Source organism: Schistocerca nitens, chromosome 8 (assembly GCF_023898315.1).
Source record: "Schistocerca nitens isolate TAMUIC-IGC-003100 chromosome 8, iqSchNite1.1, whole genome shotgun sequence".
Classification (NCBI taxonomy): domain Eukaryota; kingdom Metazoa; phylum Arthropoda; class Insecta; order Orthoptera; family Acrididae; genus Schistocerca; species Schistocerca nitens.
Window position 1 is genome coordinate 241406166 of NC_064621.1, and position 288358 is coordinate 241694523.

Genomic DNA, 288358 nt, shown 5'->3' on the forward strand with positions numbered 1-288358 from the left:
CGCTCCGATCCGTAGAATGCTAGTTTTCTTTCTCCTGATAACGACGTCCTCTTGAGTAGTCCCCGCCCGGAGATCCGAATGGGGGACTATTTTACCTCCGGAATATTTTACCCAATAGGACGCCATCATCATTTAACCATACAGTAAAGCTGCATGCCCTCGGGAAAAATTACGGCTGTAGTTTCCCCTTGCTTTCAGCCGTTCGCAGTACCAGCACAGCAAGGCCGTTTTGGTTATTGTTCCAAGGCTATATCTGTCAGTCACCCAGACTGTTGCCCCTGCAACTACTGAAAAGGCTGCTGCCCCTCTTCAGGAACCACACGCTTGTCTGGCCTTTCAACGGATACTCCTCCATTGTGATTGTACCTACAGTACGGCTATCTGTATCGCTGAGGCACGCAAGCCTCCCCAGCAACGGTCCATGGTTCAAGGGGGGTAGGGAATATCTATATATGTATCACTAATGATCTTGTTTCCTGATTTGAGAAAGCGTTAGATGTACTAACGTCTATTACAAATGGCATGTGTGGCAATTGAAGTAAACAAAGAACGAAATCTACGTTTGTATGTTGCGAATTTCAGATTAATCGAATATGCGGAAGAGAAGTACAGAGGAACAGATCACTAATTGAAGTAATCCTGTTGCCTGTAGCGAATACTGCTTTTATGCACTGAACAAATTAATGTGGTATCAGATGTCCTGTGAATCTTACTACATTTGTAAAGAAATTATTTTACGATTCTTCTTACTGTAGGTACAATAAGCTTAAATGTGAATTTAACAGAAAGCTGAGATGAAAAGCATTGAAGTGTCATCCTAAAAAGTGTATTTATGAAAGGACTCGTGTTATCTTCATATAAAGCCTAATAAGAAGTCTTAACTTTTTTTCTTAGTTACTATTTATTCATTTATGCAAAAGAATGGTCACTTAAGCCTAACCTGAATTGATTGAAACTAGTATGAGCTCAAGAAGAGCACTGACAGTAAAATGTAAGTATTTCTGACGGAATAAGAATCTTAAGGTGTAGACGCTCTATGATTTGCCAATTTATTTTTGAAAAATGAAACCCTTGGGCCAAGGTTAGGCACTGATTCATTATCTTTAAGCAGATAAGTAGTTTTGAATAATGGGGGATGGACGAATATTTCACTATGTAGTTGTGCGTGTGCTAAGACGCAATGCTGCTGACAAAGGAAACAACTCCCCGTCGCACCCTCCTCAGATTTAGTGGTAAGAGGGCTCAGTTGACAGACCGTTAAACAAGCATGAATACAGTATTTAGGTGTACTGAACTATGAAAAAAAAAAAGCAAAATAGAAACAGTGAACAGTCCAAGCACAACAAGTGTAACGTAGAGCGGATTCAAATAGCCACGGCGTCGTGGATACGTGTATCGGTATGAACTGTAAAGAAGGCGAGCCGTGTTCAAACTCCCTCGTCCCAATAATTTTTCGCTATTCGCTGTATTCAAATTGGCGTAACATCCGTTTGCAAGAGCGAGGTGTAAGTGAGGTGCCTGTAATGAAAGTTGATTCTGCGCAGCTACTCCATTAGCAGCCGAAAGGAAGTGGCTTTCGAATAGGAACCGCAAACGTTCGAGGACAAGGCAATCAGTGCCTCCACCGGAAAACACGTCTGGTGTGTCAAACACGGCATTAGTGACAGTGGGTGTGTCATGCGGTGGGAATCTCCTATCGACGCATCTAACTTTTACGACTGATGAGTGGGTGAGATGTACCCCCTTACCCGATTTAGGAGTGCGTATGAATGTGAATTTGATCACTCCCGAAGAAATAATGAAAACATAATGGTTTTTCACATAGCCTGCAACAAATTAATGCAACAGTTTCACAATCACACGGTTTTCCTAGTGCTCTGTCAAAACATGTGCTTTTAACGTTTTTCATGTTGCTTTCCGTTTTGGACGTTTTGACTACTGAATTTCTTTGTTCACACCCATTTGTTTATTGTTTTCATTTCTGTGAGACGTCTATGTGGTATCTCGCCTGCTCTCACTATTCATCACTTTTACTTGCGACAGTAATGAATTCTTACTACATGACTCGTATTCTATAACCAGTGTGTAGTATGACATTTGCCAAGACTGCAGAAAGAGAACAAACATTTCAATGACCGGACGGAATCAGTTCATAATTTTGTGAAAAAATAAAGTAAAACAAAACAATAAATGACACAGACGAGTTTTGAAACCAGGACGTCCCTATAGCAGTCCAAGACCTCGACCACTTAACCACGACACCACAGCTCTACCCTCCAACTCGATGTTGCACTTATTAGCCTTGCACCGTTCACTGTTTCTATTTTGCTTTTCTTTTTTTCGCACTTGAGTACACCTTCTTCCTGTTTCCATTCTTGATCTGTGTTCAGTTTTTGACGGGCTGTCCACTAGGGCCTCTTACCACTAAATCTGAGGGGGGTGCGATGGGGAGTTTCCCTTGTTAGTCTGAGCTGCCCTCTATCTTTCGGTTTGCTTTACGTATATTTTCGCACGTACACGTGTCTTTGGTCTGCTGTGTCCAGATTTTCTACTTCGTGGTACAGGAACCGCCTGTTGCCCACACCATAAATATTGATGAACCCGTCTATTAGAAAACCTTTAAAAAATCGCCTTTACCTCACCTTAATTTCAAAGTTCATTGTAAATATTCTCGTACAGGACAAGGAGAAGGCTGAGAAATACATATGAAATACTGACTTCCGTACGTAAATACGCTGAAAACATGTTTTATTTCATGACTAATAACGACATACGGAAGGACCAGTAATAATTTAAACTGTGTAACGTAAATGACAAAACTCCGAGCTAGAAACTATTCACTTAAGTTACCGTGAAGCCATAACGTGTTAAAAAGGGAACCATTAAGTGTTTGTGACTGAGGTGGTGAACCTACGAACGGCAGAAAGTGAAATCCGTGTTTGGCAAGCGTTACTATGTGTAACCTAAACATTTCGCCGACACGGACTTATAAGAAGAAGGTGAACACTTTGCTTACCTGGACTTGATCCTGTGAGCAACTGACTAGCTGTGGTTTAATAAGTAGACGAGGGATGTCCTTGGAAGGTCCTGCAAGGCATTCCATATGAACGCGATTACGCGAGCACATTATCCATTTTACGCCGGTACTGACGAACTGCTTGTCGCGCCTGCGCTGGGCGAACCTTACAGTCCCAAGAAATATGTAAAGTTTTTTTTTAAATTACCGCTACTAGTCACAGACTTTCCCAATTATTGTATTACTTGTTTATTTAGCGACATGTTTCGAGGGAATACCTCATCTTCAGGCTAAACGGCATTACAAAAACAACTTTACAATAAGGTCATACTGATGTTATATAGTCTTTTCGTAAACGCTGTGGTCATCCTGAGGAAGAAGAGAAAACTTAGAGGCGATGTCCCTTTGGAAGCTGGACTGATGTTTACACGAAAATGTTTTGTAACGGTCACTCACTTTGTTCTTCTGGCGTGGCAGTCTCGTTGTGATGCGCTGGGATGTTTCTATTTCCGTGGCTGTCTTGGTCACTGTTCACTAATTGTCACTAACATAGCAGTAACTTCTAAATGCGATCAAAAGTTACTGCTATGTTAGTGACAATTTGTGAACAGTGACCAACACAGCCACGGAAATGGAAACATACCAGCGCATCACAACGAGACTGCCACGCCTGAAGAACAAAGTGAGTGACCGTTACAAAACATTTTCGTGCAAACATCAGTCAAGCTTCCAAAGTGACATTGCCTCGTACTAAGTTTTCTCTTCTTCTTCTTCAGGATGGCCATAGCATTTACGAAAAGACTATGTAACATCAGTATGACCTTATTGTAAAGTTGTTTTTGTAATGCGGTTTAGCCTGAAGATGAGGTATATCCTCGAAACATCTCGCTAAATAAATAAGTAATACAATAGTTGAGAAAGTTTGTGTCTGGTAGCGGTAATATTAAAAAAAACCTTTACATATTTTTTGAGACAGTCACGGTACAAAATAGTCAAAATGGCTTCAAATTCTTACAATCCCAGCTGTGCTACGTAGGCGAGGGTGTCGAGACAGACTGTTGCCTAGGCAGCAGCGTTATGAAAATTCAAATGATGTAAATAAAATGAACACCAAGTGCAAACTTAATATAGACACGAACTGCGCCTAATGTAAATTTTCGTACCATGTCACATAATCTCGGCACTTCTTGCGCTGTATGATTAAAATGAAATTCGCTTCCCTGAATAAAACTGAGCGGATCTCCTAAGATGTTACAGGACCTCTTAAAATCGCCTAAGATTTTTCAAAATGAGTATACAAATTTGTGTACATATATTTACATCTTGTCTTAGAAATTGAAATCTTGTACCCTTTGTATCTAAAAATCTTTATTTCAGCACAAATGTCTTGAGGTGTGCAAAAGAATCACTGATAGTGTCTTATAATTGTTTCATGATCCCGGCCTATATAGAAGATTTGAAGACTACCTAAATGCCGTCCTGGTCGCGTTGTCACATCCAGAAACAGTACAGACAAGAAACTCATCTGCTGGATCCCACTTCCCAAAGTGGAACACCCCGCCAACCTCTGTCGGTTCCTGATACCTGACTTCCCTGGGCATGTGATCTGCCTTTTCATCCATCTGTGATAAAACAGACTGTGTCAATGAATCTAATTTACTTAAATACTGAAACATTATAAGACATGACAAACAATCTATTCAAAAGAAAGAAAACATTTTCCTATTTACTTATATGAACAATTTCTACCTACGCAAATGAAATCAGTATATGTTAGTTTCTGTATGTGATAAAATATACTGAGTGTTGCATGTGAGATCAAGAGAAAGAAGGAATAAACAGACATTATTCATGACTTAATGAACAGCGTTGTGAAATTCATTGTGAAGAATTGTGCCAATGCCATTCAAGGGGCCTGGGTAACCCACTGTATGAAAGATCTCCGATCTCAGAGATGTTCTATGACTTATTTACGATATGATTTTGTTTTATCAATAACTCTAGTTTCTCAACGTCATCTTGTACGAGGGTGAGTCAAATGGAAAACTTAAATTTGTAATAACAAATCGAAATTTCGCGCCGTTATCCTGTAAGTTGGTAAGCGTGCTACAAACAGCGTCCAGAATGGACTGTAGGTGGCAGCATAGTGCAGATGCACACATACCGTCGCACTATCAGTATAAAGATGGCCGCCCCACTTGCGACTTGCACCAGGGAAGAACAGCGTTCTGTTATTCGGATTTTGCGTAGTGAAGGTGTGAAACCTATTGAAATTCATCGACGAATGAAGGTTAAGTACGGTGATGCATGTTTGTCACAGCAGCAAGTCTACGAATGAAGTAGGAAGTTTGCAAATGGTGTGACTTCAGTGGAAGATACTCCTCGTCCAGGTCAGGCACGAGTTGTGACTCCAAAGAACATTGCAGCAGTTGAAGCCATAGTGAAGGAAAACCGCCGAGTGACACTGAATGACATTGCAGCATGTTTACAGATTAGTCATGGGTCAGCACACCACATTGTGCATGATTTGCTCCAATTTCACGAAGTATCTGCAAGATGGGTGCCACAGCAGCTGACTCCTGAAACGCTTGTGAAGAACTTCTTCGGTGCTTTGAACGAGAAGGTGATGGCTTCCTTGCAAGAATCGTTACTGGGAACGAAACCTGGGCTCACTTCCACCAACCGGAAACAAAGAGAGCGAGCAAGGAATGGCGCCATTCCTCATCACCAAAACCAAAGAAGTTTCGAACAGAACCATCAGTAGCGAAGATTATGCTGACTCTCTTTTGGGACGAAAAAGGCGTCATTTTGGAGTATTACATGCCTAGAGGGACCACTGTCACCAGTGTATCATACACAGATCTCCTAAAAAATCATCTGCGGCCTGAAATCAAATCAAAGCGACATGGATTGCTGTCAGCAGGTGTCCTTTTGCAACATAACAATGCAAGGCCCCACACTGCCCGTACAACAGTTGCAACAATGACAGACCTGCATTTTGTGTGTCTTCCTCATCCACCATACTCATCAGACCTTTCCCCAAGTGATTTCCATATGTTTGGACCACTCAAAGATGCAGTGGGAGGAAAGAAGTTCTGTTCTGATGAAGAGGTACGCCACGCGGTGCATGAGTGGTTGCGCGGACTATCAAAAGAATTTTTTTCTAAAGGAATTTATGCACTTTGTAAGAGCTGGAGGACTTGCATTGAGCGTGGGGGAGATGATGTTTTAAAGTGATACAGCATTGTACCACTTCTGCACAATAAATAATATTTTAAAAATAGTAAAGGTTTTCATTTAACTTACCCTCTTACTCTCCTCTTTTGTTGTAGCCGTCTCAGGGAACGGTTGTAATAAAAGGTTGTGTCTTACGACGTTAATTTAAATAATTTAGATAATTGGAATAGTATGAAGATTTACTTTATTCAGCTGTGTTATTTAATTTACCCCTTCTTATCATTTAATAATTGTTAATGTTTTTCAGCGAATATCCGTTGCTGGTCTTCTTAATACGATGATCCAATGGATCAGTCGTCATTGTCGCAGCATTAAATGCTCACAGCACGTTCCATAAAACGAATCTCTCTTCATTTAATTACGTCAGAACGATATCTGATACCGATTTATAAGTGTCATTTTATCATAAAGTTAATTATGACGCATGAAACTGATTCATCATCTTACCACGCTCACGCATCATCCTGTTGAAGACAACCCTGTAACACAAGTTTCGTCGATTTTCGCCCGTCTCATCATTATAATCGCCCTTTTCTCTCTTCCGACTTTTATTTTTTCTTAAGCAGTGATAAATCCTTCCTCAGTTCTCATTTGCAGTAGAATTTTGGAACTTTTACCGTGTTCAATCATTATGAATTACCTCGAAAAAAACTATTTATTCACAAGTAGCCGACCCTGATTCAGAAAACATCGTTCTTGTGAATTCTTTTGACGCCGTTCCTCACAAGAGACTTCTAATCAGATTGCTTGCCTATGGAGTATCGCTTCAGTTATGCGACTGGATTCGTGATTTTCCTTCAAAAACGTCACAGTGCGTAGTAATCGACGGAAAATCATCGAGTAAAACAGAAGTGATATCCGGCGTTCCCGAAGTTAGTGTTACTGCCCTGTGCTGTTCCTAACCTACATAAACGATTTAGGTGACAATCTGACCAGCCCTCTTAAATTGTGTGCATATGGTGCTGTAGTTTAATGTCTAGTAGTCATCTGAAGATCAAAACCAATTGCAATATGATTTAGACAAAATATCTGTAGGATGCGAAAAGTAGCAATTATCTCTGAATAAGGAAAAGTGAGAGGCCATCCATAAGAGTACGAAAATAAATTCATTAAATTGTTGTTACATGATAAATCACACGAATCTAAAAGACTGTCAGTACAACTAAATACCTAGGAATTACCGTTACGAGCGACTTAATTGGAACGATCACGTATATAATGTTGTTGGCAAGGCTAACCAAAGACTGCGTTTTAATGGTAGAACACTTAAATGGTTCAACAGGTCTACTAAAGGGATTGCCTTCACTACTCTTTTTCGTCCTCTGCTAGCGTGCTGCTGTGCGGTATGTAAGCCTTACCAGGGAGGGCTGATGGAGGACATCGAAAAAGTTCAAAGAAGGGCAGCTTGTTTAGTATTATCGCGATACGGGGGGGGGAGGGGGGGGGGGGAGAATGTCACGGATACGATAAACGAGTTGGGGTGGCAATAGTTAAAAATTGGTTTTCGCTGCAGCGAGATCTTTTCACGAAATTTCAGTTATGAAGTTTCTCTTCTGAATGTGTAAACGTTTTACCGTCGGCAACCTACATAGGGAGAAGTGATCATCGTAATAAAAAAGGGAAATAAGAGGTTGTACGGCAAGATTTGTCCAATGCTCTGTAGGGTAGTGGGAATATAGAGAAATAGTCTGTAGGTGGTTCGAAGAACTGCTTGTCAGGCACGTAAGTGTGAATTTCTGAGAAGTGATGTAGGTGGAACATCGTGGGCGCCATACGTAATTACTTCGCCGTCGGACGGCGACTGATGGCTTAATTCTGAACTCTTTCCTATTGACACCCTTCGTATTGTATCAGAAAGATGCAAATTGATCCATTTTGAAGTAATTCCTGTTACCCTGCTGTATTCTAATTTACTTAAAAGTAAGAGGGGCGTTCAATAAGTAATGCAAAACTTTTTTTTGAGAGGAAATTGGTTTTATTCGTGATTCCTATACACCATATTATTCACCTCTATTCTGGCTAGAAAACCCTATTTTTCGGCATAATCTCCGTTCAGTGCGACAGCCTTACGCCGTCTTACTGGGAGGGCCAGTTTACCCGCATGGTACCAATGTATTGGTCGCCGTCGGAGCCAACGTCTTGCTCATCAATAACCTCCCCGTCATCCACGTTTAGCTTCCCGTGGAGAACACCCTTCATTGGGCCAACAGATGGAAAAAGGTAAGTGTGAGATCCGAGCTGCAGGGTGGATGAGGAATTACAGTCCATTGAAGTTTTGTGAGTTCCTCTCGGGTGCAGCAGACTTGTGAGGGGTTTGGTGTTGTCATAGAGAAGGAAGTTCGTTTACATTTTTGTGGTGGCAATACGCTGGAGTCGTTTTGGCAGGAAAATACACGCCAGAGTTGATAGTTGCACCATGATCGACGACATCAGGCATAATAACCCCTTCAGAGTCCCAAAAAAATGGTTCAAATGGCTTTAAGCACTATGGGACTTAACATTTGAGGTCATCAGTCTCCTAGACTTAGAACTACTGAAACCTAACTAACCTAAGGACATCACACACATCCATACGCGAGGCAGGATTCGAACCTGCGACAGTAGCAGAGCGTGGTTCCGGACTGAAACGCCTAGAACCGCTCGGCCACAGCGGCCGGCTCAGAGTCCCAAAAAACTGTCACAATGACTTCATCGCGTGACGATTGACCTTTGAACTACTTCTTCGGTGGAGAGGTGGTGTGATGCCACTCCATGGACTGCCGTTTGTTTCCGGTTCGAAGTGATGAATCCATGTTTCATCGCCTGTGACGAAGTTCGGCAAAAAAATCATCACGAACGTCCTGGTAATGCACAAACAATTCCGCACACTGCGTTCTTCGTTGTTCTTTACGGTCTTCTTTTAGGCGTCCCAGTGGGAACCCACCTTTGAGTACCGTAACTGGTGGACGAGTGTGTCAGCACTACCAACAGATCTGTCCAGTTGAACAGCGAGGTGTTCCATTATGATCCGTCGATTACCTCGAATGAGAGTGTCCACACGTTCCGAAATTTCATGAATCACAGTGGTGTACTGCCGCCCGGCACGCGGGAGATCGGACAGGACTCCGCAGACATTCTGCAACTGCCTTGTGAATATCTGCGATGTTCTGGTTTTCCGCTAAAACAAACTTAATGATACCTCTCTGCTTGAAACGCACCTCCGCTACAGACGCCATTTAGAAAGCTGCGTATTGTGCCGCCACAGTAGTATGTCTATGTTCGTTCTGGAACACTTTGAAGACGTATATACGCAACGATTACGCGTACGCTACGCCACCATACCCACTGAGTCATCACCCTCTGGCCATTGCGCAAGGGCGGGGCAGCCGTCCAGATGAGTCGGTGACGTACACACACACACACACACACACACACACACACACACTCACACACACACACACACACGTGTGTGTGTGTGTGTGTGTGTGTGTGTGTGTGTGTGTGTGTGTGTGTGTGTGTGTGTGTGTGTGTGTGTCCTTTCAAGAAACAAATCAAAGTATATAAGTATATTTGATCACAAAGAAAACTATGTTTACATTTACAGTTTTCTTTGCGATCAAATATACTTTGATTTGTTTCTTTAAAGGACACACACACACACACACACACACAAAGTCAACCACCAACAAAGTTCGGTTTAAGTATCACGGAGAAAGTTCGTTCCGTGTACCACATACATCCTGTGTACCACGATTGATCAAGTCTGTCGCTATCCTTCGACTTTACCAGAGCATCTGAGAAACTAGCCGTAACACACACACACACACACACACACACACACACACACACACACACACAGTGTTTACAATTACAGTTTTCTCTGTGATCAAATATACTTTGATTTGTTACTTTAAAAGTCTTTAAAGGATAAGAGAAATAAAAGAGGAAAACACAAAAATAGTTTCAAGTGAGAATGTTTATTTACTCAGTTGATATGAACATATAAAATGTCTACTTTATGTTAAGCAATAATTGCAGCTTCTCGGAGTTCTTCCTCTATTGAAATAATTTACTTGTTGTGTGAGTTGCTGCCAGCAGTTTTTGATGCAAGGAGAAAAACTGGATGTTCAACAAATTCGTTTGGGTTATCCCAGTGAATGTAGTCAACATGTGATGTGTGTATGTGTGTGTGTGTGTGTGTGTTTGGGTGCGTGTGTCATTTAAAGACCTTTAAAGAAACAAATCAAAGTATATTTGATCACAAAGAGAACTGTAATTGTAAACGTTGTGTGTATATACAGGGTGTTACAAAAAGGTACGGCCAAACTTTCAAGAAACATTCCTCACACACAAAGAAAGAAAATATGTTATGTGGACATGTGTCCAGAAACGCTTACTTTCCAAGTTAGAGCTCATTTTATTACTTCTCTTCAAATCACATTAATCATGGAATGGAAACACACAGCAACAGAACGTACCAGCGTGACTTCAAACACATTGTTATAGGAAATGTTCAAAATGTCCTCCATTAGCGAGGATACATGCATCCACCATCCGTCACATGGAATCCCTGATGCGCTGATGCAGCCCTGGAGAATGGCGTATTGTATCACAGCCGTCCACAATACGAGCACGAAGAGTCTCTACATTTGGTACTGGGGTTGCGTAGACAAGAGCTTTCAAATGTCCCCATAAATGAAAGTCAAGAGGGTTGAGATCAGGAGAGCGTGGAGACCATGGAATTGGTCCGCCTCTACCAATCCATCGGTCACCGAATCTGTTGTTGAGAAGCGTACGAACACTTCAACTGAAATGTGCAGGAGCTCCATTGTGCATGAACCACATGTGTCGTACTTGTAAAAGCACATGTTCTAGCAGCACAGGTAGAGTATCCCGTATGAAATCATGATAACGCGCTCCATTGAGCGTAGGTGGAAGAACATGGGGACCAATGAAGACATCACCAACAATGCCTACCCAAACGTTCACAGAAAATCTGTGTTGATGACGTGATTGCACAATTGCGTGCGGATTCTCGTCAGCCCACACATGTTGATTGTGAAAATTTACAATTTGATCACGTTGGAATGAAGCCTCATCCGTAAAGAGAACATTTGCACTGAAATGAGGATTGACACATTGTTGGATGAACCATTCGCAGAAGTGTATCCGTGGAGGCCAATCAGCTGCTGATAGTGCCTGCACACGCTGTACATGGTACGGAAACAACTGGTTCTCCCGTAGCACTCTCCATACAGTGACGTGGTCAACGTTACCTTGTACAGCAGCAACGTCTCTGACGCTGACATTAGGGTTATCGTCAACTGCACGAAGAATTGCCTCGTCCATTGCAGGTGTCCTCGTCGTTCTAGGTCTTCCCCAGTCGCGAGTCATAGGCTGGAATGTTCCGTGCTCCCTAAGACGCCGATCAATTGCTTCGAACGTCTTCCTGTCGGGACACCTTCGTTCTGGAAATCTGTCTCGATACAAACGTACCGCGCCACGGCTATTGCCCCGTGCTAATCCATACATCAAATGGGCATCTGCCAACTCCGCATTTGTAAACATTGCAGTGACTGCAAAATCACATTCGAGATGAATACTAACCTGTTGATGCTACGTACTGATGTGCTTGATGCTAGTGCTGTAGAGCAATGAGTCACATGTCAACACAAGCACCGAAGTCAACATTACCTTCCTTCAATTGGGCCAACTGGCGGTGAATCGAGGAAGTACAGTACATACTGACGAAACTAAAATGAGCTGTAACATGGAAATTAAGCGTTTCCGGACACATGTCCACGTAACATCTTTCCTTTATTTGTGTGTGAGGAATGTTTCCTGAAAGTTTGGCCGTACCTTTTTGTAACACCCTGTATATGTGTGTGTGTACGTAACTGACTCATCTAGATGGCTGCCCCAACCTTGCGCAACAGCCATAGGGCAATGACTCAGATGGGTACGGTGCCATAGCGTAGCGCGTAATCGCTGCGTATATACGTCTTCAAAGTGTGCCCAGAACGAACATAGACCTACTACTCGCCACCTGTCGGAATTACGTGAAACTAGAGGGGCTGAAACGGGAATATTCCAGTGTGTCTCACAACAAGTTCCACATTTTTTCAACCGAATGTGTTGCATTACTTATTGAATGCCCGTCGCATATTGCGATGCACGCATTCCAGTATCTTTGCCAGATCGCAGAATACGGCTGTAACTGTAGCTTAGCTGTGGAAAGAACAAGTGTTCGGTAAGTGAGAGAACACGGCGTCATATTGATACGGACGTTTTATTGGTTGTACAGAGACGCAGAACTATTGCGGCCCGCTGTCGGCGGGCGACATGGGCAGCGAGGTGACGGGCAGCGCGAGCGGCGGCCGGGTGACCCTGCGGCGCGTCCTGGTGAGCCGCAGCGGGCCGGGCTGCCCCCTGGCCACGTGCTGCGCCGCCTCGCGCCACCAGCGGCGCGCTTCGGCGCCCCTCCAGGCGCGCAGGTGCGCCTCCATGCGCGGGCAGGTGGTCGCGTCGCCCTCCAGGCCGACCGCCGACCGCAGCAGCGAGGCGCGCGTCGGCCTGGCCAGCCGCTCCAGCTCCGCCGCGCTGCGCCGCCTCTTGCCGCTGCTGCCCTGCGACGCCGCCGCCGCCGACGCAGACGCCGACGCCGCCGTCTGCTCCCGCCGTCGCCGCCCGGCCGCCGACTTCTTGGCGCCCGCCGGAATGCCGAACAGTCCGCGTGACTCCGCTATGTCGATCATGTACTTGTTGTCGAGCCGGACCACCTCCTGTACACAATCACCATCCATCCTTTGCACACACTGTGCGGCTACGTATTCACGGACTCATTGTCGTAACAAGAGCATTTAGCAAAGGCTGACATCACTTTCGCGGTACACAGCGACCGTCTAAGACGCTCGTCACATCGAAAACTTATCATTATCAAGTGTGCTTCTACAGAGAGGCTATTGAGATTTGTTGTTGTTGTGGTCTTCAGTCCTGAGATTGGTTTGATGCAGCTCTCCATGCTACTCTATCCTGTGCAAGCTTCTTCATCTCCCAGTACCTACGGCAACCTACATCCTTCTGAATCTGCTTAGTGTATTGGTTCAAATGGTTCAAATGGCTCTGAGCACTATGCGACTTAACTTCTGAGGTCATCAGTCGTCATGAACTTAGAACTACTTAAACCTAACTAACCTAAGGACAACACACATATCCATGTCCGAGGCAGGATTCGAACCTGCGACCGTAGCGGTCGCTCGGCTCCAGACTGTAGCGCCTAGAACCGCACGGCCACTCTAGCCGGGTAGTGTATTCATCTCTTGGCCTCCTTCTACGATTTTTACCCTCCATACTGCCCTCCAATGCTAAATTTGTGATCCCTTGATGCCTCAGAACATGTCCTACCAACCGGTCCCTCCTTCTTGTCAAGTTGTGCCACAAACTCCTCCCCAATTTCATTCAATACCTCCTCATTAGTTATGTGATCTACCCATCTAATTTTCAGCATTCTTCTGTAGCACCACATTTCGAAAGCTTCTATTCTCTTCTTGTCCAAACTATTTATCGTCCATGTTTCACTTCCATACATGGCTACACTCCATACAAATACTTTCAGAAACGACTTCCTGATACTAAAATCTATACCCGATGTTAACGAATTTCTCTTCTTCAGAAACGCTTTCCTTGCCATTGCCAGTCAACATTTTATATCCTCTCTAGTTCGACCATCATCAGTTATTTTTCTCCCCAAATAACAAAGCTCCTTCACTACTTTGAGTGCCTCATTTCCTAATCTAATTCCCTCAGCATCACCAGATTTAATTCGACTACATTCCATTATCCTCGTTTTGCTTTTGTTGATGTTCATCTTATATCCTCCTTTCAAGACACTGTCCATTCCGTTCAACTGCTCTTCCAAGTCCTTTGCTGTCTCTGACAGAATTACAATGTCATCGGCGAACCTCAAAGTTTTTATTTCTTCTCCATGGATTTTAATTCCTACTCCGAATTTTTCTTTTGTTTCCTTCACTGCTTGCTTAATATACAGATTGAATAACATAGGGGAGAGGTTACAACCCTGTCTCACTCTCTTCCCAACCACTGCTTTCCTTTCATGTCCCTCGACTCATATAAGTGCTATCTGATTTCTGTACAAATTGTAAATAGCCTTTCGCTCCCTGTATTGTACCCCTGCCACCTTCAGAATTTGAAAGAGAGTATTATAAAACCGTAATAGTTTCAAAAGAAAGGAGCGGAAGGTGTCAAATTAGATAAAATGTCGACTTCACACCGACGGAATGAAGATCGATTACTTTCAGTCGGGAACGTTGTCACTGCCGCAGACAGTGTCATAGCCGCCGGCATGTGAAGCACTGTGGTGCCTTCTATACTGCCTATACATTCGGCATTCGGCACTCCCTCGAGTTCTGATTTAATTACAGGACCCACCAGCCGCACCTTCCATCTGCAGGACTGATACTCCACCATTTACAACCGTGCTATCTAGCTAATTAACACACTGAAATACTTTTGACTATCCTTCCACCAGCAAATAACGTGGAAACCTCACCTACCATCCATTTGACAGAAAGCCCACAACAGACAAACTACTAACTGGCCAAATATGGGGACCCATCCATTGTCCTGCACACATAGAAATCCAAGTTCTGCATGGGTCGCCGCACCCAAGTTCTTTAAGTCCCTCCAGATCCTCGAACGCCATGCTTTCTGCCTAGCTTTCCGCATCATCTTACCTTCTACCACAAGGAATGTTTACCAACTCATCAAATTCCGACCTCTCCTCACTCACACTGAACACCTCCGAATAAACTACACCATCCGCAAACTCGACTCCAACAATCTTACCGTGTCCCGACTCTTTTCCAATCCTAGTGTGCTACCACGCCTGTATCTACACATCCAACCAACCCTCCATTAGCACGCCCTCCACATCCTCTCCGAAAGAAATTTCAACTGTCTCCCTCTCCCTAAACACAGCGTTTGCGCCAATTTTTGTATTGCTCTATTGTACAGGCCACGATTTCAATTTCCCAAGTAGTAGAAGACGTTACTGCTCTATATAGCTGTAGCCCGAGGATTTTCTAACGCCTATTTAGAACTGTTTCAAACACTGAGCATTCTGTCTGTGATGAAATAGGCTCCATCCAAGAAAAATACGAGGGCTATCCACAAAGTACATTACGTTTTGGAATTAAAAATAAATAATGTATTGGAATTTTTTTATTATATACAGAGGAAAGCCACACTTCAATACTACTTTTCTACATAGTTGCCATTTAAATTAAGGCAGTTATCATAGCGATGGACGAGCTTGGAAATTCCTTCGTTGTAAAATTCTGCCGCTTGCGCCTTCAACCACGTGGTTACCTCTTCTTGAAGCTGTGCGTCGTCATCAAAACGCTGCATAACCAACCACTTCTTCATTGCTGGGAATAAGTGGAAGTCGCTTGGTGCCAGGTTGGGACTGTACGGCGGATGAGGAAACAACTCCCACTTAAAAATGGTTCAAATGGCTCTGAGCACTATGGGACTTAACATCCGTGGTCATCAGTCCCCTAGAACTTAGAACTACTTAAACCTAACTAACCTAAGGACATTACACACATGCATGCCCGAGGCAGGATTCGAACCTGCGACTGCAGCGGTCACGCGGTTCCAGACTGAAGCGCCTAGAACCGCACGGCCACACCTGCCGGCCCCACTTAAAAGATTCGAGAACTTCACGAGTGGCATTTTACGTGTGGGCCCGGGCGTTGTCGTGAATCAGCAAGATCTTTGAGCCCAACTTTCCCCTGCGCTTGTTTTGTATTGCTCTTCTGAGGTTGTGCAGAGTTTGGCAATACCTTTGAGAGTTTATTTTAGTGCCTCTTTCCAGGAAATCCACAAAAATCGTATTTCTACCGGGTTACTGATTAACCACGTGGTTGAAGGCGCAGGCGGCCGAATTTTACGACGAAGGAATTTCCAAGCTCGTCCATCGCTACGATAAGTGCATTAATTTAAATGGCAACTATGTAGAAAAGTAGTATTTAAGTATTCACGGAAAAGTGAGGATGGGCCACATATCACTGCAGCACCCATTGGATCAACGCAATGCAGCACTCTTTTTGATACTATTGAAGAAATAAGCAGTTAATTGTACTGTCTTGTCAACATTTACAAGATGATCTGGGGCTGATTGAAAGGATTTGTAACTGACTGCAGAGACAAGGGCAGTATTGCACCCAAAACGCGAGGACATGCGGTGGAGCACTTCCCTTAATAGATACGGCTGTACACTAAACTGTAACGTGTATCCTGTTGAAGTAATATTGCATTTCTTTGTCCCGACATAAACCTAACTACCAAATCTGAATCCAACCCACCTTATCCAACCCCAAAGGGCTCCTCCTAGTCTTCTCCCCATTCCTCCTTTTCCTCTCCCCTGACGCCTCCACCACTTTTTCCATTCAAATTTATAGGTCCCAGTACCAGCTACCTCTCTTTCCTTGTCGCCCACAGCCGCCCCTGTCTCATCACCACCTCTTGCTAGTCCTCTGTCCTCTTTCTATCTCTCCCCATACCCACCTTTCTTTTCATCAACAACCCACCATACGAGCGAATGTCCTTTTCCAGTTTTAGTGAGAGTGTACTGTGCTCCATTTTTAATGGTCAGTGCTCCTTCTGTCATGTTCAATGATTTTGTTTAGTGTTCTTCGAGTGTTTTTAACTGTGTTGTGTGTCTACACTTTTATCAACGGTTTTAAACTACTCGTGAAGACAGTCTCCTATGAACATCACCTTCTAAAACAATTTTAAATTCATGGCAAATATGTCTCCTTGTTTTGTGTTTAGCATCAGAGATAAACAATAATATCTATTGGCTGAAGAGTGGGCTGATTGTACCGCTGCCAGCCCACTCCTCCACCCACATGGGGCGAGGGGGGATGAAATAACAGTAAAGGAAAAAAAAAAAAAGAGTTCTGACTGCAGTTCGCCACTTCACCACCGTGGATATCTCTCGCAGCCGGAGATGAAACGTCTGAGGAAAGTTTTACATATCGACCATGGCCTGTCAGCCTGGAAGTTTTAAGTGAAATTAATACCCGCCGTGAAAACCTAAATTGTGGAAAGTGTGGTTACGAGCTGCCATTGGCTTTAGTATGAAATATTGTCCTAGTCAGTAAAATCTAATAGGCCTCAAATTTCACCCATGCCCTACTTTAATAAGAAATACAATATTACTTCAGCAGGTTACACGTTACAATTTACTGAATTACCGTACTTGTTAAGGGAAGTGCCCCACCTTACGTCCTCGCATTTTGGATGCAATACTGTCCTCATCTCTGCAGTGAGTTACGAATTCTTTCAAATATCCTCATGTCGTCTTGTAAATCTTCACAAGACTTTACAATTCGCTGCTCGTTTCTTCAGCCGTGTCAAAGAGGGTGCTGAGTTGCGTTGAGCCAATGGGTGGTGCAGTAATGTGTGGCCGATCCTCTCTTTTCCGTGACTGTACATTTATTGGACGGAGCCTGTTTCACCGCAGACAGAATGCCCTGTAGTTGAGGCAGTTCTAAATGGGCGTTTGAGATTCCTGAGGCTACAGCTATAAAGAGCGGTAACGTCTGCTAACACTTGGGATATTTAAATCGTGACTTGTACAATAGAGCAGTAGCAAAATTGGCCCAAACGGAGTCGTTTCTTCAGGTTGCACCAATTTCCTGACTATCGGACTTTTAGTGACAGTGCTGAGTCAGAATCGACATTATGACACCTGAATGGCTAAAGGAAAAACTTGGTGGCCACAGAAAAAAAAAAAGTTCAAATGTGTGTTAAATCTTATGGGGCTTAACTGCTAAGGTCATCAGTCCCTAAGCTTACACACTACTTAACCGAAATTATCCTAAGGCCAAACACACACACCCATGCCCGAGGGAGGACTCGAACCTCCGCCGGAACCAGCCGCACAGTCCATGACTGCAGCGCCCCTAGACCGCTCGGCGAATCCCGCGCGGCGTGGCCACAGAAAATTGCGTTATGTGCAGTTAGCTGGCACTCTCCACTTCTGCTAAGTTGGGGTCACAAAACTCATACAAAAAAACTCTCCGTCTTTGGCAACAGGCCGTATCACAGCCACCTGCCCCACCCCTTCTCACATTTGATCGTAGCAGATAAAACTGAGTCGTTGCGAGTTAAATTCTTTATATTCAAACCTCTATTCAGTATTAATCTGAACAGTGCTGAAATGCGATTATTCGTGGAAGAAGCTCATATATACAAGAATGAAATGAGAAATAAAAGTTTCTTACTAATTATGCGGGTACACTGTCAAATCTCATTAATGTGACTACCAGTCAAAAGCCTGACTAACCACCTTTTGCAACGGCCCTCTGCGAGATGTGCAGAGAGTCAACGAGGTTCTGGAAGGTACGGATGGAGACGTGGAGCTATGCCGCGGCCAGCTGCGCTACGTTTCTCGGTTCATGATGAATGGCGTGAACAGCCGGATCGAGGTGGTCCCACAGATTCGCGGTTGGGTTAAATGCTGGGAATTTGGTGGCCAGGGGAATTCGGTAAACTCATCCTAGTGCTCTTCGAATCAAGAACGTACACTGCGAGCTACGGGGCACGTTGCATTGTCTTGCTGGTAGATGCCATCGTGCCGCGGAAAAACAAACCGCACGTAGGGGTGGATATGGTACCCAAGGATAGATGTATACCTCCTGTGTTGATCCGCTTTGCCTTCCAGAATGACGAACTCATCTATGAAATGGCACAAAAACATTCCCCAGACCATAACGTTGTTGCAGGGTATTTGCTATCAGACTTTCACACAGTACTCTCCAATAGCCATCTGTCTTATGGAGCATATTTCGTGATTCATCTGACGGGGCCAACTGTCACAACTCATTGGGCATCCGTTCGTCGCCCATAAACCTCAGTCATCATTGGTGCACGGACCAGGCGCCTGCTGGGGGAGCCCATATGCAGCAACGTTCGCTGAATGATCATTGAGGAGACACTGTTGGGAGCCCCTTCGTTCATCCGGAAGGTCAGTTGCTCAACAGCTGCACATCTGTTCGCCCTTACAAATATCCGACTAGTTTACAGAATTAGCCGTTTCGGAAATGCTTCCAGTCTTGGCCCGAAAGCAAATACTCATGCGCTTCTGGACATCAGATAAATCAGTCCGATTACGCAGTACGACAACGACTGCACTGTTTTTATGCGTGCCCCCCCTCCCCCCACTCGCATGCTCATTGTTGGTGCTGCCAAGTGCCCTCTGTGAGTGGTGGTTGCACATTGACGTAGAATACAGGCAGGGTTACATTAATGTGACTAGGCTGCGTACTAGGGAGATATTAATGAAAGAAATTAGTAATTAATGTTCCACCAACAAGCTAAGACAGTAACAGAGTTAATCAAATAAAATAACATCGAGGCGGTTAAGTCTGTTGATTGAAACTATACTCGTCACAGTTCTATGTAGTCAGAAATATGACGTTCTTGCGATGTCTTCAGCATTAATGCCGGCGGGATGATGCCAGGCAGCTCCCTACCAACGCTGATATCGTTCCGCACTAAATGTTGACGAAGAAGTGTTGCAAAGGGACAGAGACAGTAATTTAATAAATCACTGTTTCAAGTATCTTTTATGAGTGACGTATTGTCAGCAGACATGTTAGCTTACGTAAATGTAGTTCTGAACCATCGCTACTGCTCTATGATTAGTTAGTGAAATGTCCTTTCAGCAATTCTTTGAAGTTACAGAAGTACAGGTTGATTATAATTAAAGTCAAACTTCCAAACCGCTGTAGAAATAACACCACTGGTCAGAATGACGTCAAATTGCAACGGAATATTATTGCAGAAGGGGGAAAATGTGTGGCAGAAGAAAAATAAATAGTTACAATAATTTAATACTGGTCGACTACAAATGACAAATGAATCATACAATATCTAAGCCGTACGTCTGACGTTAAACAAACTGTACTAAGCACTCAGTGTGCATGGGTGTATAGGTGTGTTACTGTTAGTTACGTAAGCACATCCACCACGGCTAGGTCATATCACATCGGATGGGAAAAATCGGTTCTTAACTGTCTTAACACATAAAAAGCATCACTCACATCGATTTTTAATTTTCCTGAGGCCAAAAACAGCATAAAAAGCACCAATCACATCGGTTTTAAATTGTACTGAGGCCAAAAACCGCATAAAAAGCATCAGTCAAAATCAAATCGGATTATTAATTTCGGTGCAAAACATGTTTAATGTGCTGTCTACCGTTTTCTGCAACAAGTTGAAATCCAGAAACAGCATGTTCCACAACTGATCGAAGTGTTTACGGGGTCATGTTCAGAATATATTGCGCAATGCATGCTTTCAATGCAGCTAATTTTGCAATCGGAACAGTGAACGCAACATCTTTCAGATAGCCCCACAGCCAGAAGCCACACAGATTAAGATCAGGTGATCAGGACGGCCAGACTGTAGGGAAACGGCGGCTGATAATTCTAGCATTTTCGAAATGGCGCTTCAGCAGCTGCGTAACTAAATTTGCAGTGTGCTGAAGTGCGCCATCTTGCATAGAAATGATCCAGTCCACACATCCACGCTGTTGGAGAGCTCGAATGACGTGGTTGCGCTAAAGACACTCATAGCGCTCACCAGTGATGGTACAGGTAACAGGACCGAAAGCATCTGTCTCTTAGAAAAAATTTGGCCTTCTGATAAATGATGCCGTAAACCCGCACCACACAGTCACCTCTTCAGGATGAAGCTGTACTGGTTGATTTACGTGTGGATTTTCCGTTTCCCATATTCGACAAGTCTGTGTATTGACATATCCTGTCAGATGCAAGTGGGCTTCGGCTGTCGACAAAATCTTCCACGGCCAATCATTGTCCACTGCCATGCTAGCAAGAAATTCTAAGGGAAAGCTTGCTGGCAAGTCACAAGGAGCAACTCGTGCATATGTGTAATTTTTAATGGATAACAAAGAAAGGATTTTACGCACCGTGCTCACGGGTATGTCCAATGTTCGGGTAATTCTTCGTGCACTACACGTCTGCACACCACCACCCGTCTCCTCCTGCTTTGTTGAGGCCACTGCTTCCACTGACGTCGAATCAAATTGTTTCCTCCCTCTGCCGGGTTGCACACCAAAAGAACCCGTCTTTGCGAATTTCCAAATCATTTTCTCCAGACCCACGGCAGTCATCGGACCAACTACTTTTTTCAAACCCTTCAGTGTCCGGAACTTTTGCAGAGCGACGTGTGCACAATCATCATTCTTGTAATACAGCTTTACAAACAGAGAGCGATCCTGCATTGAGACAGTCATGGCGAACGTCGTAGACGCGAAAGGAGGAAAAGCCGTTTACCCGGCGTGTTTATATTAACTTCAGTGGGTCGTGCGCATGACAGGTGATTTCATTTACATATTCTGGCGCATACAGCGTCATCTATTGATCAATTTTCTCACTATTTTTTTCTTATGCCATACGTTTTCCCCCTTCTCCGATAATATTCCGTTGCAGTTTGACGTCATTCTGACCAGTGGTGTTATTTCTACTGCGTTTTGGAAGTTTAACTTTAGTTCCCCCCCTTTATATGGCAGAGCAAAGAGCAGCCATATTTACTTTCGAGACTAGTACCCATCTAACAAATGCAGTATAGGTATTACGAGCTGTTATGCCCCGTAATTCTGGATGGAGCCTCCAAAACGGCAGCCGATGTGTCGCCTACGATCGCAACGTCATGTACAGCTGGGTGACGCCCGCGTCCACTTACGCCAGACGCGCCTAACAACCCGTGCTGCCTGATATCGCCGTTCCGTATCTCGGTCCCCACACAGTGGCGAGCCTCCGTGTCTGGCAACCTACTGCCTGCTTCTGTCTCACAAAGCACACACTCTCGTCTCTGTTCCACTGCTCGTTGCCTCCACATATAAAAGGTATCACTGATTGTCTTTCACCTACTTATTTACGTTAAAAGGTTAGATCAGGGACGGGCAAGGCGAGCCAGACTTCAGGTGTGCAGGGTGTGCTGAATGGTTCAAATGGCTCTGAGCACTATGGGACTTAACATCTATGGTCATCAGTCCCCTAGAACTTAGAACTACTTAAACCTAACTAACCTAAGGACAGCACACAACACCCAGCCGTCACGAGGCAGAGAAAATCCCTGACCCCGCCGGGAATCGAACCCGGGAACCCGGGCGTGGGAAGCGAGAACGCTACCGCACGACCACGAGATGCGGGCCAGGGTGTGCTGACCGTGTACGAGCCAAGGCTCGGTCTGTCTCGACTTTGCTCGGTCCTTCGACTTCAGGTGTGCAGGGTGTGCTGACCGTGTACGAGCCAAGGCTCGGTCTGTCTCGACTTTGCTCGGTCCTTCGACTTCAGGTGTGCAGGGTGTGCTGACCGTGTACGAGCCAAGGCTCGGTCTGTCTCGACTTTGCTCGGTCCTTCGACTTCAGGTGTGCAGGGTGTGCTGACCGTGTACGAGCCAAGGCTCGGTCTGTCTCGACTTTGCTCGGTCCTTCGACTTCAGGTGTGCAGGGTGTGCTGACCGTGTACGAGCCAAGGCTCGGTCTGTCTCGACTTTGCTCGGTCCTTCGACTTCAGGTGTGCAGGGTGTGCTGACCGTGTACGAGCCAAGGCTCGGTCTGTCTCGACTTTGCTCGGTCCTTCGACTTCAGGTGTGCAAGGTGTGCTGACCGTGTACGAGCCAAGGCTCGGTCTGTCTCGACTTTGCTCGGTCCTTCCCGGAAGTACTCGGAACAGCGCGACATTTCATAGCGTATTGTGGTGTAACATTTTTCTGGCGGTAGAATCGTTGTGTCGGCACTGTTTAGCGTTCGCTATTTGTTCGTGGTATGAAGGACATTCAGAGACCCAGTGCCTGTTGGAACAAAAAGAGACAGTCTAACGATCTATCACCACAAGCCTTTACAAATGAATGACTAGAGGGATGAGAATTCTCAATATACACTGAAGAGCCAAAGAAACTGGTATACTTCCTACTATCTTGTAGGGACCCCGCAAGCACGCAGAAGTGCCGCAACACGACGTGGCATGGACTCGACTAATGTCTGAAGTAGTATTGCAAGAAATTGACACCATGAGTCTTGCAGGGCTGTCCATAAATCCGTAAGAGTATGAGGGGTTGGAGATCTCTTCTGTACAGCACGTAGCAAGGCATCCCAGATATGCTCAACAATGTTCATACCTCGAGAGTTTGGTGGCCATCGGAAGTGTTTAAACTCAAAAGAGTGTTCCTGGAGCCATTCTGTTACAATTCTGGACGTGTGGGTTGTAGCATTGTCCTGCTAGAATTGCCCCATTCCGTCGGAATACACAGTGGATATGAATGGATGCAGGTGATCAGACAGGATGCTCAAGTACGTGTCACTTGTCAGATTCGTATCTAGACGTATCAGGAGTCCCATATCACTCCAACTGCACACGCCCCACACCATTACAGAGCCTCCACCAGCTTGAACAGTCCCCTGCTGACATGCAGGGTCCATGGATTCATGAGGTTGCCTCCTTACCCGTACATGTTCATCCGGTCGATACAATGTGAAACGAGGCAACCTGTTTCCAGATATCAACAGTCCAATATCGGTGTTGACAGACCCAGGCGAGGCGTGAAGCTTTGTGTCGTACAGTCTTCGGCTCCGAAAGCAAACGTTGATGATGTTTCGTTGAATGGTTCACACGCTGACACTTGTTGATGCCCCGGCATTGCAATCTGCAGCAGTTTGCGGAAGGGTTGCACTTTTGTCACGTTGAACGATTCTCTTCAGTCGTTGTTGGTCCCGTTCTTGCATGATCTTTTGCCGGCCTCAGCGATGTCGGAGATTTGATATTTTACCGGATTCCTGATATTCGCGGAACAGTCGTGAAACGGTCGTATGGGAAAATCCCCACTTCATCGCTATCTCGGAGATGCTGTGTCCCACCGCTCGTGCGCCAGCTATAACACCACGTTCAGACTCACTCAAATCTTGATAACCTCCCATTGTGGCAACAGTAACCGATTTAATAATTGCACCAGCTTGTTGTCTTATATAGGCATTGCCCAACGCTGCGTCGTATTCTGACTTTTTACAAACCCCTATATTTGAATACGCTTGTCTATTACAGTTTCTCTGGTACTTCAGTGTATATTACGCAGTTGGGTACTGCGTATTTGCTATGAAACTACATTGCAGCATCACGCAGAAAGAATATAACGATTTAGATGACAAAGAAAAGCAAGAAATTACAACGGCCGCAGATGGGGTTCATTGTTCTGCACATCAAGAAGCATTTTGTGCTAAATTTCCAGGCATGGAGCACGCGAAGAAACAGGTCGTACGAATATTAAAATTTCTAAACTCGCACGCATTATTCTACAGTCAGTTGCAACAGATTTCGATGGAACTGAACGAACAGTATAAACACTTTACATATTACTGCAAAGTACGCTAGTTAAGTCACGAGGCATGCCTGAAACTACTTTTTTTTACTTAAAAATCGCTATTGTTGAATTCACGACGGAAAAAGGAGTACAGGAACGAAAATTAGAACATGTGGTATGGATTGGAGACTTCGTATTTTAAGTGGACTTGACTGCACATTACCCACATTAAGACATTTCAAGGTGAGAAACGACTTGTTTCTGATTTGATGGGGACACATTCTGTCAAACACAGTGCGGTTCCCTAAGATCACTGTCGTCAAAGAAGTCGCGAGGTTTGAAGAATTCATCGTGGCCTTGAAAGAATTACAGTAATGGCTTCCTAAACATATGGAGGACACCGCCAATCTTAGATCTGTTTTCGAGACTGCTTGGCCGCTTCACTTAAAAGTATGTTGTGCGTGTGCAGATGTAACTGATGGATCGGCAGGGTAATTCCCGTTTTATAGACAAGTCTCTTTACCGTTAAAACTGCACAGTACGTCTTCATTGCTTTCCTTATGTAGCTTCCACGTCTCCGTCATGAGGTCTTGAAAATGCTACAATATTTCGGTTACCTAATGTGTGTGTGAAAGAGTTTTTCTCGATTATTAGACTAAATCTGTCACGATTACGTGGCAACCCGAATGCGAAAATTGTGAAATTATCTGCATCTATCCGTATGCCGACAGTCTGTACCAGATAAAAATTATATCATGCCTTCACCACGCCAAAAATATTACATAATACTGAAAATTTGTTTTGTTTTTGATCTATGTTGCTGAGAAATGTGAAATATAAAACCAAGTCGTATGCAGTGTGACTGTATTGCCATTTAGATGCAGCACGTTCGCAGTTTCGCCATCTCTCCCCTCAAAGCGCTCGGACAGTGTGACATGGCGGTGGGGAAATGTGCAACGAGGCTGAGTGCTATTGCATTCTTGCTCATGAGACGAATTCTTGGCCATGCCTGCGTCAGATCCTTGTGTGGTTCAGAACAGTATAAACATTTACTAGTTACTTTCTTTGTTTAAAATAAACTTTTAGAATCTTGTTTGGCAATAATAAAAAATATAATAATATAAAAGGTTTATTTTTGAATTTGCATCTTAGATTTTCTGCAAATAACAGGCATCGTGTCTGATCTTAGTGGGACTCTCCTCGCTATGTCTTTGTTTACTGCGTAGGAGGCGTCCATCTTCGTACCTTTCAGCAGTATTGCGCAATATTTTAGAACTTTATGGAAACTATTATGCCAAAATATAGTGGAACCATTGAAGAGTCATCAACATAAGCTCACTAGACAAATGTGCACTTTGAACGTTGGAGAATTGGTGCCAGGAAGTGATCTGAACTTCCAGTACTGATATAAGTCATCGAAATGAAGTGCTGTAGGCTTGTACGTGCCGGGCGACTGTATAGAATTATTGCAGTCACGTGGAGACGTGACAGAAAGTAAGAAAGGAGCTATCGTATTCCGACGTGCCCTTGAGCACATTGGAAAAAAAAAAAAAAAAAAAAACAAGCTAATGGTGTATCAACGCAGACTCTCCAACGTGTCTGCAATGAATGGTGTGCTAGGCGCAGCAACAGCGTAAGAACGGCGGTCCTAAAGAGATCCTAACCAACATGGGTCTGTGACGAATTTCGCGCCTCGTCAGTGGCAATCGGTTTTAAACCCGACAGTAATTGTTGCTATCACTGAATGAAGGCCATTTTCAGCTATTTACCGAGCGAAAATTACGAAGGGAACTGCTAGTAGTAGACATATAGAGTCGGGTATATTGCAAAAGTTGACTGCTCATGGCTATATATAAGGTGTGAGTCCTCTACGGGGTAAACAACACAGAAACTGGAGAGTAGCCACCCGGCGGCATGTAGTGTGCTTCGATGAGTATCGGTTTTGCCTCTTTTCAAATGATGCATGGCGTAGTTCTGGTGTAGTTAAGGTTGGAGGTGGTTCTATGGCATGTAGGGGGTATTCCACATACCATGACTTGGGCCCACTCATTCAAGATACCATGAACATGAACATCAACATTCTCTGTGACAAAGTATTCAACAACAACATGATGGCAACAACCGTGGTTACAGGGGTGCACTCTTACGTTCCTTGTTTGAAAAACACTCAGTAAACCTAAATCGCCCAATTTTAATCCCACAGAAAATGTCTGGAACTATTTGGAACAAGCGCTGAAAGGTAATAATCAACATTTCTGCCGTTTAGTAGCTCTACAGAATCTTGCTGACAGTTTTCATCTCCTAAATGAAGCACTTAAGAAGGCACCGAGCAGTGTCACATGAATTTGGCGTGATCCCTCCCGGAGGGAAAGGGGGGAGAGAACTAATTTTTTTTGGTGATATGATTAGACTTATAATGAGCTTGTGGGAACGATAGTCAGTGATTAATTAGCGTGACTGTATCTGCTTCCTTCCTTTACATGGTTCAATCTGATGGAGCCCCAGCTCACACTGCACATTTTGTTCGTCAACGCTCATGTCAGACATTCCCTGGCAGCTGAAAAAGAGAAAGGAGATCATGTTTCGTGGGCAGCTCCGTCATCTGATCTGACTTCTTCTTGTGCGATCATCTGAAGTGTGTTGAGTATGAGACACCTATCGAGACATGCGTAGCTCCTTGAAGGCATCCTCACTGCTTGTGATTTTCGAGGACATTGTGCGACGTGGAAGACGCCACATTGAAAGATTGTTGTCAATTTAACATATTGTGCAAGTGGTAGAGATAAACAAATTATTACAAAATTATATCTACACTCCTGGAAATTGAAATAAGAACACCGTGAATTCATTGTCCCAGGAAGGGGAAACTTTATTGACACATTCCTGGGGTCAGATACATCACATGATCACACTGACAGAACCACAGGCACATAGACACAGGCAACAGAGCATGCACAATGTCGGCACTAGTACAGTGTATATCCACCTTTCGCAGCAATGCAGGCTGCTATTCTCCCATGGAGACGATCGTAGAGATGCTGGATGTAGTCCTGTGGAACGGCTTGCCATGCCATTTCCACCTGGTGCCTCAGTTGGACCAGCGTTCGTGCTGGACGTGCAGACCGCGTGAGACGACGCTTCATCCAGTCCCAAACATGCTCAATGGGGGACAGATCCGGTGATCTTGCTGGCCAGGGTAGTTGACTTACACCTTCTAGAGCACGTTGGGTGGCACGGGATACATGCGGACGTGCATTGTCCTGTTGGAACAGCAAGTTCCCTTGCCGGTCTAGGAATGGTAGAACGATGGGTTCGATGACGGTTTGGATGTACCGTGCACTATTCAGTGTCCCCTCGACGATCACCAGTGGCGTACGGCCAGTGTAGGAGATCGCTCCCCACACCATGATGCCGGGTGTTGGCCCTGTGTGCCTCGGTCGTATGCAGTCCTGATTGTGGCGCTCACCTGCACGGCGCCAAACACGCATACGACCATCATTGGCACTAAGGCAGAAGCGACTCTCATCGCTGAAGACGACACGTCTCCATTCGTTCCTCCATTCACGCCTGTCGCGACACCACTGGAGGCGGGCTGCACGATGTTGGGGCGTGAGCGGAAGACGGCCTAACGGTGTGCGGGACCGTAGCCCAGCTTCATGGAGACGGTTGCGAATGGTCCTCGCCGATACCCCAGGAGCAACAGTGTCCCTAATTTGCTGGGAAGTGGCGGTGCGGTCCCCTACGGCACTGCGTAGTATCCTACGGTCTTGGCGTGCATCCGTGCGTCGCTGCGGTCCGGTCCCAGGTCGACGGGCACGTGCACCTTCCGCCGACCACTGGCGACAACATCGATGTACTGTGGAGACCTCACGCCCCAAGTGTTGAGCAATTCGGCGGTACGTCCACCCGGCCTCCCGCATGCCCACTATACGCCCTCGCTCAAAGTCCGTCAACTGCACATACGGTTCACGTCCACGCTGTCGCGGCATGCTACCAGTGTTAAAGACTGCGATGGAGCTCCGTATGCCACGGCAAACTGGCTGACACTGACGGCGGCGGTGCACAAATGCTGCGCAGCTAGCGCCATTCGACGGCCAACACCGCGGTTCCTGGTGTGTCCGCTGTGCCGTGCGTGTGATCATTGTTTGTACAGCCCTCTCGCAGTGTCCGGAGCAAAGATGGTGGGTCTGACACACCGGTGTCAATGTGTTCTTTTTTCCATTTCCAGGAGTGTATATGAATTTTCATCATCTCCAGTAGATCAAAGGAAAATTTTAAATTCTTTCATTTTCTTTAATAAATTTCGACGCAATCGTTTCTGGATCAGGATAGTTATAATGAATTGATACATTTGCCCTTATCCACTACTCTTTAATATCTGGACCATAGTAATTGAAACACAATGTAGAACTGAGAGTCTGTAAAAGCAAATTACAAATTTCAATTAAAAACGAAAACGGCATGGTCTCGTTTCGACAGCTGCCAAAGTTTGAGTCCCTGAAAACCATATCTGAGTTTTTTTACTACTGCCCCACTTTTATTGTTGGTCTAATATTCACTTCTAGAGAAGTATTGATGCTAAAATAAAAATCATTAATAACTGAAACTTGTTCAAGGTAAAATTTTCACCACTGAAATCTGTGTGGCCTGATGAGCAAGACCAGTGCTAAAAGTACCAAAAGGAAGTTTTTGGTATAATCGAGGCAAAAGACCTTTTCTGGCAGGACTGTCCAAGACTACTTAAATACCGTTCAGCAGTGCCGAGACACCTATAATAGAACAGGAAAAGGTAGAAGAGGTCTCAATCGTACGATTTCAACTGTGTTATATAACACTGAGTAAACAATTATACCTAACGGAACCCACAACAATGACCCCAAGCGCTCTAAATTTCAGTCATTACCTCTCATTGTTGTCTTGCCTGTGGAGAGCATTGGTAAAGTCGTCTTGCTTATTCCAACATTCCTTATGAAAGCAAAGATGTTTAGGTACGAGCTTATGGAATCCAAACATTATTATTTGTTTTTCCAGTGTCTATAGAAATGCTTACAGAGGAACACACAGCAATGGGATTTTTGTAATTTTTTATACATTCTCGAGAAAATCGGTTTTTAAGTTTCTGAGCCACTTTAATTCATTAAAGGAAGGGCAACTACCGACATGCCGCATAGCTCTATCGATATTGATGTATGAGTCCTCAACTCCACGTAGTGGAAGAATTTCCACCAGTCATACTTAGGCACAAAAAATTATAATAAATCATTAAACTAGTTCACTCCTTTGCATAATATTAATTTAATGATAATCTCACCAAATCAGTATTTAATTATCTAACTTCACATTTTACTGAAAAATCTGAGAAATGGGGAACAATATTTCACATATAAAAATTATTCGTAAATGAAAATCTAACAGCTTAAACAGGGTGTTCGGAAATCTCCGTTCCAAAGATTTGTAGGGGGGAGTGAGTACGTAACACTTTGAACAGGAACCCATGTCCGGAAACGTAACGTTTCCGTGCTATATCAGTTTCGTAACATGGTAACGCGACCACTTTTATAAGTACTTTATTAGGCGTGAACCAGTATAACACTTGTTTTACTTGTTTTTACAATTCCACTCACTAATACCCAAAGAAACAATAAGGGAACTTACTTAGTTTTCACAAACACTCTTCCGATTCGGTTGTGCGTTGTCTTCTTGGAGTATCACAGTCACGCCTGCTGACGGTGAAGGTACCCCCTTCTCGAAGCCGTTGTATACTTGTGGCGCAAAGGGTTATGCGATGGGTCGTACGTTGTGAAGAAATATCTTGATTAAGACAAAGAACAGCTATTCCATTACCGTGACTTTCGCCACATAGAAGGTTCTTGTCGGTGTGTTCTGGAAACGTGTTTTCAACCATGCGGCTCTAACACTCAGACGCGTGAATGAGGCTCGAACCAGGTCAAGGAGGTAAGATAGACATCAAATGACATCAGCCGATCCGACATAACCATCCCCACTATGACTATCCTGTTGCATACCTAGCTATCAAACTTGATTACAAACAGCTGAAGCATTGGAAGGGTACGTTTTCGGACATGGGTTCCTATTCAAAATATTATATACTCACTCACTTCTACAAATTCTGCACCTTTTTATAACTGAAATTTCCGAACACACGGTTTATATTTCACGTACAAAATTTAGTTGTGAATGGCTTATAAACTATAAAACTTTATGCTTTGCATAAATTGCGTACGTGGTTAGCCTCGTCCTCACTGTCGAACCCCCAAATGGATTGCGAGCCCACTTGACGCACACGGTATATCTGCTCGAACTCTATTCAGAGTAATCAAAACAATTAAGGCATTCATCGGCTTCTTCGAACTGACCACTACCGTTAGACGTAAATGAGGATGTTTTGCAGCTTCGACTACTCTTCTTAGTTATTGTCGATGCAGATGTAGCTTTACGTTTCTTGCATTCTTCTTCAGACTCTTTCTGGAACATGAACTAATTTGCAGACTTAGGGCTATACGGCTTAGTTTTATTCTTAGTTAATTCATCCTCTTCTTTTATTGTAAGGATAAGAGGTCAAAATAACTATTTTACTTCTATTGATTGACACCCTTTTGTTGTTCTTTGCTATTTTCGGAACAGGTAGTATGCTTTCTGGACGGCAAACTTGGAAACTACACACATGAATTTTCCAGCTCATATACACACATCAAAATAAGATTTGCATCACCTCGGTTCCGAGAGTTCCGGAACCTGTACAGAAAATTGGAATAGAGATAAACATAAACATAATTGCTCATGAAAACCATACATTGCATTTTGTACCCCATACAGTGAGACCTTCAGAGGTGGTAGTCCACATTGCTGTACGCACCGGTACTTCAAATACCCAGTAGCACGTCCTCTTGCATTGATGCTTGCCTGCATTCGTCGTGGCATACTATCCACAAGTTCATCAAGGCACTGTTGGGCCAGATTGTCCCACTCCTTAATGGCGATTCGGCGTAGATCCTACAGATTTGTTGGTGGGTCACGTCGTCCATAAACAACCCTTTCCAATCTAAAAATGGTTCAAATGGCTCTGAGCACTATGGGACTTAACTTCTGAGGTCATAAGTCCCCTAGAACTTAGAACTACTTAAACCTAACTAACCTAAGGACATCACACACATCCATGCCCGAGGCAGGATTCCAATTTGCGACCGTAGCGGTCGCGCGGTTCCAGAATGGAGCGCCTAGAACCGCTCAGCCACCCCGGCCGGCCTTTTCAATCTATCCCACGCAAGTGCGATAGGGTTCATGTCTGGAGAACATGCTGGCCACACTAGTCGAGCGATGTCGTTATGCTGAAGGAAGTCATTCACAAGATGTGCACGATGGGGGGTGGGGAAATTGTCGTCCGTAAAGACGAATGCCTCACCAATACGCTAGCGATATGGTTGCACTATCGGTCGGAGGATGGCATTCACGTATCGTACAGCCGTTACGGCGCCTTCCATGACCACCAGCGGCGTACGTCGACCCCACATAATGCCATCCCAAAACAGCAGGCACCCTCCACCCTGCTGCACTCGCTGGACAATGTGTCTAAGGCGTTCAGCCTGACCGGGTTGCCTCCAAACACGTCTCAGACGACTGTCTGGTTGAAGGCATATGCTACACTCATCGGTGAAGAGAACGTGATGCCGATCTTGAGTGGTCCATTCGGCATGTTGTTGGGCCCATCTGTACCGCGCTGCGGTGGTTGCAAAGGTGTACCTCGCCATGGACATCGGGAGTGAAGTTGCGCATCATGCAGCCTATTGCGCACAGTTTGAATCGTAACATGACGTCCTGTGGCTGCATGAAAAGCATTATCCAACATGGTGGCATTGCTGTCAGGGTTCCTAATAATCCGTAGGAGCAGTCATTCACTGCAGTAGTAGCGCTTGGGAAGCCTGAACGAGGCATGTCATCGACAGTTCCTGTCTCTCTGTATCTCCTCCATGTCCGAACAACATCGCTTTGGATCACTCCGAGACGCCTGGACACTTCCGTTGTTGAGGGCCCTTCTTAGCACAAAGAAACAATGCGGACGCAATCGAACCGGTTGTTTACATCTTTGGGCGTGTGTAGTGACATCTCTGAACAGTATAACGGATTGTGTCTATGATACAATATACACAGTCAGCGCTTATCTTCAGGAGTTCTGGGAACCAGGGCGATGCAAAACTTTTTTTGATGTGTGTATATTTTGGAGGTATTGCTACTCCACAAGGAGGCACGTTTGATGAGTGTGATGTAGGTGTTTCAGCTGTAGAGGAGGTCCCAGTCCCGCTGTGTTAGGCGAGTACGATGGCCCTGCTTAAGTTTTCTTTGGAGTTTGCAGCTCATTATCTTCAGTTCTAAAGACATTCCTGTCAACAGTCCAAATTCTAGATTTTCGAAATTCATTAATAGCATTTAACGTTGTTGATGACTACAAATGTGTACTGCCAAGCAAGATAGCAATTTCAAACAATGTGAAAATTTTTTTCGGGATATGGTCTTAACCATTTATGAATTTTATCCTCGTAACACTTGCTAAGGGGTTTCACATAGGCTACATTCAATTGCTAGACTGTGTGAGAGGTTTGCTGCGGCAAACACAAAAGTATAATTCTGATATTTCTTGCTAGATCGATTAGTTCCAAACTTTTTGCGTGAGTTGAATGCTAGTCAAGAATGAGAAGACTTGGTTTTTATTTATTCACCCATGTCGTGAATCTCTGATAGCGCACCAGCTGGGAGGCCGGTGTGGAACTCCTGCCTCATCTGTTCCCTTGGAAGGACGTACATACTAAATGTGAGAAAGAAGATCTTCAGTGTCACAATATCATCTCTTTCAACCGAGGTGCAAGTCCCCTCTTGCCTGCTCCGTTTCAGAGCAAGTATTCTTCAGTGACATCTAGGATTTGCTGATATTCCAGCCTTAACAAAATTGTATTCATCGACAACACTACCTAGCAAATCAAAGAATTTGTCAATTTCTGATTTATTACAACACATAGCTCGAGCCGCTGAAGTCGCTTCTGACTTCCGTAAACTCAGTGTTTCATGGCGTCGCAAAATTCCCCTTATCCACTACAATCATACTTTTCTATCGTTGCCAGACTGAGTGAGGTAAAGTGTTACGAACAGCCAATTCATAGGTTGATTCTCGACGTTTGTTAATCGTTAGACTAAATATTTTTAGTTTCCATTATAGCCAAATACTCGACTAATTTAGCCTTTTATTGTAAAGTAAAAACATATTTTAAGAAGCCACTGCTTTTTTTTTTTTTTTTTGATACAATGATCTTTGTTTTCACCTTTTTTCTTCGCAGAACACCCTAATGTGGTTTGAGGAATGCTGAACTGAGCTGCTGCTCTCTTAGAGTCCATTCTTCCAGTTATTACAGCTGCTACAGCCTCTTGCATGGATATAAATAATATTAGAACTACGTAAAAATGATGCTTGACATACAACCAAGGAAATGGTAATGATTTCGTTTAACTGTAACTAACAAATATTTAATTATTTATGAGAAATTAATATCTGCGTATTTTGGAAACATGCAAGAAAAACACTCGACACAGAAGATGCAAGAACACTGCGCGTAATGGCGTCGATGCATTGTTCGATACTTCGCCTCAGCCTCTCGATATGGTTCTAAAATAGCTGAGAGATAGCACATAAGAAAGAAACGCCGTTGCTCCGTTATGCTTCACTAAACCGTTCAGCCACAGGCTTCTCTATCTACAAAAAGTTCCAAAAAAGCGACTGTCATGTGATCTCCTTAATATAATTAGTAGCAAAGAGTTACCTTTCTCTGGAGCACGGCCAGATAGCAACCCTCTTCTTCGAAGTTATGATGATCTTCGCCATTGGGGCCCATATCAGGGAGTGTACCAACTTCGAACAGATCGCAGGGTGGCACCTGAAAGCAAGAAAAAGTGATCCTCGTTTTTTGTTGCAAAACACTGGGTTGTGTTTCGAGTCTATCATTCTGTACGATGAAAGGTAAGTATTCTTCCTCTATGTTTTATATGTCACGTGTTGACAGGCATCGTTAAAGAAAAGCTGGCCAAGGTCTCGTGAAAGGAAAATGTTAACATTTCTTATGTTTATCCTTTATTTTATAACATAGGCATCATGAAAGTTAAGAAATGATTCTCAAATTGCAATTATGATTCCGAATCAGCTGTAGAATATTTCAGAACAAATGAAAATTTGTATCGGGGCCGGACTCGAAACGGCTTTTCTCCTTTCGCAACAGGTCTCCTTAATCACTACTTTTTTTTTTTTTTGTCGTGGCGGACATCACATGACACCCGTTGATCTTCATCGTTTGACTCGTTCACTCAGCTTTTCATTTGTTTGTTTGTTTATTTATTTATTCATTCATTCATTTTTTACAGAGAGCAGCGAGGTCTCTGACCGAACACGCTGAGCTTTTGTTCTGGCAATCGGTGCACGCTTCCAGGAGCAGCCCAAACCTCCATTTGGCCTGGAGTCTACATTTCCTAGTGCTCGCACTACGCTGTGTAATTCCTGCTTAGTTTGAACACAGTGTTTTCTGTTGTCTCATTGCCCTACTATGGCATGAAATACTGCATTATAGTGCAGTGTCCGTGTTGTACTGTGTAGTCCGAAGCAATGAACCTCAGGACATGCATACGTTTTTCAACCTGTGTGGAATTTGAGCTGCTGCTGGAAGCATGCTCGGATAGCCAAAATGGGTAAGACGACAAGCGGAAAATCCGAGTTACAGTCCGGGTCAGGCACAACTTTTCTTTTGTTCTGAAATATTCTACAGATAATGCGGAACCATAAGCACGATTTGCGAATCATTTTTTAATTGAAATGCGGCTGTTGATCGTCAATGCAGTGTCTGTTCCTTCGGACATGGTAAGCAACATTGCTTAGAACTATATAACTCAACAGCGACACTGCACTATCGTACAGTAATAAAAGTTACAGAAACTCAAGAGTCACTGATAGCTGAGACGCAGCAGTCAGATTCCTGGTTACTAATAAATAAATCTCCTACACAGGAATATTACTGAGCTAATTACTAGTGTCAGCAAAGCCCATAGTCACTGAATGGGCAGGCAGGAGCGCGCGTCATTGAATTAAAACAAAAGGATCCAGTGTCCTAGAAACAGGCATGATTTTGAAACTACGTAGACCCAAAAATAAACCGTAGTAATTCACACTCAACTGAGATCACTACAGCCCGACTGTACATGCAGTAACCTCCATTTATCAGTATTACGGCGTTTGAGCCAGCTGCACACAGACCACTGACATGAAGTATCACGTGGACTGTCCGCGCGCATCTTCTGCGTCCGATTCTCATAGCATCTCGTTAGCAAGCGCCTCAAACTTGCCTCCGTTTGCAACCCTATTTCGTTTGGCGGATGGAAATCCTGCGGTGTCACGTGCCTCGAGCGAAGCATGTACCAAACTTAGCGTAAAATACTACCTGTTGTTGTTGTTGTGGTCTTCAGTCCTGAGACTGGTTTGATGCAGCTCTCCATGCTACTCTATCCTGTGCAAGCTTCTTCATCTCCCAGTACCTACTGCAACCTACATCCTTCTGAATCTGCTTAGTGTATTGATCTCTTGGTCTCCCTCTACGATTTTTACCCTCCACACTGCCCTCCAATGCTAAATTTGTGATCCCTTGATGCCTCAAAACATGTCCTACCAACCGATCCCTTCTTCTAGTCAAGTTGTGCCACAAACTTCTCTTCTCCCCAATCCTATTCAATACCTCCTCATTAGTTACGTGACCTACCCACCTTATCTTCAGCATTCTTCTGTAGCACCCCATTTCGAAAGCTTCTATTCTCTTCTTGTCCAAACTGGTTATCGTCCATGTTTCACTTCCATACATGGCTACACTCCATACAAATACTTTCAGAAACGACTTCCTGACACTTAAATCTATACTCGATGTTAACAAATTTCTCTTCTTCAGAAACGATTTCCTTGCCATTGCCAGTCTACATTTTATATCCTCTCTACTTCGACCATCATCAGTTATTTTACTCCCTAAATAGCAAAACTCCTTTACTACTTTAAGTGTCTCATTTCCTAATCTAATCGCCTCAGCATCACCCGATTTAATTTGACTACATTCCATTATCCTCGTTTTGCTTTTGTTGATGTTCATCTTATATCCTCCTTTCAAGACACTGTCCATTCCGTTCAACTGCTCTTCCAAGTCCTTTGCTGTCTCTGACAGAATTACAATGTCATCGGCGAACCTCAAAGTTTTTACTTCTTCTCCATGAATTTTAATACCTACTCCGAATTTTTCTTTTGTTTCCTTTACTGTTTGCTCAATATACAGATTGAATAACATCGGGGAGTGGCTACAATCCTGTCTCACTCCTTTCCCAACCACTGCTTCCCTTTCATGCCCCTCGACTCTTATAACTGCCATCTGGTTTCTGTACAAATTGTAAATAGCCTTTCGCTCCCTGTATTTTACCCCTGCCACCTTCAGAATTTGAAAGAGAGTATTCCAGTTAACGTTGTCAAAAGCTTTCTCTAAGTCTACAAATGCTAGAAACGTAGGTTTGCCTTTTCTTAATCTTTCTTCTAAGATAAGTCGTAAGGTTAGTATTGCCTCACGTGTTCCAACATTTCTACGGAATCCAAACTGATCTTCCCTGAGGTAAAAGTATTGACACTAGCGGCGACGGTCGATTTCTGTGTACTGAGCAATCTACCGACATTAATTTGGTATTTCGAAATATGGCATTTTTTAACATCGCAGGAATGTCCTGATTTCCTAAGTATTATGATTTCTGGACCCATGAGCTAGTAAATTCGAATAGACTACACCTGGATAGTAACTTGGACAATCGATTCTATAAGTGTATAAAAGTTCTGTTTTGTCTGTTCCAGGTAACTCTTTGGCTGCAGTTGTACTGAAAAATCTGGCCTAAATACTAATAGTTATAAAAATATGCAACGTATGTGGAACTTTTTTACATTATTTAAACTGAATGCAATCGAAGAAACGCGTCCCCCAAGTTTTTAAAGAAAACTGAACAGAAGAACGCAGTGTCCCCCGCCTGTAAGAGAATAACTCTGAACATTATTTTAGCAAATCCTCTAGAAAAAGTTAATTATCTACAGGATATTGCATCGTCATCCCACTCTGTATCACTGAATGGCCAAAACGGTAACCCACTTACAGCTGCAGGTAGCCTATCTAACGACTTCCAGGGGCAGCAAAAATTTCGTTCTCAGTCCTTCATATAATTATTGATCGTATTCTAAAATTTAAAATACTGTCATAATCTGCTGATGAAGAGGTATCACCTTACGTTATAGGTTTAACAGTATTACAATCAGAAACTCTGTAAATATATTGAGGCAGTGTGACTCACAGCTCGCAAATTACGCATACTAAATTCATCTACACCTACATCTATATGTATACTCTGCAAATCACACTTAAGTGCCTGGCAGAGTATTCATCGAACCACCTCCGCAATAATTCTCTATTATTCCAATTTCGAACAGCGTGCGGAAGAAACGAACACCTATATCTTTCCGTGCGATCTCTGATTTCCCTTCTTTAATTATCATGGTCGTTTCCCCCTGTGTGGGTCGGCGTCAACAAAATATTTTCGCATTTGAAGGAAAAAGTTGCTGACTGAAGTTTCGTGAGAAGATTCCGCCGAAATGAAAAACACCAAATCGTGTATCATGTCAGTGATGCTCTCCTCCCTATTTCGCGTTGATACAAAAAGCGCTGCTCTTCTTTGAACTTTCTCTATGTACTCCATTCATCCTAACTAGTAAGGATCTCAGACCGTGCAGCAATACTCCAAAGGAGGACGGACAAGCGTAGTGCAGGCAGTCTCTTTAGTAGTTCTGTTACGTTTTCTAAGAGTTCTGCCAATAAAACGCAGTCTCTAGTTTGCCTTCCCCACAACATTTTCTATGTGTTCTTTTCAATTTAAGTAGTTCGTAATTGTAATTCCTAAGTATTTAGTAGAATATACGGCCTTTAGATTTGACTGATTTATCGCGTAACCGAAGTTTAACGGTTTCCTTTTAGCACTCATGTGGATGACCACACACTTTTCGTTATTTAGGGTCAACTGCCAACTTTCGCACCATTCAGATACCGTTTCTAAATCGTTTTGCAATTTGTTTTGATCTTCTGATGACTTTACTAGACGATAAACGACAGCATCAGCTGCAAAACAACGTAAGACGACCGGTCAGATTAACTCCAAAATCGTTTATATACGTAACGAGCAGCACACGGCCTATAAAGCTACCTTGGGGAACGACAGAAATCACTTCTATTTTAGTCGATGACTTTCCGTCAGTTACTAGAAGAAATCACGAATCCAGTTACGTAACTGAAACGATATTCCATAAGCACCCAATTTGACTAAAAGACGTTTGTGAGGTACAGTGTCAAAAGCTTTCTGTAAATCTAGAAATACGCAATCAATTTGAAATCCCTTGTCAATAACAGTCAACACTTCGTGTGTGTAAAGAGCTAGTTGTGTTTCACAGGAACGATGTTTTCTAAATCTGTGTTCACTGTGTGTCAATGGACCGTTCTCTTCGAGGTAATACATAACGTTCGAACACAATATATGTTCAAAAATCCTGCTGCATATCGACGTTAATGATATGGGCCTATAATATTCACCTAGCATTTGAGAATGGGAGCACTTAGTGACTTTCAACAAAAGTTAACCATAATTTCAAGCCACTTCTAAATCTTTTCTCACTGACACCCACCTCCCCCAAATAATCAAACGAAATTAGTTTATCACTTATTACATTTTCGTTTTTCATACATTAAAACTTCAGCATTAGACACGGCGTTTTAATCTATTGCTTGTTTTCTACTAATTATATTGGCAACACTTTTGCAGACAGCATCCACTTCTATCACTCAATGTGCCTGCAAAATTATATCATTGGGTGACACACTGATAGTTCTGGAGATAAGCCATCATTAATACTGAGATGCCTGAAGCACTACGTTTTTTTTAAAAAATAGAGCGTAAATTACCCACAGTATACTCGGCTAGTGTTTGATAAAGAGAGCACTTAGTGACTCCCAACGAACATTAAACTTAATTTCGAACATTTTATAAATTTTCCTTTTGTAATTTCATTTTGCTATGATCAAGCCGAAAATAAACGGCCTGACACTATGCCCGATTCGCCAAAAAAGGTCTTACGTGAACAAATAAAGGAAATAAAGGTGTTATCACTTTTTTGGTTTACCATTTTTGGTTCTGACTTTTTCATTATTTATGGATGAATAATCCGAAACAAATAAAAGCAAAACAAAATCAGAGTTTTGCATCTTAAGCATAAAGGTTTTGCATGTAAAGTAATCGGACGTTTCAAGGTGTTTTAAAAATGGTTCAAATGGCGCTGAGCACTATGGGACTCGACACCTTAGGTCGTTAGTCCCCTAGAACTTAGAACTACTTAAACCTAACTAACCTAAGGACATCACACACATCCACGCCCGAGGCAGGATTCGAACCTGCGACCGTAGCGGCCGCACGGTCAAGGTGTTTTACATGTGGCACTTCGAATCTTTAAAGAATCTGAGGTGGAGAGAGTAGGTACTGGTAAAGCTTATAAGGTAATAGGTATCAAAGAGCAAAGCTTACAGAAATGAGAATTGGCGCGCCTGAAAAAGTATAACACAGTTGTAACTACATTTTTTCACGTTCATTACATCATTCCCATGTTTGCCACCGCAGTAACAAAAGGCAAACACGGAAACACCTGAGTACAGTAAAATACTGATTCGATGATTAAATTAGTTCATAATTATGTTTATTTAAATGAGTAACGGTTAATTTATTTACTCAGATTGCAATTTGGTGGGGCTCACTTCATAAGTACACAGAATTTTCTACACTGTAATTTTTCTTATATTTTAGCACTATAAGTTCGTACAGGTAGTTTCCAAATTAAATTAAATTATATTGTATAATAATGAATAAAATGTCATTTTGAATGTTTGTCAATGAATAAAGAGAAATTAATGTGAAGACGAAGTTTGATCTTCTTTGGAGAATTTTACATAGTGAGCGGGGACTGATAAAATGTTTTTAGAGCACGAAATTAATAACATTCTGGATCATAGAAACAACCGAAAAGAGCCTGAAAAGAAACAAAACTCAAAAATCAGGACTAAAAGACAGACAGAGAAAATTTATAATAATAAACTACTACATTTAAAAGTATGCCTTCAGAGTAAATTTAAGACATCATTAACAGCGTGAATAGTATAATGAAAATGATAACACGAAGAGAAGATGAAAGAATAGTGGGAAACTAAGAAATAACAAGAAAGAAGAAGAACTGAAATTGGACTGGGAATGTCGTTGAACAACATGGGAATAAAAATGGAAATACATAATTGAGGACTTTTTAACTCCTGTTGTCTTACATATGACTACTACCGATACTTATGATTGAGGGTGATTTGAAGGTGATTGGAGTAGAATGTTTTGCACAAATTTATTTCTATCCACCAAACGAATTATGAAGAAGTTTCGCACTTCTTCCCAACATAACTTAAACGAAATATTCAGCACCAAGCGTCGACTACAACAAGAGCCAAGGCCCACCTGGAGGTCCTGGAAAAGGTGGTCTGGGGGCGGCACCCCGGGCTGCAGGGGCCTCCCACGCTCCTCGGCGTGCCGCTCCAGCGCCGCGTGGTTCACCTCGCACACCAGCCTCGACACCATGTCACTGTTCTCCGCAGCCACGATAGAGTGCGTCTCGTACAGCACCACCTGTATCTGAAACACCACACACGATCTCGTGACATAATCAACTATTGATATCTGTGTACAGCAGACCAACTGGTACGAGTGGGACGGAGGAAATCCAGCTGTCTTCTAAGATATAGTACGGAGGGAGGGGGAGGGGGACAGACTACAGCTGCCTCGGTGGAGACACTACCATTTCAGTCGATATGACGCGTGAGCTGTAAGGCTTGTGTGTTTGGTTGGAGCAATATCTTTTCTTAATTCTGAATCCCGAAGACTACACAACTTATTTTCAGAAATCACTTCAACGTTGCTCATCTACATCTACATCTACATGGATACTCCGCAAATCACATTTAAGTGCCTGGCAGAGGGTTCATCGTACCACCTTCACAATTCTCTATTGTTCCAATCTCGTATAGCGCGCGGAAAGAATAAAGACCTATATCTTTCCGTACGAGCTCTGACTTCCCTTATTTTATCGTGGTGATCGTTCCGCCCTATGTAGGCCGGTGTCAACAAAATATTTTCGCATTCGGAGGAGAAAGATGGTGGTTGGAATTTCGTGAGAAGATTCCGTCGCAACGAAAAACGCCTTTCTTTTAATGATTTTCAGCCCAAATTCTGTATCATTTCTGTGAGTCTCTCCCCCCTATTTCGTGATACTACAAAACGTACTGCCTTTCTTTGAACTTTTTCGATGTACTCCGTCAGTCCTACCTGGTAAGGATCCCACATCGCGCAGCAGTATTCTAAAAGTTGACGGACAAGCATAGTGTAGGCAGTCTCCTTAGTAGGTCTGTTACATTTTCTAAGTGTCCTGCCAACTAAATTCAGTCTTTGGTTAGCCTTCCCCACAACATTTTCTGTGTGTTCCTTCCAATTTAAATTGTTCGTAATTGTAATACCTAGGTATTTAGTTGAATTTACGGCTTTTAGATTTGACTGATTTATCGTGTAACCGAAGTTTAACGAGTTCCTTTTAGCACTCATATGGATGACCTCACACTTTTAGTTATTTAAGATCCACTGCCGCTTTTCGCACCATTCCAATATTTCTTCTAAATCGTTTTGCAGTTTGTTTTGATCTTCTGATGACTTTATTAGTCGATAAACGACAACGTCATCTGCAAACAATCGAAGACGGCTGCTCAGATTGTCTCCCAAATCGTTTATATAGATAAGGAACAGCAAAGGGCCTATAACACTACTTTCGGGAACGCCACAGATCACTTCTGTTTTATTGGATGACTTTCCGTCAATTACTACGAACTGTGACCTCTCTGACAGGAAATCACAGATCCAGTCACATAACTGAGACGATATTCCATAAGCACACAATTTCACTACGAGCTGCTTGTGTGGTACAGTGTCAAAAGCCTTCTGGAAATCCAGAAATACGGAATTGTTTTAGCCTCATGTCGTCCGACATTCTGGAAGAGCAATAGAGTGAAAGATACCTGTCGTCACCCGAACGCCCGAAACCGTGGAAGAGATGAGGTAGGAAGTTCTTGCTGGCTAGTGAAGTACTACGCACTGCCATGTAAGTCTTGGTTGTGACCAGTGATCTGTATTGTAGCTGGATGTAGAACTCTGGTCCCTGAGCATACAACTGTAGCGTGGCTGCAGATTCCTGTCGTCTTCAATCATTCGGCCTCTTGTAGTAAGGGAAAACATTTCTATCGATGCCAACGTGATTAAGCATTATTTACCCAATCAGATTATAAACCTGACGTCATGTGCTATAACAGTGGGAGAAGCAGCGAATTGTCAGATCAGATTGAGATTGCAGTTCTTCATTAATCCACACATCCACAATAATTGCTACTTTCATCTGACTTACGCATTTCGTAATATCTCTCGTAGTTTCGTTCCAGCAAATTGTAACAGGAAACTGTTACGTGTGCACTGTATCTCTGCTGTGTATATCACGCAGAAAATTGACAATATCGTTTCCGGAGTCTCTTGTCTGTCACTTTGTCTAGGTAGACCACGTGCAGTACCCTTAAGAGCAGATACTTTACTTTACCCATTATGGTTAGAGAACAGCGGAGCGGCCTCGTAAATTACACTGTAAGAAATACTGCAACCGGCACTAGTTTTTTTAGAAAAAAATTATTGTATGTGTTCCCAGACAAGTCTTCGTTGCTGATCGAGGTTCAGTTCGAAGCGGGGCTCATCTCTGAAGAAAATTCTACTCCCGTCAATGAGACTGCATGCCGAAGACGTGTCTGGAGATGGTCTGGACAGCGGTAGGATACCAACCAGGCTGCCGCCCGCTATACAGTTCCACAATCAGGAAAGGCAGTCTGTTGTGCCATTTCATTTCGTAGCAGGAACCCTTCGTTGCCATCCGCAGCACCATTCTCGCACAGCGGTTCGTCGACGATATTCGATGCCCTGTTTTGTTACCCTTCATGGCAAACCATTTCAACAAGATAATGTCCGCCAGCACCCAGTGAGAGTTTCAATTGCCTGTATTCGTGCTTGCCAAACCATCCTTTGAGCAGCAAGGTCACAGGATCTTTCTCTAACTGCGAACGTTTGGAGCGTTATGGGCAGGGCCCTCCATCCAGGTCGGGGTTTTCAAGATCTAAGGTTCTTATTGGACCGTTTTTGCAAGATATCCCTCACGAGGTCATTAAACAACTCTCTCAGCCAATAACACGCCGAATACTCGTAACCAATTGCATAAGGGCCACAGACGGACCAACGCGTTACTGACTTGCTCAATTTGTGAAGCTCTTTCTTTTAAATAAAACACTCATTTCTTCTGAAATTGTATTTATTTGTTTGTGCATTACATCTTCTAATTTCCGTCCCATTCGGATAATTCCTTCGTAGTGCGTCGTCTCTTTATTTTTTGTTTTTGTTTTTAGAGTGTATTTAATTTATTGCACTCTTTTGCATCTCATGTCGTTCGTTTCGACGATGGAAGAATCAATTTTCTGATCGGATTGTCAACGTCCGGCATAGTTTCAAAGGTTGGCACTACCACGAGACACCGACGACAGCGCCCTCTAGCTGGTGCTGTGGAGCTCTACAAGCTCCGCTACAGATACTGCCATTTGATCAAGAGCAGACGGCCAGGACACTTCGCTTCAGCTTTGCTCTACATACGACGGGCCTCAGCATCCCACCTCATTGCAAGTTATGTAACCATGTATTAACCTGTTTATTGCACCAGTAAACCACTTTTACTTACGTTTTGTACCGACGTATTTTTCCTACTCCTGCTCCTACCCACGCGCCGCCTTCTAGGCGGGATACAAAACAGCTCACACAAGATTTTTGAAATAATGCAGCAGAATTATACTGCCTGACTGAAAAGTGAAGCACCGAGAAGACATTGTCGGATGTCACTGCAACTTCGTACAAGCACAGTCGGTGGCTGAATTCAGGTGACACCTCGCCTTATAGTTATACTGAACTGCACAGTTTTACTGTCTCAGATACACTATAACGTGCGAGGCGACGAATTGCTAACATATTGTCTACAGGGGTAAAGTCGAAAAACTATCTGAGCATTGTTAGACTGCTTTAGATAATTTGGGAGAATATATTGTTGCTGAGTAATTTACCTCTTACGTTTATGTGTTGTGTTCGTATAGTAGTGACAAATCACTATTTATCAGGCACTGAGCTACTAGATATGAAACAAAGTATCCAAAATTGTCACGAATTAGCTGGATAATATACCCTTTCGTCTTCGAAGAGATATGTGTCTACGTTCAGACCACAGTCATGCTGAAGTCGCCTTACAGGAAGTAGTAGCACAGAAGTACGCAAATGTAGCAGTATGGTTAGATACATAAAATCCACTAACCAAATCACGTAGCGCCACAATTAAGTCAATACAATTGACAGAAGCGGAAGGAGCAGGCATTAAGGAGTGAGCGATTTCCAAGTTCTTCACCTACAGATCTACAGGGTACAGAATCAAAGTAGCGACAGAACTTATGGGGAACAAGCTGTCTTAGGATTTCTTTGCTGATTATCTGCCTGCTAGCGGCTCTTTCACACAAGAGAAACAGATCTTGGTTGGTTGGCTGGTTGATTTGGTGGAGGAGACTAAACAGCGAGATCATCGGTCCCACCGGATTTGGGAATGATGGGGAGAGAAGTCGGCCGTGTACTTGCACAGGAACCATCCCGCCATTTACGTGAAGCGATTTTGGGAAATCACTGGAAACCTAAATCAGTATGGCCGGACGCGGGTTTGAACCGTCGTCCTCCCAAATGCGAGTGCAGTGTGCTAACCACAGCACCACCTCGCTCGGTAATAAATCTCGATCCCAGCGAGATTAGAACCGAAAAATAGGTCTTTCCCTTGAGGGACGAACACTTTACCGCCTTTTTTTGTAGTTTCCACTTTGTTTTTGTCCATTTTTTCTTCTACCAATCTTTTTCTCCAATTTGAAAAAAAAAACTAAGCGTTTACTAGCTTTTTTTCTTTTTTGATTTTTTTAAAATATCCCCTGGACAGCAAAGGGAAAGAGGGAAAGTACGAAAAAAAGAGATCTATTTGCCATCGTCACTTGCGTTTTAAAGAAGAAAAGAACTGCACCTCTTCAGGCGTTGGCGCCTATCTATGCCTAACCCAAAACAATTAACCTACCAGTAAAGGGGCGAGGGGTACAAAAGGAAGAAAGTACGGGGAGAGAACACACTGCGGAGCGATGAAAATCAAAGCAGCTGTGTTGGGCCTTCTTTTTATTTTTATTTTTGTTTTCTAACTTTTAATTTTTTTAATTATTATTGTTCTGGCCTATCGACAAGCGCCGGCACGAAGACGAAGATTGCAAGACCACAGAAGGCGGTGAGACGACGTCAGCCAATAGCCTGCTGACAAGGACCGCACCACGACAGGAGCGCCCTCTAGCCGAAGAGAATATAAGGGCCGCTCCTGCCAGCCTCGGCCAGACAGTACCAGGAGAGCACTACGACAGTAGTGATCTGTGATCCATATCAATTGGTTACATGGGCCTTCTATACAGCAAAGAACTTTGATTGTTTGCATGTCACCTATCGCTTGCGAAACCGTTGTAAATTCAAAGTTAAATACTGTCAATCTTCTTACTAGTAATGAAAACTATTAATGTGAGTTTGCTTGAATTGTTGTATAGCATTCCGAGAACGCAGCATCTCTTATGTGCCCTATACGAGACTAGTGGCAGCACCCCACAATCATTTTTACACTCATGCTCGTAGATTAAGGATAATGCTGATACATTGTGAAACAACGCTCTGGTGGGTGGTTCGCGGGTTTAAATCACCTCGGGGTATGACCTTGCGGTGCATTTGACCGGCCGGCCGGTGTGGCAGTGCGATTCTAGGCGCTTCAGTCTCGAACTGCGAGACCGCTACGGTCGCAGGTTCGAATCCTGCCTCGGGCATGGATGTTTGTGATGTTTTTAGGTTAGTTAGGTTTAAGTAGTTCTAAGTTCTAGGGGACTCATGACCTCAGATGTCAAGTCCCACAGTGCTCAGAGCCATTTGAACCATTTTTTTGCATTTGACCTGCGGTCGTCGCACGGTGGCGCTAGCAGCAGTCCACATACGCACATGTCAGAGTACCGTGCAGCGAGTAAGTGTGCAGACGTTTTCAGACGTGCTAATGGCGACTGTGTGTCGAAAATGGCTCAAAGAACACATTTTGATGACGTTATGAGGTTCCTCCGTTGGGGGCCCTCCGTTTGCCACAAAGTGTGATCTCACGATTATGGCAACGTTTCCATCAGACAGGAGACGTGCCCAGGAGCTACAGTACGGGATGTCCACAGCGTACAACACCACAGGAAGACCGATATCTCACCATCAGTGCCTGCAGACGGCCGCGGAGTACTGCAGGTAGCCTTGCTCAGGACGTTACCGCAGCCACTGGAACAGTTGTCTCCAGACACACGGTATACAGACGACTTAACAGACATGGTTTATTCGCCCGGAGACCTACAAGGTGCATTCCACTGACCCCTGGTCACAGGAGAGCCCGTAAAGCCTGCTGTCAAAAACACAGTAGATGGTCATTGGAACAGTGGTCCCAGGTTATGTTTACGGACGAGACCATGTATAGTCAGAACAGTGATTCTTGCCAGGTTTTCATCTGGCGTGAACCAGGAACCAGATACCAGCCCCTTATTGTCCTCGAAAGGGACCTGATGGACGTCATGGTTTGATGGTGTGAGGTGGAGTTATGATTGGTTCACGTACACCCCTGCATGTCTTTGACAGAGGAACTGTAACAGGTCAGGTGTATCGGGACGTCATTTTGCACCAGTATGTCTGGTTTTTCAGGGGTGCAGTGGGTCCCACTTTCCTCCTGATGGATGATAACGCACGGCCCCACCGAACTGCCATTGTGGAGCAGTACCTTGAAACAGAAGATATCAGGCGAATGGAGTGGCCTGCCTGTTCTCCAGACCTAAACGCCATCGAACACTTATGGGATGGTCTCGGTCGACGTATCGCTTCGCGACTTCAAACCCCTACGACACTTCAGGAGCTCCGACGGGCACTGGTGCAAGAATGGGAGGCTATACCCCAGCAGCTGCTCGACCATCTGATCCAGAGTATGCCAACCTGTTGTACTGATGTCGGGGTACATGCGCAGGAGACAGTGGCGTTTTGTAGCACATGTATTTCGGGACGGTTTTCTCAACTTATCACCAATAGCGTGGACTTACATATCTGTGTGGTGTGTGTTCCCTATGTGCCTATGATATTAGCGCCAGTTTTGTGCAGTGCCACGTTGTGTGGCACCTTATTCTGCAATTATCCTTAATTTATGAGCATGAGTGTATATACTAGTATTCCAGGAATCGCTCGCGCTTCGGTTGGTGGAACTTCCAACATGCCTTCTTCAAATTTTTATGGAGATTTAGTTAGAAGTTCGTTCAGAGATTCTTATCGGCAGAGTACGCATCAGAATCTCGTGGCTTGGATATTCCAGCTAGGAGGCGGGTCATGAAAAGCGCTCTATAGAAAATTTGAAAAGAAATGCTTGTATCTGGGCCTTCGAATAAGTGCACAGTGTCGATCGTCAAGGTACGTCCAATAACCCAGTTCCGATTTTTCGTCGGGACCAAAATGGCAGCAGACCGTATGGCCGCGCATCCAATTCACAGCGTTAGTTTTCATTGCTGGTTAATGAACCACATCCAGGAATAAAAGCGCCTGGAAAGCAATCTGAACAGGTGGCTGTCGGATAAGCAGAGGTATGATAGGCTGCGCTATCCTCCAGGCGTCAGACGACGGACCACATGAGAATCCGTGGGCGTCTGTGTTGTCCACGCCATAGTGTGGGATCTGTCAGCGAGGCAGATACATTGCAAACGAGACTGGATGGCTTGTTGCCATTGACGTTGATATATCAGGAATAGTGGACGCTGGTGTCGAGAAAGCCTGCATGTACCACTTTCTGTACCCAGCGCCAAATGATCTGGGGAAACTTGTGTTCAATGGGATTGGAAGTGGTAAGGAGTGGAGGATATAACTTAATTCCAGAAAGAAATGCCGAAAGCGATAGTTGAGAAGGATGGAATGTCTGATAACATGACTTGGGCTGACATGTAGACTGACATATATTCATGCAAAAGCGAGGCTCGTTGGGTAATACCGCCGGATTTTCAGTTGGGAATTAACAAAAAGTGCTGTAATTTTGTCTGGCGCATGGAATAAGCCAACCCCATCACGCTCCCACATGAGGGCAAGGGAGGCATGCTGCACTTTGAATAACATACTGGTACCGACAAAAGATCCCATCGCCATCACGATGGGCGAAGGTAACCGGGACTGGGAACACTTGTGCAACGTGACGGATGAGAGAACTGTGGTAGACATTCACGTGTCTGGCATGCTGTACAATGTCGAGGAATCTAAGCCGGTGGTCAACAAGGAGATGCCTGCTGTTTGGAGCCGCCGATCGACGAAGAGCGTTCGTCAAATCAATGCCTGAGCGGCGGACAGTGGCGGCCAGTTAGAGGAGTGACACATCTCTCAGGTAGACTCTCACCAATGAGCAGAACCTGCGATTTGGAAAAGTTAAGAGAACTGCCCGAGGCCTCACCATATGTCGCTATCCATGTCAGAACCGTGTGGACATCATCTTAACTGGATATATAAATGACGAGATCATCAGGATAGGCTGTACAACAGAAGCGGTGTCCGTGCGAAGATAGGCCCATCAGGCTTTGGCGAAGTCCCTAGAAGAGGGGTTTTAAAGCCAAAGCATGCAGTATCGGGGAAAGTGGGCAACTCTGTCGGACGGAGCTCTCGATCGCTAGGGGTGTGTGAGGCGTCGGTTATAGATTATTCTCGAAGTCGTGCTGTTCAAGAGGTACATTACCACTGTTACTACATACATCAAAAAAAGTTTTGCATCACCCTGGTTCCCAGAACTCCTGAAGACAGACGTTGACCGTGGATATTGTATCACAGACACAGACCATTTGACTGTTCAGAGTTGTCACTAAACCCGCCCAAAAAATGTAAACAACCATGCATGAGTAGCGCCTCTTATACAAAGCGGATCCGACAGCCGATCAGTTCCAGTCATTCCAACAAGAAGGAGGTACACGGCTCGTGTTGTCTGTAGTTCAGTACCGCGGTTCGATCGCATCCGCATAGTTACTTTGTGCCAGGAAGGACTCTCAACATGGGAGGTGTCCAGAGGTCTCGGGGTGAACCAAAGCGATGTTGTTCCGTCATGGAGGAGATACAGAGATGTAGGAACTGTCGATAACATGCCTCGTTCAGGCCGCCCAAGAGCTACTACTGCAGTGGATGACCGTTACATAGGGATTATGGCTTGGAGGAACCCTGACAGCAACATCACTATGTTGAATAATGCAGCCACAGTGCTACGACTGAAACTGTGCGCAATAGGTTGCATGATGCGCAACTTCATTCCCGACGTCCATGCCGAGGTCTACCTTTGCAACCACGACAACATGCTGCGCGGTACAGATGTGCCCAACAACATGCTGAATGGACTGCTCAGGATTCGCATCACGTTGTCTTCACCGATGAGTGTCGCTTATGCCTTCAACCAGACAGTCGTCCAAGACGTGTTTGGAGGCAACCCGATCAGGCTAAACGCCTTAGATATACTGTCCAGCGAATGCAGCAAGGTGGAGGTTGCCTGCTGTTTTGGGGCGGCATTATGTGGGGCCGATGTACGCCGCTGGTGGTCATGGAAGGCGCCGTTTCAGCTGCACGATACGTGAACGCCATATTGGCAGCATATTAGCGAGGCATTCGTCTTCACGGACGACAATTCGCGTCCCCATTGTGAACATCTTGTGGATGACTTCCTTCAGGATACCGACATTGCTCGACTAGAGTGGCCAGCATGTTCTCCAGGTATGAACCCTATCGAACATGCCTGGGATAGATTGAAAAGGGCTGTTTATAGACGATGTGACGCACCAACCACTCTGAGGGATCTACGCCGACACGCTGTTGAGGAGTGGGACAATGTGGACCAACAGTTCCTTGATGAACTTGTGGATAGTATGACACGACGAATACAGGCATGCATCAATGCAAGATGACGTGCTACTGGGTATTAGAGGTACTGGTGTGTACAGCAATCTTGTCCACCACCTCTGAAGATCTGACTGTATGGTGGTGCAATATGGTTCAAATGGCTCTGAGCACTATGGTACTTAACATCTGAGGTCATCAGTCCCCTAGAACTTAGAACTACTTAAACCTAACTAACCTAAGGACATCACACACATCCATAGCCAAGGCAGGATTCGAACCTGCGACCATAGCGATCACGCGGGTACAATATGCAGCGTGTGGTTTTTATGAGCGATAAAAAGGGCGGAAATGATATTTAAGTTGATCTCTATTCCAATTTTCTGTACAGGTTACGGAACTCTCGGAACCAAGGTGATGCAACACTTTTTTTTTATGTGTATATATGAGTTGGAAAACTGACGAGCTGAGGGACCATCTTCAAAAAGGTATGATCGACATGGTCGAATGCCTGACTGTAGTCAAGTGATGCCAGTGCACCAGGCAGATGGTGTGACCTGGCGAGGGCCATATGAATGTTGTTGCATCATTCAGGGAAGTCTGAGCAAGGGACATAACAAGTAGGTGAAAATTTTCATGTCACAGTTGAGTGAGTGATGGGCCAGTAATAACACATCAATGATCGCCCATGCAGTTTAGGGACTAGGGTAATGACCCCATCTAGGAAGGTGGCTGGGATCATCATTGTTGGGGACATCAGTTCATGACAGGTGGACATCCGAATAGGTACTAGCAGATAGCTAAAACACTTGCACATTTCGAGGGGGAGGCCGTCAGGTCCGGGAGACATATTGGTGGCTCCTGCCTCGATAGCAACTAAAAGTTCATCCGGGGTCACATCATCCTGAAGTTTTTGTGCCATGTGCTCTGGTTTGGTGTTTACAGTGAGTGCCGTCACCTTCTCAATTAAAATTGGGTGATGTCAGATCTCAGTGAACAGCTGGGTGAAATGGGAATGGAAAGTGCGACCAGTGGCGCTTAGTGTAGTATATAGTCATCATTACGGACCAATGAGGTTATGTATGAGAGCTCGACAAAGACGCTGGCGGTCTGTGAGGAGATGGTACATTGATGGCGTTTTGTAAGCCATACAGTCATTGGTGCAGGACCTGAAAAGGTCTCGTTTTGTTTTAGGTTCGAAGTGATGAACCCATGTTTCATCGCCTGTAACAATCTTTGACAAGAAATTGTCACCCTCAGCCACATGACGAGCGAGCAATTCCGCACAGATGGTTCTCCTTTGCTCTTTATGGTGTTCGGTTAGACAACGAGGGACCCAGCGGGAACAAACCTTTGAATATCCCAACTGGTGAACAATTGTGACAGCACTACCAACTGAGATGTCAAGTTGAGCACTGAGTTGTTTGATGGTGATCCGTCGATCATCTCGAACGAGTGTGTTCGCACGCTCCGCCATTGCAGGAGTCACAGCTGTGCAAGGCCGGCCCGCTCGCGGGAGATCAGACAGTCTTGCTTGACCTTGCGGCGATGATCACACACGCTTTGCCCAACGACTCACCGTGCTTTTGTCCACTGCCAGATCACCGTAGACATTCTGCAAGCGCCTATGAATATCTGAGATGCCCTGGTTTTCCGCCAAAAGAAACTCGATCACTGCCCGTTGTTTGCAACGCACATCCGTTACAGACGCCATTTTAACAGCTCCGTACAGCGCTGCCACCTGTCGGAAGTCAATGAAACTATACGAGACGAAGCGGGAATGTTTGAAAATATTCCACAAGAAATTTCCGGTTTTTTCAATCAAAATTGGCCGAGAAAAAAAATGTGTTGCATTACTTATTGAACTGCCCTCGTACATACAGTTGAGGCAACTGGATGACTGCACCGTATAATATGCAAAACCTGCATGGGTGCCATGAACCTTCTTCCACGTACTGATAAGCTGAAGACGGTCAATGATGACAGAGAGGGTCTCACAAGGGGAATGTCGTAGGATTTGATCAGTAGGTCCTTGTCTGGAGTTAACGTCCCCACCAAAAACTAAATCATACAGAGGACCCTCAAAAAGCGGCGTTACCACGTCAGCGAAGAAGGCTAGAGCCAGATAGTGGATATACAGTACATTTAAGATTTGGACGCTAAACAGGATGAGGCCATACCACTATCATTAGGAAGGTACACTACATCTCCAGCGAGGATTCTTGCGTAGAGGAGGATGGCCACTCTGCTACCATTGTCAGAGGCATAGGATATATAGGCTGTGTAGCTAGTGGGAGTGTAGGAATCAGCGACGAACACTTCTTGGGGGAGGACAACGTCGATGTCAGCAGCATAAATGGTGTCTCTGAACACTATGAGTTTATGTGAAGCCAGAATGGTGGCCAGATTCATTGTCACGATGTGGTAGTGTTGTGAATGTGTTTCCCCTATTGGCATGGAGGATCCTGTGGAGATGTCCAGCTGGCGTGAACCTTTCAAGGCAGCCACTGTGGCCGCTATCAATAGGTGGGAGCTGCGTTGCGTGCCACAGTGGGGCACTCCCTGGTGGGTGGGCCAGCATCCCAATCTGCTCTGTTGTCAAATTCGCCAGCCCAGGAGATCGAGACTGGTGGCTGGCGACTGTCGCACCCATCGATAGCTAGTGGTGGTGAGGCTGCCATGATGGGATCTGGGGAACCTCCCTACGTGGAATCCGTTGTTATCTGGTGGGATCGCACGCAGTGAAAGGATGCTACTAAGATGGGACATCAGGAGTGGGCCAGTCCTGTCGTCGGAGCGCTCAAAGGGAGATCGATATCTGGTATCTGGTCCACTACCCATGATGCTATAGGAAAGAGCGTGTCGTTGTGGGGTGTTCGACTTCGCTTCTTCCGTTTTCGTGGCGACCGCTGCTCTTGGGGGTGTTGTTCGATCTTTTCGTAGTCCAAAGTTGTGCCTGTCTGAAGGAGAGCAGAGATAGGCACCACACTCGGTGTGATTTCCATCGCGGCGAGTGGACCGTTCATCGAGCTCTGGAGAGTTGTGGGTTTCATCAGAGGAGATGCCGCTGGTGAGGTCTCGTCCACGCCATCGTTCCTGAGGGTGAGTGCCGGTGGGAGAACAGGTGCATCCTGAAGTCACGTATCTGGATTGTGCATGGCCAAGACGTAGGTATCTGGTAAAGAAGTGACCATCGCTTTGGGAGCTGCGTCATTAATCGGGATCTGGAGCAAACGGTGACGGAGACAATCGGATCTAACATGGCTCACCTGTCCACGTCCTGCACATATCCGCAGTTGTCAATCGTGCATGATGAGGGGCTGTCCGGGGTGAGCAAGCGGTTCTAGGGGCTACAGTCTGGAACCGCGCAATCGCTACAGTCGCAGGTTCGAATCCTGCCTCGGGCATGGATGTGTGTGATGTTCTCAGGTTAGTTAGGTTTAAGTAGTTCTAAGTTCTAGGGGACTGATGACGTCAGAAGTTAGGTCCCATAGTGCTCAGAGCAATTTGAACCATTTGAACCATGATGATGGGTCGCACCCACCTATCAGTAGTTAAGGTGGTACGCGTTTGACAGTTCGATCTTGATCTGTCGGACTCCAATTAGCACGTGGTATGTGGTGAACTTCTACCATTTTTCCGCGATGTGTCCCACAATGTTGCTGTAGGGTCGGAAAGCTTCAACGACCACATCTTGGGGCATTTCGAAAGGGAGCTCAAGCACCCGAATTGTTCGAAGACTGAAACCAGCGTGGTCCTGTCATCTCTCCAGTATTCCCGTCGGAATATTTAAACTTTAGTCCGCGTGCGTGCTGCCGAACTACGCTAGCACGTGCCTCCTCCGTTGTCATTTCAATGCAGAAGATGTTGCCGGTGATAGAGAAGTACGAGTACGAGTACCTATCGCTTCTTGTGGGTGCAGGCGTAGCTCTTCGCGAATGCGTTGTTCAATTTCATAACCGCGTTGTCGTGCATGTTCGGCTTGGAATGTAACTTTAACTGTCGCTCGGCGCTAAGAGTGCGCCATGGGGTACAATGTTAATGGACGCTATAGAACACAAATACCGTGACGCGAAAGTAAACAACTCCGTTAGCGGAGCGCTGCCCGGAGCGCGAAGCAGGTCGGCACGCGACCGCGGCCAAAAGCCGACTGCGCTAGGCTAACATACAACTGAAACAAGGAAATCTATCACCAGTTTGGACACAGTTTCGCGACCTTACGTAAAAACGGAGTTTTTTCTGTACATTACTGGCTCGTGGTATGAGCAAAACTATCCTTCCTCAGAGGATGGTCTGGTTGTCGGTGAAGTCGGAATATCGACGAGTTCTCAAAATTAATTCCGCCAAAACATATACCGTTCTATCAACCATACAATATATACTTTTACTCACAGCTGAAGAATAACATTCGCCCATTACAGAAGTGCCCTATTCTCACCTTGCAGCAAATAAAAATCGCAAGTTGCAGCGATGCAATGAATAAACGCCTTGATCCGTAATCAACTGCAGGCACCATCTTACGAGAAAATATTGTGATATGCTTGATTTGCCGCAAAGTTATCACCAGAGTGTGAGGTGTGTAGCAATGTTAATGGGGTTCCGCCTTTTCTTAATGACATTCACACTAAAACGTGTTACTGTGATATATTTGTAAAATGTAAACTTTCACAGCCGCAAATGTTACAGTTAGTAAATGGTTCCAGGCTATTATGCCGTGGTCTAATGGATTTCTCTCTTAAATTCAGGGTTTCGTCCTTATCTGTGGAGGACATTTTCAACGGCATAATAACCCGGAAATTTTATTAATTGTGGCACATATAGGCCTTCACACGTTGCTCGTGGTGCTACGTATGTTTATACTTTTAATGATTTTAGGATATATATCACCTTGGAGAATGGACTGATTCTGTTGGAGTATAAAAGTAAAAAAATCAAAGCAAACATTGAAATATAGGATTTATATGATTTTCATTTCGAATTATTGTTGATTATACAATATTATATAATATCAGTGATGATAGCCCGCAGCTCGTGGTCGTGCGGTAGCGTTCTCGCTTCCCACGCCCGGGTTCCCGGGTTCGATTCCCCGCGGGGTCAGGGATTTTCTCTGCCTCGTGATGGCTGGGTGTTGTGTGATGTCCTTAGGTTAGTTAGGTTTAAGTAGTTCTAAGTTCTAGGGGACTGATGACCGTAGATGTTAAGTCCCATAGTGCTCAGAGCCATTTGAAGCCAATCAGTGATGATAAAATCTATTTTTAATAAAATTTGACATGCTTTTTACTTTTATCAGTAATACCATTCTGTTACTCGATGTGAACAAAATATTGATATCACTGATGTTACATACTTCCGTGATAGCAAAAGAAAAAAGAAACATACGATTGGATGTGAACATGGAGCGCAACGTTCGAAACTGTGCTCTCATCCACTACACTACCGGCTCGCTTGGTTTAATGCCCGGCACGTGAACTGATGGAGTGCCATCAATACTTTGACTGTCATTTTTTCGGATACTGTTGACTGTTGACACCTAAGAAAGAATAGGTGTCCCTTTATTTTCACCCTTCTTTCACTAAGTGAAGTTCCGGCTACGTTAGCGAGCCGCATTTTCCAATGAAATTGCAGGGTGCTCATTGGACGTTATGTGGAGACTGAAGAGGTGCGATCACTTGTTTAGCCTCACTTCGAGCGCCAAGGCGGGAGTCGTGAGTCCTGTCCAAACTATTGCGTTAGTACCATGGCGAAGGTCATTGATATGGTTTCAAAAACAATTTTTTCCAGTTATGTTATAATTGCGTCACTTAGTAAGATTGCATGCAGCATCGCACCAAGACTGCGTTGACGATACTACTGCATGGCGGACACTCCCCACAGTGACCACGAGTTACGAAGTAAGCATCTAAAACGACTCGAAGAGCTCTTCAGTGTCACGTACTTGGTGCTTGTTAGCTTCACAAAGGTGCTGCAAAACAGACAATGATTTAGGTTTGACCTCGAAATGTTTAATTTACTTCATCAACCTCATTTCATCTAGATTCGTAGCTTTGCCAATATTCACCTCTTTGAAGTTGTTCCACAGTGATGAAAAAAGTGAGGTGTCTAGTCTGCATTTCCATTTGTCCTTCTTGTTTTGCCCTGTTCATGTGATTTTGAACTTTCAGTTAAGCAAGAGACGATGAGCAATTGTGACAGAGACAAGCTGATGTGATGTATGCAGGATCTCTCTTAAAACCATTATAAGCCTTTCCATTAGTCTCTAACATGAATTGAAATTACAATTAGCGATGTCTGTTAAGTCACACCAGGCCGCAATCTATCGCAACACTTAACACACCAGTGTGCTTTAACAGTTAGCTAGAAGCGTCGACAGCGTGAAGCAACCGGTATATACACTACGAGCAAAATGTGCCAACTGCGTGATAGTGCACAGAAATTCAGTCCCACGCTCATTTGGTTAACCTCTTCTTGTTATTTTGATTTCTCTCCATCAAAAGTTGTCTGTAAATGGAAAATCTCATTGATCGGTGACCTTTCGCCTTTAATGACAAAGCGTCACGATTGTAGTTGTTACGAGTAGCCGGTACTTTTCGTCCATTTGGTTTTTTATAGAATGAATCACAGTTTTACTTAAGGAGAAATTATTCGAGTCATTACTGTTGGATCGTTTCATGTTATCAGAAGCTGGAACAGAGCTTGTACTGTCTTAATTTTCGTCGCAGATTTTGAGCCCTACTTTTCTGTCATTGCATAAGATTACCTTGCGCGATTTGCTTTTCTGATTTGAACTATATGTTTATCGCAGCTTAAGAAATTTCTTTGCGGATGTTTGCGTTTCGTAATCAATGTCCTGTTGTCTTTAAATTTGTGTTATTACGGGTTAAAGGTTGTACAAATGAAATCATTCATAAGGAAAACTGCTTTCAAGTACATCATATTAAAATAAATATTACTTACTCAAAATGTTTATAGCGTCTGGTGATGTTAAAAAGCTAGTCGCTTTCGGTGAATGAGTTTTTCAGTTTGAAGTGTGCTTACGGCAAAAAAAAAAAAAAAAGCTACAACAGTTGTTGCAAAGGATTGCAAAGGAGAGCAGCCCAAATAATTTCCCCTGCTCTCTATTTATGATGGTCGATATAGGTGCATTTGGTTACTATTGATAATTACCCAAATCGTAATTACAGAAATGCGAACAAAACTCATTGGCTTACACTAGGTATTTCTCCGAGTCAGTGCGGTGGCAACCACTGTTGCTGTGTCTTTGAAATGTGAACTTCCCCGGTGCTAGACAGCTCAAGAAACACATCAGCTGAGCAAACGTTTTCTGTCGTTAATCTAATGAAGATTGGGCAACATTATAGACTAAGATTGGCAACTATATGACCAATTATTTATTTCCTGTTAGATTCGCTCGTTATTTTCTTCTCACTTAAAATTGTGAATGATTCTCAGTTCAGAGCTAATGCAAAGGTAGCAACGTTACGTTTTTGAGTCGAGGAAGTTCGTTTCAACAAAACTACAGCTTACTTCGCCATATACATTGCAAATTCTACGTTTTAGCTATCAGTGGGACAACAAGATCGCCACATCTGCTGCACCTGTATGCTAGCTAAATTGTACTTACTTAACTGTGGCTCCACATGATTTATTAATTGGATTTCGTTATGTATCTACCCCTATTTATACATTTGCATACTTTTGTGGTAGACCTTCCTGTAACGCTAGTTTAATATGGCTGTGTAGTGAATGTAGACAGCGACCATTTCGAAAGTGAAAATGCATATTATCCTGCTAATCTGTAACAATTTGAGATACTTTGTTTTATTAAAAGACTTTTTTGTAACATTATTATAATAAGTTGTAATTAATTTCTGTTAGTACAGGCAAACTAAATTGCGTTTTCTTGTTAGTTTATGAACACAAAAGACAAACATAAAAGATAAATTAATCAGCCGCATTATAGTGTCACAAATTGCCTAAAACATTCTGACAGTGCTCGGATAGTTTATTCAACTTTATGGGTGTAGATAATACGAGTATGTTCAGTATTTTTGTAGCACTTCGTCTCCTTGTATGTTATGCTGTACAGAGAACAGGAAAGATACGCATTTCAGCATAAGTTCAAGGTGAGGGGTCTGACAAATTCTGTTCCCGACTGTACTCGTAAGACGGTCAGTGGATTACGTACAGAACTAGAGTCGCACTTCTCTGTGACAGGTAGAGCGGCCATCAGAGTGCGTGTTTTGTTCGTAAGCAGTATAGTTACCTGGCCTGGTAGTGTGTATAAGAGCTGTGAACAGCTAGGGAATTATCATTGCGTGCATAGGCTGCTGTTAACACCACAACACAAATGGTTGCATTTCGAGTGGTGTCGTGACAGAAAAGTAGGGACTGCCGATGAATGGCATCACACTATGTTCATCGATGGATGACGATCCTATACTGCCCCAGATCGTCGGCGAGCATGGCGGCGTACTGGGGACAGGTCCCATGTTGACCACTCTGGCGTGGCAGTTGAAGATAGCAAAACGAAAGCCGAAGTTTTAAACTTCACGTTCAAGAAATCTTTCACACAGGAGAGTCGTAGGAACATACCGCTATTTGACCATCGGACAGACTCCCGTATGGACGACATAGTAATAGGCACCCCTGAAGAAGAGAAGCCACTGAAAGATTTTAATGCAAATAAATCACCAGGGGCGGGTGGAACCCTAGTTCATTTTACATAAAGTACTTTAAGCACTGGCCCCTTACCTACCTTACATTTATCGTGAATCTCTCGCCGAGTACAGCGTCCCAAGCGACTGGAAAAAGCGCACGTGACTCCATACATAGGAAGGGCAAAAGAACAGACCCGCAAATTACAGACTAATTTCTGTTTGCTGCAGAATCCTTGAACATATTCTCAGTTCAAAACTAATTAACTTTCTTGAGACTGAGAAGCGTATCTCCACGACTCAGCAGGGTTTTAGAAGGGATCGCTCGTATGAAACTCAACTTGCTCTTTTCTCACATGATTTACTGAGAACTATTGATGAAGAGCAAAAAGCAGCCCCTATATTTCTAGATTTCCGGAAAGAATTTGACCCGGTGCCCCATTGCAGGCTGTTAGCGAAGGTAAGAACATATCGAATAAGTTCACGGATATGTGAGTGGCTCGAAGAAAAAAATGGTTCAAATGGCTCTGAGCACTATGGGACTTAACTTCTAAGGTCATCAGTCCCCTAGAACTTAGAACTACTTAAACCTAACTAACCTAAGGACATCACACACATCCATGCCCGAGGCAGGATTCGAACCTGCGACCGTAGCGGCCGCGCGGTTCCAGACTGTAGCGCCTTTAACCGCTTGGCCACCACGACCGGCTGGCTCGAAGATCTCTTAAATAATATGACCCAGAGTGTTGTCCTCGACGACGAATGTTCATCAGAGACAAGGGTATCGTCAGGAATACCGCATGGAAGTGTGATAAGACCGCTGTTGTTCTCTATATACATAAATGATTTGGCGGACAGAGTGGGCAGCAATCTGCGGCTGTTTACTGATAGTGCTGTGGTACACAGTACGGTGTCGAATTTGAGTGACTGTAGGAAGATACAAGACGACTTAGACAAAATTTCCAGTTGTTGTGTACAATGGCAGCTAGTCCTAAATGTGGAAAAATGTAAGTTAATGCGGATGAGTAGGAAGATCAAACCAGTAACGTTCGGATACAGTGTTACCAGTGTCCTGATTGACACAGTCAGGTCGTTTAAATATCTGGGCGTAACGTTGCAAAGCGGTATGAGGTGGAACGAGCAGGTGAGAACTATGGTTGGGAAGGCGAAAGGTCGACTTCGGTTTATTGAGAGAATTTTAGAGAAGAATGGTTTACCTGTAAATGAGAGTGCATATAGGACGCTGGTGCGACCTATTCCTGAGTACTGCTCGAGTGTTTGGGATCATTACCACGTCGGATTGAAGGCAGACATTGAAGCAGTTCAGAGGCGAGCTGCTAGATTTGTTACCGGCAGGTTCGAACAACAGGTGTTACGAAGATGCTTCGGGAACTCAAATGGCAATCGCTGGGGGTAGGCGACGTTCTTTTCGAGAAACACTGTCGAGAAAATTTAGAGCTGACTGCCGAACAATCATACTGCCGCCAACACACATTGCGCGTAAGGATCGCGAAGATAAGATACGGGAAATAAGGGCTCTTACGGAGGCATACAGACAGTCGTTTTCCCTCGCTCTATTTGCGAGTATAACACGAAAGGAAATGACATACAGGGTACCTTCCGCCTCGCACCGTACGGTGGCTTGCGGAGTATCTACACTCCTGGAAATTGAAATAAGAACACCGTGAATTCATTGTCCCAGGAAGGGGAAACTTTATTGACACATTCCTGGGGTCAGATACATCACATGATCACACTGACAGAACCACAGGCACATAGACACAGGCAACAGAGCATGCACAATATCGGCACTAGTACAGTGTATATCCACCTTTCGCAGCAATGCAGGCTGCTATTCTCCCATGGAGACGATCGTAGAGATGCTGGATGTAGTCCTGTGGAACGGCTTGCCATGCCATTTCCACCTGGCGCCTCAGTTGGACCAGCGTTCGTGCTGGACGTGCAGACCGCGTGAGACGACGCTTCATCCAGTCCCAAACATGCTCAATGGGGGACAGATCCGGAGATCTTGCTGGCCACGGTAGTTGACGTACACCTTCTAGAGCACGTTGGGTGGCACGGGATACATGCGGACGTGCATTGTCCTGTTGGAACAGCAAGTTCCCTTGCCGGTCTAGGAATGGTAGAACGATGGGTTCGATGACGGTTTGGATGTACCGTGCACTATTCAGTGTCCCCTCGACGATCACCAGTGGTGTACGGCCAGTGTAGGAGATCGCTCCCCACACCATGATGCCGGGTGTTGGCCCTGTGTGCCTCGGTCGTATGCAGTCCTGATTGTGGCGCTCACCTGCACGGCGCCAAACACGCATACGACCATCATTGGCACCAAGGCAGAAGCGACTCTCATCGCTGAAGACGACACGTCTCCATTCGTCCCTCCATTCACGCCTGTCGCGACACCACTGGAGGCGGGCTGCACGATGTTGGGGCGTGAGCGGAAGACGGCCTAACGGTGTGCGGGACCGTAGCCCAGCTTCATGGAGACGGTTGCGAATGGTCCTCGCCGATACCCCAGGAGCAACAGTGTCCCTAATTTGCTGGGAAGTGGCGGTGCGGTCCCCTACGGCACTGCGTAGGATCCTACGGTCTTGGCGTGCATCCGTGCGTCGCTGCGGTCCGGTCCCAGGTCGACGGGCACGTGCACCTTCCGCCGACCACTGGCGACAACATCGATGTACTGTGGAGACCTCACGCCCCACGTGTTGAGCAATTCGGCGGTACGTCCACCCGGCCTCCCGCATGCCCACTATACGCCCTCGCTCAAAGTCCGTCAACTGCACATACGGTTCACGTCCACGCTGTCGCGGCATGCTACCAGTGTTAAAGACTGCGATGGAGCTCCGTATGCCACGGCAAACTGGCTGACATTGCGGCATTGCTGTAGTTCGTGTAATGAAGATTTTTGTGAGGAAGTGACTTATGAAATGTATAGGTTATTGTTAGGATTTCTACTAATTCAGGGCCATTCTTTCTAATAATTATTTGAAGTCAGGTTATCAATTTTTAAAGCAGTCAGATCGCCTTACCGTATAACATTGTAGATAATTAATGAATAGGAAAAGTTTGAGTTGTGTTTGTCAGGGTAAATTCTGTTGGTCCGATATGAAACGATAAAGACAAGCAAAGAGACAGTACGTTCAGTTTCACTCAGCAATATAAGCAGAAAAATAAAAAAAAGAAGTTTCACACTTACAATATTTGTGGGCCAGCTTGCCTCAGGAGAGGATAAAATACATTTCGACACCCTTCGTAAACGAATTAGTGTATGGAACCAAGCCAGAGGGAGTTCAAAGTGATACTGATAAGTGGCTCATATAGCCAAGTTCCTTGTAAATTTGAGTCGATTCATGTAATCTCTGAAATAACATCATGTACCCTATCAATCCATGAAGTTTCCTTTCGTTTCATCCTCCCCTACTGGGTGTTTCACTACTATAATTATTCGGTATATCGCTATCTTTTGTACTAGTCTTGACGCAGTTCATCTTGTTCATCGCTAGGAATATGGAATATGTGAAGTAGTATGCTCATGTGAGCGCAGGACCGGAAATTATTTTCTTTTCCTTTCTTGTGACACTTTGCTGGTGCCATTTTGTTGTTGGGCGAGATACGGAGTAAGAGGATATTGGCCGGCACGCTTCCACAGCTGTATGTCGACATCCAGTTTACATAGATATCACTAAGTATAAAGCTGTGTGGTACTTTAGTGGACACAAGAACGAGGAACAGAAACCGTTCATGAACAGAGAATTCAGATATTAATTTATTGTACATCTAATATCAAACAGTAATAACAGTGTCAGTTGCTAACAGTAGATTTGAATGTGGAAATATATACGAGATACAAAAGATTTATAAATCTCTCACTCTTCAATACAATGTCTACTCAGGAGATCTCGAGCCCTGGTCACTATTAAAGTCTTTAGATGTTATTCAGCTGGCATACACACAAAAAAATGGTTCAAATGGCTCTAAGCACTATGGGACTCAACATCTGACGTCATCAGTCCCCTAAACTTAGAACTACTTAAACCTAGCTAACCTAAGGACAACGACCGTAGCAGCAACAGCGCTTTTCCGGACTGAAGCGACTAGAACCGCTCGGCCACTGCGGCCGGCGGCATACACACAAAAAGGGATCAGTGCGTAAATGTCCGAACTGAAGTACACCCGCCGCTGCAGCTCCGGAGAGGGGATGCTTGCATCTCATTGGCCGCGGCGTAATCGTTCGTGGTAGCGCCCTCGTGCCGCGCTGGCGGCTATATAAACGCGACGGCTTAATTGGCTGAGCGCATATTTGAAAGTGCGGCCGAATGGATCTCAGCCGATACCGCAGAGGGAACGTCATCTACGTGTTTGATTAGTGTGTATGCCCGCATCTCGTGGTCGTGCGGTAGCGTTCTCGCTTCCCACGCCCGGGTTCCCGGGTTCGATTCCCGGCGGGGTCAGGGATTTTCTCTGCCTCGTGATGGCTGGGTGCTGTGTGCTGTCCTTAGGTTAGTTAGGTTTAAGTAGTTCTAAGTTCTAGGGGACTTATGACCATAGATGTTAAGTCCCATAGTGCTCAGAGCCATTTTTGATTAGTGTGCATCTGAGGCGGTATATGCGTACCAGCCCGGTATCCATTTAGCTGGGTGTGAAAAACCACCTAAAGACCGCTCATCGTTAATCCATTAGGTAGATTTAATCCGGGGCAGGCTCATGTCCCCGAATCCCATAAGCGGTGCGTTAACGGGCTCGGTTATCCGGGTGGGTCGAATAGTGCAGTGAATATCTGCGAATATACTCATATTTCTCTGGAAACTGCTCCCTCCTGGGACGACTTATCGCAATATTATTTCCAACTTATTATGAAGTCATTAGAAAGTCTCTATCCTACGAGGAAAACCAGCCACTGAGATCCAAGCTGGCAGGCAAAGCGAAACCACTAACTCACGGGCACAGGCGTCGGCAGAAACTTATCCAGGCTAGTGAAGGAACGAGGGATGGGAGAGGAGTGGCAAGGCTCGAAAATTGTCATGTTTCATATAAATTAGTTGATCAGTTTCGAGACATGTCATGCCAGAATAACTAAATTTTATACATTAAATATATTCGCAATTGCGAATTCGAACAAACATCAGCTGTCTAATGGAACATTACATCATTCTTCTTATTGTATTGTATTGTATGAGAACCGGGGGGTCTAGAAACGACGGAGAGGCTCCTTCCCCGCCGCAGCCGCAGTGGTCCACAACCCCACGACGACTACCGCAGTTTGGCCGTGCGGTTCTAGACCCGCTACGGTCGCAGGTTAGAATCCTGCCTCGGGCATGGATGTGTGTGTTGTCCTTAGGTTAGTTAGGTTTAAGTTCTAAGTTCTAGGGGACTGTAGACCTCAGAAGTTGAGTCCCATAGTGCTCAGAGCCATTTTCGACTACCGCAGTCCACATCACCCCTCCGGCGACCCGCACTGAACCCAGGGTTACTGTGCGGTTCGGCCCCCGGTGGACCCCCCCAGGGAACGTCTCATACCAGACGAGTGTAGCCCCTATGTTTCCGTGGTAGAATAATGGTGGTATACGCGTACGTGGAAAACTTGTTTGCGCAGCAATCGCCGACATAGTGTTAACTGAGGCGGAATAAGGGGAACCAGCCCGCATTCACCGAGACAGATGGAAAACCGCCTAAAAACCATCCACAGACTGGCCGATTCACCGGACATCGACACAAATCCACTGGGCGGATTCGTGCCGGGGACCAGGCGCTCCTACCCGCCCGGAAAGCCGTGCGTTACACCGCACGGCCAACTGGGCAGGCTTCATTCTTAACAACAACACAAGCACAACAGTACCGTATTTAATTCTCGTATATCCATAATTGAAACGGACGACTTGGGACGTCAGCTAGTATAATATATGTTAAAAAAATTACGAAGTTCCTCCAGCTGTATTAATGTGTTGGTTGTAAAAACATCGAAACTAGTTGCCAATAAAACCAACACCTTAATATAGCTGAAGGAATTTCCTCAATTTTTAACAGTACCATATTTATCCGCAGATATCGGACAGCGAATTCTAATTTAAATGTGCACCACAGTACGGGAATTACATAATGTGTGTACGAGTACAGGTTGTGACGCAGGAACGAAGACATGCAGAAGTTGCATGAGTTGCACACAGATAGCCAGAGCGGTTAAGGCGAACGCTCGCGTAAAGCGGGAAATCTGGTTTCGCGTCCCACTGCGGCACAAATTTTCATTGTTCTCATTTCCCTATGTAGTTGATGGTTGGTCGTACTCGCAACTGCGGAAGCATTTCATGTCCGAAGAAACATTGCATCGTTCTTCTAAACAACACAAGCATTGGAATATCATAAATTTTGCAGGTGACACAAAAAAACATACTATATTCCAGAAAAATGATGGTTATCCATTCAGTTATTTGTCATATATAGATTGCGTCTATAAGTATATGAGAGTTCTGTAATGAATAAAAACTCTGTACTCCAGATTCCAAGGGGGAGGTGTGGGGGGGGGGGGGGGGGAGGGAAAGTGCCCCTCCTTGCCTCCTTTTCCTTAAGCAAACCTATGATCACAAGTAACGTGGTAACTTATTGAAAGATGATGGTGACAGAAAATTCATAAATGCAAGAGGAGGGAAAGTAAAAAAAAAAATCAAAAAATCCAATGGTAATTCCACATCTAAAATACGCAAAGGGTGTCGCCATTTCAGTGTGAGGAAATGTTATTGGTACTTAATATTATGCACTGTCGTCAACACTTTTACAAAATTTTCCATAGTGTTTCATCTTAGCAAGCACCAATTAAGGTGACAAGGAGATAATGTATCATGTTCTACACTAAAAGAAAACAATCTGTTGAATGTGTGCTGTCTGTTCTGTCGGACATGTCCGAAAGAACAGACACCACGCGAAATCCACAGTTACGATGCACATTATGTAAACTGAATGTGGAGTGAAAGAAGGGAAAGGAAAGGAACTACTTAAGGCAGCTGCATCGGAACTTTAAGCAGAATCAGCAGTGATGAGTGAAAACATGTGCCAGACCAATATTTGACCCTGAGAGCTCCTGGTTACTAGACACTTGTGTTAATCACTGCACCATCTGCACACACTGTTTATCGCAGTTGCGCGGACTATCTCGACACGCCTCCTCGCCGTTCTACACTAGAGAGCCTATATAGAGGGAGAGAGTGGCCAATGGTGATAGAATCGCTGGTTGGCTGAGAGCCGTGGACACCATGTTTTTACCATACTGACGCTTACTTGGTACGAGTATAAATAGATACTACGTGTGATTCTGTGCTATTGGTTCTCTTCAACGCTTCGAACGCAATTCCATTGTACAATTATGTACAGGTTGTAATACGGTAAGTATTGAAGGATTTTTGTATGTTCTCTATCGGTTCTATTTACGTAAATTACGTTACAGTCATTCTGTTGGCCGGATCTATCAACTCACTGGTTGTCGCTGTAAGAAACCTCGTTTGCTTTCTTTGTGTATCGAACAATCAATTTCTTTCTATAAGGTTATAATGCCTACAAAACAAAATTTTAAAAAATTACAGAATAATCTTTTTACTGATACAGCCCCTCCAATAAAGAAAAAGTTAATGAACACCACACTGCCACTAATGTGGGTAGAGTTTAAACTTTGTAATCCGAGGTTCGTGAATTCGAATCCTGCTCGAACCAGCCTTTTTTAAACGTTATTTTTTAGATTTTTAATGGTTCTTGAGTGACAGTTCATGCTACACGATGTGTTTTAACATGTATACGGAACCCTAAGTCTACGTACTTCCGACTGGCGACTCGCACTTGGCTCTGTAGTCTTGGCTATTCACATTCCTGTAAATTATAATTATCGTGTGGCTATTCAGTTACCTATTTTAAATTACTTTCTGCTGTTTCAGTAGAGTACCTAAGTATCGATATTTTTCTGATTTTCTGTGGTATAGAGTTCCTAAAAGTGTGTACAGAATGACGTGTTTTGCCAGCATAAGAAAATGTTATAAGATCGACACACACTTAAAATGCATTATGTGGGGACGGAAAGAGACAAGAGTTAACCAATTTCAACGATGAATATCCGGAAGGAAAAATCTGAAATAGCATTATGTACTCTGAGATACATTAAATGAAACTTCTTTTTCTTATTAATCAGTTGTCAATGTTTACATAGCATCATAAAATACAGCTGTTGAAATTCGGCACACACACACACACTGCTTTATATAAACATAGACGAATGGCATTTATTTTAATTATACACCGAGTATTAAGGTCGAAGATCTGCTTTGGTCTCATGCTTCAAACACATACCTTATTTTACTCGTGAAGTGGCTAGCTTTCTGCTTGCGTCGCTACCTAATTGCACGTCCCGCGCGCAATCTGGTAAAAACATGGCGGCCACGGGCCGATTGACCACTCTCTCCCTATATAGGCTCTCTATTCTAGACTTACGCAGTCCCGTCAGTGTCCTCCATGCTCGCTTCTTTGAGATTACCGCAGGAAGTCCAACGCAATAGTACAACCACACTGAACGTGGTGATTCATTGCCCATCGAAGCGAATCAATTACAGGAATGCATGGTGACTGTTTTTTCGGAAATTCCACATGAGATCCGCGGCAGTGACACACATGCAAACAGAGGACATGGACTGCGGATAGGTGATGCTAGGTGGGAATGTGGGTTGGCTGGGTGGCATTCTAAGGTAGTCCACGCAGTTCCGATAAACACTGTGTCCAGAACATGGAGTGGTTAACGCAATTGCCTAGAAAGCAAGAGATCCCGGGTTGGAATAGCGATCCGGCACACATTTTCACTTGTCACCGAAGATTCCGCAGGAAGTCCCCAATCAGCTGATATATCAACCGTTCTTTCCCTTTCGTTTTCTTTTCACCTCTCCACCTTCAATTTACAGAATATAATCTGTGATATTGATAATCAATTATTATTTCTTTTTATTGCAAATACTGGGCTTAGTAGAGGTTATTTACAATCAAAATTTCCGTTGAGGATTCCCATCTTCACAAATCAGAACTATGTGACCAAGGCACTCTAAAACTGATTTTCGTTATCAACTACTAAATAACACTTTGCTTATTGTTTAACAAGTGTTACTTAACGAAAACGTTTAATCAGTAGTGCCAATACGCAAGCCACGTGTATTTTTTAAATGTTACAGAACTATCAATTTATGACAGTAGTGCCATGTGTGTTTCGTGTTCGAAATCTTACATAAATAATACAATTTTATTTTGCCGCAATGTTCAAATTTTCGTTTGTGATAAAAGATCTGTAATTATACTTGCATATTACGACTATATAAGCAACCTGCATGTGTTTTGTACTCGATAAATCATAAAGAATTTATTTCGGGTGATAAAAAAGTTTATTTTTGAGTTGTTGTACTTCTGCCTCAGTCCTGTCTCATCATTGTCTTTCTCTGTGTTTCATCTCTGTCTTCTTCCAGCACTGTATTTGGTTATGTTGTGATGAAGAATGGAACCATGGCAGAAGCTCTTGTCATGTATTACGAACAAATGGAGTTTAAATGGTGCATTCAATAAAACTTACCAAAACACCTTCTTCCGTCCTACCTTCCTTCATAGAATTATGTTTCACCAGTTTACTTGCCTTTTGGCTATGTTGAGCGTAAATGTAGTGTTTTTAAAACAAATATTTTTATCAGATTTTGGTTTAATTTTGTAGCTGATTACGAGAAATAGAGTTTTAGAGAGTCTTGGCACCGCAGTTCCGATTGGTAAATGTAGGAGAAAGTTAATATTGTACATAAGCTTGACAACACCCAATAACTTTTTATAAAAAGCGATAACTACTAATCAGTACTAATCAGTATCATAGACTAAAGTTTTCTAATGTGGGACATGTACACTACATCCTTCCCTCTTAAGTGGTGTTTGAAATCTGAAAAATTACGGAAAAACGTGTAGAAAAAACTGGAAATTTTGGTAAGGTTTTATGAGACCAAACTGCTGAAGTCATCGGTCCCTTGGCTTTCCCACTACTTAATCTAATTTAAACTAATTTACGCTAAGGACAACACACACACTCATACCCGAGGGAGGACTCGAACCTCCGACGGGGGAGCCAAGCGGACCGTGACACGGCGCCCGAAACCGCGCGGCTACCCCGCGCGGCAAATATGTAGAAAAATTAGGTGATGACAGTTCTATGTACCATCAATAACATTTCTTCAGACTGAAATGACAACAGCATTTGCGTAATTTCGATATGGAGCTGCCACTGTGTCATTAAACAATTATCATAGCAAAATTTAGATCCCAAAATATTTAGCTTGAGGCCGCATTGTGTCCTGCACCAAGAGAAGGCGTAAATAAAGGAATTAAATCCTTTCGTCCTGTGCCTGGCAATAATTCAGAATACCTATTTGTTTCTAGGTTTGCTTTCTTAGCATAGCATTTCAGCAAACATGTACCGGATGCTTATAATTAAATTGCAGTTACAGAGGTCCAGTGCAGGTTGTAATTAACATATGAAACCGGAACTTGGTAGATATGCTCTTGCGACTTATATTGGAAAAAATTATTTCTAATTTTGGCCACCAGGTGCAAATCTGGCCCTGTGAATGTAAGGAAGAAGAACAAAAATGCTTCCATATGTTATGGATTAGGAATGGGTGGAAATGGTAAAACCAGTGAGAAAGGCATAGTCTTGATTTTATTGTTGACTGCTGCTTACACATGAGCATTGGAGACGTCGACGAAGTGCTACATTCGTAAAAGGACGTAATGAACAGTTGTTTACAGTCCAAGTGGAATCTAAGTACTGCGTTCGTGTATACTGGCTGATCAGGTAGGCATCGAATGTACCCCTAGTAAAAGCATTCTTTTATATATTCACAGTATAAAAAGTCATATGGGTCCATATCAAGTGATGCTGCAAGCCATGCATCCGGAAAACCTCTGGAGATTACGTCTGTGGAAGGTTATATTAAGCAGATCTTTCACTAGGCAAATGATGTGAGGTGTTACACTCTCACGTGTTGTACAGGGAGGTCTTGATAACGTGCAGACGTCAGGGTACACCTCACAGGCCCTCTAAGTGTTTTCTCTTCAAAGAGAAATCGACTGAGAATAAAGGTGCTTGTGAATCAACTCCACAAACGTGACGAGTCCAATGGTTCCTTGTGCACAACATGCGATTTAACAGTACAACAAATTTGGCATTACTGTGTATTCACTGAGCCCTGTGGTGTAAAATGCGTTTCGTCACGCCACAGAACATTGTCCACCACATGTCATCAACTTTGATCCATGCCGGAAACTGAAGAGCAAATTCAGAACATTGCTGCTGATCATGAGGTTTCAGTTGCTGCACTGTCTGGATCTTGTAAGGGTACCAGCGTAATATAGACCACAAAACTTTCTGTACTGTTGACCATGTAATGGACAACGCTTGTGACACTGCAGCATCCGGGGCATGTGCTGAATTTTCAGTTACAACAGTAGCGACATCGTCAATAACTTCCACTGGGATAGGACACCTTCCTCTTCCAGACGCCAGACCAAGGACATGCTTGTTTTCTTTAATCATTTAATAACGGCCGGTCTCTCCTCATACCTTTCAGTCGTCGATACTATCATAATGCAGCACTATAATTGCTGCTTTCAAATAAAACAGTTTCACTAAGCACGCAGAATCTCTCTTTTCGATAGCCATGTTGTTCACTCTCATTATGGCTTGTCATATGACGGTGTGGAGGTCATACCGTCACACAAACACTGTGCAGCGGCACTTCTGCACCTGGACGTCATAACTAGAACCATTTTTTTCCAGCGTAAATTAGTTCCGCATTGATGCACTAACATATCTACCAAGTTATGCTTCCATACGACAATTACAGCCCACAGCAGACCTTCGTGAGTAGCTGCACTTTATTTACAAGTACTCAGTGTTTTCTGCAGACCTAAGCCTTATCCAATTCGTTTTACTACGTCGCTGTTTGGGGCCTAATTTGAAATGTCAACTCTCTGTTTAGCATGTTATTTGTAACTAGTTGTACATGGAAATAGGATTGGGGAATTTATTTTAGAGTTCATAAGCATGTGTAGGCATCAATTTGACAGATTTGTGTGTGTGTGTTTTTGTGTGTGTGTGTGTGTGTGTGTGTGTGTGTGTGTACATTTCATTTCTTGTGTTGCTGATGTAGTTTTGCAGACGTTTACACGTGGAAAGAACATTGCAAGACTTAACAAGCATCACGGAACAATTTAGATACAGCTACAGCCCACAAATAGGCTAGGCCGAACTTCGACTTTAAAAAAAATACTGTATACATATTTTTTAAATTTCCTCCCGTCTTGCACTTTTAAATTCCTTACCAACTGCCATCTTTGATTTTTGAAATTCCCACCACTGCCAGAGACTTCAGCGCTGCCACTGTGGCGCCTACTGACGATGGAAACTTGGACTGTATGCTGGAGTCCTACATCTACATCTACATCTACATCTACATGGTTACTCTGCAATTCACACTTAAGTGCCTGGCAGAGGGTTCATCCAACCATTTTCATACTACTTCTCTACTATTCCACTCTCGAATGGCGCGTGGGGAAAAGGAAAACCTAAATCTTTCGTTCGAGCTCTGATTTCTCTTGTTTTATTATGATGACAATTTCTCCCGACGTAGGTGAGTCTCGACAAAATATTTTCGCATTCGGAAGAGAAAGTTGGTGATTGAATTCGTAAATAGATCTCGCCCCAAAGAAAACCGCCTTTGTTTCAGTGACTGCCACCCCAACTCGCGTATCGTTTCAGTGACACTCTCACCCCTATTGCGCGATAACACGAAAGGAGCTGCCCTTCTTTCAATTTTTTCGATGTCCTTCAATCCTACCTGGTAGCGATCCCATACCGCGCAGCAGTATTCCAGCGGAGGACGGACAAGTGTAATGTAGGCTGTCTCTTTAGTGGGTTTGTTGCATATTCTAAGTGTTCTGCCAACAAAGCGCAGTCTTTGTTTCGTCTTCCGCACAATATTATCTATGTGGTCTTTCCAATTTAAGTTGCTCATAATTGTAATTCCTAGGTATTTAGTCGAATTGACAGCTCTTAGATTTGTGCGATTTATCGTATACCCAAAATTCATCGGATGTCTTTTAGTGCTCATGTGGATGACCTCGCACTTTCCTTTGTTTAGTGCTAATTGCCACTTTTCGCACCATACAGAAATTCTCTCTAGATCATTTTGTAATTGGAATTGACCGTCTGATGATTTTACTAGACGGTAAATTACAGCGTCATCTGCAAACAATCTAAGGGGGCTGCTCACATTATCATCTAGATCATTTATATAAATCAGGAACAGCAGAGCGACTATGACATTACCTTGCGGAACGCCAGATATCACTTCTGTTCTACTCGATGATTTACCGTCTATCACCACGAACTGTGACCTCTCTGAGAGGAAATCACGAATCCAGTCACACGACTGAGACGATACTCCGTATGCACACAATTTGATTAATCGTCGCTTGTGAGGAACGGTATCAAAAGAGGATTAATGAATGGTGCGACAGCTGGCAGCTTTCCCTAAACGTAGATAAATGTAATATAATGCGCATACATAGGGGCAGAAATCCATTCCAGTACGATTATGCCATAGGTGGTAAATCATTGGAAGTGGTAACGACCGTAAAATACTTAGGAGTTACTATCCGGAGCGATCTGAAGTGGAATGATCACATAAAACAAATAGTGGGAAAAGCAGGCGCCAGGTTGAGATTCATAGGAAGAATTCTAAGAAAATGTGACTCATCGACGAAAGAAGTAGCTTACAAAACGCTTGTTCGTCCGATTCTTGAGTATTGCTCATCAGTATGGGACCCTTACCAGGTTGGATTAATAGAAGAGATAGACATGATCCAGCGAAAAGCAGCGCGATTCGTCATGGGGACATTTAGTCAGCGCGAGAGCGTTACGGAGATGCTGAACAAGCTCCAGTGGCGGACACTTCAAGAAAGGCGTTACGCAATACGGAGAGGTTTATTATCGAAATTACGAGAGAGCACATTCCGGGAAGAGATGGGCAACATATTACTACCGCCCACATATATCTCGCGTAATGATCACAACGAAAAGATCCGAGAAATTAGAGCAAATACGGAGACTTACAAGCAGTCGTTCTTCCCACGCACAATTCGTGAATGGAACAGGGAAGGGGGGATCAGATAGTGGTACAATAAGTACCCTCCGCCACACACCGTAAGGTGGCTCGCGGAGTATAGATGTAGATGTAGATGTAGATGAAAAGCCTTCTGGAAATCTAGGAATGTGGAAGCGGTCTGAGATCCCTTGTCGACAGCAATCTTCACTTCATGGGAATAAAGAGCTAGCTGTGTTGCACAAGAACGATATTTTCTGAATCCGTATTGGTTTATGTATCAATAAGTCATTTTCTTCAAGGTGATTCATAATGTTCGAGTACGTTATATGCTCCAAAATCCTGCTGCAAATTGAGGTCAATGATATGGGTCTGTAATTCAGTGGGTTACTCCTATTTCCTTTCTTGAATATTGGTGTGATCTGTGCTACTTTCCAGTCTTTAGGAATAGACCTTTAGTCAAGTGAGCGGTTGTATATGATTGCTAAGAAAGGCTCTATTGCTCTGCATACTCTGAAAGGAACTTGATTGGTATACCATCTGGACCGGAAGACTTGCCTTTCTTAAGTGATTTGAGTTGTTTCGCAACACCTAAGATGTCTACTTTTATGTCACTCATGCTAACAACTGCTCTGGTTTCGAATTCTGGAATATTTACTTCGTCTTCGTCGTTATGGAAAACTGTATTTAGTAACTCCGCTTTAGGGGCACCATCATCGGTAACATTTCCATCGCTATCGCGCAGTGACGATATTGACTGTTTTTCGCCATGGTGTACTTTACAGACGACCAGAATCTCTTTGGGTTTTCTACCATATTTTAAAAAAATATTTCATTATGGAAACTATTAAGAGCATCTCGCATTGACGTCCGCTTTAAATTTCGAGCTTCCGTGAAACTTAGCCAGTCTTGTGGATCCTCATAGAATACTATTTACTGAGGTGCATAAACAATGAGCAACGACGTAACTGCACTGCCCCATACTTAGAAAAGAATATTTCCTAGCATATTCTAATGAGCCAAGAAATTATGACCACCTACTTTATATCTTGTTGGTCCACCTTTGGAACACAACACAGTACGATTTTGCATGACATTGATTTGACAGTTCCTTAGTATGTTCCACATATATGTCTACACATAATTCAAGCAGTTACAGTTAGTTATAGGCTGATAGTTCGTGGGCGTAGAGAAGCTGTCATACAGTGGACCTGGCGTGATGCATCAGGTTCAGAAGACAAGAATGTGGTGACCAAGACATCATCTTCAGTTCCCTGTCATGCTCTTCAAACCACTGTAGCATGATTCTGGCCTTGTGACATAGTTATCCCGCTAGAACATGCAGTCGCAATTGGGCAACACACATCATAATACTGTCACCATCGGCCTGCTTCCACGACACATTTTGTGTTCAAGCAGCAGATCGTCTTGATGACACCGTATCTGGACTCGACTATCGACCTGGTGTAACAAGATTCATCCAATGAGGCAACAAGTTCACTGACACACGGCCAAATCCCTATGATCCATGCGCACTGCAGTCGTAATTGATGATATCATGGAGTCAACGTTGGAATGCCTAGGGTCAACTGCTGTGGAGTCCAATGTTTAACAATGTGCACTGGACAGTGTACTCCCAGGCACTTGCGCCTGGATCAGCATTGTACTCTGTTATCAGTCTGCCACAAATCGCTGACTAACCTGCGCTACAGGGTGGCCGAGCGTCTGACCTCCACTTTCTGTGATGGGGCATGGACATACAACACTTTGTCACCTGCTCTAGGCTTCACTATCTTTCAACCAATTTCCCTCGATGCTCACGATGGTAGTAGCATTTGAACAGTTGACATGCTTGGCCAGTTCTGAGATGCTCATTGTGAGGTGCTGGACCATAACAATCTGCCCCCTGTCAAAGTGATTCACGTCAGTGGAAATATCAGTGGAAATACCTCATTGAAAGCCTGTACAGTCCTAGTATGATTCCCCCATTCGTCTCTGGCTCTTATTAACTTGATTTATCGCGTCACATACACACAAAGCCACAAGGCGACAATGAATTTCCGTGATGAGTAGAGGTCATAATGTTTTGGCTTATCAGTGTGTATTTAAGTGCTTTTGATGCCATGTTTTGCACTAAGCAAAGCGGTGCAACGTTAAGTCTCTGGATTAGGTTTTGTGAATCCAAGGTGTCTGTTCTTATGCGGAATCCACAGTTGTGACACAAAATAATGGTTCAAATGGCTCTGAGCACTATGGGACTTAACATCTATGGTCATCAGTCCCCTAGAAGTTAGAGCTACTTAAACCTAACTAACCTAAGGACATCACACAAAACCCAGTCATCACGAGGCGGAGAAAATCCCTGACCCCGCCGGTAATCGATCCCGGGCGCGGAAAGCGAGAACGCTACCGCACGGCCACGAGCTTCGAACAGTTGTGATACATATTATGTTTATTGAATGTGGAGGGGGGGGAGGGGAGAAAGGAAAGGGGAAGGGAAAGAACTATTGATGCCAGCTGCATCAGGACATTACGCGGAATCAGCAGCGACAAGTGAAGATGTGTGCCAGACCAGTATTCGAATTTGGGATCTCCTGCTGACTAGGCAGTTGCATTAACCACTACGCCTTGCGGATAGTTATCCACAAAGTCTGACTTCATCACATACCCTTGTCGCCACTATTAAATAACAGATTCGAGAAACGGGTAACTTCACAGACAGCAGACATGACAGTGATGCTCCAAGGAGACGCGGCACACACGAATTGGAAGAGAGCGTACGGTAAACAACAGTGCTTGTGAAAATTTATGATGTTTTCTTTTTATTTTTTGGTTATTAATGCCGAAATCTGGATTTAGGTAAAAAAATCTAAGAAAGGACGACTGATTGCTGCACTCTGTAATTTATAGGCCACACAAAAGTCGCTGAGTGCACCCACTTTCCGAATGGAAGGTAACCTGATGCACATTCGGTCTGTTATTTTATATAGATAACAGACTAAAAGAAAATAGCAAATAATAATAAAAGATAATAATAATACTTTGCCGGCCCAGAAACAGCGTGTCAAGTGCTATGTCCGCGGACCTAACCGAATCACGCGCGCCCTGCCGTCGCTCAGCCTGGCCGCACATGCGTGGTGGTCGGCCTTGGCTTCAGGTCGCGGCCGCCGGAGGTTCATGGCGTTATCTCCCGCCGGCCGCGGTGGTCTAGCGGTTCTAGGCGCGCAGTCCGGAACCGCGCGACTGCTACGGTTGCAGGTTCGAATCCTGCCTTGGGCATGGATGTGTGTGATGTCCCTAGGTTAGTTAGGTTTAAGTAGTTCTAAGTTCTAGGGGACTGATGACCTGAGAAGTTAAGTCCCATAGTGCTCAGAGCCATTTCAAATGGCGTTATCTCCGGCTGAAGACGTCGCGCCATTCAATAGTTCTTGCCTGCAGCTCCCTCTATGGCCACAAGATATAACTGGAGCACAGACCTGCGCCGGGACCACTCGCTGTTGCTCGCTAGCTGTGTTAATATCGAAGTGTTACTGTATAGATCTTATATGACAACCTTGGGCTTAGAACTTAGTTACGATTTGGATTGCACTGTGGATTTTTGAATTGTATTGTGAACTTAATTACGTAGCTACTTGCTATGAGAGCAATAGACGGTGCCTGCTTCAGTGTGGAGAATAAAGATACGTAATCTTCCTGATCGCTGGCTTCTTACTTTGAGACTAATCTTTTTTTGGCCATCAGATGTTACGTCACAGCCCGGTCACGTCCTGCTACCAATTACAACTTATGTTTGCCACTCCAGGCACACACAAAACCAAGCACGCGGCACGCCCGTGATGTCTACTCGCAGTGCTCTATAAACCCCGCGTCTTCACATCAACAAGTCAATTACGTCTATCTGTGAAGGTGATCATCGTGCCCTATAAGCTTAACAGTCTCCCGACTTTTATTTACCTCAAACTTTTCTGGAATATCGATTCAGACTTGGTTGTCTACCGCCATCCACAAGTTCTGGTATTGGCACGATTTGCGCTTCGTAAATTCCCGTCACTCGTGAACCAAGTCTATGAGTAACTGAAGCAGGCCTGCATTGGCCGTAACAACAAACTTTGGTATTTCGGTATCAGAGTAGCTTCAAGATGATCCTACGATCCTGGCAAAAATGACAAAGCTGCGCCCTCCCCCAACCCCTTACCCCATAAAACTACCTTTTTCTAATCTTTTTTACACAGATTTATCAAATTACACAGTTTTGCCAGAAGGTTTGATTAACATGAAACATTACTGAAAAATATTACTTAAACGAACTTAACTGACGAAAAAAATTTGCACACAATAAAGTAAATGCATCATTGTGTTAAATCAGTTACAAAATTTGTAACCTTTTTAAAAGAAACTGAACGTAAAACAAAATCCAAATCTGTTGTTTATGGCTACTACTATACACTGTCGCTTACGGGAACGACTTCCAGGCCCAATGGACCGAGCGCTGTGGTGCCGTGGTTAGCACACTGGACTCGCATTCGGGAGGACGACCGTGCAAACCCGAGTACGGCCACCCTCATTTATGTTTTCCGTGATTTCCCTAAATCGTTTCAGGTTCCTTTGAAAGAGCACAGCCGATTTTCCTCCACATCCTTCCCTAATCCGATGGGACCGATGACCTCGCATTTTGGTCTCCTCCCCCGAATCAACCAACAAGGCAGAGTGAAACCAACTGTCCAGTGAGACTGAATACAAGGACTACATGGGTTAAGCGTTTAGGATAGTGATTAGCAAAGAAACTTAAAATTTTTACTGCTTTAGCATGTGACACCATTCCAGTTCTGCTCGAGTAACAACGAAACACCTACCTTCAGTGTTCAAATGGTTCAAATGGCTCTGAGCGATATGGGACTTAACATCAGTGGTCATCAGTCCCCTAGAACTAAGAACTACTTAAATCTAACTAACCTAAGTACATCACACACATCCACGCCCGAGGCAGGATTCGAGGCAGGTTCCAGACTGAAGCGCCTAGAACCGCTCGGTCACACCGGCCGGCCACTTTCAGTGTTCTTAAACCAGATGCTTGAGCAAGGCAGCCGGTAACCAACTGCAGATCATACATTTTGTTGTGTATAGGAATCCTGTGTACTCGGTTCGCTAGACAAACAATCAAACAACTCGTATTAATGTGTTTTATTACAACAAGGAAATTGCAATACTTAACTTTGCCAGATGGGGCGCAAGCAAAGCGCGACATACAAAATAATCAATATTTGCAGTGACTGCTGGTGTCTGACAAAAGTCTGTCCTGAACTGCCATCGAAGCTGCTATCCAAATGGGCTCCACCAATCGGGCTCTGGGCTTATGTGCTCTTCACCTAGGGTTCAAAATGGTTCAAATGGCTCTGAGCACTATGGGACTTAACATCTGAGGTCATCAGTCCCCTAGGAATCAGAACTAATTAAACCTAACTAACCTAACGACATCACACACATCCATGCCCAAGGTAGGATTCGAACCCGCGACCGTAGCGATCGCGCGTTTCCAGGCTAAAAGCGCCTAGAACTGCTCGGCCACACTGGCCGGCTTCACCTAGGGGCCGCTGGTGTCGCGCTGTTGTCTTGGAAAGGAGTGCTATATGGTGTGGCATGTGGCAGTTGACGCTAAATAACGAAAAGTGTGAGGTGATCCACATGAGTTCCAAAAGAAATCCGTTGGAATTCGATTACTCGATAAATAGTACAATTCTCAAGGCTGTCAATTCAACTATGTACCTGGGTGTTAAAATTACGAACAACTTCAGTTGGAAAGACCACATAGATAATATTGTGGGGAAGGCGAGCCAAAGGTTGCGTTTCATCAACAGGACACTTAGCAGATGCAACAAGTCTACTAAAGAGACAGCTTACACTTCACTCGTTCGTCCTCTGTTAGAATATTGCTGCAGGGTGTGGGATCCTTACCAGGTGGGATTGACGGAGGACATCGAAAGGGTGCAGAAAAGGGCAGCTCGTTTTGTATTATCACGTAATAGGGGAGAGAGTGTGGCAGATATGATACGCGAGTTGGGTTGGAAGTCTTTAAAGCAAAGACGTTTTTCGTCGCGACGAGATCTATTTACGAAATTTCAGTCACCAACTTTCTCTTCCGAATGCGAAAATATTTTGTTGAGCCCAACCTACATAGGTAGGAATGATCATCAAAATAAAATATGAGAAATCAGAGCTCGAACAGAAAGGTTTAGATGTTCGTTTTTCCCGCGCGCTGTTCGGGAGTGGAATGGTAGAGAGATAGTATGATTGTGGTTCGATGAACCCTCTGCCAAGCACTTAAATGTGAATTGCAGAGTAGTCATGTAGATGTAGATGTAGATGATATAGTTAAGGCTAACCGGCCAATGACCTCCTTCCGTGCGGAAGCACATGCGATGCCCGAACTCTTACGGGACTCTGTAAGATTGTCTGCCGCGAGTAATGAGTGTAGTGGACAGGGGCACTACGAATGTAGTATGTGGACCTTAAGTTGGGAATGTGGGGCTCACGGGAAGCGTGCAAGGGATAAATCCCTGCAGTTACACAATCCTCTGTGTCCTCGGTGGCTCAGAAATTGACAAGACGGGTGGGATAATAGGTTAGTCTTCTCGTTCAGAATTTAATAATTGTTTGTGCTTGAATTAATTTGTGATTTTCTTTTTGCAGCTGATATTAAATGATGGTTTGACTATGGTTGTCTGATTTACATGAAAATACCAAGTTAATCTGATAATAAAACAAAAGATGGATAGAGCGTCTGCTATGTAAGAAGGAGATCCCGGGATCGAATCCCGGTCGGAGGACACATTTTCAACTGTCACCGTTGATGTATATCAACGCCTGTCGGCAGCTTAGGGTCTTGATTTAATTATCATTTCATTCAAATGCACTGTTGTCACATATACCGTGTTAAGGATAGGCATCTGTTCGCTAGCAGATTTATAATGCTACTTGTACGAAATGACGCTGTGAGAAACGCGTGCGTTTACAGTCGCGGACTGAGCCGACGCTCTGTGGCCGGGCGGTTCTAGGCGCTTCAGTCCGGAACCGCGCAGCTGCTACGGTCGCAGCTCCGAATCCTGCCTCGGGCATGGATATTTGTGCTGTCATTAGGTTATTTAGGTTTAAGTACACTATTGAGCATTCACATTGCTACACCACGATGATGACGTGCTACAGACGCGAAATTTAACCGAAAGGAAGAAGATGCTGTGATATGCACATGATTAGCTTTTCAGAGCATTCACACAAGGTTGGCGCCGGTGGCGACACCTACAACGTGCTGACATGAGGAACGTTTCCAACCGATTTCTCATGCACAAACAGCAGTTGACCGGCGTTGCCTAGTGAAACGTTGTTGTGATGCCTCGTGTAAGGAGGAGAAATGCGTACCATCACGTTTCCGACTTTGATAAAGGCCGGATTGTAGCCTATGGCGATTGCGGTTTGTCGTATCGCGACATTGCTGCTCGCATTGGTCGAGATCCAACGACTGTTAGCAGAATATGGAATCGGTGGGTTCAGGAGAGTAATACGGAACGCCGTGCTGGATCCCAACGGTCTCGTATCACTAGCAGTCGAGATGACAGGCACCTTATCCGCATGGCTGTAACGGATCGTGCAGCCACGTCTCGATTCCTGAGTCAACAGATGGGGACGTTTGCAAGACAACAACCATCTGCACTAACAGTTCGACGAGGTTTGCAGCAGCATGGACTATCAGATCGGGGACCACGGCTGCGGTTACCGTTGACGCTGCATCACAGACAGGAGTGCCTGCGATGGTGTACTCAACGACGAACCTGGGTGCACGAGTGGCAAAACGTCATTTTCTCGGATGAATCCAGGTTCTGTTTACAGCATCATGATGGTCGCATTCGTGTTTGGCGACATCGCGGTGAAAACACATTGGAAGCATGTATTCGTCATCGCTATACTGGCGTATCACCCAGCGTGATGGAATGGGGTGCCATTGGTTACACGTCCCGGTCACCTCTTGTTCGCATTGACGGCACTTTGAAAAGTGGACATTACATTTCAGATGTGTTACGACTCGTGGCTCTACCCTTCATTCGATCCCTGCGAAACCCTACATTTGAGCAGGATAATGCACGACCGCATGTTGCAGGTCCTGTACGGGCCTTTCTGGATGCAGAAAATGTTCGACTGCTGCCCTGGCCAGCACATTCTCCAGATCTGTCACCAATTGAAAACGTCTGGTCAATGGTGGCCGAGCAACTGGCTCGTCACAATACGCCAGTCACTATTCTTGGTGAACTGTGGTACCGTGTTGAAGCTGCATTAGCAGCTGTACCTGTACACGCCATCCAAGCTCTGTTTGACTCAATGCCCAGGCGTATCAAGGCCGGTATTACGGCTAGAGGTGGTTGTTCTGGGCACTGATTTCTCAGGATCCATGTACCCAAATTGTGTGAAAATGTAATCACATGTCAGTTCTAGTATAATATATTTGTACAACGAATACACGTTTATCATCTGCATTTCTCCTTGGTGTAGCAATTTTAATGGCCATTAGTTTAGTTCTAAGTCTAGGGGACTGATGACCTCAGCTGTTAAGTCCCATAGTGCTTAGAGTCAGTCGCGCGCTAAGGAAAAGGCTCCTTCTCACTAAATAGAGAGGAGGATGATGTCACTGTCTCTCCCGGTTGTCAGTTAAGCTGTCTGTATTTTGTATCTTTATCTTCAGGTAAATTCCCTCCCTCCCCCCACCCCCCCTCGTTTTCTTGTGACTGCGGCTCTCTTGTCGCGCCCTCGAGAGCACAGTACCACAGGTGGCGAGTCGTTAGCAGCAAGGAACGACTCGGCCCCGAAGCCGCCTACCTGTGGCCGCGACATGGCGCGCAGCAGCGTCTGTCGCTGCTCGTCTAGGATGGCGGCGACGCGCCCCCTGGCGGCGGATCCCGCGTCGCTGTCTGTGAGCAGCTGCAGCACGGAGAGGTCGCCGCCGCGCGAGCACGCCAGCTCCACCGGGTCGGCGACGCCGGAGTACGTGCTGGGCGGCGTCGCCAGCACCGCCACCACCGACGACAGCGGGCCCTCGTCGCCGCTCGCCGACCACATCTCCTCTGACGCCGTCAGCGCTGCGCTGTCGCCTGACAAATTTACTAACACCCGACATTTATTACAACACTCTGCCAGGAATTACGACGGTCATTCAGTAATTAAAGAGACAAATTGGTCTGGTAAAAACAAAACAACACTTTTCTACTTCTCAACATAATCCCCTTGAACACTTATGCACTTGTTCCAACAGGCTACAACCTTCTCTATTCCGGCTGCAAACAACTCTTTATCTTGATGTTTGAACCAATTTTTCACAAACTTTTTCACGTCCTTGTTTTTCTGGAACCTCTTCCCATGTAATGCCTCCTTCAGTGCACCAAACAAATGGAAGTCACTAGTTGCTAAATCAGTACGGTAAGGGGGATGGGGCAGTACTTCCCAGCCCATTTTGTCGATGGTTTCACGGGTCAGTTGAGCAATAAGAGGACGTGCGTTGTCTTGCTGAAGAATCACACCTCTCCTCTGAGATCCACGACGTCTCTCTCTCATGGCTGGCTTCACCTACACTCGTGCTCATAAATTAAGGATAATTGCAGAATGTGATGCTACACAACGTGGCACTACATAAAACTGGCGCTAATAGCATAGGCACATAGGGAACACAAACCACACAGATCTGTAAGTCCACGGTGTTGATGGTAAGTTGAGAAAACCGTCCCGAAACACATGTGCTACAAAACGCCACTGTTACCTGCCCATATACCCCGACATCGATATGGGATATGATCACCATACACACGTACACAGGCCGCACAATGGGTTGTCATACTCTGGATCAGGTGGTCGAGCAGCTGCTCGGGTATAGCCTCCCATTCTTGCACCACTGCATGTCGGAGCTCCTTAAGTGTCGTAGGGGTTTAAGACATCCAGCGATACGTCGACCGAGAGCATCCCAAACGTGCTCGATGGGGTTTAGGTCTGGAGAACAGGCAGGCCACTCTATTCGCCTGATATCTTCTGTTTCAAGGTACTCCTCTGCGATGGTATCTCGGTGGGGCCGTGTGTTATCATCCATCAGGAGGAAGGTGGGATCCATTGCACCCCTGAAAGGCGGACATACTGGTGCAAAATGATGTACCGATACACCTGACCTGTTACAATTCCTCTGTCAAAGACATGCAGGGGTGTACGTGCACCAATCATAATCCCACCCCGCACCATCAAACCACGACCTCCATACAGGTCCCTTTCAAGTACATTAAGGGGTTGGTATCTGGTTCCTGGTTCACGCCAGATGAAAACTTGGCGAGAAACACTGTTCAGACTACACCTGGACTCGTCCGTGAACATAACCCGAGACCACTGTTCCAATGACCATGTACTGTGTTCTTAACACCAGCCTTCACGGGCTCTCCTGTGACCAGGGTCAGTGGAATGCACCTTGCATGTCAATAGGCGAATAAACCATGTCTGTTCAGTCGTCTGTAGACTGTGTGTCTGGAGACAACTGTTCCAGTGGCTGTAGTAGGGTCCTAAGCAAGGCTACCTGCAGTACTCCGTGGCCATCTGAGGGCACTGATGGTGAGATATCGGTCTTCTTGTGGTGTTATACACTGTGGACGTCACGTACTGTAGCGACTGGACAGGTTTCCTGTCTGCTGGAATCGTTGCCATAATCTTGAGATCACACTTTGTGGCACACGGAGGGCCCGTGCTACGACCTGCTTTGTTTGACCAGCCTTTAATCGCCCTAGTATTCTACCCCTCGTAATCAACATGTGTTCTTTGAGCCATTTTCAACACACAGTCACCATTAGGACGTCTGAAAACGTCTGCACACTTACTCGCTGCACCGTACTCTGACATGCACCAACACCCCTCTGTGAATGTAGACTGCTGCCAGCGCCACCGTGCAACGACTGCAGGTCAAATGTACCGCATGGTCATACCCTGAGGTGATTTAAACACGCAAACCGCTCACCAGAGCGTTGTTTCACTGAGTATCAGCATTATCCTTAATTTACGAGCATGAGTATAGATTAAAAACAAATCCGAATAGTATTGGCTGTTAATTGTACGTTGCTCTTCGAGATAATCACTCTGTGCTTTGTCTTTTTTATTCTGACTCGTAACAGTGAACCCAAGTTTCATCACAAGTTAAAATTTTGTTGAGGAAGTGCTCAGCTTCTCTTTCATAACGTTCCTTTAGGTCTGTGCACAATCTCAACCTTGTCTCCTTGTGTAGCCGCGTCAACTTCTTTGGACCGACCTTGCACCTGTTTTGGGGTACTTCAGCTTGTTACAGATAACACTATGAGCTGTACGAGTAGTAACTTTAACCTTATCAACTATCATTTCCACAATCACACGGCGGTCGGCACGAATAATGTCATCAATTCGACTTTCAAGTGAGGGAGTTGAAACTGTGACTGTTCGGCCAGAACGGTGTTCGTCAGTCACTGAGTTGCGACCATTTTTGAACTGCTCTACCCATTTGTAAAAATTTACACGATTCGTACAATCTTCACTATAAACTTTAGACATTCTACAGTGTATATTCACTGGTTTCTCGCTCTCAGCAAATAAAAATCGAATAACAGAACGTTGCTCAACTAATGTGGACGTTTCAAGCGGACTCGCCATTTTGTAATGTATTATAGTAGTTATAAACAAAACAATGTTGATACATCAGCTAATCAGGGCTCATCCCAGTGATGCCAACTTAAAGCCATAAAAGTACCAAACTTGCCCTACTCGCAGGTTTTTCCCCAGACCAATTTGTCTCTTTAATTGTTGAATGACCCTCGTAGATTACTGAAAATAAATATGAGTATTTAAATAACTGATTTCAAAACCGTTCTTCCAGCAAACATAGTCTTCAAATATTGGAATAAAGTATATTTTATTTTTAGCTGAAGCAAATTTGTTAGGAAAGCAAGATGAGCACACCAAAGTGCCCTGCTTTTTATGTGAGTGAGTTAGCCAGGCAAAGCAAAGGCGTAGGAATGTAAGAGTAGGGAACAATGGGAGATTTTTGTGTCTAGAACTGATTAGATCTTGCGTGAGCTGCTTGTACGTCACAGAAGATATTGCTTCCACCCCTAAATGTAAGTGTGTGATTGATGAAGCAGGTTTTAAGGGCTCTTACACAAGGTGGATTCTGCTTATGAAATGCCCCTTCATCAGTGAAGAAAAATTGAATCTGGATTTTTTGTTGGTATTCAAATTGACAAATGGATTCAGAATTCAGTAGATGTAGGGGTATATGAAGCATGAACTGTCATCATATATGTTGCTGAAAACATTCTAGAAAATCAAAAAAACGTGTAAATTACAAGAACATTGACAATACCGTGTTCACAAATGTCAACCAGTGGAGTTGTAGTATAAGCGAAAATACCCGTTTGCTACACTCACATATTGACTACTTGCCAGAAAATATTGGGCATCATAGTGAAGAGCAAGGACAACACTACCACCAGGATGTTAAACAGCTGGAGAAGAGATACCAGGAAACATGAAGTGAATGTACGATGAGCGACAATTGTTGAATGTTAAGGAGGGGCAGTAAAGGTGAAGATTCTGCAAGGAAACCAAAAACAAGAAAGTTTAAAACTTCACTGTACAGAGTACTCAAAAGTTGCTAAGACAACTGTTGGTACTAGTTTCAGTACATGCCCAAAAGCAATAATTTTGAAAATACGTACCTTCATTGAAATTTTATTTTAATTTTTATACTTTTTGAAAAATACTGATGTGGTAGAACAAACAGAATGGAAGTTATTTTCATAATCAGCATTAAAAACTAATACAGACAATATGTCAGTAATTCCAACAAGTAAGGAAAAAATTGTTCCTTAATACGAGTATCCGAGATGGAAAACATTCTGCGTTTCTCCATCTTATCCATTAGGAAGAATGTTGATAGTCAGTATCATTCATGTGCCACCATACGTGAATAATTTTGACAATTCTTATTTCATATTTACTTTGTATAAGATCACATTTTTTAGGTGGGGTTATCGAATTATTAATCATATATTGGTTGGTACTGGGCAGCCTCAAACTGTCTATAGAGTTGCATGATTTGAGGATATAATTTCGCGCTGGTTCTGACAGTAGGGAGGACGATGGCCTCCACAGTCGTCGAAAGCGACGTGGGCTGAGGGCTTGGGGCAGGCCAGTTTTCATGGTCCTAAAAGAAATAGGACAACGTGGGCGTTTACTGCCTGGGACAGCCGGCCGCTGGTGGCCGAGCGGTTCTAGGCGCTTCAGTCTGGAACCGCGCGACCGCTACGGTCGCAGGTTCGAATCCTGCCTCGGGCATGGATGTGTGTGATGTCCTTAGGTTAGTTGGGTTTAAGTAGTTTTAAGATCTAGGGGACTAATGACCTGAGATGTTGAGTCCCACAGTGCTCAGAGCCACTGCCTGCGACAGCCATCCCGTCGAGAATCTGGTGGAACGGGCGCCTCGTGGCAGCAGTACTATTGCTAAGAAAGAAGTGGGGCGAGGCGATGCTGAAAGCTTAAGATCACAGAGGTAGTAGCTTACAAGCGACGCCTCAGGCCTTTGTAGCAGTGAGGAATACCTGCCGCAGATTCGAGCTAACGGTCACAAAAGTTCTCATGCCACACGCCTAGGCGTATTCTGACACATCGTGGCTACTTCCCTTGTTGCAGCCGTGTCTTCCAAGGTGCATCTCCACATAGTTGTCAAAATATAAAAAACTCTAAAATTGTGTCGCCTATGGTGTTCAACATCTAACCACATGGCTCTCTCCTCTATCGTCGTAAACCGCCCGTGCGTCTTCGTTGATACCACACACCACGTAGCCAAACACGACACTGAAACGCGAGTGAGCTCACGCGCAAGTAAACAAGGAAATCACAGAGATGTCTATACAAACAGATAACGTATACACATTCCAAGGACCTCATGAAATAATATACAGCAGGGAAGCGATAAATATGAGAGAGCTGGGGTCTATAAAATTCAGTGTAACATGTGCAAGGCAAGCTATGTAGCCCAAACTGGTAGGACCTTTAAAGTACGTTACAAAGAACATAGCAATGCTTTCCGGCTTAATAATTTTGAAAAGTCAGCTGTAGCCACGCATATTTGCGAAACGGGACACCCCATGCTGGGAATAGATCAGGATCTCGTTATTTTACATAGACAGGACAAAGGCAAAAAGCTGGATCTACTAGAACAGCTGGAAATTACGATACATAGCGTGGATAATCTGAACACACTGACTGAAGAGCTAACTGGTGATACAAATAACTTTTTCAAACATTTCACTGGTTTCTTTTAGTAACTACATTTTTAGCAATTGGCAGGATACCATCATTTCATGACGTCTTTGGAACATGTATATGTTATCTGTTTGTATAGACATCTCTGTGACTTCCTTGTTTACTTGCGCGTGAGCTCACTCGCGTTTCAGTGTCGTGTTTGGCTACGTGGTGTGTGGTATCAACGAAGACGCACGGGCGGTTTACGATGATAGAGGAGAGAGCCATGTGGTTAGATGTTGAACACCATAGGCGACACCATTTTAGAGTTTTTTATATTTTGACGACTATGTGGAGATGCACCTTGGAAGACACGGCTGCAACAAGGGAAGTAGCCACGATGTTTTAATTTTATTATCAATTTTATTGTGCCTGGTGCATGTTCCATTTTAGCGAGTTTTAACAGGTTCTTTTACTTTTTATTATTCTGATGATGGAAGCTTGACTTCCGAAACGCGTCAATCTTAGTATTTTACTCTATAAACAAGTGGTTGAGCCGATATGTTTTTTAACATTACGACGACCTTATTTACGACCGCACGCTTGAACCAAGTCTCTGTTCCTGGCTTATGAGCAAGCTGAACTCCTCGATTCGTGTCGGGCATGGTACTGATCCTAGGAATTTGCAGACACCATTTGACATCCTCTGTGTAGTTACAATTTACAGCTACGGAACGCACTTCGTCTGGACGACGGCCTTCAGCACTGAGCACATCGGCACTGCAGAATTGCCCTTCCCAGCGCTGAATTCGGTGGTATAAGCACCACGGCTCGGCAGACAGGGAATCGTTAACAGTAAACGTGTTGAGTTCCACTGATTTGATTACACAGCTCATTACTATCGATGGTAGTCGAGGCGGGGGCTTTCTTAACTTCGATACTAATCAGTATCAGCTATTTACTGTTACTTTAGAACAGTAGGCGCTTCAGTCTGGAACCGCGTGACCGCTACGGTCGCAGGTTCGAATCCTGCCTCGGGCATGGATGTGTGTGATGTCCTTAGGTTAGTTAGGTTTAAGTAGTTCTAAGTTCTAGCGGACTGATGACCTCAAATGTTAAGTCCCATAGTTCTCAGAGCCATTTGAACCATTTTTATATCATAGAAATTGACCGTTACGAATCGCACACGCCCCTGAGCTGTCAGTCCTGGAAGGAATGCAATGATACATTCCCCCTCTCATACTCTGATCGCGCTGTGGCCGTGCTACTTACCCTTTTACCGCTGAGATACACGGCCTAATTTACTTGGCTCGTGGGCGAATTCGCCAACGTCAATTAAAATTAAGCACATCAAAAAATATTACTACCCCTGTCAGCATGTTTCTTTCTTACTGAGCAAGAAAACTACACACACTTTAGAAGTTCTCAACGTTAGTTGAAGTTTTTGGATTCGGCTGTTAGTTGCTACATGTGTGTTATTGTCAAATACGGCTGAGAACCGTGGGCCGCACGCCGGCAGTAGTTTGACGACCGCTAGTCTCTTCTTTCTCTCTCTTCAGTGTTCAAACCTGAGATGGGTTTCCCTCTTCTATCTGCCTTCCTGTTCAACCCCCCGTATATAGTGCATCCCGCATCATTCATAATCTGCTGCATGTACGACATCATTGGTTGTCCCCGGCGATTCCTTCTGGTATTGTCACAGCGATGTTATTCGGTTTTAAAATGTGTCCTACGAGTTTGTTTCTTCTCCTTTCGATGTGGCTCTACAGACATCTGGTTTCCTGCGCTCTACTCGGCACCTATTCATTGGTACCTCTGACTCTCCAGCTGATCATCAACATCCTTCTGCAGCATCAGTTTTGGTATTGTCCAGGTTTCACACCCTTATAGGGTCACACGCCAAACAAATCCTTTCCTAATCCGATTTTTACGCCCAGACTGATGTTCTTGCTGGTGAGTAAGTTCTTTCTTAAATTAAATGGAATTTTGACCTTTTGTATTCTGCTCACAATTTATTTCCCACTTATACAATTCATTGTAATCTTACTTCTTAAATACGTTCATGCCTCTATCATTTCTAGCTCCTCTCTTATACAGGGTGTAAATTTTAAGTTGACAAACCAGAATAACTCCAAACTTCACACGAAAAAATGTGTAGAATCCAAAGTTGATTATTTTCGAGGGGGACATCTGCTGGTGCTAAAATTAGCCCGCCACCGCAGCCCCTGGGAAGAGGCGGGAGGCAACTTTAAAAGTTCAAATGGGAACCCCCATTTTTTATTGCAGAATCAGATTCTACATAAAAAACTACGTACATTTTCTCTTAAACATTTGTTGTGATTCTTGGTAGTTGGCGCAGTAATTCAAGAAAATCCATGTTTTCATTTTTGCGTGGAAAATGGTTACGGATAAATAAAAAATACTTATTTACTTCGTAAGTTTTGATTCGGTAAAACTAAAACTCTCCCTCTCTCCCCATAGAGTGGGGTTTGGGAGAGAGGAATTAGAGTTTTAGAAATATTGACCGAAATATTAATTTTTCCTGCAGATTCGGATTAGTTTTGTTTGTTTCGTGGTCATGAGGCAACACAACTTTTAATTATCAAACAAATTATCTGATTAGCTAACTAACTAACCAAACATCCTACGAAGTAAATAAGTATTTTTTATTTATCCGTAACCATTTTCCACGCAAAAATGAAAACATGGAATTACAGCGCCAACTACCATGAATAAAAACAAATGCTGAAGACAAAATGTACGTAGTTTTTTATGTAGAATCTAATTCTGCAATAAAAAATGGGGGTTCCAATTTGAAATTTTAAAGCTGCCTCCCACCCCACCCCACCCCCAGGCGACGTAATTTTAGCACCTGCAGATGTCCTCTCGAAAATCAACTTTAGATTCTACACATTTTTTCGTGTGAAGCTTATTTTTGGAGTTATTCTTGTTTGTCAACTTATAATTTACACCCTGTATAAAGGTCCATATTCTTCTTGGGTTGGGGGGGGGAGGGGGCTGTACTGCATACCCTAACTTTAGTTTATCGCTTCTTTATTCTCATACCATATTAAGAAAATCCTTTCCATTATGGTGAGAACATCCTCTAGTCCCTCTTTCGCCTCTGTGACCACAGCAGTATCATCTGCACAATACAGCATGTCTATCATCTGGTCATTAATGCTGATCCCTGACTCAGCAGTTTCACGAACTTGGTGTTTAGCTTTCTGGACGCAAGTATTGAATGTAAGAAAAAAGAGCGCATCCTCGTCTCACGCCTTTTCTATGCTATCACGTCCTAAAATATTTACCACTAGCTGTTGCCTGTGGCTGTGTTCGTGTATCAGTTTTGTTACGATGAGTGATGATGAATAAGTGAACTACTGTACGTGCAATAACATGCACTCCCCGGTCTCCCCCTTCTCAAGCTGTTCCACCGAACCCACGATGCGTCGACGTGCACAGCATCGCTGCGAGCAGTGCGTACAAAGGGGCATGGGCAGGACTGTGCTTCTATGCGTCGTGCTATTGAAGTAATGTGGAAGTATGGATTAAACACATCAATGATCGTACAAGCATTTTATTCATTACTTTGAATTGAATTGTATCACGGAGCACACATATCAACCAGGATAAGCATTTTGACAAATATGACGTACGAGTAGTTCAAAAGCAAAAGAGTAAACATTTTCTCTGATTGGCATAATATTCTTCAGATCAGTAAGTATTTTTTTACTACACACTTTCTCAAGTAGTCTATGTTCTTCCTCAGGGTTCAAGCTGTCTCTTTACCAAATTTCACTGAAACCGTTTCCTTGGTTAATAATAATAAATTTAAACTTCGTGCATGATGTGGCAGTTTTGTTGCCGCAGCTCAGAGTTCATGACGTCGTATATACTGAACTAAGTGTCAAACAATTATATAACTTTGCACATGTGTTCAGTGCTATATTTGAACACTCTCTGCATAATGTGGCGCGAATACAGTTACTGATAAAGAAGTAATAAATCAAAGTGTGAGGCAGTTTCAGTGCATGAAGAGGGAAAGTCCAGTTAGCGATAATTTTTTCTTCTTTCCTCATTTTGTGGAAGATCTAAGCGAGAAAAAGTTTCGTAAAGGATTGACGTTATGTGTAAAGTCTCTTGCCAGGCACTAAGCGCTCTCGTTCTCAAATAGTGGATGGATAAAACGTAGATATTCGCCTACATTTCTTTTTCACGCCCACCCCTCACTCCTTTGATGGGTAGGTGGATCTCACTCCCAAAGCCGTCCGCCCCCGGTAGTGCCGACACGGTAGCTCAGCGTGTTCGGTCAGAGAGCTGGTTGGCCTTTCCAATAAAAAACTGAATGGAAGGATCAAAAAACGAACTGGAACGGATGTCATGTGACGTCCGCAACGAACAAACACAACGATCAACAGCGAACAAAAGCTGAATGGTCAGTGTGACGGATTGTCAGTCCTTTGGGCCAGGGTTCAATTCCCGGCTGGGTCGGGGAATTTTCTCCGCCTAGGGAGTGGGTGTTGTGCTGTCCTCATCATCCTATCATCCTCATCGACTGCAGTTCGCCGAAGTGACGTCAAATTGAAAGACCGGCACCCGGCGAACGACCTGCCCGGTGGGAGGCCCTAGCCATACGATTATCTTAAAATAAAAAACTCCCAAAGCGATTCTTCTCAGACAGTGATATGTGTACTAAGTTTGGCTGAAATCGGTCCGGTGATTTCGGAGGAGATGTGCAACATATATACATTTTTATAATATGTATGGATGTCTTTTTCTTCGTGATCCGATTTTGATTAAGTAAAGCCTGTACGGTACCCAAAGCTATACTCAAAGTACCTGTGAAAACACCATGAAAAATAGTCTAGTAGTTTTAGAGGTTAGCGTCTTAAAATAGTTAAAATAGACAGACAGACACTAAAGTTTTAGTAAAACTTTAAATTAGGATATCTTTTTTTCTGCGATCTTATACAGTGCCCCAAACTATTCTCAAGTTACCTGCGAAAACAACATGAAAATTCGTCTAGTAATTTTGGCTATTAGCATGTTCAAATCCAAACAGACAGTCACGATGGTCAAGGAACCTCCCCATCGCACCCCCCTCAGATTTAGTTATAAGTTGGCACAGGGATAGGCCTTGAAAAACTGAACACAGATCAATCGAGAAAACAGGAAGAAGTTGTGTGGAACTATGAAAAAAATAAGCAAATTATACAAAGTGAGTAGTCCATGAGCAAGGTAGGCAACATCAAGGAGAATGTGAACTGACGAGCGCCGTGGTTCCGTGGTTAGCGTGAGCTGCTGCGGAACGGGAGGACCTTGGTTCAAGTCTTCTCTCGAGTGACAAGTTTAATTTTTTGTTTTCATACAATTATCAAAGTTCAGGCACTCACACATAATCAACTTCGCTCTCCAAAATTCCAGGACATGTTCAGATTTGCTTGGACATATGCAGGATTTGGCGGTCTACACACGGAAACATTTGAAAACGTAAAAAACATATGTTTTGACAGAGCACAAGGAAAACTGTGCGACTGTGAGACTGTTGCATTCATTTGTTGCAGTTTATGTGACAAACTTTTATGTTTTCATCACTTTTTTGGGAGTGATTATCACATCCACAAGAAAACCTAAATCGGGCAAGGTAGAAGGATCTTTTTACCCATTCGCCAGGTGTGCAAGTTACGTGGGTCGACGACATATTCCTGTCATGTGACGCACATGCCGTCACCAGTGTCGTATATAATATATCAGACGTGTTTTCCTGTGGAGGAATCGGTTGACCTATGACCTTGCGATCAAATGTTTTCGGTTCCTATTGGAGAGGCACGTCCTTCCGTCTACTAATCGCACAGTTTTGCGATGCGGTCGCAAAACACAGACACTAAACTTATTACAGTGAACAGAGACATCATTGAATGAAGGAACAGATCGTAAATTTGCGAAAATAAAGAAAGTAAAATTTTTACCTGAGGGAAGACTCTAACCGAGGACCTCTCGCTCCGCAGCTGCTCTCTCTAACCACGGGACCAAGGCGCTCCTCAGTTTACAGTGCCCTTGATGCTGACTATCTTTCGCATGGACTACTCAGTTTGTATATTTTGCTTATTTTTTCATAGTTCCACACAACTTCGTCCTGTTTTCTCGATTGATCTGTGTTCAGTTTTTCAAGGCCTATCCACTGTGTCAATTTATAACTAAATCTGAGGGGGGTGCGATGGGGAGGCCCCCTTGTGAGTACCTAATGGAGCTGAGGCGAGTGAAACTCTATGGTCCTTGGGCAAAGTGAACACGTTTGTAACATATGAATGCAGAGTCTTGCGGCGATAACATTGAATAAAATGTTCTCGTGCTTCTAACCTCGTCAATTGCTTAAAACTACACGAGCTTTCGGCCAGTCACTCCTTGGCCATTGTCAAGTGTTATGACTGCCTGTGGGCTGTTGGTGCGCCCTTATATACGCTAGCTGCCGGCTGTGACGTTACTGGTGCCCGTGATATTGCCATAGTTACTGCGCCATTGAAACCGAAGTGTTTCTTTCGATACGTTGACGACACGTTCGTCATTTGGCCACACGGACGCAAGAAATTAGACGAGTTTTTGGAACACCTCAATGGCATGAACAGTAATATCCAGTTCACCATGGAGGTGGAAAAAGATAATGCATTGCACTTCCTCGACTTCCTCATCTACCGTAAACGAAATGGGTGCCTTGGTCACAGCGTCTACAGAAAACCCACACACACAGACCTGTACCTGCACGCCACCAGCCATCATCATCCAGCACAGAAGCGCACAGTATTACAAACATTGGTACATTGTGCAAGAGTAATATCAGACGACGACAACCTGCCCCACGAACTGAGTCACCTACGCAAGGTTTTCAGGAATAACGGCTACAGCGCCCATCAAGTGAAAGAAGTGGTTTCTGGGAAATATCAGAGTAAGACCACCGACGAAGAGCAGGAAATGAAACTTGCTTTGCTGCCATTCTGTGGCTCTGTGTCGGGCAAGATAAGCCGCCTGTTGGAAAGACACAAGATCAAATCCATATCCAGGCCTCCAACGAAAATCCGTCAATTACTGAGACCAATTAAAGACGCAGTAGGTCTCAGAACACCTGGAGTCTACGAAATACCTTGTGAGTGTGGCCAGAAGTACGTCGGACAAACAGTGCGCACTGTGGAACAACGCAGGAAAGAACATGAGCGGTATTATCTCCTACGCTATCCAGAGAAATCTGCGTTAGCGTGCGGTAGCGTTCTCGCTTCCCACGCCCGGGTTCCCGGGTTCGATTCCCGGCGGGGTCAGGGATTTTCTCTGCCTCGTGATGGCTGGGTGTTGTGTGATGTCCTTAGGTTAGTTAGGTTTAAGTAGTTCTAAGTTCTAGGGGACTGATGACCATAGATGTTAAGTCCCATAGTGCTCAGAGCCATTTGAACCATTCTGCGTTAGCTGAACATGCGTTAGAAAACGGTCACCACATAAAATTTGACGATACCTCTGCCGTGGCTCGCACTGACGGCTTCTGGGACAGTTTAATAAAGGAAGCTATTGAAATAAAAATTACCGCAAACACCTTGAACAGAGACGGTGGCTTGCAGCTCAGCGCTGTGTGGGATCCAGCGATCACGCGTTTGAAGAGGGCACATCGAACGCCGACTCAAAACATGCCCGTATATGGCAATGTCACGGGCACCAGTGACGTCACAGCCGGCAGCTAGGGTATATAAGGGCGCACCAACAGCCCACTGACAGTCATAACACTTGACAATGGCCAAGGAGTGCTTGGGCGGAAGCTCGTGTAGTTTTAAGCAATTGACGAGGTTGGAAACCCGAGAACATTTTATACAACGTTAGTAACAGTTTGATCTCTCCTTTTAGGTGGTGGGCGCCCTCTCACCGATGTCTTCGGAGACGGCTGTCTCTGTGTCCTCCTCGGCAGCCCTGGCTGAGGCCGTGTGCTGCGCCGCCGCCTCCACGAAGCTCTCGGCGTGCACCTCCACGTTCTGCACTCCCAGCGCTCGCAGGTACGCCTCGTACTCCTCCTTCCTGAAACAGCGTCACCTACTCAGGTGGCTAGTTTGGGTGCACAGCCGTCAGTTACGCTGTGGCAGTAGTACTCTTTGTAATCGAACTCCAGATATTTTATTCCCAAATCATTCAGCTGAAGAATCGCCTCCCGAAGTTATAGTACGAGAGCCCACGACGAAAACTGTGTCTCACCGTTTTACGACTAAAACCGTACAAAGCCGTTAGACAACACAACAGAAAAACAACCAAAGTTGTGAATTTCACTTTTATTTACTTGGTGACTGGTTTCAGGTCGAGACCCATTTTCAATCATCCTGACAGCCAAAATATTTCCCAAAATATAAGAGCCATGTCAATGTAACAAACACATATGTGAAACAAAGTGCAAATGAACAGTACAGAACATACTGACTGCACCTACAGAGTTATCTGTATGCTCTACACTCCTTATGCTCTGGACTGTTCATTTATTTGCACTTTGTTATAGTATATGTTTATTATCTTACATGGTTCTTATATTTTGGGAAATACCATTTTGATTATCTGCATGATTTTAAAATGGGTACCGACCCGAAACCAGTCACCAAGTAAATAAAAGTAAATTCGCAACTTCGGCTGTTTTTCCATTATATTGATTAACTCAAGTTGCTGCCCTGCCATTCCGAAATCATGAGAGCAATTGATGCTGAAGCCGACTAGGTGGGCAATAACGGTCAAAAACATCACAGCTCTGCGGGGGTCAATTTCTCTTACGTCAGGAAAAAATCACAATACGTCTGACATTAAAAATGCACACGGATTCTGTAATTTTGTTACGGAAATGTTTGTTTTCAGACATTTTCGAAGTCGCCTGTACTTCTAATAGCGAAAATAGCGTTCCAACGCCTCCAATGTTGAGAGCTGCTATTTACGTATTAAGTTCTTGTCCCTCGATTCATGCATCACGATCGCAACAAGTTAAACCCTCGGATTTCGCAGACGAATTGGAAAATATAAAATTTAAAGAAGGTCTGGTCGAATCTTTATTTAATAATGGGTCACAACAGGCCATTGCACAGATTATCACCAACAACATCCATATTAATCACGACATGTGCTACAAATACTGGGTTGAATATGCTATTCAAACAATTAATGAAGATCTTGTCAGCAATACGAGGAAGCAAATACTAAGATTGTTATTTGTCAAATTACTTAACGAAGTCGAGTATCTACTCAATATTCACATCTGATATTTTAATTATAAAACTTGGGAATATGGAATTCGTAAAAAAGTTTCTTAAAGATTTTGATTGATGCTGGCATTTGTAATTCCCGCCGTTACTTTGATGTTTCGCGTCTGTGTGAAACAATCGCACTGCTCTAGCAAGATCTTTACCTGCTTTTCGTGCTACGACTGGTTGCGATTGCAGTCCTGCAGTCTCTCGCAAGAGGGGAAAAGCTTTACATATTTGGCAAATATGCTTCTGACAATGGAAAAGTACTAAACTTCTTAGAAGAATTCACGTGTAGATTAAACGACGAAAAAAAATTATTGATGTCGATTCGGTTGGATTAAACATTTTTAAGCAAGCATATAAAATGAAAAGTAACCATTCTTCTACAGTTCTAAATCTGGATTTACCGACCGCCGTGTAAAACAGAATTGGAATAGCGTTTATAGAAAATAACATTTATATATCAAATGTGGAGCAACGCTCACACGAAAAATCTTACAGATGGAAACCCGACAGCTTTCAAATTTTCGTTATTATCAGGTAGCCAGTTACGAGAAATAAGCGACGTTATGCTAGAGGGAAGAATCAACATCCACAAAAGGTATAGCTGACATGAATTTCACAATAAGATTTTTATAAAGAAATGAGTGATTTTGACGAACTATATATGTTTTCCAGAAGAAGACATTGAAGAAACTAGTAATGACCTAGAGAGCGATTTTGGTGATGCTTATAATGTTGATGAGTCCGAGAGTGACTAAAAACGTTCATATTTTTTGTCTTTGAATAAACTGGATATTCGGAACTTTATCCCACTTTCTTTTTATGCAACTTATTTAAAAAATTTCTTTATTATTCATATCAGAATTTGAGGGTTGCAGCTTATTTATTGGCTTGCAACATTGTCTTTCATACATCTTAATCTGGTAATGATATTTGAGCAACGAAAAGTTATCTGATTAGTACGGTGACGCACTAAATTTGTATCATACCAGTTTTTCTGCATCTGGACAACTTATCTTATCACATCCACCAGTTTCCTAACGTAATGATTTGTTGCCGATTGGTAATTTTTTTAATATCTTCGTCTCAAAATGGAAGGTGCTCATATTTTCTTCTGAAAAATATTTGCTCATTAATCCACGAAAATTAACTAGTGTAACAGATTTTAAGACGGTTTGCGAAGATTTTGTTTCTGTTTCCATTTTTTATTTTTTCAAATGATTTCCCATGTTTGTGCAACGCTACAGGCGTCTGAGAAATGTGTTTTTGATGTCTTAAAGCTATTATTCAACTATGTTCCGAAAATCGAACGTGTTAGTATGATATCATTTTGTAAAATTCGTTGACAATTTTTAAAATGTCGTCAGATCAAATGTGACGCGAAAAAATTCTGAAATTAGTATTTTTTGGTGTAAGGTAATCGAATCTATCGATTTGATATGGTTTTGGCTGTACTACTGTAAGTCAGAAATTTTGGACGTGGGCTCTCGTACTATTAATGTTTAATCCAACATCCAGCTCTGATACGTAAGCGTTGTATTTTCTCGCCTGCTGCAACTAGCATTGCCTCGAGGGGCATCTGAGCATAGAAAGCAGATAAAAACATGCGATTTGTCACGTGGGCATTCTTTCTATATGCGAGCAACAGATGGCTCCACTGTATGGCACAACACTAGCGGCTGCGGCGAGAGTGAGAAGCGATTTTGAGGCTGGAAATGGTGGCGTATTCAGCACAAGAACAGCGCAGCACCATACGTTTCCTCCACTTGCGAACCATTGAGCTCCATCGCCAGTAAAGTGAGAATTGTGATGGACATACGTCTGTGGGTGCGGCAGTTCAAAGAAAGTGGAAGGTCGTTTGGCAACAAACCAAAACGATTTCGGCCTTGCACCAGCCGGTAAGACAACATAGTCACATCAGGGGAGACTTGTTTTGGAGTAGCACCGATTAAGTGTGAAAGATAAAGCGTCCATAGTTGGCATTACCGTAGTAGCTGTGTACACAATCCTGCATGAAAATATGGAAGAGGCCCTCGTGTCGGTTTTCACGATGCTTGAGTTAAAATCTATCCCAAGTTTCTCTCCTCGTTCATGTAGAAAACATGCTCTTGTCAAACTGAATAAACGTTCTTATTCGCTGATCACTGACTGCGCTGCCTATAACGACATATCATGAAACAACCGATGCTTCCAAGTTTTATTGTTCCCTCTAAATCCTGGAACATCGTGGACACTTTCATTTTCTGTATCCGACTACCGCCTCCCGTTCGCATCCTGTACCCGTATTTCCCCAAAATCCTTTGCCTCTTACGCATCTTCCATAATCATGAATCGCAACATCCCGTAGTCCACCCTCCCAAGCCTTGAGAACCCTTACCTGCTGATGTGCCTGTGACAGGACGTCCTACATTACCTTCATCTCAGAACTCTCTCTGTCTTCCCTTATGTAATTTGAGTCGATAACCTTCCTACCTATGCCTTCGGATATGGAGATTCGGACCCACTCTCACCTTGCTCAAAAGATCCCACTCATCTCCTAAAACCCACATCACATCAGTTCTTTTACTCACAGAGATTTCACATCCTTTTTCAGAGTATATCCTCCCAATACTTACCACAGCGAGTTGCGATAAGTATCCGCCATCACATCATCCTCATAATAAAGAGAATATATATGACAGCACTATAATATTGGCATAAACATATTCTCGTATTTTTCTTCCTAAATGTTTTATATGGAAACTACCTGTTCCCAGCCAATATTTTCTGCGGGCTCAGTCTCGTTAGAAGGAAAAAAAAAGAAAGAGAAAGCACTCTTTCTAATTTGTAAGGAAATATATGGGATATATGTTGTAGTCTCCTTCTCCAGCCTGTCTCGGTCCTTTCCTCTTCGCCCTTCTCTTTGTCCACCTTCTGCTCCCCCCTCTCCATCTGCTACTGCCCCCTCTCTCTTCCACTCTTTCTATGCATCACCTCCTTCCCCCTTTTATGTCCATCTTCGTTTCCTCCCGCACTCTCCACCTCCTCCTCGGACCTCTCTCTGTCCATCTTCTGCTTTCTGTGCCCGTTTCCTCCCAGTCTTCTATCTGTCTCCTTTTCCCTCCTCTCTCTGGCCTTGAGCCATGTCATTGTTGTTGCAAATTCAGATTCTGTAGTAGTATTCCAATCGTAAGTGATAAAACATAAATACAACTTCCCTGTTTGCCAACAACGTATAGTTATTATATATTTATTTATTTCTTTATTGTATATATTAAAATATATAGCTTGCATGTGTCCAAATGCTTATTGTAGTAACGTGTAAAAATTTGAAATAAATCTGTCTAGTACTTTCTGAGGTTTTTTGGTAACAATGTCTCCCCTTTATATATTACAGGGTGATCAGAAAGTATGAAAAGCTTGTAATGGCGTTGCAGGTTAGATTTTGCTGAAAAATAATTTTTCAGAAAAAAGTTCCATACGTTACGCCGTTTCTGAGTTAATTAGCATTTACGTTAGCCAGTCAGGCAGTTGCGCGTGCAAATTCAAGAGGCCTGCCAGATGGAATTAATGACAGTTGTTTTCATAGCGTAAATGACATAGGAAGAGACTGCTCAGCCTTTGGCTCAGGTTCAATCGTTATTACTGCCCCATATCCAATTTTTATATCAGTTGCTTCTTCGGTTCTAGGAAACCATGTGAAGCACGTGCTTGACGATACCATCTCTGGTGGGCAGCTTGTATTTGCGCGCACAACGCCCAGACTAAGTTCAATGCTAATTAACGCGGAAATGGTGCAAATCACCGAAGTTGAGAAACAACTGTTTCTCAACACGACCTAGCCTGCTACACCGTTAAAAGTTCCTGAGACTGTTCCTTACCACCCTGTATATTGATGTATTACATACGCTGATCAGCCAGAGCATTATGACCGCCTACCTTATAGCCGGTATGTCCACGTTTGGCACGGATAAAAGTGGCGATGCATTGTGGTATGGAAGCAATGAAGCCTTGTTAGGTAGCTGGAGGGAGCTGGCAATATATCTGCACACACAAGTCACCTAATTCCTTAAATTTCTGGGAGGAGGTCAATGATCTCTGACGCCATGTTCAATCACGTCTCAGATTTGTTCAATCGGCTTCAGATATGGCGAGTTGGGGGGCCAGCACATCAATTGGAAGTCTCTACTGTGTTCCTCAAACCGCTTCATCACACTCCTGTCCTGGCCTTGTGACATGGCGCATTATCTTGTTGAAAAATGCCACTGTCGTGGGACCCTTGATCGTCATGAAGGGCTGTACGTGGTCTGCAACCAGTGTACGATACTCCTCGGCCGTCATGGCGCCCTGCACGATCTCCACTGGACTGGACCCATGGATGACCCGATTGCCACGTGCCCATTTCAGTCGTAGTTGCCGATGTGGCGGTGTTAACATTGGCACTTGCATGGGTCGTCGTCTGTGTAGGCCCATCGTTAGGAGTGTTCGGTGCACTGTGTGTTCAGACACACTTGTTCTCCGCCCATCATTAAAGTCTGATGTTACTTCCCCCACAGTTCGTCGCTTGTCCTCTTATATCGGTCCGGCCAGCCTACAACGTCTGGACGTGTTTTCACCATTTTCGCCAGCCGCTGAAGACACACTACAGCACTCTCCGAATCCTCGATAAGTCCTGCGGTTTCCGAAATTCTCGTGCCATGCCTCCGTGCCATCACAATCTGTTATCGGTCAAACTCAGATAAACCGCGCCGTCCCATTCTACACATGGACAGCACGCTCACTAATACTACATGCACCGTGCTTGGATCTGACTAGAAGTCATTCCCCGCCAGGTGACGCTTCTATAGCCTGGATGGGTTTATATCGAAGCAGGTCGATGCTCATAACGTGCTGGCTGATCAGTGTATATTTAAAAAAAGTAGCCTATGTCTGTCCAACTGTTCATTAGAGTATTGTGTAAAAATCTGAAGTAAATCGGTAGAGAATTTTTCGAGAATATTGGTAATAAGGATTTACCTTTATACATATTTATTTGCACTGAAGCGCCAAAGAAACTGGTATAGGCATGCGTATTCAAATACAGAGATATGTAAACAGGCAGAACACAGTGCTGCCGTCGGCAACGCCTATATAAAACAAAAAGTGTCTGGCGCAGTTGTTAGATCGTTTACTGCTGCTACAATGGTAGGTTATCAAAACCTGGTGAGTTTGAACGTGGTGCTATAGTCGGCGCACGAGCGATGGGACGCAGCATCTCCGAGGTAGCGATGAAGTACGGATTTTCCCATACTACCATTTCACGAGTGTACCGTGAATATCAGGAATCCGACACAACATCAAATCTCCGACATCGCTGCGGCCGGAAAAAGATCCTGCAAGAACGGTACCAGCGGCGACTAAACAGAATTATTCAACGTGACAGAAGTGCAATCCTCCCGCAAATTGCTGCAGATTTCAAAGCTCGGCCATCAACAAGTGTCATCGTGTGAACCATTCAATAAAATATCATCGATATGGGGTTTGGGAGCCGAAGGCCCACTCGTGTACTCTTGATGACTGCATGACAAAACTTTACGCCACCACTGAGCCCATCAACACCAACATTAGACTGTTGACGACAGGAAACATCCTGCCTGGTCGGCGAGTTTCGTTTCAAATTGTATCCAGCGGTTGGACGTATACGGGTATGGAGACAACCTAATGAATCCATGGACCTTGCATGTCAGCAGGGGACTGTGCAAGCTCGTCGAGGCTCTATAATGGCCGGCCGCGGTGGTCTAGTGGTTCTAGGCGCGCAGTCCGGAACCGCGGGACTGCTACGGTCGCAGGTTCGAATCCTGCCTCGGGCATGGATGTGTGTGATGTCCTTAGGTTAGTTAGGTTTAAGTAGTTCTAAGTTCTAGGGGACTGATGACCACAGAAGTTAAGTCCCATAGTGCTCAGAGCCATTTTAGCTCTATAATGGTGTGGGGCGTGTGCAGTTGGAGTGATTGGGACCCCTGATATGTCTAGATACGACTCCGACAGGTGACACGTACGTAAGCATCCTGTCTGGTCACCTGCGTCCATTCATGTCCATTGTGCATTCAGAGGACTGGGCTATTCCAGCAGGAGGATGCGACACCCCACACGTCCGGAATTGCTACAGAGTGGCTACAGGAACACTCTTTTGAGTTTATAACCTTCCGCTCGCCACCAAATATACTGAGCGTATCTGGGATACCTTGCAACGAGCTGTTGCAAGAGATCTCCACACCCTCGTACTCTTACTGATTTACGGACAGCTCTGCAGGAATCATGGTATCAATTCCCTCCAGCACTACTTCAGACATTAGAGTCCATGTCACGTCGTGTTGCGGCACATCTGCGTGCTCGTTGCCCTATACGATATTAGGCAGTGAACCAGATTCTTTGGCTCTTCGGTGTATACAGGGTGGTCCATTGATACTAACTGGGCCAAATATCTCAAGAAATAAGCATCAAACGAAAAAACTACACAGAACAAAACTCGTCTAGCTTGAAGGGGGAAACCAGATGGCGCTGCCATAGGTCAAACGGATATGAACTGCGTTTTTTTAAATAGGAACCCCCATTCCTTATTACATATTCGTGTAGTACGTAAAGAAATATGAATTTTTTAGTTGGACCACTTTTTTCGCTTTGTGATAGATGGCGCTGTAATAGTCACAAACGTATAAGTACGTGGTATCGCGTAACATTCCGCCAGTGCGGACGGCATTTGCTTCGTGATACATTACCCGTGTTAAAATGGACCGTTTACCAATTGCGGAAAAGTTCGATATCGTGTTGATGTATGGCTATTGTGATCAAAATGCCCAACGAGCGTGTGCTATGTATGCTGCTCGCTGTGCTGGACGCCATCATCCAAGTGTCCGGACCGTTCGCCAGATAGTTACGTTATTTAAGGAAACAGAAAGTGTTCAGCCATATGTGAAACGTCAACCACGACCTGCAACAAATGATGATGCCCAAGTAGGTGTTTTAGCTGCTGTCGCGGCTAATTCGCACATCAGTAGCAGAAAAATTACTCGAGAATCGGGAATCTCAAAAACGTCGGTGTTGTGAATGCTACATCAACATCGATTGCACCCGTACCATATTTCTATGCACCAGGAATTGCATGGCGACGACTTTGAACGTCGTGTACAATTCTGCCACTGGGCACAAGAGAAATTACGGGACGATGACAGATTTTTTTGCACGCGTTCTATTTAGCGACGAAGCGTCATTCACCAACAGCGATAACGTAAACCGGCATAACATGCACTATTGGGCAACGGAAAATCCACGATGGCTGCGACAAGTGGAACATCAGCGACCTTGGCGGGTTGATGTATTGTGCGACACTATGGGAGGAAGGATAATTGGCCCCCATTTTATCGATGGCAATCTAAATGGTGCAATGTATTCTGATTTCCTACGCATTGTTGTACCGATGTTACTACTAGATGTTTCACTGCATGACAGAATGGCGATGCACTTCCAACATGATGGATGTCCAGCACATAGCTCGCGTGCGGTTGAAGCGCTATTGAATAGCATATTTCATGATAGGTGGACTGGTCGTCGAAGCACCATACAATGTCTTGCACGTTCACCGGATCTGACGTCCCCGGATTTCTTTCTGTGGGGAAAGTTGAAGGATATGTGCTATCGTGATCCACCGACAACGCCTGACAACATGCGTCAGCGCATTGCCAATGCATGTGCGAACATTACGGAAGGCGAACTACTCGCTGTTGAGAGGAATGTCGTTACACGTATTGTCAAATGCATTGAAGTTGACGGACATCATTTTGAGCATTTATTGCATTAATGTGGTATTTACAGGTAATCACGCTGTAACAACATGAGTTCTCAGAAATAAGTTCACAAAGGTACATCTATCACATTGGAAAAACCGAAATAAAATGTTCAAACGTACCTACGTTCTGTATTTTAATTTAAAAAATCTGCCTGTTACCAACTGTTCGTCTGAAATTGTGAGCCATATGTTGGTGACTTACAGTGCCATCTATCACAAAGCGAAGAAAGTAGTTCAACTAACACATTCATATTTCTTTACGTACTACACGAATATGTAATAAAAATGGGGGTTCCAGTTTAAAAAAACGCAGATGATATCCGTTTGACCTATGGCAGGGCCGTCTAGCGGGCCAACCATCTGGTTTCCCCCTTCAAGCTAGACGAGTTTCGTTCTTTGTAGTTTTTTCGTTTGAAGCTTATTTCGTGAGATATTTGGCCCGGTCACGATCAATGGTCCATCCTGTATAATACATATTAAAATATATACAGAAACACGAGAGTATTCAAAAGCAATGTTGTGTCAAAGATTCGAAGCAATCGGTGAAAGAACCTTCAGAGATTTAGGGTACTGAACAAACCAACGTTTACATGTTTTTTTTATACAGATTGTAATTATTTCAGTGCAATGGGTCGAAAGCGGCCAGCCGGCCCTCCGTGGAGTGGTGCTATAGCGGCAGACCTGTCTCCGGCGCCGAAGGCGAGCAGCTTGTGGACGCTGTCGTCGTCTGAGAGGAGGGCGGCCAGGTAGGCGGTGGTGCGCGCCGAGTTGATGTGCGTCTGCGCCACGCAGCCGCGCAGCTCCAGTTTCCTCAGAGTGCACGCCATCGCGGACGGGCCCAGGCAGAACGTGCGGTCCTGCGCACACAACAAAAAGCTGCAACAGCTGCGGCCTTCCCAAAAGCGGAGGGCGCACTCCACCGCCGGCGTAGCATACACTACTGGCCATTAAAATTGCTACACCAAGAAGAAATGCAGATGATAAACGGGTATTCATTGGTCAAATATATTACACTAGAAGTGCCAGGTGATTACATTCTCACGCAATTTGGCTGCATAGATTCTGAGAAATCAGTACCCACAACAACCACCTCTGGCCGTAATAACGGCCTACATACGCCTGGGCATTGAGTCAAACAGAGCTTGGATGGAGTGTACAGGTACAGCTGCCCATGCAGCTTCAACACGATACCACAGTTCATCAAGAGTAGTGACTGGCGTATTGCGACGAGCCACTTGCTCGGCCACCATTGACCAGACGTTTTCAATTGGTGAGAGATCTGGAGAATGAGCTGGCCATGGCAGCAGTCGAACATTTTCTGTATCCAGAAAGGCCCGTACAGGACCTGCAACATAAGGTCGTGCATTATCCTGCTGAAATGTAGGGTTTCGCAGGGATCGAATGAAGGGTAGGCCCATGGGTCGTAACACATCTGAAATGTAACGTCCACTGTTCAAAGTGCCGTCAATGCGAACAAGAGGTGACCGAGACATGTAACCAATGGCACCCCATACCATCACGCCGGGTGATACGCCAGTATGGCGATGACGAATACACGCTTCCGATGTGCGTTCACCGCGATGTCACCAAACTCGGATGCGACCATCGAGATGCTGTAAACAGAACCTGGATTCATCCGAAAAAATGACGTTTTGCCATTCGTGCACCGAGGTTCGTCGTTGGGTACACCATCGTAGGAAGTCCTGTCTGTGATCTACATCTACATTTATACTCCGCAAGCCACCCAACGGTGTGTGGCGGAGGGCACTTTACGTGCCACTATCATTACCTCCCTTTCCTGTTCCACTCGCGTATGGTTCGCGGGAAGAACGACTCTCTGAAAGCCTCCGTGCGTGCTCTAATCTCTCTAATTTTACATTCGTGATCTCCTCGGGAGGTATAAGTAGGGGGAGCAATATATTCGATACCTCATCCAGAAACGCACCCTCTCGAAACCTGGCGAGCAAGCTACACCGCGATGCAGAGCGCCTCTCTTGCAGAGTCTGCCACTTGAGTTTATTAAACATCTCCGTAACGCTATCGCGGTTACCAAATAACCCTGTGACGAAACGCGCCGCTCTTCTTTGGATCTTCTCTATCTCCTCCGTCAACCCGATCTGGTACGGATCCCACACTGATGAGCAATACTCAAGAATAGGTCGAACGAGTGTTTTGTAAGCCACCTCCTTTGTTGATGGACTACATTTTCTAAGCACTCTCCCAATGAATCTCAACATGGTACCCGCCTTACCAACAATTAATTTTATATGATCATTCCACTTCAAATCGTTCCGCACGCATACTCCCAGATATTTTACAGAAGTAACTGCTACCAGTGTTTGTTCTGCTATCATATAATCATACAATAAAGAATCCTTCTTTCTATGTATTCGCAATACATTACATTTGTCTATGTTAAGGGACAGTTGCCACTCCCTGCACCAAGTGCCTATCCGCTGGAGATCTTCCTGCATTTCGCTACAATTTTCTAATGCTGCAACTTCTTTGTATACTACAGCATCATCCGCGAAAAGCCGCATGGAACTTCCGACACTATCTCAATTGGTGACAGATCTGGAGAATGAGCTGGCCATGGCAGCAGTCGAACGTTTTCTGTATCCAGAAAGGCCCGTACAGGACCTGCAACATGAGGTCGTGCATTATCCTGCTGAAATGTAGGGTTTCGCAGGGATCGATGCAGCGTCAAGGGTAGCCGCAGCCATGGTCTCCGAGCTAATAGTCCATGCTGCTGCAAACGTCGTCGAACTGTTCGTGCAGATGGTTGTTTTGCAAACGTCCCCATCTGTTGACTCAGTGATCGAGACGTGGCTGCACGATCCTTTACAGCCATGCGGATAAGATGCCTGTCATCTCGACTGCTAGTGATACGAGGCAGTTGGGATCCAGCACGGCGTTCCGCATTACCCTCCTGAAAACACCGATTCCATATTCTGCAAACAGTCATTGGATCTCGACCAACGCGAATAGCAATGTCGGGATACGATAAACCGCAATCGCGATATGCTACAATCCGACCTTTATCAAAGTCGGAAACGTGATGGTGCATATTTCTCCTCCTTACACGAGGCATCACAACAACATTTCACTAGGCAAGGCCGGTCAACTGCTGTTTGTGTATGAGAAATCGGTTGGAAACTTTCCTCATGTCAGCACGTTGTAAGTGTCGCCACCAGCGCCAACCTTGTGTGAATGCTCTGAAAAGCTAATCATGTGCATATCACAGCATCTTCTTCCTGTCGGTTAAGTTTCGCGTCTGTAGCACGTCACCTTCGTGGTGTAGCAATTTTATGGCCAGTAGTGTAGTAACAAGCTGCCTATCACCTGGCACTGACAAACTGTCTCCCACTGTCTTTCTGTCTCTGTCTGTGGCCAATGAGGATGGACATCAGTGAGCACAGCCGTGTTTTTCTCCACGTTTCGAATTGTTTGTGTTACCATTAATGGTGGTTTTTAGATTGTGTTAAACATTTTGTCTATCAGTGCTTGAGTTCGGTGGTCACGTTCTACAGCTTCAATGGTGTCCTAAACAGTGCTGTTCCTCATTGCACTCTCAGATGTTACCTACAGCGGTCTGTGTATTTCGAAGAAATCCGTCTTTCCAGCGTTGCATCCGCAAAAGCATTCTTCCAGGTCTCCGCCAAATATATCACATTCCCGCCCCTCCCCCCCCCCCCCCTACTTCAAACAGCTCATTAAAGCATATTCTGGTGTCACAGTGTCACCACAGGACATACCACCTGTTATGTTTCTTTTAGCATCTGGTACTGAGGGGCGGCTCCCTCAAAGCATGGGTTACTCTGACTGCCTAACGTTCGGTTTTTCCACGTGTCTGAGCCCCTTCCGCGAATTTTCCTGCTCGCGGCCCAGTGTAAGATGCTTTCACAGAGCTTTTATTTGTGTATTGTGGATTAAACTGGGGACCTAGAAACAACGGTGAGGCTTCAGCCACCAATAGCCCTCAGTGATTCACAACCCCACAACAGGCCATAACAGTCCACCCACCCCACCGCCGCCCCACACCGAACCTAGGATTACTGTTCGGTTCAGCCGTAATTATGGTGTGCACGTACGTGGTGACAGAGTTTCCGCAGCAACCGCCGACATAGCTATTTATTTAGACGAATATGTAATTCAGTATGAAAATGTAATCTACATTAATTGATTACTGTTAAGCAGTAGGAGTGAAGAAGAATTACGTGACTTCCTGAATGCAATGAACAGTCTAATGAGTGTTTTCCGTGTTTATGTGCAACCAATTGCCAACTGTCCTTTTTTTCATTACGGTCTTTGTGTAAATTACTTTTCGCGGGACGCGCGGAGTGGCCGCGCGGTTTGAGGCGCCGTGTCACAGAATGCGGGGCTTTTCCCGCCGGAGGTTCGAGTCTTCCCTCGGACATGGCTGTGTGTGTTGTTCTTAGCATACGTTAGTTTAAGTAGTGTGTAAGTCTAGGGAACGATGACCTCAGCAGTTTGGTCCCATAGGAATTCACACACATTTGAACATTTGAACTTTTCGCGACCCATAACTCTGGTCGTAGTTGTGTCGCATTTATGAAGTTCATGGTTGTCTGTACCGTTGGACCACAGCAAAACATCACACAAACATTTCAATTTTTATTTCAAACGCCCTTAACACGTTGAGCATGGAGCCGATTTTCCTGAGCTTTCTTTTGTGGCGGCAGTGGTGTTGTGGCGAATCGATTACACTGTTCGACATGGGTTCTATTTCTGATATTAAAGTATGTGCTTCTAGACCATTTTACCGTGGGAAATTCAAATATGTAAACAAAATATCGTTTTCAGGGATACTTTTTATGTAATACGTATATATATGTATATTCACAATTCATGGCAAACACAGAGACGTTATGGAGAAATACGGTTATGTTGCTTCATCCAGTAGTGATAGAACGTGATAATTTCTTGTGCAACAGCAGGTGGGAAGAATCAGACATCATTAGGTTACCGCTGCCACACCTATGTCATTAAGACCACCTGAAACATCTCATTAACTCGAACGGCGACAGCCGGTCGCTGCCTCGGCAGTAAAGCTTCATGCCTCCTAGGGGCAGTTGCATCGAGTTTACAACAGTGGTGTTAGCCGCAATTTGTGTCAGTCTTAACAAGAGGGTGTTTTGGCTGACAAGTGACTGTCATATTTCTGAGCACGGTTGAATTTTTTAGTTCCTGTGTGTATACTGATTGAGCCTGGTGCTGAAGGTAAAACGACTGCTTGTTTTTACACATCAGCGTTCCTCTAGTTCCCTACCATTAATTTAATACAGGTGTATTACCAAAGTGGTATTTTTAAATTTGCAGAAATGCCACGTCATCGTGGATGTCGATATAAGCCGGAAAACTTCTGCTACATCTGTGGTAAGTTCACTTTTGCCAGAAATAGGAAGAAAATTTCTTCAGTCATAAAGAAAGCATACAAACATTACTTTGGAGTAGAGGTAGGAGACCAAGATAAAGAATGGGCACCACATTTCTGTTGTGCTACATGTTACTGCAAACTAATTCAGTGGTGGAAAGGTAAAGAGAATGTGGCGTTGTTTGCTGTTCCCATGGTGTGGAGGGAGCCTAAGGACCATGTTACTGATTGTTATTTCTGTCTAACAAAAATTCAGGGTTTTACAAGCAAAAAGGCGAAGAGGCACATTGTTTACCCAGATCTGCCTTCAGCGAGAATGCCAGTTCAGCATTCCGACAACCTTCCAGTACCTTCAAGAGCTCGAGGTCAAATTCTGAGTGACAGTGAAATAAGTAGTACTGAAGAAATCACAGATGATGATTCTTTATATCACTGCACAAGTGAGTCATCGCCACATTTGTTAACACAGGCAGATTTAAATGATTTAGTACGTGATCTAGGACTAAGTAAACAAAAGGCGCAGCTGCTTGGTTCAAGATTACAAGAGTATAATCTACTGCACCAAAGTACTAAAATCAGTGTGTTCAGGCACAGAGAACATCCCTTTATTTCTTATTTTTCAACTGACGAAGCACTAACATTTTGCAATGAAAGTGCTGAACTTCACTTATATTTCACTGGAGTGGAGACTTTTCATAGATGCATCGAAAACAAGTCTGAAGGGTGTTTTGCTCCATAACGGAAATAAAATACCCTCTGTTCCAGTATCTTACGCTAGTTTGACAAAAGAGAATTACGAATTCGTACAAAGGATGCTAAATTCATTAAAATACAATGAACACAAATGGAAAATATGTGCAGATTTCAAGGTAATTGCTATGGAACTGGGAATGCAACAAGGCTACACAAAGCATGCCTGTTTTCTTTGCGAGTGGGATAGTCGAGACCAAAATTCTCACTACGTGAAAAAGAAATGGCCTAGGCGAAGAGGGAAAGTTGGCGAAAAGAATGTACAACGTGAAAGTCTGGTAGCTCCTGAATATATACTACTTCCACCGCTTCACATCAAAGTTCGCCTGATGAAACAATTCGTGAAGGCCATGGATCCAACAGGCTGTGGGTTTGTATATCGAGCTACCAAATTACCCCGTCTTTCAGCTGCAAAAATAAAGGAAGGTGTATTTGTGGAACCACAAATCAGAGAGCTGCAGAAAGATGCAAATTTTGAAGCATGTTTAACTGATAAAAAACCGCATGGGACTGTTTCAAGATGATGTCGGAAAACGTCCTCGGAAGAAGAAGAGCTACTAACTACAAAGCAATGGTGAAGGATATGATTAAAGCATATCAGGATTTGGGGTGCAATATGTCTTTGAAAGGTACATATGATGGACTCTCATCTGGACTACTTCACAGAGGTATCGGATGAACATGCGGAAAGATTCCATAAAGACATTTCTATCATAGAAAGGCACTATGAAGGGAAGTGGGTACCTTCTATGTTAGCAGATTATTGCTGGAATATCATTCGAGAGAAGAAAGATTCACAATACAAGAGAAAAAAGTGATGTGCATTACAAGGCAGTGGCTCATTGTTTGTCAATTTTCTGTAATTTCTCATGTCAAATAAATGCTTCAAAGTGTATACACAAAGGTTACTGTGTTATATGTTAGATCCCACCCTCCATTAATGTGATGAACTTATAACATCATAAAGATGTGCATTTGTTTGTCGAATTTCACTTCACGTTTGCTGCACTATATCAGAAACTGAAAAGAGAAATAAAATTGCGATTACTCATAAACTATCCCTGACAGAAAAAAACCAAAAACAGTTTTAAATTCAGCACTCAAATTACAACTAGGATCACAATACTTTTTATCAGAAATAGAAAAAAAGGTTTTTTTGTAGAACAGTGTTATTATTGCGGCCTGCACATCTCAGCTCTGTTTTATAATAAAATGCATCTAGCAACTGACAGCTATATCCAAAAAGTCACTAAAAGTAAGAGATTCTTAAGAGTGAAGTTTTCATGCTCAGTAACAAAAATATTTACAGAGACAGTAATATTTTAAGACGTGCTTAACTTTAATTAACATTGGTAAATTCGGCCGTGAGCTAATTAAAACCAACCGTTTGCCTCAAGGATAGAGGTTAAACAGTGCTACCACTGCGGGGTTGGATGATATGAGAGGGGGAATATTTTACTCTTTGTCTTCCAGTACTGACAACCCACGGATGTGAGCGTCTCATACCGATTAGCTGACGTTATACACATTTTGACACGGAAGTAATATGGATTCGTGAATGCGCGTTATAGAGTGCGGTACATATTTTCAGCAAGGAAAGTGAAATTAAATTAAGACTGTTGTTCTACAACGCCATCAGTAGGAGGAAAAATTACGTGGAAAGAATTTAATAAACATTTGTGGTCATATCGCACTACGCATTTAAATGAGAGTGCCATTACTGTTATTAATCAATTAATCATTCCCTCACCCACAAACAACATACAACAATTCGTCAGGCAGTTAAGAGTATTACAGCTTTGGAGTCTCTGATAGTTGCAGCAGTCTGAAACAAAGAACAGTCGCCACGAAGTGTGAATGGCGCCGAATTTTAACGATCAGTACTTGGGGCCAGTGGCCAACTTATCACATCATTACTACAGGTAGTCCGTTAGGGTCCATAACGTTATAATTTATATAGGTTGTCAGTCTGTAACAGGAACGGTAGATATGCGGCCCGAGGTGCCATCCACAATGTCAGTACTAGCTGTTGAACATAAGAGTTTGAAGACCACTGGCTTACACGTAGGTGAAATCATACATTTCCAAGCAGTGTACATTTCAGTAACAGAATATTCGTTATTCTTAACTAGTTTTCATTAGATAAATACAAAATTACGACCTTTTTCATCATTTTTTATTTATGTATTAATTACTAGAGAGGAGTAACGAATATTCGGTTACTACAAGTACATTGGTGGGAACTGTAAGAGTACCCTTACGGGTAAAGCCATGGTTTGAAAATGGACTTGAGGGCAGACACTAGTCGCCACAAAGAAATGACTATTATCGCACGTGTGACGGATATTGCAAGAAAATAAGAATGTAAAACAAGTGTTGTAGTTTGAATAAAGTTTATTCAGACATTCAGTACGAAGAAGGGAATTAGATTTAAGCTTATTACAAAAGGTAACCATCTGTTTAGTTAATGTTCTAGCTGCATTGCGCCCAATGTTTTCGTGTTTTTCTTGTAACATTCAGAACAGTATCTGTGCACTGCATGCCCTTTTCCTTCAAACTGGTATTTCCTTCATCTTGTATCGACACTGGCCGGATTTCCTTCATCAGAATGCCATGTGGGAGCATCTGCAAACTATTTTCCTAAATATTTTGATTCACATTTTCCGTTCCATCACATTTTGGAATACACGTAACGCATTCACAACAGCCGTGTTCAAAATTCTCCTGATTATATTCAGTAACAATTGTTGGTTTTCGATAACCCCTTCTTTTGGTTATCATCTTCATCTACATCTACATGGATACTCTGCAAATCACATTTAAGTGCCTGGCAGAGGGTTCATCGTACCACCTTCACAATTCTCTATTATTCCAATCTCGCATAGCCCAAGGAAAGAATTAACATCTATATCTTTCTGTATGAGCTATAATTTCCCTTATTTTATCGTGGTAATCGTTCCTCCCTATGTAGATCAGTGTCAGCAAAATATTTTCGCATTCGGAGGAGAAAGTTGGTGATTGGAATTTCGTGAGAAGATTCCGTCGCAACAAAAAACGCCTTTCTTTTAATGATTTCCAGCCCAAATCCTGCATCATTTCTGTGACACTCTCTCCCATATTTCGCGATAATACAAAACGTGCTGCCCTTCTTTGAACTTTTCCGATGTACTCCGCCATTCCTATCTGGTAAGGATCCCACACCGCGCAGCAGTATTCTAAAAGAGGACAGACAAGCGTAGTGTAGGCAGTCTCCTTAGTAGGTCTGTTACATTTTCTAAGTGTCCTGCCAATAAAACGCAGTCTTTGGTTAGGCTTCCCCACAACATTTTCTATGTGTTCCTTCCAATTTAAGTTGTTGGTAATTGTAATGCCTAGATATTTAGTTGAATTTACGGTTTTTAGATTAGACTGATTTATCGTGTAACCGCAGTTTGAGTTCCTTTTAGCACTCATGTGGGTGATCTCACACTTTTCGTTATTTAGGGTCAGCTGCCACTTTTCGCACCATTCAGATACCTTTTCTAAATCGTTTTGCAGTTTGTTTTGATCTTCTGATGACTTTATTAGTCGATAAACAACAGCGTGATGTGCAAACAACCGAAGATGGCTGCCCAGATTCTCTCCCAAATCGTTTGTATAGATAAACATTGCTCATTTCGCTCGAATGGTTGCTGGAAAGAACCAAAACGTTTAATTAGTCTTTCCATTTCAGGACCGTAATTCCCTGATTATTCTCTTTTGCAATCAGTTCCCCGCGTTTCATTTTCGTTTTTACAGTTTCTTTGGGTTTTCCTTTGCGATTTAGTCGAAGGGTACCAGCCAAATACGTGCCCTTTGTTACGATCCTTCTTGCCAAACCTACAGGTTTATATGAATTAACAGTATCGTATGGCCTTCACTGAAAACATCTTGACACAATCATACAATGTAGATTTTCACGGCCGGCGTCTTCTTCAGTAAAACCTCACTGGCTGAGATGCCGTGGTCGATGTATAGAACATCTTCCTGACGTTTGGTGTCCCACTGCGGGACACATCTTCCGAGCTAAAGCTCCTACTGCCACTTGGGCTTGAGGGGGCTCTCGCATGAATAGCCAGGAAGTTTTAACCGAAGATTTTGACACAAATTCATCACAACATTTGTTGGTGTGGTATATTTTTTTACTATTCGAAAACTATCGCAGTATCCACTATAGTACCACAGTTTAAACATTTTGATGCCATGCATCAGTCTCTTTTGTTTCAAATATTGCCTGAATGTAATTCGTCCTTTGAATGGTCGCAGAGACCCTTCAATACATACAAGAGACGATAGAAAAGTTTCCGTTTCGGGGCGTTGCTGCACTGCATACGCAAACCAGCGCGACTGTGAACTGAGTGTATAAGCACCAAAATGTAGGCAATGGGTTAGTGTGGCCTTCGAACGAAAACTTTTTGATCGTCACTTACAGTGTTTCACCAGGATCATATTTTTTTTTTAAATTTTTGTTTGGTTCGTCGACGAGGAATTGAACTTTTGAGAGACGATCCAAAGTAGTGGTCATCAAACATTTTTGCTCAAGAGATAATTCTGACTGTTGAGCGGCACTTGACCCGCATATATACTCGTCTTACTATTAATTAGTAACATACATAAATTATTACATTACGAATCCCAAACAGACTGTCTCTAGAAACGGCGATATAAATTGGCCTCCGGCCCCAAGTACTGATATTTAAAAGTCTGCACCATTCAAAGCATTTTGTGTCGACTGATCTCTGAGACAGAAACCACGTCAGCAAGCCCACTGTTATAACAATGTAATTGCCTGACGACGTGTTGTTTTTTCTCTCTGTGAGCAGATACTTAATTGGTTAATAACAGTAACTGTACTTATATTTAAATGCCTTATGCAAAATGAGATACGTGCATAAACTTTGGTTAAAATAATTTTTGGTACTGAGTCACGCCGTTGTAAACTACTAAAACTACTAAATTGCAGAAGTTTCGACCAATTTGCTGCTGTTGTCTTCAAGGCTGTTCACTGCCGTGGAAGCCTACGAACGTGTATAAATGTTTACTATATGTGTTCCGTGTTATTTTTCTTCTACTCAGTGCGTTGTATTGGAAGAAGCTTAATTTAATTTCATGTTCCTTGCTACAAATAGGTACTGCATTTAAAGATGACAATCCCTCAAACGCGCATTCATGAATACACTCACACACTTCCATGGGTTGTCAATACTGGAAGACAAACAATAAGACGTTCTCCCTATTACATCGGCTAATACCGCAGTGGCCCTCTGTCCATGAATTTGGTAGTTAGTTGCTAGACGCATGCTATTATAAAATATGGCTGACAGTCGTGGGCAGCACGAGTAATTGATTCGGTAGCATGCGACCTGCGGGCCGAAGTTTGACGACGACTAATGTAAGGTCATTGTTTGAAGATGGACGTAATGGTCTGAATGCAGTCACCACAAGGAAATCACTGTTCTCGCAACTATGACAGATATTAGAAGAAAATAAATATTTTATGCCCAAGTTGCTGGCCCTCTCCCCCTCCCAGACGATGCCCTCTCTCCCTTTATTTATACCTCCTATCAACTCTGATCCTAATCTCCTCCTCCTTTCCTCTGTCCTTTCCCCAGGCTCCCTCTTCCCTCCCACCTTCCATCCTGTTTTTTCCCCCGCCTACCCTCTCTCTGCCTCCCTTCTCCCCCCCCCCCCACGAGTCCTTTTGCATTCCCCTCCTCTGCCTTTCCCCACTTCCTCTCGCGTCTGCCCAGCCCCCTCACCCCCCACTCTTATGAGACCTCGTCCTCCATCGGCTCCTTCCCCCCCACCCCCCACTTCGTTTTTCCTCTCCTTCCCCCCTTTTCTTTCCCATCATCTCTCCAGGTTCCCCCCACCTGCCCTCGGCTGTGGTGTGTCATATTTGTGCCAACTTTTAGTGCAGTGTTCAAGTGAGTGTTCAGTATTGTGCATCTTTCCAGAGTGTTGCTAACAGAAATCATGCTGTAGCTGGCTGTGATTTTTATATCTCTTGCGAACAGAAACCAGACTGTCACCGTGTTTTTTAATTGTCTGTCTATTATTTTACCTGTCTGCTTCGTGTATATTTTATTAGCATCACCAACCCTTTGTTTTATGTTTTAAGTTCCACAATTTTCCGCCGTTTTACCATTTAAGTCACCGATGTCATTGCCTGCTTTTATTATTTATTATCATTTTTTTAAAACAAATCCTGTAGGCTGAAGAGCGGCATGCTAAGCTGCTGCCGGCCCGCCCCCTTTGGGGGGAATCGAAACTCAATAAAGAAAAAAAAAAGGTTCCTGGCCCTATCCTCCATCAGAATATTGGAACTTCAGAAATTTGTTCTTTACCCTAGACAATGGCGTTCCTACGCAATGACGTCTTCTTAACTAAAAGTGTGCTGTCAGTCCCCATGGACTGACTTCGACTAAACGAAAAGAACGCTGTCAGGCCATGGATACTCATGGTGTGCTTGACATGTTAATGACTTCCTTGATTTTTTCCCTCAAAGATTTGCAAATGTCTGGTCTCAAGAGACATATCGATCAGAAGAGCACCTAGAAAATCCACAACGAACTTTTGCATGAATCATGAGTAGCGAAAAATGGGAGGGTAGCGTCTTTGATTCATAATGAAAACGTCTTCGGTCCCGGGTTCGATCCCCGCCACTTCCTAAATTTTGATAAGTAATCAGCATTGGCGGCCGAAGACTTCCGGCATAAGAAGTCAGACTCATTCTGCCAACGGCCATGTCAAAGAGGGCGGAGGAGCGGATAGAGGTTCAGGGCACTCTCTTGTCCTAGGGGTGGGAAATTGCCCCTAAAGGCGGAAGAATCAGCAATGATCAACGACATGAGGATGCAGAAGGCAATGGAAACCACTGCATTAAAGACACGTAACGAGTATCCACAGGGCATGTGGCCTGTAATTGAAGAAGTGTCATGATGATCTCTCCATTGGCAAAAGATTCCGGAATAGTCCCCCATTCGGATCTCCCGGAGGGGACTGCCAAGGGGGAGGTTACCATGAGAAAAATATTGAATAATCAACGAAAGGATAACGTGCTACGAGTCGGGGCGTGGAATGTCAGAAGCTTGAACGTGGTAGGGAAACTAGAAAATCTGAAAAGGGAAATGCAAAGGCTCAATCTAGATATAGTAGGGGTCAGTGAAGTGAAGTGGAAGGAAGACAAGGATTTCTGGTCAGATGAGTATTGGGTAATACCAACAGCAGCAGAAAATGGTATAACAGGTGTAGGATTCGTTATGAATAGGAAGGTAGGGCAGAGGGTGTGTTACTGTGAACAGTTCAGTGACCGGGCTGTTCTAATCAGAATCGACAGCAGACCAACACCGACAACGATAGTTCAGGTATACATGCCGACGTCGCAAGCTGAAGATGAACAGATAGAGAAAGTGGATGAGGATTTTGACAGGGTAATGCAGTATGTAAAGGGGGACGAAAATCTAATAGTCGTGGGCGACTGGAATGCAGTTGTAGGGGAAGGAGTAGAAGAAAAGGTTACAGGAGAATATGGACTTGGGACAAGGAATGAAAGAGGAGAAAGACTGAGTTCTGTAACAAGTTTCAGCTAGTAATAGCGAATACCCTGTTCATGAATCACAAGAGGAGGAGGTATACTTGGAAAAGGCCGGGAGATACGGGAAGATTTAAATTAGATTACATCATGGTCAGACAGAGATTCCGAAATCAGATACTGGATTGTAAGGCGTACCCATGAGCAGATATAGACTCAGATCACAATATAGTAGTGATGAAGAGAAGGCTGAAGTTCAAGACATTAGTCAGGAAGAATCAATACGCAAAGAAGTGGGATACGGAAGTACTAAGGAATGACGAGATACGTTTGAAGTTCTCTAACGCTATAGATACAGCAATAAGGAATAGCGCAGTAGGCAGTACAGTTGAAGAGGAATGGACATCTCTAAAAAGGGCCATCACAGAAGTTGGGAAGGAAAACATTGGTGCAAAGAAGGTAGCTGCGAAGAAACCATGGGTAACAGAAGAAATACTTCAGTTGATTGATGAAAGGAGGAAGAACAAACATGTTCCGGGAAAATCAGGAATACAGAAGTACAAGTCGCTGAGGAATGAAATAAATAGGAAGTGCAGGGAAGGTAAGAAGAAATGGCTGCAGGAAAAATGTGAAGACATCGAAAAAGATATGATTGTCGGAAGGACAGACTCAGCATACAGGAAAGTCAAAACAACCTTTGGTGACATTAAAAGCACCGGTGGTAACATTAAGAGTGCAACGGGAATTCCACTGTTAAATGCAGAGGAGAGAGCAGATAGGTGGAAAGAATACATTGAAAGCCTCTATTAGGGTGAAGATTTGTCTGATGTGATAGAAGAAGAAACAGGAGTCGATTTAGAAGAGATAGGGGATCCAGTGTTAGAATCGGAATTTAAAAGAGCTTTGGAGGACTTACGGTCAAATAAGGCAGAAGTGATAGATAACATTCCATCAGAATTTCTAAAATCATTGGGGGAAGTGGCAACAAAACGACTATTCACGTTGGTGTGTAGAATATATGAGTCTGGCGACATACCATCTGACTTTCGGAAAAGCATCATCCACACAATTCCGAAGACGGCAAGAGCTGACAAGTGCGAGAATTATCGCAGAATCAGCTTAACAGCTCATGCATCGAAGCTGCTTACAAGAATAATATACAGAAGAATGGAAAAGAAAATTGAGAATGCGCTAGGTGACGATCAGTTTGGCTTTAGGAAAAGTAAAGGGACGAGAGAGGCAATTCTGACGTTACGGCTAATAATGGAAGCAAGGCTAAAGAAACATCAAGACACTTTCATAGGATTTGTCGACCTGGAAAAAGCGTTCGACAATATAAAATGGTGCAAGCTGTTCGAGATTCTGAAAAAAGTATGGGTAAGCTATAGGGAGAGACGGGTCATATACAATATGTACAACAACCAAGAGGGAATAATAAGGGTGGACGATCAAGAACGAAGTGCTCGTATTAAGAAGGATGTAAGAGAAGGCTGTAGCCTTTCGCCCCTACTCTTCAATCTGTACATCGAGGAAGGAATGATGGCAATAAAAGAAAGGTTCAGGAGTGGAATTAAAATACAAAGTGACAGGATATCAATGATACCATTCGCTGATGACATTGCTATCCTGAGTGAAAGTGAAGAAGAATTAAATGATCTGCTGAACGGAATGAACAGTCTAATGAGTACACAGTACAGTTTGAGAGTAAATCGGAGAAAGACGAAGGTAATGAGAAGTAGTAGAAATGAGAACAGCGAGAAACTTAACATCAGGATTGATGGTCACGAAGTCAATGAAGTTAAGGAATTCTGCTACCTCGGCAGTAAAACTACCAATGACGGACGGAGCAAGGAGGACATCAAAAGCAGACTCGCTATGGCAAAAAAGGCATTTCTGGCCAAGAGAAGTCTACTAATATCAAATACCGGCCTTAATTTGAGGAAGAAATATCTGAGGACGTACGTCTGGAGTACAGCATTGTATGGTAGTGAAACATGGACTGTGGGAAAACCGGAAGAGAAGAGAATCGCAGCATTTGAGATGTGGTGCTATAGACGAATGTTGAAAATTAGGTGGACTGATAAGGTAAGGAATGATGAGGTTCTACGCAGAATCGGAGAGGAAAGGAATATGTGGAAAACACTGATAAGGAGAAGGGACAGGATGATAGGACATCTGCTAAGACATGAGGGAATGACTTCCATGGTACTAGAGGGAGCTGTAGAGGGCAAAAACTGTAGACAGAGATTGGAATACGTCAAGCAAATAATTGAGGACGTAGGTTGCAAGTGCTACTCTGAGATGAAGAGGTTAGCACAGGAAAGGAATTCGTGGCGGCCCGCATCAAACCAGTCAGTAGACTGATGACCGAAAAAAAAATCGCCCATCAGTTTGTAAGCCGGTCTACAGTCTTTCATATTGGTATTGGTCTTCACAATTTCCGAACGAACTGCTTTACGATATATTCAAAATCCTACTTCAGTATTCTATTAAGGATACAGGAGTTGGACGAAAATATGGGAATACCGCGAGAAATGCAAGCGTGAACATTAATGCAGGTGGTAGGCAGCACTGATGGGGGTGGCTCTGTTGTATTAGATTACGAACGGCACCTGTGCCATGCCCTCAATAGAATGGTGGTCAGAACAGTGTTCTGCGTAGTTGTGACTGCATTATGTCGACACTAAGAGGACTGGAACGTGGGCAGATTGTTTCTGCTGGTATGGTGGGTACTACTGTAACAATGGTAGCCCAAATATTCGGTGTTTCAAGAGACACAGTATCGAAGATTTATACCTCATACAGCGAAAGCGGGAAAACATCATCCGCTAACTCACAACGCGGACGAAAGTGTGTGTTGTCGTGATGGACGGTCATTGACGAGGATTCTCACCAAAAATAAAAGGACTACAGCTACAAAAGTCAATGGAACTGAATGTCACACTCGCGAACCCTGTCAGCATCAAAACAACACGAAGGTAGCACTATAAGCTGGGAATTGCAGGACCAGCAGGAATTCTACAGCCACTCATCACTGATGCAGATGCATGGTGGTGCCGAAACCATGTTGTTGTTGTTGTTGTTGTTGTTGTGGTCTTCAGTCCTGAGACTGGTTTGATGCAGCTCTCCATGCTACTCTATCCTGTGCAAGCTTCTTCATCTCCCAGTACCTACTGCAACCTACATCCTTCTGAATCTGCTTAGTGTTTTGATCTCTTGGTCTCCCTCTAGGATTTTTACCCTCCACGCTGCCCTCCAATACAAAATTTGTGATCCCTTGATGCCTCAAAACATGTCCTACCAACCGATCCCTTCTTCTAGTCAAGTTGTGCCACAAACTTCTCTTCTCCCCAATCCTATTCAATACCTCCTCATTAGTTATGTGATCTACCCACCTTATCTTCAGCATTCTTCTGTAGCACCACATTTCGAAACCTTCTATTCTCTTCTTGTCCAAACTGGTTATCGTCCATGTTTCACTTCCATACATGGCTACACTGCATACAAATACTTTCAGAAACGACTTCCTGACACTTAAATCTATACTTGATGTTAACAAATTTCTCTTCTTCAGAAACGATTTCCTTGCCATTGCCAGTCTACATTTGATATCCTCTCTACTTCGACCATCATCAGTTATTTTACTCCCTAAATAGCAAAAGTCCTTTACTACTTTAAGTGTCTCATTCCCTAATCTAATCCCCTCAGCATCACCCGATTTAATTTGACTACATTCCATTATCCTCGTTTTGCTTTTGTTGATGTTCATCTTATATCCTCCTTTCAAGACACTGTCCATTCCATTCAACTGCTCTTCCAAGTCCTTTGCTGTCTCTGACAGAATTACAATGTCATCGGCGAACCTCAAAGTTTTTACTTCTTCTCCACGAATTTTAATACCTACTCCGAATTTTTCTTTTGTGTCCTTTACTGCTTGCTCAATATACAGATTGAATAACATTGGGGAGAGGCTACAAACCTGCCTCACTCCTTTCCCAACCACTGCTTCCCTTTCATGCCCCTCGACTCTTATAACTGCCATCTGGTTTCTGTACAAATTGTAAATAGCCTTTCGCTCCTTGTATTTTACCCCTGCCACCTTCAGAATTTGAAAGAGAGTATTCCAGTTAACGTTGTCAAAAGCTTTCTCTAAGTCTACAAATGCTAGAAACGTAGGTTTGCCTTTTCTTAATCTTTCTTCTAAGATAAGTCGTAAGGTTAGTATTGCCTCACGTGTTCCAACATTTCTACGGAATCCAAACTGATCTTCCACGAGATCCGCTTCTACCAGTTTTTCCATTCGTCTGTGAAGAATTCGCGTTAGTATTTTGCAGCTGTGACTTATTAAACTGATAGTTCGGTAATTTTAACATCTGTCAACACCTGCTTTCTTTGGTATTGGAATTATTATATTCTTCTTGAAGTCTGTAGGTATTTCGCCTGTCTCATACATCTTGCTCACCAGATGGTAGAGTTTTGTCATGACTGGCTCTCCCAAGGCCATCAGTAGTTCTAATGGAAAGTTGTCTACTCCCGGGGCCTTGTTTCGACTCAGGTCTTTCAGAGCTCTGTCAAACTCTTCACGCAGTATCTTATCTCCCATTTCATCTTCATCTACATCCTCTTCCATTTCCATAATATTGTCCTCAAGTACATCGCCCTTGTGTAAACCCTCTATATACTCCTTCCACCTTTCTGCCTTCCCTTCTTTGCTTAGAACTGGGTTGCCATCTGAGCTCTTGATATTCATACAAGTGGTTCTCTTCTCTCCTGAGGTCTCTTTAATTTTCCTGTAGGCAGTATCTATCTTACCCCTTGTGAGACAAGCCTCTACATCCTTACATTTGTCCTCTAGCCATCCTTGCTTAGCCATTTTGCACTTCCTGTCGATCTTATTTTTGAGACGTTTGTATTCCTTTTTGCCTGCTTCATTTACTGCATTTTTATATTTTCTCCTTTCATCAATTAAATTCAATATTTCTTCTGTTACCCAAGGATTTCTATTAGCCCTCGTCTTTTTACCTACTTGATCCTCTGCTGCCTTCACTACTTCATCCCTCAGAGCTACCCATTCTTCTTCTACTGTATTTCTTTCCCCCATTCCTGTCAATCGTACCCTAATGCTGTCCCTGAAACTCTCTACAACCTCTGGTTCTTTCAGTTTATCCAGGTCCCATCTCCTTAAATTCCCACCTTTTTGCAGTTTCTTCAGTTTCAATCTGCAGTTCATAACCAATAGATTGTGGTCAGAATCCACATCTGCCCCTGGAAATGTCTTACAATTTAAAACCTGGTTCCTAAATCTCTGTCTTACCAATATATAATCTATCTGATACCTTTTAGTATCTCCAGGATTCTTCCAGGTATACAACCTTATTTTATGATTCTTGAACCAAGTGTTAGCTATGATTATGTTATGCTCTGTGCAAAATTCTACAAGGCGGCTTCCTCTTTCATTTCTTCCCTCCAATCCATATTCACCTACTATGTTTCCTTCTCTCCCTTTTCCTACTGACGAATTCCAGTCCCCCATGACTATTAAATTTTCGTCTCCCTTCACTACCTGAATAATTTCTTTTATCTCGTCATACATTTCATCAATTTCTTCATCTGCAGAGCTAGTTGGCATATAAACTTGTACTACTGTAGTAGGCATGGGCTTCGTGTCTATCTTGGCCACAATAATGCGTTCACTATGCTGTTGGTAGTAGCTTACCCGCACTCCTATTTTATTCATTCATTATTAAACCTACTCCTGCATTACCCCTATTTGATTTTGTACTTATAACCCTGTAATCACCTGACCAAAAGTCTTGTTCCTCCTGCCACCGAAATTCACTAATTCCCACTATATCTAATTTTAACCATCCATTTCCCTTTTTAAATTTGCTAACCTACTTGCCCGATTAAGGGATCTGACATTCCACGCTCCGATCCGTAGAATGCCAGTTTTCTTTCTCCTGATAACGACGTCCTCTTGAGTAGTCCCCGCCCGGAGATCCGAATGGGGGACTATTTTACCTCCGGAATATTTTACCCAAGAGGACGCCATCATCATGTAATCATACAGTAAAGCTGCATGTCATTGGGAAAAATTACGGCTGTGGTTTCCCCTTGCTTTCAGCCGTTCGCAGTACCAGCACAGCAAGGCCGTTTTGGTTAATGTTACAAGGCCAGTTCAGTCAATCATCCAGACTGTTGCCCCTGCAACTACTGAAATGGCTGCTGCCCCTCTTCAGGAACCACATGTTTGTCTGGCCTCTCAACAGATACCCCTCCGTTGTGGTTGCACCTACGGTACGGCCATCTGTATCGCTGAGGCACGCAAGCCTCCCCACCAACGGCAAGGTCCATGGTTCATGGGGGAAGGCCGAAACCATAAAGCTGCAATATGGAGCAATGGAAGGTCATTTGGTCGGACGAGTCTTGTTTCATACTATTTTCAATTTCCGGCCGAGCCTACGTCTAAGAGTGAAATATGGCGGAAGTTCAGTGATGGTTTGGCCAGCCACATCGTGGCATTGCCTCATTTGGGCCCCACTGGTATTCTGTAGAGCTGCATTACTGCCATGGGCTGATCAGGTTCATCCCTTGGTACACTATTTGTTCCCAAGCGGTGATGCAAGACGACAAGGCTCCTGTTCACACAGCTTCCTTCGTTCAGGACAGTTTTTGTGAGCCTGATTCGTCGCAGCTACTCTGGCCACCACCATCACCAGTGTCGGTTAGACAGTCAGCGAGAGTGCACCGCTAGTTCCTGCTACTAATAAGTCGAGTACACCGTTCGCTAGTTACATATCTTTACGAGCTTCAAACAGGAGCGAGTTTATTTAGTTATCTGTGTAGTTACTAGTTTATTTTTGTAATTTCTTGCGTGTTCGAGTGCTTACTAGGCACAACCTCTTATTTCAGTAACAGTGTAGTGTACAGTACCGCGGTTGTTATCGACCGTCGTATAGACCCTCGTATCGTACAGACTTTTCTTTGTTTGGTTAGAACAGCTCAGTGTCAGACTGTCAGTGAGAGAGCACTTCGATTTCCCGCTGCTAATAAGGCGAGTACACCGTTCGTTTCTTGCATACTTTTACGAGCTTAAAACAGGACCGACTGCAGTAATGGATAGAAACTGTGATTGTTGTGTACAGATGCGAGCTGAGTTGGCTCCAGGCTGCGTTGGCTTCCGTCACACAGCTTGAGGCTGCTGCCAAGGGGCGTCACTGTGGGGGATCGTACGCAGGGATGCGAGGGACGTCGAGCACGTCCCACGTGTCCTCCGATCGGTCCACTGCTGTGACCGCCCCGGGTACTGCCTGCACTGAGGTTGACCCCTCACCCGTGGTCGAGTGGGAGATTATTCCAAAGTATGGCAGGCAGCGAAAAACTTCCTCAGGGTCCAATAGTAGGGCCTCCCCGGTTCGTTTGACGTTATCTGTAGCTAATGATGTCTCTGAGCCGGATGCAATCTTCCAGCCTGTTCCAGAGGAAGCTTCTCGGCCCGAAAGGTCTGGGCATTCACAGAGGGTGGGTTTGCTGCTAGTTGTGAGCTCCAACGTTAGGCGCGTAATGGGGCCCTTTAGGAACATGGCTGCCAAGGAGGGGAAGGAAGCTAGTGTGCATTCCAGAGGGAATCATTCCTGATGTGGAAAGGGTGCGTCCAGATGCCAAGAAGACTACAGGGTGCAGCCAAGTGCAGGTGGTGGCTCATGTCGGTACCAATGACGTGTGTCGCTTTAGATCGGAGCAGATTCTATCTGGTTTCAGGCGTCTAGCGGAAATGGTAAAGACTGCCAGTCCTGCTTCCGAGATTAAGGCGGAGCTCACCATCTACAGCATCGTCGATAGAACCGACTGTGGTCCTTTGGTGCAGAGCCGAGTGGAGGGTCTGAATCAGAGGCTCAGGCGGTTCTGTGACCGTGTAGGCTGCAGATTCCTTGACTTGCGCCATCGGATGGTGGGTTTCCGGGTTCTGCTCAATAGGTCAGGAGTCCACTACACACAGGAGGCGGCTATACGGGTAGCGGGGGCTGTGTGGAAGGGAAAGGGTGGTTTTTTAGGTTAGATGGTCTCAAGGAACCACAGAAGGGGCGTCCGTCTAAAAGTGGGCAGGTAAAACACAGTAAGGTAGTTGTAGAAATGATTGGTATTGTAGTTGTAAATTGTCGTAGATGTGTTGGGAAAGAACCAGTTCCACGCCCTAATAGATAGCACTGAAGCTCAGGTAGTTGTAGGTACATAGAGCTGGCTAAAGCCGGAAATAAGTTCAGCCGAAATTTTTTCAAACGATATAACAGTGTTCAGAAAGGATAGGTTAAATACAGTTGGTGGTGGAGTATTTATTGCTGTCAGAGGTAATTTGCCTTGTAGCGAAATTGGAAATTGAAGTGGATAGTTCATGTGAAATAGTATGGGCAGAGCTTATACCTGACAATCGGACTAAACTATTAATTGTATCGTTTTACCGACCCCTGACTCAGAAGACATAGTTGCTGAACCGTTCAAAAAAATACTTGAATCTCATTTCAAATTCGTACCCTGCTCATACAATGATAGTCGGTGGTGACTTCAATCAACCTTCGACATGCTGAAAAATTATACGTTTAAAGCCGGCGACAGGCATAAAACGTCATCCGAAATTGTACTGAATGCTTTCTCAGAAAATTATTTGAACAATTAGTTCATGAGCCCACTAGAAGCGTAAATAGTTGCGAAAGCATACTTGACCTTTTAGCTACAAATAATCCTGGAGAAATAGTGAGTATTGTGACGAATACAGGGATTAGCGATCACAAGGCAGTTGCTGCTAGGCTGAATACCGTAACACCTACAACCATAAAAAAGAAACGCATCTATTTAAAAAAAGCTGATAAAAATGCTCTTAACGCCTTTTTAAGAGACGGTCTTCACTCCTTCCAATCTGATCATGCAAGTGTAGAAAAGTTGTGGAATGTTTTCAAAGGGATAGTATCGACAGTAATTGAGAGATTTATACCACATAAATTAATACGTGATCCCGCATGGTACACAAAACTGGTCAGATCGTTGTTGCAAAAGCAACGAATAAAGCATGTCAAATTTAAATGAACGCAAAATCCCCAATATTGGCAAAGTTTTACAGAAGTTCGCATACTTCAATGCGAGATGCTTTTAATAATTTCCACAACGGAATTCTGTCTCGAAATCTGGAAGAAAACCCAAAGAGATTCTGGTGATACATGAAGCATACCAGTGGTAAGACGTAATCAATACCTTCACTGCGCGATAACAACGGTGAAGTCACTGATGACAGTGCCACTAAAGCAGAGTTATTAAACACGGTTTTCCGAAACTCCTTCACCAAAGAAGACGAAATAAATATTCCTGAATTCCAACCAAGAACAACTGTCAAGACGAGAAACATAGAAGTAGATATCCTCGGTGTAACAAAGCAGTTAAATCGCTTAATAAAGGCAAGGCCTCCGGTCCAGATTGTATACCAGTCAGGTTCCTCTCAGAGTATGCTGCTATAACAGCTACATATTTAGCAATTATATACAACCACTCGCTCACAGAAAGATCCGTACCTACAGACTGGAAAATTGTTCAAGTCACACCAATACCCAAAAAGGAACGTAAGCAGTAATCCGCTGAATTACAGGCCTATATCACTAACGTCGATTTGCAGTAGGATTTTGGAACTTATACTTTATTCGAACATTATGAAGTACCTTGAAGAAAATGATTTATTGACACATAGCACGGATACAGAAAATATCGTTCTCGTGAAACAACTAGCTCTTTATATTCATTAAGTAATAAGTGCTATCGACAGGGGATGTCAAATTGATTCCATATCTTTAGATTTGCAGAAGGCTTTCGACACCGTTCTTCACAAGCATCTTCTAATCAAACTGCGTGCCTACGGAGTATCGGCTCAGCTGTGCGACCGGATTCGTGATTTCCTGTCAGAAAGGTCACAGTTCGTAGTAATAGACGGAAAGTCATCGAGTAAAACAAAAGTAATATCCGGCGTTCCCCAGGGAAGTGTTATATAGGCCCTCTATTGTTCCTGATCTATATAAACGATATACGAGACAATCTGAGAGCCGTCTTAGATTGTTCGCAGATGATGATGTCATTTACAGTCTTGTGAAGTCATCAGATGATCAAAACGACTTGCAAAATGATTTAGATAAGATATCTGTGTGGTGCGAAAAGTGACAATTGACCTTGAATAAAGAAAAGTGTGAAGTTATTCACATGAGTACTAAAAGAAATCAGCTAAATTTCGATTACGCGATAAGTCACACAAATCTGAACCCAGTAAATTCAGCTAAATACCTAGGGATTACAATTACAAATAACCTAATTAGGAACGATCACATAGATAATATTGGGGGTAGAACAAACCAAAGACTCCGATTCATTGGCAGAACACTTAGAGGGTGCAACAGGTCTACTAAGGAGACTGCTCTCACCACGCTTGTCCGCCCTATTCTGCAGTATTGCTGTGCGGTGTGGAATCCGCATCAGGTGGGACTGACGGATGACGTCGAAAAAGTACAAAGAAGGGCAGCTCGCTTTGTATTATCGCGAAATAGGGGAGATAGTGTCACAGACATCATACGTGAATTGGAGTGGCAATCATTGAAACAAAGGCGATTTTCGTTGCGTCGGGATCTTCTCATGAAATTTCAATCACCAGTTTTCTCCTCCGATTGCGAAAACATTCTGTTGGCACCCACCTACGTAGGGAGAAATGATCATCACGATAAAATAAGAGAAATCAGGGCTCGCACAGAAAAATTTAAGTGCTCGTTTTTCCCGCGTACCGTTCGAGAGTGGAACGGTAGAGAGACAACTCGAAGGTGGTTCATTGAACCCTCTGCCAGACACTTCATTGTGAATAGCAGAGTAATCACGTAGATGTAGATCTCAGTATTATTGAGTCTTTGTGCACCACTTTGGAGAGAAGTGCGCGTGAACGCTATCCAACTCAAAGTTACGTGAACTTGCCATAATCTTAGGGGAGAATGGCGTACGATTCCCCTGAAAACCGTACAGATCCCATATTTATCCAATCCGAGACGACTGAAAGGTGTTTTGAACGTCAGCGGTTCTCCTACACCGTATTAGGCAGGGTAATGAGTTGGGTTTCTGGTGTATCCAAATTTTGGCCATCTCTGTATGCATCGAGCATCGTTTCGCGAGGAGTTAGTCTCAGAAGCAATTCGCGAAGTTGGGAAAAAAGAACGCATCCGCAAAATCGTTTTCTCTTTTTCTTGTTAATTTACTTCCTCGTGGAATGCAAATAGAGAAGAGCCAGACTCACTTCTACATCTACATTTATAGTCCGCAAGCCACCCAACGGTGTGTGGCGGAGGGCACTCTACGTGCCACCATCATTACCTCCCTTTCCTGTTCCAGTCGCGTATGGTTTGCGGGAAGAACAACTGCCGGAAAGCCTCCGTGCGCGCTCGAATCTCTCTAATTTTACATTCGTGATCTCCTCGGGAGGTATAAGTAGGGGGAAGCAATATATTCGATACCTCATCCAGCGCCGGCCTCTGTGGCCGAGCGGTTCTAGGCGCTTCAGTCTGGAACTGCGCGACCGTTACGGTCCCAGGTTCGAATCCTGCCTCGGGCATGGATGTGTGTGATGTCCTTAGGTTAGTTAGGTTTAAGTAGTTCTAAGTTCTAGGGGACTGATGACCTCAGATGTTGAGTCCCATAGTGCTGAGAGCCATTTGAACCATTTTGAACCTCATCCAGAAACGCACCCTCTCGAAACCTGAACAGCAAGCTACACCGCGATGCAGAGCGCCTCTCTTGCGGAGTCTGCCACTTGAGTTTATTAAACATCTCCGTAACGCTATCACGGTTACCACATAACCCTGTGACAAAACACGCCGCTCTTCTTTGGATCTTCTCTATCTCCTCTGTCAACCCGACCTGGTACGGATCCCACACTGATGAGCAATATTCAAGTATAGGTCGAACGAGTGTTTTGTAAGCCACCTCCTTTGTTGATGGACTACATTTTCTAAGCACTCTCCCAATGAATCTCAACCTGGCACCCGCCTTACCAACAATTAATTTTATATGATCATTCTACTTCAAATCGTTCCAATAGCTTTCGTCCATTTCGCGGCCACAATGTTATCCTTGCAAATACTTCTTGCGCAAACATTGCCGGAAACAGTTGCCGACAATGTTGCCGAATATGTGGCTGCATTTCTATTACCGGCAATGTTGCTGCGCTATATTTTTGTCAATATGCAATTTCTGTGACCCATGTGAAGATACTTTTACAACATAGGCTTAAAAATGGGGGCTACTCAGGGACAGCACATCCCTGGTACCTGCAGGATGAGCTGGTAGTCGCGCACGACGCGGCTCTGGGCCAGGTCGGCGCGCCGGTCTGGGTGGAACAGGATGACCCTGGGACAGGCGCCGTCGGCCGTGAAGGTGTCCCGTGTGAGGTGGAACTCGCCCACCGCCAGCGGCCGCAGACCCACCTCCTCCAGCAGCTGCAGGGGCACCTTGTCTCTGTAACATATACCACACGCTCTCATTTTGTAATCGATGCCTGTCACGTAGACTTTGCCACCCAACAGTCGAGACAGTTTCGAACACTTTATCGGCCCACAAGTGACAGCTAAAGCTCAATGCGTCTCCAGCAGTGGCATGCCCTAAGCCAGGGGTTCCCAACAAAATTTTCTCGAGGACCCACTCATCGACCATGATTGGTACCTTGTCATATCACGGTATCAAGTACCTAAAAAAGCCAAATTAAGTCTTTTTATACGTTTTCTTTTTTTGGTACTTAGAAAAAACATTGACATATTCATCAGTGAAAAAATATTGAGCTTAAAACTTTTTCAATTTAGCCATCATTGTTATTGTTAAATTTTTGATTATTGCTCAAAATCTTTGTCTTCAAATCTGGGTGTTTAGTATAACAAACTCCTTAAAAAAATATAAATTGAGTATGAACTGAAAATGACAGAAAAAGATTAAAACTGAGTGTATTGGTCTTTCAAGTGTACTACACTTGAGATTGCATTTAGTACATGCGTGTGAAAAATAAGAAAACACTAATTTCATACAAGGTATTATTTATTTGAAAAAATACAGTTACAACAGAGTGCCCCATAAGTAGACAGTTAGTTTTAGTTTTCAGGTCTTAATGAGATGAGTCCAATCTGACCTTTGAGTCCATTATTTCTGAAATATTAGGTTCCAATCTTGAAACTTTCACTCTGAAATCCGACCGCATGTCTAGCCGATTCCTATATTTGTTTTTCATGAAACACATGTGTTACGTCAGCCACAGACGGTCCCTGCCAGGCAGACTACACTCAAGACACCCCTGTGTACCATATAGCATACACAAGCACTTGCAGGCGCAACCAAGAGGAAAACAATTCTTCAAAATAAACAGAACTTGCTGGAGCCTAATGCGAACCTTTTTCTGCAGAGGTCGCCTCACATACACAGGGAAAGCTGGAGTACTCCGCCGACCTCCGCCGGCTTTATAAGGCCAGCGCAGCAGCAGTACAGCCAGTTCCTCGCCGATCTAGGACCAGCTCCGACGGACCTCACCGACGCTCTTGATGAATAGTCGTCTACATGTTATTTGTTTTCTTTGTGTGTATATAGTGATTGTTCGAGAAGTGTAGTTCAGTTTCAATAAACGACCTTATACTGAATGTTCTACAACACTGAGTATTCTTCAACATGGAAGAAAATGCTTGGTCACACCGATATGTGGTTGTAAATGAAGGATCCTTTTCATTGCTTTATCTCCAAGTTTCTTGTAGTCCGTGCGTGCTGATGCCCAGAAGCGTGTAATTTTATCACCGATGAAAATGTTTATCATCGTACCACAGCTGGACAGATCCACAAGTTGATCTTGCTCTTCTTCAGTGAGGCCTTGGATTTTGTCTATTTCTTCACAGCTGAAGGGATTTCGAATCTATCTGTCGTCAGGGTCAGGTTCAGGGAAATACTCTCTAAAAGTGGTGGCTAGGCTGCATAGATGCTCGGCTACATTGATCTTGATCTGGTCAGTCAAACTCTCCTCTGATTACTCCAAGAATTGTTTTAAAGTAGTAAAGTTAGTGACTCGTTTTCTATCCTTGACGCCCAGATCGACACTTTTTGACCATAGCACTAATCTTATCCTCGGCTTTGAACATGTCTGCATTTTTTCCTTGTAAACTGAAGTTTAACACATTCAAGTGTGCAAACACATTAGCTAAGTACTCAACTGAGCAAAGCCAAGAGAAGTTAGTGAGAATATCCGCGTACTTTGTGTCAAGAAGGAAGACAAGAACCTCGTCTCTAAGTTCAAAAAATCTTGACAAGATCCTACCTCGAGATAGCCATCTTACTTCCGTATGAATAAGAAGTTGCTCATGCTCACTGCCGATGTATTTACACTCTAGGAAGAAGCTAGACGCAGAAGTTAGCGTTCGCTAAAGCTCTGCTCATGCAGGAAGCGGCCAAAACAAAAAATCTGTTATCATACGAAATATATTAAATATATTTTTTATTCTAATAGCTCGCAGACCATGTGTTGGGAACCACTGCCCTAAGCAGCAGTGGCCGGACCGGCCGCAGACCGGGATGCGGAATTTCAACTAACAAGGGAAGGCCGCGAATTGTGAAATTCAGATTCGATTCATACTGCGCATAATAAAAGCTCATGGCCAGAGGTGTAACGTGGCAAAGCACCAAGATGCACTTCTCAGCCGTTGTCGAGAAAATCGACAGTTAAAAGAAACCTTTGCGGTGAAATACTCTCTACGATTAATAATTTTATACAGTGTCGTGGCGCAGCGGTAAGCGCTCGGGTTCGTAATCCGAAGGTCGCTGGACCGAATCTCGCGCCATGCAACATTTTTTTTTATTATTAGTTTCTTGTAATTCAAATATATAAATAAATTGCATATGCATGTGGTGAAGGCGGATCGCTCTCCAATTGTACCGCCTCCATTTTTCCGTTTGTTTAACATTGTGTACCAAAGCTCTCACGTCCGCACTGATTTTCGACGATGTTATAAGTTGCGCTAGGGACCGCATCTACCTTCTTTCGAAGTTAGCAGGCAACTACGCTGTTACGCGGTGGCTCGTTTCGGCCCATTCAACATCTGTCCTTCAAGTGTAACGAGCGAGTAACGGAGTTTATATTTCATACATGCCACAGCAAATTTGTGTTCGTGGGGTTTCTATTCTAATTCGAACGTTTGACTTACGCTATACGTATTCGTTTCGGAATATCGTTTCTACGTCTTCCGTTAACTATACGTGGTTAACATTATGAAGACAATTAATAACATTTGTGAAATCAACTTTGTTTGCGGAAAACATAATGATGTTCGAAGTCGCCAGTTTTTCCACGACAAACGACTTTCAACAACTTATTATATGCATAATTGCTGCAACTGACTGCCGGGAATTGTGTGTGTGTGTGTGTGTGTGTGTGTGTGTGTGTGTGTGTGTGTGTGTGTGTGTGTGTGTGTACATTTGAATTACAAAAAACAAATACTAAAAAAAAAAGTTCGATGGCGCGAGATTCGATCCGGCGACCTTTGGATTACGAACCCGAGCGCTTACCGCTGCGCCACGACGCTGTAGATAATTATTAGTCATTGAGAGTATTTCACCGCAACGGTTTATTTTAACTGTCGACTTTCTCGACAACAGCTGAGAAGTGCATCTTGGTGCTTTGCCACATTACACCTCTGGCCATGAGCTTTTATTATGCGCAGTATGAATTGAATCTGAATTTCACAATTGGCGGCGTCCCCTTGTAAGTGTTGCGTGGAATTTGCCACTGGCTGCCATTAAATTACAATGGGAGACACAAAAATCTCCGATTTTCGACCCGACCCAGAGCATTACAAATTTATTTCGGCTTTTAATCACAGCAGCATCCGGCAGCACCGTCATTGCCTACTACGCGCGCAGGGATGGCATTTTTTCGTCTCCCTACAGATGTCCCTGTGAACACTACTTTCATGCACCAGCGAGCTCTTTTCCGTGTACCCACAATTCCTGCTTGCAGCCACGACAAATTTCGACGCCAACGCGTGACTACCAGCACCCGAGTGTTGCAACAGTGACGAGAATGATCACCACCACTGATAATGTCGAACAGCTGCTGCTATGAAATATTGTGAGAGTTGCACAGTGTTTATCCGGCGGCAAACCCTAGAAATGCATCTGCAGTAGGGCCGCCAAGAAAGGCTGACAAAGCACAACTTAAATGCTGCTTAAAGGTAACCTTAATACACCACTGGCCATAAAAAAAAATAGCAGATGATAAACGGGTATTCATTGGATAAATATATTATACTAGAACTGACATGTGATTACATTTTCACGCAATTTGGGTGCATAGATCCTGAGAAATCACAACGAAGAACAACCACCTCTGGCCGTAATAACGGCCTTGATACTCCTGGACATTGAGTCAAACAGAGCTTGGATGGCGTGTACAGGTACAGCTACCCATGCAGCTTCAACACGATACCACAGTTCATCAAGAGTAGTGACTGGCGTATTGTGACGAGCCACTTGCTCGGCCACCATTGACCAGACGTTTTCAATTGGTGAGAGATCTGGAGAATGTGCTGGCCAGTGCAGCAGTCGAACATTTTCTGTATCCAGAAAGGCCCGTACAGGACCTGCAACATGCGGTCGTGCATTATCCTGATGAAATGTAGGGTTTCGCAGGGATCGAATGAAGGGTAGAGCCACGGGTCGTAACACATCTGAAATGTAACGTCCACTGCTCAAAGTGCCGTCAGTGCGAACAGGAGGTGACCGAGGCGTGTAACCAATGGCACCCATTACCATCACGCTGGGTGATACGCCACTATGGCGATGACGAATACACGCTTCCAATGTGCGTTCACCGCGATGTCGCCAAACACGGATGCGACCATCATGATGCTGTAAACAGAAGCTGGATTCATCCGAAAAAATGACATTTTACCATTCGTGCACCCAGGTTCGTCGTTGAGTACACCATCGCAGTTTAAGGAACCATTTGCACTCGAGCACAGACGATATTTAATTTACTGAACTTAGAGTATACGTATCGATCTTTTAAGACAAGAGAAAGCAAAACAAATGAATTAACACCGCTCTCTTGTCGCAGCCAGTAGGCATCTACACTCTTATGTCATTCGTTGTCCTAGAAGGACGTAAGATTTTGTGTGGCTCCACAGTTATCCATATTGATACTTATTTGCAGAAAAGAGGCGCAGAATTAATAAGTCGCTCTCATTTGTGAATTATCTGCAATTATTTACCTAGAATTTTACGTGCGTGTCATTCATATCGTAATGTATATGTTGAAATGAATATATGTTTTATTTAATCGTATATTTTTCTCTGTTTTAGTAGTTTTAGTCAATCCGTTCTCATGACTAAAGCTGAGGTCAGATATCAGACTTTGTCTACAAAAAATATATAATGAGCCCTGGCTACGTTCCGTACATCTTCGGACGTGCGAAGCTCGATAAATTCACGGCGTAAAGTTTAATCTCTCAGTTACTTATCCAAACAACAATTATTATTATTTCTTTACTTTCTCAGACGTTAAGTCTGGTTGAGAATGGAAAGTGACGCGGACCTTGATCAAGCGTCACTTCCTATTAACTGTACGGTATGTGTTATATTGCATTTAGGAACTTTCGGGTAATTGAACATGTATCAATAATTACGGATTTCTGTAGTTGTATATATACGTTTGGATGTAGCTGTATTGCATTGATGTACTGGTGGATATTGTGTGGTATGACTCCTGTAGTTGATAGTATAATTGGTACAATGTCAACTTTATCCTGATGCCACATGTCCTTGACTTCCTCAGCCAGTTGGATGTATTTTTCAATTTTTTCTCCTGTTTTCTTTTGTATATTTGTTGTATTGGGTATGGATATTTCGATTAGTTGTGTTAATTTCTTCTTTTTATTGGTGAGTATGATGTCAGGTTTGTTATGTGGCGTTGTTTTATCTGTTATAATGGTTCTGTTCCAGTATAATTTGTATTCATCATTCTCCAGTACATTTTGTGGTGCATACTTGTATGTAGGAACTTGTTGTTTTAAAAGTTTATGTTGTAAGGCAAGCTGTTGATGTATTATTTTTGCGACATTGTCATGTCTTCTGGGGTATTCTGTATTTGCTAGTATTGTACATCCGCTTGTGATGTGATCTACTGTTTCTATTTGTTGTTTACAAAGTCTGCATTTATCTGTTGTGGTATTGGGATCTTTAATAATATGCTTGCTGTAATACCTGGTGTTTATTGTTTGATCCTGTATTGCAATCATGAATCCTTCTGTCTCACTGTATATATTGCCTTTTCTTAGCCATGTGTTGGATGCGTCTTGATCGATGTGTGGCTGTGTTAGATGATACGGGTGCTTGCCATGAAGTGTTTTCTTTTTCCAATTTACTTTCTTCGTATCTGTTGATGTTACGTGGTCTAAAGGGTTGTAGAGGTGGTTATGAAATTGTAGTGGTGTAGCCGATGTATTTATATGAGTGATTGCTTTGTGTATTTTGCTAGTTTCTGCTCGTTCTATAAAGAATTTTCTTAAATTGTCTACCTGTCCATAATGTAGGTTTTTTATATCGATAAATCCCCTTCCTCCTTCCTTTCTGCTTAATGTGAATCTTTCTGTTGCTGAATGTATGTGATGTATTCTATATTTGTGGCATTGTGAGCGTGTAAGTGTACTGAGTGCTTCTAGGTCTGTGTTACTCCATTTCACTACTCCAAATGAGTAGGTCAATATTGGTATGGCATAAGTATTTATAGCTTTTGTTTTGTTTCTTGCTGTCAATTCTGTTTTCAGTATTTTTGTTAGTCTTTGTCTATATTTTTCTTTTAGTTCTTCTTTAATATTTGTATTATCTATTCCTATTTTTTGTCTGTATCCTAGATATTTATAGGCATCCGTTTTTTCCATCGCTTCTATGCAGTCGCTGTGGTTATCCAATATGTAATCTTCTTGTTTAGTGTGTTTTCCCTTGACTATGCTATTTTTCTTACATTTGTCTGTTCCAAAAGCCATACTTATATCATTGCTGAATACTTCTGTTATCTTTAGTAATTGGTTGAGTTGTTGATTTGTTGCTGCCAGTAGTTTTAGATCATCCATGTATAGCAAATGTGTGATTTTGTGTGGGTATGTTTCAGTAATATTGTATCCATAATTTGTATTATTTAGCATGTTGGATAGTGGGTTCAGAGCAAGGCAGAACCAGAAAGGACTTAATGAGTCTCCTTGGTATATTCCACGCTTAATCTCTATTGGCTGTGATGTGATATTATTTGAATTTGTTTGGATATTAAGTGTGGTTTTCCAATTTTTCATTACTATGTTTAGGAACTGTATCAATTTAGGATCTATTTTGTATATTTCCAATATTTGTAGTAACCATGAGTGGGGTACACTATCAAAAGCTTTTTGGTAATCAATGTATGCGTAGTGTAGCGACCTTTGTTTAGTTTTAGCTTGATATGTCACCTCTGCATCTATTATCAGTTGCTCTTTACATCCTCGTGCTCCTTTGCAACAGCCTTTTTGTTCTTCATTTATAATTTTGTTCTGTGTTGTATGTGTCATTAATTTCTGTTTAATGATTGAAGTTAATATTTTGTATATTGTTGGTAGGCATGTTATGGGGCGATATTTAGCTGGGTTCGCTGTGTCTGCTTGATCTTTAGGTTTCAGATAAGTTATTCCATGTGTAAGTGTATCAGGGAATGTGTATGGGTCTGCAATGTAACTGTTAAATAATTTAGTTAGATGTGAATGTGTTGAGGTGAACTTCTTTAACCAGAAATTTGCTATTTTATCATTTCCAGGGGCTTTCCAATTGTGAGTAGAATTAATTGCTTGGGTGACTTCATGTTGCAAAATTATCACTTCAGGCATTTGTGGTATCATCTTGTATGTGTCTGTTTCTGTTTGTATCCACCGTGCATGCCTGTTATGTTGTACCGGGTTTGACCATATGTTGCTCCAGAAGTGTTACATGTCTGTTATGTTTGGTGGATTGTTTATTTTAATGTGTGTGTTATCTATTGTCTGGTAAAATTTCTTTTGGTTTGTGTTGAATGTTTGGTTTTGTTTCCTTCTATTTTCACTTTTTTTGTATCTTCTGAGTCGTTTGGCTAATGCTTGTAATTTCTGCTACTTTTCGTCTAATTGCTCTGTCGCTTCTTTTTGTGAGATTTTACCCAACCTTTTTCGTTTTTTTTCCGAGATTTCATTTCTTATAAATTGTGTTAGCTGTCCGATGTCTTTTCTCAGTTTTTCTATTCTGATCTGTAGCCTGTGTTGCCATGCTGGTTTTGTGGGTTTCTTCTGTGTGTTGGTTGGTTCTGATCTCTGTCTAGTGTGTATATTTAGTGTAGTGAGTGCTCCTATATAAACCAGTAGTTGTAACTCTTCCATAGTTGTGTTTTCATTTATTTTGTTGTGTATGATTGTGTTGATAGTTTCTATTGTTGTTTCGACTTGTGGGTTATTTGGTGGTCTATGCAAGAATGGTCTAATGTCTGTATTTGTGTCTTTGTATTCTATATATGTTAGCTGAAATTTTTCTTCTATATCTAGCATCTGTGTCACTTCGTGTTCTATTTGTGCTTGTTCTGGTGGCTGTCTTAAGATTTCGTTTTCCTCTGATTGTTTAATTGGTGCGTGTTGTTCTTTGTTTGTTTGCTCTGGGATGTTTGAGTCCATTACTTTATTTTCATCTTCTTCTGATTGCACATTATTTTGTTCCAGTATTTGTTGTACTTCTTGTTTGATGTTTTCTAATTCTGACTGGGGTATCCTGTTATTTTTGATTATTACACGGATCTGATCAGCTAGTCGTTGTTCTGTTAAAAATTTTAATTCTGGGTATCTGGTAATAAATGTTGTGTATACTTGTGATCTGTATCCAGTTGTGTTGGTTCCTAGGTTTGTTGCTTGGTAATAACAGAACATGAGGTGTCGATTAACTTCATCTGACCATCTCATCCTTTGTCTTTGTTTTCCTTCTAGGGTGGTTGCAGGAAGCATATCCTGCAAAACACCTCTATTTGGATTTAAATCATTTTCCAGTTGGCTAGCAGTGTCGTTACCATTGTGGGCGGGCATAGGGTTCAAGCGTCGTCCCCGACCATGACGGCGCTTGTCCGAGGCTTCTTTAGTTCTGTCCTGAACCAACTAATCACACTAAAAGGGGGGTTAGCCCTATTAGTGGTTTGTTCTTTTCGTCGCCTTTTACGACTGGCAGAACATACCGGAGGCTTATTCTTTTATTCTTTTATTCTTTTATTATTATTATTATTATTATTATTATTTTATTTGTATTTGTTAAACTGGCGACTATGTGCCAGGACTCATTATTGTATCTGTACTACACCTAATTGTTGTTTTTCATGTACATCCTGACCGGCAACAACCTATGTGACGAGAATATTGAAGAAAACAAAGGAAACCTGGAGACAATTTGGACTGGAAATGCAATCTTCGCATCAAGACGACATGTACGATAAGACGCAGCACTCGTGCATCCACAATTGATTCCAAGCACATTTTTCATTCAGAATTATTTTTCTCAGCATTAAATTCAATATTCAGTTTCCATTAAGTAATTTTTTTTTCCAAATTCCGCGAAATCTCATTATTCAGACGATTACTTTCCGATCCAACAATACGCAAGTTACATTGCACAAATTGTCCGACATTGTACAAGATTCAAGCGACATGGCTAGTCACTATTAACACGTATGCTGCTTTCGATCTTTAAAGTCATCTCTCAATCATTCTCAGTCGTTTAAACATACACATGGGCAGTACATTTTCACACTATGCGTTTAAACATTTTTTTTCTTGCACGCAATTTATTCACGATATGATAAAAACCAGTACACAATGGAGCAACAATCAAGTAATGCAAACATGGATACACAGACACATTCAGACACAGAAATTAATAGACACGCAAACACACACGCAAACGCCGAAAGGAGCGATTCAGAACCAAACCTGAGGGACCACGTCCACGGCAAGCTCATTTTGCAATCAAAATTTTGCCGCTATACTGAATTCAATTTTGGAAGGCATATCCAATATTAAGCAAGATAATGACGAAAAATTCACACAATGAATGACAGACAATACAGCTTTCAGAAATGAGATAAAATCAGACTTCGCCACACTGACTCAAAAGGTAGATAAAATTAATACACGTCTTTCCAAACAGATCGACGATCTTACGGAAAAATTTGAAAATTTAGAGTTACGACAAAGCGACCATGCCAATCACATCCATGAATTGACAAAAACCTGTGAAACTATTAATTGCAAATTAGAATCAAACACGCATGCATGTGACGAAATTAATTTAAAGGTGAATGCAATAGAAACAAACATAGCTGACATTCACAAACAGATTCACACAACAATACAGAGAGAGGCTGAACCCCATTTCTCTCGCATTAATTCACAATTTAAAGAATGGACAGCACACAAAGACCAAATTTTTGAAGAATGTATACAAAACAAATTGCCACATATTGTGCACGATTCTGTAGTGGAATACATGAACAACAATAGACAAGTAATCGATGACAATAAACAATCAAAGACAACTCAATGCCAAGCACAACAGAAGAGTACACCCACTACACATTTTAACACACACAGAAGAAAATCTCGATTCGGAAATGAACACATGTACACACACACGAATTTCAACATCCAAATACACAATACACTGACACGCATAGCAACAGATACCCATCACCTGAAATACAATACAATTATAATTTTGATGAAGAACCATGTACACACAGGGAAGAATTCAATGATTTCACGGAAAGAAACAGACGAACATGTAACAAAGAAGAAAAAAGTCTATTCAAGCACCGTAAATTCCAACCTTTTATACCAGGCAACCTGTACACCCTGTCATCTTCTTAAAAGCTTTTAGGAACGCATTCCCACGTTCGTGGAGTGACCACAAACGCATTGCACACGTTGTGGATTACATTCAAAGAGACGCTGCTGTCTGGGCTTACCATGAAAGCGACAGATGTGTGACATACGAGCAGTTTGAACGTGCCTTCTTGAATAAGTTTTGGTCACCCACTGTGCAGGAACGTATCCGCAAACAAGTCACTGAACCCGAACACTTCAATCCTAAAAACGGCAACCTGCGCCGATATTTCGAGAAGTACCTAAACATGATACACTTCCTAAATGAACCAGTGAAACCAAAAGATGTGATCCGATCACTGAAAGCGAGACTTCCTTTTAATATTAAAGAGAAATTACTGTACTTACCGGACAACAATCCTGAATATTTTTTGGAAAAGTTAGATGCTGTTGATTTACTGTATGAAGAACAAGAACCAACTCACAACTCACGCAGTAGGAATCCACATGTCTACATTGCTACATTACCAAACACGCAGCAAAATTCACAACACACAGTAAACATGCAAAACTATCACCAAAACTCACAGCTGCACACAAACAACAACTGTAACTATACACAGGGAGATAACCCGTACAGAAAACGAAGAAACGACAATTTTAATTCAAGAAGGAATAACGGAAACAACAACGGACGCAAAGCCAAACAGAAACACTGGCAAAGAAACAACACAGATTACACAAGAAATGGAACACCTACACCGAACTTTAACCGGAACAACAACCAGTATTATGCGAGACAGTGGCAAACACAGCAACCGCCACCACTAGATCATATTCAGATGCCGCAAGGGAATTTTGCACAAACAAGCAACACAAACCAACAAATGACATCAGCCAACCGAAAACAGACAGGCGATTGGCAAAGACAATATCCTAATGTAAATATTATTGAGGTAGCTAATGAAACTACAACTACTCTTGCCAATGACCAGACAAATCAGGTAAACTAGAACCAGTCATTACTGAGCCCCAGGTCGTGACTGAGGAACATTTGGGGGGCAACTTCAATTTAGAAACTTTTGAATACACACTTGCTAGTGAAACTGTGAAACAAGAAAAATTAACATTTACACAACAAGAGTTGCCAACACTATTCTTAAGATATAATGAAAGCGGAAACTTAGCTGATGATCTGATAAATGACAACACACAATGTCACAATGTAAAGAAAAGATTTGTACTGTCTTCCACCTCAGGCATTGTAGGAGGTATACCTACTAACATAATTATTGATACAGGAGCTGCTGTCAGTGTGATTTCTCACAATTTTTATACTGTGATGAAGGAAACTTCTAAGATACCAGAGTTCCCAGTTCAAAAGTGTTTAATATTAACTGCATTAGGTAATAAGTCAAGTAGGGTTAATAAGCAGGTATTTGTGACAGTTAATATGGGAAATGGAATCGTACAATGGCCTTTCCTAGTTGTCCAAAACCTTGCTGCCAATTGTATATTGGGCATTGATTTTCTTTGCGAGAAGGACTGCACAAGAGACTTCTCCAAAGGCATTTGTTATTTTAAGTATGAAGGCACGGACACTCGACTAGTAGACCATAACAACCACTGTCCTGGCTGCAAGATACAGATTATACATGAGACTGACGTAGATTCCACACAACAACGTGTATCACACAGAGAGGTAGTGAATGATGTACTTACACAAATTATTTCTAAGTTATCAGAATGTGATGCTATTAATGAAGAGGAGAGATCCCAGCTTAAACATATTTTACTTAAGAATATGGATGTTTTCACTAGTAAGCCAGGTAGGATCAACACATATATGTATACGATTAAAGTCAAGCCTCACCAAATCTATTACCATAAGTCATACGATGTACCTCTAGCTCTGCGACCTGCGGTTTGGGAAGAACTAAAGAAAATGATTACATGGAATATTATAGATCCATCAACATCTCCATATTGTAGCCCTTTGCATTTAGTGAAAAGACACAATGGAGTACCAGGTTAGTATTAGATGCAAGAGCTATCAACCAAATTATCTTACCTGTGAGGACACAACCAGAGAATCTTGATGAAAAACTACAGAAATTCTTGGATGCAAAATATTTCTCTACAATAGACCTTAAAAATTCGTTTTGGCAGGTGCCAATAAGCAAAGAATCTAGAAAATATACAGCCTTTGTTTGGTGGTAGAACTTATCGGTTTTGTGTATTACCATTTGGCCTAAATGTAAGCTCAGGAGTATTCATTACTGCACTAAACTCTGTACTCGGTGATGATTTACTAGAAACTGTTACACTATGTAGATGACATACTGATTGCCTCAAAAACATGGAAGGAACACACTGATACCATGAACACTTTACTATGCAGATTCATAAAAAGCTGGTATCACTGCCAATCTTTGTAAATCTAGATTTGCTTGTTCTGAGATCAAATACCTAGAACACATCATCAACACACAAGGCATTAAACCTGACCCTTCAAAATTAGATCCTATCAGACATTTCCCCAGTCCCACTACAAAGAAACAATTAAAATCATTTCTCGGTCTATGCTCATTTTTCAGACGATTCATACCTAAACAGTTACTCAATAGCATATACTTACTAAACTTATTAAAGAAGAAACAGATATGGATTTGGAACCAAGACTGTGAAAATGACTTTACTAAAATCAAGGAAGCCTTTGTAAATTCTCTGTATGGAAGACACACCATTATATACACTGACCATCAAGCACTTACCTTCATTTTGTCATGTAAACTCATTCATCCTAGACCTACACGATAGGCACTTGCATTACAGAATTACTCTTTTGAAACGAAGCACATCAAGGGAAGCACTCATTGCAATTACTGAACAAGCTGACATTAGAAATAAGAACTACGGTGCTAATCTTAAAATATGGCAAAACTTTACACTTGGCATACAAGTTTTACTTAAGACCCATTACAAATCGTTATCACCTCTAAAACGTAATGTTAAGTGTCGTCCATTATATGAAGGTCCTTACACAATCATTGATATACTACACCCTGGAGCATATCTGTTACAAAAACCCAAGAATAAGAGAATTTTAGGTTTGTACCCTCACAAAGATTTGAAAACTTTTAGCCCTTAGCAGAGTATGCTGATACAACATGATACGTAATAACTTATGATTCATGACATGGCAAATAAGGAAAATACAACAAATTGCTCAGCTGCAGGTGGTACACCTTTGCCTTCGCAATATGGGGGGGCAGTTTAAGGAACCATTTGCACTCGAGCATAGACGATATTTAATTTACTGAACTTAGAGTATATGTACCGATTTTTTAAGACAAAGAAAGCAAAACAAAGTAATTAACACCGCTCTCATGTCGCAGCCAGTAGGCATCTACACTCTCATGTCATTCGTTGTCCTATAAGGACGTAATATTTTGTGTGGTTCCACAGTTAGCCATATTGATACTTATTTGCAGAAAAGAGGCGCAGAATTAACAAATCGCTCTCATTTGTGAGTTACCTGCAATTATTTACCTAGAATTGTACGTAAGTGTCATTCATATCGTAATGTATATGTTGAAATGAATATATATTTTATTTAATCGTATATTTTTCTCTGTTTTAGTAGTTTTAGTAGTTTTAGTCGCTCCATTCTCACGATGGAAGCTGAGGTCAGATATCAGACTTTGTCTACAAAAAATATATAATGAGCCCTGGCTAAGTTCCGTACATCTTCTGACGTGCGAAGCTCGATAAATTCATGGCGTAAATTTTAATATCTCAATTACTTATCCAAACAACAACAATAATTATTATTATTACAAATTATTATATATTATTATTATTATTATTATTTTAGTTTTATTTGTTAAAGCGGGCTCTCCTGTCTGTGATGCAGCGTCGAGGGTAACCGCAGCCACGGTCTCCGAGCTGATAGTCCATGCTGCTGCAAACGTCGTCGAACTGTTCGTGCAGATGGTTGTCGTCTTGCAAACGTCTCCATCTGTTGACTCAGGGATCGAGACGTGGCTGCACGATCCGTTACAGCCATGCGGATAAGATGCCTGTCATCTCGACTGCTAGTGATTCGAGGCCGTTGAGATCCAGCACGGCGTTCCGTATTACCCTCCTGAACCCACCGATTCCATATTCTGCAAACAGTCATTGGATCTCGACCAACGCGAGCAGCAATGTCGGGATACGATAAACCGCAATCGCGATATGCTACAATCCGACCTTTATCAAAGTCGGAAACATGGTGGTACGCATTTCTCCTCCTTACACGAGGCATCACAACAACGTTTCACCAGGCAACGCCGGTCAACTGCTGTTTGTGTATGAGAAATCGGTTGGAAACTTTCCTCATGTCAGCACGTTGTAGGTGTCGCCACCGTCGCCAACCTTGTTTGAATGCTCTGAAAAGCTAATCATTTGCATATCACAGCATCTTCTTCCTGTCGGTTAAATTTCGCGTCTGTAGCACGTCATCTTCGTGGTGTAGCAATTTTGTTGTCCAGTGGTGTACTTCATTAGAGAGTATCAAGCTCTTGAGACGTGTACGGGAGATTTATAACCAACAAAACTCTGCACATGTAAGATAGGGGTCCTTCTCCTGTAATTCAATCATATTTTCTTGAAATTGTGTAAAAAATTTAAATAAACACTTCGTTCACAAATAAAGTTCTATTAATTTAACTGTTATGTCACAATATATTTTTTCTCTGTTGATGTATAAATTTTTCATATTTGTTAATCGCGCTTTTATTGTTAGTTTTTAAAGATATATGTGTCATTTGGAGATGATTTACATAACGCCCCTGTGAAATTGTATTCTCCATACTATTTTATTCGTAAACGATATGGAAATAAGTCACCATGTCGTTAGTATGATCAAAAACTTTATATGTGAAAATGAATAGACTCGTTGTAAAAACCTAATTTAAAATTGTAAGAATTGAAGATGTGATCGTAAAACATGAACACAGTTAATGACAAAAAGCTGTAAATTTCAGAAGTCAGTATCGTAAAAAAATGCTTTTTTTGTATCTATTTTCTTGCTTTTGAACACGTCATTGCTGAGACACGTGTGTGAACTCATAATCAACGGTTCTAGGGTAAAGCTCATCTTTGAAAGAGAAGGTGGAGAGATAATAGAAAAAATGATTGAATTCAAAAAGTAGGTCTCTTCAAGACGAGATGCAAATAATTTCTGTGTGAATCTTGGACAGCGAAGTGTAAAATGGAACAAAGCGAGATACAAAACTTGAATTTTATTTGCAAAAATATTTCTTCAGTTTTTGCGTGTTTTATATACCTGTATGTTCCCAGGACAGTGGCTAACATAACCGGGTAAGTACTCTACAGAGGTGAATCCAGAGAAGTGGCTATGGGGTTTGAACCCCTCCAGAACTACACCCAATTCTTCTTAATCTAAAAACAAAATTGTCTCGAAAATTACTCGCAATTGTAGTTAGTATTATAACTGATTAAGAAAACTCTTCGTTTACTCTAGAGAGTTTGGTGACACAAATTTTCTATGAGCTCTGCCGCCCTTCCCCGCCACCCTCAGTCAAAATCCTGCATTCTACTCTGGTACTCAATTGTAATTGTGCAGAATCAGTCGAACTTCAGAATTTCGAACATTTTCTTCGTGCCTTCTCTCTCTCTCTCTGCCTGCGCCCTCTCGGGGCTTTACTACGCGCCTCCTAGGTACTTCCCTATGGCACAACGGCCTCATTCGCAGATTCAGCGACGCGGGGTTCTCCGACTGGCTGGTGCGTCTCATACACTCATACCTCACAGACAGGGGTTTCAACACCGACGTGCAGGGAAAACAATCAACACGACACGGTATACACGCGGGAGTACCCCAGGGAAGCGTCCTAGGGCCCCTACTGTTTAACCTCTACATAAACGATCTCCCAACCACACACAACACAACGATGGCAATCTACGCAGATGACACAGCCATCCTCGCGCAAGATTGGAAACCATCAAACATTACGTCACGCTTACAGACCGCACTCAGAGTGGCTGAGCTTTGGTTAGAGAAATGGCGTGTTAGAGTAAACGTCGACAAGTGCGAAGCCGTTCTGTTCATTAGAAGACCGAAGCAACTGCGCAAACACCGATACTGCAGACCAATAACTCTACACGCACGCCCAATAAGTTTCCGCGAGAAAGTCAAATACCTCGGTGTCTGACTGGACCGGAAATTACTCTGGGGGGGACCACATACAACACATGACCAACCGAGCAAGCGCGAGGCTCAAACAGCTCTACCCTATGCTCAACAGGCGTAGCACACTGAACAGAAGGGTGTCGAGCTCCATTTACATGACACATATTCGAACCCTGATGACGTACGCAGCCCCTGTCTGGGGATATGCTGCGCCCACACGCCTGCGCCGTCTGCACCTCGTACAAAACAAAGTACTCAAAATCATAAGCAATGCTCCACGATACACACTCATCGCGGACCTTCACCGGGAATACCGACTTGAGACTCTCACGGAGGTAATCCACAAACTCACCACAAGACTATACAGAAACTCCAGACATTCCCAGAACCCGTTTATTGGCTCTGAGCACTATGGGACTTAACTTCTGAGTTCATCAGTCCCCTAGAACTTAAAACTACTTAAACCTAACTAACCTAAGGACATCACACACATCCATGCACGAGGCAGGATTCGAACCTGCGACTGTAGCGGTCTCGCGGTTCCAGACTGTAGCGCCTAGAACCGCTCGGCCACCCCGGCTGGCTAGAACCTATTTGTTCTGAATCTGGGGAACTACGACCACAACCATAGATGGAAACATAAAAGACCAAAAGACATACTTGTAACGACATAACATCCTTGGCCAAGTTCACGCAAACACAACGGTACAAGTAAGCCCCTGTTAAACAGTCACCATTACTGGATATCCAGCTGGAACACACTTGCCGAATAACTGGCACCACGCAGGGAAGCCGTACCGTACACTAAATGCAGACAATCTTCACCCCCCCCCCCCCCACCACAGTGAGATGATCTATGGGCGATCTCCCACTAATATATAACGATCCTGATTGTTCCAGGAATGCAGCAGCTGCAGCAAACTCGGATACATCGCCATCGCCTGCGACGGTAATGATGCATGATACCCATACTAACAAACCCAACCTTGCATGAACTATCGCAGCTAGAAAGCCACTACTGCTTTTACTACACATCCCACTGTCGCAGAGGTTTTTTTCCCACGGCACTAGCCTTGGCACTTTTTTCCCTCTGCTCTTCAAATTACTACCCTCATTCGCGTTGCGTCCACTATCTGTCACCATGTTAATGCGTAGTCTTACCCAGACGCACGGATAACATCACAGCCCAGCATCCTGTGATCCACCTATTAGATAACTAACATGTTGACGGAGGTGATAGTAGACCTTTTGGTTTGGTTACCACGTTGGTGCGGGCGTGGAGGCGCCCAATCTCTCTATCAGGTACTTTCGTCGCTTAAGGATCCTAACAGATTTGTAGACTGAAGCAGTGGCGATTGTGGAGGTTGAGGTAGTGAGGTGCGGCTGAGGCTCACCTGGTGCGAAAGGGGTTGAGCCAGGCGGAGACGAAGGCGCTGTCTATGGCGACGACGCGGTGGTCGCGCAGGTGCGGCGGCAGCAGCAGCTCGAGGCGCGGCGCGCGGTGCTTGATGCGCATGCGCGCGAGCGCGGCCGCCAGGCGCACGTGCGCCGCCCACAGCGCCGCCTCGGCGTCGGCGAGCCCGGCCTGCGCCAGGAGCGGCGCCGGCTCCCGCGCCTTGAAGTCGCGCTGCCACAGGTCGAACAGCAGCAGCCACACCTGGCTGCGCTGGCCCCGCAGCTGTCGGCAGCAGGCGGCGTTAGTGCCAGGCTCCACAGCCCACTCTATAACAGCAACATACAATTTCCTAACCGCGCTGTAGTCGAATGTAGAGCCATTTCCCGCTGTCCGGGAGACGGGTGTCCTTTGTTCGGCAGGCAGATGGTTGGCAGTTCGTCCCGAAATATTTATGATGGGTGGTGGTCGAGGTCTAAGAGACTGGATTAAGGGCTCCTGATTTCCCTATGACGGCAGGTGTTTGCCAGTGCACACTATCTGATTACAAGTATCCAAACACATATTATGTTATGTTATGTTAACCGGGGACCCAGAAAGGACGGAGAGGCTCCGTCCCTGCCGCAACGGCAGTGGTCCACAACCCCACGACCACTACCGCAGTCCACTTCATCCCTCTGCCGCCCCACACCGAACCCAGGGTTAATGTGCGGTTCGGCCCCCGGTGGACCCCCCCCCCCCCCCCCCCCCCCAGGGAACGTCTCCGTCTCACACCAGACGAGTGTAACCCCTTGTGTTTGCGTGGTAGAGTAATGGTGGTGTACGCGTACGTCGAGAACTCGTTTGCGCAGCAATCGCCGACATAGTGTAGCTGAGGCGGAATAAGGGGCACCAGCCCGCATTTGCCGAGGCAGATGGAAAACCGCCTAAAAAACATCCACAGACTGGCCGGCTCACCGGACCTCGACACAAATCCGCCGGGCGGATTCGTGCCGGGGACCGGCGCTCCTTCCCGCCCGGAAAGCCGTGCGTTAGACCGCACGGCCAACCGGGCGGGCCAGACACATGTTAGTGGACATTAATATGGGGTGTGTTGGCCCTTCGCATTTATAACAGCATTTATAACAGCAATCGCCGACATAGTGTAGCTGAGGCGGAATAAGGGGCACCAGCCCGCATTTGCCGAGGCAGATGGAAAACCGCCTAAAAAACATCCACAGACTGGCCGGCTCACCGGACCTCGACACAAATCCGCCGGGCGGATTCGTGCCGGGGACCGGCGCTCCTTCCCGCCCGGAAAGCCGTGCGTTAGACCGCACGGCCAACCGGGCGGGCCAGACACATGTTAGTGGACATTAATATGGGGTGTGTTGGCCCTTCGCATTTATAACAGCTTGAAATCTGGTAGAGGCATCTTTCAATGGCTGTGGGGGGATGGTAGCCCAGTTCTCAGCGAGAGATGAATCCAGAGAAGGTAGTGATCTTGGACTCTGGGGTCTGGCGCGAATTCAACGTTCTAACTCATCCCTAAGATGTTCCATTGGATTCGAGTTGGGACGCTGGGCAGGTCGGTCTATTTCAGAAAATTCCCTGACACTTGCTGCTTTATATCAAAGTGCACTGTCAAGCTGTTACAGACTATCATCTCCAAATAGTTACTCTATTGTACACAGCACACATCCAGCGTTTTCTCAAGTATGATAAGGGGACCACACATCCAAGCGGATAGTTGAGTGTGTTAGAGAGCTGCTTCTGGGACGGTGAGGTTCAGCGGCCCCGGATTGAAACCACCCGCAGATTAACGACAAGGGTCCGTGTGCCAGCTAGCCGGTATGTGATTTGTAACCAGTTTCCCACATCTCACAAGGTGAATACTGCGCTGGTACCCAGGTCCTGCCTCAGTTATACGATTCGCAAACACTTAAACTTTCACTCATTTTCACGTGCATAAAAGTACACGCAGGCAGTTGGGGTGCAGATCTTCCGTCCTAGAGTGGGGGGGAGGTGTGGTGATGTGGTGGAGACCGGGAGGACATTTAAACCACTCCGTCTACAGGCCACAAGTGGCCCATCGGGTCCATCCGACTGCCGTGTCATCCTCCGAGGAGGATGCGGTTAGGAGGGGCATGGTGTCAGCACACCGCTCTCCCGGTCGTTATGATGGTATTCTTGACCGAAGCCGCTACTGTTCGGTTGAGTAGCTTCTCAATTGGCACCACGAGGCTGAGTGCACGCAGAAAAATGGCAACAGCGCATGGCGGCCTGGATGGTCACCCATCCAAGTGCCGATCACGCCTGACAGCGCTTAACTTCGGTGATCTCACGGGAACCGGTGTATGCACTGCGGCAAGGGCGTTGCCTATGGAAGGACATTTAGCCACTCCTTAAATTAACCATGACAAATGCGTTAATAGCCATACCGACCCTAAGTAAATAAGGGGGCCACACCCTAAACACGAAAAACACTCCCATCCATAACACCACTTCCTCTGTACTTCACTGTTGGCACTACACGTGATGGCAGATAACGTTCTCCAGGCTTTCGCGAAACTCAAACCCTTCCACCGGATTGCCACAGGATTTAGTGTGACTCATCGCTCAAAATTACACGTTTGCAATAATCTGTGGCTTTACTCTTTCCAACACGTCAGGTGTCACTTAGGACTGACTATAGAAATGTATGGCTTTTGAGGGGTTGTTCGATCATAGTACCCCATTCTTTTTAACTCCCTACGCTATATCATAGTGCTAACTGGACTGTTAGTAGCAGTTTGGAACTCAAGAGTGATTCCTTCTGCTGTTTTTGCAACTTTTTAGTACCAATCTCAGAAATGCTCGGCGGTCCCTGTCCCACAGTACACGGAGCCTGCCTGGTCTTGTTTTAGCTGTGGTTGTTACTTCGCATTTCCATTTTAGGATCACAACACCAACAGTCGACTTGGACAGCTTTTGAAGTATTGAACTGTCCAATGAGAGATTTGTTACTCAAAATACATCCAGTCACTACTCCACATTCTGAGCCATCAAGCTCTCCTCATCGATCCACTCTGCTGTTGCTGCTTCTCTACTGCCAACACAATACCCCCACCTCCTTTTGTACTGGCGGGTCCGCTTCCCATGCCATCTAGTGACCAATTCCGCATTACGCTGGGGTGTCCAGATACTTCCGATCAGATTGTCGCCGAGCGAGATCACATGTATTTTCTTCGTCCGCTAAAAGAACTGAAGAGGACATAGTGTCAAATTCAAGTTTTCTTTGTTTTGTGTACTTGCTGTAGTGTCCGTTCTTGTCACACAACTGAATAGTAGCGTCCCAGCAGCGCTTGTTCTTGAAAAAGCTTGTTCTTTACCTGAAGTCCCGATAATCGCGAGATAACCAGAAATTCTGCGTGACACAAACACAAAAAATTCTATTCAAGTTTTCTTGATAGTGCAAAATTCGTTTAAAATGACTGCTACTAGTTTCATCAGTGTCCATTGTCGCAATGAAAGTGTAATTAAACGTTTCTAAATCGTATTTAACTAACACATTTAGTATTGTTTACTAGTTAGACGCGATCTAGGCCTAAATTTTCCTAGTTATAAACGTTTAAAAACCTGACCAAACACACCTGATAACGTAAATTCTCTAAAAGCAAATTAATTACAGATTCATTCTTCTGTCATTGTATCTCTAAATCAGTAAAAAAAAAAAAAAAAAACCACCGCACAAAAGACCTTTGTGTCGTTTTTTGTTTACACACAGCCAATCTCGCGTCCTTGACAAATTTAAAACATTCTTTAAACCTAATTATTCTTTCGAAACTGACCATGAGTGAGAAATGTGGGAGCTGTTATAGGGTAGTGAGTAGAGGGATTTGTTGCCAATCTTGTAGGAAATATTTTCACTGGGGGGGGGGGGGGGGGGGGGGCGGGGGGATGTAGTGGGGAGAATGTTGGGAGAACAGAAGAGGCTCTCTCCTGTATGCAGTAGGAACATTTTGATTGGGGAACAGGAAAGGAAAATCTGTGCCCTTAAGGCACAGTTGAAGGAAGCAAGGAAGGAACTCATAAGGATCAAGTGACATAGGGGAGAGGAGGGTGGTTGGGAACTGGCAGCTGCTAGGAGGATAGGAAGAAAGAGAACGCGATCTGACAGTTTTATCATAAACACCAAAAACAGGTATCTGCCAGAGTTAAGTGGAGAAGAACCTCAGGTAGAACGAGGAGCAGGAAATGTGCAGCACACTTCAACCGAGGCCAAGAAGCCTAGAATTTACAAAGTGTTAGGAAGAAGAAAGTGCTGCCGCTAGGTATTAGCCATCGGCGAGGTGTAGGCCCTCAGTTACAGGAAAGTTTAGGGACAACGTACCAGGCCACCAGTATCTTCAAGCCAAATGCAGGGCTAAGTCACGTGACAGAGGACCAGGAGTAAATCTAACGATTGTCTCTAACTAGAAGTCTGTAAATATATGTGTATACGAATTAGCTTATTTTAAATTGATCTCAATTTAAAAATACTTTGACATGTCCTCTATCCTTGTAAAAAGAGATCTACGGATGAATAAAGCTACTACTACTACTACTACTACTACCACTACTACAGATTGTGTACGTTGGAAAGTAACTTGTGTGAGTTGCACGGAGCGAGTTCCACCGTGTTTTCTTGATGGCATGTACGGCTTCTGGCTACCATGCAGCAGTGACGGCTGGCTCGCCTGCTGAAGCTATCATTCGGATTAAGGCCTGTGACAAGTTTCTGTGTGATAAAATGTTTGCTTATATTACAGATGATTGTTCTAAAAACTGAGAGTTTTTTTCAGCATGTAAGCGTGACCCTTCCCTACAAAAATCAATTTAAGCAATTATGCTTTCTTTCCTCCAATGTGGAGACATCCGTGGTAATTAAAAGACACTCTGAGGTTCATTTCCAGTCGAACATCACCCTCGCTTGCCCACACCTGCCATTACGTGCCGCCTTGCAGGTTATGCCGTCAGATGCCGACTGTTCTCCTCACTGCCCGGCGCAAGGAGCATTAAGAGAAGCTGACAACGGAAATAGCATCGTGGCTACCACTCCAAAGCGTGCAGACCTCCCTACAGGTAAGCAGCGGCGCGTGAGCCATCAAGTAAACTTACAGAAAATCTTATCCTTGTGACACACAATGAGCAGGAACAGAGAATCGATGAAAATGCGCTGGCCGAGCGGTTCTAGGCGCTTCAGTCCGGAAACGTGCGACTGCTACGGTCGCAGGTTCGAATCCTGCCTCGGGCATGGATGTGTGTGCTGTCCTTAGGTTGTTAGGTTTAAATAGTTCTAAGTTCTAGGGGGATGATGACCTCAAATTTTAAGTCCCATAGTGCTCAGACCCATTTGAACCGTTTTTTGATGAAATGCCTATTTTTTCTCCTGTAGCAGATTTGCTGAAAGGGCTAAATATTAAATAATTCAGAGTCTTCATTTGTGCGGCCGCAGTGACAGCAGTAGCTCTGCAATTATTAAAGACAATCAAAAAACAGACAGCACGTTTTACGAGGAGAAAATAAACAGACCCAGTGACTATAAATTTAGTCGTATTTCATGACAAGAAATGTCTAGTGCTGCAAATCAACGTGAAATTAGGTCAAAAACATCAGTACCAAATTCAAAAATACCTAACAAATGCCTAGATGTAACCGTAAATCAGACAAGAATGCTGCCACTGTCGATATTTTAAACAAATCGAAAATTTACAGAAGCATATTCCAGTAGCTGCAAAGACGGTTTTTAAACATCTTTAATAAAAGTTAAGTAATTTAGTGGGCTAGTTTGGTACTAGCGAAACCGAGTAATCGGCCAACAGTCGTGGGATTTAGAAGTCTCTTGCCCTCTGGGCCACAGGTGCTGCTTCCGTAGACTGTTTCTGAATCCGGGGAACAGGTGAAATTTTATGATAAACGGAGTTATTTGTTGCAATATGGAATTGCAAGTACAGAGATGCAAGAATTAATCTGGGTCCGCCAGTAAACGTTTCCGATTCAGTCCACAGAGACAGTCTGATCCGAATACTAGAAACCAGGAAGGTCGTTAGCTGCACTCAATGTGAACTCAGGAGGCATTGATCCAGTTTCGACAAACTGAGCCTGCTGCTGTGCATTATGCTGTCTTACAAAGATAGCATTTAACTGAGATATTTTTCGATATTTAAAACCGGTACAGCAATAAGTGGAGGCACGCCATTGTAAGACAGCTCCATCGATGGGGCTTCCATACTCTTCTGCTTACATTCCTATCGTCCTACACCACCTTCCACTCGTTGGAGTAACGCAGATTAGCCGTGCACGCGAGGGATGTTGTTGGAACTGAACTACATCAGAGCCATCTCGCACTATTTATCTGTAATGCGCTGACCACGCATCTTGAACAGACGTCTCTCTCGCTGTAGTGGATACACCTGGTCGTGGCATCGTTGAGAAGTGGCGCTGTAACAGCGATAATCGTAGGAAAATCCTTAACTGCTTTTCAGTAAAGAGCAAACCATTATCGTTCCAAGCGACAAGGTCACCTATACACAGGGGCAAGGGGAAGACGTGCATCCTCCTCCCTGGCTCCCAGGGAAAGGAAAAAATATAGGTACTCTGCTGTTCTCCTTTCGAGAAAATTATTTAAAAGTCGGTATTACGCAGGTTTTCAACAGAGTCGAAACTGGAACTTTTTTATGGCTTCTTACAAATCGCCATTCGTCTTCCAAAATATTAAAAGCACTCCACACCCCCCACATCTAGTCCCTCCTCCCCTAAAAACCACTGTATAGGCGCCCAGAGCAAGGGGTGCCTTTTATTAAGTGTTAAACAATGGAATGAGTGTGCTCCCAGCCGCCGTTGGATAAGCAGCTGCAGCAGCAAGTCGTATACCCCTACTTACTTATTTGTTACATAGTTTAATTCTTAATTTCTTTGCGTGTTTTTGGGTACTTGCATTGTTTAATTCATAAATATCGGGCGTATTATAGTATTTGAGAGTTGTAGCATCGCGCTTTAGTGTTTACTTCGTAGATTCTTACTTAAATTGCGTGTGAGTTTCGTATAGGATGTGTAATTTCGAGTTTTAGTTACTGTAATCGTAAATTCAGGCAGATTGTAGCGCAGTCGTTAGGCATTTGTACAGGTTAGTTAATACATTCTTTGCGTGTTTCCCTTGCGTTATCTAGGCACTGACTCGTGTTTCAGTAACTGTTGTTCAACATCGATTAGAATGGACAGGGACTGTGATTGCTGTGTTCGGATGAGGGCTGAGTTGGCATCCCTTCGCTCACAGCTGCAAGCGGCGCTGACTTCGGTCGCGCAGCTTGAGGCTGTTGCTAATGGGCACCATTGTGGGGAGCCGGACTTGGGTATCACGGGGATATCAACCTCGTCCCGTCTGTCCCCAGATTGGTCTGCCGCTGTGGTTGCCCCGGTTGCTGCCCGCAGTGGGGCTGAGCCCTCGCCTGTGGTTGATTGGGAGGTCGTTCCAAGGCGTGGCAGGCAGCGAAAGACGTCGCCGGAGGCTGATCAGAAAGCCTCCCCGGTGCGTCTGACAAACAGGTTTCAGGCGCTGTCTCTGGGTGAGCCAGATGCAGCTGCCTGCCCTGTTTCAAGGTCCGGGCAATCACAGGGGGTGGGCTTATTGGTAGTTGGGAGCTCCAATGTTAGGCGCGTAAGGGGGCCCCTTAGGGATATGACGGCTAAGGAGGGAAGAAATCCAGTGTGCACTCCGTGTGCATTCCGGGTGGAGTCATTCCTGATGTGGAAAGGGTCCTTCCGGATGCCATGAAGAGCACAGGGTGCAGCCAGCTGCAGGTGGTGGCACATGTCGGCACTAATGACGTGTGTCGCTTTGGATCTGAGGAAATTCTCTCTGGATTCCAGAGGCTATCTGATTTGGTGAAGGCTGCCGGTCTTGCTTACGAGATGAAGGCACAGCTCACCATCTGCAGCATCGTTGACAGAACCGACTGCGGACCTTTGGTGCAGAGCCGGGTGGAGGGTCTGAATCAGAGGCTCAGACGGTTTTGCAACCGTGTTGGTTGCAGATTCCTTGACTTGCGCCATAGGGTGGTGGGGTTTCGGGTTCCGCTGAATAGGTCAGGAGTTCACTACACTCAGCTGGCGGCTACACGGGTAGCGGAGGCTGTGTGGCGTGGACTGGGCGGTTTTTTAGGTTAGAAGGCCTCGGGAAAGAACGGGGTGGGCTGCAATCTCAAAGGGTGCATGGCAAATACAGGACATGCTTGGATCAAGGAACAGTCGGAATTGTAGTTGTAAATTGTTGTAGTTGTGCTGGGAAAGTCCCTGAGCTTCAAGCGCTAATAGAAAGCACAGAAGCTGAAATCGTTATAGGTACAGAAAGCTGGCTAAAGCCTGAAATAAGTTCTGCAGAAATTTTTACGAAGTCTCAGACGGTGTTCAGGAAAGATAGATTAGGCAGAATTGGTGGTGGAGTATTTGTGTCTGTCAGTAGTAGTTTATCTTGTAGTGAAGTCGAAGTAGATACTCCGTGTGAATTGGTATGTGTGGAGGTTATAACTAACAGCCGAACTAAGTTAATAATTGGCTCCTTCTACCGACCCCCAGACTCCGATGATATAGTTGCGGAACAGTTCAGAGAAAGTTTGAGTCTCGTAACAAATAAATACCCCACTCATACGGTTATAGTTGGTGGGGACTTCAACCTTCCCTCGATATGTTGGCAAAAATACTTGTTCAAAACCGGTGGTAGGCAGAAAACATCTTCCGAGATTGTCCTAAATGCTTTCTCCGAAAATTATTTCGAGCAGTTAGTCCACGAACCCACGCGAATTGTAAATGGTTGCGAAAACACACTTGACCTCTTAGCCACAAACAATCCAGAGCTGATAGAGCATCATGACTGATACAGGGATTAGTGATCACAAGGTCGTTGTAGCTAGGCTCAATACCGTTTCTTCCAAATCCACCAAAAACAAACGCAAAATAATTTATTTAAAAAAGCGGATGAAGTGTCACTAGAAGCCTTCCTAAGATAAAATCTCCATTCCTCCCGAACTGACTATGCAAATGTAGACGAGATGTGGCTCAAATTCAAAGATATAGTAGCAACAGAAATTGAGAGATTCATACCTGATAAATTGGTAAGAGATGGAACTGATCCCCCGTGGTACACAAAACAGGTCCGAACTCAGTTGCAGAGGCAACGGAAAAAGCATGCGAAGTTCAGAAGAACACGAAATCCCAAAGGTTGTCTAAAATTTACAGACGCGCGAAATTTGGCACGGACTTCAATGCAAGATGCCTTTAATAGGTTCCACAACGAAACATTGTCTCGAAATTTGGTAGAAAATAAGAAAACATTCTGGTCGTATGTAAAGTACACAAGCGGCAAGACGCAGTCAATACCTTCGCTGCGCAGTGCCGATGGTACTGTTACCGACCACTGTGCCGCTAAAGCGGAGTTATTGAACGCAGTTTTCCAAATTCCTTCACCAGGGAAGATGAATGGAATATTCCAGAATTTGAAACACGAACAGCTGCTAGCATGAGTTTCTTAGAAGTAGATACCTTAGGGGTTGCGAAGCAACTCAAATCGCTTGATACGGGAACGTCTTCAGGTCCAGATTGAATACCGATTAGGTTCCTTTCAGATTACGCTGATATAATAGCTCCCTACTTAGCACTCATATACAACCACTCGCTCACCGATAGATCTGTACCTACAGATTGGAAAATTGCGCAGGTCGCACCAGTGTTTAAGAAGGGTAGTAGGAGTAATCCATCTAACTACAGACCTATATCATTGACGTCGGTTTGCAGTAGGGTTTTGGAGCATATACTGTATTCAAACATTATGAATCACCTCGAAGGGAACGATCTATTGATACGTAATCAGCATGGTTTCAGAAAACATCGCCGCTATCGACGGGGGATCTCAAGTTGATTCCGTATTTCTAGATTTCCGGAAAGCTTTTGACACCGTTCCTCACAAGCGACTTCTAATGAAGCTGCGGGCCTATGGGGTATCGTCTCAGTTGTGCGACTGGATTCGTGATTTCCTGTCAGGAAGGTCGCAGTTCGTAGTAATAGACGGCAAATCATCGAGTAAAACTGAAGTGATATCAGGTGTTCCCCAGGGAAGCGTCCTGGGACCTCTGCTATATAAATGACCTGGGTGACAATCTGAGCAGTTCTCTTAGGTTGTTCGCAGACGATGCTGTAATTTACCGTCTAGTAAGGTCATCCGAAGACCAGTATCAGTTGCAAAGCGATTTAGAAAAGATTGCTGTATGGTGTGGCAGGTGACAGTTGACGCCAAATGACGAAAAGTGTGAGGTGATCCACGTGAGTTCCAAAAGAAATCCGTTGGAATTCGATTACTCGATAAATAGTACAATTCTCAAGGCTGTCAATTCAACTAAGTACCTGGATGTTAAAATTACGAACAACTTCAGTTGGAAAGACCACGTAGATAATATTGTGGGGAAGGCGAGCCAAAGGTTGCGTTTCATTGGCAGGACACTTAGAAGATGCAACAAGTCCACTAAAGAGACAGCTTACACTACACTCGTTCTTCCTCTATTAGAATATTGCTGCGCGGTGTGGGATCCTTACCAGGTGGGATTGACGGAGGACATCGAAAGGGAGCAAAAAAGGGCAGCTCGTTTTGTATTATCACGTAGTAGGGGAGAGAGTGTGGCAGATATGATACGCGAATTGGGATGGAAGTCATTACAGCAAAGACGTTTTTCGTCGCGGCGAGATCTATTTACGAAATTTCAGTCACCAACTTTCTCTTCCGAATGCGAAAATATTTTGTTGAGCCCAACCTACATAGGTAGGAATGATCATCAAAATAAAAGAAGAGAAATCAGAGCTCGAACAGAAAGGTTTAGGTGTTCGTTTTTCCCGCGTGCTGTTCGGGAGTGGAATGGTAGAGAGATAGTATGATTGTGGTTCGACGAACCCTCTGCCAAGCACTTAAATGTGAATTGCAGAGTAGTCATGTAGATGTAGAAAATCCAGGATGGAATTATGACAGTATTATGAAAACGATAGTTGCTACTCACCATAGAGCGAAGACGCTGAGTTGCAGGTAGAAACAACAAAAAGAATGTCAGCAAATAAGCTTTCGCTCAAAAACGCCTTCATCAGTAACACACACACACACGCAGGACCACAGTCTCTAGCTGCTGAGTCCAGACTGTGTGCAGCAGTGTATGGTGAGAGAAGCAACCAGATGGTGGGGGTAACGAGGAGGCTATTCCTGCCCACCCCAGCCTCCTCCTTACCCCCACAATCTGGTTGCTTCTCTCACCATACACTGCTGCACACAGTCGGGCTTCAGCAGCCAGAGACTGTGGGCATGTGTGTGTGAGTTGCGTTTGTGTGAGTGCATGTGTGTGTATGTTGACTATTTCTGATGAAGGCCTTTTTCGGCGAAAGCTTACTTGCTGACAGACTTTTTGTTGTGCCTATCTATGGCTCAACATCTACTGGCCGTTGTGATTTTTAATGCAGGACATTCAGCATTAAACGTGTGTTTTGCCCAAAATGGCACATATGTTGATCTGTGCAGTGCATTCGTAAATAATGATGATCTACTCTGTTTATTACTAATAACTGTCCATTTATACAGTCACACTCAGATCTGGTCTGTGCCTGAATCACATCATTAACCTGGATCTCAACTTCTGAACAGTGACGTGACCGGTGCAACTGATCACTGTGGCCACCATCAGCCAACCCCTTAGTAAGGTAATAATTAACAAATTTTGTAAGCTTTCGAGCAATGTGTTTACATGAGTGACCATTCGCTGTGGCCATCACCACTAGACTCTTTCATAGAACAATATTTAGTAATAATCGACTGGAGCCATAACCGACGCTATTTATTTCCTCCTTGGCTGTAGCCACCCAACTTCTGCTGCAGATACAAGAGAGTTTCCATCTCGAGTGTTTTACCCAATTGCAGCAAAGGAAATTTCATGGTGGAGCTTTGCTTAGCCAATAGCAAGCGAGAACGCTCTTACCAGGTGGGTGGTGACACTGCGAACGTCAGCAAAACGTCTCCCTGTAAACACCACACTGACCTTCTGCATGTCATAAAGAAGGCACGCTGTCCTTCTGCCCAGACTATAGGTCTTATGACACATCGCACCATATTACTATTATTCGATATCTTTTTTAACGTGTTATGTCCCTCGTATCCAAACATTTTTTAGCTGTATGTCATTACATTATCTAACAGGTCAGGGAATGATGTCCTTGGAAGAACTACTTTAATTTATTCCCAATTACCATTATTAAATAAATGAAATTTTTTCATTCAAACAGCAGTAGAAACTTGCCATTGGAGATACACAGTTAGGAGGTTGGACAAGTGGGCTAAAGAGATTGGTTTTAGCTTTTCTACAGATAAGTATTTGTGTGTGTGCGTGTGTGCGTGCGTGTGTGTGTGTGTGTGTGTGTGTGTGTGTGTGTGTGTGTGTGTGTGTGTGTGTGTGTGTGAGGATTTTAACTACTCAATTTTTACTTTGCCTGACTTTAAATTTAGGGATGCTGCTCTACCTTTTAGAGACTAGGTGACGTTTTTGGGACTTGATTCTAAGCTTTTGTGATTACTCCACAGATAAGTGACCTGAAGGAAAGCCCCTTGAAAACGCAGAACACCTCGAAGTGCCATAACCACAGATCTTGGAGAGCATACAAGGCATGTCTGCTGCAACCTTTGGGAAGTCCCAGCTACATTGTGGGTGCACAGCATACAATTAACTACGCCATCCGTCATGTGGGAATTAGGCTGGTCAGGTGTGCGTGTTGGGCCATTTCCGTACACACTTCCTGTGCTGAGGGCTGATAGCCGCCATCTGGCATTGGCAGCAGTTTCTCATGGTGTTTGAGTTGCACAGGATCGCACAGAATCCTCGCACGCGGGCAAACTGAACGTCCAGTCTTTGTTGGGCTATTTGGATTTATGTTTTCATGCTTTTTCTAAATCACTTAAGGCATCTACTGAGATGGTTACCCGGCCACTTTCCCTTTTCATCCTTTGTCAAGCCACGTTTAAACTTCTTCTCTAATGATTTCATCATCGACGAGACGCTAGAGTTTAACCTTGTTTCCTCCCTTTTGTTCCAGAGCCGACATAATACAGAACTGTTGCTTGCCTTACCACAAATTTGTTCTCATAAATTGATTGTGAACAACGATGCAATTTAAAGGAAGGTAGGAAGATTATGTATGTTAACGTCTCGTCATTGACGAAGTCATTAGAGACAGAAAACATACTCACATTGGGGGAGAATGTGGACGACAGTTTGCAGTGTTCTCTTTCAAAGGAACTGTCTTGGCATTTACCTTAAGCGATTCAAGGAAACGAAAATTGGCAGTGCTCTCTTTCAAAGGAACTATCTTGGCATTTGTCTTAAGCGATTTAAGGACACGAGTGATGACCTACGTCTGGATGGAGAGGTGGTACATGGTCCTCGTCCTCCCACGTCACTAGATGAGGCCTTTTGACATCTGCGCAAAGCGCTACCTACTCGTATTTGGTGTGAGGAAAAATACCAAATCCTGGCTATGGTCAAAACTGACTTCTATTCTGGTTCCCGAAGGGGGTCGATTATTTTAAATTTATTGAGGTACAGAAATATGATATTCCTGGACTCTTTTCGTCTCTGTATTTCAGAAAATTTCGAAACAGAATCTGAATAATAAGGCTGTATTTACAAGAGGGTCTAAGAAGGAAAACTCTCTTGTCTTCTCTGCCGTTATCCCTGAATATATCCTCAAGATTTGTTTATCAATTAAAGAGACAGTAAATGATACACAGTTACGTCCAGTCTTAACATCATTCTAGCGAATGAGATGGGCTCACATAGAAAGATCTCCCACGTAACCTGGCTCCCTGGGTGCCCTTCAGTCTATACAACACGTGTACACAGCACATAAATAATTCCTGATTTTGGACATTACTCGTCATTTATAAACGCTGTGTAAGTAATTGTCATTCTACTGGGCACTAGAATATGTAGACATTCAGGAATACGAATTATCAGATGTACCTGCCAAGAATGCACATATTGAAAATTCTGCGGCTCAGTGACCCATCCCCCTAGGGACATGCTGTCATTTCACTGTTGGAGTACAGCGACGTATCAGTAGGAAAAAGAGTGGTTGTGGGTGACGAAGAATAGGTTGTGGCTGCTTAAATCAGCTGCTCAGCCGCGTTCTACTCTCTCCTTAGGTCAAGTCCTCCTTACTCGACTCTGAGTAAGATGTAATTCAGTGACACATGACTTCCTGCTCCAGTAAGAGGAGTCTCCACTATGTCGTACTTTTGGAATGTCGATTTCAGTATGCCGTATTTTAAAAGAGAATGTACTATAGGTACAAGCTAATTTATCGCACCCACTGTTTTAGAAGATGTAGAGTTGAAAGTAGCTTGACATTCAACAACATGAAGAATCTAAACATCTTCCTGAAGTCAAAAATTTTTTGCAAGCGACTATCAACAGCATCGATATACATGGAGAAATGCATGGCACATCTGTGCTGTCTTATACTTACTCACACTGATTATCTCCGCAGTGGAAAAATATTGTGACTGCTTCAAATGTCATACTTACCATTTAACCAGAATAGACGCCATAGCTGACGTGCAAACGTCAGAAAAAGATGCTTTGCGCCGTAATACCGGCTTAAGGAAGCAAAAAGAATAAAAATATGAAACCATGTAACAACAGTAATTGCACAAGTGGGTTCATGTTTTCAGTGTTTTCTGCTTACTTAAGCCGGTATTAGGGCGTGAAGTATCTTTTTCTGACGTTTGCAAGTCAGCTATAGCGCCTTTTCTGGTTAAATAGCATCTATGACATGTGAAGCTGTCATAGTATTTTTCCACTGCGAAGGCGAACAATGATCGAAATCGGTTGTGAATAAATATATTATAAGACAGCACAGTTATACCATGAGTTTCTCCAAGTCTTCCTAAAGTATTAGGGACGCAGTTTACTTTGATGATTCACCTGTGGTTTTTTTCCCCTTTGCAAGTGATCAGACAGCCGCAGATTGAGCGTATTTTAGTGAAAATAGGAGACGCTGAGTACGTTTTTAAACGACTTTGTATTTTATATTTTTTGGGAGGGGGGGATGGGGGGAGTCTATGCATTTTAGCCTCTTTATCCCAAACAATATTTTTAAGTGGGCTGGTAACTTAAATGCTGAGCAATCGGAATCATAAACACCCCCTCATCACAGCCTCTATTATTTTGTGAATCACAGCATTAGTTTTAGTTCCAACATCTACCAAATAGAAGAAGCTGTGGCTCTTGAATCTATGCAACAGTCATTAGCACCTGTTATAATTACTATGAGGCACATACACGTTATGCTACAATCTCTTCCACTCGGTGATACTGATTGCTGGCAATTCTACTAAGAGTGATTTGGACGGAGGCTTCTCAGTGAGAGTCTCTGTTAGTGATCGGTTGAATATATAATGGGTACTAAATATTTCCATCAATAGTGTACATACGTCAGAATTTCATGGAGTATTGCTTCTCATTATTAGAACTGGGAGATTTCAAATCCTGCTTCATAATTGCTATCGAAGATCGACTTCATGATGAATTTAGGATATGACGTAGGTCTCTGAGGATTACTAACCACTTTCGTGTTTTTAAAATCTTATTAGTCAATTTTTGAAAACTTGATACTTACTCAGGGCTCTGGTCCTCTAGCATAATTCGCCATTAATAAGATCTGGAACAAAATGCTTCACATCCATGTACTACAGCCTCACTTGTTACTTTGCAGAGAAAGTAGCCACAATTCTACATAGTCTCAGATTTCTTTCAGTTGTGATGATATAATAGCTTCATTTAGTTCCATTGTTTTAAATGGGGAAACTAAAGTGCTATAGTGCCATTGAAGATTTCGATGCATCTTATACTTTGTTTAGTATAAGGGACTCTACCTGCAGTGTTGATTGCTAAGATCAACAGATTCCAATAAAATATTACAAGGAAAGGCTTGGTGTCTGTAAAGGAATGCTCAAGAGGTAACACTCAAAGTAACTTGAATATGTGCAGTCATACCCACGAGGGAGTAGTAATTTAATGAAACACAACAACAATTAGATATATGTTCCAGTTACATAACGATGTCTATGAAGTACTTACATGTGGATTTAGCTGGAAGAACGACACGTCTATGAGGGCTTGGTCCATCACGCTCTTATCTGTAAAACAAACGTGTAACAAGTGTAAGGGAATGAAAAATTGACACTTATAGAAGAGAACATGACATTAAAGGAAGCAACAACAAAATTGTCAAATGAACAAACAGTAGTAAGTCTAGTAAAAAACTGTCAAACAAATGGAGGCTCAACATGAAAAGGATGCTGCACTCGTCGTATGACGAGTTAGATTAATTAGAAATACAACATTTATCAATTTTTGAAATATTTTCACGATTCGTAATACAATTATATCGTATAGCATGCAGACATTGGACTGTAAAATGCTTCTTTTGGAAATTATTCTTGGCTTCTGATCAACACCATCATTTATTTCCATAATAAATAGAAAATTAATTTCAGCAATGGTTCTCTTGAGTACTGTAGAAGGGATTCAGTATTTTCATTACAGGTGAATCCTAAGAAGTTTTATTAGTAGGCTTTTGTTCAACATTCTTGACGCCTAAACTTGATAAAAGTAATAATTAGCTACAATGGAATGACAAAATCATTGTAACACCTGTAGGATCTATGTTTTTACAGTACCAATAAATCTGTTCCAAAGAGGAATTCAAAATTTAATTATCTCTAGACAAATCACTCAACAAAATTCTATTATAAACTGATATATCTGTAAGCCAGTATAGGAACTTTGTTATAATTTTATAGAAGTGCTGATGCACATTATTAATGGCGGTTTTGGATAACATTTTCAAGGTTATTACTTAAGAAACAATTAATTTCATTCTAATCTTAAGTTATATCACTTCTTTCAGAAAACTGCTGATTTAGGTTTCACATCATCTACGAAGAAGCATATCTTCGGTTTGAGATATTTCATGACAATGATCAGAATATTATAGTATATGTTCTATATCATTTGACAATCTCACTGTCGTTCATAGTATTAGTAGAGAAAATGTCACAATGGTCTTGAAGATGATATAACATATGTTACTCTTACTCTTCCCTATATAAATTATTAAAAACGATAGCTGGCCTTCTGAATCATTCTTCATGATTGGGAACATAATGAAAATCCTAAGTGTTTCCTCACTGAAGAGGATTTGTTACACCATAATAATTAGAGATTAGGTTAGATTAGATTAGTACTTGTTCCATAGATCATGAATATGACACTTCATAATACTGTGGAACATGTCAGGTTAATAAAAGGTGTCTATACAAGATATTAAATTAGACAAAATATTACACAACACTCAATTTTTTTGTGGGGGTTGGGAAATTACCCACTTACTACATCCAAAATTTCATCTAATGAATAGAAGGAGTTGCTATTAAGAAATTCTTTTAATTTCCTTTTAAATGCTATATGGCTATCTGCCAGACTTTTGATGCTATTAGGTAAGTGCCCAAAGACTTTTGTGGCAGCATAATTTACCCCCTTCTGAGCCAAAGTTAGATTTAACCTTGAGTAGTGAAGATCATCCTTTCTCCTAGTGTTGTAGCCATGTACACTGCTATTACTTTTGAATTCGTTCAGATTGTTAATAAAAAATTTCATAAGTGTAATATTTACTGTTCTGATAGTTATGTGGAAGAGACGGAGTGTGAAAATAAGTACATTGTTGAACTCATAGATAATTTATCAACAAATCTGTGGGTTTTTATCACAATCAGGAAAAGTTATAATATTTTACAATGAACTTAACATCAACACATTTTTTACTATTTTTCTAACTTTGAAAACATGTATACAAGACAAGACAGGTAAGGGCTATAATGAGTTATTATAGAAAGGTGATATAAAAATTTTCTTTACTTGGAGTTCATGTAATGGTGATTGCTTGTGATATTGTCATTAACAACTGATGATGGAAGTTATATTCCTGTCTTTTACATACACAAGATATGATTTTATACAAGAGTGAGGAATTTTGAATTATAATTCTTAAATACGAACCTGAACATGAGTTAGAAGAAGAACAGAATGATCTTAAGGAGTCAAAAATACAAAGTTTACTAACTGTTATGCAGAGACAAGAGACTCCTAGGCTCTAAGGAATTACCTATACTAAAGTCAAGAGTGGAAATAACTACAATTAAATGTAATTTGACATCTCACAGCTTGCACTAGTTATTTTCCAGAGAAATATTCATGATACTCAAATCAAAGTCTTATTATTGTATGCTAATGTTAAACTTCCAAATGTGTATCTCAAAAATGGTAATAATTAAGTTATCCTTGTAGAGACATGGAGTTTAGAGTCTTCTGAATGATGTCACATAGATTATGATACCACTATAGACATTAAATCAATTTCTCCTTTGTAAGGAATGTGTACAAGTACCAAACAAGTGACTCCTGGGGATTAAAAGATTAAAATCATAGAGAGTGACAGAGCATTCGGAACAAACTGCCAGAGGTATCTGAAAAGCTGTGGGGTTTATATAATACTAGATATAGAAAGCTGGTTCAAACTCAGAATTGCAATCATTAAGATTTGTGGGTTAAATATGAGTGTATATCGAAAGGACAGGCCAATGGCAAATTGAGGTGGTATATTTCTCGCATTAGATAAGAAACTTAAATTCACCATGTTATAAAGCGAAGCTGCATGAGAGAGTGAGCGTGACTCGATTACAAGAAGGGTGGGCAGAAACATTGAGGATCTACGTTGCTTACCATACACACGCTCTGCATGTAACTGTAAACAGAAAAAAACTTCAGTATGTATCTTTGTTAATTATACTGTTATCATTGGAGGAGACTTTTAATCATCCAACAGTCTACTGAGATAACTATGTCTTTGTATGTGGATAACGTGACAAGACATCCTGCGAAACATTACTACATGACATTTCTGAACACTACCTAATAATGACGGAAGTGTATTGGACCTCACGAATATAAATAGACCTCACCTCTTTGACGATATCCATATTGAAACTGGTGTCAGTGACAATGAGACTGTTGTATCAGCCATGTTTACTGATGTGCAAACAACAGTTAAAACATGTTTAATGAGATATACAAAGAGGGAATCATGTCATATCTTAAAGACAGACTCAAAACATTTACCTCTTTGCAGGAACATGTAGAACCATGGCGCAAGTTTAAAAGGATAATTGTTCATGCAACGTATAGATAATTATGTACCTAGCAGCAAATTTCATAAAGGTCAGGAGCTTCCATGGTATACAGTCACTATAAAGAAAGCAGTGTGTGTACATTTCACGGCTTGCGGTTGCAGCTGTAGCAGCTTAAATTAAGGTCTGACAAAGTTGTTTGAGCACTCTTACACAGTTATTAAATTTACTAGTTTTCAACGGTGTCTCGTGCTGTTTGTGTTGAAATAACAGTTTAATAAACTTTTGGAAACGTTCGCTCACTGTGTTTTCTAGAGTTGTCTGTGCATTGGAGTCGTTTAGCAAATTTCATGCGATAGTTTTCAGCTGACATTTCTTATTTTTTCTAGTGAAATATTTGAGTAAAATTTTCATTCACTGTTTTAACTCCATTGAGTGTTCCAGTGGACATTTGAATTTTTGGTGTAGCTAAAAAATTGTGTGAATTTTTTGTGCAAATGGTATTAGTTGTGGTTTAGTAGTATTAACGAAAGTTGTTGCTTTCTTAGTAGAGAGAGAATTTTGAGACCACTATTGTTAGTTCTATAAATAGTTCTACTGGTCTAATTAACTTAGGTAACGTAGACGTTTAGCTTTTTCAGTAACTGTAAACTCTTACCATGAGTGAGAAGTGTGGGCTTTGTCGTAGGTTTGTGAGTAGTGAGTTACAGTATGGGAATTGTTCAAATTATATTCATTGGGGTAATGCAGTGGGGAAGCCGGTTGGCATTCTAGCGAAATCCTCTCCTGGGAATGCTGAATCTGTAGCAGAAATAAGTTGATAGAGGAGCAGGAGAGTAAGGAGGAACTATATAGATGGAGGAGGATGAAGGGTGCTGGGGAATGGGAACTAGCAGTTGGCAAGAAGGCAAGGAGGAGGTATTCAGACAGTAGTACTCTGCGTAGATGCAATTGATTTGACCAACTGTCATTTGAGTGGAGAGGAGCCTCTCGTAACTGTAGGTGTAGGAAACATGCAGCAGTCTTCAGCAGTTAGGAAGCCTAAGTCAGTTGCAAAGTCTAACAGAAAGAATCAGGTTACGCTGTTAGGTAGTTCGCACGTCAGAGATGTGAACCAGCAGTTGCAGGAAGTGTTGGGGAGTGAGAACCAGGTCACCAGCGTTGTGAAGCCTAGTGCAGGGTTGGCTCAGGTGGAAGAGCATAGGAGAGTTATGTAGGAGTTTTACGAAAGAGGATCAGGTAGTGATTGTGGGTAGAGCAGGGAATAGTTGTAGCTGGTGACCTGGTAAAGATAGCAACTCAAACTTGTGGCACTAATGTGCACTTTGTGCAACAGTTTTAGTGTCAAGATCGGTTTCATCTTAATGCTGCTGTTAGGCGTGTTAACATGGGGCTGGAGAAGATACTGATGGCAGAGGGCATGGGTCACATTGTATTGGTGCCAATTGAGTCTATCAGTATATCAGGTTTCACTAGGCATGGTCTGCAATCTTAATAGGTTTAGAAAGAGGAGGTTGGTAAAGCTTACGGGTGACTGTGTAGTGGGTGGTGGTGGGATCACTCATGGAAAAATTCCTGTAGTAGTTGGTGTCAGAGCTGCACCTTTATCAGATTGAAGTCAGCTGATAGGTATATCTGCTTAAAGGAAGTCCTTCTAACAATGGAATCACCTTCACAGGAGGTCAGGTATCAATGTAGAGAAGGAATTAGCATATTTCATTAAAATATGTGAAGTATTAGAGATAAAGTTAGTGAACTGATTGTAGGTGTTGACTCTGATATCATCGATATATCGGAGCACCACTTAAATGATTAAAATGTTTCCTTTACCAGGATATAGATCCGCTGGATAGTTTTCAAGAAGTTCCTTGTGGAGTGGGGGAGTGGCCATGCATGTAAAAAGCAGTATTCCATTTGAGTCCGTAGACTTATCATGGCACTGCACTGAACATTATTTGAATGCTGTGCAGTGGCAGTTTAATTTAGTGGAACTAAACTTTTAATTGGTGTTGTCTAACTGACTTCAGAGCATTTCTTCTCAAGCTAGAGAGAGTTCTTGGTTCACTTTATAGAAAGTACCAAAAATTAGTTATATATGTAGTGACTTCAATATTAAATTTGCATATGATTTTGTAAGAAAAAGGATGTTGGTAGATCTCCCAAACTCATATGATCTGACGCAGACACTGTTTTTTCCGACCACGGTGCAGGGGAACAGTAGCACAGCCATAGACAGTAGTTTTATTCATTCTTCATTACTAAATGGGCATTCTGTCAGTAAAAGGATGAATGGCCTTTCAGACTATGATGCACAAATTTTAACTCTAAAGGGCTTTTGTACTAAAAAAATGTATGTAGGAATGCTAATCCAATGGCAATAGAGAGTTTTTTAAACCAAGTTAAGGAACAAGAGTTGCAGGATGTTTATAGTGCCGATAACACAGATGACAAACATAATGCTTTCCTTAACACATTTCTCATGCTCTTTGAGAGTTGATTTTCATTAGAACGTTCTAAACGGAGTATTAGCAGTAAAAGGCATCCTCGGTGGCTGACTAGTGGGATAAGGATTTCATGTAGAGCAAAGCGGGAATTATATCAAAATGTTAGAAGCAGTCACAATCAGTCTACAGTAGCCCATTACAAACAGTATTGCAACGTGCTTAAAAGTGTTATTAAGAAAGCAAAGATTATGTGGTACTCAAATAGAATAGCTAATTCACAGGATAAAATTAAAACCATATGGTCAGTTGTGAAGGAAGTGTCTCATCATCAGCACAAGCTCGACGATATAAGGTCAGTTCGTAGTAAAAATATTTCGTTACTGGTAAGTCAGATGCATGTACAGTATTTAACAACCATTTTCTGAGCATTCCTGATGAATTATATAAAAACTTAGTTTCTACAGGGAATCATACAACTCCCTTAGAAAAGGCCTTTCCGAGACTGATGCCTGAAATACTCCTCTGTGATACTGACAAGGGGAGAGATTGAATCAATAATTAAATCACTGAAGACTATGGACTCTAATGGATATGATGGAGAGCCTAGCATGAGCGCTGTACTTAGCCATATTTGTAATTTTTACTTTATTGCTAAAGTTATTGAAAAGACTGTATATATAAGGATAATGGGTCATTTTGTAACACATAATTTGCTATCAGATGTACAGTTCGGCTTTAGAAGTTGTTTAACAACTGAATATGCTATATTCTCTTTTCTCTGGGAGGTACTGGAAGGAGTAAACAAAAGGTTTCGAACGGTAGGCATATTTTTTTTTATTTAACTAAGACGTTTGATTGTCTTGATCGAAAAATATTGCTCCAGAGGTTGGACCATTAGGGAATACAGGTAGTAGCTCGCAATTGGTTCACCTCTTAATTTAACAACAGAGAGCAAAAGGTCATTATTCATAATGTTAAGAATGGTTGTGATGTAGGGTCTGAGTGGGGTAAAGTCAAATGGGGGTGTGCTCCCGGGATCAGTGTTAGGGTCACTCCCTGTTTCTTATTTATATAAATGATATGGCCTCTAGTATTCCAGGTAATTCTAAAATATTACTGTTTGCTGATGACAGTAGCTTGGTATTAAAGGATGTTGTGAGTAACATTGGCTCTGTTTCAAATAGTGCAGTTCATGTTATAAGTTTATGGCTTGTAGAAAATAAACTAACGCTAAATCACAATAAGACTCAGTTTTTACAGTTTCTAACACACAATTCAACAAAACTCGACGTTTTGATTCCACAGGTTGAGCTTATGGTTAGTGAAACTGAACAATTCAAGTTTCAAGGTGTTCAGATAGATAGTAAACTGTCGTGGAAAGCCCACGTTCAGTACCTTATACAAAGACTTAATGCTGTCATTTTTACTATTCGAGCGGTATCTGAAGTAAGTGATCATTCGACACGAAAATTAGTCTCCTTCGCTTATTTTCATTCGCTTATGTCATGTGGTATTATATTCTGGGGTAACTCTTCCCATTTTCAAAGGGTAGCCACGCAGTCTAGGGCGCCTTGTCACGGTGCGTGCGGCTACCCCCGTCGGAGGTTCGAGTCCTCCTTCGGGCATGGGTGTGTGTGTTGTCCATAGCGTAAGTTAGTTGAAGTTAGATTAAGTAGTGTGTAGGCTCAGGGACCTACGACCTCAGCAGTTTTGTCCTATAAGACCTTACCACAAATTTCCAAATTTCTCAAAGGGTATTTTTGGCTAAGAAACTGGCAATTCGGGCAATAAGCGGTCTAAGTTCACGAACCTCTTGTGTTCCCCTGTTCACTAGTCTTGGTATTCTGACATTGGCCTCTCAATATATATATTCTTTACTGTCGTTTCTTGTTAACAATATCAGCTTATTCCCTAGGGTTAGCAGCTTTCACTCAGCTAATACTTGGCAGAAATCCAATCTGCATTTGGATGGCATTTCCTTAACTCTTGTGCAGAAAGATGTGAAGTATACTGCTGCATTCATTTTGAATAAGCTACCACAAAAACTCAAAAATCTTAGCAGTAATCCACGCGCCTTCAAATCGAAACTGAAGAGTTTTCTCATGTGTCAATTCTTCTATTCTGTTGAGGAGTTCGTTGAAAAATTATGCTGATTCCTATGTTATATTGTTGATTGCGTTTACTGACTTATGGATTGACTTTTTTGGGTTGATTTTATTTTATCTGTTATTACTTCTACGTTGTAATTTCATGTATTGACACGTTCCATGACCTTGGAGATTTGCTCCTCAATTTGGTCCTACGGAACTTGACGTGTAAATAAAATAAAATAAAAAGGTATAAAAAACAATGACTACTGCTTAATGGCTGTAAAAAAAAGTATATGACTATAGACAGAGAAATGATGAAGGATGCGCGTTTGGTTGTGGAGAATGTAATATTTGAAGCCTATAATGACTGTCATGACAGGATCTTTTAGAAAGAAAACTAAAAAAATTATAGTCCTATGTAAAGACTGCCAGTGGCAAGGAAGTTAAGTGTCCATGCACTCATTGATGACACAAAAACCGAAATTGAAGGTAGTAAAGCAAAAAAAAAAAAAAAGAAAACAGAAGACATTAATTCCATTTTTAAATGATCCTATATCAAGGAAGACATAAGTACTGACTCGGATTACTTCTCGCAAGATTGCTGTTGATACTAATGTCACAGGCACTGAAAAACAGCTAAAATCGCTAAAAGTCAACAAGGCTCCAGGACCCGAAGGAATACCAGTTAGATTCCATACCGAGCTAGCAGCTGAGTTAGCCCTCATTTTAACTATAATTTACCGTAGATCCTTTGAACAAAAAACTGTGCTCAGAGACTGGAGAGAAGCACGTCACACACGTCTACAACGGATGGCTGAAGTGTTACACAAAACTACCGTCCGAACTAATTGACATTCATCTGATGCAAAATGTAAGAACATATTCTGAACGCCAACATAATGAGGTATCTCGAACAGAATTTCTTCATCCATGCCAACCAACAAGGATTTCGGAAGCGTCCATCATGCGAAAGCCATCACTTTTCTTACGTGCCATCCTGAAGGCCACGGGGCAAGGAATTTAAATGGATACAGTATTTTGTGACTTCCCTAAAGCATTTGACTCGCTATCATGCGAACGATTATTAGTAAAGGTACGATAATACATCTTCATCCTGTAGTGTTTGGCTCATATGAGTTACTGGCTCCACTGCACTCAATTTTCGTAATTATACAGAGGTGTCCAAAAAAATGTATCCACTGTTTAAAAGTCCATAACTGGCACACTAACTGACAGAGTTGTCTCATCTTTGGTAGTGTAATAGTTTGTAGTTCCGGCAATCGCCACACAAGCGTTGTATTGCGTTGTTTTGTTTTGTCAGATGACAGTCGCCAGATAGTCAGTGTTTTGTTCTTAGTTACGCCTAGTTACTCGAGTAAACATGGCTGGCGCAACGCTAACATTCTATGAAAGGAAGTCAGTTTTGAAGTGGTATTTTAAGTACGAAAACATTAATGAGGTTCAACGGCAATGGCGAAATGAGTATCAAACAGAGCCACCGACACGTTTAACGATTCAAGTCCAGCTAACTCTCGTCGTGTGTTACAACAGTTCACTCGCTCACCAAAGAAGTCTGTGAGACAGTGCGCCCGTGAGACTGGAGTGAGTGTTCGGCGAATTTTGAAGACAGCAAAGTGGAAGTGCTACATCCCACGATTGCTACACGCAATGAACGAGGACGTCCCAGATCGTAGAATGGAGTACTGGGAGTGGTTTACTACCATGGTGCGCAACGATGAAGAGTTTGCAGAGATGAATGTGTGGTCTGATGAGGCACAGTTCAAACTCAATGGTACAGTAAATCGCCACAATTGCATCTACTGTGCCGCCGAAAATCCGAACGTCCATGTAGACGAAGCAGTGAATTTGCCAGGAGTAAATGTGTTCAATTGGTTCAAATGGCTCTGAGCACTATGGGACTCAACTGCTGAGGTCATAAGTCCCCTAGAACTTAGAACTACTTAAACCTAACTAACCTAAGGACAACACACACATCCATGCCCGAGTCAGGATTCGAACCTGTGACCGTAGCGGTCGCGCGGTTCCAGACTGTAGCGCCAGAACCGCTCGGCCACCAGCGGCCGGCAGTAAATGTGTGGTATGGGTTGTCTTACCGGGGCTTGATTGGGCCAATCTTCTTTGACGGCATAGTTACTGGTGAGGTGTACCTTCAGAAGCTTTAGACATCAATTTTACCTGCCATCCGAGACTTGTATGGAGACGGAAGAGTTTACTTTCAACAAGATGGTGCCCCAGCCCACTACCAAAATCGTGTTAGGGCGTATCTCGACGAAAATCTACCCGGAAGATGGATAGGCCGTAGAGGTGCTGTGGAGTATCCACCACGTTCCCCAGACCTAACTCCTCTGGACTTTTACCTGTGGGGAACACCAAACGACGTTGTTTATCGATAAAAGCCACGCACATTGGATGAACTTCGAGAATCCATCGAACATTCATGTGCAAATATCCAACTGAACACGTTGCAGTCAGTAGTTCGTGCCGCAGTTCGTCGGCATCGTTTGTGTGTGGACGTTACTGGTGACCATTTCGAACACCTACAGTGATATCTTTAAGTTGGACTTTAAGCTACACTTTCACCAAAAATGAGACAACTCGGTCAATTAGTTCGCAAGTTATGGACTTTTAAACAGTGGATACATTTTTTTGGACCCGTCTGTATTTTATGTAACGTTGCGCCCTGATGCCCTTCCCGTCGGGCAGTTGCCAGATGCGTAAGGGAGGCAAGTCGCTGGGCCATCTGTCTGTGAATCGTGCTAACTTTGCTCCGTGTGTGGTTATTTTAATTATTTGTATGACGTACTGTCTGAAGCAAAAATGGGGTCCCGCTCAGCATTTGCCTAAACATGCGTGAAAAAGGCATGAAAACGCTCCGCCCTGTGGGTTCCATCTGGATCTAGCTCACCTGGCAGTCCTACAAACTAGTGCCGTAGGCGTTATGCATTACAGGCAGATATGATAGTATGAGCGCTCGACTGCCGGTTTCGTGGTAGGGAGGGAGGATGCATCATGTTGTCTTGGGTGAAGACTACGAAAAGAGGCGAAGCACAATGCCATGCCTCTTTTTACTACAGCGATAATTTATTATGCAAGTTAACAACATTTTTACATGCAAATTAGAGTCAGTTTCATATCCAAACCAATCACATTTCATACTAAAACCAGTCGAAATCGGGAAGACTGCGGAAACGCACGTTTATTTTCAATTGCAATAGAAGAACAGTGATTGTGTAGGTGATTTCTTTCTTTTCTTCCATCTAGTCACTTGTAGATATTCGACTGGGTGTACGTGGTATGGACTAAGGCGATTTCTATGGCTGTGCCAGTCGCAGAGCAGCAAGTGCTGTCCAACAGAAGAACCGTTCCAACCGCCACTAGTTTTTATTTATATGGATGACCTACAGCCGTCTAGAACGAAATTAAAATTTTATATTAATACCTTCAGCTGCTGAAGGGCGTTGATATATATAAACGAGGACAGGTGAAAATTTGTGCCTCGACCAGGACCCGAACTCGGGATCTTCTGCTTACACAGCAGACGCTCTATCCATCTCTTTTTTCTTTTTTCTTTTTTTTTTTAACTCATTTTGTTCGATATTGTTCGTTGCGATTGGTCTGGGCGGACGTCACAAGACATCCGTTCAAACTGATAGTTGGTTCCTTGACTCAAGTTTTTTATTACAGAGAGCACGCAGCCCTCTGACCGAACACGCTGAGCTATCGTGCCGGCTGTCCATCTGAGCCGCCGAGGGCACAGATGATAGTGCGACTGCATGGACTATCTCGCGCACGCCTCCCGCGAGACCCACATTCTCACCTTATATGTCCACACACTACATTCGTAGTGTCCCTACCCAACACACTCATTACTCGTGGAAGACATTCTTACCAAGTCCCGTAAGAGTTCGGGTAATATGTGTACATCCACGCAGAAGAGGAAGGTCATGGCCGGTATTGCCATAACTATATACTTATATGGATATGGTGTCTGTTCTTTCGGACATGTCCAGAACGAAATTAGAACTATATATTAATATATAATATATAATATATGAACCATGGACCTTGCCGTTGGTGGGAAGGCTTACGTGCCTCAGCGATACAGATGGCCGTACCGTAGGTGCAACAACAACGGAGGAGTATCTGTTGAGAGGCCAGACAAACGTGTGGTTCCTGAAGAGGGGCAGCAGCCTTTTCAGTAGTTACAGGGGCAACAGTCTGGATGACTGAGTGACCTGGCCTTGTAACACTAACCAAAACGGCCTTGCTGTGCTGGTACTGCAAACGGCTCAAAGCAAGGGCAAACTACAGCCGTAATTTTTCCCGAGGGCATGCAGCTTTACTGTATGGTTAACCGTTCTAATACCGAGTATTTTTTGTTGCACTGAGTACCATTGGGGTCGTTAGTGACCCCAACGGAATGTATTTTTTTTATTAAGGATAGTTTTAATAATGGTAGATTAAAATCACACTCCTTATGTTTTCCACAATCTAAAACATGTCAGTGACATTATATTAAATTAAAATGCATGTTTTGTTAAATTATTTATTTCCATAAAATTTACACACGATTCTCATGAAACTACAAACATTTTTGATTAAATTCCGAATTGACATTTATGACGCATTACATTTACAGCAATAAACTGCAGAGTGGTTTTTACACACAGAACATCTACATTTTGAACATTTATCGGTGAATTTTATATCCTCAGACATTTTACAAAACGGACACCTTCCTCTTTTTTTTTGTCTGTACTGTTGATGGAAGTACTGGGGAAATAATTTTGTCTGGCTTTCTTCCGACGAGGCGCTTTCCTTATTCTATGAGAAATGCCCGTCTCTTGTAATTCGTCCTTTCTGCCCAGTCTGGTGTAAGATGTAGCCATATGATAAATGCATTCAGTGCGCTGATATCAATCATGTTGTAAAATAATAGAATTGGCCACCTTATGCTCATCCTCTTTGTAGTCTTCTTTCTAACCAGCTTGTCCATGGTATCTACTCCAGATTTTTTTTTTTTTTTTATAATCCGGAATCATTACTGGCTTGCATTCTTCATGATCTTCCACTTCCTTCCTTGAATAAATTGTACTGCGCAAAGTTACAACTTTTCCCTTTTTCGGACAATAAGAAACAACTGAAGCATGCTCTTGGAATCCAAAAATAGATGAATATTTGACTCGACCTTTGGTCTGAGTGAAAGCTTGTGGTAGTCCTCTTTTATTTTTTCTAATTGTTCCAAAGAGTGTGAGATTGATTTTCAGAAGTTCTCTTGCCAAACTAAGGCTAGCGAAAAAAATGTCAGTTGTCACATTTCTGCCACTGTTTTCTAAGTCTTTCACCATATCTAAAGCAACTCTCTTCCCTTGACCAACTTCACGAGATTCATTTTCTTGTCAAACAGTGTAAACTTGGAGATTGAGAACATAAGACGTTGTACTATCACATACAGCCCATAATTTCAACCCATATTTTCCTGGTTTTGAAGGAATATATTGCCGAAATGGACATCTACCACGAAATGCCACAAGCTGTTCATCAATTGTTATGTTGCTGTGAGGAACATATGCTTCTTGCAATGTGTGTACCCACATTTCAAAAACTTCTCTAATGGGAGCCAGCTTGTCAGGAGCACGGTTGTGACGTCTCATATCTGCGTCATCAAATCGGATGCACCTTGAAATTTGAGTAAAGCGATTTCTAGCCATTGCTTCACTAAAAATGGGTCTACCGTCCTCTTTGTTCCACAGTTGTGTAAGTGCTTCTTTATGGGCCTTGTAAGCACCTGCTAGGATCAAAACACCGATAAAGCACATCAGTTCAATGGCATCTACTGGTTTCCATTTACTACCGTAAGCAAGACTACCCTCTTTGTTAGTCCACATCAACAATGTTTCTCCTTAGAAACATCTGAAAAGCTGATTCTATGGAGTCTACATTTTTCACTGCGAATTCTGTTGGACCTGGCTTTACTCGCATTATGTTCCATCTCTCTTCTCTTCCACAAGCTCTTCTCAACTCGTGTTTGTGCCACAATTCTTCTTTGTTTTTAGACCTACACAAAATAAAAAAATAAAAAATACAAAGGGTTTAGCTTGGCTCTAGACCCTATCGCACATTTACAAAAATACGTTGTGTACTTATATATAACAGTCAGAAATATGTGTTACTTCCTGTTCAGGCTGGACATCTGCGCTGTCCAAATCTTCTTCTGAACTTCCATCTGATTGAGGAATATTCTCTTCTAAAACTATATCGCTGATATCACTATTTGATTCTCCAGATAGAGGATTATCCTGCAGTAATATTTCAAGAACTTCGTCTTCGGAAAGGTGACGAGACATTTTCCACTAAATGCAACACACACAATAGTAGTCTCCACTTGTATGGAACAAATAACTGTCGGCTTATAAAGTATTGGCAACAATCACACGTTACAACAATATTTACAAGAATAAAACAAAGGAAATAAAGCAACAGTTACAGATTCAGTGCAGATAATACCGCAAGAGAGACATGGGGTCGCATTTAACCCCAATGGTATTCAGTGGTTCTCTCTTGATTTTCTGCAAAACTAAATATTTTCAAAAAGTTATGTTAATATATTACGAACCCATTACTTAATTTAGGAAAAGTCCGAATTTTTCGTAATTTTTACATCTACATCTACATCTACATCTATACTCCGCGAGCCACCTTACGGTGTGTGGCGGAGGGTACTTATTGTACCACTATCTGATCCCCCCTTCCCTGTTCCATTCACGAATTGTGCGTGGGAAGAACGACTGCTTGTAAGTCTCCGTATTTGCTCTAATTTCTCGGATCTTTTCGTTGTGATCATTACGCGAGATATATGTGGGCGGTAGTAATATGTTGCCCATCTCTTCCCGGAATGTGCTCTCTCGTAATTTCGATAATAAACCTCTCCGTATTGCGTAACGCCTTTCTTGAAGTGTCTGCCACTGGAGCTTGTTCAGCATCTCCGTAACGCTCTCGCGCTGACTAAATGTCCCCATGACGAATCGCGCTGCTTTTCGCTGGATCATGTCTATCTCTTCTATTAATCCAACCTGGTAAGGGTCCCATACTGATGAGCAATACTCAAGAATCGGACGAACAAGCGTTTTGTAAGCTACTTCTTTCGTCGATGAGTCACATTTTCTTAGAATTCTTCCTATGAATCTCAACCTGGCGCCTGCTTTTCCCACTATTTGTTTTATGTGATCATTCCACTTCAGATCGCTCCGGATAGTAACTCCTAAGTATTTTACGGTCGTTACCGCTTCCAATGATTTACCACCTATGGCATAATCGTACTGGAATGGATTTCTGCCCCTATGTATGCGCATTATATTACATTTATCTACATTTAGGGAAAGCTGCCAGCTGTCGCACCATTCATTAATCCTCTGCAGGTCTTCCTGGAGTACGTACGAGTCTTCTGATGTTGCTACTTTCTTGTAGACAACCGTGTCATCTGCAAATAGCCTCACGGAGCTACCGATGTTGTCAACTAGGTCATTTATGTATATTGTAAACAATAAAGGTCCTATCACGCTTCCTTGCGGGACTCCCGAAATTACCTCTACATCTGCAGATTTTGAACCGTTAAGAATGACATGTTGTGTTCTTTCTTCTAGGAAATCCTGAATCCAATCACAAACCTGGTCCGATATTCCGTAAGCACGTATTTTTTTCACTAAACGTAAGTGCGGAACCGTATCAAATGCCTTCCTGAAGTCCAGGAACACGGCATCAATCTGCTCGCCAGTGTCTACGGCACTGTGAATTTCTTGGGCAAATAGGGCGAGCTGGGTTTCACATGATCTCTGTTTGCGGAATCCATGTTGGTTATGATGAAGGAGATTTGTATTATCTAAGAACGTCATAATACGAGAACACAAAACATGTTCCATTATTCTACAACAGATTGACGTAAGTGAAATAGGCCTATAATTATTCGCATCTGATTTATGTCCCTTCTTGAAAATGGGAACGACCTGTGCTTTCTTCCAGTCGCTAGGTACTTTACGTTCTTCCAGAGATCTACGATAAATTGCTGATAGAAAGGGGGCAAGTTCTTTAGCATAATCACTGTAGAATCTTAAGGGTATCTCGTCTGGTCCGGATGCTTTTCCGCTACTAAGTGATAGCAGTTGTTTTTCAATTCCGATATCGTTTATTTCAATATTTTCCATTTTGGCGTCCGTGCGACGGCTGAAGTCAGGGACCGTGTTACGATTTTCCGCAGTGAAACAGTTTCGGAACACTGAATTCAGTATTTCTGCCTTTCTTCGGTCGTCCTCTGTTTCGGTGCCATCGTGGTCAACGAGTGACTGAATAGGGGATTTAGATCCGCTTACCGATTTTACATATGACCAAAACTTTTTAGGGTTCTTGTTTAGATTGTTTGCCAATGTTTTATGTTCGAATTCGTTGAATGCTTCTCTCATTGCTCTCTTTACGCTCTTTTTCGCTTCGTTCAGCTTTTCCTTATCAGCTATGATTCGACTACTCTTAAACCTATGGTGAAGCTTTCTTTGTTTCCGTAGTACCTTTCGTACATGGTTGTTATACCACGGTGGATCTTTCCCCTCGCTTTGGACCTTAGTCGGTACGAACTTATCTAAGGCGTACTGGACGATGTTTCTGAATTTTTTCCATTTTTGTTCCACATCCTCTTCCTCAGAAATGAACGTTTGATGGTGGTCACTCAGATATTCTGCGATTTGTGCCCTATCACTCTTGTTAAGCAAATAGATTTTCCTTCCTTTCTTGGCATTTCTTATTACACTTGTAGTCATTGATGCAACCACTGACTTATGATCACTGATACCCTCTTCTACATTCACGGAGTCGAAAAGTTCCGGTCTATTTGTTGCTATGAGGTCTAAAACGTTAGCTTCACGAGTTGGTTCTCTAACTATCTGCTCGAAGTAATTCTCGGACAAGGCAGTCAGGATAATGTCACAAGAGTCTCTGTCCCTGGCTCCAGTTCTGATTGTGTGACTATCCCATTCTATACCTGGTAGATTGAAGTCTCCCCCTATTACAATAGTATGATCACGAAACTTCTTCACGACGTTCTGCAGGTTCTCTCTGAGGCGCTCAACTACTACGGTTGCTGATGCAGGTGGCCTATAGAAGCATCCGACTATCATATCTGACCCACCTTTGATACTTAACTTAACCCAGATTATTTCACATTCGCATTCGCTAATAACTTCACTGGATATTATTGAATTCTTTACTGCTATAAATACTCCTCCACCATTGGCGTTTATCCTATCCTTGCGGTATATATTCCATTCTGTGTCTAGGATTTCGTTACTGTTCACTTCCGGTTTTAACCAACTTTCCGTTCCTAATACTATATGCGCACTATTTCCTTCAATAAGAGATACTAGGAATGGGAAATAAGGTATATTTTGCAGAAAATTACGATCTGGGGTCATTATAGACGCCACGGTATTAGGAGGGTTAAATGATGATGACGTCCTCTTGGGTAAAATATTCCGAAGGTAAAATAGTCCCCCATTCGGATCTCCGGGCGGGGACTACTCAAGAGGACGTCGTTATCAGGAGAAAGAAAACTGGCATTCTACGGATCGGAGCGTGGAATGTCAGATCCCTTAATCGGGCAGGTAGGTTAGAAAATTTAAAAAGGGAAATGGATAGGTTAAAGTTAGATATAGTGGTAATTAGTGAAGTTCGGTGGCAGGAGGAACAAGACTTTTGGTCAGGTGAGTACAGGGTTATAAATACAAAATCAAATAGGGGTAATGCAGGAGTAGGTTTAATAATGAATGGAAAATAGCAGTGCGGGTAAGCTACTACAAAGAGCATAGCGAACGCATTATTGTGGCAAAGATAGACACGAAGCCCACGCCTACTACAGTAGTACAAGTTTATATGCCAACTAGCTCTGCACATGATGAAGAAATTGATGAAATGTATGAAGAGTCATGCGTGATTGGAATTCGAGAGTAGTAAAAGGGAGAGATGGAAAAATAGCAGGTCAATATGGATTGGGCGTAAGAAATGAAAGAGGGAGCCGTCTCGTAGAATTTTGCACAGGGCATAACTTAATCATAGCAAACACTTGGTTCAAGAATCGTAAAAGAAGGTTGTATACATGGAAGAATCCTGGAGATACTAGAAGGTATCAGATAGGTTATATAATGGTAAGACAAAATATTAGGAACCAGGTTTTAAATTGTAAGACATTTCCAGGGGCAGATGTGGACTCTGACCACAATCTATTGGTTATGAACTGTACATTAAAACTGAAGAAACTGCAAAGAGGTGGGAATTTAAGGAGATGGGACCTGGATAAACTGACTAAACCAGAGGTTGTCCACAGTTTCAGGGAGAGCATAAGGGAACAATTGACAGAAATGGGGGAAAGGAGTACAGTAGAAGAAGAATGGGTAGCTCTGAGGGATGAAGTAGTGAAGGCAGCAGAGGATCAAGTAGGTAAAAAGACGAGGGCTAGAAGAAATCTTTGGGTAACAGAAGAAATATTGAATTTAATTGATGAAAGGAGAAAATATAAAAATGCAGTAAATGAAGCAGGCAAAAAGGAATACAAACGTCTCAAAAATGAGATCGACAGGAAGTGCAAAATGGCTAAGCAGAGGTGGATAGAGGACAAATGTAAGGATGTAGAGGCTTATCTCACTATAGGAAAATTAAAGAGACCTTTGCAGAGAAGAGAATCACTTGTATGTATATCAAGAACTCAGATGGAAACCCAGTTCTAGGCAAAGAAGGGAAAGCAGAAAGATGGAAGGAGTATATAGACGGTCTATACAGGGGCGATGTACTTGAGGACAATATTATGGAAATGGAAGAGGATGTAGATGAAGATGAAATGGGAGATACGATACTGCGTGAAGAGTTTGCAGAGCACTGAAAGACCTGAGTCGAAACAAGGCCCCGGGAGTAGACAACATTCCATTAGAACTACTAACGGCCTTGGGAGAGCCAGTCATGACAAAACTCTACTATATGGTGAGCAGAACTATCAGTTTAATAAGTCACAGCTGCAAAATACTAACGCGAATTCTTTTCAGACGAATGGAGAAACTGGTATAAGCCGACCTCGGGAAAGATCAGTTTGGATTCCGTAGAAATATTGGAACACGTGAGGCAATACTGAACTTACGACTTATCTTAGAAGAAAGATTAGGGAAAGGCAAACCTACATTTCTAGCATTTGTAGACTTAGAGAAAGCTTTTGACAATGTTGACTGGAATACTCTCTTTCAAATTCTAAAGGTGGCAGGGATAAAATACAGGGAGCGAAAAGCTATTAACAATTTGTACAGAAACCAGATGGCAGTTATAAGAGTCGAGGGGCATGAAAGGGAAGCAGTGGTTGGGAAGGGAGTGAGACAGGGTTGTAGCCTCTCCCCGATGTTATTCAATCGGTATATAGAGCAAGCAGTAAAGGAAACAAAAGAAAAATTCGGAGTAGGTATTAAAATCCATGGAGAAGAAATAAAAACTTTGAGGTTCGCCGATGACATTGTAATTCTGTCAGAGACAGAAAAGGACTTGGAAGAGCAGTTGAACGGAATGGATAGTCTCTTGAAACGAGGATATAAGATGAACATCAACAAAAGCAAAACGAGGATAATGGAATGTAGTCGAATTAAATCAGGTGATGCTGAGGGAATTAGATTAGAAAATGAGACACTTAAAGTAGTAAATGAGTTTTGCTATTTGGGGAGCAAAATAACTGATGATGGTCGAAGTAGAGAAGATATAAAATGTAGACTGGCAATGGCAAGGAAAGCGATTCTGAAGAAGAGAAATTTGTTAACATCGAGTATAATTTAAGTGTCAGGAAGTCGTTTCTGAAAGTATTTGTATGGAGTGTAGCATGTATGGAAGTGAAGCGTGGACGATAAATAGTTTAGACAAGAAGAGATTAGAAGCTTTCCAAATGTGGTGCTACAGAAGAATGCTGAAGATTAGATGGGTAGATCACGTAACTAATGAGGAGATATTGAATAGGATTGGGGAGAAGAGAAGTTTGTGGCACAACTTGACTAGAAGAAGGGACCGGTTGGTAGAACATGTTCTGAGGCATCAAGGGATCACAAATTTAGTATTGGAGGGCAGTGTGGAGGGTAAAACCGTAGAGGGAGACCAAGACATGAATACACTAAACAAATACAGAAGGAAGTAGGTTGCAGTAGGTACTGGAAGATGAAGAAGCTTGCACAGGATAGAGTAGCGTGGAGAGCTGCATTAAACCAGTCTCTGGACTGAAGACCACTGTTGGGTGGTGACACTACCAATGTAGTGTGTGGACATATAAGGTGAGACTGTGGGTCTCGCTGGAGGCGTGCGCGATATAGTCCCTGCAGTCGCACTATGCTCTGTGCCCTCGGTGGCTCAAAAATGGTTCAAATGGCTCTGAGCACTATGGGACTCAACTGCTGAGGTCATAAGTCCCCTAGAACTTAGAACTACTTAAACCTAACTAACCTAAGGACAACACACACATCCAAGCCCGAGGCAGGATTCGAACCTGCGACCGTAGCGGTCGCGAGGTTCCAGACTGTAGCGCCAGAACCGCTCGGCCACCAGCGGCCGGCTCGGTGGCTCAGATGGATAGAGTGTCTGCCATGTAAGCAGGGATCCTGAGTTCGGGTCTCGGTCGGGGCACGCATTTTCACCTGTCCCCGTTGATATATATCAACGCCCACCATCAGCTAAAGGTTTAATATACAATTCTAATTCCCACTAGTTCGTGTCGGCCTCCGCTTCCGGAGTCAGGGAGGCGGAGGACGGATGCTGCGAAAGGTTGTCATTGTGCCTTGTCGGTTTTCTGGAGAGACTTGGCTGCTTAGGGCGTCTGTGAATCGTTTCCGTGCTGGAAAGAGGATTTGGTAAATATCATGGCCAGGTTTCTGAGCCATCGTTAAGAAGAAACTTTCTTGGAGAGATACCGTTCTCGAAAGCTTTCTAAAAGACGAGAACAGTCCCTGGGAATAGCGGTCAAACGTTTTGGCCTCATGTTTGGCATCTAGCCCAACGTTTATCCCTTCTATTTTCATTTTTCTCTTTTTATCTTCCCGCACTGAAAGCAAAACCAAAAAGGTTTCAAATATAAGTCGTCTGTAGTATCGTGATGTGAAATCCTTAGACTCAAGTTTCTGGAAGAGGAATTAAGCACACTTCATTGGAAGGGCCGCATTTTTCATACGGTGGTAGGAGTACAGTGACGTCTGCTTAATTTTTTTCACTGGTGGTTAGTAATGACATAATTCCGTCAGAAGTGGGCGGAGCCTCCATTATATATAGTAAGACGTGCCCTGGTTTCTCCAGTAGTGATTCTCCAGCAGAAGGAGGTTCTTACTCATTGGTAATTCATCGTTCTACAGCTTTACAACTTTATGTATTTTCTTTAATGTATGTAGCCCTCTAATTAAAGCTTTGCATACGACTTGTATGTCTGAAGATGACCACAGTACTGGTCGAAACCGGTCACCATAATAAATAAATTGTGATCAAGGCTGTTTTCGATAATGAAACTTACTTTCGGGACGTTCCTCGTAGATGTACACACCGTAATTTCGTTCAACTTTGTAAACAACTGTTAAGTATGTGTGACCAAGATGAGTATAGGAAATATTTGCAGATAGTAAGCTCGAACTGTCTTCAACATTTAGAAGAACATTTCTAATTAACATTTGCAAGCTGCTGAATATGGCAATTAGACTCTTAATTGTGATTTTCGATACATGGCCTTAATTGAAAAATATTTTAAAAATAGTTATTGTCCTGAATGAATTATAACTAAATAGACTGATGTATTTCTACGATTGTATGCTGAAATATAATGCCTCTGAATTTGTTATATGATAACACTCGAAGCTTTTTGTGCTTGCTTGTTTTCTGTCTGGCTGATGTGCAGAAAGCAACACTAGAGTCTGAGCTGTTAACTCTCTGGTAATCTCAGAGCGAGCCTGGCGCCCTGCTGTGCCACTTCTCTGTACAGTGCTCACAGCCGCAGCGTGACGTTATCGCGTGATTGTGGCCTCTCGTGTCTGCCGTGCGCCGCCACCCCCACGCGACAAGTTCTCACGGCCTGGCACGCCACTTCACTGCCGCTGCCATCATATAGTAACTGGCGAGCCCAGCTGGCTCGTCTATTTTCATTGTGTATTTTATTTCTTCCTCTGGTCTCAATGATTCCTTGCGGGAACGGGATGCTGAAGACGTTGCTCGACGTCGACTACAACACACGAAGGCAATTTGGGAAGTAGCTTGCCTTTTGTTACTACAGTGCTCTGTAAAACTTGGATACAATAACAACATACAGGGTGTCCGAAAAGACTTTCCCTGGTTACATAAATTGATAATTCAGGCTAGAAGTAAGATACAAATATGAAACTTGTGTCAAATTGTTTACAACTATCAAAGTTTTTTTCTGTTTTATGTTCGCAGTACGTAAGTAGAGGATGAAGTGCAGTGCCAAAGAAGCCATGTTAACCAATCAGGAGAAGGCACAGTGTGTCCTGTGGTACCATGAGACACGACCACCAACCACAGAGCAGAGACACTTCCAGACAACATTTGGAAGGAATCCACCTGATGTCAAGAGCATTAAAGCCTGGTATGAGGAGTTCAAGAACACAGGATCGGTTGCTGACCTGCCGAGGTCTGGTCGACCAAGAACCTCAGCAGACAGGGTGGAAGCTGTAAGGCAGTCTTTTCTGCGAAGTCCGAAAAAATCGGTGCGCAGGGCCTCACGCGAATTACAGATGCCAAAAAGCTCTATCTATGACATTTTACACAAACGTTTATTGTTTTGTGCATACAAAGTGCAAATCGTTCAGGCCTTGTTGCCCAATGACAGTACACGTCAATATGACTTTGCGGTCGAAATTCTATCACGTATTGAGGACGATGATGGTTACCTCAGACGAATTGCCTTTTCCGACAAGCGACCTTTTTTGTCAGTGGAGTAGTGAATCTCCATAATGTGCGCATTTGGGGTTCACAACCCCTTGGCGAGGTCATGGAGTGAACCACAGGCAGTCCAAAGGTGAATGTTTGGTGCGCGCTGTTGCACGATCGAATTATCGGGCCATTCTTCTTCGCTGAGGGTACCATCACATCTGCAGTGTATCTGGACATGTTGCAACTGTATGCTGTTTCTCAGCTGCTTCAGTATCACCCCGATGCTTCTATCTTCATTTTTCTCTTTTTATCTTCCCGCACTGAAAGCAAAGCCAAAAAGGTTTCAAATATAAGACGTCTGTAGTATCGTGATGTGAAATCTTTAGACTCAAGTTTCTGGAAGAGGAATTAAGCACACTTCATTGGAAGGGTCGCATTTTTCATACGGTGGTAGGAGTACAGTGACGTCTGCTTAATTTTTTTCACTGGTGGAAAAAAATTCTTAGTAATGACATCATTCCGTCAGAAGTGGGCGGAGCCTCCATTATATATAGTAAGACGTACCCTGGTTTCTCCAGTAGTGATTCTCCAGCAGAAGGAGGTTCTTACTCATTGGTAATTCATCGTTTTACAGCTTTATAACTTTATGTATTTTCTTTAATGTATGTAGCCCTCTAATTAAAGCTTTGCATACGACTTGTATGTGCACCGCCTCATTGGGGTTTGAACGTCCGTGCCTATCTTGATATGACCTTTCCTGGGCGATGGATTGGTAGTGATGGTCCAACGGTTTGGCCTCCACGCTCTCCTGACATAACCGAATTAGACTTCGTTTTATAGGGTTATGTCAAGGACGAGGTCTACAGAACACGTGTACCAGATCTTGAAACCCTGTGGCAACGGATAACCACAGTCGTTGAATCCATCCCTCCAATGATGTTGGCTAATGTGTGGACGGAAACTGAATATCGCCTACATGTGCTACGTGCTACCAATGGTGCTCATGTGGAAGTTTACTGACTTGTGAAAAAACTTTGATAGTTTGTAAACAATTAGACACCAGTTTCATATTTGTGTCTTACTTCTAGCCTGCGTTATCAATTTATGTAATCAGGGAAAGACTTTTCGGACACCCTATATTAATTGTTCGGTGGAAATGAATGAATGTGCAGGATCGTGTTGCCATAGTTCTTCCAATCGTGCACAGAAAGCTGGACATGACATGACTTGAGGTCTGCGAGACTGTAGCGCCAAATGGTGGTGGCTCCGCAGCACGAGGCAGTTCAAGGAACAGGAAAAAACTGTATGTGTCAATCATCGAGTATTTACGGTGCACTATGGTGGTATTCTTCATTACAAAACGGTTCGGAGACAATATATGGATGACAACTGCTTATTGGCTCCTGCGCAACACAGAAGCCCTACCACCTCGGCTGTATGGATTACCCAAGATCGATAAGAACAACGTTCTACTGACACCGATAGTTAGGGCTCCTGGCTCAGCGACGTATAAACTGGCAAAACACTTGGCCTCTCTGCTCCAGCCACACGTGGGGAAGACCGACACATCCATAAAGGACTCAGGACATTTCATTGAGAAGCTGAAGAAACTGATACTTGCACCAAACGACATCCTTGTCAGCTTTGATGTTATTTCGTTGTTTACGAAAGTGCCACTCAGTGACGCTCTGGAGCACATCGGTCAAAAAGCTCTTCCATGCATGTCTCACCACGAGCTATTTCACGTGGAATGGCGATTTCTACGAACAGCTGGAAGGCGCCGTCTCTTAGTCCAGTGGTGGCCAACTTCTTCATGGAACAATTCGAAGGACAGACACTGGACTCGGCGACTTGCAAACCTAAGGTGTGGTACAGGTACGTCGATGATACTTTCGTGATGTGGAGCCATCGTGAATAACAGCTCGGTGACTTCCTAATACACTTGAACAGCCTCCATGCCAACATAACATTTACCATGGAAGTAGAAAAGAACAAGAAACTGCCATTTCTAGATGTGCTGGTCACAAGGGACGGCGAAAACCTGGGACACAGTGTGTATCGAAAACCGACACACACGGACCGGTACGTGCACAAACTATCAAACCACCACCCGAGCTAGAAAAGAGGCATGATTAATACGCTCGTAACAAGAGCAGGACGAATATGTGAGCCGCAGCACCTCAGACGAGAAATGCATCACCTGGAAAGTATTCTGAGGATAAATGGGTATTCCACAAATTATATTAGAAGTGTAACAGAGCCAAACACTCAGCGAAGTAAGGAATCAGAAAAAGAAATGTCGGGTACGACCTTTCTGCCATACATTCCCAGAGTGACTGACAGAATCGGTCGCACATTGCGCAAACATGGCGTAAAGACGATTTTCAAAGCGACAAAGAAGATCACAGAGTGTCTTAGATCGGCGAAGGAGAAAAGGGACCCACTTGCAATGTCGGAAATATACCGTATACCATGCACTTGCCGAAAAGTTTATGTTGGAATGGCTGGAAGATCAATTAACACCAGGATCAAAGAGCATAAGCGACATTGCAGGTTGGGGGTCAGGTGGAGGAATCGGCCGTGGCAGAGCACGCACTGAGTGAGACCGACCACGTAATAAAATTCGCCGACACGGAAGTTCTGGCTGTAGATAAGCACTATCACACGCGCTTTTTCAGAGAAGCTGTAGAAATACAAAAACACGCGAACAGTTTCAACAAGAAAGAGGAAAGCCTTAAGGTAAACGGATCCTGGCTTCCCGTACTGCAGCGAACGACCGTCTCAGGTAGCAAGAAGAGAACCACACCGAACATGACCGCGGATAAGCACTCGGACGTTGGCGCGCCAGGTACATGTAGTCTGCGGCCGCGAGCTCGGCTCTAGTTCACCACCGGCAATGGAGGGTGAAGTTTTGACAATGCCAGCCACTCGTGCTGGCGAAACGTCAGTAAAATCATTAGATGAACGTCGGCCGAAGAACCCGAGACAGGAGCCAATAAGCAGTTTGTCAACAAGTGGCCACGAAAGCCTTAACAATTTTGTAATATATGGATGACTTCACACGGGGAAGAATCATCGGGAACAGTAAGAATGAAGTGTGACGAGTGCAGCCAGAAGTTTGGTATTGCTCGCAGCATTTTTCACGTGCATGGGGAATGTTCCGAACCACAGGTACTGCTGCCCGAAGCAGAGGAGGTGGTCGACCACGGTTGACTAAAGCAGCAAATGACCGCTACATTGTGTAACAGGCAAGAAGGGACCCTTGTCAAACAGCGGGTGCAATTGCTACCACATATAACGGGACTGCAAGGCACGCAATCTCACGCTCCACAGCGGCAAGACGACTGCATTGAGAGTTATCTTTTCCCGACGGCCAGTACGTTGTGTGTCGTTGACATCCGCACATCGGTGCCACCGTTTGCGACCGACGGTGTCGAGAGAGTTGGGACTCGATCGTGGACTGACGTTGCGTGCTCTTCTCGGATGAGCGTACATTCTGCCTGAATAATGTTTCTGGACGTATCTTCATGTGGCGAGACGTGGGAATACGAAATGCGCCCAGGAACACTGTCAATCATGATCGTTTTCGTGGTCCAAGTGTTATGATGTTTAGAGGCCCAATGTTGCATTTGCTTACTGACCTCCAGATCTCTGAACATGGTACACTCACCAGTGAAAATTATTGTGACAATGTACTGTTTCCCCATATGCGTCTTTTCGGGTGTGATTCAGTCTAGATTTAATTATTATGGATGACAATGGGCGACCGATTCGAACAGCGCAAGGGAGGAGCTCTTGGATCGAGAGGGTATTTGGCGAATGGAGTTTCCTCCTCGTTTCCCTGACTTAAATCGCGTCGAACACGTATGGGATGCGTTGGGTAAACATATTTCAGCACATCCACATACACCAGCGACCACCCAGCAGTTTTCAACCGCCCTGGTGTAGGAATGGAACGCGCACGCACGCACACACACACACACACACACACACACACACACACACACACACACACACACACACACACACGTTTACATACCAAATCAGTCCAATACGTTTCGAGGCCTCATTAATACAAAATAAGTTGGTAATAAATATAAATGTCGTGTGACTACGACCTCCCGTCGGGTAGACCATTCGCCGCGTGCAAGTCTTTGGATTTCACACCATTTCGACGACTTGCGCGTCGATTGGGATGAGATGATAATGATTAGGACAACACAACACCCAGACCCTGGGGTAGAAAAATCTCCGACCCAGCTGGGAATCGAACCCAGGCCCTTAGGAGTGACATTCTGTAGCGTTGACCACTCCGCTACTGGGAGCGGACAATAAGTTGGAAGATTTAACGGTTCAGGTACTCTACATAGATCTCCCTCCCCTCCTTCCCCACCCCACGTTTGTAAACTGCACAGAATGTTCATATAAGCAAATGAAACTGCCAGAAAAGTTCTTCTTTGGGATGTTGTTTAATACACTCCTGGAAATGGAAAAAAGAACACATTGACACCGGTGTGTCAGACCCACCATACTTGCTCCGGACACTGCGAGAGGGCTGTACAAGCAATGATCACACGCACGGCACAGCGGACACACCAGGAACCGCGGTGTTGGCCGTCGAATGGCGCTAGCTGCGCAGCATTTGTGCACCGCCGCCGTCAGTGTCAGCCAGTTTGCCGTGGCATACGGAGCTCCATCGCAGTCTTTAACACTGGTAGCATGCCGCGACAGCGTGGACGTGGACCGTATGTGCAGTTGACGGACTTTGAGCGAGGGCGTATAGTGGGCATGCGGGAGGCCGGGTGGACGTACCGCCGAATTGCTCAACACGTGGGGCGTGAGGTCTCCACAGTACATCGATGTTGTCGCCAGTGGTCGGCGGAAGGTGCACGTGCCCGTCGACCTAGGACCGGACCGCAGCGACGCACGAATGCACGCCAAGACCGTAGGATCCTACGCAGTGCCGTAGGGGACCGCACTGCCACTTCCCAGCAAATTAGGGACACTGTTGCTCCTGGGGTATCGGCGAGGACCATTCGCAACCGTCTCCATGAAGCTGGGCTACGGTCCCGCACACCGTTAGGCCGTCTTCTGCTCACGCCCCAACATCGTGCAGCCCGCCTCCAGTGGTGTCGCGACAGGCGTGAATGGAGGGACGAATGGAGACGTGTCGTCTTCAGCGATGAGAGTCGCTTCTGCCTTGGTGCCAATGATGGTCGTATGCGTGTTTGGCGCCGTGCAGGTGAGCGCCACAATCAGGACTGCATACGACCGAGGCACACATGGCCAACACCCGGCATCATGGTGTGGGGAGCGATCTCCTACACTGGCCGTACACCACTGGTGATCGTCGAGGGGACACTGAATAGTGCACGGTACATCCAAACCGTCATCGAACCCATCGTTCTACCATTCCTAGACCGGCAAGGGAACTTGCTGTTCCAACAGGACAATGCACGTCCGCATGTATCCCGTGCCACCCAACGTGCTCTAGAAGGTGTAAGTCAACTATCCTGGCCAGCAAGATCTCCGGATCTGTCCCCCATTGAGCATGTTTGGGACTGGATGAAGCGTCGTCTCACGCGGTCTGCACGTCCAGCACGAACGCTGGTCCAACTGAGGCGCCAGGTGGAAATGGCATGGCAAGCCGTTCCACAGGACTACATCCAGCATCTCTACGATCGTCTCCATGGGAGAATAGCAGCCTGCATTGCTGCGAAAGGTGGATATACACTGTACTAGTGCCGACATTGTGCTCTGTTGCCTGTGTCTATGTGCCTGTGGTTCTGTCAGTGTGATCATGTGATGTATCTGACCCCAGGAATGTGTCAATAAAGTTTCTCCTTCCTGGGACAATGAATTCACGGTGTTCTTATTTCAATTTCCAGGAGTGTACATTGGCTTGAATGTCGGTTATGTAGTTGACGCGTGCAGCCATCATGTGAATTTCTAGACTTTTTTCTTTTCGTACTAGGTGCAAATGGTTCTGAGCACTATGAAACTTAACATCTGAGGTCATCAGTCCCCTAGAACTTAGAACTACTTAAAGCTAACTAACCTAAGGACATCACACACACCCATGCCCAAGGCAGGATTCGAACCTGCGACCGTAGCTGTCGCGTGGTTCCAGACTGAAGTGCCTAGACCCGCTCGACCACAGAGGCCGGCCGTAGTAGGTTCCTACTGATTATAAGCTGATGATTTTTTTCGGGAAAAGAAATGTCCGCGTTTTGCAAAAAGTCGTCGCAGACGTCTGTGCACCGTTGTTTCTGGTTGGGAGTCAAGGTGTGCAAGACAAACTTTGCACACATCTTTCTTTTCTTCAAAACGTTCTAGAGAATTTCTTCGAGACTTGGTTTAAAGGTGTTAAGTTTCTTGCGCCACTGCAAATAGCGACACAACAATGTTGACACACTACGGTCGCGTGTCCGGTACTTACCACTACCGGCTCACAATGACTGGTCAAATGACATCTTTTGTTTAGATTTGTTCTTTCAAACTTCCACTGTAGTTACTGCGCTGACGTTGCTCATATTTAAAAAAAATAAATAAATAAATAAATAAATAAAAAAACATTTTCAAGAAGTCAGCAGTAGGCAACCATGAATATGAAACAGGCAACCCCTTAAAACAGTATGCAGGACAGCTTGGTAATGCTGTACATAGAAATGAAACAAGGAAAACTCGATTTGCTGGAAGAATTAGAAACGGCTATTTACGCGGAGAAATCCAACAGCGAGCAAATGTATGAGAACAGAACGAGATTTCTTGACAGCTTTTTGGATATTTGTTAATGCGAATGAATAGTTATAACCATTTACTATTGTGTGGAAGTAACAACTATAGGTTGGTCAAATAATATCTTTGGAAATGAAATCGCAAGCTGCGCATACAGGGTGGTACCTTGGATGTAGCAGCTCACAACTACCTCCGGAAACCAGGAGAAGCATCATGTGGACACTCTTGGTACCCACAGCTGAAGAAAGGACACAGCCTTCAGCGTGGATGCGCCATGTAAAGTGCACGATTTTATGTCTTCAGGTTGTGAACACTCAGTTTGTAGCCTTCATCAAATACAATAAAAAACACGTTAGACTATGGGACGGGGACCCATAGTCTAACGTGTTTTATTTTATTGTATTTGATGAAGGCCCAAACTGAGTGTTCACAACTCAATGACAAAGAGCGTTCTCTCTTGAAACGCGTGATTGAATTGATCAAGTATTATTAAAGTAAATGAATGCAAATAACTATTACCAATAAAATACATGACAGTTGCGCATCAAGTGGCCAGTTTCATTTTTCAACGGTATTTTCACTTTTATCTCACGAGTCAGTTATAGCTGATGTTGTGGAAAGATAGTATTCCATACTATGTATCGATTCCAAACATTTCGATTATCTGGTAGAATCTTTACTGTCTGCGGAAAGTCATGTGGTCATAGCGTCCAGTAGAATGCACCAATCAGATAGTATCCTGCCCTCTGTGCACGCTGGATGTAGTTCCAAAGGCTCTCTGTATTCACTTCTATGTACTGTAGTGTCACGGAATAGTAAAGAGTTGGAAACGTGGCATATTGTCAAAGTTTCGTTATCTATGCCGAGAGCCAGAGGCAGTAGGTTAGCCAAGAGGTAAGAGGATTGCACATGTATTGGAATGCGTCGTCACGCAGGGGCAATGTCCTGGTTACACACAACAGGCAAGAGAGAATTGCTTAGCATGCGGGTTTGTGTTAGACGGAGACTTTCGTAGAGTGTGAGACAGAGGTATAGCGTCAGCTGTACTGCATTTCACAACTTCGCGTAAGTCTGTCATAACAACACGTAACACTGTCACAAGAACACCTAAGGGGCGAGTACGACAGATAAGTCAGCAGTATAAGTGGAACGAATGCGTTCATTACAAACGAGCATGGTGTCAGGACGTCGCTCATGCTTCCTTTACATACGCCAGCTTTGATAGCAACAAGGCACTCGCACTCACAGTTAGACTTGCAGTTAGATGTGTACTGGGTCGCTGCGTAGCGCTCAGCTCGGTGATCGACATGTTAATCTTTATTAAGGAGATGTTGCAGTAAGGGCAGCCCATCCAGCAGCAGACGTGAGGTGACTGTACCAGCTCTGGTCCTCTCTGCTGCCGCTGTCAATCATCGACCCAGGATTAGCAGACATCGTGGCAGACTCGCTCGCCGCCAATGCTCACCACATCAGAGAGCCGTCATAGAGATAATGCGGGGCCTAGGCCCTGTGCATCCGCCGTCACAAGCGGGTGACCCGACGACGCTGGGGGATTGCAGCCCATTCCGCCCGTCAACCACGGACGAGCCACTAGGAGGAGCAGGGAAAAAGACGGGGTGGGATAGAGTACACTCCACACTACGAGAACGCCTCTCGTGCCGACAGCGCCGGGACTCCAACCCGTATCCTCCTACGCGCAGCGGCCTGCTGTACGCCGCCGAGCTGGCCGGCCAGACAGGTGTGAAGTAAGGGCATTCCATTCTACATCACAGCATGCGGCGCTGCGCTAGCAAGACTGATGCGGCCCGGAGCTGGTGTCATGGCTTCGAGTCAGCGAGGACTTGGGGAAGGTCGTTGATATCACCAAGCTCAGCCAGCCTGTGTTGCGCGGTCCACATTATACTCGGCAGGAATAAAGGTGTCATGAATTAATAACGTTTCTTTGGCGTTTCTGACGCGTCCACAGTCATTTTCCTAGCATCCTGACAACTGGAGCGGTCACCGCTCGGCTTCCAGTCCACCGTAGGCGACCGGGACCACCGGGGTGCCTACAGATTTGGTGTCAGAAGTCCTCGCGCCCACCGCCTAGGGATTTGGTATCAGAAGTGTTCGAACTGCCCACTACAGCACTGGCCTGCAGATCTGGTATCTGGGGTCATCGACACCGCCACTGCAGGACTGACACCACAAAGTTGCGGTCAGAACTGTCAACTCTACGTAGCCTTGTGGTAAGTGCACGGGGCGATTTTTGTTAATAACTATGGATGCACGTTCTTTGTTGGGAGTGCACTTTGTGAGACCTGCAGAAACAGCAGATTTATCTGAGTTTAAGGGAAACAGTTGGGAAACATACTTGGTACGAGTCAGATGTACTGTGTGTAATTTAACGGGGCATGGGGAGCCATGCACGAAGTTTGTACCAGTAGAATGTTCAATTTGTAGACGGTTTGGTCATGCAGCGCACAATTGTAGAGAGTGTCACTGGGCAATAACAAGGCGGAAAGATTAATTTTGTTTAGTTGTGCTTTGTGAGTCTTGTTTGTCTACTTGTGTGTAGTGCTCAACTGTGACAAAAGAGTTGAGTAGCTAGTGTAGTTATTGTTCTGAGGAGTAAATTCAGTATAGAGTAAGTTGTTGGTAATCTGCACAAATCATGCCAGAAACAAGATCCGTTAGTACTGAAGTGAGTATAGCTGCTCTGACGGAGCAAGTCTCAAAATTGTTAGAAGAGAATGCACAGCATAAGTTACATCATGTAGAATTAATGACGCAAATGGAGACCTTGCGTTCGGTGCAAGAGTCGCAAACGGGTTCAACTGAGTGCAAGTCGGTAGCAATGTCAAATCTTGCAATATATCCTTCAGTAGCTAACCTGATCACGCCTTTCTCGGGTAAAACAATGTCACAGCGTTCATTAACGATGTTTTGGCAACAGCTGCAATGAGCAATTGGTCGGACGTAACTACATTACGTATAACAAATTTGAGACTTGCAGGGGAAGCCAAGACGTTCGTGATGTACTGTGAGACGCTTAGTAAGGCGAGCACGTTTGAAGAATTGGCAGATGGGTTACGACAAAGATATCGGAAGCAGAATAGTGCAAGATTTTTTAAGGAGAAGTTAGCTAATTTGACACAGAAGGTCAATGAGAAAGTGGAGTCTTTTTCAGATAGTATACGGAAAATCTGTATATTGAGCAAGCAGTAAAGGAAACAAAAGAAAAATTCGGAGTAGGTATTAAAATTCATGGAGAAGAAGTAAAAACTTTGAGGTTCGCCGATGACATTGTAATTCTGTCAGAGACAGCAAAGGACTTGGAAGAGCAGTTGAACGGAATGGACAGTGTCTTGAAAGGAGGATATAAGATGAACATCAACAAAAGCAAAACGAGGATAATGGAATGTAGTCAAATTAAGTCGGGTGATGCTGAGGGAATTAGATTAGGAAATGAGACACTTAAAGTAGTAAAGGAGTTTTGCTATTTAGGGAGTAAAATAACCGATGATGGTCGAAGTAGAGAGGATATAAAATGTAGACTGGCAATGGCAAGGAAAGCGTTTCTCAAGAAGAGAAATTTGTTAACATCGAGTATAGATTTAGGTGTCAGGAAGTCGTTTCTGAAAGTATTTGTATGGAGTGTAGCCATGTATGGAAGTGAGACATGGACGATAACTAGTTTGGACAAGAAGAGAATAGAAGCTTTCGAAATGTGGTGCTACAGAAGAATGCTGAAGATAAGGTGGGTAGATCACGTAACTAATGAGGAGGTATTGAATAGGATTGGAGAGAAGAGAAGTTTGTGGCACAACTTGACTAGAAGAAGGGATCGGTTGGTAGGACATGTTTTGAGGCATCAAGGGATCACAAATTTAGCATTGGAGGGCAGCGTGGAGGGTAAAAATCGTAGAGGGAGACCAAGAGATCAATACACTAAGCAGATTCAGAAGGATGTAGGTTGCAGTAGGTACTGGGAGATGAAGAAGCTTGCACAGGATAGAGTAGCATGGAGAGCTGCATCAAACCAGTCTCAGGACTGAAGACCACAACAAACAACACGGAAAATTAACTCGCAGACCTATGAATTATCGGGTAATCGTGATGCGATCGTGTATTACTACGAGAGGCAGAAAACAGAGCCCTCGATGTATTCCTCAGGGGAATTCCTGCAGAATTTTCCCGTAGGGTCACCGCTCGGCTTCCAGTCCACCGTAGGCGACCGGGACCACCGGGGCGCCTACAGTCCTACAGGGTTGGTTCCTGGCCTAGTGAGGTGTGGACGGGTTGTTTTGGTCGTGGTGTTGTGCACTGAAGGCATCAGCGCAGGCTTGCATCCAAAACTCATAAAGCTTTTTCGATGCAACGTAAGTGTGGTGTTCATATTGTAGGGTCAGTTTCTCACTGATTGCAATTGGTAAACTGCCATGCTCTTTGTCAGCGGAAACATACTTGGCTTGGTAATTACTGGTTCGTTATTGTACGAAGTGTCTTACAGAATAAGTCTTCAGTTTTTAAAACGAAGAACTCAGGTAACTAAATCACTCTCCCATTATATTTAATTCATAAAATGTTTTCTATTGCATACAGATTTTAACAAAATTTTTTTTCGTTTCTGGATTACAAAATACGTGTCGTGCACTGCTACAAGTTGATGTGTTATTCTGTCAGCGTGTTTATAAACAATGATACTAATGGATTTGAATATCTTTTTTCATTTAAACTTGATCAGCCATTAACTTAATATTTCTGAGATAGCTTTAATTCCATCAGCATTGGCTCTGAGCACTATGAGACTTAACATCTATGGTCATCAGTCCCCTAGAACTTAGAACTACTTAAACCTAACTAACCTAAGGACATCACACAACACCCAGTCATCACGAGGCAGAGAAAATCCCTGACCCCACCGGGAATCGAACCCGGGAACCCGGGCGCGGAAAGCGAGGCGCTACCGCACGACCATGAGCTGCGGACTCCATCAGCATTGTATGAACACGTATTACATAATGTAAACTTGTCCCCCATAAATGATACTAATGCTAACGTTCAGGTTATTTTACACATCTGAAGTAGCTTCCCTTACTTTTTATGTGCTATATACTATGTGAGTACTCAGCATTGCCCGGGTATGTATTTATTCCAAATCTATTACTCCATCTCCTCCTTCCCCCTCCCCCTTTTAGTCTGTCTCCTTTTTCCCCCTCTCTCCATCCACCTCCTCCACACACAACTCTCTCTCCATCTCCCCCTACCCCCCTCTCTATCGACTCGTTGTCCCCCCTCTCCTACTCTTTGTCTATGTGCTTCCTTTCCCCCACTGTCCATCTCCTCCACCATCACCTAACTCCATTTCCTCGAGCTCCCTGTATTTCCTACTCAACTCCTGTATCTCATCCTCCCCCTCTATCCATTTATCTCCTCTTCTCCTTCTCTCCCTCTCTCTCTCTTTCCATTTTCTCCAGCACCTCTTTCTGGCAATCTCCTCCTGCCCCTCTCTCAATCCATCTCAGCTTCCCTCTCTGTGTCCGTTTCCTTCTCCCTATCCCTCTGTCCATCTCCTATTCTCCCATATTTCTGCCCGTCTAACTCCTTGCCCCTCTCTGCCTGCCCATCTCTACCTATTCCCGTTGTCTCTACATGTTATTATCCCACCCCAGTAGGAAGTTGCTGGTTCTTACTCCCACAGTATATCTTCCCAGATAGTAATTTGCATAACAAGTTCGGTTGAAATCGATTCAAGGGTTCCCACAGGAGCTTTTTATCGGTGCCTTTGCCCGCATACACGCATATCACATAAATTTAACATGTTTCACCTCGTAAAGGTAAGTCACTAAGTGCTCTCATTCGCAAATACTGGATATATAAAGTCTTGGTATTCGTGTGTCGTCTGCTACGCTGTTTTTTCACCCCATTACTTTGATATGTAGATGGTTTTACACATACAGAGATTATTTACAGATAGATGGTATACGTACCAAGATTGGTTGAAATCAGTCCAGTGGTTTATGGTATGTGGGAAATACATATATAGATACACACATGTGCATCCAATTTTATAATAGTATAGATTTCCGCTTAGTGCCTGCAGTTACACCCAGTTACCCAGTTAAAGGTAAGTTCGTCAGTGCTGCTGCTAGGAAAGACGCTATTCCAGGTTTTAGAAGTAATATAGATATACATCGCTGTATACTCATAACATTCTGAGATATTTTCGGAATGTTTGCTAGGTCATCTTCAGAAATCACATGTATTCAAAGTTGGTGGGCCATTACCGACAATTATCATGTCCAGTCGTGTTCAGTTAATGCTGTTATGCCTGCTTGCAGTACGTTACGTCATTGTCTTTCTTATACAGGGTGACACAGAATAATGGGAATGTTTGAAACCAGTAGTGGCAGCCATGGGCAGGTGGCAGCACTGCGGGTTCGTGACAGCGAGTAAACAGTCAGTAATCATGGATCCGTGGAACGGACAACAGAGTGCGTTAGCCATAAAAATGTTTTATAAAAACAATGATAGTTTGGTAGCGGCGCAGAGGGAGTTTCGACGTTTTTATAATTTAGGACGTCATGATGCCGTTCCGTCGAAACACGAGATAAAATGTTGGATTAATAACTTTGAAGAGACTGGATCTGCCCCAAGAAGAAACCAACAGGACGACCAAGAAGTGCGCGTTCTTCAGCGAACATTGATGTTGTACACGGCGTTCAATTCGTAAGCAAGCAGCAGTGGTTCGAATGTCTCGGTGGAGTGTTCGCAGGATTCTTCATCTTGATTTAAAATTTCATCCATACAAACCACAGATGGTGCAACAACGGAAGGACAACGATTGCCGGTTATGATTAGGATTCTGGCAACAAATGATAACAAAAATAAACAGTGGAGATGAATTTCTAAACAAGTTGTGGATGTCAGGTGCACATTTTCATCTCACAGGTTATGTGACTAAACATAACTACCGTTACTGGGCAAACACAAATCCTTATTACTTTCATGAACGCCTTTGACACGCTAGTAAAGTGACAGTATGGTGTGGTGTTTCATCACATGCGATTATCGGACCGTATTTTTTCGCATATGAACGAGGAAAAACAATAGCTGTCAATGCCGATTGTTACGTGGAGATGTTACGAACTTTCGTTACACCTGCACTGAACAACTTTCCAAACATTCAAGAAGCCTGGTTTCAACAGGACGGAGCGACATCACACAATGCACGGCAATCAGTGGCATAAGTGCGAGAATTGTTTGAGAACCGTGTGATCTCATGATTCGATAACATTCCCTGGTCCCCTAGATCGCCAGTTTTATCCGTTTGTGATTTTTTTCTTGTGGGGCTACCTCATGAGCAAAGTCTAGACGACACGATCAAGAACCCTGGATGAGTTAAAACAGAGAATTCGGGTTGCGATTCACTGTATCCCAGCTGACATGTTGCAGCCGTCGATGAGGAATCTCAACAGCAGATTTCACGAATGTATTCGTACAGGAGGACGCCATTTAAAGGACGCAATTTTTTAAAAAATGATAAATGCCATCAGTGTTTCGTAAATGGCAAAGTCATTAGGTTTCTGTTATACCGGAACTAAAGTAGCCCCTGAGAGCCGGCAACCCATATTACACCACAAAGGACGAGGTTGTCTATGTTCAAGGCGTACCAAAAGCACCATGGTAAACACCGGCTACTCACATACAAGATAATGGAAACAGACATTCCGAGCACTACCTCCTGCAGGGGGAGCTCGAGCAACGGCCTGCAGGAAGTATCACTATGCCAAAATCTGATTGACTGGAGATAGCTATTTAGGGACTAGAACCAGCCCCAAAGTTCACATTCGTAATTTGCTCGCGGCTAAGAAACGCCGGGACTGGCGACAGACATGCACCCGTTTAAATACTACCCTACCTATCAACTCGTCCAAGTTCTGGTCAGCCTTCCGTCGCCTTCCCTGACACCCTTAGTAAGGCCAATCACTTTGCCTCCTACCTCTCCGATGTATTTTCCATCCCCGATGATCCCCAGTTCGATTACTCCCTCTTCCCGGATATCCGTGATCGAACTGACACCTCTGTCCCTCCCCTCGCTCCTGGTTTCCAGTACTTGGACAACATTGCACACACGGAACTCAATGCCCCTATCGCTACACAGGATCTCATTGCTACACTCCGCACCAAACGCAACACCGCTCCTGGTCACGATCGTGTCACCTACCATCACCTTCGTGAAGCTCCTGTCTCTTTCCTCTCCACCCTGGCCAGACTCTACAATGTAGTCCTGCCCACCAGTTACTACCCCGACCTGTGGAAAACCTCCCGTATCCTCATGTTCCTTAAACCTGGCAAACCGCCGTTCGCCGTCTCCTCCTACCGTCCCATCAGCCTTACCTCGGTCTTCAGCAAGGTCCTGGAGTCTATCCTCACCCGACGCATCCACCAGCATCTCCGCCAGCACCGCCTCCTTCCCGTTACGCAGTGTGGCTTTCGGCCGTCCTTCTCTTCCGACGACCTTCTCCTTCACCTCACCCATCTCCTTTCCGACCATCTTCATTCCCGTCGCTCCGCAATCTTCCTCTCCCTGGACCTCGAACGTGCTTATGACCGCGTCTGGCATTCCGGTCTCCTCTTCAAGCTCCAAACCTTCGCCCTTCCCATTAACTACGTCCGTCTGATTGGCTCCTTTCTCTCCCGCCGTCCTTCCTATGTCACCATCCATAACACAGATTCCTACACCTTTTTCCCCTCCGCCGGTGTGCCCCAAGGCTCCGTCCTCTCCCCCCTTCTGTACCTTTTGTACACGGCGGACATGCCGCCGCCGTTACCCCCCGTCCACCTTCTCCAGTTTGCCGATGACACCGCCTTCCTTGCCCTTGCCCCCACCCTCCAGCGCTCCCAACACCTTCTCCAATCCCATCTTGACCAGTTCACCGCTTGGTGCAACTAGTGGTTGCTCAGGGTCAATCCCTCCAAAACCCAGGCGATCATTGTAGGCAAAACCACCCCTTCCTTCCGCCTCCTTGATTTCTATATCACCATCTATGGCCGTCCTATCGCCCTCACTCCCACCCTTAAGTACCTTGGCGTCACACTCGACCGTCGCCTCTCCTGGACTCCCCACCTCCGGACAATCCAAGCCAAGGCACGCTCCCGACTCAGTCTCCTCAAGCTACTCTCCGGCCATACGTGGGGTCTGGACCCCTCCACCATCCTCCACACCTATAAATCCCTCATCCGCCCTATCCTTTGTTACACCCATCCGGCTTGGATCTCCGCCCCCCCTACCTTTTATAAATCCCTCCAAATCCTTGAACGCCACGCTCTCCGCCTCGCCTATTGCATCCGTCTCCCCTCCCCCACACGGATCCTGTACGATCTCAGCCCCTTCCCCCACCTCCTCCTTTTCCTTGAAAGGATACGGATCCTGTACACCTCCCGTAAACTCGATCCTCCTCACCCACTACTCTCCCCGAGCCTCTCCCACCCCCGCCCGCTGCCGCGACTGTATTCCCACGTCCCATCCAGTCTCCATCTCTCCACCCTCCTTACCCTCTCCCAAGGTGGCTTCCGTCAGCTCTCCCTCCCTGATGATGTCCTCCTCCCCTCCATCTACTCCTCCTATCAACTTTGACCCTGCCCCACCCCCCACTTCCGGTATCCTTTCCTTTAGGCACCCTCACTCCCTTCTCTTCCCTTCCCTTCTCTTTCCTTTTCCCCCGTCCCCTCCCTCCACCCCTCTTCCCCTGGGCTTCCCCTCCCCCTTCCTCCCTCCCCCTATCTCCCCTGCTCGTGGCATCTCTGCTCTCCCCTCTCTCTCTCTCACTCCCCTTCCTCCTCCTCCTCTCTTGGCAGGTCCCCGGACTCGCACACGCACAGTGAACATTCGCGCGCCGGAGATCATCGCCATCAGTGTCTCATGTGTGTGCCTTCGTTTGTGTTTAGTGTTTGTTCGCCGTCACGCCGCCACTGTTCCCGTGTACCGTCGCCATCATCCTTGTTATGTGCGCCGTGTCAACTAGTGTCAGTGATGTTTTCTCGTCCAGCGTGAACGGCTCCATGTTTTTTGTTTTGTAGTGTCTACATTGTTTTTCCCGCCGTTTTGATTGTATTTTCTGTGCCCCCTCTATGTATTACTTATTGTAAAACTCAAGGCTGAAGAGCGGCGTACTCTGCTGCTGACAGCCCGCCTTGTGTAAGGTGATAAAAATCACAATAAAAAAAAAAAAACCCCAAGTTCAGTTCACTCTGGATGCCGACCTCGTGTACCTCGACCGTTGAAGATTACGTCTTCGTCTCAAAATTGGACTGTTACTAATGTGTGTGTGTGTGTGTGTGTGTGTGTGTGTGTGTGTTACTACGAACCTTTGTGGAAAATTAGAACTGAACTTTTGTTTGCCTCAATTAGGAGACTTTTCCTGTCATCGTTATTGTTACCTTTCGTTTGTTGTTTGGTTATCAACCTTGTGAACTTACATCAGTAAAAGTTGTGTTTGTAAAAAATTGCGAATTGTCAGTCACAACAGTTTCAAATACTATGAATGCAATTTCTTTCCTTCATCACTTCTAGTTTTATTGGATTGTGGAAATGTTCCCGTTTTTGTGTGTCACCCTGTATTTACATAGGTAATTACTGGTTTCTTCATAAGACAGTTTGTTCTTATCACGGCAAAATCAAGGGGCGATCTAGATGTTTTCGTTTGAAGGTGAGGCTCAGCGTACATGCAACGTAGTGCGACGCCGATGCGGTTATATTAGGACCGACATATAGGCAAGGAATTAGTGTGGCATTCGTGTATTAGCGACGTGCTTACGCTACAAGCGGAAAGGTGAACTATGGCGACGTATTACCAAATGCGTGAATACAAGACCTACGTGCCGGTATCCTTCTCTTGCCTGTCGAAGGACAAATAACAGTAGACACCCATCGATGAATGAAAAATGTGTAATTACGCCGTGCTATTTGAGGCGAAACGTCGGGGAAAGCTGCCAAAAGGGCAACTCGTGATAACACATGCCCCCATAACGCAAATGTCGTAACGCAGAAGTTACGCTAACTCAAGTGAAGGACACTCCAGCACCTTCCGATTATCACACCTTCTGTCCCTTAAAAAAGGGCCGACGATTCCTGTCGGACGAGGATGTGCAGCAAGCATTTACGGACTTCATCACGCAGCACGACTCGTTTTACCAAATGGGTATCTTGGACCTGGAGTCAAGGTGAGGTGATTGCCTCAGTGCTCATGGCGATTTTGATTTATTGGCATACCCGGTCTGGACTGTACGGCCTTCAAACGAAAACTTGTTTGATCGCTCCCTATAGGTTTACTTTGCACTTGTAAAACGGATTTTTGAAAAGAGTAGACACCTTACACATATACACAGGGTGACAATTATTGAACTATATGAAATAAAATCTTGTGAACGGTTTGCATTAGGACATGCAAACTGCACGGTTGGATGCGGGGCATGATGGGAATTAGTATGCGCATGCACGGGAAGCCCACTTTCATTCGGATGCGTTCGTCAGTAAGCAAAACTGGCGCATTTGGGGGCTTGAGAATCCGCATTTCGTGATCGAGTAATCTCTTCACCCTCAACGGGTGGCTGTGTGGTGTGCAATATCCAGTCAGGGAATAATCGGTGCGACACTCGTCGATGGCACGGTGACTACCGAAGATTTTGGAAGATAATTTCACCCCATTATCCAAAGTACTCCTAATTTTGACAAGATGTGGTTCATGCCAGACGGAACTCGACGCCATCGAAGTAGGAGAGTGTTTGATGTCCTGGAGGAGCACTTTATGGACCGCATTTTGGATGTGGGGTAGCCAGAGGCCACTAGCATGATCCTCGATTGGCCGCCATATTCTCTGGATGTGAAAACATGCGACTCCTTTTTGAGGGGCTATATTAAAGACATGTGTACAGCAATAACTCCAAAGCCATTGTTGAGTTGAAAACAGCCATTCAGGAGGTCATCTACAGCATCGATGTTGTGACACTTTAGCGGTCATGCAGAATTTCGCTATTCGTCTGCACCACAACATCGCCAATGATGGCAGGCATATCGAATACGTCATAACCTAACCGAATATCTGTAGTGACGTTTACATGCTGAATAAAGTGTGTGCACGCCGTAGTTTTCGTTCCATGTAGTTCAGTAATTGTCACCCTGTACATACTGCTAGACCGCAGGTGAGTGTACAGAAATCGGCGCCGGCATGCAGCGCTGTGCAGCGACTTACATCGGAAGACGTCGTAGATGAGGGCGTAGACGCGTCGCATGTCCTCCTCGTCCTGGAAGTGCACGGGCAGCGGCGGCGCGGCCAGCAGGCAGCCCGCCTTGGCGATGTCCTGCACGGGCCTTCCCGCGGGCCTGCGCTCGCGCGCCTCCGCCAGCGGCCGGCGGGTCGCCACCCCCGCACACCCCCACAGCGGCTGCGTCTCCGCGGGCGGCGCCATCACCACCGGGCTCGCCATCCTGCCACCACCGCACGCATTCTCATCTACATCTACATCTACATCTACATCTACATCTGCATACATACTCCGCAAGCCATGCGCTGTATGGCGGAAGATGTTTTGTATCACTGCTTCTTCCTTTCCCTGTTTCACTCGAAAATGCAGCGAGGAAAAAACGATTGTAGATATGCCTTCGTACAAGCCATAATTTATCTTACCTTGTCTGTGGATCCTTACGCGAGATGCACACTGATGGCAATAGAATTGACAGCCACAAGAATCTCACACTAATACACAGTTTTCTCTCTCACTCGGAAAGAAAACATCGTTCAAATATCTTTTGACCTGGTCAGACGTTTGTTTACCAGATCTCGATGTTGTCACAAGGTCATTCTGTTTTTTGAAAAGAAATTCTCGAATTCTCGTTCCAAACTCACCAACAGTGTGCAACTATTGTGAAGCAGGTGGGCAGGGCAAAAAAAACGTTTTGTCCATCATACCCGAGGACGAGGATTTTGTTATCTGATGATCTCAAAGCTCTCGACGGCATGGATACAGTCGTGAGATGTATGCGGTTTCGGTGTCGGAAGAACTTTGTTAGAAGATTTTCAGATATAGTTCTGTCGAACGATTATGTTGTCAGTCCCCACTTGAGAAACAAAATAACCAAGCTGCTTTTACTAGTACATAATAAATTCAGTTCACCACGGATTACCAAAGTACTGAAAGTCTCCACTTGAGAAACAATATAACCAAGCTGCAGTCACTAGTACATAATAAATTCTTTTCGCCACGGATTACCAAAGTACTGAAATATGCGTGATACAAGTCAGGATATCTAGAGGGCCACCAACGACAATTTGAAATATATTCCGTGAAGAAATTTCGTTAACTTTAGGTGCATGGCGTAAGAAAAGTTACGTTGTAAGCATTTATTTACATATAACCATTATTGTAGTGAATTTATATTAGAATAATGAGTTACTTGTTACTTTCAATTAACAAAATATACGTATTTGAAACGGGAAACTGAAAAAATAAAAATGAATGTAAAAGGTAAAATAACAATACGTAAAAACAACATAAGTAAAATAAGTAATTAGACTGATAATGATTCTCCAGATATTTTAATTAGGTATGTTGAAAATTCTCTGAAAACACATGGTGTACAGTTTATTTTCCACAAATGGTATTTCATAACCAAGCTTTCTTACACAAGGGTGTATGTAACTTGAAAGCTTCTTAATTTATGTTGTAATAAAGCTTTCCACTTTTCAAAATTAATTAATGTTGGTAGGGTATTCAGCAAAATTTCAAATTATTAAAAAAATCGATTATGCGGTTTACATGAATGTTAACTGCGTCTTAATTTTTATGTCAGAAACATTTTTTTTGTATCCAATATGACAAATTACCCTTTGGGAAATGTTTTACCCCTTAAAATTGATTTTGGGCGTAAACAAAAACTACGTATTACATTATTTTACACGATTTGGTGAAAGGTGGCCGCGGACCCCCCAGAAAGAGCCGGCGGACCCCTTGGGGTCCGCGGACCACACGTTGGGAAGCCCTGTGCAATTGTATTCCTCACCAGTACTTCAGTCAATCGTCTCCTAATGCTCCTTTTGAAGCTCTCTATAATGTGTCGTCCATTCAATTTATTCAGGTCGCGTCTCCTCAGTTGACTCTCTTTCTGCAACTTCTTCAGTTTTAGTCTGCATTTCACGACCAATAAATAACGGACAGAGTCCACATCTGCCCTAGAAATGTTGTGTAGTTTGAAATTTGGCTTCGACATCTCTGTCTTACCATTGTACTGTATAATCTATTTAATAGATGTAATAAAAAATGATGTAGTTCATAATAGTAAAAATGCTACTGAGCAAAAGTTTAAGATATGTATCATGAGCAGACTCCAATTAACCTAATGGATTCGTCATCATAAAGATTGCCAAGGAAAGCTGTTATCTGGATAACACAAGGACAACCAATAATGTGAGAAAATAGTAATTGTTCTGTAACACGTATTCAGTGTAATAATGGTATCACGTGAACACAGTTAAAGAATCCTTGTATTCCTCGCCCCATACGGTCAGTATCTATCTGTACAGTACAATAAATGTGGATGATTTAGTCCATAGTACATCTTTAATAGTGTATCTACTCCATCCGCGTTGAAATACAATGCTGTTCATTTTTTAAAGATATATTTTTTTCTCCCAGCTCTTGTCAAGGTATTCTGATGTAAGTTGTTTTCTGTTAATTTATAAAGACTGTATTTTCACTTAAATATTCATTTGCCCTTTCCATGTTCCAGATTGCTCATATTTCTAAGTCATTTATTGAGCTACTACTTACAAGACATGACGTTTAATGTGCTTACATATTTATTTTTCGTTTACTGACACTCCTATATAATGTACGTATAATATAAACAGCAGTGGACCCAGTATCGAACCTTACCACTTGAAAATCACATTAGAAAATTTCCAACATCGTGTTTACCTTGCATCTTAGTTCCATGTTTTGTTCTTTGTTTTCTACAGACGACTTTATTAGTGATGACTAGGAATTCAAATGTGAAGATTTGGGATCGGGTCACCCTCATGGAAGGACTTAGGTCCCCACACAACTGCTTCAGCGTTCATTATTTCTGATATATAACTTGTCTTGAATGAAGTCAAACGATATAAGAACGTAGGCTTCCGTGGCTGGTGTCATAGTGATTAAAATTCTTTTGTGTATTTTGCCGCGTCATTGCTTTATTATTGTTATTAGTTTTTAGCAATGACGCTGCATAATACCCAGAAGAATTTTAATCAGCAAAGTCAAACGAGTTTTAAAAACAATCAACAGTAAAATTGCCTGAACAGACTTTAGAAAAATGACTTTTAAGCAACTGCCACTAATTATGAGCCACCAGCCATCAACTATACGTCAAAAGTGCAGAATTTTAAAAACAATTGAATGCAGACAGCGAAATTCACTTAGCAGTTTTTTAACTAAATGACCTTTAACATCTGCCATTAATTACTAACCCACTGTCACTCAGTAGACAGCAAAAGTACAGGATTTTAAAAACAGTTAACAGTTACTGAATAGGCAGCTACAGTTTACTGATCAGCCTTTAACCAAATGACTTTTAAAGAGCTGTTATTAATTATGAGTGTTGGAACCAAATGACTTTTAAAGAGTTGTTATTAACTATGAGTGGTGGTTGCATAAACAGCACCGGGGGGAGGGGAAGAGCGACATGTAAGGACATACATGAAAATTATTTAACTTGGACAGGATGACCGCAGTCCTTCCACTGTTTGAGCATGCAAGATACCGGAATGCTTTCAATAATCTCGAAATGGTCAAATAACCTTCAAGTCGCTAGTATGTTTTCCAAAATAGCATGCCCACTTATGGAAACCGCTTCGCAGGGCATGCGATAACCGATAACTGACAGTCGAAATCAGACTCGGCGCCTTGACGGAAGCCGATTCGTTCCCTTGTGTACCATCCAAATCCAAACCTCTCGCGCCCCTGGCCGACTCGCTTCGCGCACCACACACTCACTCCCCAAAACCTTCCTGCTACGCGGCTTTTGTCCCCAGAGATGACGCCACAGGCGTATCTCCAAAGTTATCCAGACAAAGATCGTCATCGAGGGGCGAAATCGATAGAAGTCCGAGACTGCTTGACTTAATTAGACTGACTTCATTTCCCCTAATACCATATCTATGCAGTTCAAATGGCTCTGAGCACTATGGGACTCAACTTCTGAGGTCATTAGTCCCCTAGAACTTAGAACTAGTTAAACCTAACTAACCTAAGGACATCACAAACATCCATGCCCGAGGCAGGATTCGAACCTGCGACCGTAGCGGTCTTGCGGTTCCAGACTGCAGCGCCTTTAACCGCACGGCCTATCTATGCAGTTCACCTAACAATAAGTATGTGGTGTGGCATACAGATTGAAATTCTTTAGAGAGATCCAGGAGGTAAAAATTGTTGAATTCTATCACACCTAAATACCTCGACAGAACTTGGTCACCTAATCTCACTGGCTCACAACTACAAAAACATAGCGGCGGATGGTGTTGTACATTGATATACTTCTCAGACTTCTACGTGTAGCCAGCCCTACGATAGATATCGCATATATTTTTATATTCCATTTTTAAACGATGGTATTCGCTTTTTAAGTGCAGCAGTCTTTTTGAAATTACAAACATTACTCCGGAAAATTAAAGTTTTTTTCAAATATCAAAACGTGTTCCAAGGCATCACATAGTCACGTAACTACAATCAAATACTTTATCCAAATTTAAAGCGTTAAGTTGAAGAAATTCTTGTCAGTGCTGTATTTAAGCGTCTATCTGTTACATTATCTGATGGAAACTAACACAAATTTCCATTTTCAAGAGAGATAAAATTGTTAACACGTGAAAAAAACTCACAAGGGAACATTATTGATGAAATTTGGTAAATATGTAGTGGGCCAAAATTATTGAATAAAAATGTGAAAATCAAATTCGGCCACCTTTCACCAAATCGTGTAAAATAATGAGTAAAACTATTGAATAAAAATGTGAAAATCAAATTCATCACTTTTTTTTTCGTGTGAAAAACATGTGTACTTTTACTTCAGGTTGTATTCCCAAGCAGCTTTTGCGGTTCCGAAGTGAGAACGCATACACAGTTTAGTGCCGGAGAATGCGGCTTCTCTGATCGACTGCTTCGCAACAATACGGGGGTCGTTTGTGCGCCGGCTCACGGCGCTAGATGCGCTGCAACCTTTTACGCATGCGCGGAGCGAGCTTTTTCGACCAATCACAGCGCTCACTGGCACGTATGCGGCCCCAGGCATCATTAAATGTTAAACTTGCTTTGTCAGTGCACTACCTATTTCATAAGTCGATTTTTGACCAGTTTATTACTCCTAACATGGATCGGTGGCTGAAGTCAGGATCATTGAAGAAGGGTGCAGTTTCTCCATCGCCTTCACAACAAGGGAAGTTTCCAGTTGAAATGAACGAGGAGGGAGGATGACCAAAGGAAGAACAATCACAAGAAGCTCCACAGCCGGATTTATTAAGTGAAAACGCCGAAAGTACTCTACTGGTTGCAATAGCCGGTGGAAGTGGAGTTACCGAGAAGCGTAAGTACAACGAAAGCTGTTTAGAAATGGGCTTTATGGAGACAAAGGAGGGTAAAGCTCAGTGAGTAATTTGTATGTGGGTCCTTCCGAACAGTTCAATGGTTCCAGTTAAACTGTGCCGTCATTTTGAAGGTAATCACCCGGATTTCCAGGCTAAAGACATCGATTTTTTCAAAAGGAAGAGTGCTGAAGTAGCTGCTTCTCATCATTGCATGAAAACTCATGCAAAAACAATTAATGAAAATTCATTAAAAGCTTCTTTCTTGGTTAGTTATCGAGAGGCAAAAACAGGCAAAGCTCATACCATTGCATGAAATCTCATAAAGCCTTGTGTGTATGATAAAGTTTCTTGCATGCTAGACGAAAAGGCAGTAAAGCTTGTATTATCGGTGCCATTATCAAACAATTCTGTCAAGAGATGCATTGTTGACATTTCAAATGATGTGAAAGACACTCTTGTTTCTCGCATCCAACACAATTCATTTTCTCTGCAGATAGATGTATCCACTGATGTTGCAGGATTATCGATTTTATTGGCTTTTGTCCGTTAAGAATATTCTGGATGTTTTGAGGAGGACATCTTATTGTGCAGACCACTACCTGCCAACACATCAGGTGCTGAAATATTCCGTCTGTTGGATGATTTTTTAAGGACTAACGAAGTTTCATGGTCTAATTGCATAGATGTGTGCACAGATGGCGCAAAATCCATGACGGGTCCTTAAGTAGGAGCAATAACGAAAATAAAAGAAAACTCCAAGAATTGCAGCAGTAGTTATTGTGCTCTCCACAGATACGCTTTAGCTACGAAACAAATGCCTGTTTCGTTCAAGAAAGTTTTAGACGAATCCCTTCAAATCATTAACTACATAAAATCAAGACCATTGAAGTCATGACTTTTCACAATACTGTGTGAAGATATGGGAAGCCTTCATCGTTCCCTGCTTCTCCACAGAGAAGTGAGGTGGCTCTCACGTGGGAATGCACTCTCTCGGTTGTACGAATTAAGATTGGAAGTCTTAGCTTTCCTTTTGGAGCATAACACAAAATTAGCAGACCTTATTAATAACGAAAATTGACAGTGAATACTTGTTTATTTGTCAGACATTTTCTCCAAAATGAACGAAATGAATATTTCACTCCGAGGGCAAAGTGAAACAAAGGTCACTGCTATAGACAAAGTTCGAGCATTCAAGAGGAAAATCAAGTTTTGGGCATAAAGCGTCGAGGAGGGGGAGGTCGAGTGTTTTCCCCTTCTCAAGGAGTTTTTGAAAAACAAAATATTGGTGCTTGGGAAGAATTTGTTTCATCAAATCCTGGAACATCTCCGAAACTTGATGTCATTGTTGGAGCATTTTGTCCCAACAGATGAAGATGAGAAGCTGCAGAAATACAAATGGGTGGTCAACCCATTCACTGTATCCAAAAAGCCGAACATTCTATCATCAAATGAATATGAGTTGTTGATAGAAATTTCCACAGACCCTACCTTCAAATCAAGTTTTGACATTGACGGTTACTCGCGCTTTTGGATCCGTTTGAATTGCAAGAAATGCTACCCACTTGTTGAAAAGGCAAAACGTGTACTTCTGTTTGCCACAACATACATGTGTGAATCTTGATTCTCGATCTATGCTGCCCACAAAACTAAGTACCGAAGCTGTCTAGATGCAGAACCAGACATCCGTCTCCAGTTGTCGACAATTGAACCCAACTTTTCAAAATTGTGTCAGCAGAAGCACCCTCAACCATCACATTAGGATTCCATTATTATTCCTACAGACTCATCTATAGTAAAGAAGAAAGCATTTTTCTCCATAGATGCTCAGTGAACGTACCTGAACTAGAATTCAGTAGGAATTTTGTTTCTGTCTTCTATCATTTACAAAATAATTATTTATTGAATTCTGATGGCACTGATATTTTTGTCATGAATATTAAAATTCTCTAAAGCTAATTTCTTTTCTTTATAATATATTCCGTCCTCTCAGTTAAAAATATGGCCTGCCTATACTCCAATTACAATTACTTGCTATTACTCTGACACTATATTGTGGAAACTGGCTGCGAGCGTAAACAAATGAGGACTTTTCACGTGCCACTTTGTAATAGGTAAACCTCCTCTGCCAGAATTGTTTCCTTTGAGAAAAAAGTCTTACATTCTGTGAAATGCTTTGTCTTCTTATATAGAAATAAGAGGGTCTGTTTGTTTGTTTTCCTAATTTGTTTACAATCGTGGCTGACTGCCACGATATAGTGTCCAAGTAGTAGTTAAAGTTGTCAGCTGTGGCTAAACTGTTGCCAACGCCGCCTGCCAGTTGCCAGCTACCAACTGACAGTACACTGTTGCAACGCCGCCTGCTAGCTACCGGATATGGACTGACAGCTGCCGTTCAGTAGATACGCAAAGACGTAAAAATAACCAGACTTTCTGAGCTGTTTACATGGACACGAAAATCCGTTGTGGAACTGGAAAACGGCTTTATAAAAGCAGATTTCCAGAATCGATTTTGAAGTGTTTACCTGACCAACCAAAAGCGGAACTGGGACATCGTCTTACGAAATCCGGTTTTGGAAACGCATGTAAACTGGGTGAATGTATTCCCACACATTGCACAACAGATGTCACAATAGTCCTTTAAAGGCATTTCCTTGGCCTCTTTTCTTTCGTGATGTGTTTGTACCCCGAGTCATAGGTCTGCCTCTTTTCTTCACAGCCGCACGGAATGGCCGCGCAGTCTATGGCGCCATGTCGTCGTGGACTGCGCGGCCGCTCCCGCCGGAGGTTCGAGTCCTCCCTCGGGCATGTGTGCGTGTGCGTGCGTGTGTGTGTGTGTGTGTGTTTTTTCCTTAGCGGAAGTTAAACTTAGGTTAATAGTGTGTAAGACTAGGGACTGATGACCTCAGCAGTTAAGTCCCATAGACTTTACATACATTTGAACATTTTTCTTCAGATTTCACGAAAAACCACACACACACAAACACACACACACACACACACACACACACACACACGACTGTTACGAAATGTGCATGCTCCTTACACAACAGTAACCAAACAGAGGAAGTGAACAGACCACAAGCGGCAGCTTGTCAACAGCGAACAGTTTGGATGTGACGTTGATTGCTCTTGGAGGAAGGCGGCTCCAATGTGTGAAATGTCAATTACCAAGTAATTTTAATCTGACTATAATGTGTTGAACAAAGCGAGTAAATCCACTAATAAGTGTCTGGCTACAGTGGGACTTCAAATTGGATCGTTAATTTCTAGTTGTTTTCATTCATCTCTAAGCCAAAGACTATTGATACTTCGGGGAGGGTGGGGGGATGGGGGTCATTGGCAACATGGTACTTTCATTAAAAAGCTTTCAGTCCCCATGGGTTTCGCTCTGAAATTTAAAGTTACTGTGCTCTTGACTGACTAGGGGTCCGCCATGGATTTTCGACTGAAGTAGGGGTCCGCCAGCTGAAAAGGTTGGGAAGCCTTGTTCTACGGTGTACCATAGTAAATACTGCATTTTTCCAACCCAAATTGGCCGAGAAAAAATGTGTTGCATTACGTATTGAACATCCGTCGTAGATTTCTTTTGTTACGAAGAGGTGAAATAATTGGTACAGGACAGAATAGTGTGCAGCGCTGCATCAAACCTGTCTTCTGGCTGAACAGAACAACTAACATATAATCTTAACATCCGTTTACCGTAAACTAAACTAAGTGCAAGATTACTTTGTACCCTTCTTAATTGCTTGGATAGTATGTACAGTGCATTCCAGACAGGAGCTAGTGTTACGTTATGTTAACCGGGGACCTAGAAACGACGGAGAGGCTCCGTCCCCGCCGCAGCCACAGTGGTCCGCAACCCCACGACGACTACCGCACTCCAATTCACCCCCCCGCCGCCCTATACCGAACCCAGGGTTATTGTGCGGTTCGGCCCCCGGTGGATCCCCCAGGGAACGTGTCACACCAGACGAGTGTAGCTCCTATGTTTACGTGGTAATGGTGGTGTATGCGTACGTGGAGAACTTGTTTGCGCAGCAATCGGCGACATAGTGTAGCTGAGGCGGAATAAGGGCAACCAACCCGCATTTGCCGAGGCAGATGGAAAACCACCTGAATACCATCCACAGACTGGCCGGCTCACCGGACCTAGACACAAATCCGCCGTTCGGATTCGTGCCGGGGCCCGGCGCTCCTACCCACCCGGAGGGAGCTAGTGTACTAAAATTATTTAACAGTGATGGTGCAGTATACTGTAGGTGATACTTTCCATGACGCAGATTGGTTTTCATTTTATTTTTCGACGCTACAATAAAAGCGATAGCATACTGGTTGATGTAAACAATTTTATGTAGCCTAATAATGCTCGGTTGGTCAAAACCGGTGATGAATAAAGCTATATCTCAACATCAGCTCTTGGCGGTTCTGAAATAGGACTTTCTTCAAATATTTGTCACTTTTTTCTTCCACTAGTACAGAGTTTCTGGATTCTTGTATTTGGTGGATACTCCCTCTCGCCCTCCCCCCTCCCTCCCCCCTCCTTTCTATATATAACTTTCTATCGGCTCGGCTTTCAAGGTACTAAGATGCCTACGATTTTAACAATAATAATAATAATAATAATAATAATAATAAAAGATACAAAAATATTGTAATATACTAGTTTGTTTACATGACTGCGTATTACATCGCTTTAGTATAACGCCCAAGAAATTACAATTTACAGAAGCATATGAAAAGTATTTATCCGAAAATATGAGAACTCATGTGTTATGCGAGTGATATAAGAACTATAATAGCAACAACATTTCATAACTTTGACAGCGTCGTAACATACACAACATAAAATCGAAGTGTGCGCGCACCATTATCAATTTTTTAGGAAGTACTACAGTTATGAACAAAGGTCTGCGGACTATGATTACGCGGCGCGTTAACGATAGGGCTGCTGTCTCTTGCAGTACTTTAAATCTCCATTTGGGAAGTCAGTTCTTCAGTTTTTTTTCTCTCCTCGGAGGGGCCAACTAGGGACCACGTGTCAGTTTCAGTTCCTTATTTGTTTTCTTTTTTCCACCTGTCTTTCATCTATTCACTACATTTTTTCTTTCTGTCCTCTGACAATTTCAGACCAGTTTCTTTCACTTTTCCATCCTGGCATCCTTACATGTTCAATTCTTTTTCGCTAAACACTTTTCTTTCAAATGAAACTGTGTCGTACTATAGACTTGTTCATTGTCTCAAACATCTATGATGTATGATTGCAGACTGAAGCGACAAATGAAAATTTGTATCAAGACCAGGATTCTAATCCAGGTTTCCTGATCACTAGGCAGTTGCGCTAACCACTATGCCACCCTGACACAGTGGGTTTGTACAACTCCACGGACTACCATAGCACGTTTCCCTCCTCAATCCAATTTCCTATTCACGTCGCACCCCATAAAAGCATTGAAAAGGCCCTGTAACTGCATTGTAGCAGCACCCCCATCTAACGAAACGAGGCATCCTGCCTGAAATCTAGGCATAGGTACTTCAACCAAATGAAACTTTATGGGCCACGCGGCGTAGCCGCGCCGTTAGAGGCGCCTCGTCACGGTTCGCGCGGCTTCCCCGGTCGGAGGTTCGAGTCCTCCCTTGTGTGTGCTGTCCTTAGCGTAACTTAGTTTAAGTTAGATTAAGTAGTCTTCTTTTGTATTAAATTTTCATGTGTTTTCTATGTTCAATGAATTTCATCATTACTTCGTAATTTCCAACCTTCCACGGTTTTTCGTGGGCCTAATATTCTGGTAATGATTCGCCTTTCTAGTGTCTGTAATTTATCTAAATTATAGTTTAATGATAGACATTCGGTTGCTTCACTACTGTATTGTAATGTCTTATTTTAGCATTTCTAGACGGGCATTTTTTGTTGTATGACTCATACGTTACACCATACGCCTTTCTCATCTTATGTTGCCTTTCCTTCACAGCAGTTTTATCCAAACCACTTTCTTGGATTATCTCCCCAAGAAACGTAAATTTTTCACCTTTCCAATATGGACGACATGTTTTCAGAAATTTCGGTGCTCTTTTAAAGTTTGTAAATCATTTGTTTCTTCTTCTACAAAAATTCTTAAGCTGGTCCTACTGGCACATTTTCAGAAAGTATTGGAAGGAACATGCAAATGCGAGACAGTTTATTTCAATGTTTTTGTTTCTTCTTCACAGCCTTGTTGGTGAAATCTGACATTCACTCAACTTCTCATTCAAAATTGTAATTGCTTCCCCCCCCCATGAACCATGGACATTGCCGTTGGTGGGGAGGCTTGCGTGCCTCAGCGATACAGATAGCCGTACCGTAGGTACAACCACAACGGAGGGGTATCTGTTGAGAGGCCAGACAAACGTGTGGTTCCTGAAGAGGGGCAGCAGCCTTTTCAGTAGTTGCAAGGGCAACAGTCTGAATGATTGACTGATCTGGCCTTGTAACAATAACCAAAACGGCCTTGCTGTGCTGGTACTGCGAACGGCTGAAAGCAAGGGGAAACTACGGCCGTAATTTTTCCCGAGGGCATACAGCTTTACTGTATGATTAAATGATGATGGCGTCCTCTTGGGTAAAATATTCCGGAGGTAAAATAGTCCCCCATTCGGATCTCCGGGCGGGGACTACTCAAGAGGATGTCGTTATCAGGAGAAAGAAAACTGGCGTTCTACGGATCGGAGCGTGGAATGTCAGGTCCCTTAATAATCGGGCAGGTAGGTTAGAAACTTTGAAAAGGGAAATGGATAGGTTAAAGTTAGATATAGTGGCAATTAGTGAAGTTCGGTGGCAGGAGCAACAAGACTTCTGGTCAGGTGACTACAGGGTTATAAACACAAAGTCAAATAGGGGTAATGCAGGAGTAGGTTTAATAATGAATAGGAAAATAGGAACGCGGGTAAGCTACTACAAACAGCTTAGTGAACGCATTATTGTGGCCAAGATAGATACGAAGCCCACACCTACTACAGTAGTACGAGTTTATATGCCAACTAGCTCTGCAGATGACGAAGAAATTGAAGAAATGTATGATGAAATAAAAGAAATTATTCAGATAGTGAAGGGAGACGAAAATTTAATAGTAATGGGTGACTGGAATTCGAGTGTAGGAAAAGGGAGAGAAGGAAACATAGTAGGTGAATATGGATTGGGGCTAAGAAATGAAAGAGGAAGTCGTCTGGTAGAATTTTGCACAGAGCACAACTTGATCATAGCTAACACTTGGTTTAAGAATCATGATAGAAGGTGGCATACATGGAAGAACCCTGGAGATACTAAAAGGTATCAGATAGATTATATAATGGTAAGACAGAGATTTAGGAACCAGGTTTTAAATTGTAAGACATTTCCAGGGGCAGATGTGGACTCTGACCACAATCTATTGGTTATGACCTGTAGATTAAAACTGAAGAAACTGCAAAAAGGTGGGAATTTAAGGAGATGGGACCTGGATAAACTGAAAGAACCAGAGGTTGTACAGAGTTTCAGGGAGAGTATAAGGGAACAATTGACAGGAATGGGGGAAAGAAATACAGTAGAAGAAGAATGGGTAGCTTTGAGGGATGAAGTAGTGAAGGCAGCAGAGGATCAAGTAGGTAAAAAGACGAGGGCTAGGAGAAATCCTTGGGTAACAGAAGAAATATTGAATTTAATTGATGAAAGGAGAAAATATAAAAATGCAGTAAATGTAGCAGGCAAAAAGGAATACAAACGTCTCAAAAATGAGATCGACAGGAAGTGCAAAATGGCTAAGCAGGGATGGCTAGAGGACAAATGTAAGGATATAGAGGCTTATCTCACTAGGGGAAAGATAGATACTGCCTACAGGAAAATTAAAGAGACCTTTGGAGAGAAGGGAAACCACTTGTATGAATATCAAGAGCTCAGATGGCAACCCAGTTCTAAGCAAAGAAGGGAAGGCAGAAAGGTGGAAGGAGTATATAGAGGGTCTATACAAGGGCGATGTACTTGAGGACTATATTATGGAAATGGAAGAGGATGTAGATGAAGATGAAATGGGAGATACGATACTGCGTGGAGAGTTTGACAGAGCACTGAAAGACCTGAGTCGAAACAAGGCCCCCGGAGTAGACAACATTCCACTGGAACTACTGACGGCCTTGGGAGAGCCAGTCCTGACAAAACTCTACCATCTGATGAGCAAGATGTATGAAACAGGCGAAATACCCTCAGACTTCAAGAAGAATATAATAATTCCAATCCCAAAGAAAGCAGGTGTTGACAGATGTGAGAATTACAGAACAATCAGTTTAATAAGCCACAGCTGCAAAATACTAACACGAATTCTTTACAGTCGAATGGAAAAACTAGTAGAAGCCGACCTCGGGGAAGATCAGTTTGGATTCCGTAGAAATACTGGAACACGTGAGGGAATACTGACCTTACGACTTATCTTAGAAGAAAGATTAAGAAAAGGCAAACCTACGTTTCTAGCATTTGTAGACTTAGAGAAAGCTTTTGACAATGTTGACTGGAATACTCTCTTTCAAATTCTAAAGGTGGCAGGGGTAAAATACAGGGAGCGAAAGGCTATTTACAATTTGTACAGAAACCAGATGGCAGTTATAAGAGTCGAGGGACATGAAAGGGAAGCAGTGGTTGGGAAGGGAGTAAGACAGGGTTGTAGCCTCTCCCCGATGTTATTCAATCTGTATACTGAGCAAGCAGTAAAGGAAACAAAAGAAAAATTCGGAGTAGGTATTAAAATCCATGGAGAAGAAATAAAAACTTTGAGTTCGTCGATGACATTGTAATTCTGTCAGAGACAGCAAAGGACTTGGAAGAGCAGTTGAACGGAATGGATGGTGTCTTGAAGGGAGGATATAAGATGAACATCAACAAAAGCAAAACGAGGATAATGGAATGTAGTCGAATTAAGTCAGGTGATGTTGAGGGTATTAGATTAGGAAATGAGACACTTAAAGTACTAAAGGAGTTTTGCTATTTGGGGAGCAAAATAACTGATGATGGTCGAAGTAGAGAGGATATAAAATGTAGACTGGCAATGGCAAGGAAAGCGTTTCTGAAGAAGAGAAATTTGTTAACATCGAGTTTAGATTTAAGTGTCAGGAAGTCTTTTCTGAAAGTATTTGTATGGAGTGTAGCCATGTATGGAAGTGAAACATGGACGATAAATAGTTTGGACAAGAAGAGAATAGAAGATTTCGAAATGTGGTGCTACAGAAGAATGCTGAAGATTAGATGGGTATATCACATAAGTAATGAGTAGGTACTGAATAGGATTGGGGAGAAGAGGAGTTTGTGGCACAACTTGACCAGAAGAAGGGATCGGTTGGTAGGACATGTTCTGAGGCATCAAGGGATCACCAATTTAGTATTGGAGGGCAGCGTGGAGGGTAAAAATCGTAGGGGGAGACCAAGAGATGCATAGACTAAGCAGATTCAGAAGGATGTAGGTTGCAGTAGGTACTGGGAGATGAAGAAGCTTGCACAGGATAGAGTAGCATGGAGAGCTGCATCAAACCAGTCTCAGGACTGAAGATCACAACAACAACAACAACAACAGGACACAATTACAAAGAACTGGGGATAGAGCATCTCTTTGCCGTGCACCTGTGTTTTATTTCGAAGGTCTGAGATATTTCTCTCGTAAACTTCATTATAGATTCAATGTCTGTATTTGTTTGGCGAATAAATTTGCTAATTTAGACTTAAAATCAAATTCTATATTATTTTCTCTGTATAGTCTGTTAACGGAATCAAAGGCCTTTTTGAAATCGACACACACTATTTTTTATTTTTTGGTCGATGTTTCCCTTTCTGTCTTTCTTTACACGACTTCCTATGGTTTTGCCGATTCTACTTTTAGACTCACGAACCGAATCGGATTTGTGGTTGACATCAGGTACTGGCAGCGCGTGCGCCTTTACCTAGCTGGAACTTAACTGACACAGGATCACGACCACGTCCGTGGGGGCAAGTCCGCAGACAAGCAATTGGAAAGTAATCTGTATTAGAAGTGGTTTCTAATTTCCAGAAAGGGGATTTCCGAGACACATAGATTCCATGTAACTTTATCTACGAAAGTTACTTGTGATATCTGGAAATTTATAGGCATATCAAAATGGATCCGCACCTGGATCTACCCCAACGTCCTTGTAGTGAGACAAAAAGCCTTGAGTACCTTTCGATATTCTGTCGTTCTAGGCAAACTTGAAAACAGTTAATCAGACTGGAGCTCATATTGTGGCTAAGTTTGGCCGGGCCTTTAACAGAGCTTCGTCACGCAAGAGCCTGGCGGCCAGGGGAGCTACAAAGTCACCTGCCGCCGGTCGTGACCTGCACCTCAACTTAGCTCTGATAACTTCTGGAGCACCACCTCTGCCTGATAACTTCGATTGTTTCCGGCTCACCTATTGTTCTCACTGTCGTGGTGCTTTTAAATGTCCTCACGTCCATTATGTGTAGTTCATCAGTAACCGCTGGCTCCAGTGGCTGAGCGGTTCTAGTCGTTTCAGTCTGCAACCGCGCTGCTGCTACGGTCGCAGGTTCGAATCCTGCCTCGGGCATGGATGTGTGTGATGTCCTTAGGTTAGTTAGGTTTAAGTACTTCTAAGTCTAGGGGACTGATGACCTCAGACGTTAAGTACCATAGTGCTTAGAGCCATTTGAACCATCATCAGCAACCACTCGACAATAAGCAGGGGACAACACCTCTCTCTCTTTATTGTATACTGTTGCATCTACAGAGCATTCACAAACTATTCAGCTGTACTGCTAGCTGTTAAAATTGCAGCACTATGAATATGGCCTGCAACAAAAGTAAATTGACGTGAAGTGTGTTTCATACTTGGAAGTGCAAATGATTAGCATTTCAGCGCAATGTAAGTAAGAGTAATGTCACGTTCATTCTGCGTACCGGGTGTCCGAGCGAAATTCCCTACTTTCAATGGTTTTAGAGATAGAACATATTTAATGTACATTTGTTTTCGGGGCGCGCCTTCCCCCGTTGGAGGTTCGAGTCCTCCCTCGGGCATAGGTGTGTGTGTGTGTTGTCTTTAGTGTTAGTATAAGTTAGATTAAGTAGTGTGTAAGCTTAGGGACCAACGACCGCAGCAGTTTGGTCCCATGGAACTTACCACAAATTCCCAAATTTTGTTTTTCGGGTAGACGTGGGCAAAAAACCTATCTTACCCACGCAGCCCCTTTGATGATTTATTCTAACCCTACTTGCCTTGTTGCTTTCAGCCTCTTTGTTCAAGGTGTGTTCTGCCATTAAACTAGTCCGTTGTACGCGCAGTTGGCCATGGTGTGTTGTGAGCGAAGTAGTCCGAGGGACTGGGAGTGTATCAGAGACAAGCGTCGGTTACGGGTGTTTGTAAACGCGCTGGCTAAAATGTCACGCATCCACACTAATGAAGAATATGCAGATATAGTGTATGTTTATGGCTTTTGAGATGTTAATGCTCCTGCTGGTGTCGAAGAATACCGTCGGCTCTTTCCGACACATGGAATTCCTGATCGTAGAGCGTTTACCAGGGTTTCGGCACGTTGCGTGAAACAGATATTTTTCCAAATTTCAATTTTCCTTCTGAACGTGTAGTTCAGCAGCCTCCGCAGGAACAGCAACATGTTGTCGAGACGGTGCAGTGTAGTCCCACTCCAGCACTGGCGACTTTCTGCACATATCAAAGTCCCACGAACGCGTGTATGGCGGACTTTACATGTGGAAACTACAAGCCAACGCTACAGCGTGTCCACTACAAGCCAACGCTACAGCGTGTCCACAAGTTTCACATTTGCAACAACGCCACACGAATTGACTTTACATTGGTTAAACGCCAATCGTCATTTGGTTTCATTAAAACTACTCACTTACGAAGCCATATTTACACGGAGTGAAATGCGCAACACCCGTAATAATCATTGAAGGTCGCAGTGAAATCCAGGCGCTACAGTGGAAACCAATTTCCAAGTTAGTTTTTCGATCAATGTTTGGTGCAGAATGATCCGGAACAGATTGACAGGTCCAATTATTTTAGAAGAGTGAAGGGAACAGGATTACTTGCATTTTTTTAATAATTCGCTTACTGAGCACCTCGCGAACGTTCCTTTGGCCACGCGGCCTGCAATGTATTTCCAGGGTGACGGAGCCCGTCCACATCCTACCTGGCGTGTATGGGGAACATCTCAGCTGCCATTAGCTTAATCGATGGTTGGGCGTCGTATAGAATTAACTGACCACCAACACCGTTAGACTTTACGCTATTCGCTATTAGATTCTTGTTTATGGGGTTGGATGGAGTCCGAGGTGTACAAATGAAAAATGAATACATGGGATAAATTGCTTGGTTGCATCATGAACGCTGCTACAATCACTAGGGAACATACGGAGGTATTCAGACAAGGAAGATTGCACAAATGTACTGAAGTTGACAGTGTAGTATTCGAAAATTTATTGTGAGCTGAACAATAGCTGTAATGTGACGTGTTCGTTAATGCTTAGTAGTGTATGTTAAAAATACGTATTTTTCAATTGATAGTTTGTACACACATTTTGCAATGTTTACTAACAGTTTGAGATAAATTGAAACTAGATATCTTTGGCCGTTCCTGAGAAAAAGGAGCCTTAACAGACGGACAGTCCGATGGACGGACAACAAATGGCAAAAGAAACGTTTTTTATGTAATACACTTACAAATTGCGAGGAGGAGGTGCAAGAGCAGTTAGATGTATGGGAGGCAACGGCAGCACATTATGGAGTGCATTTCTCTGCAAAGAAAAGTGAAATAATTGTCACAACAAGGAAGAAGAATAGGCCAAATGTGGATATAACTTGTGGAGGGGAAAAACTACAAGTGGTAGAGAACTTCAAGTACCTGGGAAGCATGATTGAAAGTAAGGGGGGAAACGCAATGGAAATAAATGAAAGGTGCAGAAAAGCAGGGCAGTTCTACAAATGCATTAGGGGGCTTATTTGGAGCAAGGAGGTGCCACAGAAATCCAAGGGAATTATATACCGAACCTACTTTGTCCCCATATTAACATACGGAAGTGAGACATGGGTAATGCACAAAAGCGACAAAAGTAGAATACAGGCTAGTGAAATGAAGTTCCAGAGGAGCAGGTTGAGTGTAACAAGACGAGACAGATTGCGAAATGTGTATGTGAGGGAAAGACTAAAGGAGGAACCAGTACAGGACAGGATAGAAAAATCAAGACTGCAGTGGTATGGACACATGAAGAGAATGGATGAGGGAAGAATTCCAAAGAGGATGTTTGATCTGAAACTGGAGGGGAAGAGGCCCAGAGGAAGACCAAGAGATAGATGGGTGAAGGGAGTGAAGGAATGTGTGACGAGAAGAGGGGAGAACTGGACGAAAGTGGAAGAGGGGGAATGGTGGAAAGACAGAACACGATGGAGAGGCTTGTGTTCCCGACAGACCCAGCCAGTGGCTGGAAACTGTCCAAGATGATGATGATGACACTTACAAATGAACATTTTTCGAATTTTTTCCTTTACCTGTACCGTAAATCCTTGATTACTGCCAAATTTCATGATTATATGATTCTAGGTCAACGGGAAGTACCCTAATAGTTCTAATGAAAGAGTTTGCGAGTATCAAAATATCTGATGTAAATGGCCTTATCATTTGATTGCATTGACTTATAAGCTTAAATTTTTCACACCACCAAGGAACCCTAGACCTTAGTATTTTTCAAAGATTTCAGGTTCGTACCTCTACCTCCTCCTGAGAAAAAGGGGTCTTAACTTGTCGGACAGTCTGACGAACTACGAAGTGACTATGACGTTTGCTTTTTTAGCGTTTAAGCCATGGAACCCTAAAAGGAAAAGTCATTAGTTGTAAAATAAGAGAAATAGCACTACCGCAGACTTGTAACAACATTCGGTGATATCCAGCATTTTACTCAGCATTTTACAACAAATATTTTAAAAACTATACAGTTAGATATCTCTCATGACATGATGTCATCCATTATCAAAATCTGCTGTTGTCCAGCCAAGTAACTCATAAAGGTATGAGGCCGTTAATAATCTCGTTGTTGAGCGCCACAAACACACAAACATGTATACGTAATACTGTGTTTTAACCAGCTTTCAATATAAATATCGTTCATTCAAAGCGTGATGCAGTGGTATCTGCTTTGTAAAGAGGAACATTAGCAGAAAAGACTCGATTCTAACTTGTTACCATAGTGTGGTAAGAATATTATTGTGTATAGTGCTTTCACAACTGCTGTGTTAATTTTAACACCGAACAAAACTAGTGGTTTGGTCTCACAAAGTAAGAAACAGGTCCATCAGCCCTGCCTCACATCATCATCCTCAAATTTTACTGTCATTATAGTAAAAGCAAGAAATACGGATTGTCAGAATACCACAATATATACACAAATCAGAAAACCACAGAATATGCCACGGCTCATTACTCTTCTGATTCAGAAAAACAGTCACAAGTAATTCAGTCTAAAACCCAAGAGGACTTGCCTGACATCTGATTCCTCAACAAACTTAAGGAACTAAAGTAATACTAGCTTGTCATTAATGGAATGTCGAAGAGAATACTGAAGAGTTGTCTAAAGTTATAGGAGATGTTGTTACCTAAAGATATAAAGTACATCTTCATGTATTCTATATCTATAATCAACATGTTACCTTATATTGTGTAGCGGAGGGTACTTCTGGTAACACTATTTTTCCCCTTCCCTGTCTCAGTCGCTAGTGGGTCGAGGGAAAAATGACCGTATGTAAACCACAGTGAAAGGTATACTTTCTCCGATTTTTCGACGTGATCATTTTTCGCTACGTGTGTAGTAGGAAGTAATGTTTGCAAGAGGTTACCTGGAACGTCTGATCTCGGAATTACAGCAGTAAAATTCTCTGTAATACACAACTCTCTTGTAATGTCTGCCACTAGTGTTTGTTGAGCATCTCCGCAACGTTCTCGCGCCAACTAACCCATGGCGTGCGGGTCTATTCGTTGGATTTTCTCTCTTACTTCTAATAACGCAATTTGATAACTGGTCCCACACTGATGAGAAATGCTCAAGAATCGATCTAAGTAGTACTTTCTAAGACACTAGTACAAAGAAATTTTTCACATAGATTACACATATCATTACACATATCTTTACAACGAAGACAGGGCAAACCAAAATAATTATTAGACAGTTTCCTAACTGATATTTTTTCTAGTTAATAATGTACTAGTGATGAGTGTCATAATTAAATAGAAACAATTTATGTAATACACTAAAGTTTGAGTTCTTGAACAACTATTTGACTGTGAGTATTCGTTACTCACTTATCCATAAAAATTGCAAGCCTTATGTAACAAAATATCACCATTTTGTTTTTTATGATCTATTCAAATCATTACACAGGTCATAATACTTCCTTATGAAAAACGTACGTTTGATAAAACTAATAGTTTAGCGAACATACGGTTGGAATAACATTAAATGATTCAAAATTTGGCACTAAATAACTCAAACAGTACTGGAAGAAGAGAAAATTTTAATAATTGGAGGGAGGAGAGGAAATCATGAAAAAAAATCAGAAAGCACTCGATTGTGGAAAGATTTAAGCAGAGTTAATATTTTTTCGGATGATAAAAGTCCTGTAACTTATCACATTTGAGCGACAGTAATAAAATAAATTTCCACTGATGTTTTTCAAAGAGTTATTTAGGGTCCTCTGCAAAAGAACTCTGATTCAATTTCGAAACATGCGTTATATGCAGTTCTGCTAACTGGAGAACTTGAACAGGGATTTGTGAGTATCTCATACGACTTCTTATACAAATGAATGACTTAATGTATGACGTGCACCAATTACAACAGGTACTTTTTGTATAAGACACATATATTGTATTTAATCCTTTTGGAGAAACAGCTAGAGAATAAATTGCTAACATCTTACAAATAATTATTTTGTGCTTTCCAAATAAACGCACTATATACAATATTACAAGAGAAATGCTCCTTTCTTGCTGACCACTGTAATTGTTAATGACTCAAAAAAGTGTTCAATATGCATCCACAAAAATCCATAATCATTTGCTTAATAATATCTAACGTCTTACAAGCAACAAAGCAGTCTTTTATCCTAAACTAAAATCGTTTCTTTTCACCAGTTCTCTATGTAATATACAAGTATTATTAATTAAATGCTAGTAGTATATAAAACAAATATGTTCACTTTGTTGTTAAATAGCATCTTCACTAGTGAAAAGCTCAATTCCACTGTTTCATATATTCATTGTTATTAAATTTAACCCACTGTTATACTGAGTAATCTGTAAAAGGCTAGGTGTATCCATATACACACATCGATAAAGTATGTGCGGGCTGTAAACTAATCAGTTCTATATGAGTCCTAAATAATAACTTAAAATATATTATGGAATACGGAATTCTCTAAATAACTAACTACCTAAATAATTATGCACCTGTACTCATGATGAAATGTCTGCACTTGTGGGATACTACGGAAATACAGAAGCGTCCGATCTTACCCGTCGGCTTTGACCCATGACGTCACAAATACCGCGGAAACGAGTATAAACAATTCCAATATGGCGGATATAAAAACATCGCATACGTATTGTAAACACTGAAATACACAAGTTTCACAAAAAGCCTAATGACTGTAACGGGACAAGCGTGGGAAATTAGGGGTTTTTGGGTGCGGAGAAACTAAATATACAGAAATGTAGCGACCGACCGCCATTCAAAACCACGCAAAACAACGAAGAAATCAACATCACAAAACTGACCAAATACCAATACGTGTTTAAAGAACATGTATACGTAATATGAAGCAATTTGATGAACATATTGATCAAATCAATATTTTCGAATCATAGGCGGCCGCTGCCGCGGCCGCATTCCAAAAAAAAACTCCCAACCTAACCTCAAGTGGGCTACGCTACAGATCAATATGTTCATCAAATTGCTTCATATTACGTATACATGTTCATTAGTGTCAAATCAATATTTTCGAATCATAGGCGGCCGCTGCCGCGGCCGCATTCCAAAAAAAAACTCCCAACCTAACCTCAAGTGGGCTACGCTACAGATCAATATGTTCATCAAATTGCTTCATATTACGTATACATGTTCATTAGTGTCAAATCAATATTTTCGAATCATAGGCGGCCGCTGCCGCGGCCGCATTCCAAAAAAAAAACTCCCAACCTAACCTCAAGTGGGCTACGCTACAGATCAATATGTTCATCAAATTGCTTCATATTACCTATACATGTTCATTAGTGTCAAATCAATATTTTCGAATCGTAGGCGGCCGCTGCCGCGGCCGCATTCCAAAAAAAAACTCCCAACCTAACCTCGTATTCAGGGCTACGCTACAGATCAATGTGTAGGTCCCTTACGTGAGGGGTCAAAGCCGACGCGTGAGATCGGATGTTTCCAACCTATACCCAATAGACAAAACATACATAAATAACCAAAAAAAAAAAACGGAACTTACCTCAAAAAAGTTCCAGCTCCACAAACTAGATTGGCCACCACAATCACACACATCTACAAACACGCCACAATCGCAAATCAAACTCCGCGCCGTAATGACGTCACACACCACAACACGCTTACGTCACGGGTCAAAGCCGACGGGTAAGATCGGACGCTTCTGTTGACCCGATACTACAGTAGACCCCATTCGAGCCTACCGGAGTACACCCTCTGACTGATTCTAACGAAGACGTCCATCTGTTGGAGCGCTTATATAAACATTGACTGCTCATACACAGATCACATTCAGTGCAACACGCATACTCTTTTGTACGCACTGTGTACTGGGAGCATCCTTGCCATCACCTCGGAAAATTGAGATAGCGCAAAAACGCAAGAAGAACGTATAAAAGCTTTCAGGTTTCGATTGTGGAACATCCAAGGAGGAATTTGAAAGGATGGCCAACAACAATGTTGTTTGTAGAGGTGCTGCAAATCAGTCCGAGTACTTTGAACTTAAATAAGCGTTATTGTTGAAATGTTTCAAATTTTACAATCAGAATGTCAGAGATAAAACAAAAAATAAGTATAAATTTTAGATTTTAAAAAGGCGTGAACATTGCCGTAACAATTTCAAGATTAGAAAACTAAAATGTTAACGATCAGTAATCACTGGAGATTCATGTGGATGCAGGAACCTGAATTATTCTTACGACACATTTCCGCGTCGCAATCATTCGTCAGCTCCTTCCCTTTTAATGTAATCGTAATTTCCTTTTCCGATTTTTCGAAGTAGCTAACAACGTTGTGTATGCAATCCGAAATAACCTAGCCACGTTTATACATCATTCCTTTGCAGGCAGACTGCTAACTTTTCCTACATACTATTTTTTCTTCTTCAACATCTTCATTACAAAAGAAACTGTTTGCAGGAGCTGGGTGTGCATCAACCTCCCAGTTCACAGTAATGAAGGCAGAAATACTTTTTAGGCTTTGTCTTAACACAGGCATATTGACTTCCGAGTAATGACTTCCACGAAATGTAGCTACCGCTATTATTGTACTATAAACTGTCGCTGTCAGGCAGCATATTTGATTTTATCCATAACACATATGAGGTCATGGTCGTTAAACTTAGCATTCAAATGTGTTCAAGTGCTCTGAAAATGTGGTCGAGCTAATATTTAAACGGTAGGAATATTCATTAATTTTAATTTACTTTCGTATACTTCTACAAGCAATAAACGTAAATTAGTCTTCCTTAAAAACCATGTAAATGCTTTCCATATGAAGAGCTGACGACAAAATAAATTGCTTTGTTTCCGCTAAAAAGGTTCTTCTTTTGGCTGGAAAACACGAAACAACTAACCATTTGTCGTCAAGAAACAACGTTGTCCACCTCCATAATGGAACTGAAAGCACTGTCATTGTTATATTACTTACAGTATGCTAGTTATGGGTGAGAGAATTGCTGAGGAATGCAACATCAGCAGTGCGACAGTGGAGGATGTGATTAATACAGGAATAAGCTGTACCTACCTGAGTGTAGATTACGGTAACAAAATTCTTGCAGTTTTCAGCATATTTATGTACTGACAGATTCCACGGCAAAGTCTTCTTGGCCAGATAATTTCATCGTCCTTGAACACATACTGGTATAGCGTAAAAAGAAAAAATGTAAAGCGATGAAGATTTCTCTCCGTTAAATTAAACTAACGTAACAGCTACGGTATCGGTAAACATTGATTAAGTCAGTGATCTCACTGATGAAGTATGTTTTTCGTAAAAACATTTGGCACCAGAGATCGCATTTGTTAAGAGTTTGCAGTGCGGGAGAAAGTCTGTGGAAACGTTTTATTGCATTAAATACTATTATGTTATTGAAAGATATCCATAAGACGTACTGTTGTCAGCGAGAAAATTAATAAATGTTTGTGTTCAGTGGACAAATTTCTGACATGTAAGGATATACTAACAATATTCTAAAAATCTAAATGATTATCACGTCAAAGAGCTTATACCACGGGGGTAGACGGGATAAATGTAACGTCGTATTCTTGATAAAAGCTTTGCTCTTGTTCCACAAGGAGTTTTGTAATAAGATCACGTGGGTAACACGGCGAGGTACAAACGTGCAGATAGGAGAGGAGTAGTATGCAGATGAGCTCTGTTATTGTGCTAAGCCGCACTGAACTCCACTTTGCTCGCTAATGTATCGCGCACTTACGCTTATTTATTAGAGCACAACTGGTTATTCTTATGAGTGTTGTATTAGTCTCACCTGTGTGAGATTTTACTGCTAGCTTAACCAATGTTCTATGCACAAACTGAATCCGTAATAAGATGCGAACGGAATTACTCTTTTTTTTACTGAGACCCATGTAATATTCTCCATAATTCTCTTAAGAAGCACTTTGCAGCTAACGCATAATAGGAGTAGATTGTAAACAGCGGTCTGTACTGCTTTGTAAGCAGACAGATTCTGCCGAACTTGCCGGCCGTTGTGGCCAAGCGGTTCTAGGCGCTTTAGTCCGGAACCGCGCGACTGCTACGGTCGCAGGTTCGAATCCTGCCTCGGGCATGGACGTGTGTGATGTCCTTAGGTTAAGTAGGTTTAAGTAGTTCTAAGTTCTAGGGGACTGATGACCTCAGATGTTAAGTCCCATAGTGCTCAGAGCCATTTGAACCATTCTGCCGAACTATCAGATTCCGGAAAAAACTGGAGGCAAATAACTGCTGCTCCGCATTCAAGTTAAATATTGTATTCTGACGGAAGTTTGCTATCAGGTCTTTCATTCATTTATTTGCTCCATAGCCTGCTGGCTAGCAAAGTTAGACCACACTGCTACTTAGTGTTTCTTGTTACAGCGCTTTCAGAAACATTCTGAAAATATCTAAATTGAGAATACTTAATCACAGATGGGTGTAAAATATTATATGGCTTTTTCATTCAGATTTCGAGTTTAAATATGTAACGTTAATGTATACGTCTTTTTTTCTAAGTGTGTGCATGTAAGTGTGGCAATAAATGGATTGCGACGCACCTGCCAAGCTATTTAAACGTCATATATAGCTTTCAGAGCAGCAATCACATAAAGTCACGCAATCTGGTAACGGAATGGCGGTTGCGAAGAAGAGCCCACAAGTCGATTGTCTTAAAGCTGAGCTACTCAAATCTCGGGCTCTACGTGTGTTACAAGTTTGTAGTTTCCTCGGACAAGAAATCCGTTCTGTCTAGCCGTCCTTATCATCAGGTTTTAGAATTCATTACGTTCTGGTTTCTTTCTTTCAACAGATAAGCGAGAGAAAAAATAGCAGCTGGGTCGTTAGAACGAGAAACACGCATTTATCACAAAATACTATTAGGTCATTTTTGAACTACGTAATAATTTTCACCTGATTATTAGTATCAATACGAATGAAACTCTTACGTACATCGCATCTCCAGTGTCTTAAAAACTGCACATAAGTAAGTTTAATAAGATTTTTCATGTGGACTGAAGCTGAAAACTATCATTCTGTTTTGATTCTAAACCCGTTGAAACTCGGTTAAAGTTCGGTATTGTATTCGAGTAACAATGTTAGATAATGATTTAGCAGAACAGAGTCAAAGTTTTAGCTGCAACTCACTTTTTCTACAAAAGATAAAGATGTCAGACCAGTATAGCGTAATATCAATAGTATCTGAAAACGTTACAACGGGCGTAGGACACTTTATGAATAGGAAGGTAAGGCAAAGAGCGAGGTACGAGAACAGTTTAGCGTTAGAAAACTTATATCCAGAAGCTAAAGCAAAACAACACCATTAAGCTTAGTTCAGTACTGAGAATGTTACGCACCAATTGTCAAATGTGTGATGTATTTACCACAACATCTACGCTATTCCATTATCAAGTGCTATAAAACAAGGACTGCGATATTACAGGATAGCACTATCATTGGTAGGTGAAGGCAGCTGTCTTTAGTTTACAACTGGATCTTAAAAAAAGATCGTGGAGGGTCGGAAAGTGTTAATGGTTAACGGTAAGTTCCCGATTTTTATGTGGAACACGACTATTTCTTGAATAACTCAAATCCATGTGGCATATTGTACAAATTCTGACCTAAAACTAATAGTTGCGTTGCGCCATGATACAACAAAAATGAGATACCAATTAAAAATCAAGACGCCTTTCTTGGTAACACAAGAAGCCGCCGTAAAGAGGAGTGTTGAGCAATGTGCATGTCCAGGGCACTGAACTATCTGTTGCCAATGCAGCAAAATGACGACACAGGAAGAAAGGTACCATCATTTTGATGACCACACATGACTAAGCAAGATCATGTAAGCTGAATGCAAGAGTAATTATGCAGTAGATTGATATTGCAGAATACACCAGCCAGACGACAGCAAACAAGTTTAGAACGTCATGGAGCGTTCAGGAAAGCTGACCAGATGGGAAAGCAGGCCAAGTTATGACATTATTACCTCACAGTAGCATGACGAATGCAGGCCAGTCTCACAGAAATATATCTCTTAATCCCCCCCCCCCCCAAAAAAAAAGCGAGTTCCATCCTGTGGACTTCAATGCTGCTAGCCACAGCGCTGTCATCCCTGCAGAGTCTGACGGGAAGAACTTAGGTGACCGGTGGGCTGTTTGGTCGATTTTACTACGACTATTGCCACTTTCCCCCTGAGGACCTCTGGTTCCTGACATACAGCTGGTCTACTGCCATCACAATGGGCGAGCTGTCTCAGCCCACCACATGTTCCTAAGGGCTGACCCTGCTGCTTGTGGCTGGCTTCCCTGTATGCAGCCTACAAAGTGATCATGTGCGTCCCGGTCACCCACTTCTGAAACTGTTAGTTGTCTTACACAGTTCAGGTGACACTGTGTGTCGGTTGTGAGGGGCCGACGGCTTTATGATTTCGCTGGAGCTGACACCGCCACTATGGCTGCAAGCCACGCCTTGATCAGCACATACCAGGCAGGTACCTTCTGCTGGTGCATCCCCCAACACTAGCCACCTGGAGCGACCACCTGCTTAATGTCTTGCTGATACAGCTATGGTATGCAATACAGACATTGCGTGACATAGTTTCGACAAGCCCTTGGAAGATTTCCAGTGATATGTGGCACCAGATGTCTAGGCACAAGTCACTTAATTCCTGTAAATTACAGGCCGGTGGGTTATGGGGCGGTCGACTGCGCCCCATATGTGGACCATCGGGTTCTTATCTGGTAAATATGGTGGCCAAAACATCAACGCGAGTTCACTATCATGCTTCTCACACCACAGCATCACTACTCTGGCCTTGTGATATAGACAGTAAACCTGCTGGGAGATACTGTAACATCACAATAGGGGTCGTTACATGATTAAAAAAATGTGTGATACAGCTAATTAATCTCAGCCCGAACAACCGCATGCCTGTAGAAGCAAAATGGATCTACACATTTCTTCCTCATTCTTATGTGCACGTCCTGTGTCCTGATTTCCATTTTTCACCCTTCCTGAAAGTGTGTTGTCAAGTGTGAATGATTTGAATGCAGTAGCAGACGAACCAGAGAAGTGTTGGGTTTCTTAATCTTCTACCAACCTAAACAGTGTCGACGGAAGGCAGAGAGCAGGAACAGGAGGGCTTGGGCAAATGTGAGTAAAGCAGAACGTTTTCCTAGCAGACTTTGGCCATGGGCCTCCCCCACCACCTCGGGCGGTTCGGAGAGAGCTCCGCGCGAAGGTTACAGGTTGAGTTGTTCTGAAGATAGGTAAGCGACCAGACATTCCCTCAGAACGTCTGTGTCGAATACGGGACAAAAGGTATTTGAATCTGTTAATAATAATTTGTTAACCTCAACAATTTCTTCTCCTAGCCATTTTTTTTTCATTTACCAGTTAGGTTCTGGTCACAATTTTTGGTTCAGTTTATCAAGGTCATAATAGTGTGATTTCCGTTAGGCGCGACCACGCGGTCTATAGATTCAAAGCGCAGCTCAAGCATTAAAAGTTACTGCTTGCCATATTATTTTATTCGTGCAAGACATTTTAAACTATCAATAAAACTGTACCGAGCGTATATTCAGCAAGATGAATCGATTTGATTGCAAGCGCTTCACGCAAAGATATGCAGCCACCAAAATCCTGCTCGATGCCAGCCACGAGGTGCATACAATTCTTTCCACTAATAAATGCTGTAGACATTTTGTTTGCCGTGTGAATTAGTGCATGTGAATGTCTGTGTTACAAACTTGAGTAGTGACCACGTGCTTCCCAGAATTTCCCACCCCACAGGACTCTACAGATTAAGACCAACGTGGCTTGTTATTCTCGTATGAGGAAGTCATAGGCTCGTACATAAATGCACCAGGAATGTTTTGTCCATCTATTAAATACAAAAAAATAACTGTTAACATGCGAACTATTAGTCAAAAATAAATATTTTATCATTTGAAGCTATTTCCGTGATCGTTAATTTATTTTCAATACATCTGAAAATAGTGTCACATTTGTAGTATTGATGATTACGCTCCTAAAATCCATAGTGCTTGGCTCAAGTTTAGCTAACGCTACGTAGCTTTCTCTGACTGCCCTATAGAATACCATAGCATTATCCGGTGCGATCTCAATAAATTCAATCAGCGAAGGAATTGTTCCTAAAATTTCGATGGGCCTAAATCTATTTCAAATAACGGGCAAAACTATTCAGAGAAGGTTACGTCACCAAAGAAAAATAAGAGCGAATGTGGACATGATATGCCATCATAGCCGGCTGGAACAAAAGAAATAATAACAATCAAAATATGCTCCTGCTAGTGAAAGTAAGTAACCCTCCATAAGCTGCTACTCATTGAATAGTAAGATGCCAGTGGTGGGTTACAATACTATTGCCATCAGGGAAGATATCAAGCATGATTGGATGTTGGCAATCCGCAATAGTGTTCACGTAGTCCACAGCAGCCATGGTACCTTCGATTACTACCACAGATCCCATGCAAGCCCAGGTGAATGTCCCCATAGCATAACACTGCTCCAACAGTCTCCGCCCGTGGCGCAGTACATGTTTCGAACTGTCGCTCACCTACAAGATGGCACATCCGGACACAATCCTCTACCTGGTGTAAAAAGAAACATGATTCTTCCGACCAGGTAACACGTTTCTACGGTCCAATCTCCATTATCCTGTGCCTACTGAAATTGTAACTGATGTAGTTGGATCATTATTAGAACACATAGGGGCCATCTGCTGCGGAGCCCCGTGTTCAACAATATAGACTGTACATTGCGCCGCTAAACACTCGTGTTGGCAGCAGAATAGTCTTCTGTTGAGAGTTGCCACAGGTAACCCTCCAGGATAGCTGCGCTTTTTAAAGCACCGCTTTCGTGATGAAGAGATGTGCCAGACCCAGATCTAATCCAACCAGCTGATTAACGACGAGGATCGGTGTACCGGATAGTCTGAAAGTGGTTTTCTGTCGGTTTCACACATCCAGCTTGGTGAATATTAGGCCGGTACCCAAGCCCCTGCCTCATCCACGCGACACGCAAGCATTTAGAGAACTTTCACTCACTTTCACACGAATACCGCTACATGAAAGAAGTTGGGGTTGCACATATTCCGTCTCAACGGGTGACGGCGTGGTGACACGACGGGCATCCCGCCACCCCTTAAACTACCCACTCCAAATCCGTTAGTAACTATACCGACCCTGCGCCGATGCTGAACAAAGGCACAAGTGTAATAAGATGAAGATTTGTCACAGATTGCCGCCTTTCCTACTTTAAAGAGCGGGCAAACTTCCGACCTTCCCTTGGTGTGATGAGGCGTGGGCGTGCAACACTCTGTCGCGTACGTACAGGTTCAAAATGGTTCAAATGGCTCTGAGCACTATGGGACTTAACATCTCAGGTCATAAGTCCCCTAGAACCTAGAACTACCTAAACCTAACTAACCTAAGGACGTCACACACATTCATGCACGAGGCAGGATTCGAACTTGCGACCGTAGCAGCAGCGCGGTTACGGACTAAGGCGCCTAGAACCGCTCGGCCACAACGAGAAAGTATGCATTTCGGGACCCATCGTTAATGGACTTATTTTTCTTGTTTCGATGAGTACTACCACCTCTCAAAGTATTCGACACTTTTTTAGAACACCCTGTATGTGCTTTTAACGGCACGTTTCAAGAACTACAATATAATAATTACATATAGAATTTACAATTATTTTGCACAAATTTTTACATTGTTTTTGTCACTAATGATTTGATTAATTATCCCTTATTGAAGAGGTATACTTTCGTTTGAGACGGGATCATTAAGCGCTTTATACTGTCAGGAAATTAAGACATGCGTTAACAGCTGTCCAAGAAGAATGCAGCCTAGTATCAAATGGCTCAGTTGTTCGGACTTGCATATATTACAACAGCAACACTGCAAAATGATCTATCTGGTTTTAAACAGTCGGGTATTTCCCGCTTAATGCAAATTCATTTTGTTAAGAGATATTTGCACCATCAGATACGACACAGTCTAATGCCAGATTCCCAAAACACAACAAGGTCAGTTATTGCTTCTTGTTCGCGTCCTGGTCAATCGAATGATGTGCAAACACAGTCTTCATTCACTGTATCACCGGAGAGTATTAAGCCGGTTTCTCATTACCAGAGCATCATCAACCAGGTGAAGAGGAAAATGCGGCGTAATCACGTAGTCTCCCTAGAAAAATGAACTCAAGACAACAAAAGATCCTTCTTGGCAGATAAAAAAAAATGTTGGAGGACTCTCAATCTAGACCGTAAAAATGTGTCGGAAGAATCTGGAGTCGTGTGAGACAAAATGGTTCAAATGGCTCTGAGCACTATGGGACTCAACTGCTGTGGTCATAAGTCCCCTAGAACTTAGAACTACTTAAACCTAACTAACCTAAGGACAGCACACAACACCCAGCCATCACGAGGCAGAGAAAATCCCTGTCCCCGCCGGGAATCGAACCCGGGAACCCGGGCGTGGGAAGCGAGAACGCTACCGCACGACCACGAGATGGGGGCCGTGTGAGACAAACAGCTCTTCTGAAGATGACAATGAAACGCCTTGTCGTCTTTGCAAAGAGACCTACTAACCAACGAGAAAATCAGATGCTTAGGTAAAGTATTTAAAATGTGAGAACTGGGCCCATGAGGAGTGCACAGGGTGGACTGAAGATGGCTTGCATGAGTATCGTTGCATCCCATGCCTCAGATGGAAAATAGAATATTTCCCATTTGTGCACCATAGAGTACCTACTTTTACACCAAATCATGGGGTATAACCGTGTACTGCGCAACGCTGAGATACATTAAATATATTTAAACAATAAAAAAAGTTCTCATAGTTTATGTATGTTATTCGTACCTTGTGTACCTTTCACTGAAATAAGTTCGAAGTTCAACAAGGAAAATTGTCATACCTATCTAGTTTTCTACTTAGCTACCCGATTGTAACCTAACTTCCCCTATTCGTGGATTTCATAGATGCTCACAACCATAGCACGCGAATAGCTGAACACCTTCCCAGACGTTCGCTTCCTGGCGCTGAATCTTAAAAATCTTCCTGTTGCCAAAGGCGTTTATGTCATTGAATTTACCCATTTGGGGCCAGTATCATCGATAGAATGATTCTCCATTCGTCTCTGCTTCTCTTATACACTTTCTTTACCGCTTCACGTCTCCACAACATCACCAGGCGGCTTGTAGTCTCGCGGCGGGCAATGGTCATAAATGTTTTGGCGCACCAGTGTATTTGTATCCGTTGACTGATTCCAGGTGTAACTCACATTATAGTCAGAGAATACTACAATTTTACATGCACAATTTTGCATTTCTGAACATTTAAAACAAGTTGCTAGTCTTCGCACCACTTTCAATCTTACCAATAACCGACTGAATATTTGTACAGCTTTTTTCAAACAATTCTCTGTTATAGATAACTGCATCATCTGCGAATAGAATGAGGTTACTATTAATGTTGTCTTCCTGGTCTTTAACATACAGCATGAGCAGCATGGATCTAAGAGACTTGCCTTGAGTACGCCTGAAATTACTTCTATCTCGGTCTATCCTAGGTAACATACTGCCTCCGCCCTACGAAGAAATACTCAATCCAGTCACAAATTTCGATTGATAATCCATATGATTGTACTTTCGATAATGAGCGTAAGCCTGCTTTTCCGAAGTCAGAGAAACTGCATCCATAGCTTTCAGTACGTCATGTAAGAAAAGCGCGAGATGGGTTTCACGTCACCGATGTTTCAGAACCCACACTGGTTGGATGGAGGATGTAGTTCTGTTGAAAATCTCATTATGTTTGAGCGTAGAATATGTCCTAAGAGTCTAAAGGTACGTCTATGCGGGATATAGAAACTGCATTTTGACGTTGATATACGAGAATCCAGCAATGTTGCCCAACAACTTTGACGCCAAACGAATTTCAGTCACATGTTTCGCAATACTGCCAGATAAGTTGACCAGTCTGCTGCATACATACCTCTTCCGAATGCCATAAACAAGGAAACACGAGTTATAAAGCTTTAAAAAACGTTTAGACGTCTTAGTCTATATAGAACATAATTATAGCCCTCTGCTGCACATGATCTAGTATTACGTTAGCAGCGAGAATGTCCTTTTTTTTGTATATATACAGAATGATTCAGCTCCCCCTACCGCATTGGTTTTTTGTAACCTGCAAGATTATAGCTGGCCATATAAACCAAGTGTGATATTTTCTTATGCTCTCGCTTGTGGAAATTATAAGTCCTACAGAAAAAATGGGGACAACTTCCTTGTAGGGAATTTAATGCAGTTAAATTTTGTGCTGGGATATGTTTTTTCTGGAGGCAACGGTTTCGAGTTATTCAAGAAAAACGTACAAAACTGACCAAACACACCTCCATCCCACACATATGCCTCGCCGGTCAGGATTTCTAGTACGTGGTATTCCCTCCTATCACTGTACAAAAATTTCCAGCTGCACGAACTACTCCCGATTTTCGAACATTTTTGGTCTCTATTGATTGGGCTCTTACGCTGCCAACATAATCGGCTACTTCGCTAACATTTTTAATTTAACCATGCACGTGAGGGTAATTAACGGAAAACGACTTTCTTAAACATTGCGCTAAAACTGATTGCGTTGACAGTTCGATCCAATATTAACCCTTACAAGCACAGTAGATTCGCAGTCGGAAGGCCTGATGAATACAACGATGTAATTGTTTATTTTATGCCAGTGGTCGTCAAGATGCGGCCCGAATCAATTATTTTTCCGGCCCACGGTTCTCAGTCATATTTCACAAGATGCGTCTGGAACGTTTGGTGAACGGTGTCACAAAATATAGGAAAAAGATTTATAAACAAAAGACCTTCAAAGTAATTACCATTAGCTACAACACGTCTCTGACATCGAATTAGCAAATGCTTCTTGTGGGGCCGCTCGAAGCACCATGCGACGTCTGCGAAGCGCAAGCCTTTCCAGAGCATTTCTAAGGCGGGGAAACAAAAAGAAATATGCCGGCACCAAACCTGGAGAATAAAGAGTGTTAAAAAACAGTAATTTTGCGTTGAGCGAGAAATTTTTGAACGCAGACCTTGCGGATATCCAGCAACGCGTGTCAGAAGTGTGCCATAGCTGATAGTGACTACTGCGAAGGCTAGAAACTCTTGTTTTCTTTATTGTCTGAGATCATTCACAGCAATTTTCAGACGCACCTTTTATAGTAACATCCATAAAGCAAATGACAACCGAATTGAAAAACGTCAACTAACGTTAAGCGATTCTTAATAACGTAGTTTTCCTGCTCAGTAAAAAACAAAAATTAGGAGACGGTAATAGTTCAAGATGGGTTTATTTTTAATTGACGTTGATGAATTCGGCTGTGACCTAAGTAAAGTTGACCGCTTACCACGTGTACCGATCAGATGATATGATATAAATTTGGACACGGAAACTACACAGTTTCATAATTATGCATTATAGAGATGATCATCTCGAAATACAGTACATATTTGTCGCAAGAAATATGAAATTAAATTAAGGCTGTTGCAATACAACACAATGAGTAGAAGAAAAATGATATTCAAAACATTTTGCTAAAAGTCTGTGATCGTGTCTCATCTTGCATAAAGCATTTAAATGTAAGTACGATTACTGTTATTAATCAATCACCCGCTCGTTCAGACAAGACTTCGTCAGGCAATTGTAGCGTCATAACTTTGGTGATAACCGAGGGTAGCAGTAATCTGGAACAAGGAACAGTCGACACGAAGTGTTCCGAATGGCGCCGACTTTTAACGATCAGTACCTGGCAGCGAGTGGCCAACTTTTCGCGACCTACTGTAGCTGTAGTCTGTTGAGAGCTCGTAAAATACCAAGTTATGACGTTAGCAATTAATAAGATCGCAGTGGCGCCACACGATGTCAGTATTGGTTCTTGGGCAAAAACTTTTGACGACCACTGTATTATGCTGCCAATTTTCATAAAATTGTTAGCTAACGTTCACACAAACGTCAATTTTACAGTTTCTAATTGCGTGACTAAGCCAGTGGCTTAAAAATACCAGTCAATTAAGACCAAAAAATGTCGAATGTGGGCAAGAATTCGTGCAGACGCAAATATTTTTGCAGTGGTAGGAGGGAGTGCCATGAACAACATACTAGAAATACTGACCGGTGGGGGCTGAGTATGGAAGTGGGAGTGGGTATGAAAGTCACTTTTGTACGTTTCTCTTGAATAACTCGAAACTTGCAGCCTCTAGCAAAAACGTATCCCAGTACAAAATTTATCTACATTAAATTGCCTATAAAAAGTCATTTTCATTTTCCTGCAGGACTAATAGTTTTCGTGAAGTGAGCGAGAGAATATGAAAATCTCGTTCTTGGTTTATGATGGCCAGCTCTAACATTGCGGGTTGTATAAAACGATAGCGGTAGGGGTAGCTGACTCATTTGGACAAATCGAGTGCCTGTATGCACACATAGAATTTCGAACTGAAGCGAAATAATATTATCCTACCTCTAAAATTGAGTTGGCACTGTAGCGCTGTCCGTGTGAGAAAGAGGAACGAAAGAATGTAGATTAGAGATTAACGTCCCGTCGACATCGAGATCATTACAGACGAAGGACAAGGTCGGAATGTTTCAAGGTTGAGGAAAGAAATCGGCCGTGCCGTTTTAAAGGAGAAACTGCTTTTGGCTCAAGCGATTTAGAGAAATCACGGAAGATCTAAATCTGTATGGCCGGACACGGATTTGAACTATCGCAGTGTCGGATGCGAGTCCCATGTGCAAAGCACCTCGCCTCCTCTCTCGTCGAGGAAGAGGAAGCAAGGGTGAGAATGGGAGGCAAGCATTTCACAGACAAGAAAAGAGGTAGATATGGTCCGGATATACGAAATATTCGCCACTCATGGCAGACAACACCTCGGCTACACGTCGGCAACTATCTGCTGCAGTGCGATTTTGTTTTTCATTGGTCCACAGCCCCTCCCCCCCCCCCCCCCCCCCCAAATTTCGTAAAGGAAAACATGGTCAGTAGTAGGCTGTAGCATTCTTCATTAATTGGGATATCAGCTGATTTCATCGTCTACGTGACTTTAGAGCACCTTAATTTACAGTTACTTCTTGTTGACTGGAATGCTTTCATTTAGTTTAAGGGTCTTAATTCAGGTCTTTTAGTATTTAAATACATCATCCAATTCTTCACTGCGCAGTGGCATTACCATTTCTTTGTATGACCACAGCCTCCAAAGCTTAAACTGAATGAAGGCGTTCAGTTTAGTAAGAAATGCTTGCAGGATGACGAGCTAGAAAATAATGTTAACGTCTAAATTGCCTTGTCGCCCTGTTAATAAAGAATATTACAGACTATTACGGATCACGTTATCCCTTGCAAAATATCTCTAATGGCTTTTTCCATAAGCATTATTGTCAGCTACAGAGAAGTATTGCCATGTTTTGCAGCCACATTTCAGTAATATTGTCGCCAACACTTAAGCGCCCACACATTGCCGTAAAAAATTTAGCCAGTGAAAACACACCGTAATTTGGCAGGTTGGAAGCTAAGAAACTAGAGCGGGGTGTCTGGCCACATCGCTACAGACAGATCTCGTGTGACTGGACAGTTGGCTGGCTCCATAAGTTTCAGACACGGCTGCATGGTGGTGGTGGTGGTGGTGGTGGTGTGTGTGTGTGTGCAGAGGCTGGTACGGAGCGGCCCGGCCCGCCAGCCGGCTCCTCGATATAACACACGGACTGGCGCCTCGCACGCTGCCGCCCCCCTCCCCCCCCCCCTCTTCTGCTAAGTAGCTGCCGCCCGCTGCGAAAGATAACATCACGCCCAAGGTCTTAGTAGCAGGTAACTCCCAGCAGCTGATCTACTCACCAGCCTGTTACATTTCTGGGTTGTACGTATACGGACCCCATTAGTGGTCATTAACATGGGATGTGTCTATCCTTCGCCTTCACAAGGCTGTTTGGTAAGTCTGCTAAAAAACAAGAAAAAAATGTGTTTCGTAAAGAGTTCACCTTACTTCTCGACAAATTCTTTTTTGAGGGGTACACACACCAGCTTAATCTCATAAGCAAAATAGATTCTGTCGAACTCTTTGACTGCAACTTCCTCATTTGAGGAAAATTTCTTCTCTCCAAACCAAAGTTTCAAGTTAGAGAACAGGAAGAACTTCCTCGGGGCTGAGGCTGTGAATGGGGTGCATAAGGAACCAGTTCGAAGCCCAATACAGTCACGTTGCTATCGCTGATGAGTGGGATGATGCATGATCCTGCTAAAAGAGTTATTTTTTGCTTGATAACCCTTTCTTTTCAGCCAACGAAAGTTTCAAACGACCCAACAATGAACATGATAGGACCCAGTGATAGCTCTGCCTTTCTCCAAGTAACCTATGAGGATTAATCCTTAGGAATACCAAGAAACAGCGGTCATTACCTTATCAGCTGACAAAATGGTCTTTGCCTTCTTCGGCGCACTTTCGCAAGCCCTTGTTATTGTTTTGATTTCCGTTTTGACTCTGGTGGGTGACGATGGATACAATTTTCATCAACTGTCACAAATCGACGCAAAAAGTCTTGCGGCATGTGATTAAACATCACTAGACATTGTATTGAAATGTACCTCCTTATGCTGGAGGCTTATCGTTTAAGATTGGACGAATTTTAAGGAATTTTAACATTAAGAGTGTGTTCCGTCCACCTTCTAAGATTAGGGCTCTGCTCGGTTCCGTGAAAGATGATTTGGGGCTTAGGAAACCCGGTGTGTACAAAATTCCGTGTCAATGTGGGAAAGCTTACATTGGCCATTCGATTCGCACAGTGCATGACAGGTGTGTGGAACATCGCCGTCAAACGAGGCTACAACAGCCGGAAAAATCGGCAGTAGTAGAACACTGCCTAAATGAGGGACACAGTATGAAATTTGATGAAACTGTGGTTGTTGCCAACATTTCTGGTTTTTGCAACAGTGTCTATAAAGAGGCGATTGAAATTAGGTTTGCTGATAATTTAATCAACAAAGACAATGGGTTTCGTCTTAGCAAGACGTGGAATCCTGTATTATCTCGCATCAAAACTGAACATTCTTCGGTGCGACCTTGGTTGCGATATATCGTTGCCAGCAGTGTTTCACTAAGGGCGGCGCTACCTCCCTGTCTAGGAAGGCAGAAACCGTGATGGGCGGCGCATGCGCCGTGTACTGAACGGTGGCCTATATAGGACGTCGATTTGCAACCTGGCGTCAGTTCTCAGCGGGACTGATCAGCAGAAGCAGCATTTTCCTGAAGATGGCGACCAGTTGGATCGCCTAAATATCGAGTCAAGTTGGTTTTAGGATCTGGCAGCAAACCCGAAGAGACTTTCAAGACATTGTGTTGAAATGTTCTGCCGGATGCGCTTGCGGTCGACTGTGAGCAATTGTGCCTCTCTCCTCGCACAGAGCTGCTTCATAGTTCATTCTCAGTGCTTGAATTACGTCCTCGCTCAGCTGAGATGCCTTCAGTCTCAGTAATCCCACAAACTTTAATTCAGCAAACTTGCACTACCGTATTATGCATTATGTCATGTGTTTCCTTTGTGGTAAGCTCAATAACTGGACGGCCAGAGGGTGCATCTTCTTCTGTACTTGCCCGGCCACATTTAAATTCATTAATCCTAAAGTAAATGGTCTCTAATGTCGGTACAGACTCCGCGTAAACTTCATCAAATTGTGTTATTTAATTATACGGCATTATAACGCTTCAAATGAATAAATTTAATAATAGCACGAAACTCGGTTTCCTCCCTTTTTAATCGCAATCGACACACTCACCACTTCAGACGCCTGTCAGGAATGAACTTTACGCTGCACTGTCAAAATTCTTCATACGATCCTTGGAATAAACAAGCTTACTACCCAAGAAGGTGCAACAGAAATATTTAATTATCTCATGGAAATATACCACACTTATCTAAGCACCCCCATATGACAGTTCGAACTTAACGGGGGCACTTTCAATAGGACATCTGAACGTCTGCAAAGGGATGGTAGTCATTCTTTGTGAAGAGCCGAAGCCATAGTAAATAGTTATGTTGAACGCTGGGGTCTGGACGTCCTAAATCATCCCAAAAGTCTTCCATTGAGGTCAGGTCGGGACTCAGGACAGTCTTGTCCACTTCAGTAACATTACTGTTAATAAAACAGTGCCTCACAGATGCTGCTTTTTGCCAGGATGAGAAGCATCTTCTCCAAATTATTCCTATACTGAAGGCAGTACACAGTGCTCTAAAATGTGCCTTCTGGATTTCAGCAATTTCTTAAGTGCAATAACAAGGTCACACTCCAACCAGAAAAACACCCATGCCTTAAAACCAATTCCTCCATACTTTGCTGCTGGCGCTACACATGATGGCAGGTAACTTTCTCCAGGCATTCGATAAACTCAAAGCGACAACCTTTACATGACCTCAGGAATTGCTTAGTCATTATCACGGAAATGTGTGGATTATGAGGCGCTGTTCAACCACAGTGTCCTATCTTTTTTACTCCCTATGCACAATCACTGTGCTAGCTGGACTACTGGTAGCACTTCGGAACTGAAGAGTGATTCCTTTAACTGATTTCATATACTTTTTTTACAACCATCCTCTGGAATGCTCGTCAGCCTCTGTTCGTCAGTAGATGAGCTCTGCCTGTGGTTGTTCCTTCGCATTTCCATTTTATAGTTACATCATCAACAGTCAACTTGAGCAGCTTTAGAAGGGTTGAACTATCCGTGTTGGATTTGTTATTCAGGTGACATTCAGTGGCTAGTCAACGCTGGAAATCACAGCACACTGCACTGCAAATCTCTGGTTACATCTACCAGGAGTGAGACAGGCTGAGCAGCGAAGCTGCTGTTCCTGTGTGGACCTCAACAACTATTGTTTGGCCTCACGGTTAGGACTGGCCTATGTGAGCGGCCGCGTGGGGGCGGACGCTGCGTCAAAAGCGGCATAGGGGCTGCGGAAGAAACTACTCCCGCAGCAGATCAGGCCAACGCGTGGTCGGCCTGCGGTGGACTTGGTGTCCCAGTCCGCGTATAAGATGACTGCCAGAGTGTTCTGCAGAGGCATAGAACACACTGGCGGACTGCCTGAAGCGATCCCGCAACAACGGGACGCCAGCTTCCTCATGAAGGAGCCTCGTGGAGTAACGAGGCGGCTTGTGGAGAGCGAGTCGCAGCGCCCGATTCTGGACACGCTGGAGCATCGCAACATGCGACGGAGCGGCATACCCCCACACTACGGCGGCGTACTCGAGTACCGGCCGGACGAGGGCCAAGTACACGGTCAGGCCGTGCCGAGGGGGGAGGGTGGACGCGGGGTTCAGCAGCGGGTAGAGCGCCCGGAGACGCCCAATCGCCCGCCCCCTAATGTCTCGGATGTGCGGCAGCCAGGTGAGATGCCTGTCCAGCGTCACACCGAGGTATTTGCCGGTTGGTGACCACGGGATGGGGCCTCCCGAGACCGAGACAGGCGGCAGGGCAGGAGGTAGCCGTCTCCGAGTGAAGACTACCGCCTGGCTCTTGGCGGCGTTAAATTTGAGTCGCCACTTGGTGGACCACGCCCCCAGGACGTCGCACGCTAGTTGGAGTCGGCGGCACATCGCGACCACGTTCATGCTGCGGGTCAACAGCGCAGTGTCGTCGGCATAAAGAGCCAACTCCACGCGCGCCTCCCGCGGTGCGTCAGCGGTGTACAAGGTGTACAGCAGGGGGCCGAGAACCGACCCCTGCGGTACCCCCTCACGAATCGGCCGGTCGGTGGAGGTGCCGCCGGCGGCCCGGACGTGGAAGGTGCGGCCCGCGAGATAGGACCGCAACAGAAGGGCGTGGGACGTCTGGACCCCATGTACAAGGAGCTTGTACACGAGGCCCTCGTGCCACACGCAGTCGAACGCCTCGGAGACGTCGAGGAGTACCGCCCCAAGGTACTCCCGCGACTTCAGCTCCCGCATCGGCTGTTCTACCAGGCGTAAGAGCTGTTGTGTGATCGAGTGGCCCCGCCGGAAGCCGAACTGCTCCGCTGGAAGGAGCCCTTCGGCAGTGACGTGGCGCCACAGCCGCCCCACGTACAATCTCTCAAAGATCTTGGAGAGAGACGGGAGCAGGCCGATCGGCCGGTAGTGCTCCACCCGACGCGGATCCTTGCCGGCCTTGGGGATAGCCACCACTTCCGCTTGTTTCCACGCGGAAGGGAAGATCCCGGAGCGGAGAACGCAGTTCAAAGTGTCCGCCAGTGATTGATGGAGTGCCGGCGGCAATAACCGCAAGAGGTGGTTCGTGACACCATCGGAGCCACCCGCCTTCCTGGGGTTGAGGCGGCGGAGCTGGAGTCCAACCTCATCGGCGGTGATGGGTGCGATCACATCGTCAGCGGCCCTGGCGGCGAGGAAAACCGGCATGCGGTCTTCCACGAGACGGACGTGGTCGGCATCGAAGACGTCCGCGATCGGGCGGAAGTTGTCGGCGAACACGTCGGCGAGGGCGTTGGCCTTGGCGTCCGAGGCACAGACAACCTCGCCGCCGACGTGGAGCGGAGGAACAGGCTGATGGCGGCGGAGGAAGCGCTTGGTGGTCCGCCAGGCACTCCCATCAGTCGTGTTCAGGGTGGCCACAAGGCCAGCCCAGTCACGGTTCCGGTGTTGGTCGATAGCGGCCCGGATTTCGCGCCGTGCCCGATTGAGGCGGCGCTTTGTCGCAGGCTGGCGAGTGAGCTGCCACTCACGGAAGAGACGGTTTTTGGCCGTTATAACCCCCAAGATGTGCGGCGGAAGCTGCCGGGACAGCTCGCGAGGCCGCCGCGGCTGTCGGGGAGACGCAGCGGCAGCAGCGCTGAGAGTGTGCCGCGTAAAGAAGGCCAGCGCAGCATCGGCCCCCTCCAGGGCAGGATCTGGAGCACCGTCGAAGCGACCGAGCAGTTCAGCCCGAAATCGGGCCTCGTCAATGCCGCGGAAGGTGCGGCGGTCAGGCGGCAGGGAGGCGCCGACGACGTCCAGGTCGTAGACCACCGGAAGGTGGTCGGAGGACAGGGCGCAGTGGACTGTAGCCGACGTAAAGTGCCCGACGCCTTTCAGGACTGCGACGTCGAGCACGTCGAACTGGCCTCTGTTGGGGAAGAAGGTGTGGTCAAATGCACCCAGGACGACAGCGCCGTGACGTTGAGTGATGCGAAGAAGGAACCGCCCGCTGACGTTGGTGACTCGAGAGTTCCATTGCGGGCTCTTGGCCTTCAAGTCACCCGCAAGGAACAGTTTCCCACGCAGCGTCAGCAGGGCATCAAGGTCGGCCTCCAGGAGGTGGCCCCTCGGTGGCCTGTAGACGGCGACGAAGGTAATGACCCCCGCCGAAATCACAGCACAATACTTCTCGCCTCCTTTTATACTGGCAGGTCCACCTCTCCTGACATCTAGTGGTCAATTCCGCATTACGCAGCGGTGTCTGGGGACTTTTGATAGAGCGTGTATATACAATATAGCCAAAACGCCTAAGGCTATTCAGGAAAACACCACATATCTTGAAATAGATGGCGAAAGCGATACATAATAAGACAAAGTTTAGTAAAATACGATACTAATTCAAATAAAAACGTTGAAAGTGCATTAAAATTCGTTAAAGTTGTAATATCCATTTGGCAATTGGCAGAAGTTATCCTTGTGTTTCGACATCGACCAATAGCTAGAAGCTTGTTATTGCATCACAGGAAAGAAAGCTGTGCCATCCTTGCGATTCGACAAATGACCAACAATTTTTACCGTTTTGTAGCACCAAGAAAAAGAAGCTGTGTCACTGCAAAGAGAACCTCCCGGTTGTCGACTTACGCCGCGTTGGAGCAGTGATCTGTGATAGACTTTTTAATAGAGGAGCTGTTAAACCTGTGGAAATTCATCGGAGGATGGAAACGCAGTACGGCGATTCGCGTACGTCACTGTAGGAAGTGTACGAGAGACATAGAAACTTAAAAAAAAAAACGTAACTTCTAAGGAAGACGCTACGCTCGCTGGCCAGGCACACTGTGTAGTTGCGAATGAACAGTGACGCATTGGAAGAGCTTCTGAAGGGAAGCAGACGAAGTAGTGTAAACTAAATAGACACTATTTTGAATATTAGTATTGGTTCAGTACATAACATTGTCCCTGTGCGTCACTGATGGCACCAAGATTATCCGGGAAGAAGTCCAAGTAATCATTCTAGAAATCTGGTTTAAGTACCATCTTACATCAGTGAGGCGTGGTGCCAATGTGTTGCAAGTCAATGACTTTGTCATAGAGACACCTTGCCTTCTCTCGAACGGACTTCTTTAGCGTTACCATTTTGTCTTATCATGGAGGGTAACAATCCTTCTGAGTGGAGGGCATGCAAGCTCCCCCAAAGCACCTTATTCTGCATGCGCTGGAGGGTCTGCATCCAGGAGGCGGTAATCGTGGCCATACAGAGGCGCCAAACATGAGGGAAGGGTGGACAACCGTCCGGTACAGTCGGAGCTTGGTGTCTAAGTTCAGTTCCCTGCCAGTCGCTGTGGCCGAGCGGTTCTAGGCGCTTCAGTCCGGAACCGCGCTGCTGCTACGGATGCAGGTTCGAATCCTGCCTCGGGCATGGATGTGTGAGATGTCCTTAGGTTAGTTAGGTTTAAGTAGTTCTAAGTTCTAGGGGACTGATGACCTCAGAAATTAAGTCCCATAGTGCTCAGAGCCATTTGAACCATTTTTTTTTTCAGTTCCGTGCGGTTGAACAGTGGGTACAATGCCTTTATCAGCCTTTGTCCTTTTTGGGTGACGTATTCTGCATATCGATGGAAGAGCAGTTTTTTTATCTATCTAGACACATAGGTATTTGGTATCCGTGGGCCATGGGACCCACACACCTGCAATAGTGATGTTGTGGTGGAGGATTGTGCGCTGTTTGGTGAGGTAGACCGCTGTAGTTTCGGTGGCGTAGAGGGCAATCTTGTTTGAACGACACCAGGTGACTGTTGCATCCACCTGCTTCTGGAGACGAGCAGTGAGTTGGTCCATGTTGCGGCTAGTTGTATAGGGCGCCGTATCATCAGCGTACTGCGCCAGGTGCCAATATGGGATGACTGGCATATCATTAACATAAATGTTAACTAATATGGGAGACAACACAGAGCATTGAGAGATACCCATCGACATGTGACGTAAGGTCGAGCGTTTTCCTTACTGAGTAACCCACAAGGTTCCATCGTGGATGAAATCATCCACAATATTGATATAGATGTCCAGGATGGTCGTCTGTGTCACCATTTTGTACGCAATACTGTCCTACCAAAGCTTGTCATACGCAGTTTGCATGTCCAGGAAAACTGCTGGTATTTACCTGGTGGTGTTAAAGCCCTTACTGACACGTTCTGTAATCCAAAGGACTTGTAGTTCAGCCATCAGGCGAATCCAAGCTCTCGTGGACAGATTGTTCCAGCCACCACCAGAGGCTGGGAAAAGCGATGTAGAATCACAGATTCTAGGACATTCGCCATGGTATTCAGAAGGCTAATTGTCCTGTTGATAATAGGGACCTCAGGATGCTTCAGGAGCTTGGGGATGGCAATCAATTTGGCTTGCTTCCACGCCAGTTGTGAGACAGTGGTTCGGGATACTAATGATTAAGACCAGTGGGTTGTGTGGGAGCCACCAGAAGTGTTCGTTTAAGATGCCATCCAAACTGGGAGCCAACTGCCCACACTTTCACCAGAAGATCCGCTGGAATTCTACTGGGGACATAAGGTTGAGATGAGGACAGTAAGAGGAGGTCTTTGTCTCAAAGTGGTAACGGCCACCAGGATACTGCGTTCATCCTGGAGTTCATCAGGTCCTGGACAAGCAGTTGATTCTGTGTCTGAAATGCTTTGGCCAGACATTTCATCACATGAAGGCCATTATAACTTAAGCCATCCACTGTGCAGATGGCATGGTGGACGAGGAAAGCGGACATCTTGTCCTCCAATTGTTCAATTTTCCAATCGGAGAGGCAGTGACACAATTCACGACTGAGACGCCTCATGCGATGCTTATCCCAAGGGTCATGAAACTGCTTCCACCGCCTGTGGTAGCGGTTCTTCTGGATTTTAATTTGCACAGTAGGGGAGCCAAGTCATCCAGTAGGGTTAAAGCCCTAGGGACAGTGGAAGTAGAGGCTTTCATTGCATTCTGGATTTTTGTGGTTAGGTAATCAACAGCTCTAACCAGACTGACAAGCGTTGTCAGGTCGAGGCATTACCAGATTGTGTTGTTGAGGATGCTGGAAAATTAGTCCCAATCCATGACGTCAAGGTAGAATGGATGTCAAAAGACAGAGCGACATTCGTAAGGTGCAGCAGCACTATGTCATGATCAGAGGCCGGTTCGTGGGCTGTTTAAAACGAAAACAGCACTGCAATGTTCTTGAAAATGGCCAACTGGATCGGACTGTATGTGGGTGAGAGTGTGGGACCATAGACTGTCAGCCCAAAGCCCTATTCAAAGAGGAGTCTGCCCTTAGGATTACTGATGTGAAAATTCCAAATTGGATGCTTCGCACTGAGATCTGCCCCAATTATGAGTTTGTCAAATGATGTCAAGGTGCGTAGGTATGCTTCAAGAAGTGGTGGGCTAGGTCTCAAATACGCCGCAACAAAAGTAACAGCACCAAGGCAGGTAGAGACAGTGACTGCTGTGACCTGTACACGTTCTAATGGTAGGACAGCCTCATGATTATGGATGAGTGTATTATGTAGGAACACAGCTGTGCCCCAACCTTGGGAATGAAGTTGGTCTGTGCCATAGCAAACCATGTTGCGTAAAATAAAATTCATCTGCTGGTTTGAGGTGGGTTTCTGAGACAAGTGAAATGTCCGCATGGTGGGCATAGAAGAAGGTGTTCATTTTAGTCTTCATCCCTTTAATGCTATTACAATTAAAAATACTGATGATGACATCCCTATGGGGCTGCTGGTTATGTGATGGGTGATGCGCCATTGTAATAAAATCTGCTGTGCCCTTCACTTAGGGCTATGATCTCTGTGAGCCCATCCTCCAACTGATGGATATTTTGAGCTGTTTCACGAATGACCGCCCTGATGTGGGGCTACATGAACAGAGATATGACCTGGAGGATTTATTGCAGGTTATCCTGAAATAAAGCACCTGTCTCCACCACTGGGGAATATCCTAGTTGAGCTTCTTGACCTTTCAGCATGCAGGGGTGGATGAGGTAACTAGTGGAGAAGGCATGCTATGGAGGGTTTGGGCACTTCAATAGGTGGGCATGAGGAGGCTGCAGATGGGCTTTCTGTTTGGTGGGCGTTGGTGTTCGTCACAGGAGACGGATGTGCAGGAGTAGACTGAGCTGCAATGGCAAGCGTGGTCATAAGGGATGGAGCTGGAGAGGGCACCTTAGTTGAAGATGAGTCAAGTGCCTGAGCAACAGTGGTTTGATGGTCGTTGGGTGTAGTGCAGTACCGTGAAGGTGAGGGTCGCCAATTCGTTCTTTGCTTCCTTCTTGAGGGTGAAGACTTCATCTCCTTCCAGGAGGCCAGATGGTGGGTGTTGTGATCAGTGCCCAAACAGTGGGCGCACATGGGTTTTCTGGAGGCTGGAAGTTTGCATTTCTTGAACTTATGTGGTCTGGTACAGTAATTGCTGTGAGCAGTAATTGCTAGTGTGTCGCAAACATAGAAACCTACGACAGATGGATAGGGCCATTGCGGCCTTCGTATGTTACAATACGCACCTTGATGCACAGGAGATACCTGATTTTGTAAATGTGTTTGACGCCTCCTTTTGTAATAAAAGAGACTACGTGGTTGGCTAAAGGGATTAACTTCTGGGTCTCAGGGTGCCTCTTGTTGTACTGGTGGACCAAAGGGTCCCGAAAGTTGAGACAGAGTAATTCATCCCTGACATCTGTTTCGGTAATCTCGCAGGGAAGGTCTTTGATGACGATTTTCGTTCTTCTGTCACCAGAAGCCTTGTGGGTGCAGTAATCCATAGTTGTCGACTTCACCAGGTTGAGGACTTGGAGATAATCGTCCTTAATGCCAAGCAGGTACTTGAGATGGTCTTTCTGGTAAACTACCCGCTGTTGGGCTGCAGTAAGGCGTTGCTGTTGGCCTGTAGTAAGACGTTGCAGTTCAGTGTTCACTTTAATGAGATTCATAGGATTGTAAATCACGATAGGAGGGGTCTTCTCCTTCTCACCGGTGGATTCTGAGAAGTGGGGTCAGAAGGGAGACACATGTCCTGGTGCATGGCACCAACAGGTGCAGCTACTCTGGGTGTGGAGGCATCTGAAACCAAATCATGGCTGCTACAATGGGCGCGAGCAGATGATCATTTAGATTTGCAGCCAAGGGGTGGACCGACAGGGGCAGAGTCCCCAGAAGGGTCGCTGGGCTGACGAGATGATGTAGACATACGAGCACCCAACGCGTGACCGTGACTAGGTGGGAGGTCTGTCACCAGGCGGCCTGTGAGTCGTCGGAGAAGATCGGTCCCTCACTCGAAGCTGTGGACAGGGCACTCGCGAATCAGGGCGCGCGGTCCTCAGCCCATTAGGACGTGTCGGCACTGGCGCCTCCGGCAGTCTGCCAGGATGGACGTCGATCGACCGGTGTCACATTGCCGCGCGAAGGGGCGGCGGAAGATTCGCCTAGCCGCGGATTTATGTTCTTGGTCGTATCCATGTTTTGCCTTGGCCCAACTGGCGTAGCCTGGGCCCTGGCCAACAAAAATACCCTAACACCCGTCGCCTATAAATCCCCGGTGGAACAGGACACACACGAAAAACAATGGCGGCTTAGAAGGTGAATGGCAAATCTATATCAATTCAGACACTACTACTAGCAACATTGAGCAAAACTCGTGACTGTAACGAACGACGCGCACGTACTCGCACGTAAACAGTCAGGGCTCCATTCTGACTGAACTGTGGAACTGCTAGCTCAAAAATTAGTGCGGAGACGCATGTACACTGGTGGCAGTCACAGAAGCGTCCTCAATCGAAATTCGAGCCCTCTGCAAATACTATTTTATCCGTGGTCTGTAGGCGCATGCGTAAAGGTGATACTACTGTACATTTCCGTCCTCTGTCGGAACTGGCGCTCACAGCGCTAACAACAAACGTCAGATGTAGCCAGACGTGTCATCGCGAATAAACTGTTTTCTCTCAGAAGAAATCAAAGAGATAACTGGGTCCCAAGCCTTGTCCAGTTGAAAGCCGCCGTCACGATTTATAAGATCTTGTGCTAGAGGTATTTCCACAGATTCTTTAATTACTGAATCCCAAAAGGATCTCGCTTGTGTCAAGATTTTTATGGCACAACAATCCATAGTGTCCTGTGGTAATACAAAGCTCAACTGCCGACGACTTACAGGGCTGCGAAAGGCGAATATGGCGCTCATGTTTAACGCACCTCTCATGTAAGATACGTCTGACCTATGTAAGTTTGCCACACCGGCAAGGAATTTTGAAAATCTTGCCCTTCTGCAGGCCCAGATCGTCCTTTACCGAACCGAGAAGGGCATTAAACTTCACCAGTCGCCGGAAGATTATTTTAAATTGATGTTTCCTTAGGACCCTGCCTAAACGAAAGGTTGCCGACGTATGGTAGGAACACCCTGGACTTGAAAGCTCCTTTTGTCTTGATGTTGTGGGTGGTCATATTTCTTCCTCCTTAGCACTGTACTAATATGGTATTGAGAATAACCATTATGTTTGAACACCGACTATAAATGTTCCAGCTCCTTTGTAAGGCTGTCTCCATGAGAAACAACATGATTCCGGTGCACCCAACGTTCTAAGGACGCCGGTAGTTTGTGAAATGCGACAGTAGCTCGACGCTTGCTCACAGAGGTCCGTATGTGTGGGCTTACGGTAGACAGAATACCCTAATGACCCATCCAATTTCCTGCTAACCAAGACGTCCAAAAACGGTAAGCAACCACCCTTCTCTTTCCAACGTAAATTGAATGTTCTCGTGGACTGAATTCAGATGTTGCAATAAAAAGAGCAGAAAATCGGATGCACAAAATTACCGATTTGTGGTAGAACATGTTTTGTGTTCAGACAAAATTAACTTTCTAGACTCTGAGAAGCTCGTCTGCAGAAACCAGCACGGTTTTAGGAAATAGCGGTCATGCGCGACACAGCTGGCCCTCTTTGTGCATGATATACAACAGGCTCTAGATACCGGCTCCCTGGTTGATGCCAAATTTCTCGACATTCGAAAGGCGTTCGACTCAGTTCCGCACTGTCACTTCCTCCAAAAAGTGCGCGCTTACGGTCTATTCGATGACATATGCGGTTGGATAGAAAGTTTTCGAACACACAGGGAGCAGTATGTCGTCCTGAACGGCCTGACTTCAACAGAAACAAGCGTAACTTCAGTGTGCCCCAGCGCAGCGTAATAGGTCCGCTGCTTTTTACGATTTACATAAACGATCTGGTTGATGGTATTGACAGCGGCATTAGACTGTTTGCCGATGATGCTGTAGTCTACAGGAAAGTAGTATCACACGAAAGTTGTGAACAAATCAATGAGGATTTGCAGAAAATAAATGCATGGTGTAATGACTGGCAGTTACCTCTCAATATTAGTAAATGTAACCTATTCCGTATAACAAGCCAAAAATTCCCATTAATGTATGAGTACAAAATAAATGCCCAGTCCTTGGAAGTGGTAACATCCGTCAAGTATCTGGATGTGACTATTCGAAATGATCTCAAATGGAATGATCAGATTACACAAGTAACGGGTAAGGCGAACTCTAGAAAGTGGTTTATTGGTAGAACCCTGAAGCGATGCAGTCCTTCAAACAAAGGAAATTGTTTACGATACGTTAGATCCTCCAGCCTTAGAGTACTGTTCGTCTGTATGGGACCCTTACCAGTTGGGTCTCATTCAAGAGAGTAAAAAGGTCCAAAGAAGAGCGGCAAGATTCCTGACTGGTACATTTAGCCATAGCGAGAGCGTTACAAATCTCATAAAAAGTTTGAAGTGGGATACACTTGCAGATAGACGAGCGCTAAACGGAAGGGGCTGCTCACTAAATTCCGAAATCCGATATTCGCCGAGGATGTAGAACATATATTATTACCACCAACTTTCAAATCGCGCAATGATCACCATTCAAAGATATGGGAAATTTGAGCTCGTACTGAGGCCTTCAGACAGTCGGTTTTCCCTCGCGCGATCCGCGAGTGGAACAGGGGGGCAGAGCATATATTATTACCACCAACTTTCAAATCGCGCAATGATCACCATTCAAAGATAAGGGAAACTGGAGCTCGTGCTGAGGCGGCGTTCAGACAGTCGTTTTTCCCTCGCGCGATCCGCGAGTGGAACAGAGGGGCGGAAATATGACTTTGGCGTGAATTGTGCCCTCCGCCACACACCGCTTGGTGGCTAGCGGAGTATATATGTAGATGTAGATGCGAGGGTCTTCTCGTAGCTTTCGTAGCGCGGCCCTTTCCATGGCAGAAATGTTGCTCTTCTGCAGAGAAACTTTCGTAAGTGCATGAAATGTTTCACACCTTATTTCTTCTACAGCATCACTAGGAAGAGGTCTAACAGTTTCCTCAACAGCACTAATAAAATCAGAGGTAGGGTTCTCGGCGTAGGGGCGAAGTTCAAGCCTTTCCCATGCGCAAACAGTGTTACGTTGCCCAAAACCTGATGAGTTAAACTGAACGCGGAATGTCGAAAAGTATCTTGTTGCGGTAACGTTGCTGACAGCCGGGCGAACTTGGGGAATTGTCTCGAAGTAGATTCCTTATGGACCCAGTCCGGTTCTACCCTGGTCACGCCGTCGACTAATGCCCATGAAAGTGATGGCAGGCTGGATGTAATCTCCACATGCAGATGTTTCAATGTGGCGTCCATGTCAGCATGATCCCGCTGCAATCCCGAAACCTCATAGAGTATTCAGTATGTCGGGAAAACTTCAAGAATCAAATCAACGAAATATTCATCAGACATTAATTACGTAATTTGCGATCCTACAAACAGTCCTTCCTTTATTTTTGCTTCACTCACCTTCGGAAACTTTTCTCTCAAGCGCATGAATCCATGTAAAGTTTTGTCCATGCGTTTCATAAAGTCTTTCGTGAGACAATTACGATATCGCACTTTTGTCCTTCTTTTCGGTCAATTTAATCATTTTTGTCAGTGCGTTCCCTCCAAATCATGAGTTCAGCAAAGGAAATGTGACGTGATCGTTTCGACCAGCCTTTCATGATTGTAGTACGTGACGAGTCCATATGTGGGGGGCCCAATTCTTGTCCTGGTTGCCAATCCTACAGTCGAAATAAAGAATGTAGCAGTTCTATAAGAATACAGGCTTCCCCGGCGAAATCTCGATGATAAAATCTTCTCGGGTTTACAGCCGGAGTACAAAGCATTGACTGTGCTGTCAACCTGAGAAGATTTTATCAATGTAGCAGTTCTTTACAAGTGGATGAAGTTACCGTTTAGCGATATCAGAGATCGTTCTCCTCAAATATTACGAAAAGAATCTGCGCTATTTACACCAGCTAGGAGGCATTTCTTCTTCTGAATTAACACAAAACGCTACCCACAGTTCTTCACGAACAACAAGCTGCCACTTCCAACAAGTGTCACTCTCTCAGTGCTGATATTCAAGTGGCAGCAAACAAACATGATTCTACATGCTCTTTCACACGACTTCCCGCAGTGCCGAAAATCGACCTTGATTTTTTGGAGGTAGATTTCTGAACTGAAGGTCACGTGCAACAGTTGTATTAAAATATTTCGGTTGTTCTTCAAGCAACTAAATCTTCAGAATATTTACGTTAAGCGACAAGAGAATAACCAATATGGGACGATTTAAAGGATTTTAGTAGTTGTAGGGTGCCGTTTTAAAGGAAAACTGAACTCGTTAGCCAAAAACTGATTACATTTTCGAATTCAGCACCCACGCTCTAGGAATTAATCACCCTTCACATTTCTTGCAACGAAAATGTTGTTGGCCAGTGCTGTCGTTTACATGACGTTAGATTTATTTATTTATTTTTTCAATCACTTATTTTACGCTATGTTATATGTGTGTGAGTAGCAGACCACCCAGCCGGCCGCGGTGGTCTAGCGGTTCTGGCGCTGCAGTCCGGAACCGCGGGACTGCTACGGTCGCAGGTTCGAATCCTGCCTCGGGCATGGGTGTGTGTGATGTCCTTAGGTTAGTTAGGTTTAAGTAGTTCTAAGATCTAGGGGACTTATGACCTAAGATGTTGAGTCCCATAGTGCTCAGAGCCATTTTTTGAGCAGACTACCCCTGTAGACACGTTGGACGTTTCGTGTTGGTTCACAAATACAACGAGCAACAGTATTCATGGTGTTGTCATAGGCACGTCCAAACACGATAGCTTCTTTGCGGCAATTTGTCAAGTCTCCACGCCGACTCCCATGTTACTGCGCTAATTCCACACAACCGACTGGAACGTACGCTCGCTTTACTACCACTACTGTCGACAGTGGAGGGGGGGGGGGGGGGGGTTTACACAACCATCTGGTACACCCACGCGTAGCGCTCCGAAACGATTAATGTACTCCGTCAAGGGGGTGACTAAAGCCCCTAATACACGATGCGCCTCAACCATAAACCTAGCCAGCCGCGGTGGCCGTGCGGTTCTAGGCGCTTCAGTCCGGAACCACGCTGCTGCTACGGTCGCAGGTTCGAATCCTGCCTCGGGCATGGATGTGTGTGATGTCCTTAGGTTAGCTAGGTTTAAGTAGTTCTAAGTTCTAGGGGACTGATGACCTCAGATGTTAATTCCCATAGTGCTCAGAGCCATTTCAAATGGTTCAAATGGCTCTGAGCACTATGGGACTTATGTCCTTATGTTAGCTAGGTTTAAGTAGTTCTAAGTTCTAGGGGACTGATGACCTCAGATATTAATTCCCATAGTGCTCAGAGCCATTTCAAATGGTTCAAATGGCTCTGAGCACTATGGGACTTAACATCTATGGTCATCAGTTCCCTAGAACTTAGAACTACTTAAACCTAACTAACCTAAGGACATCACACAACACCCAGCCATCACGAGACAGAGAAAATCCCTGACCCCGCCGGGAATCGAACCCGGGAACCCGGGCGCGGGAAGCGAGAACGCTACCACTCGACCGCAGACTCATTTGAACCAAGCCATACACCTATGCACCAGCGCTCAAAGTGTGCATATCTCTAACTGCAGCCTGGTTCACGTCGATCTATTACACCATTCACACGGGAATCACCTGACGCACATGCGCAGTAGACGGTAATTACAAGCGAAACGCAAACAGAACTGTATCATCTCTTGAAAAATCGTTCGTTCTACCACGCGAAACACAAGGGCGAACGTGTGATATATTGTCACGTCATTTGCTCAAATTATTTCTGTGAGCTAAAGGTTCCTACTTCATAATCAAATTTTTTGTCATTATTTATTCAGTAATTGTTATTCTCATATGTAGGTTACTACTGTTCTGAATTACAGACACAACAGTTAGTTTTATATTAGACACTTGGTTACACAGGTATATGTAGATCTAAATTTACAGTTATACAGCATTTTTCACATGTAGCACCCACTTGTTTTTGGAGCTATTGCCCTGGCAGTGACAGTAAATCTTCAGATTGGGGCAGAACAACGACGAAAACGAAAAGCCAGAATTTGTTGGGTTCGACCCTGGCTGAAAAGAAGAGACCCAAGACAGGGGAATACATTTAATGCTTATGAAAGAACTGAAGCCCGAAGATACGCAAGAATTTTGGAACTTCGTGAGCACTGAAATGGTCTGTTTCGAGAAGCTGCTGTCTATGATAGAAAAAAATGGTTCAAATGGCTCTGAGCACTATAGGACTTAACTTCTAACGTCATCAGTCCCCTAGAACTTAGAACTACTTGAACCTAACTAACCTAAGGGCATCACACACATCCATTCCCGAGGCAGGATTCGAACCTGCGACCGTAGCGGTCGCGCGGTTCCAGACTGTAGCGCCTAGAACCGCTCGGTCACCCCGGCCGGCTATGATAGAAAATGGAATTAGCAAGTGTGACACACTCATGAGGGAGGCTATCTCACCTTCTCGAAAGTGAGAATTAAATCATATGCTTATGCTTTTGTGATCATACCAACCTAGATTACTGATAAAATACCGCTAGATGCTCTGTTGTGTGGCAGGTTGGTTGTAACGTTACGTTTCGTGACGACTGGGTAATGTTTTAAGAGTCTGGCTTTTAGCCACAAAATCGCACAGCCCACCATTTCAGAAGTTTATGTGGATGTATGCAGTGCAGTTTGCAACACATGGGACTTTTTCCGTGTTTGGAATACATATGTGCCAGTCAGTTTTGCCGTTCTCTTCTGTCCCACTGGGCGAAACTGCGAGGACTCTCGTCTTTAATGCCACTTTCTCTTTCCTGGCACGCTGAAATAAAGCAAGAGATGCAGTCAAATCAAATATTAACTTTCGTAAGCTAAGGCATTACGCAACAAATCGAAAATCACCCTGTAACTTTATTATTCAGAAATAAACGATTGCCGATGTACCTTATTATGATACAGCCGGTCGTGCGGGTCATACATACACCTTTCCACGCTGTATACCTGAATTACGACGCTCAACGCCTCTTTGCTCCATTTCTTTTACGAAGCAATCAACAGCAAAAATTCTTTCACATACAGATAGTATAAAAGGAAGTCTACCGACCACAAAAAAATCTGCTTTTATAAAAACCTACTTACTGAAAAAAGGCGGAAAATCCCCAACACCAAAATCTAAAATTAGCCGCTAGTCATCTTAAAATAACCAAATAACAAGCAGAAAGCACTGTGTTACCCCCTTCTAGCTGCCGGTGTGCCCGAGCGGTTCTAGGCGCTTCAGTCTGGAACCACGCGACCGCTAAGGTCGAACAAGTAGTTCTAAGTTCTAGGGGACTGATGACCTTAGATGTTAAGTCCCGTAGTGCTCAGAGCCATTTGAAGCATTTTTGGAACCCCATTCTACGCATGCGCGGATAATCGCTACCCAGTGCGCATACGAGGATTGTCAGCAGTTTAGAACTTCCCTCTATTCTAGCGCGTGGTTAATGTGCCTGCTAATTTTCGTAGTTTCACCCGTTCTACCGCTAGATGGCTGCCGCGCTAGATCAGTACCGTTCGCGGCGAATCGCCGTGTAATACACCTTTAACATTATGTCCGTTGATCTTATGAACTCGTCTCATTTGTGCAGCTCTGCGCTTGGATATTAAAGAACACTGTGTCACCAGATAGGGCGATAGGAGTGAAAACGTGTTGGGGAAGACAGCTGGTAAGCACGTTGCGTGCAGAGCGGGTGCGTGCCAAGCTGCCGGAAAGTGGGCCTGGTTTGCAACTACTCGGATGCCGTCCCGAGCACTCTGCTTGCCCGCGTCACGTCTAACGCGAGTGCACGCACTCTGTTATGAAGTCATCTCTTGGCAACGGAAATGAAACCTGTGCCTCCACTTCGCAATCAGTAATAACTTTATTAAGTACAGCAGTAACGTCATTGCCACAATATACCACACAAATGGTGAAAACTACGACTAATACTTATTTCATTCGTAGCAATGGTATAATGTCGTACTACAGTCGAAGGATATATTCCACATGTCTCCCTTCCATATCGACACACAACGATAGTCTCTCAAACTAGTTTTGGTGAACACGTGACAACAATTGCGGATTTACATACAAGCCCACTAGGCACGGGCCTACGGGCGGCACCTTAAGGGGGATGGTATTTTTTACTCTATACTCATTTTAACCTTTTACTTTTTAAAATAACTGCGCTTACAAACGAAAAAAACTTTAATATTTATAAGAACTTGCTTGTTTAAATAAGTCTTAAGAACGAAATTCGACAATACAAGCTTGGAAATACACTTAGTTTACTTGGTGACTGAATGGAAATTTAACATTGGGTTTTTGTCTGGTATCATTTTCATGATTGTTCAAAATATTTTGAAGTAAGCTGTCATACGGCAATCTACAATACAATGTTTGAAACGTTATTATTCCGAGAATGTTGTCGGCGTCTACTTAACACTGCCATATTTTCCCCGTGAAAATACCGGGACCCCTGAAAAGCTGTGATAAACTAATCAGCAGTTTCTTAAATACTGTAACGTGTGTGGGCCTCAGTATGTAGAACCCGACTCTACTTAAATTTCTGTACGAGGAAGTATCAATTCAACCCTCCACTGCTGGAATTAATATGAAAGCTCTGCGGTCTTCAATATCGAAGCTTTGTTTTAATGACACCCGTTTAACAAAACATGTTAATACTGGGAATGTTTTACATTTTAAACACATGCTTATACGAAAAGAACATAAACAGAATATCTAATAACGTGTGGAATACACTTCACAACAGTTCAAAAATTTTATTTATTTATTGACTTAGTAACGTTTTTGGCGAAAAAAGAAGAAGAAATCGACTTTCGTTTGTCTCATTTATTGTGCTGCAGCCTGCACAATATCAATGTTCCCACTCAGTGCAATCGAATAGTATATGGCATTGCAAATTTTATATTACACTTCTTCACTAAGCTTTTTTTCTTCGAGGAAAGGTTATTTGTATTTTATGTTGGAACAAACGGTGCATTTGCATGTAGACATAACAGCAGTGTTCACACAAATGACAACACACCACATCAACTGCCAACAAGACTACTTAAACTTTGTAGTCTATCTGCCCACAGAAATCGTTAAAATGTTACGAGCGGTCTAAGGAGCTGCAGTCATGTACTGTGCGGCTGATCCCGGCGGAGGTTCGAGTCCTCCCTCGGACATGGGTGTGTGTGTTTGTCCTTAGGATAATTTAAGTAGAGCGTAAGCATAGGAACTGATGACCTTAGCAGTTAAGTCCCATAAGCTCTCACACACATCTGAAGATCCGCTGAAATGTTATAACAATGATATAAGAGTCGATCCAGCACACCTCACTGCAAGAAATTGCAGACATTATTTGCTTTTTAAATTAGAAAGACAGTGTCAAGAATATTCAGAACATATTTGTGTCCCAGCTAAAAATTCCGGCGACGCACGAAACAGAAGCCAAAAAAGGGACAGTCCCGTTTTCTTTACGAGATGAATTCCAGCCGGCGGGTGTGCTTCTACTGTTCACTTACAACAGAGAAACAGGCAACAATGAAATTAAATTATTCTGCATTGTCGTTCTTTCATAGCACGGTTACGTCGAGTACTCTGATTTGGTCAGTTAATCGCTCCATGATTAAAGGAAACATCTTCGTTCTCGTGTGCCGTGTTTAAAGTAAAAAGCTTTGTGCTCATGTGCAGTGTAGTACGATTAGAACTGGACACAGTCTTTCTTTCTTTCCTATTACAATTTTTTTTCTTTTCTTTTGACTGTTGGTTGACAATTTTGTATGTGCCTTAACATGAATAACAGTGAAAAAAGCAAACATGCAAAAGTAATTGGGGCGGCATTTCGGAAATTATCGAAGGAAAGGCGAGAACGAGAAGACAGTGTTCTAAAAACGCCTGGCATGGTAGATAAATTTTTGGCAAGAAATGTTACTGGTTCGACGTCGAGTTCAAGTAGTTGTAAAAAAAGTAAATACAGACTAAACAAAAGTTAAAAATGAAGAAGGCAAATTGTTCCTGATTTCGAGTTTCATCACAAAAAGAAATAACCTCGTTAGTGATGAACCTGCAGAATGGTGTGTCAATGAATCAACAATCGACATTCTCTTACAATGTGGCATTAATAAAAGTTGTAACAATGATTTGTCTAGTTCAAGAAGATCAGTAGGCGTTTTGAACATATTTGAACAAAAATGTATTTTACTGTAAACTTTTAAATGGTGAATCAACTTTGCGTGATTTTCTAGTATACTCCTGTAGCATCAGTGCGTTCTTTTTTTTTTTTTTGCGTCGTTCAAATTGTTCGGAGGTAAGGCCGCGAATACTACTAATGGTATTGCAGTTTAGAAAAATATTTCTAATATTTTATCTCATCATGAGAATTCACTTTAACACAAAAATTCTGTGTTATAAGTCTTAACAAGAAAAAAAGTTACTTGGAACAATAGTTAACCATTTCGAGTCGTATGTTGAGACAGAAAAAATGTATTGGCGCATTGTGTTGAAAATGGTGTTTGCAGTAGTGAAGAAGCTAACAAGTCGTGGACTTCCCCTACGTGGACACGTTGAAAGATTCCATTCATTACATAATGGTCAATTCATGATGTCTCTTGAACTCATAGCTGAGTTTGATCCTTTTCTCGCAAAGTACGTTGAACGATATGGAAATCCAGGGCAGGGACATATAAGTTGTCTTTCTTCAACCATCTGAGATGAAATAATACAGCTTCTTTCTGAGCGAATAAAAAGAATTATCATAAGTGAAATAAAACAGGCCAAGTATTTCTCTATAATAGTAAACTCTACTGTGTACATTTCACATATTGATCAATTATCTTTCATATTAAGATATGTGAACGAGAACGGTGAACCTCTTGAACGTTTCCTTCTGTTTTTACCAAACCCGGATCACAAGTCTGAAAACTTAGCTGAGACCGTACTAAAAGTCCAGTCCACAAATTCCATTGATATTACTGACTGCAGAGGCCAGTCGTATGACAGCTGAAGCAATATATCAGGAACCTACACTGGTTTGAAGGCAAACATTAAAGAACGAAATCCGAAAGCGCATTATGTGTCTTGTGCAGCACATTCTTTGAATTTAGTCGGCTCTAGTGCTGCAAGCTGTTGTCGGGAAGCATGTTCATTTTTCAGTGTAGTCCATAACCTTTATAGTTTTTTCTCTGCTTCTACTCAGTGCGAGGATAAACTTCTTTCTTTCATGACGCCATGAAGCAAAACGGTAAAAAGTTTGTCGAAAACACGGTCAGCAAGAGAGGATACGTGTGTAAGTCTATATGAAAACTGGGAGGGCTTTATCAATGCCCTCACACATATTGCCAATAATACATTTGAAAAACCACTTGTGCGAAATGAGGCTTCAGCTTTATTGAATCAGCTCAGCAGACTAGAAACAGTATCCATGATGACAGTTTGGAAGGACATACTCCAGAGATTTAATAGTGTAAATCTGAAATTGCAAAGTGTAAATATTGATACTAAAATACTGCATGAATTATATGAATCACTTGTAGGATTTATTGCATCTATTCGTGGCATGTTCGACTATTACGAAAATAAATCCATGGAGATTGTGACTGGTATAGACTATGAATGCACCTATAAAAGATCACGAAAACGCAAACTTCATGATGACGAAGAAGCGGACTGTGAAGAAGTTTTTCTGAACGGAAGGGAAAAATTTATAGTCGACACATTTCTCCAGTACTCGACAACTTGTACGCCAAGTTAGTGAGGAGGAAGGAAAGCTATAGAACACTGTTGGACTCCACAGATTTCAGTAACCTTCAGAACAGTTCATCTGACGATATTGCTGAACGTGCAGCAAAACTCCAAACGTCATATGACTCAGATTTAGAGCCATCCTTCCCCAGTGAGTGTGTACATTTCGCGGAACTTTTGAAATCTTCTTAGATTAGTGATATACTAGTCGAAATGAGTAAATTTTTACGTAAAGAGTGGTTACAGTCCGTGTTTCCGAATGTTGACATTGCTCTTAGAATATTTCTATGTATGGCACTTACAAATTGTTCAGCAGAACGCTCGTTTTCGGCTCTTAAAAGATTGAAATCGTACCTACGTTTTACGTTGTCTGAGGAGAGATTGGACGCTTCGTCCATTCTTCACATCGAAGCCAGTCCCCTAACTGATAACCGTCTGAACTATGAAGGTTTGATCAACGAGTTTTCTGCCGTCAAACCCAGACGCAAACTTTGCTGACTGGTGAGTTCGTTTGTTTATTCACATTAGTTTTAAAAATTTAAGAAAATTTTTATAACTTAGAACACATTCATTGGATTTACAAACAACGTATTACCTGTTTATTTTACAATTGCCGATGTCAGAACGCGGAACTAAACCTCGTTTACGTGCAAACGTGACCCAAGGCGCCCGATAATACTTAACAATACCTAAATGACCTAGTTCGCTCGGCGCTGTACAGTCAAGTCATACTGATACTGTAGTATATTACGACTGATGAGTATTCTTGTGGTCTGCTGCAATGTATACTTATCGCAGAAATATACGTTATCGGAGAGTACGCTCAGATGAAGAAGTGTTAATAAATAACGTAGTCCAGTTCTGTCGATAAATACTTTAAAGCTTTGTTAATATCTTTAGAAAGAGCTATGGTGAGAGCAGTAACTGCAGTACTAAACTGTTCAGCCCTTACATGGATTAAAAGTATTGTGTACACTTATTGCTACAGAGAGCCTAATGCTTTACACGTTAACTGTTAGATTATAAAACAAATTTGATTTTTCCACTCTAGTCTGTAAAATTATGTAATGGCAAATCCAGTTCTGTGTTTGTTCGTCTTCATTTAGTTATTAGTTCGTGCACCGAAATCTCTATTTCATTTTCATTTCTTACGCTTTCCTGTAGATTCACGTATTAATACCGAATGTGTTTTTTTTATCTGCTACACATTCAAGTTATTAGATCGTAAAACTACAGTTTAATTTTAATTTTGAACGCATCTCTGTGAAAGTACATATTAATTTCTACAGTATGACACGTTCGCTTCAATTTTTAGATCGTTACACATCTTTTTTATTTTCATTTTCATCGGTTTCGTGTAAAAGAACATATTAAAAGTGAATGTATAACAAAAATCCGTTGTCTCCTACACGCTCTGCTGAATTTTTAGGCCATAAAAATAAAGTTATTTTCCTTGTGTTCGTTTCTGTTGTCTTTCGACAGGAGAATGTGTTAACACAATGCAGTTTTAAGTTTGTTTTATGCGCTGCCGTACACCAAGTACAGCTCAAGAACTATATTACATTTTGATTGAATGGGACTAGACCGCTGACGCGACGTTCAGAACCTTCGACCATAGATACTAGTAGACTGGCCTTGCTGTGCCGAAGCTATGGCGCTAGTGTGGCTCCAACATAAACCACGTGACTGTTGGTAAAACGTGGCGGGATTTAAAATCAGCGGCCTGCCATCCTATGTTTGTATCGTATTTTACCCACATTTCTCAATTGACTGCCAAACGCTTCCAACAAAAATTAGTTTTTTATTTGTGAAAATTATGCCAGAACTAAATTTGACCTGGATTTGTTCACAGTACCATTTATAAAATCTAACAAATACACCGGACGCCACTCTGGTGGGCAGCGGGCGAAATTACTATAACTATCGATTAGAGTAAAATGTCGTTAAAATTCTTTTAAACAGTAAGAGTGGGCTCGTGTCAAGACTTTAAACATTGGATTCGCCACGTTTTGAGCTCTAGTCACTTATAAAAGAAAATGGGGTATGGGAATTATATCAACTATAGGTGTCAAAATTGTTGACTTTAGGAGTTGGTCCATTTTAGAGTATCAATTTTAGGTGCACTTCAAAGGTTCAGTTCCCACTATTTTTACAAAAGTTTAAACTATCAGTTTAAAAAAAATGATATTTTAGATGAAAGGTGAGACTTTGAAGTTTCAGAAAATAATTTTGGAGCCTAGGTTTAAAAATGACAGACACTGTAAATACAAATTATAGATATACATTGTAAATAATAACTAACCTATCAAAACACTTCTCCGCGAAGTGCTTCGAGCAAAGGCGCATATGTGCAAATGGCTTAAAGTTTTTCCGTTTCAGGGCCTGTATCCAAAGCTGCCATCGGTTTTCATCCTTAGGGAGCCTATAAGTAGGAACGAGAAACGATTATACTTACTTCTGCAACCGAATTATCACAGATACTTTCCAAAATGTAATATAAGTCTGACTGTACAGGCATCACGTTCAATACTTTAATTTACGTGATATTCTATTTCAATTGTAAAAAACATATAAAAGTCACTTCAGCAGACTTCAATAAACGCATCTGCACTATCACAGACACACACGTGAAATGTAATGCCATTTCCCCCGACAAAATGCTGAGTTCAGCCATAAGCGCAACACGAAACAACCATGTTTTGCCAACATTCACGTGACTTCAGCCCAGAGATGTTGGAGCCACGAAAACGACGTCAGGACCAGTCTGTTATATTTATGGTCGAAGTTCAGAACAACAAATAGCAGAGTACGGAAACAGCTCACAGCGCTCCCACCCAAAAGGGCGATTGTCAAGTGATCGGGGAAAAGTTATTATTTAAAACGGTGTTTGGGAGGGGGGCGCTTATAATACGGTGCCCCAAGGGGCTCAAAATTTTTAAATCCACCGCTGCAACATTTTTTTGAACATTCTCGTGAATGCCCAGAGCCCGCTCACATAGCTCTACCGTACGGTCAGGATGTCCTCTGACAGATGTTGGAGCAGCTGCATCTTTTATGGGTGCAACTCGTTAGTCTGCAAAATGTCCATCACACTGCTTTGGCTGCTTACCATTCCACAGGGATACATGGTCCCCTTTTACGGACTCCTGACGACCGGTGCTAGCACCTGTGTTGCCATATATTCACCTGTTTCTGTCTTTGGGCTTCCAAATCAACAACGAACATGTCCTTTTGAATTTCTCAGTAACTTTTGTCACGGTGTCATGGGTTATCTAAGTTCTATGCGTCGCATTGAAGTACACATTTCATGAAGTGTGGTAACTCTGCCAGCCAACAGAATAACGTCCTTCGTTGGTGACATTTATTTTCAGTCGGTTCAGTTTCCTGAAAATGAAAAAGAAATTAGGCACCGCTTTCATCACTTGTATGGAGACTTATGCCTACCCAGTATTTTCTCTTTATTTTCTTTCCTTTTCACTCGTAACGTGTTCCAGTATTTGAGTATAGAAGGACAGTGATTGTAGATGAACTGTGTACTCTTGCAGAACAAGCACTCCACGTCTAAATTTTAATAATATTTTTTATTTCCAGTCACTTATCGGTGAGTTAACGGAGTGCAGAGATTCATCGAAGATTATTTTGGAAGATTCAGTTACCAGAATCACGCTGAAAGGCCAAGTGTGTCTTTTTAAGAGATTGGACATATTTACAGCTCTGAAATCAGTCACATTTTCTTTTGTTTTTTTTTATTAATGTTAGCTAGAAGCGTTCTCGCCATACCGATGAGCAATGGAAAGGTGTTTCATATGGAGAAACTGAAAAGCTCTCGGCCTGAAGTTTTCTATTTGCTATGTTGGTACATAATGCTTGCTTTTGTCTTTCGTCAGTCGGCAGGCATCGATTTTCTATACTGAGTCAATGTCGTCATCTCTGAGTAGCACTCTCAATGTCTTCAGTTATTAGTTGTGACTTCCCAATCTCTGTCTTCCCTGTAGTTTTTGCCCTCCACAACTCCCTGTGAAAACGTGGGGAATAATTCACTGATTTCTCAACGTACATTGTATCATCCTCTCCCTTCCTTGTAATTAGTTATAGTTAGTTATTTCTGCATGCACTCTAACAAAAAAAGACGCAACACAAAGGAATTATCCGAATGGGACGGAAATCGGAAAATGTGATGTGTATGTACAGTCAAATAAATGTTTACAATTTTATAAAATTGGATGATTTAATCAAGAGGAAGAACTCCACAAAGCCGGCCGCTGTGGCCGAGCGGTTCTAGGCGCTTCAGTCCGGAACCGCGCTGCTGCTACGGTCGCAGGTTCGAATCCAGCCTCGGGCATGGGTGTGTGTGATGTCCTTAGGTTAGTTAGGTTTAAGTAGTTCTAATGCTACGGGACTGATGATCTCAGATGTTAAGTCCCATAGTGCTTAGAGCCTAAAAACTCCACAAACTGAGCAAATCAATAACGTGTTGGTCACTTCTGTCCCTTATGCAAGCAGTTAATTCAGCCTTGCATTGACTGATAAAGTTGTTGGATGCCTTCCTGGGTGATATCGTGGCAAATTCCGCCCAATTGGCGTGTCAGATCGTCAAAATCCCGAGCTGGTTGAAGGGCCCTGCCCATAATGCTCCAAACGTTCTCTGTTTGGAATATATCCGGCGAGCTTGCTGATCGAGGTAGGGTTTGGCAAGAACGAAGACAAACAGTAGAAACTCTGCTGTGGGCTGGCATTATCTTGCTTAAATGTAAGCCCAAGATAGCTTGCGATGAAGAACAACAAAATGGAGCATAAATATCGTCTACGTACCGCTGGCTGTAAGGGCGTTGCGGGTGACAACAAAAGGTCTCTGCTATGAAGTAAAACTGCACACCAGATCATTGGTCCCGGTTGTCGGGCCGTGTGGCAGGCGGTAGTCAGGTTCGTATTTGACTGCTGTCCGGGGCGTCTCCGAGACGTCTCTGATCTGCAACCTCACTGACTGGAATAGAGTTCTCTTCAGTGCTGGGTCCCACTTCGAACTGAGCCCTGGTGAAAAGCGAAGATATGTCTGGAGGCATCCCGGGCAGCAGCAGCTCCCCCCCCCCCCTCCCCCTTCCCACCGAACCAATCCGAGATTTTGTCGATCTAAGACGCTCGTTATACAGAATTAGGCACGATATCCCTCAGGAGGACATTCGACAACTCTATCAATTAATGCCCAGCCCAATTAACTACTTGCATAAGAGCCAGAGGTCGACAAACGCGTTATTGACTTGCTCAGTTTGTGAAGCTCCTATTCTTGAACAAATCATCCAATTTTTGCGATACTGATATCATTTGTCTGTCTGTACATGCACATCACTTCTACCGATTTCCGTCCCATCCGGATAATTCCTTCGTGAAACGTCCTTTTTTTCCCTTAGAGAGGATTTTTTACCTCATAAATTCTGCGGAGATCCCCACCATTTCTTGACAAATTTTACTCCGTGATGCTGTTTTTGACATGAAATGAGCACTTCATTTAATTGGAGATCAGTTAATTTCCCCCCCTTGGCCACTAACAAGCAACGTCAGACAAAAACCTATGTTATACGGTTCCATTTGTCTATGTTAGATTCCAAACAGCGGCGTGGAACAATCATAAAGTAATGGAGTCCTACATAGCCTGCAAATGGCATAATATTGCACGACCGCTGATGAAAGCTTCGATATCTAGAGCGAAAAAAGTGCAGCCATATGTGTGTTTAATCACCACACGAGTAGGGGGACAACCTTCACGCCACCCCACTCTCCATTGCTGCCAAATTTATTCAAGATGGCGGCGATGACGTCATTCAAGATGGCGGCATGAAGAGTTGGCAACATCACATGACGTCATCCAAAATGGCGGATTTTGGCGGGAGAATAGTCCAATTGTGCTACGTCCACTAACCTAACCTCAAGAAAAAATCGTGGGAAGTTTGAATTTTGGAGAGAAAATAGTCCAATTGTGCTACGTCCACTAACCTAAGCCTCCAGAAGAAAATAAAATGGCGGGAAGTATGAATTCCAACAGGATAATACATGCAAAGACCGTACTTCCCTTTATTATTATTATTGATTATTATTCATTAACATTCATTATCATTCATTATCATTTATTAACAGTCATTATCATTAATTATCATTTATTATCATTCATTATCATTCATTATCATTTATTATTATTTATTATCATTTATTATTATTTATTATTATTGACCTGCCTCCACTAGAAAATTCCCTCCAAATTCAAATTCCTACACGATAATGGCTGCAAAACCTTACTTTTGTTTATTATTATTCATTATCATTTATTAACATTCATTATCATTCATTGTCATTTATTATCATTTATTATCATTCATTATCATTTATTATTATACGCCTACCTCCACTAGAAAATTGCGCCAAATTCAAATTCCAACAGGATATTCCATCGAAAACTGTACTTCTATGTACTATTAACATTTATTATTTATTCAAGATGTTCGATTTTTCTCGGTGAGAAAGCCATTCTCCTTATATCCATAACAAAAATCTATCACAAGTTCAAATCCCCAACACCATAATTGAACACATGTATGAGCTTTCTCCGTCACTTATCTCTTTTTTCACTGGTAGACTATCATAATCACATCAAATAATAAACTGCACTTATAGTAACGTAATTCACGTCCTTTGATTTTGCAGGGTGGAAGGGTTCTGAAGACTTTATTTCAAGCAGTACGGTCATCACTTGTTGTCCAACACAGTCAGCACACACATCTTTGATATCGCAGTGCAGTCACCACGACGTCCGCGCACAAACTGAATTAGTTCAAATCCTCGCCACACCCTGACCAGCGCTCGGAGACACTGGCTACGCCTGTCACGTGAGGCGGGCAGCAAGCCCAGCGATCGCTCCCACGTCGTAAACATGTTTTCGCTAAACACGCTGGAACTTGTCGAGTTTGACGTCACAGCGGCCCCTGGTCCGCTCACCACATGTATTCGTCGCCTCCACACGTTTCCCGCCAAAATTGTATCCCTCTGAGCTGAATCACACAACGATCTGCCGTTTCCCTGCAACACTTTCGGCGCCACGTTCAAATCTGTCGATGCCGACCTCACACAGCTGTTCGCCACGTGTCCCTGTGCAAGCGAGAACGCACTGCTACACTTTTGCCGGCAAAGTTTGCTCGACAGTGGAATCCGCCATGACTTTATAACAGCACCCTTGGACCGCACTAGAACGCCCGCTAATTTACTTGCTCTCGCGCGTGCGTAATAACTGTACAATCGCTGTGCCGCCACCCCGCTCACGTCACACACCCTCCATACATGCGACGGACATAGCCTTCTGTAAATACCTGGAAAATGACTCTTTATTTCAGACATTACGGTCATGCAGGTGTGTCCCAACTGACTTCTCCATGCTCACACAGCCAAACCCCAGAGCGCAGCTGACGTACGTGCGGCCGGCTGAGCCCGCTCCCTGGCCCACTGACGTCAAACACACCCCCACGGCCAGCGCGACGGGTAGGCGGCGGCGAGCGGCGCCTGAGGGTCCCGCCACAAACGGTTGGCCGCGAGCACTTAACACCGGACACGATGTTTCGTGTCGACCGCGTGCCGTACAAAGGATACGTTTGGCGCCAGAGTTTGACCGACAGTGGAATCCACCATGACCGTATAACAGCGTGTTTGCTCCTCGCGAGAATGCTCGCTAATTCAGTCTCACCACGCCGCTATATTAAATAATTCCATTTACAAGATCATATACATATTCAAACGTGTTCAACTCCCTAATATCAACTACTTTTCGAGGACCAGAACGCCACCTCCTCCTCCTAGGAACCAGTGCCAAGTTTGAAATCTGCCAGTAAACGAAGCTCACTTGTGCTTCCGCCACCAACCTAAGAAAATCGTTTCAAACTAAGCCACCAACACTCAACCTCTTCCTACACGTTTTTGGTAAATGGAATGTTTTTTCTACCGAGTTGGAGACGTCCTTGACATGACAACGCGCGATCGACCACGTGGCTCTGTCAGACAAAGAGCGCTCTCACTAAGTTAACTGATCACCTGATTCTCATTATTCAGCCCACATGCTTCGATTATCTAATCCAGGATCTTGGCGAAAACACACGTCCGTACACATGAGTCATCGCACGCACCTATAAATATCACTCCGTTCTTGTTCTTCTTAACTGTATGCTATTAAATTAAGGCACTTTGAGATCTGTTACTATAGAACGGTATGGTGTGCTAAGCTCCAATACTTGGGTACATCTCGAGAAATGTGGTGCACTTGGAGGGGTTAGGCCTAGGGAAAGCTCTATTCAGGCAAGAGAGGTGAAGTGAAGCTATATTCCTCTGCTCAGTTGAGGATTAATTGGGTAGCGACGTTGCGTGGTAGAGTGGTCAATGCCGAAGTGAGGATGGTCTTTTAACGTAAGAGGGCGAGATTGCTCTGTGACCACCATAGGCAGAGGGATTGATTGAGTACTATGCGCGAGGTCTTAGAAATATGTATATCGTTGTCTGGTATACTTTGGTCGTTTTTATGTGTTCGAGAATAAAGTGTGAATGGACGTACTGAGCAGTCATCTATCAATGCTCGCAATGATACTTGAAAAGTATAGGAGGTATGGTTTAGCTATGACATTGAAATTAGGAAAACATGCTGTCACATGATTGGCCTGTGTGCTTTATTACGAGGACAAGGTGCGCGTCGGAATATGGTTATCATTGGTTTGTGTTTAAGTATATAATATTAAATGCCCTATCCTCAGTGACAGGGGTGTGTATGTCGGTAAAAGTATTTGCTTATTTGATTACATGTATGCGTAATTTAGTACATTTAAGTGTTCACCGAATATGGCTGTCTGTGGAAAAAGGAATTATCATGTTCTATTGAGCTGGGTTGTATGTGGGAGTGTAAATGCTTGTTCAAAATTATTATAACTTGGTGGGTGGCATATAAATGGAACAAATTCTGTGAAAGCGTGTGTAGGAGTGAGTGAGTGGATGACACGGCACATCTACGTCTGTATCTTTAGGACATGGAAATAAATGTCGGATAATCTAAATTGAGGTCTTTTTTTTTTCTTTTTAATCATATGTATGACTTCTGCTTGGAGTTATGTTTGTCTATTTGTTCTAAATGAATACTCATCTTTGCTTAGAAAGTGAGTTTTTACAGAATTGTAGGCGCAACGTGAATGACGACGGGTTCGCTGGCTGGGGGAGACACTGTTTACATGTCGAGTTGGAGATGCAGGGGAGGATCGAGATCTGCGCTTTTCAGGAATCCGTCTGTGCAGCGTATGTTGTTAGACAATAGCAGGAGAGCAGGTATAGAGAGAGAGCCCACTACGGCATGCTGGTCCTGGGGCTTAGTGGACGGCTGTTTAGATGGACAGATATGTGGCTTTGACATGCCGCCGGCGGCGCTTGAATTTCAGGCGAATGGTCAAGACAAGGTCCTGTTGCACTAACTGAGGTCATTCTGCTTGTAGACAGGCTGCAGAAGGTAACTGATATGTCTTTCTCCGACTTAAATTGCATATATCAGATGCGCAAAGATCTGGAAATGGGATCAGTTGAACAATGTGTAGGGTGTGACTAAAGCCAAGTTGGAATTTTAATGTAGCATGCAGGTTCAGGAAAGGTGACACATTTCGCACTGGGTGCAGCCGTCTTGAATAATGGTAATTGCGTAATCAACTGACGTGATGACAGAGCGCTCTGGTGGTCGTCATAGGTGCTAAACACAGTTGAACTTGGATCCATTTTTGTTAGGTAACATGATATAAATAATAATAAAAAATCATAATAAATAATAATAAATGATCATAAATGATAATAAATAACTGGAGGAGCTGTCCGAATGCAGAGACCTGTTGGGGTGTATGGATCTGTAAGAGCGAACTTTGATGTCCTCTAGACGACCGAATAGCGAAGTAATATTATGTGTTGGGCGGCTTTGGTGATCAAGTCAGAATTTGAGAAGATGATTGATTTGGGTTGGAGTGTTATTAGATGGAATGTAGATTGTTCCGTTGACTACTTCTGCACATTTGCTTCCTTTATTTAGCTGAGTGAAGATCGATTGTGGTGTGTTGGATACATGCTTGTCTGTTCTCTAGACCTGGAACAGGCCTTAATTGACGTGTAAATTATAGCCAAGATCTCGAAAACGTTACATGACTGAGACCGGTATTCGAGAGTGGAAATATCATTTTGCGTATGTTTGTTTCTAGCTAGTCAGTGGTTTACAGCATGCTGCACATAGATAAAGTTCGGCGTTTGTAGAGAATTAATTTGAAGTCTATATCTTGGGAATTATGATGAACTAGTGATCGATAGGGTGTAGCCTAGTGCATGATATTGAGAAGTACAGGTAAAATGGTGTAATAATATGGAGAAAGTACATGTGTTCTTGAAGTCTATGCGTCTGAGGATGTTTGTAGAAAAGCGAACAGATAAAGAAGGAGAGACAGTAAGGCGTTTGTGCTGAGGAGGGGACGATATCGAATTTGTAAAAAAGGGGTCTGAGGGTGACTTAGGTCCGCTGATGTAAGAGGGAAGATTAGCTCTGAGTGTCGGGTCTGTAGAGAGAACAGGTTGACGGTGCTTTCCTAGGATTGGGGAGCATTGCTGTATATAGACGCTTTAGGGATAGGATATTTTTTTCGCATGCTGTAGAGATATACTGGATAAGTGCATTGTTTTGTGTCAAATGTGTATATACTGTATTGTGAAGTTAATGTGGTTTACATTGTGCAGCGTTTGTATATACTGCACTGTAAAGTTAATATTTATTATGTTATGTGACGAGTAGAGAGGAAGTCGTAAGGACGGTAGAGATATTTCCAGAGTAACAGCGGTCAAGAGAGTGTATTTCCAATACTTAGCTCATTGTGGAATGCCAATCAAATGAGACCGCGATCGCAAGATTTAACTGTATAAGTATAATGAGATCAACGACTTCGGTATTCAAGAGTGTGAATATAATTTTTTCGTTTGTTTGTTTCTAGTTATTGAGTGGTTTAAAGGATGCTGTACTTATAAAAAAAAATTGGTGTGTTCTTGTAGTCTATGAGTCTGGATAAGTTTGTAGAAAAAAGCGAGCAGGCAAGGAAGAAGAGGAGAGAGTAACGCATTTGTGTTGAGGGGAAGCGATCGCCGAATTTGTGGAACAGTTCTGAGAGGGACTTCCGTCCGTTGATGCAGAAGGGCTGATTACCGCTGAGTGTGGCGTGTGTAGAAAGAAAGAGCAGGTTCACAGTGCTTCCTTAGGAATTGAGAGAATTGGGTGATGTAGTGGGTATTGTAAAGTTAATGTGGTTTACATTGTGTAGGGTTTGTATATAATGGATTGTAAAGTTACTAATGCTTATGTTACGGGATGAGTAGAGAGGATGACTGTATGTGTGTGTGTGTGTGTGTGTGTGTGTGTGTGTGTGTGTGTAGATTGAGGAGGGCTGTGGAGGTAATTTAGCGATCTCTGTAAAAGTAAGCACAGGAAGCATCAGAAAGAAAAGTAGGATGGTACTTCGATAACGGGTCCTTAGGAAATTAGACCAGTAAATTCGATAAGAAGGAATAAGAATGATTAATCGGTTGTGCTGGGATATAGGAGGGTTGAGAACATTTGCGTATGTTGAGAGCTGGAAAGGTAGGAGGTTCGGAGCGCATTCACTATTACTTTGGTGAACAAGTTCTGTTAGGGTAAGAATTTGAATTTACAAATAAGCTTAGAAAACACGAAAGCGAGCGTTAACTATTTTTGGGGGCACTATACAATTTCGGAGAGGTTGACTGGGTTCTTTTTTTTATTTTCAAATGATCGTTTTAGATTTAGAGAGGAGAGAAGCGCTGGGATGTGTGCGGACGGTGTGTGTGTGAACTCGCTCTCGGCTATTCTGACAACAGACGGGAAGGTGGAGATGTGTCGCATATAGGCCGGCGAGCAATGGAATGCGGCCTTAACATGTGTCTTGGACCGCACTGAGTTAGGACGGTGACAGACGACTCGCGTGGCCTGGCTTGGATAGTAATGTTCGGCGTGTAGGTGATATGAATTTCTCACGAGGGAACCTTCCCATCGCACCCCCCTCAGATTTAGTTATAAGTTGGCACAGTGGATAGGCCTTGAGAAACTGAACACAGATCAATTGAGAAAACAGGAAGAAGTTGTGTGGAACTGTGAAAAAATAAGCAAAATATACAAACTGAGTAGTTCATGGGAAGATATGCAATATCAAGGACACTGGGAACGTAGGAGCGCCGTGGTCTCGTGGTAACGTGAGCAGCTGCGGAACGAAAGGTCCTTGGTTCAAATCTTCCATCGAGTGAAAAGTTTAATTTTTTATTTTCAGTTTATGTGACACACTCTTATGTTTTCATCACTTTTTTGGGAGTGATTATCACAGCCACAAGAAAACCTAAATCGGGCAAGGTAGAAGAATCTTTTTACCCATTCGCCAAGTGTACAAGTTAGGTGGGTCGACAACATATTCCTGTCATGTGACGCACATGCCGTCACCAGTGTCGTATATAATATATCAAACGCGTTTTCCTGTGGAGGAATCGGTTGACCTATTACCTTGCGATCAAATGTTTTCGGTTCCCGTTGGAGAGGCACGTCCTTTCGTCTACTAATCGCACGGTTTTGCGGTGCGGTCGCAAAACACAGACACTAAACTTATTACAGTGAATAGAGACGTCAATGAACGAACGGACAGATAATAACTATGCAAAAATAAAGAAAGTAAAATTTTCACTCGAGGGAAGGCTTGAACCAAGGACCTCTCGTTCCACAGCTGCTCACTCTACCACGGGACCACGGCGCTCCTGAGCTCACCTTGTCCATGATGTTTCCTACGTGTTCCATGGACTACTCAGTTTGTATATTTTGCTTATTTTTTCACAGTTCCACACAACTTCTTCCTGTTTTCTCAATTGATCTGTGTTCAGTTTATCAAGGCCTATCCACTGTGCCAACTTATAACTAAATCTGAGGGGGGTGCGACGGGGAGGTTCCCTTGTCAGGTGTTCGGTGTGAATGCGGCTGTCATCAAGTCATGTTTGAAGGGTCGAACAGAGGCCTTTGAGCGAATTGGGAGCTGTCGGACGTGTGACTTAATGTGGGACAGGCTGATTGCGCGCGTCTGTTGAGTTACTTTGCTGTGCCTTATTTGGACAGATTACGAGTACTGATGGTGTTTACAGTTATGTGTACTGCATTATTTAGGAGCAGTTTGATATTGTGCACTGAAATTAGGAGCTGTTTGCGTGTCTGCCAACTGTGCAACATGACACCAGGTATATCAGTACGAGTGTTTTTTGTATGAGAGTGATAGGTATACTCGATGCGTAAATAAAATGTACGTTAAGTATTTGTGGGACGATATAGAATATGAGAGGGTTCGAGTTGGTTGTTATTTTTTCTACTTGGAGGGTTTGTTAGATCGAATTGCTGAGGTGAGTAGCTACAAGAGCGCGAGGGATGTGATTGCAGCATATCTCCGTCTCTCAGCGGTTAACTAAGGATGGAGCGAATAATGTTCTCAGCTTAGGTACTGGAGGTTTGCTATGGGCATGTGCTAGACCGTGTGGATTGAACAACAGTATTAGGGTCATAGTTTAGCTAGGACATTTATACAGAAGTATGTCCGACGCTAGTATAAAGGTCCAGACTCTGATGTGGGCGGTCTCGCGCTCGTGGTGTGTGAGGAGGCAAAGCAGACGATTTTGAGTCATAACAGGTGACTTAGGTTAGTGGCTTCGTTTGCCACAATTTTCTTGTGTTTGGTAGCGAAACACGAACTGACCATCAGAATTGAAGCTTGGCTTATTTGTATGGACAGAATCTGATATAAGTTAATGTGGGTTAGTACACGTTAGTGCACGTTAGTAAACGGAAGCAAGCATTAGTACATGTTAGCCAACGAACATGGGTCGGTAAAAGGACGTGGTGGTCATTAGGGACTTTAACTATTTCATTTCAAGTCCAGGTGGGTGTGGCAGTGGCGAAAATTGATTCCAAGTCTAGGTCGACGTGGCAGTTTTCCGCATCAGAATGGTTAATTAATTAATCAGATTAATTAAATAATCATGCGGACTTTGTTACATTCACTTGTGGAGGTACTAAGCTAGGTGTGTGCGATGGATCATGTGTACGGACGTGTGTTTTCGCCAAGATCCTGGATTAGATAATCGAAGCATGTGGGCTGAATAATGAGAATCAGGTGATCAGTTAACTTAGTGAGAGCGTTCTTTGTCTGACAGAGCCACGAGATCGATCGCGTCAAGGAAGTTTCCAACTCGGTAGAAAAAACATTCCGTTTACCAGAAACGTGTAGGAAGAGATTGAGTGCTGGTGGCTTAATTTGAAACAATTTTCTTAGGTTGGTGGCGGAAGCACAAGTGAGCTTTGTTTACTGCCAGATTTCAAACTTGGCGCTGGTTCCTAGGAGGAGGAAGTGGCGTTCTGGTCCTCGAAAAGTAGTTGATATTAGGGAGTTGAACACGTTTGAATATGTACATGAAATTGTAAATGGAATTATTTAATATAGCGGGGTGGTGAGAGTGAATTAGCGAGCATTCTCGCGAGGAGCAAACACGCTGTTATACGGTCATGGTGGATTCCTCTGTCGGTCAAACTCTGGCGCCAAACGTATCCTTTGTACGGCACGCGGTCGGCACGAAACATCGTGTCCGGTGTTAAGTGCTCGCGGCCAACCGTTTGTGGCGGGACCCTCAGGCGCCGCTCGCCGCCGCCTACCCGTCGCGCTGGCCGTGGGGGTGTGTTTGACGTCAGTGGGCCAGGGAGCGGGCTCAGCCGGCCGCACGTACGTCAGCTGCGCTCTGGGGTTTGGCTGTGTGAGCATGGAGAAGTCAGTTGGGACACACCTGCATGACCGTAATGTCTGAAATAAAGAGTCATTTTCCAGGTATTTACAGAAGGCTATGTCCGTCGCATGTATGGAGGGTGTGTGACGTGAGCGGGGTGGCGGCACAGCGATTGTACAGTTATTACGCACGCGCGAGAGCAAGTAAATTAGCGGGCGTTCTAGTGCGGTCCAAGGGTGCTGTTATAAAGTCATGGCGGATTCCACTGTCGAGCAAACTTTGCCGGCAAAAGTGTAGCAGTGCGTTCTCGCTTGCACAGGGACACGTGGCGAACAGCTGTGTGAGGTCGGCATCGACAGATTTGAACGTGGCGCCGAAAGTGTTGCAGGGAAACGGCCGACCGATGTGTGATTCAGCTCGGAGGGATACAATTTTGGCGGGAAACGTGTGGAGGCGACGAATACATGTGGTGAGCGGACCAGGGGCCGCTGTGACGCCAAACTCGACAAGTTCCAGCGTGTTTAGCGAAAACATGTTTACGACGTGGGAGCGATCGCTGGGCTTGCTGCCCGCCTCACGTGACAGGCGTAGCCAGTGTCTCCGAGCGCTGGTCAGGGTGTGGCGAGGATTTGAACTAATTCAGTTTGTGCGCGGACGTCGTGGTGACTGCACTGCGATATCAAAGATGTGTGTGCTGACTGTGTTGGACAACGAGTGGTGACCGCACTGCTTGAAATAAAGTCTTCAGTCCCTTCCACCCTGCAAAATCAAAGGATGTAAATTACGTTACTATAAGTGCAGTTTATTATTTGACGCGATTATGATAGGCTACCAGTGAAAAAAGAGATAAGTGACGGAGAAAGCTCATACATGTGTTCAATTATGGTGTTGGGGATTTGAACTTGTGATAGATTTTTGTTATGGATGTAAGGAGAATGGCTTTCTCACCGAGAAAATCGGACATCTTGAATAAATAATAAATGGTAATAATACATAGAAGTACAGTTTTCGAGAGAATATCGTGTTGGAATTTGAATTTGGCGCAATTTTCTAGTGGAGGTAGGCATATAACAATAAATGATAATGAATGACAATAAATGATAATAAATGACAATGAATGATAATAAATGTTAATAAATGATAATGAGTAATAATAAACAAAAGTAAGGTTTTGCAGCCATTATCGTGTAGGAATTTGAATTTGGAGGGAATTTTCTAGTGGAGGCAGGTCAATAATAATAAATAATAATAAATGATAATAAATAATAATAAATGATAATGAATGATAATGAATGATGATAAATGATAATTAATGATAATGAATAAATGATAATGAATGATAATGAATGTTAATGAATGGTAATCAATAATAATAATAAAGGGAAGTACGGTCTTTGCATGCTTTATCCTGTTGGAATTCAAACCTCCCGCCATTTTTTTTTCTTCTGGAGGCTTAGGTTAGTGGACGTAGCACAATTGGACTATTTCCCCGCCAAAATTCAAACTTCCCACGATTTTTTCTTGAGGTTAGGTTTTTGGACGTATCACAATTGGACAATTCTCCCGCCAAAATCCGCCATTTTGGATGACGTCATGTGATGTTGCAAATCTACATGCCGCCATCTTGAATGACGTCATCGCCGCCATCTTGAATAAATTTGGCAACAATGGAGAGTGGGGTGGCGCGAATGTTGTCCCCCTACTCAAACCACTATACGCGCCACATTAAAATGCGACAGAACATCTCTTGAAACGGAAACACACAAGCCGTGGTCAACGTCATAAAGTCAAATAGGGCACGTCTATTGATTGTTATAGTATTAGCCTGACGTCTACTGTGCATGACAATTTTTGGTCTGGTTTGCTTATTTAATTACATGCTAATTAACTATTTAGTTCAATATCACACGGGACCTGACGGGACACGTAAACGATTCTCCATATAAACTATGCGAAAGAACTAATTCCTCCTGTAGCAGCAATGTACATTAGGTCGGTCGGTCGAGGAGCGAAACGACCCTCCTTATCGGAAAAAAGCGCTGCTCATTCCCATTTTCAAGAAGGGTCATCGTACAGACGCACAGAGCTATAGCCCTATGTCTCTGATGTCGTTCTGTTGTAGAATTCTGGAACATGTTTCATGCTCGCGTATTATTCCATTTCTGGAGACCGAAAATTTCCTTTCTAGGAATAAATACGGGTTATGAAAACAATGATCGTGTAAAACCAAGCTCGCTTTGTTCGTCCACAGGACCCAGAGAGCAACAGATGTTGGCCTCAGACTGATGCCACGTTCGTTGAATTCAGGAAGGTGTTCGATACTTTCCTAATTGTCGCCTAATGAACAAAATACGAGAGTACCCAATGTCAGATAAGCTGCGTGTCTCGATTGGACAGTTTCTAGTAAACAGAACACGTCATTCTCAACCGAGGGAAATCTTGAGACGTAAAAATAACTTCGGGAGTCCCCCAAGGGATTGTTCGAGAACCATAATTTTTCGCAGTATACAGGGAGTTAAAAAAAAGGTACTAACCAATAGGGAGCACTAACCAAGGGACTCCAGAAAAATAAGCTTAATAAACATAAGTCCGGGAGTGCATAGTTTCAGGGATGAACAAGTGTTTATAGGTAGGGTTGTGCGACGCCTGGTTGCGGATTAGCACAGTCGTTGCGTTGGCTCTCCGTCAAATGTGTCGGCAGGGTATTATGAGGTCTCACAGATTCTCCCTACCACTAGGCGGCCTCCAATCAGTTGTGTGGTTCGAGTCGCATAATGGGCTACGTTAGTTTTTGTCGTGCTTGTGTGCCTTATTGTACAGTACTGTCACCCCTAGGTGCGTATTATGGTGTTTTTTCCCTCTTATAAACGCGGATTAAATTATGTATTTGCTGATATTGCGCTGTTTGTATGTACAAATAGTGTAGCACATTTACATTTTCTCTCTTCCACCACTTGTTAGCAATGGAAGCCTACTACTCGACAAGTGAGATGGCGGATATGATATTCTATTATGATTTGGCGAATGGATGTAGCCTGCGAGCCCGTGCCCTCTTCGCTGAAAAATATCCATAGCGGATAGTGCCGTCTGATAAGGTGTTCAGCAGACTTTTCCAGAGTCTGAGGGACACAGGTAACGTTGCACCTCGGAAGACTGACAGTGGAACGCCCCGCACAGTCCGTACTCCTGACATGGAGAAGCATGAACTACGTTCGGTGGAAAAATCCTCTGGGACTAGTGTACAATGATTTGCAGCAGCAGAAAGCGTGTGTCTCTTTCTCTTATCTAGGGAAGTTCTTCATAAACAGCTGCTGTACCCATATCATCTACAGCGCGTTCAGGCCCTAAGGCCACAGGATCATCGTGGCAGACGGCGGTTCTGTCAATGCCTGTTGCAGAAGTGTGCCGCAGATCCACTGCTCTCATCGAAGATTTTATTTACCGACGAGGCAGGGTTCATAAGAGATGGTGTTGTGAATTTCCATAACCAGCATGTACGCTACGCCAAAAAACGATATGCGGGCACTACAGGGTTGCGTCTTCAATGCGTGCCAGTAGCTACAACAACAACCGGACATACTTCAAAGGGTGTGATTCCTTACGCCGGAAGGCGGAGGGATGGATTGTCCTTAACGGACACCACGATGAACACCTCCTGTAAACATGTGTTTATCACAGAAAGTATGCATTTCGGGATTCACGTTTATTCGACTTCTCAGAAAGTATGCATTTTCGGACCCACGTTTAGTGGACACTCTTTTTTAAACACCTTGTATATACGTGACCTATGGAGAACATCGGAAGTTCCACGAGGCTTTTCGAGGATGATGCTATTGTATACAGCGAAGTTGCAAAGCAGAAATTCTAGGGAAATGCACGAAGATTGCAGACGATCGACGGTTGGTGCTGGGATTGCTAATTGATCCTCAACGTAAATAAATGTAACATACTGCAAATAAATAGACAGACGGAACGAAAAAAAAAATGGCTCTGAGCACTATGGGACTTAACTTCTGAGGTCATCAGTCCCCTAGAACTTAGAACTACTTATACCTAACTAACCTAAGGACATCACACACATCCATGCCCGAGGCAGGATTCGAACCTGTGACCGTAGCGGTCGCGTGGTTCCAGACTGTAGCGGCTAGAACCGCTCGGGCACACCGGCCGGCACAGACGGAGTGCTTTTGTGTTATTACACGAGTGCAGAAGAATCACTGACAAGGGTCAAGTGCAGAAAACATCTGAGAATATGCGTATGGAGCGACCGGAGGTAAGGTATACACGAGATTGAGATTACTGGAAGAATATTCAGGAAATGTAGTCCTCCCACCAAGAAAATAATACCGTCGTTCGATCTGCTCGCCAGTCTTGGAACCGTACCAGATAGACTTCACAGAGGAAATAGAGAATATTCAGAGAAGAGATTAGAGTTTCGTTACAGGCTCATTTAGTAAACGTGAAAGTGCCATTCAGATGCGCAGCCAACTCCAGTGGCAGATACTGCAAGAGATCCGTTCGCGAGGACGGTGTGGTTTACTGTCAAAGTTCTGACAGCGCACGTTCATGAAGAGTCAAACAATACATCTCGTCCTCAACCAGGGTGTCTACGTGGACAAGAAAAAAGAAATCCCGGATTTCCCGGTTAAAAACACAATTTCTCCCGAATGAAATTACGTATAAAGCGGGTGAAAATACATCCGGGTCAAGTAACAGTATACTTTCCCTCGGAGCACTTTAGGAAACGAAATCCTGGAAAAACAATGCGTTAGGAAAGTTGCTTGATGCGAGACAATATGCACAGAGTTTATTTTCGTATTGCGTAAGTATTTAAACAAATTCCACAAATTACAGCACGGTAGCTTCCGAAACTCTAAATTAGAGCGATGCACTTTTGTCAGCCAGTCATAGCTCATGTCACGTGATCTCGCTAGCGAATGACTGCAGTTATTCAGAGGACGAGGCCTACGAGAAAGGCCACGGCGCGTACGTTACGAAGGTACGCCGAGCTCGCTCAACTCGGCAAAATGCGTTTCTACACCGGTTAACTCGTAAGCAGATGTGTATGTACGAACGAGAATTGCATCGTCTATTGGCATCCACTGTTACTAGTCCTACAATGATAGGAAGTCCGTAGGCCTACTAACAGGTTCTAATTTGGCAATTAAAATCGTGCCAAAATGATTATCAGTTGTGTAGAAAAGTCGAAGTGTTCTGGCATGAAGAGACTTGTGACATTGCTCAGTAACACATTATCCACATTTTTTTGAAGGTCAATTACACTTTTTGCCATCGATTGCATAATTTTTTATCTATGAAAGAACAACATTAAATATGAAAACTAACTTGAAGCTCGGTCTTTTTTTAGCGTGTGTTACACGTAAAGTCATATCAAATACAAATGTGCCGGTAAAATTTTAAATAGTGGCATAAATGACTTATCTTCTGGGCCCTACATTTTTCAAATGGATAATCCTCAAAGTGTTACGTTTTGAATGAGAGTTATAACGCCCTGTGATTTAAGAAATTCACTGCACATTCTCACACCTAACATAACTCATCTTGCGTGGAAATTTACTTTGAAAGTAACGCATCTCAAGCCACTATTCGTAATATTTTCTGGTGATCTGTTAGAAATTTAAACAATTGTGACGTCACGCACATCGAATGCACGTTAGTTCTTACGGACGTACTGCATAATCTTCGACCTAAAGCCTTTGACACTTTTCGGTGTCGGCAAACTGGTCTGTGCATTGTGTAAATTACCCATTTTCTATGCAACTAAACTTTTATTTTGGTGTTATTCTCTGATTTATGTTTCATTGCTGCAGTATTATTCAGCAGTAGTGGACTAAAGTTCTTTGTCAGCGTATCAGATCTTACACGTCAAACCTACAAAACTTTAACTGAAATCTAAAACAATGAAAAATCCCGAAATTCTAAAAAATTCCCGGGTTTTCCCGGATTTGTCCCGGATGAAAAAATTCCCGGGCTTTTCCCGGATCTCCCGGATGTCCCGAGCTGTATACACCCGGTCTACGTATACCTGTCGAAAAGGACATGAAGCTGAAAGCAGAGATTCGAGTTCACACGGAGGTTTACTAGTGGCAGTGGTACAGAAAGCACCTTCCGCCAAATACCGCAGGGTAGCTTGTAGAGTATAGAAGTAGATGTAGAGGTACACAATGAACCACACAGTGGGCTACTACATAATAAGCTTGTCAACATGGACGATTAACAAATCGAATCCTACATCATAACTCTGCAAAATATGACTTACGGCTTACTAATTCGCATACGCCAATACTTTTGAAAGAATCTTGATAGTTGGTAAGAGACAGGAAGAGACATCTATGCTGTGAAGACTGACTGATTCAATAGTAGGAAAGAACATACTATTCCAAACAAAAATGTAATTTCAGTATCCAGTGTTCAAGATTTCCATCCAAATGACGCGACTGACCCCTTCAGCAGTCAGACGAGTATGGACAGAAATGGTAATGTTTACTTATTCTGCAGCGATATGGTCTCAAGCAATTGGTGATGAGCTGGGTAAACAACTTGACAGCTGAACAACGCTTTTCTTTAACGAGGTTGCAAGACATCTATTCAAATTCTTGTCGATACGTTGTTGGAAACAAAACGGGAGTCAACTGTACGCGTACTTACCTGATTATTTCAGTTTCACTATTTGATGGCGCTGTGGGTCCTAC

At 43.4% G+C, this 288358-nt stretch overlaps 1 protein-coding gene across 1 annotated transcript; it reads right to left on the minus strand.

Moving 5' to 3' along the window:
• Positions 1 to 12546: 12546 nt before the first annotated feature.
• LOC126199499 (putative methyltransferase NSUN7) lies at positions 12547 to 207265 on the minus strand. The gene is made up of 11 exons (XM_049936422.1): positions 207031 to 207265; positions 165473 to 165531; positions 149320 to 149603; positions 131128 to 131314; positions 105774 to 105949; positions 95938 to 96086; positions 82614 to 82897; positions 41297 to 41470; positions 34474 to 34587; positions 12855 to 13014; positions 12547 to 12701 (listed from the first exon to the last, which is right to left on the minus strand). The coding sequence occupies exons 1-11, from the start codon at positions 207263 to 207265 to the stop codon at positions 12547 to 12549; spliced, it is 1977 nt and encodes a 658-aa protein (XP_049792379.1).
• Between the last annotated feature and the right edge of the window lie 81093 nt (positions 207266 to 288358).

Bases quoted from the DNA above. Each gene is read 5' to 3' on its own strand.
- LOC126199499 (XM_049936422.1), bottom strand. From the start codon at position 207,265: ATGGCGAGCCCGGTGGTGATGGCGCCGCCCGCGGAGACGCAGCCGCTG. The intron at 165,532-207,030 runs GTAAGTCGCTGC...TTTGTTTTACAG, and splicing joins CATCTACGACGTCTTCCGAT to ATAAGAGCGTGATGGACCAA. The intron at 131,315-149,319 runs GTGAGCCTCAGC...TATATGTTACAG, and splicing joins CTCAACCCCTTTCGCACCAG to AGACAAGGTGCCCCTGCAGC.